The 237,412-nt window shown below is 40.6% G+C and overlaps 6 protein-coding genes and 1 long non-coding RNA gene across 13 annotated transcripts; 3 read left to right on the top strand and 4 right to left on the bottom strand.

The window, feature by feature from the left end:
* Positions 1-6,544: 6,544 nt before the first annotated feature.
* Positions 6,545-16,672, bottom strand: FAM221A (family with sequence similarity 221 member A). 2 transcript variants are annotated; one of them, XM_088163061.1, is made up of 7 exons: positions 16,332-16,672; positions 14,606-14,779; positions 13,943-14,133; positions 11,773-11,979; positions 10,991-11,101; positions 10,263-10,351; positions 6,545-8,559 (listed from the first exon to the last, which is right to left on the bottom strand). In XM_088163061.1, exons 1-7 carry the CDS (start codon positions 16,385-16,387, stop codon positions 8,497-8,499), a joined length of 891 nt encoding a protein of 296 aa, XP_088019187.1. In that variant the 5' UTR covers positions 16,388-16,672; the 3' UTR covers positions 6,545-8,496. The 2 variants fall into 2 exon arrangements, with proteins under 2 accessions (XP_088019187.1, XP_088019178.1); XM_088163052.1 differs by lacking the exon at positions 16,332-16,672 and having other exon boundaries at positions 14,606-15,025.
* Positions 16,673-22,515: 5,843 nt separating this feature from the next.
* CCDC126 (coiled-coil domain containing 126) lies at positions 22,516-37,985 on the bottom strand. Of its 3 annotated transcripts, none has more exons than XM_088163067.1 (4): positions 37,905-37,985; positions 27,260-27,397; positions 26,233-26,636; positions 22,516-24,101 (listed from the first exon to the last, which is right to left on the bottom strand). In XM_088163067.1, the coding sequence occupies exons 3-4, from the start codon at positions 26,468-26,470 to the stop codon at positions 23,920-23,922; spliced, it is 420 nt and encodes a 139-aa protein (XP_088019193.1). In that variant the 5' UTR covers positions 26,471-26,636; positions 27,260-27,397; positions 37,905-37,985; the 3' UTR covers positions 22,516-23,919. The 3 variants fall into 3 exon arrangements, with proteins under 3 accessions (XP_088019193.1, XP_088019197.1, XP_014749826.1); XM_088163071.1 differs by having other exon boundaries at positions 27,260-27,392; XM_014894340.2 differs by lacking the exon at positions 37,905-37,985 and adding an exon at positions 37,235-37,660 and having other exon boundaries at positions 27,260-27,392.
* Positions 37,986-42,489: 4,504 nt separating this feature from the next.
* TRA2A (transformer 2 alpha homolog) lies at positions 42,490-67,757 on the top strand. Of its 4 annotated transcripts, none has more exons than XM_014894342.2 (8): positions 42,490-42,768; positions 51,649-51,782; positions 53,324-53,489; positions 56,965-57,153; positions 65,186-65,301; positions 65,730-65,834; positions 66,528-66,595; positions 66,784-67,757. In XM_014894342.2, the coding sequence occupies exons 1-8, from the start codon at positions 42,733-42,735 to the stop codon at positions 66,792-66,794; spliced, it is 825 nt and encodes a 274-aa protein (XP_014749828.1). In that variant the 5' UTR covers positions 42,490-42,732; the 3' UTR covers positions 66,795-67,757. The 4 variants fall into 4 exon arrangements, with proteins under 4 accessions (XP_014749828.1, XP_014749827.1, XP_088019167.1 ...); XM_014894341.2 differs by having other exon boundaries at positions 65,727-65,834; XM_088163041.1 differs by having other exon boundaries at positions 42,526-42,768; positions 53,330-53,489.
* Positions 67,758-94,166: 26,409 nt separating this feature from the next.
* Positions 94,167-205,404, top strand: IGF2BP3 (insulin like growth factor 2 mRNA binding protein 3). Its single transcript, XM_014894347.2, has 15 exons — positions 94,167-94,525; positions 95,782-95,842; positions 118,562-118,610; positions 162,745-162,796; positions 162,890-162,953; positions 171,048-171,332; positions 173,486-173,620; positions 174,174-174,296; positions 176,711-176,846; positions 178,675-178,806; positions 193,535-193,654; positions 197,632-197,706; positions 200,490-200,621; positions 201,733-201,846; positions 202,771-205,404. Exons 1-15 carry the CDS (start codon positions 94,351-94,353, stop codon positions 202,870-202,872), a joined length of 1,755 nt encoding a protein of 584 aa, XP_014749833.1. The 5' UTR covers positions 94,167-94,350; the 3' UTR covers positions 202,873-205,404.
* Positions 205,405-207,954: 2,550 nt separating this feature from the next.
* MALSU1 (mitochondrial assembly of ribosomal large subunit 1) lies at positions 207,955-214,192 on the bottom strand. The gene is made up of 4 exons (XM_014894349.2): positions 214,000-214,192; positions 212,291-212,469; positions 209,957-210,038; positions 207,955-208,766 (listed from the first exon to the last, which is right to left on the bottom strand). Exons 1-4 carry the CDS (start codon positions 214,175-214,177, stop codon positions 208,588-208,590), a joined length of 618 nt encoding a protein of 205 aa, XP_014749835.1. The 5' UTR covers positions 214,178-214,192; the 3' UTR covers positions 207,955-208,587.
* A 213-nt stretch (positions 214,193-214,405) lies between these two features.
* Positions 214,406-217,867, top strand: LOC148225136 (uncharacterized). Its single transcript, XR_015802997.1, has 4 exons — positions 214,406-214,539; positions 214,648-214,717; positions 216,225-216,331; positions 217,765-217,867. It is a non-coding gene; the product is annotated as an uncharacterized LOC148225136 (long non-coding RNA).
* Positions 216,393-234,177, bottom strand: GPNMB (glycoprotein nmb). The gene is made up of 11 exons (XM_014893557.2): positions 233,986-234,177; positions 228,975-229,124; positions 228,136-228,279; positions 226,596-226,775; positions 225,361-225,519; positions 224,590-224,898; positions 223,290-223,412; positions 222,507-222,609; positions 221,403-221,608; positions 219,824-219,911; positions 216,393-219,093 (listed from the first exon to the last, which is right to left on the bottom strand). Exons 1-11 carry the CDS (start codon positions 234,047-234,049, stop codon positions 218,940-218,942), a joined length of 1,680 nt encoding a protein of 559 aa, XP_014749043.2. The 5' UTR covers positions 234,050-234,177; the 3' UTR covers positions 216,393-218,939.
* Between the last annotated feature and the right edge of the window lie 3,235 nt (positions 234,178-237,412).

The following is a 237,412-nucleotide window of genomic DNA, read 5'->3' as shown; positions in this document are numbered from 1 at the left end:
AAATAAGCCAATACAAAACTCCAGGGAATTGACAACAGATTTTCATCAGTTTTAAGTAATAGCAATGTCAATAGGACTACATGGATGAGGCCATGCACAAGGCCCTTGGAACCTGTTCTGATAGATAGGTAGATAGGTAGATAGATAGATAGATAGATAGATAGATAGATAGAATAAAGGCAAGCTGGACAGGAGCTTCTTCCCTCCTCCTCTGGCAACCTCTGCTCCCAAGCCATGGGCTAGTGCAGCATGGGCAGTGCCAGTGCCCATCCCTGAGGAGGCATGCCATTAGGGCTGTGAAAGGTGTCCCAGAAAAGGAGATTGACATTTGTAGAACTTGTCCAAGAGTCACCAGTGTACCTCAGAAGGGCTCAAAGCCTTTTTAAGTCCTGTTGCCATCAGCTCCTGAGCCTTTCATGTTCAGTGCTGGCCAGGGACAACAGGATTCCTACTCCCACCTGCTATTCTCTCTCTTTTGACCAAAAGTTTGCACAGCACCCAGACACTCAAGCAGCTCACAAGTAAGTGAATTTTTCTCAGGTTCTGTGACCAAAAGAGGTATTTTTTTCCTCAGAAGGGGAAGAAGCAGAGGTACTTTGTTTCCTCAGCACCAGAAAGACCTTGGATCAGACAGAAATAGACCTGAGGCAAATCATACTCTAAAAATCTCTTCCCCAGAACAACCTGAACGATTTTTTACAAAACCATATAATTTCTAGAGTATGCTCATGGCAACAGATCAGACAATCCTTCCCAGCCTGCCTTGCTTTCAGTTAAACAGACGGCTCCTCCAGAGAACACTGATGGTATCTGTTACACGTCCTATCATCTAAATGCTTTAAAATTTGTTACTCACCTGGTCACACACGTTTAGGTTCAGACCAGCTGGTATCTGCAGTGCCCAGAGCCTGTACTTCTCATCAACACTTGGACATTGCAAGTTTGGTAGAATTTGAAACGTGCTTGGTCCATTCAGAATTTAAGATTTTTCACAGTCACCTGATACTGCTTAATAAGATAACATACAAATCAGTGGAGATAATGCAAACCTCCTACAGAAATGTGCACTGACAACTGCTAGAATGTAAGCAGGCTGCAGAAGTCAGAATCTTCCATAGTAAGGCCATATGCCCTTCAGAGGAAGGAACTGAGAGAAATCTCTTATACTGGCATTTATCTAAAAGCTTAGTGACAAAACATTTACAGAATAGATCTCTGCTAAGAGATCTAGTTTTCTTCTAAAGGCTACAATTAAGGAGCAATATACAAGACTTTCATCATGACCAGCAATGTAATCTAATGTTTCCATGCCAAACAGCCTGTCTAGACATTAATATTTTACATAGGAACTGCTAGCCCACTGTTCCAGTCTCCTAATGCTGATTAGCAGCTCTTTCAGGTCATTTCCATCAGTGCTAACATGTCACACAAAGCCTACCACTTTCATCAATCAGAAGTTTTGAAATTAAATTACATTTCTTACTAACATTAACGCTTGAACCTCTTTATCAGGAGATACAAACAACACTTTGCAAATATGTCATGTTTGCCAGTCTTTTCATTACAATTTTTTTAAATGACAGGTCGCTTGAATGTGTGTCCCACATTATTCACTGTTTTAAAATGCATTCATGTAGCAGGTTTCAAAAAGAGAAAGATCAGTTATTATTACTATCATTTCATATGTAGAACTGACATACAATTAAAAACTTTAATAAAACAGTTTCTGTCTATTCACTGTTAATCTCTTGCTGTACCAACATCTGTCTTCAGAAAAACAGCCACCATAAATCTGGAAATTAGGAATTTGGAAATTAGTAAGAAAAACCTATCAAGAATGCCATTATGAAAATATGAGCATATGTCATTGTGGAATGGAATACAAATCTTATTTCTACACTTTCCTGTAATTATCCCAACAGAATTATGGAAAAATAAGTAATGCACTTTAAATCTCTCAGAAATATATGCTAATGTTACAAAAATATAATCCTCTAGTCTAAAAACAGTAGATCAAAGAAAGCTTTGTGACTAGAAAAACACTAACACATTACACAGTAGCCTCACATGGCTTTTCTCTTAATATGTTGCTACCACATTTTATTGACAGTGGCACCTTAATACACATGACAAAGGAACAGGCCAGTCACAAAATAAATGTGTAGCTTTTGTTTTCTTCCTTTTCCAAGAAAAACGCAGAAAGTAATTTACCTACCCACACAAAAAGTTCAGACTCATCTCTTAATTTTGGCTTACTTTGCAATTGGCAAAACCACCAATAGTTCACATATAAAACCAAAAGCTGCCATCATCCTTTTTATGCTTGTCATAGAACTGCTACTAAATATGTCCTTGTTGTCTTCTCAAGAGTACTTTGTCCAGCAAATACATTCAACCTTACAGGTTTTTAAAAGATCTTTTTCACTTCTTGAGATGGAACAAAGAACCACTTCTCTTCAAAAAAGAGCTCTCTTGTTAAAGAGAGTCTATAATGTATATTGGACAAAGAAAGAGTCTTCAGCATTCTGTATATTATCTTCTTGTAGTATTTCCTGAGTGTTAAAAAAACCCAAAACATTGTTTCCATAATTTTACTGACGAGTGAAGTGCAGCAAGACTTGCTCACACAAAACAAGCGTTTTCTGTAGGAGAGCCAACAGTTCTTAAAGAGAACTGAAGAGAATATAACCCATAACACATTCAAAGATCAAACAAGTAGCTTGAAAAGTGGTTGCATAGAATTAAAGCTTTTACATCCAGGTAAAAAACAAAGTCCACGCATACACAAAATACTTACCTTACTAAAACCTGGTTTGCCAAAAACCGCTTTAGTCCGAGGACAAGCTTCAGTCAACACACAATTTGTTTTCAAGAAGTCATTACATCTCCTGACATTAGAAGTGTGGAGAGAGCATACAAGTTATTAGCTGTTGTTCTTCATAGGTGCTTGATGGCTTATAACAGCCCAAAATTAAATCAAAACAGTGGCACTGCTATTGAGACAAGTAATGCCCCACCTTAAGCTTTCAATCTCTATTATTTTAGGTGCACTTGCAGGACTGCTCTGATTTTCTTCCAAGAATTAATGAATCACATCAGGACAGGTAATGTACTTAAGAGAAATAGTTTGCAATTAACATTTTTAACAGTTTCATTACCAGCTAGCAATATGCAGATTTTACTTTTCAATCCTTCCTCACAAACCTTAGCATGTATCAGATATCAATTCTCTTTCTCTCCTTAACCAAAGAAGACAGCAGTTCTGGCATACCCCTCATTCTCTCTGCATGAAAGACTTGGGTTTTGGGTTGGCTGAGAGAAGCATAGCTTCTCCACTTCTAACTTAGTATCTGAACCATTGTAAAACAAGGTCAATTCCAGTAACATAGCTTTTGGTAGACAACATTCTACCTGTAATTCAAAGGAAAAGATCCAGAGTTCAGAGTCTGAAAGAAAATGCCTGTGCAACTGAATATTTTGATAACCTTAGAAGCACGTTCCTAGGATCTGTACCTTGCAACATTAAATAAAACACTCTGAGTCTCAGTGCCGGAATAAGAACCCAAAGGAGAATTACCTATGATTATTGAATCTAAAAACCCCTTTATTAGAAGAATTTATTCCATAACCAATGAACAAATTTTGGTCCACCTCCCTAAATTCCTACTGGGGACATGACAAGGATCATTGCCTCCTCCAGTTGGCTCAGAGCTACACAGATTCTGACCAATATGCAACCTGTGCTACTCCTTCTGGATTTTCCCCAGCACTCACATTAAGGAAAACTATTCATTGTTTGGGTATTTTTACCTTTACTCACTCCTCCCTTCCAACATTCTCCTGCCCATCTACGTACAAATTGATCTTTTAGGGCAGGAGATACACTTCCAGCAGGACTCTTAACTGCCTCCTACAATATTCTTCAGTCAACAGCAAATATTTTAGACCTCAATTTATTTATTTTTGGCCTACAAAATATTCAAGAAAGCATAGCTACAAACTTATTTGTGCAACAGATTCTCACTCATCGTGTATTCATTTGATGAACAATTCTTTTTGACATTACAAAAAAGAATAATTGATTGCAGTTTGAAGGGGAACAACAGTACTTGAAATTCTGAAATCTGAATTAGATTGTTTTTCTTTTTCCAAAATTAAATGCTATATTTTGTTCTCACTTATACAGAAATTTGCTGGGAAAGGGAGGATAAGATTAAACATCTCAGTTAGAATCAATGATTTTTGAATGTGCTCAGCCTGTGTGTAACAAGATAGTCTGCCTAGAATGGGGTAAAACAAGTTGAACAATGCCCTATTTGCAAAGCTATCCATGCTGCTTTTGGTGTTGAATAATGCTGAAAGCAGACTGACTCATCAGCTCCAAAATTAAACATCTTGAGAGCAAGGTGAAGATGTAGCTGTCCTGGCAAAGTGTCTGATAAAAGAACAAAAAAGTGACACTACTGATAACTTATCTAAAGCTCCTGAACTGGCACAGCTGGCCTGGAGACGTCTGACTGAGCAGTCCCAGTCTTCAAAGGCACGGCCTTCTGACATCTCCCTTCCTGGAATGTGTGGAGATCTTCCCTTGGATTGGGGGTGTCCCTCGAGGTTATTCCTCAAGGCTGAACAAAAGAAATTTGCCTACAGTCTTTGGTACGAGTCAGTAACATCAATCTCTACTTATTAATTGGCTTTGTTAGCTTTCCAATAATTGCTTCAATATTAAAACCAGAGAATTAGACTGTACTAATAGCTTCTCCCTGTGGAGTAAATAATTCTGATTAAGATATTTTAGTCTAATCATTATCATAATCATAAATATCTCTTGTTTGCCATCCTTAATTCTGCAGGACAAAGTTGTACCAAGGTTCAATCATATTTGGTATAATGGGTAATCCCTCAAACATAAACTGTTGACTAAGTCTGGGGCTAAAACTGGATCTCTGAGGAGTTCAGAAAGCAAGGGGGTCCTTTCTACACCTCATAACTCAACTAATAAACTTTGTGTGAGGCTCCCATTCTGTTTGAGACACAGCATAACACAGGTTATGGTTGAGCCTGGGACCTTCCCTGGGGGGGTAACTAAAGAAGCCCATGGGATCACAGACAGCATGGGTACAGTGAATGCAAAATCAGAGCTAAAACCAGTATAAAGCAAGTAATGATTCCTTCTACCAGAAAAGAGATGCTAAAGGCTCCAAAGCAAGAATAGGCTTCTAGACAAAAATAGTATAATTACCATAAAACCCCCCATATCAGGTACATCTGTAAGAGGTCTATTAGACTGGAAAACCTTAGGGCTTTTTTTTCAATTATATTTGTGCTAAAAACAAATGCTATCATTACTTGCCAAGTTGTCTCTTTTCCTGGGCCACATTGCTATAAACTACCTCTAGAGAGGCTTGGGGACCTACAGTCACAAGACCTGCCAGTCATTTAATATGCACATCGTGCTGCAAAGACACTGACAACTTGACAAAGTAACTGCAGCGATGCCATTACTGGTTGTGAATTCACACATCGCATTTCCCTCCCTCCCGAACCTGAGACAGACAGACGTGGTTTGTCTTTAGTGTCAGAAACACACAGAACAGGGAGGAGCTCCTTTGTGCTCCACTTAGGATCACTGACCGGTGTCCACTGTCATAACAGCCAAGGAACATCTAAGCCTTTCCACAGGATGATCAAAACTAGCGAAAAAATGCTGTTGTACACTCTAGCAATGTTATCATATTGGCAAAATACTGCTTTGAAAGCCAGTTATTTTAAAAATAAGACATGCTTAAGCACTGCCCAGGCCAATGCAATTAAGCTTTAACAGCTCAGAGTGCTCATGTGCATGAGAACAAACTCTTTCCCCTGTGCCTCTTTTCCTTGGATAAGGTTAGAAATAGTTAATGTTTCCAGCTGAAAGACAGATATGCCCACTCAATAAATCACAAGGTGAATTTGTAACTTATCTGTCCCATAATATTTTGTTCAAAGTTCATGGCTGCTCTCAGGAAAACAAACCATCAGCAAGTACCTGTTAAACCAAGCTCTTTATTTAATGAACACTGCTAATGGAACACGTACTAGCATTTGCTCTCTGCTTTTATAATTAAAAAAAAATTCTAACAGACATATAAAGAATTTTTTCAATAGAATTGGAGGTCGCAATATTGATCCTGCAAAAGGATTATTGTTTTTTTAGGATAAATTCAAATTTCACTTAAAGTATGACATCAGTGTCCAGTTTTCACAGCCAGCAATGTTATGAGATATATTGTACCTGGTTTTTTATGTACAGATACCAACAAAGTTTTAGGAAAAAAGCAGGATGCAAATACTAGGAAGTCAAAAACATGCCTTCTGGCAAATAAAGCAAGTTTCTTTAGCTTGGACATCATCAACATGAGTGAAAAGTGGTTAGAACTCCTAAGCAGCATTTAATGCCATTGATATTTTTATAATCCAACCTGTTTTCCAAAAGAAATATCACTAAATAAATGCAGTAACCTTTTTATATCCTTAGAGTGGAAACAGTAAATAAAACACAGAATATATTTTTAATTACCTTAATAAAACCAGTTTGTGATGATGAAAGTACAGTTTAGTAGGACTGAATCTGGCAGAGCTAACATTTAAAACAGACAAATATTGTCAACTCAAAATGTAAAACAATACATTATTTCCTAAAAGGTATGTTCTCAGTATCAAAAGGAACACAAAATAAATTTTTGTTAGTCTTAGAACCTCTCCCTTTAACTATATTTAGCTGTGAGAAAACTCACTTCTGCAACACACACACAGATTTCCAGAACTGCATTCCCTCATGGGTAGAGCAACAGGAATAAACAGGAAACTAGAGTAGAGTTTCATTATTAAACTTGTAATAATCTCTTTGAAAAATGGAAATTTTTTATCTGTATTTTTTTTACTTTTATTTATGGAAGTTATTTGTATTTGTTTGTTTCTTGTGATTACATTGTGAAAACCCCATTAATTTTCAAGACCAAGCAGAGGATGTGTAGAATGGATTGCTTGCCAGGACCAGAAGAGGGAGCTCAAATTAGTACTTTTATTTATTAGGCTAAAGCAACATGTAACTGTAGAATTTAACAGTAAAGGTATTTCTAAAACATTAATTAGACACTTTGATGTATCATACATTTAAATTAAAGTAACAGATTATCCTCTCTAATTGGCATCTGTAGTAATGGCAGTATAGAGTTAAAGGTTAAAGGCCCTTTTAAAGCTGAGCCTTCACCCCACAGGTGATAGCTGAACAAAAACCAAGTTGCCCTGCAGTAAATATCTTCAAATTTACCTTTTTTCCCTTGCCCATCAGGCACACGGAGGCATTCTCTCCAAGGGGAAAAGTGCACACACACCTCCTGTAAAGGCTCCAGTCCCAGAGACACCTCCAGGTCCTTTTAAGAACAAACTGACTCACACCTCTGTTCTCAAAGCAGGATCAGTTCACTCAGGCTCTGCTTTTGCCTCCTGAGCTGCACTCTCTGCCAGTTATTGTGTACCAAGTCCTTGCTGTGCTGCTTTGCAGAATTAAACCACCACACTCTCACTAAATTTTATATTTTCCTGTGCACTACCTTTAATACAACATATGTTGCCACGGCTGTGAAGATGGACAAAGAATACAAAAGCACTTCTCCCTGAGGTGATTCAGTCTGTGTTGGAGTAGACATGATGAACCTCTTAGGTAAATAAGTTTGTAGTAAACATGCAATTATTGCTTTACATGCTAAATAACATATAAATAACATATTCATTTCCACTTAAGGTTTTCAGAAGTTTAGTGTAATAATTGTTTTGGACAGTAACAGACAAACAGAATTGGGAGAATGGTACCACCAGAAAAATCTGGGATAAAGTATACATGCAAGATCCCTTCAAGTAGCTCATAAGGGTGGAAATGGTTTTGCAAGTGTACAGAATGTCATATTTCAAATAAATATTTATATGTTGGCAAGAATAGAGCCTACAGAAATGTGAGAGAAGGATATGTTTGAATATTATGTCAAGGTGATGAAATCAACAGAAACCGGAAAAAGATTTAAAGAAAATATTAAAATGTCAATAATAACAGAGCAAATCTCACCACATAAAATCCAGAACCAAATGTATCATAAAAGTCTAAGAATAAGACATATCTTCTCTTTGCCCTCTTGCAACCTAATATTTAAATACAAGGTTATTCTCTCAGACTTTACACCCTCTCTTTAACCTTCAGACCTGCAACTCCCTAAATATGTTTCTCCATTCTCAAAGAAATATCTGTGTAATATCTGTTCTAATATCTGTGGATATTACGAATACATTGATTAAAGAACAGATTTTATTACAATGAGATAATTAAAAATTAATTTTGGCAAAGGAACAAAACAATAGAATAAGTAAATTAATAAATACAGGTATGTGAGTAGACACAGAGAAAAATACTCAATGTAATAATGAACAACGTGCCAAATAATAAATATTTATTTGTTCATTTCATGGCTTCTTTGACGGCACTGGATTCCTCTCTTTCCGTTTAGCAGCTTTCTCCATTTTCAGCTGTAACAAAAAAGAAGACACCAGCAGTGGTTCAAACATTGATTTGCAAATATCAAATTTCTACATCCAGTCACAAATTTATCAGGGTGATACATGCAGTGCAGAAAGGTACACAACACTATTATCCCAACCTAGCACTGCTGACTTTTGCACCACCAGACAAAGGAGCTGCAGCTCCTCCCCTATTGAAACCTAATCTCTGATAATGGCAATCTTGGTATTTAAGGATCCCTCAAGGCCAGTGTGCTCATGGGCTTATCTCTATGTCAATGGAAGGTGGAGCAGTTTTATAGCAGATGTCTAACAGACACGGACAAGCCAGCACACATAAAACCACACAGGAATGGTGCTGGGCCTTCATCTCAGAGTGTCCCAGCTGGACCCCCAAGGTCATGAGTTCCTCTTGTAAGATTTTTTCTACACAGCAGGCTCTTGCAACGTGGTAAAATTTATCGACACATACGCATTTCACTCTGTCATTTTGCAGTAAGACTATTAGTCCAAACAAATATATCTGCTGGTTTTAGAAGCTACAATTTTTCTCAAGTACTGTTACGCTGGTGAATTAAATAATTTATTATTGGTGAATGAAATTATTTATTTGGAGCAATTATATAAAAGGGATGCAGAGATTTCTGCATCCCGTCTAACACATATGCTGCTATTAAAAATGCAAGACAAAAAGAATCAACACGCTTTTTCCCATCATAAAATAATATCAAAAGGAAATAAGATCTCATTGGGATCTATGAATGAACACACTGCTAAGCAAATGTTGTTGGTCTACAAAAAAATGAATTTTAAAACTCTTTTCCCCCTTTGGAGGCTTGAGGTTGTTATCTAAAATTCCGACTACCTTTTGCAAAGAAAACAAAATCATGGGGAAAAAAAGAAATGGAGAAATTTGAATTTGACATTTGTTATGAACCAATGTAATATTTGTAACATCTGTCCATATTTTGTGATGATTTACAAAACAAAGAAAATTATTTCGAATTTCACAAAGCTAGACCAGCTTTCTCCTTAGCAAACACCTTGGTGCAAGCCAGCAAGCAAAACAGCAAAACAGTTTAGATTTATGAAATTAATTATGCAACATTGCCTTACAAAAGAATTCATAAACAGTCGAGACATGCTTCAGCTGAGATGGGGGAGCTAAGGGGTTGACATGGGGAAAAAATAGGTATTTAAACATGTGAATAATCTACACCACAGGACCTTTAAATTAAAGATAATCAGTGTGGTGGAGGAGGCACCTCTGAGTGAGTGATATAGATCATCTAAGAAAGATAGAAGAAATTTAGCCAAACTTACACAGACAGTCATTTAAAAAAAATAATATTATAAAATTTCATAAGCAAGCTAGCAAATACATAATCCTAAATGCCACAGAGGAGTTTCTGTGACTCTGCATTGTTGTTCCTTCTTGTCACATAGTAAAATGTTTTGGTTTTCTGTAACAGAGACTTACCTCAATTAAAATCTGCCTAGCTAAGATAAACGACATCCCACACGACTGATTTCTGAGATCCTGTAGTAGCTCATAACTGTATTTAAAAATGTATGTTAAGAAGGTAGCTTTCTCAGCAATTGAGAAGGAATTATATGACGCATTTATATGTCACTTAAATCATACTTGTATGGATTTTAGACATCCTCTCGTTAAAGTGTATTTGAATTAAGCAATAAATGTAGTAACTTGCCCGTTCTTGATAACGTTTTTCAAAGTAAGCCATGTCATCAGCTTCTGATTGTTTTCCATTACAAACTTGCCCTGTGCCACTTGAACTACCTGAAAAACAAAACATAAAAAACCAAAACTGCTTTTTTATTAATGATACTTGCTCTTCCATTAATTATGTTTTACATTTGGCAAAACTCATTTAAAATGGGAACTCACCTCTATAGGCAAGTACAAAACCCAGCGTTTGGAACTAAAGAGAAACCTTTTTAGTCCAGCCTTGCACCTATTATAAATTATCTTAAAGGAGTTCAACAGTTATATTAAATGCTACATTTTTGTACTAAATAAGGGACATAAAATAAGTGCAAGTGATCCATAATCCCGTATAGAAAAAGCTATCTGGCAGAAGACAGTTTTGCAGGGTTGTGATGAATATGTACAACCCATTCAGATATGATAAGTTTCTAAGAGGAATTAAGAATTTTAAAAACTGATCCAATTAATACGGGAAAGATAACAAACCCTAAGAAAAAATAATTTAAGATAAAAAACACATCACAAGCAAAAATAACAAGTGTTAAGTTATTCTAAACATTTGAAGTACATGAATGTTGTACTAACTTATCACATAGCAAAGCTTCAATATTCATTTTAATGCCCTGAGCATCTTTCAATTAATTGATAAAATCAATTAATTTTATATTAAATTCTTTTTTGTATAACAGTATTACCCTGCTTATACATCACCTGCTATTTGTGGCACAGTTTGAGCAGAACTCGAAGGCCCCTGAAATGCTTTTAGGAATGGATGATCCATGTTAGTAATGGGGGCATCTAAAAGTTCAGCAGAAGGAGCACCTGTCAGAAAATTGGAAAGTTGGATGAAAACAATAATTAACTCCAGGAGATACAGCCCTAATACACATGCTGGGGTCAAAGCAAGGTTACAGATTCATATCTACAACTCTCAGCACAGACCCATAAACTGGAGTTAACAAAAGCATTACAAGGATGGCTTCAAAAGGATTGAAAAGCTTTGTTTCTTCAAACTAACATCTCTGTTAAAAAGGTCTACCAATTACATCTCTTTTTTTTATGCTGAACAGCTATTAACCTTTGAGTTTGGAAACAAAAATGCTGTAAATATATAACCAAGAAATACCTGGGCAGTATTAGGCTAAAGGACTAACATATATAGAACATGGAAGTACTAGGTTACAGGAAGTATTAGAAGTTACAGGTTCTCTCTAAAGGATTTACTGCATTTCAGTCAGAAGCAAAGGCTTCTGCAGAAAAGCAGAGGCTGAACACCAGAATTGTTGAAAAAGAGTTTTTTATCATCTCCCTACAGGGAGTAGGACAATGTGACCCCTTAACACCTTGAGGACAGCTGGAAAGGAGCAGTCTTTCTGCAGTTCTGCTCCTATTCATCCGATTTGCCTTCAAACTTTCAAACTCTATTTTGATTTTTTTACTCTTCAAAACTCGGGAGGAGAATGAAAATTTCCTCTCAGGTCAGCTGCACATACCTATTCCACTGTCATCAAGCCTCATGTAGCCTTCTGCTAGCGAGCTAAAGCCAGTCAGCCCTCCCATGGCAGCGTAAGGAACATCCTGCCCCACGGGCTTGCCTTGGGCTAAGCGCTCCTCTTTGGTCTCCACAACTGTTTCATGAGCATATGCTGGCTGGCCACATGCACAGGTAAAGCAGCTATGAAAGCCTGAACACTTGGAACCTAAGAAACAAATTAATGAGTGAAATGGGGATGGGATTGAAGCATCCAGCTGTATAAAAAGGCTGTATAAAAGAGAAAAGACAAGTCTTGGGATTAGATCATGAGGGCCATCTAGTCACAGGATATTACTAAGCCAAATTTCAAGTACCTCTGAGGATGGATATTCCACCTTTGTGAGCAACCTGGATCAATGCTGGATCAGAAATTTATTTTCTGATTGCTAACTGTATTTCCTATGTTACAAATTGTGTTCATTTTCATTAACAACACACCTCTCCATCCACTTACAATGAATGAAAAGAAAAGAAGTTCTGACACTGAGTAAAGCTGACAACCTGCCAGCATTTTGGCAGCATTCCCTCCAAAGCCGTATAGCACATATCAATGTTGCAGGGCTAAGAAACTTCATACCACAATTTATTATAAAAATCACAATTTAAATATATTTTAAAATTAGCAAATAGAGACTGTGGAAGCAACAAAATGGGTTCTATGCAGGAGAATAATTAGACTGACTTTCAGGGGGTTTTAAGCTTACACAGTCACAGGATGTAATTGAAAGAATTATACAAATATTATGCGACATTCAGAAACAGAGTAAAGTAACCTGTCTGCCTATTGACATCTAAAAGTGTCACCAAAGCCCCTCTGGGGCAACGATGTGACCAAAAAATTTGGGAAGTGATGTTGCTAGTGCTCACAGTTCATTTTGTGGAGCACCATGAAAGACTTCTGTAAGTCTTTTGCAATATGTTGATCACATTCTTGAAAATGTTAAAGGCTTTTTTGTATTACTTTGGGCACTCCTGAGTAACAAAACTCTATGTTTGGACACAGAATACAGTATATGCAATATATACAGAGCAACTAGCGGGTACATTTTTCAGTTATAACTTATCTGTCACATTAGATTTATCAGCACTGGACACTTGCACCATTACATTAAAACAAAATCCAAAGTACAAGCAATTCTTGGCACTTAATTGCAAAATCTATGAAGCCCTCAGAAGTGTCTGGTTTTTAAGAAACACTAAAGAAAAAAGCATTATATGTATTAATATTGAAAACACTGTGTTCTATGGATTCAGTCTGAATTATCCAGCTGCACATCTAAGATTTTCACATTACTTAGTGCAAATTCTTGAAAGGCTGTCATGTAGATATTTTATTCTGTGGGATACGATTCTCAACCAGCCAAAGCTGTTTACATTTTTTTTCTATACAAAATAGAGATATTTCATGAAAGAAATTTAATAACAGCACAGAAGTCCAGCAAAAAAATTCTTCCTCTTAAGTAATTGGAGGTTTCAAACTAAAACATCTTTATGCATTATTTTTTTCCTGTGGTTAATAATTACTGTTGTTTCATTACATTAACCTCAAACAACTGTAGCAAAAAGCTTCCACTTAATCCCTTTTCTAAGATCTTGCTGAAACTCCATTTCAGTTTGCATTTCTGGACACACAATCTATGTGGTCACGAACCTCTTTGTTAGAGTGCTAGTGATAGCACTATTTGGGAACCGAGTACTGCTTCCTACTTAGTTGAGGAAAGACATAAAAATAGATTAATGTTATAGTCAAATAGGCAATAAAGGAATGGAGATCAATACTTCTCTCTCAAAACACCAAGTTCAGGTAGAAAAGGCATGTGCATGCAGCTAGAAGTGACAAACTGCAGACAGGGAGCTTCCATACTGTCTGTTTCCATAAGCACCTATCTGAAGGATTCAGAGATTTAAACTACATCACAGGACCTGGGGAAACTAAGCATGTTGTTCTAAACCGTCCTGTGCAAAAAGTGCTGTCTTCCCTCTCACTTTTCATCCTTCCTCAAGGATCAAAATACCCATCAGCGGCAAGAGCAGCGCACACCCGGCACCCTGGGCAGAGCACAGATCTCTCACGGGCTGTTGCCTTGAGTTTCCCGGCCAAGAGCGCTGCGGGGCGAGCAGTAACTCACAGGAGAGGCAGGGGAAGGCGGGCACTGGGCTGTGCTGCTCGGGGAGGTGCTTGCAGCGGCAGCGGACGGGCTGGCTGCCGTTCAGCGGCACCGCCTGGAACGACGGGCACGGGCAGCGCCGCGCTCGGCAGGGCACACGGATGGGGCGCTCCCTGGGGAGCACCTCGTAGTCTGTTCGGTGCTGTTTGTACCTAAAACAGGAAAAGTTATAGCTTCTATAACTTTGTTAGCCATTATCAGAAAACCACCTGAAAGGCTTACCATTTGCTTCACAAGTTTTATTTTGAAGTAGTTTTAATTGTACTATTTACTCTTAATTGTTAATTTTCGACTCAATGCATAATAGCAGGTGGTTTTGCATCTATTCATTACATAAATTTGACATATCCTTATGTCTCATTTTGACAGCACTACCAGAAGCAATCTAATCTACTCTAACACATGCCTTACAGGTGAATTTATTGAGACTACAAAATCATTTTGGTCTCAAAAATATATTGACATCTGCATTTACAAACAATTCTTACACTTTAAAACTTGATTTTTTCAACCTTTAAACCCTTAAATAAACTGGCCTATGTGCTATTGTAACGTCTCTGGGAATATTTCACATTTTCCTGATTTTTAAAAATACTAAAATGTAAAAGAAGGGAAGCTACCCACCGGTGAGTACAAAAGCAGGGTGTCTCTGGTCCTACAAGCTTACAGTCCATGCCAGTTGGTGATCTCCAGCTCACATACAACCTGTTCTGTAGCCGAGCTGGTAATACTTTTCTTTTGTACTCCTCATATTCCTCAGGAGTAAAGAGCTTTCCTCCATCATCATCACCTACAATTCTGCATACATGGCATAAAAAAAAGGCCACAAGAAAATGAAGACAATAAAAATAGGTTTCTCCAGATATTTTTTTTTCAAATAATACATAACAGAACTTTTTCTGTAAATGCAAAACAAATCTGTATTTCATATTACTCTTCTAATAATTTAACAGAACTATAGCTGATTTTTAGAGAATATTTTTTGAGTCATGCTCTTTTAAAAAATTTGCTCTCATGGACTGGAAACCAGGTGTAAGAGAGAAGGAAAAAAATAATACAGCAAACTGTCAGGGATTCTTTTGTAAAAAAAAGCAGTGAGCATCAAGATTCATGTAACCAGCCATGTAACCAACTCTGCCTCAGACTTCTTGACTGACCTCTGACAAATCACTCATCTACACCAAACTGTACTGCAAACTTGTATCTGAAGATTAATCTCAGTCTAGTCTGAGTATTCAGCTGCAAGCAGTTAACCCCACTGCCATCAAAGTAACAAACAACACATCCAAGCTGTCTAATGATTTGCAAGAAGATGATGTTAGTTTCTGTAGCTGAAGTTGGTGGGAGCTGTATCCCTCAATTCAGACAGGCACATTTGCTTAAGCTATTACTATGTTCAAATTCAAGGTCAGCATCCAAATTCTGCATTTATGGAAACAATTAAGGACAATAATAAATAATAATTAAAGACAATAATAAGATATGTAAAATACAATTGAGACTTAGCTGCAGCACTTACCTGTGCTGAAAGTGATTTTATTAATGCATGTAAATATTTCAGTTATTATTTATTGGATATGCTAAAACGTGCTGAACGAGTGATTCTTTGTCAAATATTCTGTGGATTTCTGCACTGCCAGCACTGTACAGCACTAGAATAATGAGCCAACACAACTCTATCATTTGCATGTCAACCCAGCCAACACCCGCTGAATCACTGCACATCTTATGTAAGAAATACCACTGTGCCTTCCTCTGGTGTTTTACTCAAGATTTTCCTAAACTAAATTAAGATCTCAGCACAACGACTGTGTTTATTTTTATTCAGCCTTTCGAGAGGACCGCTGACAAGATTAGCAAACACACGCAGCAGTGTAGGGGATTTATACAATGCAAAACTTTGAGCTCGTGATGCACAGAAGTCCGTGTATTCTGAAAGAGCAGTACGGCTGGCAGATTATCAAATAATGGTTTGGGTAGGACGGGACCTTAAAGACCCCCAGCGCTCCTGCCGTGGGCAGGGATGCCACTGGTAGACCAGATGGCCTCCCACAGCACATCTCACGCTGCCTGGATGCGAGGGACGATGCGTGACTTCACTGCTGACAGCCAGGGCTTGCAACGCGTCCTCACCGGGGCACGGCAGCCACGGCATCCCCGCTGCGACAGCGAAGGGCGGGCGGTGCCTGTACAGGGCTCAACGGAGCCGCCGCAGACCCCGAAGCAGCAAATTCAGGAGGGCCGGGGGCGAGCATCCCTCCCGGGGGAATGCCGGGCCGGCTGCCGGGGATGCGACACGGCTGGAAACGCCCGTCCCCCGCCCCAGCGAGCCCAGCGCCTGTGCCCTCACCGCCGGTACTCCGCGTACTCCTCCAGGGCCTGCGCCTCCACCTGCAGCCGCTCCATGCCCGCCGGGCCGCCCGGGACAGCGTGCTGGGAGCGGGCAGGGCCCGCACACCGAAAGCGGCGGGCGGCACGCACCGGGAGGAAGCGGGAGGCAGGCGGGGCAAAGGCGGGGGACAGGCGGAGGAAAGGTGAGGGACAAGCGGGGGACAGGCGGGGGGCAGGCAGGAGAAAGGTGGGGGACGGGGGGGACAGGCGGGGGAAGGCAAGGGACCGGCGAGAGGCACCCGGAGGCAGTGGGAGGAAAGGCGGGGGACAGGCAGAGTAAAGGAGGGAGCAGGCGGGGGAAAGGCGGGCGGGCTCGCCGCAGCACGCTCCGCACCGGCGGCCGTGAAACGTGCGGATCCGGAAGGTTCTGTGCAGCGGCCGTGAAACGTGCGGAACCGGGCGGTGTGTGCCGGCCCCGCGCCGCGGTGCTGGCCCGGCCGCCCGTTACCGGGAGCGCCGCGACGAGTCACACACCGGGGCGAGGTGCTGCTCTGATTTGCTCTGGCTTGCGCAAAGCAGGGAGCAACGTGGCAACGCACAAAAGGCTAAGTCATCAAAACTTTACACTATTTATTCCATTGTAACAAAGGCATAGGCATTGGCTACAAATGGCATAATCTTTCTACTAATTAATTTTCAGCCCCCAATTTGCTCGTCATACCTCTCACCTGTCATGCTTATTAGTACACAGGCACGGTTCTGCCCATTTGAGTCTGGGGTCTCAGTTGCCCACAGCTGGAATTACCTTTCCCCCAGTTACTGGTCAGTTCTGCTGGCTTCACTCGCTGTGGCTCTCATCCAGTTCATTCATCTTGGAATTGTCTTCTCTTTTCCTTAGAGCAAAAAATTAGCCGAGCATACAACGTTCACAAGGCAACTGCTCAATCATAACTGTCCAGCCATGGCTACTGATTAACAACTAAAAAACTTGCAAGGTCTTGGGTGCCACCAGACACACAGCACAGCACCCAAGCCTTCCCAGTGCCTGCTTTGCACCCACGTTGCCCTCTGCTGCTGCTGCTATTTAGACCACCACTTTTCTGGTGGGTAGGTGAGGGGTATTTTTTTTGGTTGGTTACCGATTCCTCTTCCTTTACAAAATGAATGTTCCATTAGAAAATAGGATTTGCTCATAGTTCAAGACGATAGGAAGCCAACTTTGGGAAACATTCCTAACCAAAGATGGTTCTTACACTGCCAGCCTGCAAGTCCCACTTCCTCTCCATATGCCACAATCAATGTAACCACATTGGAACAACTCCTCAATGTGTTTTTAGAGAATCTACCATAGGCTGCTCTTTCTGATACTCCATTATCTGTGTAAATTGACTGATTCTCCTTGAAACAAACAGGCTGACTACAAAGTGACAAGTATGTGAAGAAAAAATATAGTATGTTTTTCCTATCTGAGCTTTAGGAAATTGGTGCTTAAATTGTGCTCTGCCTGCAAGCATAAGCTATATGCCTTCAGACTGTCAAATTCAGATCCAAGAGGAAAGGCCTTTTCTATACCATACAATACTTCCCTGTCAAAAAAAAAAAAAATCAAACCAGCAATTCAGGGAAATCTCCACATAGCTCTGAACTGGGCAAGCCACCAGCAATGCAGCAGAAGGTGAAGAGGAATGTCACAAGGACCATGGCGATATGTTGCCAAAACATCCTCCAGAGGGAGATGAAACAACAGGGACACTCTCAGGTTCCCAGCAGTATCCAAGGAAGGTGATAGGGCATATGGTCCGGACATTTGTCCTGTGGCTATGCCACATGTATAAGAAATTTCAGCAGAGCAGACAGCACTGCAACACAACAAACACGTTCTTCACACTGAGATCTGAATACGAACAGGTCACCCTCAAAGACAGGAAAGATGTGGGAGCACGTCCCCACTGCAGTCAATACATCTTCAAGTAAGATAGTGGAAGAAATAAAATCGCAAACACACGCACCAGAAAAACAACAACGAAAAAACCCAAACAAACAAAAACAAACAAACAAAAAGCAAACAAAAAAAAAACAAAAAAAAACAAAAAACAAACAAAAAAAAAAGCACCACGGTTGTCAGGGGAAAATCAGGGAAGAGAAAATTCTTCCACTGACCAGAACTTCGAAAAATAAACAGATGGGGGTAAGGGGACCGTGAAAGCAGGACTAGAAGCTCTGCAGAGAGTTTGAGCATACTGGGAACACACTGCTCCACAGGAGCTGCACAAAATCGAAGATGTCTGAGATACCTTATCTGTATGCACGTTTTGCTGGTGCCAGAGATTCCAGCATTGCCAGTAAAGGGGGAGGTGTGGGGGGAAGAAGAGCTCTGGCAAGCCGGGTTCACAGAGAATGAGCAGAGCTCCTGTGTCATGGGGTTGATGTGCCTCATCTGTGCAAGTTCTTTGTTAAAAACAGTCCCCTGAAATACAGTTTGATTTAGAGAGAAGAGGCAGCTTTCTTAATAAGGCAGCTGAGGGGTACAAATGTTAGTCTGTATGTCACTCATGTCAGTTTTTATGAATGAACAGCCAGTGAGAACTTACTGAGAGTAGGAAATGAACTAATTTTTTGTGAGGCATCTGTCCTATGAACTACTTTCCATCAAAAAAATTGGGGATCTTTTTCCTGGATTTGATTAGAACAAGTGTTTAGCAATACAGACAGTGTATCGGTTTATTAGCACCCAGTGCTAGCAAGACCCGCCCCAAGATCTGCTTAGATCTAAATCTGGATCAGTAGACTTCCTTGGGAACAGATATAAAAGTAACTCAGAAATTGAGTTCTTAGCTAATAAAGGTATCTCAAACACTCTCTTTTTACTGTCACAGCATGAGTATTGGAATACATTTTGAATTTAGAAAACCCATTCCTGTCTCTCATCCCTTCTAGGAGATTGTTAATAGACATCCAAAATAAAATTCATTAAAGACTGCTCAAAACAGATTTTTTTTTTGTAAACTACCACATCATTTTGAATAGCAGGAAAGAAAAAAAAAAGGCTTTCTGCTGCCGTGAAGAAGCCACAAGGTAAGTAAAAGGAAGGGGAATCCAGATGGCATGTTTTCCCTCCTGTAGTTGTGATGTAGCATACGGATACTGCTGGCCCAAGATCTCTGAACACATCAAAGTGGGTTGAACATATGGACACATACTTACACTACAGCTCTGTGAGACCTAAGGTGCTGCCTACACATCAAAGACAACAGCTTAATGCTTCACAGGGTGTTGACAGTCTCTCTCAACACCCTCTGTTAACAATAAAATGTGTGACCCTTTAAATGTTTTAAAACCCGTACAAGTTTGACAAGTGCTTAAAATTATTCTCAGTGAAACATCTATAAATTGAAGATAGCCACTTCAGTAATGAAAAAATTTAGGAAAAACCTGTTTTAATATTTCAGACTCAAGTCATCATTTTGAAATAGTAGTCAGTCATTCTATTTCTATGGATCTGGTCAACGACTGTCTAATCAGCTCTTCTGAAAATTAGAATAATTTAAGTGGCATAAAGCATAGCAGAAACAGTTTCTGTCAAATTGTTTCCTCTCTCCACATGTGCTATCAATATCCTGATAAACTCAAAAGCAAATGCAAGCAGTACTCGCTTTTATAAACTTCTAACCATGACTATATACTATGCTACAGTAAAAATTAGTTTGTGTATTATTAAACCTAGTTTACAGTATTTTAAAATGTCAACATGTTTTTCTTCAGTTTTGCTACCAGAAAAACAGGACCTGATTAGACACCAATTGACAAAGTAAGTTGATGAATGCCACAGGGATATGGAAGCTCATGTGCAAGCAAGGATCAACTAATAATGAAAGGCTTTTGCTGGAGGTACTGACAAATACAGTTAGGAAACTTGTAGTAATTAAGATCACACAGAGATAAGATAATTCAGCAGTATGTCATGCCACTGGTGCTTAAGAGATGTGATTCCATGAATGTATGTAAAGTGAATATTTTTTTAAATTTGGCTTCATTTTAATAACATAAAGGATATTTTCAAATGCCTTTGCGCATCATTTCTAATAAACTGAGATTCGTGAAATACCCATTCAGTACCAGTCTTTTCACGTGAAAAACATAGCAGAAGTCCAATTCACTTCTTTGGCTGCTATAAAGGGAAGTCTCCCATTTCACTCTTGCTTTTGAAGGTGGCATGCTATCAGATACACAAAATTGAACCCCAAAGATAGCAGACTCTTTGTTTTGTAAAGTACAAAACAATAAAAGAGCACAGTCATTAGTGAGGAGGGTCATATTTGGATTGATAATTGACATTCTATATCACCTTTAAAATTAGCACACTAATTTTACGTAAGAAGGTTTTAGATATTCAGCTCAATTAGTAAATACATTTTTAGGAATTAAAAGGTTTTCAAGAAAACGTAATAAACCAGGATGTTAAATTTTATGAAATCATTTTCCTAAATAACTTCTTGATAGAGGCTCCCAAATTTACTCTGCTTCTGCATTCCCACGAACAAAAGCTGTGACAGCAGCAAATACCCCCATAACATGTACCTGCACAGGAGGTCTTGGTTGCTAAAGCAACTTGCACACATCACAAACATGATGCAGCTTGGAAACCACTGCATTAGCAAATATTTTTAATTAGAATTCACATCTATCTAGTCAGCTTCTATAAATGATCGTCATTGAAAAACAAGGATTTAGCAGTTACTTGGAAAAACAGACAACTGTGCACTATGTGATGTATAATACTGTGTGCCAAGGATACTGATGTTTTACCACATTAAACACAAGAAGCTGTATATCCTGGGCCATGTTTTTGTATTTTTTAAATTATTTTATTTAAAACAGACCACCAAATTTCTGTGATCTTAACAGTACATAGGCAACTTGTTAAGAGCTGTCTCAGTGTGTTCAGAGCAGTGTTTGTCCATCTGCCCACCCATTCATGTCTTTAATATGGAACCCCTCAGCACTTTTTCTTCTTCACATACAACTGTGAGAAAATGCTTGGATATCTTAATTATGTTAAGATTACTATGCAGAGATTCAAAACTAACTATTTAGATGAGAAAAGCAACAGAAAGAGAATAAAGACTATTTATCCAAGATTTTTGCCTGCCAGGTATTTAGTTGTAGAACTTGAGGGCTGTATTGAGACCTGTGCTGTTTTTGTCTATTTAGACAGCAATCAATATACAGTCTTACCTTTCCATTTTTCTTCATTACAACTTTTGCTTGGAAGTGGATCTTGAACATTTTTTTGCTACCTACTTTAAGCAATCACTCAGAGGCACAGAAGTACTGCCAATTACCTGGTGAAATCAGCTGATAAACACTCATGATGCAAATTACAGCTGGGAAAATTCAAGTCTCCTAATTTACCAAAAGATTGCAAGAACAAAACCAAAACACTCCCCCGTCTCCCAGATCAGCAGTTCTTTATATAAGAGGGGTTACATGTCCTCCTGCCTTTTAAAGAACAGGAGAAGAAAGAAAAGGAAATAATACCCCAAACCCCATCCAGTCTAAGAACATAAGGAGATTCCATATACACAAAACTTGCATGAAGTCACTTTTGGGGGCTTTTAAATGTCATCTGAAATGGGAAATACACAGCTGCATCTTAAAAACTGCAGCACAGCAGAAATACTACTTAAATATTCCTCAGAAAGAAAAAAACATGCTTGGCAACAACCAAATTCTGTGATACTATCAAGCATTTTGGACTTGGGGTAAGTTGTAGGCTCTCTCTTGCTTCTTCTTCAGAAGTCTTTGGGTTCTTTACACAATCTCCTACCTTTGCAGGGCTGCCACACCTCTCACATGCCCTATATAGGAGGCTGCAGGCTAGAATATGCAGATGTTTTCTTACTACTGCTAAGAGGAAAGTCAGCTGAGACCCTCCCTTTATCATTTGCCATTAAAGATCTAAATCAGTTATTTTATTTTCATTTCTTTCTTCCCTCACCTCTAACCTGAGGGAAGTTTCAGGGCATTAGAATTTCAAGAGCAGAACTCGGTGATTAAGAAGGAAGAACACTAGAAAGAGTACTACTAAAACTCAGAGATGTACAATTTTGCAAACCAGAAACTGATAGAGCACATGTAGCAAGAATTATATTTAATTACAAAAAAAACCAAACACAAATAAACAAATAAAAAACCCAGAAACATTTACAAGTACAATTAGAAATTTATTTTTCTCTTTCTGCATTGGAGTGAGTACATGTTTACACACAATGTGACAAAAAAAAAATCAACTGGATACTAAGTACTAACTAAGATTGCAATTGTTATTTCCTTTATAACCATTGAGAATATCAGCAGGGAAACACCTAACATTGCTTGGTACATCTATCACCCAGCACCTCTGGTTCTACTCATCCCCAAAACCTGACTTACAGGACACTTTTGGCAAAAGTCCTGGAACATTCTGTCCCCCCCAAACATTCAGTACAGTTTAAAAAACAGGTTCAGTGGCACTTTAATATGATTTCAGTAACATTTGAGATACAGTGCACCCACACTGCATGCAATTCACTTTGCTGTAAGGCTGACTTAGACGTTAAGGCAAACATTACCTTAGCTCTCAAATATTCCATGATTAGACACCCTTAGTACATTTACCTCTGTTAAATGCAGAGGTTCTTGATTCCCTTCACCGCTTTTCCTTCTCATCAAGAAAGCAATTCAGGGAGATGGCGTGCTATACTAAACACAAACTGCAAGGCATTAAAATGTTAAGAACAAACAGCAAATGAATAAAAATAAACTGTATTCACATATCCAAAACTTATTTCCATCACTTAAATAATTTTATCTGCAATTACAAAATACATACACTTAAATATCTTTTTAAGAAGTAATCATTTAAGATATCACAGATGATGATTTGCTTTTGATAATCTAACTGCCCTATCTCTGGCATAAAGATGAACCTGGACAGTGTTACTACCTAGACTGTTTTTCTATTATAATAAATTCTCTTAAATATACAGTAAATTCTCTTCAACTATTCTGACAGATAGTGCAAATAAAGACATTCTTTGGGTCACAATTTTAAAATATTACCACCAATGCTATCCTCAATTTAATATTGTTTTAGTAAATAAGTAAGAAAATATTTTAAGCGTACACATCTTCTAACATCTGTTTAGCAACATATTTTCCTCAGTTACCTTGGCTTAATGCAGATCACAAAAAATGAGTAAGCTACAATACTGCTCACCTATCCAAAAGATATGTTATATTAATACTTAAATAAATATATTTAGAAACCTACCTATAAGATTCCCATTGCTTTCCACGTATTGTTATTATCCAATGACCTACTATGTCAAATCATATCAAAATATCTTTAGAGACAACAAAGATCACTTCAGAAGCACTGCTCAAAGGCAATGAAATAATGCATTGAGAACCTAAGCACGTTAGGCCCACACAGATCCAAGCACATTGTAGAATACAATAGTTTACTCTTGTTTTAGAATCAACTACTGCTTTGCCCTAGCAGAGACAAAAAGCTTATCTTAAATATTATCCATCAATGATGTAGCTATGCAAAGCGGCCCTGTTTGCTATCTAATGTTGCTTGCTGGCTTTACACGTTTATTTGAAGTCACTGGCACCTGATGATTAGTTCCATTAGTGGTATTTGTTGCTGAGCCATTCACAACGATGTAATCAACCTTGTTTTCCAATTTCACGAGGCGTTGTAAGATGTCATCCAGAAGAACAGCAATTGTTCTCTTAAGATCAGCTGAAGATAATGGAAAAAAACAAATTACAGACTGTTATTTACTCTGTGTGGAAAAGAACTGCCATTTCAACATATTCACATCTTAAGACTTGCTATCCTCCCTACCACACTTTTTGGATTGTCTAGTGCAAATTGGTCTAGAAGTACAGAATTAAACAGCTGCTTGATTTTTCTTTAATAACATTTCTTTCTTATTTTAGAGAAGGGAGATACTACCATGACAGGGAACTGTGAAGGCAGCCAATTAAATATTAGAGTGTAAGAACAGAAACATTAGTTGGAACATTAGAAATGGTTATTCAAAGGTATTATTTCAAATTTCATCCAGATAACAGCATTAGAGTACTCAGCTGAGTCATCTTTTAGCCTTGGAGGCTAGAGAATATATCTAAATACCTTCCAGTATCAAAAAGGCAGTTAATAGCTTTCCCCTAAATGACAGATTTAGCCCACAGAAAAGCTGTTAGTAGAAGGTATCTTATTGCTTCTTACATAAGCTATAAAGGAAGGGTAGAAAAATCTATTTACATCTTTATTGACTGAAAAGTAAGAGAAAAGATGGTAAAAAAATTCTCATGTTCTGGAACACAAAACCATTAACACCCTTCAACAAAAAAGTATTTATGCTGTTGCCAATCACCATCTTCTTTCAGATTTGAAAAACATTAAAAAACTTACCAGGTTTTACAGGGTGTTAAGATTCCCCTTACACATGAAGACTTCTACAAACTCTGTCTCTACCCCCTGTCCTGTAATCAGTTCTTAACTAAGCAGAAAGATTGGGGAGAAAGATCAAAGGCATCAAAGTGAAAAAATAAGAGTAAAACAGATAAAATTAAAAATCTGTAGTAAATTAAATTTCAAAAATGAAGTACTTCCCTCTAAAATTAACTAGTTCTTGTTTAGTAATGTTAACTTTGAAAAAGTAAAAAAAAAAATTGCTAAATAATTCAAGCCAGAGCAGGGTCTGCTGTCAATAACAGAAGGTGGGCCATGTACTCTGTTAAGCACAAAATGATACTACAGTCTGAGGGAGGGAATTGTCAAGTTTTAATTCTGATGATCAGCAGGTAGATCAAGAGATGACTTAAGTTTATACTAAACTTAGCCAAAACTGCAGAAGACAAGTCTCATTTGGAAATACACTGTAAGCAGGAGAAAGCTGCAGTACACAAGGATTTTGGGGTTTTTTTAATGACAGAAAAACTTAATTACACAGTAAAGGAAGGAAATCTTCGATGACAAAAAAAAGAAGGTGGGAGGAGAAAACAGAGAAGAGAAGGCAGTCTCTTACTGTCATAAAAATTAGTTTTAAGAATGAAAGGATTAAAGGTTTAAAGACTTTAGACACATTTTTGCTGCTTGCACTTTTACCAAGTGCCTATAAAGAATATCCTACAACAGGCAGAGCCATTTAAGGAAATCTTAAGGGGATTAAAGTTCATTACTATACATCTTTTGAGATGCTATTTTCTAAAATAAACATTTTTAGTTATCTTTACAATATTTCAGAAGACAGCAACCTATTTACCAAGTTAGATACATATCCACAACACAGGCACATCAGAGGTATGATGCACCAAGTATTACAGCTTGCAAGACAAGGGACCTTATCTCTTATGGCTACTTCTAGAACAAGGGGAGATTCTGCCAAAATCGTTAAGACCCTTCCAGTCTCCAGACTGCTCAACCAGTATGCTGCTTTTTCACTGCTTTTATAAGGAGAAGAAAATTCAAGAAATAAAAGCAGGAAGTCAGCAACGAGGTACTAGAAGAATCTGGAATGCTGAAGTGACTTAATATAAAACTTGGTCCCTGTATCAAGCACGTGCTTATTCCTCAATAGCTGAAGATTCAGAAAAAAACAAATGTTCTGCTACTTCTGTAACTGTATTCATGTACCCGAAGAGATCTAAAAATAAAAAATCCTGGAAAGCAAAAATTTCATGTATGAAGCTTGATTTCGCAATTCATCTTAATCTTCAACTTCATTGAATAAACTAAAACCAAATCAGTCAATACAGAGAGGTTTAATTTCTGCTGAAGAGCATTACCACTTAAAAAGAAAATTTATAACTTTACAGTTTTCAGAAAAAAAATCTAGTAACTAGTATGGCTTTTTTCCTCTTACCATATCCTGACATAGAAGCTCCACCACCACCATTCATTAGGTTTTTATTTTCTTCTGCCAGTGCTTTGACATATCTTTTACTGAGATCTAATATCTGTCCACGCAACTCAGCACTGCTTTGGCGTCTTGGATACTGAAAAGTGTAGCGTAGCAACATCAAACCCCAAATGATTCCAAAGACTAGTAAAAACATACTCAGTTTCTGGGACATATTTTTTCTTGAAAATGTTAGAAACATTTCTGATGAATGCCACAGGCACGTCCTAATTTCAAGAAAAGTAACTGAATTTGGCTTTGGCAAATTATATTACATATTAAACAAAAATAATATTCCTATGAAGTGAAAAATCTTCTGGCTGGATCATCTTGAATATATCTTCTCATGTTTTAGCTGGTCTTGATTCCTGAAATATGTAAAGTACCACTTGGTTATTCAAAACTGCTACAGTTGTTGAGATCAAGAACAAATATCAGTTTCCAAATACAGTATTATTGCATCATCTAGCAAACAAGTTTTTTTATCTGCTTAGAGGTTCAGTTATGTTTCCTCCTAAGCTGTTATTTACAGGGTTTCCTCTTCCTATTTTTACTGATTTTTATTCTCCAAAAAAATCAAAAGTTCTGTGATTCCACAAAGCACCTTAAGTATTTTAAATGCTGGAATTTAAACTGGCATTAAACCCAAATGCATTTGAAAGAAAACGCAGTATCTGGAAGAGACCTGTATAACATTTTTGTACAACACTGTGATGAGTTATACACATACATCTACACACAAGATCTTCTGAAATTATTCACTTGATTCTTATTCTTCACTTTGAAGTACAGTAAAAGCATGAACAGACAACATGTGGAATTATATTTCTTGGTTGGTTAGCTAGCTCAAAGTTTCCTCTCCTAGCTTTGTACACCATTAAGGTTTTTTATTTGTTTTGGTGTCTTACTATTGAATAAAGAAAAAAAAACCAAAAATAAATTGGCACATTGCACTTCAGTATTTTACTTCGACTTTAAAAAAATGTCTTACCATAGTACCCAATTCTGATCCTTCACTAGATAAGGGCTTCAGCAGGTAAGCAAATGGTAGGAAAGCTTCAGCAGTTAAATAACAAGTGTTCAGACAATTTGAAGCAGTTTGAGCCACACATCTTCAGGGACCTCTGTACTGGGGAAAAAAAAATAAACAAAAAGTGAAAATATCTTCATTTACTTGTGGAGTAGTTGCAGTTGCAGGCTTCAAGCTACATGCTTTTAAAACAGAATTACATACTCAAACCAAACTTCAAGCAATTGTTAAGGAAGAATATAGAACTACTCTCCATCTTATTAAGAATGCATGCATTTAAATGCCCAGTAACTGACTTCAACATACTTTTAAAAGAAAGCTTGGTAAGAATCTCGCTCAGCACCTCTTTCTTCTTGTGTTATAAGACAGTCACAACAGATATTCCAGATTCATCATATATGTACATGCACATATATTTACATAGCCATCATTTTAATGATGATAATCTTACCAACTTTTACCCCTAAAACAGATCTCATGTTTTTAGATTATATCCATGTGTATACCTCGTATTTCTCATTTTTCATCCATCTCTGACACTACTCCAATTATTCAATATTTTCTTAAAAGAGAATTTCTATTATTTAACATCGTCCAGATAAAGCTACTCATTTTACACAATAGTTACATTTTTCCTCACTATTCCCAGTTCTTCCCCACATACCACCTGACACAAGCACTTTTTAGACTGAAATCATACATGTAACAGAGTTCCTCACCAGACTTTCTGCAGTGGCACTCAGCTTGTATCAGAATATTGAGACCAAATTTCTCATGCTGCAGAGCTCTCAGATAAACCTGACTCTGGCTCCACAGCACTTTCCATCCCCTCCACTGCCCAGTGCCACCAGCCTTGTGCCAACACCCCGCTGTCTGCTGCCAACACAAGTGCCCCTGCCAGCAGGGTGCCAAGCCCTGCTTGTCTCTTACCCTTCAGATAATCCTCTCAACAGGCAAGCCAGCGTGCCTCATTCAAGTGGCAAATTTTTAAAGTGCTCTAAAATCAACATGCATATCTAAACTATTCTGAAAATTATTAACCTAGGCAGGGGCGGCATTAGGACTTGGACACCAAAGTTGCCATAAAGTAACAGCCAGTTGTGAGAAAAAAAGCCCCATGGCAGCCACTGCCAGTACATAAACTCTTACTGCTGGGTACACTGATGCAAGAGGCAATCCCAAGTCACTGAATGAGGAACAGCTCACCCTCCACTGTGGGGTATCACCATGCTCAAGGACAGACAGCCAACACACAGCAATTCGAACTCTCACTGTAAATGCAATGAGATGTACTTTGTTCAAGGAATGTGCTTATCCCCCCTAAAACTGTTTTAAGATACTAATTTGTCTTAAGTACATAAAGGGAGAGGGAAGACAATAAAAACTTACATTCCACAGCACGAATATCTGGAATTGTGTGGTTTAGGATTTCCCGAAACAGATCTTTCCTTTTCCCTATCTCTTTGCCAAATCCATGGCTCTGCATTCAGACTTTAAGCTGCACCCACATCATTATGTATCTACATAATATCTGAACAGTATCAAATATTATGGAAAACATTACAAGGTCCAAGAAAAGAGTATTCATGTGAGGGCTCAGAAGACCAAACAGTACCTCTCAAGAAGAGACCATAAGTTTCAAACCCCATTCCCAGAAGTCTTTACTTCTATTAAAAAGAAAGAACACTGAAACGAACAGATAGCTCTTGCAGAACTTAAATTTAGTTCAGTTCTCCACAGATCTCCAGCTATATCTCATCCTGAAGCATTTAGACAATATCACTACAGTCCTTTGGAGTAGAAATAACTCTGCCATCACACTGTAAATAAGACCACAAGCCAGGATAAGAGGTCTAGCCAAGAGGAACAGATTGAATAAACTCCTGCCAAGCAGCAGCAGGAATTGCAGACTGGGCCATCATCATGTATATCTGATTCACAGTGCACACACTGACTACTGAAACTAATGGAAATCAAGCATTTAACCTGCTGGGAAATTGCATAACACCCACATACTGACACAAGGCAAAGGAAATGGGAGCAAGGTATACCAAAATGAAGGGAACCTGCCACTTTCCTATAAATTTTTAAAGGTCATTCCCACTTTACGAATTCCAGTGCAATCGCAAAGTTTGGTTTGAGGACCAATCTCTCTGGAGATTTGGTCTCCTCTTTCTCCCTGAGGTGCATGCACTTCTAGTGACTCATAAGACACTCCCTGCAACACCCCTTGGGGTAAAAAAAAAAAAAAAAAAAAAAAAAAAAAAAAAAAAGCTTATACACACATGATTTGGAAGTAGGAAAAAATAGTATTGGAGCAGTAGGTGCACATATTAGGAAGGAAATAGCACAGTAAGATGGATGGACTGGAATATTCTTGTACCTCTTGTTCCCCTGAAGGGTCAGCACTTCTCTACAAGAACATTATAGTTTCAACAAAATTTAGACTCAGAACGGACCTTTGTTTTCAGTAATTTTGAGGCAGTATCCCGTAAGATAACAGCACACATGAAAGAAGGTATACTGCCTCTAACGATCTTTATTCTCCCTCATTCTCTCAAAGCACACAATATGCTGAGCTGGAAATCCTTCCCGAGCAGGAATAAAAGGAAACAGAGACTTCCTTCTTCACACTGATTTATCCTGGATAGAAATGCTGGCAAACCACTCTCCCAACCGCAGCTGAGGGACTTTTGTGGCAAACGCAAAGCACTGCAGAAAGCAACACGAATAAAAGGTGCATCAGAGCTAGACCTTGTTGCAATTCCTACCATCTCTAATCACAGAGACTGAGACAAAAGGAAGTCAACCATGAAGATGAAGGAGTACAACCAGAACAAAATTTGAAAATCTGAGGAGGGAAAGAAAAGAAACAAAACCCCAAACCAGCAAACCCAAAACAAAATATTCAACAAAACAAACCCAAATCAAACAAAACCCCTGAGCAGACTGCAGGCAAAATAGCAATCTAAGAATCCATGAAGAAGAGAATGTCTTCCAGATAATCCTTTCAATAAGCAACCTAAAGTAACCAGTTCAAGCGCCAGTTTTCCAAAGTACTTTAAATCAGCATAGTACTTTAAATCAGCATGCATATTTAAATTATTCTGAAAGTTACAAGCCCAAGCCAGGAGCAACATGAGAACTTGGAGCTACAACCAATTCCTGAATGAGGATCTGACACTAAGCTTGCCTTTCACAGACATATAAAGAGCTTGGTTTTCTTCACTGTTGCCATTGCTGATTGTCTAAGAAAAGTACTGCGAAAACCTACCAATGTGGATACAGCTTTGTCCAGTAGTACCACAACACCGACATCCATCTGGTAACAAAAACAATGAACTAAGGCACTCATCCACTCCAGAATAAAATCATGTCTCTATCCTGTATACCTGCATTTCAAATCAGTTATATATAAATTATATTATTTACTTCATAAAACAAAAGGAGCAAAGGTAAAAGAAAGAGCTATAGAAAATGCATTTTATGTTCCATAATAAAGCAAAGTTATGCTTTACTACTAACTAGCATCAGACTTCAGTTTCAGCACTGACCCTTCTCCAGGGAAACCGGCCCATATTTACAAAACATCATTCTTGAATTTTGTTGCAGTCTTCCTCAGATTTTGTTTTACTCATTCCCAGAAAACCAAGAGATTATATTAACATACAACACAAAAATGAAACGGTCTATAAGGCAAAGGAATGCCTCATGCATGATCTGAAACAACCTCAGGTTATCAGGAAAACGGTGCATACCTAAATCCTTAAAAGCTTATTTCACCTTACAGCACTGCCACTTCTGCCAGTCACTCAGCTCATGAAAACCCGGCAAATATTCACCGTCATTTTTCTAGCCTGCCCAAGAGGCTCCAGCGTTCCTAAACCACTGGAAATTAGTGTAGGGCGAATTTAAACCTGTCCTGCAGAGAGGATTAGTGTGCCTTCTAGTTTTGAAAAATGTACAGGACAGATGACAATAAATATTTGTAAGAGAAAAAGAACAGCAGGTCCATCAGGTATTTTTGGTAGTTATTAATAAGCAGTTTGCAGATGCAAAGAATACAGAAAACTAAAGCCTGAGAGAAACCCTTTTGATTCAAAGATGAAAAATACTTTTAAGAATAAAGCCAAGAAAAATGCAGCGAAAATAATATTGTTAACATACAGTCCAATAAAGTCACCTCCTTGGTCATATATTTTGAAAGACAGAATCTCAAATACTATGGCAGTAGTTCCTCAGTGATACCCTAGGGATCTAGGTCTCCAGAGACCGGTCTCTAATGCACTCATATATTAGGAAAGTAGGCTTGAAAAGTAGGAATTTTACTCAATCTATCACTTACTACCACAATATTTATCTGTTCCTCACTTTCAAATTATGATCAACAACACAACACGGTGCATTCAAGAGCAGGTCTGGCTTTGCAACCAGATATTAACTGCATAAAAAGAAGTAGTGATCATCAAGACAGAGCTTTAAAAAAAAAGCCACATACAGCCATAGAAGCGTGCATCCAATTAAAGAAAAAGTGGAAAAAAATCTTGTACTACAGACAGCAGACAGGACAGTACAAACAAAGCTGACATTAATAATGACTATAAAATAATTGTAGAGTACAAAATTGGCATTTATTACCTTCTCAGTGGAAGCACAAAAAATTATGAAATTATTGACGACTTAAAATTACCATACTAAAATTACATCTGTACAAGAAATGACATTAAATTAATGGCAACGGATATCCCTCAGTACAGAGAGGGAACTGTATCAGTAAACAATAAGCTGCCTGTAAATATGCAAGGTGATATCTCATTGCAATAGCCAACAAACATTTCAGGCAGATGAGAATCACTGGGCACTACAGAATACTAGGAAAATGTAGCATCACAGTAGCATCAACCTCCACATTGTCTTCCTTTTTTTTTTGCATCCATCTACAGAGTGTACCCTCTGGCCCTTTTACCTCTGTGATCTGCAAAGTATTTTGTTTTCCAATTTTCCAACAGAAAACTTTGAGCATCACTCAGCTGACAGGAATGAATAGTGCAGACCATTCTGAGAGCAGACAGGCTGGTTCTATGTTATCTGGAAAACCCTCAGTCATTTCTGTGAAGCAGTGAAAATGGGAAGTCTAAAGAATGACTGATACATATCAAAACAGCACAGAACATATTCACTAGACAATAAATTTTAGAAGGCTGAGACAATGAAATAAGCACCTAGAAGCCAGAAGCTCACATGCCGAGACTTTCTGGAATGCCAAAAGTGATGTCTGTATTCTGGTAATTTGCAGTGTTAGATTGCTGTTGGTTTGGCAGTAGGTGAAAAATCTGCATGAGGTGCAGCTGGCAAACAGGTGCCCAAAGAAGTGAAGTGTTTACACAGAGGCCTGATTAAAATTGGTGCACAAGGAAGAACCACATTCCTCATATGTTTATGAGTACACAAGTTCTTGAGAAGATGCCAATGGAACTACTGTCCTGTACTGGCACATCCATACTGGTGACTGTTCCAGACCAACACTGTCCTTTGGTGCCCAGGTTCACTGATCAGGTTCATTCAGACAGCTGCACAGTGCCATAAAAGAGCAGGATATTCTACTCAGAACCAACCATTAACAAGAATGCCAGTTCACAGACAAGTGAAATCACATTTAGCTGTCTTTTGATAAAATTTAGTCTCAGCACTTCAAGTATTCCTATTATTGCTGCTGCAAAATTTGGTCAACAGAAAAGCATCACAGCAGAGAGGGAAAAGGGGATACTGTACTGACAAAACCTCATCAATGCCTGACATAATAGAGCCCACCAAAATGTGCTGATGAAACTCAAGGGTCATTCCAGACCAGAAACGAGCAGATAGAACAGACTGTTTATATTAATAGCTGCTAGACTCAAGTGAAAATATCAATACTATAAAACGTGCTGCTGTCCTACGAACAGGTAAGAAGGCATACTTCTGGGCAAAAAAACAGGCTGTCCTATCACTACAAAGACTGCTGGGCTGCAGGTTTTAGCAGTTCTGTATCACTTTCAGAATATGCTGCCAAAGGAGCCTGCCTTTGTGTTTTTTCCAGTACATCTATCTTTATACCTTCTCCTACAGCAGGTGTTCATTCCCTGCTTCTACATGCCCAAGACTTGCAATTACCTTGGCACACTAAAAAAATAAAAATATCCTTTTGCCTTATTGCTTGCTGCCTTTTGGAGAACATTTTTAATGGATATTCCAAGTGAAAGAAACATGAGGCTTAACGGAATAGCAAAAATAGGCAACTACCAAAAATATCTATTCTTCTAAAAAGGAAGAAGAAAACTGTGTGTGCTCCCAAGAGTTGTGTCTCTCAAGGCAGCCAAAGGATATACGGGCCAAGAAAAGTCCCAGCTCATCAAGCAGACACAGTGTTGCTGCTGACTGCTGGGACTACCTCAAACATATCTTAAACCAGGAAAGGTTTTACCTCCTACAGGCTTCTAAGAACAGCACCAATTTGTCTCCTAGATGAACTTTGAGTTGAGAGCACAAACATATTGCTTTCTACTTGAAAACCCACACAGCAAGCTTATAGTGGCTCTGGTATAAAATTATCTGAGAGCCCAAACACTAGACTACCTTTTGTCAGTATTTTAGAAATACTGGAGAGCTGTTTCTATTTAAATGCATGCATTCCTATTTTAATTGGTTTTGTTTTTCATTTTTTACCAATAATTATTTTCATTTTGCATTGTGTCTGAGAAGTTTCCTCAAGTATCTTAGAGTATCCCTTTTTTTCAGCACCTTCCCCCTTTATTTTGCCTACTACTGCCAGTAAATGCTTTTAAAATAAACCAACCATTTAAAAACAGAAATTCTTTGTTCCTTTCCTGTGGGCAGTCAGCCAAGATTCAAGATTTTGAGAGGGGAAATGGCTTGGCAAGGCTTGTGAAGAAAATTAAAGCAAGCAGATATCAATAGGGCAGTATATCAATAGGGACAGTATGTTACACTTGCTGAACTTTCCCTCTTTTCCACTGGGTCCATCTGGCCCCAAAACATTTTTACATCTCTGTATCAGAGTCTTAAAAATAATAATAGTGACTTTTTTTTTTTTAATCTCAGCTTCATTTTCCCTGGGACACTTCTCTCTATTTTCTCTTCATGCTTTATTGCCACCATTCAGGACCCTTGTTCCTTGGTAAGAGTCACTTATGACAGAGTACAAGGCACTTTCTTGGCTTCTCATTTCTCAGTAGTACCGCCACAATTTATTAATTGCAGGCTATGACAAATACCCCTTGTGAAATTTCACAGATGCCTTTGTATCACTCTTTCCAAAGCCCCTGAGACTCCAAAACTTCTTCTTGAGATGATGATGTTTAGCTAACTTTGACTAGTTTTACAGAAAGCCAAGCCTACAAGATGATGCATGTAGGTTACTGGTAAGAGAAGGACTTTGACTGAATGTTTTAAGGAGACCTAAAAGGAAGGCAGGAGTCACTAAAGAGAATTAAGAGGGGAGGAGGTAGACAACGAACAAAGTGACAGCTGCAATGCGGGAGAGATTGCCACTGCTCACACATGTACACACTGCACCACAGAAACAAGAGTGGCAATAAAAAAAAGAACTTGTTCCACAGGAGAGAGAGGAAGAATTTAACTTGTCTGGTTTTCTTTCAAGAAGCCTGTACAATTCAAACTGAGTATGAATTTGTCCGTAAAAATTATGTTTCTGTGGCAAAACTGCAATACAGATGAGGCTTTGGATTCATGCTCCTTCCCAGCAGGCTGGCCCAGGTGAAGATTTCAGAAAAATAACACTGGAGGAAATATTAAAGACAAGTGGTTTGGTTTTTTCTACAATCTTATTTCTAGATTGACTTGTCAGCTCAACGTATCATAATAATAGATTATGGCAGATATTAGTTAACTGTAACACCTCAGTGGTGTGCACTGCAAAATACTTGATTCTTAACATTAAGGAAAAGGTACCAAGAAATGGATTATTTATACCATGGTAGCCTCTTATTTCTTCTGTATTACTGAAGAAACTAATTTAATTGGAATAAGTTTTACATTCCCCTGTCTAGGCCTCTAGTTCAGGCCCTATTTTACATGGGCAAAGTACCCATTCAGTTCTGAGCAATCCAAAATTAATCTTCTAAATTACATAGGCAAATGCTAATACACCTTCTTTTTGTAAAGTTCATAAAGTTTTTTTGTAAACCATGGAAGAAAATACAGGAGGCTGTTATTCATAATACTTAGTTGAGAAAACCTGGCTCATAAAATGGCACAAATTATCAATCACAGGTGAAAGAGGTTGTCAAGAAAACAAAGAGCATATAAAGTACATTTTAGCAGTAAACTTGTACCAGGAAAAACAGATTCATTTGGGTGACTGAGGCTCACAGATTTTTGACAGCTACCGGAAAATGGCTATTTTTAACACTTACTAGTCTTCAGATACATTGACTACACAGCTGACAATTTTAGCTGACAGCATGCATTTATCCTACTTACAGTTTAGGCAAGATGCAAGAACTAGTCTCCTTTACTATTCTGGGAAAACGTACAAGTGATCATGAACTCCAGGGAAAATATCTTACTTTTAGCAGCTAAATGACATCAAATCCCCTATATACCTCACAATTTGTGATTAGCTGATACCAATGCCTCCTTCAATGAGGTAATAGCCAAAAGGAGTCTCTAGAAGCAGAAACTGCAAAAGCTTTCAAAAAAAAAAAAGGTGTGGGGGAAGGATGCACCTTTATTTCCAACTGTAAAAAATTTTAGGAAAGACACCTATTTACTACACCAAAGGAATTTGGCATAATTGCTAAATCCTCTGGAGTTCTCAAGAACCTATCAAACAGCTATATATTTTAACACCTAAAATAAGAAAAAGAGGCCATAGTAACTTAGGCTTTATACTCATGGGTATCTGTAGTCAAAATAGGAACAAAGATAACAGTACATTTCTACATTTGATCTAAAACTGTAATCACACTGCTTGTGACACTACCAGAAGATGCTAATCACAATTTAATATTACCTTCATATTGTCTCCTTTCTCTGATATTCTCATGAGAATAAAACAGCAACTCATTACATTTATTCCAAAATTAACACTACGTTACAGTTAGGACATACCACATGCACACTAGGATGCACATCATGTTCATATTCTGAGGGTTCTCTTAAAATAAAAAGTTGCAATTCCTACAAAGATCACTTTTCACAGTGAAAAAAACCACATCTGTCTGTGCCCAGTTCACCCACCGAGGGGGCAAAAAAACAACAAAAATACCCAAAACAGCAACCAAAAAAAAAAAGAACAAGTTAACCCAAACTAACTGTTCTAAAATTCTCTCTGCTTGTTTTGTGGCACACAAACACAGAAATTACGTTCCTCTCTAGCTGTCAGTATCTTTTAGATGACAAGAGACATAAAAGAGAATTTACAGGATGCTACCATGTTAGCTTAGGGAACCGAAGAGAGAGTTTATTAATAATGAATGATGAACAGAGCTACTGAAATAAAGCAGAGATAATAGTACGTTATACATATTTACCAAAATAAACTTAATCGAAGATAAGTCCAGTCAAAACATCATCAGATGCTACAAATAAAAGCAACTTTACTATACTGTAAAAAGGAAACGCTATTATGCAACTCTTGCCAGGAAATTCCATGTTATCGTATACTGAAACTGAATGTTTCAAATCTTGCAGACTTCATTCAGTATTACTTTTTCCTATTTCTTCAATAGTATCAACAAGACCAATTTCAGTGAAATATTTACCAGTTTGCTTTGGGACTTTTTATGCAGACTTGTGAGCGCCCGAGGATCACTTAACCTGACATTGTTAAGGATCCTGCCTTTGCCTGAATAAGATTTTTTTTTCTTTTTCCCTTCCTTTGAGTTCCATCACATCACTCTAATCACGCTTTACCTCTTTGGAAGTTATGTCCTTACAGCAGAAGACACCGATCTTGCAGAGTCACTGCAGTCATAGCTTTAGACTGGAAGACCACTGCTACCGGCGAAGGAAACCAGAAAACCCTCGTTCGCTCCGCCGCTTCCTGCCCACCCAAGGACACTGCATCACAGCGCCGGGACACGGATCCCGGCCGAAGGAGCCCCGGGCCCGGCACAGCTGCGGGGCCCGCAGGGACACTGCCTCCAGAGCCGCGCAGCGACCGGGACCCGCCGGCAAGGAAGCCCCGGGAAAGGCGAGCCTATCCTACAGCTACCGGGACCCGCCGGCAAGGAAGCCCCGGGAAAGGCGAGCCTATCCTACAGCTACCGGGACCCGCCGGGAAGGAAGCCCCGGGGAAGGCGAGCCCGTCCCGCAGCTCTCGAAGGAGGGGCGGACCATCGCGGGCGCTCAGGCGCGGTGCGCCCCCGCGCATGTGGGAGAGCCGCAGCCACCCTACGCCATCCCGGTCCCGCCCGAGCGTGCAGCCACCCCCAGCCCTTCCCCGGTGAAAACACGGACGGATGGACGAATGGGCTGGCCCCACGCTCCCGCCGCCCCGGCCCAGGGCGCGGCTCTGGGGCTGTGCTAGGGCTGTACCGGGGCGCCCCCCGCGCAGCGCCCCCCGCCGGCCGCCCCGCGCTACCTCCGCTCGCTGCCGCCTCCGCCGCCTTCTCCCGCTCCGCTCCCGCACCCGCGCGCCGCTTCCGCCCGCGCCGGGAGCCCCGCCCCCGCCGCAGCACGCGCCCCCCGCCCGCCCGGCGCCGCCACCGCCCCCCAGCGGCGGGAGGGAGGAGCGGCAGCGGCGTGAGGGGGCGGGCGCTGCGCCCCGCGGCGCTGCGGGCAGTTTGTGCTCATCCTTTGTGCTCTGGGCAGCCGAACGGGGACTGGGCATCTTTAGTGTAGAGAAGACTCAGAGTGGGTCTCATCAATGCTTTTAAATATCTCAAAGGCGAGTGCCAAGACAATGGTGCCAGAATTTTTGGTGGTGCCTCGCGACAGGACGGCGAGCAAAGGCCGTGAATTATAACACAAGAAGTTTTACCTCAAGAAGAAATTCTTTGCGTTGAGGGCGGTAGAACACTGGAACAGGCTGCACAGGGAGGTCATGGAGTCTCCCTCTCTGGAGACATTCCAAACCACCTGGACACGTTCCTGTGTCACCTGCTCTGGGTGACCCTGCCTTGGCAGGGGGCATCTCCAGAGGTCCCTTCCAACCCTAACAATTCTATGATTGTTCGTGGTGGTATATAACCCCGCCTTGATTATCGCCTAAGTAAAATTCATCAAGAGTGGAGGACCATGCTGGAGAGTCACCCCAGGCTCTCCCTGCAAGGCGCTGTTCAAAGGAAGCTGGTATCAGTTAAGGAAAGGTGAACGCAAGGGCAAAGTAAAGAACACGTCCAACAGCTGCAGGGTTGATAGCGTTCAGAAGTACCTGTTGGTCACCTTATCTCAATCCCTTCAGCGTGCATGTCCCCTCCTCCCTTCCAGCGTGCGTCAGAGGCCACATGGCTTCTCCCTGCTTTTCAACCTTCTTGCTCTGCACAGGTTAGATGCAGAAAAAATCAGCATTTCAATGCGATGCTGTTGTAGAAAAAGGGACATTGATACATCAGAATGGTTAGTGGCTTAGACCTACAGGAATACAGACAAAACTCTTGACAGGTGCTGTGTCAGCTGATGAATCTGAGAAATATGGTAAAAACTGTATGACTAAACGATATCACTATCAAAACAATATGAAGTGTTTCTTTTCAGTGACATATGAAAATCAAACCTTAAAAGTATTTATATAGTCCTTATATTTGTGGGTAACAATCTTCTTATAATTTCAAGGCGTAGATAAAATCCCAGGATTTCAGGTATGTTGCAGTGTTGTGTATTATTTGTCAAAATAAAAAAACAAAACCAGAAAACAGAATTAGATTGCTGCTGCAATGTTTTTCATTCCTCTCCTGCCAATCATTATCTGTAAGCAGTCCTTCTGAATTTAATTTGCATAGCTATTGCTCTGTCCTTTTCAAACATGTATTAAGAATTTCCTCTCCTAATACGTTTAAACTGCTAAATGGTAATGGCTAGAGAACAGCACACTAATCAATATGCTCTGTAATTAGCAGCTTCTGTCTCCTCGATTAACCAGTTAATCCTATAATCTGTATATGCAGATAAGAATGCATGCAACTTTATACTTGTCTTACTGCCACTCCTATTTTTCCCTCTTCCTAATCCCTTACCAGTTGTTTATATCCTTTCACTTTAGGGAATGGGCCTGATCTGGGCATATCTTTTCCCCCAAAGTGTATTTTTTCCCAAAATTGTGACTACTCTATACTTACCACTGCATTAAAGCTGACACTATTAAACCAGTGTATTAATATTTCTTGAAAAGCCTCTATAAGGCATGCTTGAAGAATATGTAATTATGTCATGTTAGTATATCATTTAGGCCATCTCTAGATGTTTTCTGTGTTCAAACCATCTTCCATTTAGGAGAGACGTTCCCAAAGACTCAGATCAACCTCACAGTCTTACTAATAACTAGTGAAAGCTGAAATATAATATAAAAGAATTATTGTCTTTATGGTCCAGGAAGCTACGGTGAAGTCATTGTAGAGAACAATGAAGGAAGATAAGTTATGGGGGAAAATGGTGAAGGCAGCTTGTAGTTTTCAATTCAAAATGTAAAATTGATTAAATTTTGAAAAATAGGTATTTATATCAGCAACTGCCATTTTTATTCTAGGTTTAATTGTCAGAACGTTTTAGGATAAGAGGAATGAAAAAATTCTTCTGGAATAATGCAAATGTCTTGAATGTGTGCATCAGGTCTAGTGCATCTCTCAGGAACTGAAATCACAATGTGGACTGTAGCTAGCTCTCGTACATGTGCATGTTAGCAAAAAGTGTGTTCCTGTCCCGTATTCTCCTGACCTTTCCCTCTCTCACCTGCTTGGTTTTGTTGACCATTATATATTTTCAGTGAGTCTTTCATATTCCATTTTTTCTGTGAGCCGTTCTATGGTAGAAGACTGACTAGTATTTTCATCTCAGAATTTAAGCATGTCTTTCATGCTCATTCCTTTTTGTTCCTGTAGTTAGAATATAGGCAACATCAGACAGGATCAGAATATGCCAGAACAGTACGTGATCTTGCAGTAGAATAAGTACTTTATTAATAAAGTTGCATTTGAAAAGGGAGATTAACAAATCTATCTACCAGAGCTGAACGGAATAGAGTTGCTATAAAAGACAGATTGTGACATGGATTCAGAATTGTTTTTGGAAAGTGAGACATTAGCAGAGGCTAAAACTCAGGCCAGCCTCCTAGGAATGAAAATTTAATTGTGATTAAACAGAAACTGACTAAGGAATTAACCGAAACTTTTTAAGGAAGTGACATGCAATAAACTTTTACTCAAAATTAAATATTTTGCAGACTTAGCTGACAAGGAAGACTTTTCCTCAATAATGCTTTCTTTACCATTGTGAGATAATTTGCTCTTCAGTCACTTATTTGCTTCTGAATCACCATGGAAAAAGATCGAGGGCTGGTATGTACAGTTCCAGCCTTCCATTTACAACAGAATTACAAAACAATCAACATCATTTATGGTCTGGGTAGGAACAAACAGAGCCATTCCTGTAAAGAAGAGTGTATGTCAAGGCTCCGTTAGAACCTCAAGCTGTGGTGACTACTGGCTACCAGTGCTCATGTGACATCTCCACTGGGACAAAGCACATGTTGGGAATCCAGTGCTTTCCTGCACTGACAGAGCAAGTTTAGCTGTTTCATCATCTTGGGAAAGGCTCTGACTTAAGGAACTATATACCTAGCCTCAAATGCCTGCAAGGTATCAGCTGCTGTATCTATTGGTGCATGCTGGAGGAAGAAGCACCAAAACTGCATAGGATACAGGATCAGCGATTCTCCTTTCTGAGGTGACAGAGCAGAAAGGGTAAAACTTTTCATAAAATCATGGTTAAAATGCAATTCTCATGATTGCAAGTCAAAATTTAGGCCTTTGTTTTGCAGAACCACTCAAGACCGGATTCTGTGACTTTACCTCAAAGTGTGCAGAATAAAAGGAGCCCTCCAGCCTTGCATATTAAATATCCTCTTGTCATAAGAAAACACCCCTGATGACATGGATCCATACAAATTCATATGGTTGCATAACACATCCATATAAATATTCTTCCTTGCAGCGTGGGAGCAGAACCCCAGAGAATGTGCTGGGGGAGATAAGGAGACACAGGAGCAAGGCAGATAATTTTTATGGCGTGAAGGAGCAGTCCTCGTAGGAGACAGGAGGAGGCCTTTGTGTGTGAAGAGGCAGGAGCTGCCCCGTGTTGTCCCAAAATAAGTTCCTTTCAGCCAGGTGTGCAAGAGGCCAGTGCACACACAGAGTGGAGGTATTTGATTTATGGACAGTTCTGTGCAGAAAGAGGTGCTGGGTAGGAAATCCACAAAGCCTTCACGACGACACCCCCCCCCCCCCCCAAACTTTTCGCTATTATACATTTTAGCAAACAAAGGCGCTAATGTTCCTTGGCTACGAGTTACCTCTTCTCTTACTAATTAGTATTCTATCTTCTACTGGTTAATCATTCTCTCACTTCTCATGCTCATTAGCCCGCATGCTCAGTCTTTCTCTTGTTTTGAATCGGTGGGTTTCTTTAGTCGGTGGTCTGTGAGCCGGTCACAGATCTCCCCCTGCCGGAATCACCTTTTACCCAGGCAGAGCTGCTTCAGCACAGTCGTCAAGCTGTCTTCAATAGTTTCTTCCTTATCTTGGGAATTCTGCCAAATGTCCTTGTGGCCCGTGAATTCTGCATTCTTTGTGTCCACTATTAGTGGCACATCCTTCTTCCCAAGCTTTGTTAATCTCCCTCTAGGTCGGATACCATTGAAATATGTCCAGCCCTGAACCTTCACAAGGCAATTCTACCGACAGCTCATTTGTCTTTTTAACGCCTGGACATCACTTAGCGCTTGCTTATCAGCTGCCTGTTTCAGGGATTAAATCTCCCTTTTTACTGATTAGGCTTGAAAGCTCACAAATATCAGACATCAAAGAACATCCTTTCTTAAGAACATGTGTTTACATATTCCACATTTCGCAGCGACATCCGCACACCTGGCGGGGCGGGGCCGGGGGGCAGCGCGCTCGTTCCCGCGGCGGCGGGGGCGCGCATGCGCGGCGGGTGTCCCCGCAGCGCTCGTCACCTCCTTTGTGAGGGGCGGGCGCGGCCCCGCCCCGAGAGCGGTGCCGGGCGCAGACGGAGCGGCCGCGGCGGCGCCATTTTGCGGCGGTGCGGGAGGCGCGGGCGGGAGGCGGCGGTGGCGGTGCTGATAATAGCGGCAATAGCGGTAACGGCGGCGATAACAGCGGCCGTGGGTTTTGTTGCTGCTATTTGGGACTAGCGTCCCCCGTTCGCCCTAGCCCCGTGGCCAGGACTCTGCCGATATGAGCGACGTGGAGGAGAACAACTTCGAGGGGAGGGTGAGTGGCCTCCCCTGCGCGGGCCGTGTCGAGGGAGGGAAGTCGGACCCGGGGGCGGTGGGTTGTGGCACTCGGCGTCCTCGGTTCTAGCGGGGGTGGGGGCAGCGCAGCTTGGCTCTAAAATGGCTCCTTGAGGCGCCCGAGGCTTGCCTGGGCCGTGGGTGACGGCCCGCGTCCCTCTCCGCTGCCCGGGTCTCTCCCTCACACGCTCCCATCGTCCCGGCGGGATGCGGGCACGGGGTCCCGGTGCTGCGGCCCGGCTCCCGCCCGGCCAGCGCAGGCTGATCCTGTGCAAAGGGCGCTGCTGTAGCCCCGGCGTTCCTCCCCGCTGCTCTATTTTCTTCCCGCGGTCCCGAGCCGCCTTGTTGCTGCCGGGCCCGGGGGTGGCTCTCCTGCCCGTTCCCGCTCCCCCGGCCGCGGCCGGGCCGCCGAGGCCTCCTCCCGCCCGAAAGAGGAGGGACCCCGCGTCCTTTTGTGCGAGGTGCGCGGTCTCTCCCGGCCCAGGAGCTGCCTCGGGCCGGGATTCCTCTGGCCACTGGGGAGGTCTGGCCGTCTTTATTAAACCATTGAAAGTCATCGATCGTGCAGCTGAAGGCTTCGAACGAGCTGCTGTGGCTTTGTAACTTCGTTAGGCCTGTGTCTTCCCTCTGATGGCTGCGGGTTTTCATGTACACGTGTGCCAGGTCCTTTCCATTTTCAGTGTTTTTGTGGTTTTGTTTTTGTTTTTTGTTTTTTCTAGTGATGATCAAGGCAAGCAGGATTTAGAAGCTGCTTGAAACAGGAACGAAATGTGTGCTTCTCCATCACGTTTTACTTTTTTTAATTTTGCAGAGGTTTTCTTTTCGTTTGTCCTTTTAAGAGATTCTTTAGAGAAACACCTGAGCATTCTCTTGGTGACTCTCTGATGATCCGGTGACAGCAGCCTTGCAGTTACATATATAGTTGCTGTCTGGGGAAACAAGCAATAAAATCTTGGAAGAACGGCATTGCCTTCCAAAAACTACTTCGATGTGACTATTGTTGCCATTTTTGTGGTGATTAAAAAAAAAAAAAATCAATAGGCTGCAAGCTTTTTACCTAGCTATGGAATAACTGCTGCTGCTTCCTCACGTGAGGTAAACAAAACCTGCTCTTGTGTTGATTGCTTGGACGAAAGGTGGCTATGTAGCTAAGCAGTATTGGGGTAAATAAACAGATCACTGAAGGGGAAACAAGTTTCAGAAACTTAAGCAATGAGTATGCTTGATTGTTTTTTTCTCCTTTTTAAAGAGGATGTTAATCTCCCATTTTACAGTCAAGATTTATGTCTTTAAGGATTATTTTCTTGTCTGTATTCCCAGTGTGAGTTATTGTTAGCAAAGAAATTATGTTAGGCTGATTGTCAGAACAGTGGTTTTGGGCTCTTTGATGGATCTGTTGTTTATGTTACAAAGCTATTACAGCTCTGTACTTACAGTATTTCTGCACACCACCTCCTGCCAAATGTAGTTGAGAGTACAGGAAGTCTGAAGAGTCCTGCAGTAGCAGTTACTGTGGCTTCTGCTTATCAGTTTTTTGTTGGTTTGGTTTTTTTTGTTGATGGGAAATTTACCTGTTGGAAAGAACTGCTGACTGTGTTGAGTCTTCATCTGGAAAACTTCTTCAATTTTTGCTCCCTACACTGAAATTTCTCAATCAGTATGGAATAACTGAGTATAATGGCAGGTACTTGATTGATTTCTAGTTGGAGGTTTTGTGGTTGTACTGAAGAACATTTGTAAGCCTTTTTTTTTCTTCTTCAGCAATACTGCTTTATGTTGATGGTACTAAAATTCTTGAAGTAATAAATTATATTTCAGGCTAATGTTTTCTATTTCATTCCCACTGAAAGTGCTCATAGGTATAAAATTAAGCACATGTAGCTTTGAGGCTGTAGTGTTTAGTCTGCTGTTCCCAATTGGATAGGACTCTGTCAGGCACTGAATGTCCTGATGCTTCAGTTTGCTACATCCAGACATGGAGCACTGAGAGTAAAGCAGAAGTTTTCACTGGGAGAAAGAACTGCAGAAGCTGGAAGAAAGTTTGTAAGGAACCTTTTTTCGTGGAATTTGGCTCAAATAAGAATTCTGAGTACCCTTTCAATTCTTCCACTCCCTGTCAGTTTAAGTGGTAATTAGCGTGATGTGCTTTTAAAAAGTGAATGCCAAAGGAGTAAGGGTGTTTTAAGTTTAGTTTACGGCCTTTTATATTCTCATCTGTCGATGCATATTGTCCCAAAAGCACTTCAGTGAAAACTGAGTATGAGCAGAATTTTTTTTAAATGCTAATTTTATTGACAGTAAGAGTATGTGCTTTGCCACTAATTCATTATTTTAAAATCATATTAACTAATCTGAACAGGAAATTAATAATTACGAAAATAAGTTTCAAATGAAATTGCTTAGTTTGTACTCTTTAAAACTCCCATTTCTAAAGTATTGGGTGAAATCACTGTAGAGCTTTTCCTTCTTGAACTCACTCCTTTATTGACTTTTTTTAAAGCAAGTGTTAATCAAATGTGCTCAGACTAATCAACATCTGCTCTGTTTTTGTGTCATTTTGTTTCAACTTAAGCAAGTTCTCTATTAAGAATGTGGCTGGTTGAACAGAAGAAAGCCCCCTCCTGAAGCATCGTGATTTAATGGAAAGAAATTGACCGAAGAATTAAAAATATAGTGGATGTGCTAGAGCTAAGTTTATAGACATTAAGAATAAAAAAAGGTTTTAAATTGTGCTTCTTATCCAGTGACTTGGTTTGGGAGACGTCGAAAGTATTTTATCATCATTGAATGCTTTTGTGAGCAGATTAGACAAATGAGGCTTTTTTCATCTTTCATTTCTATCATATGGCAGGCAACTCTTACTTCCTTCCATATATTTTGTTCTTTTTTTATAGGCTATTGTTAATTTGGTGTTCGGTCTGTGGTGCAACTTTAGATGTTTCCCAGAGCAGTGAAAAAAGAGAATCTGAACAAACCTGCGCTTCAGTAGCTCTACTTGAAATTTTGATCGGTTTTTTTCTTTTGAGCTTCTAGTAACATTTGATTTCTGCAATCATAAGAGTTCGGTAGTTTTCTACAAGTATTAATGTGATGTTTGTGTAAATAGGCAAAACGTTTTACCACAACAAAGGTAAAATTCCATTTTGCAACTATTGATTGTCTTCACTCTAATGATCCTGCTCTACGTGGGATCTTACTGTGAGATAAGTAGTATAATCGAATAAGACACTTCCAGAAATGTATAATTTTGCACGTGGCCCATCTTGTTGAAGGAAGTATACATGTCTCATTGGTACACAAGTGGCTTTTGGGTTAGTTTAGCTGTGAAAAGGGCCTGATGTTTCATGAAGTTTGGATGCACAATACTTAAATACATATGGAATTATCTAACTGATCAACTTTGAGATGATTTCTTTGGCAAAAAAAAGCAAAAAACTCCAGAGGTGTCAGGGTCGAGCTTCCCTTCGAGGTTAGCTGTTAGATTCCATCTCTCCTGCATTGGCAGTCTGCTACCTCTATGGAAAGGAAGGAATGTTGTTTCCCACACCTTTTCAAACACAAGCACAATGGACTGCTAATGCTCAAGGGCTCTGCGTTTGCTTGGAAAGTGCTGTGATCACCCTGCAGTGTTTATTGACCAATGTGGGAGCGTTTTTCTGGAAGTCCAATTTTTATTTTTTGTTATTTTAATCAAGCTTAATAAATTCTGCATTCTTCCGGACCTTGTGAACTGGACAGACTGCTCCTTTTGAACACAAATTCTTTTTGCTGTCTTTTCTGTGTGGTAGAGGAACGACTACAGAACGCTCCCTGAAGAGGTGTATTTTCAAGCCTCAGTGAGAAGATTAGCTTGTAATTTCCAAAACTTTATTGCTGAAGCCTTTTCTTTCTTAAGTGGGGTCATTGAGAAATACATCGTTTGCTTATATTAATAACTTTTAAGATATCCATGTCTTCAAGGTAACAACTTACTAGATGCTTTTTATACAGAAGCTTATTATATTACTATTGTAATATTTATAGAAGATTAGCTAATTAAGGGATCCGTTTTATTTTTAGTATAGTGACAGATCTCAGTATGAAGCAAAAAGGATTTAACTTCTCTTGTGAGTTTCAAGGAAAGTTGGTAGATTCCTGCCAAAATGTAATCTTGTCCTCGTAAGTGAGATGTCACTAGCTTAATAGTTTTATCCAGCGAATGTGGGCTGCTGCTAAATTCATATTTCTTCTTTGACTGCTTGTATTTTTCTGTCCCCTTTTAATAGAGCTCGACTTCATTTATTTTTTTAGTTTGGATAGGAGTTTTTAACAGATTTTTGGAAATAGTATTGCTAGACCACTTGTCCTGTCCTTTTTTTTCACCCTAGGTCAAATGAATTTCACCTGAAATTTCTGTGTTATTTAATATTTTGGGGTTTTTTTATTTCCTATGCTTTGTTATAGAAAACTTAATTTAAACTTACGTTAGTATTTTTAGTTAGCATCTCACTCTAAATTTTGATAGCCATTCAGTAATACTCTGAAATTGTGAAAGTTAAGGCATGACAAGTTCAGGATAGAAGAGTAGTGTGAAAGAACAGAGGGTTGTTTTGTTTCACTGGTTTGATGGGGGTTTTGGTTGGTTGGACAGTCGTTTGTTTTGTTTTGTTGTGGTTCTCCCCGTGTTCTTTATCATACCTTCTTGTGATGACTGGAAAATTGAAAGAATATTTCTTCAAGACTTCTGCAGTTCTCCTTTGCGTAAAAGTGTTTTAAATGTTTTTAAAATAGTAATTACATTTGAAAATAGGATTTATTTTGAAAAATGCAAGGAATTTAAATGGTAGGTAGAACTTTAGGATCAGTTAGACAGTTTTACCAGTGTGGATGAAATACATGGACTGAACTGATGCCTGGCTAAGATGGATCATCTAAAGTTGTTAATAATTGTTCAGTGTCTGGGTTTATATGATCCTGGAGTAATGGGGAAGGAGGAGAGATCCTTTCATATCACTTTGGTTTGTTACTCTTCCTGAGAAGAAAGAAGGTAACAAGGGTTAAAAATATTCCTCAGTGCTCTTTTTAAATGTTTCTAGCTGTGCATTTTATCCAGAGAATCAGTAACTGAAGCTACAAGCCTTAGATTTTGTGTTTTGTCTACGATTTTGGCTCCAAGTTCCAATTCTTGGTGAAGCATTAGTCCCATTTCCTGGTGTGTATTTGAGGAAACCACTACATCTTACTCCGAAGAAGCATACTGTTACAATTGAGCTGGATTTTTTTGTAATTATTAGGGGAGGGGAGTGTATGTTTTTTGTTTGGGTGGGTGGGGTTTTTTTGTGTTTTGAGGAGAGGCTTTTCCTGGAAAGGTGTTAGTGGCAGATGCAGTATTTTTTTTAAAGGGAAGTCTGACCTGAAGAATATTAGAAAGCTCTGTTTCTTTTCTTGCAAGGCTCTGGTGACAGCAAATCTAGGTAGTTTGACATGGGGATAGTGAATTACCTGCCTGCAAGTTGTAAGGGTGAAAGTAGTGACTGCCTAATGAAGCCCAAGGCATTAAGATAGGTACTGTTTTGTAGGAAGCTGGTGGGTTGAGGACCTGAGTTTAAGCTGAGTCTCATCTGTGGCCCTTAAATGATTGAGGATCTTCAGAACAGAAAGATAAGAAAATGCTGTGAATCCAAAGTGCAATTCTAGTCTTTTCTCTCCTACACGATATTTAGTTTCTGTGGTAAGAACAGAGCAAAGATGAAAATGCATAGGTTGCTTTAAGACTAGTACAAAATTCAGGTATTTTAGTGCGTTGTGGTAATGGAGTTGTCTGATTTCTTATGTTAAAGATGACATACTAAGAATATTGAATATTTTGGTTGTACGTATTGCAGAATGGATATAAATAATTCGTGAAGAACAATTGGGTTGGTTTGTGGTGTGGACTAATATACAGCTTGCTAATTGTTTAATTATAGTGGGAAGTAGAGGAGAAAAATTCTTTAAAATCTCTTTGTGACTTCTTGAAGTTCTGAATCCCTTAATACTAAATCAGTAGTCTTGCTGATACAAATATTAATAGGTAATTTTTCAGCATCATCCTTCAGTCTTTAGACTTTTGCAGGTTATTGTGATTCCCTTAGTCTCCTTTAGAAGCATTGTGGGAGTTGTAACTAGGTGAACTCTGTTGAATCAGAAGATGAGATGTAATTGCTTGCCAATCACAATGTACAACTGCTATCAGGTAATCTCTCTTCAACTGCAGTTTACATCTGCAGTTACTTGGTTGAGGAAGTTTGAAATCTCTAAGAATTTACATGGTCCTCTCTGTCACTGCAGTTTTCAAGGTGTATATTTGTGAATACAGCCCCTGAGGGTCTTAAACAGATACGTCCAAAAGGACTTAACCTATATGAAATTAATGTAATAATTGCTTTTGTCAACTTTATACAGATTTGGCATCATAGCTGATATTATTGAAGACTCTATGGGTGATATTATAAGATGCTTCATTTGAATAGCTAAGAACACTAAGCTAACTTCTACATTGTGTAGGAGCAATTATATGGTATATTTGGCACCTCCCAACCCTCCTAGGTTGTGCAGGATCAGGGGGTGGGATGGGGGGGTTGCCTTTGTTCAAGTTTCCAGAGTTCTTGTTCAAGAAGTGATCTTTCAGATTAAAAAGTATGGACAATGCAGTATCCTTATGAAGAAGGAGTGTCTGAGGAGGGTGAATTCTTTGTCTTTTTATTGAAGGGTGTTTTCTAAATCTGATGTCACTTTGAATGTCACAGTCTTTATTACTGATCATTTTTACTAGGGAGAGAAATACAAATAGTTCCCAGAGAAATTGGCAATTGTTGCAAGGTATGAGTTACAAAGAGAAGAATTTAGGAGGCTGTCAAACATTGAAACGTACAAAGAGGCGAGGTGATAAAAAATCATGTTAGTGGTTGTAAGAGAAATTTTACTTTATTGCAAACAGTGGATTTCAAATATCAAAACGCCAAATCAAATTTAGTATTATTTAAAGACATGTACCTAATTTATTTCAGTGAAGCCCTGTAGTTAGCTCAGTACCTAGCCATCTTCATAAGGTAACCTGTTACACAGACCCAATTACATGTCACAGCCAAGCTTTGAATTTGGCCTTCATTGTTAAAGTTTGGCAGGCCTGTCATCCTAGTAGGTTACATTCTCCATGAGTCCTTTATCTTTTTTTATTGAGGTAAAGGGGAATGGTAGTGAAACAATGGTAGCTGTTAGTAAGGAGCCTCTCAGGTTCCATTTCTGGTGAATTTACTGTCTTGAAGTATGAGGACAACATGCTTTGAAAAAGAACTCTAGTCCAAAGTAGCGAAGAATTTTAACTGCAAAAGAAAATGCAAATCTGGACATAGGTAGAGTAAGAAAGAGAAGAAATTGTGAGGACAGTCAGGAGGAGAAATCATGCAAATAAACATGAAATGTAACACATTTGGGAGGGGAACTAGGCATTTTTGCTATGCGTTTTTTCATATTGTGAAGTTACAAATGTATATAGCTTACTATTCTGTAGGGGTTTTTATAGCTAAGCTCCCTAGAAATGCTGTACACTATAAAATGTGAGGAAATCCTAACCTGCTCTTTGTTTGCTTGTTTTCCTAGTTTTTCTCTTGTGTGCCTTACCATGCAAGAAAAAAACCCCTCCTGTTTTTATTTCTATTGGATTGCTTTAACTATACAATTCTACATCTTAGTTTGTATGGATTATATAAGGAAAACAGGATAACAATGAGGAAGAAAATATAGGAAGAATAATAATTTATGTTGCTTATACCTATGTGCATGTATTATGCGAGTAAGTATGTGCATAGATAGGCTTTGATGGGAAATTTTTGGCCATTCTGTTGAATTGGGAGTGTATTAGTAATCTGTAGGAGTAATATTTGGGATATTCAATACTGAGAAGCACATGGTTACTATTTTAGAGGGGGGGGGAAATCACTGATATCAATACTTCAATATATTTGTGCAAATTAGTTTTTAGTGTATCTATGTATCTTATAAAAAAAAATCTCAGAGGGGAGGAGGGTAGCTTTGCAAATACAGTAAAACACTGAGAACTCAGTAAGCTTATTGTTAGAACATAGACACTTATACAGTTTTAAAGATACTTTTTTAAAAAAGTTGTTTTATAAAATAGTTTCTTGCACTTTACCTGCTGGCTTTTCAATTTGGTAGATAACATCTGAACTCCAGCAGAGTTTTATAATCCCCACGTGCTTAAATATACTAAATGTTCTTTTTCCATTAAGGTTAATGTTCGTGAAGAAATTGAAGAGTTTTTTCCAAGAATGTGGAAGATAAATCAAGATAAAAGAAGGCTAATGAAAAGTATTAAAGATCAGAAAATTAAAATTGAATGGGGGAAAAAATTGAACAGAAGATTGGTCAGATAGAAGCACTTGAATATTTTTTAAGGCTATAATGAATTGTTTGAATTGGGGAAGAATACACGAAGTATGAAAAATGAAAAACTCAATGAAGAATGAAGAAAAGTAGAAAGCAAGAGTGAAGTAGAATTAAAAGAATCTGGAAGAATGAATGGGTCCTAGGTTAAGTAAATGTATGGTTTATGTTCCAGTGTCTGTATGATCAAGTTGTAGATGAATTTGCATGATTACTTAGTTAATAGAGAATCGGTGATCTGGTTCAAGCAGGGACCTATTTGAGGCAAGCATACAATATTAACAGTGGGTTAGCAAAATGAAATTTATTTTGGAGGGTATTGCCTAACCATTTGTTTTTCAGGAGCAATCAATATAATAGAATTACTGTACTTAAAATGTTAGGAGTTAGGCATTTACACAACCAATACCATTTTTAATACTGTCTTTTTTGTTAGGAGTCTCGCTCCCAGTCAAAATCTCCAGCTGGGAGTCCTGCTCGTGTAAAATCAGAGAGCAGGTCAGGATCTCGCAGTCCATCGAGGGCTTCCAAACACTCTGAATCGCACTCTAGGTCAAGATCAAAATCAAGGTATGTTCAGAAAGTCATTCATGCCAGCTCAGTGTTACTGCTGTTATTTTGGTAGGCTGATGAAATTTCTTTTCCCATGTTGTAAAAACTATAAACTTTTTGGGATGTGTTAACAGAGATATGTTAATTTGCCTGTTTGTGGTTATATAGGTGGACAAAGTTGGGAAGTGGTCATGAATAGAGAAAATATGATAATTAGAAGTAGTTACATAGAAATTCCAACTAAAATATGTAGATTTTTCTCTTCCAGAAGAGAGAGAATGGATTGCATTTCAATTCTGTGAAGCTCCCGCTTCCTTCTCCCAAAATTTTTTATGGGGGAATTCTTGTGTGGACCTGTCCTATGGGGGGGGGAAAAAAAGGTCAAGTGAGACCTGGTGCAAAGGCATCAGGGTTACATAAAAAAAAGAGTAAGCTATCTAACTGTTGGAAATACTGGAAAACATTGTAAATGTTCTTGACATTCTTTTGTTGGAGGCTTTAAAAACATAACCCAAACTTATGTCTTAAATTGGGTGTGGATAGGCTCTTGATTTATGACAGTTTTAAGATTTAAATTAATTTTTCAGTGCTGCACATGTCCTTCTGTGTCCTCTACCACAAGTATGGATGAATAGAGGGTAAAGCTTTATAGCTCTCGGTTCTGATGGAGCTTGCATGGATCAGAAGAGACATGTCTTGGGTTTTTTCTCTAATTATGCCATAAATATTGCCTGATTTATACTACCTATCTTCTCTATTGCCTTTTACCAACATATTGATGAAAATGAGGAGAGCTAGTGGATCTTTCTTTAACAACTGAGACAGAAACCAGAAAACAGCATTTGTAGCACTAGAGGGGAAAAAGGAATAGTCTTACATTGTTACCCCTTCCCAGTTCTTGGGAGAGATCAGTAAGTTTTCTTCTCTATTTATAACGTTTTTACCAGAGTAACTGAGAGAGTTGCTATGTTCTTAATTGCCGAAGTTCAGCTAATGTTACAGTTTCTCTTCTCTTCTTGCAGTGTTTAGCCAGATGATTAACTACTGTTTTAAACAGCTTATTGTCAGCAAGATGTTTGCAAAGAAGTGCTTGAGGAGTAGAGCAGGTGTTTGGGTTCTGCTTTATTTTTTTTGTAATATTCATGCCTAGACAAACTTCGCTTGTAGATATTGCAGCACTGTAGTCCTGCCAGATTTTTCAATCTTTCAGTCAAAACAGTACTTTACAGTGCGGCATATCTAGTTTGTGTCATTGTGTGGTTTTTAGTTAAATAAGCAGCCAAGCTGATGAAAGTTTAAACTCTGAAGTTCCTGAAAACAGTTGTGAATATAATCCTTGGCGTATGCCAGAAGGACTGTCCAAGAGTTAAAAATTCTGCTACTGAGCACATTATTAGAGATCCATGCAATCTTTAGATGTGCAAGGTAGAAGAAGCTTAATGGCTTTAGCTGTATTGCATCATCTAAGAAAAGATCTTTCTCTAGAAAATGTCTGGTTTACAGTTTGATACATTATGACCATATGCATGACCTGACTGAAGGCTTTCTCTTTGTCGAAGATCCAGGTCCAGAAGACATTCGCACAGACGTTACACTCGCTCCAGATCCCATTCTCATTCCCATAGGAGACGTTCTCGAAGCAGATCATACACACCAGAGTACCGACGTCGAAGGAGCCGTAGTCATTCTCCAATGTCCAACAGGAGAAGGCACACTGGCAGCAGAGTATGTCATGTTCAAAAAGGCTGAGTATCAACAATACAATTGCTGCTTGTGTCAGTGTAGTCCAGGTTACTTGCAGGCCGAGTTTAACCTGCTGTTTTGTCACTGGAGGATACAAAAATTGAGTGGGAGTGGGTGGTATGTGTAGAGTAATCCCTGTCCTTACAGCTGGGCACTTATTTCTTGGGTCTGCAACTGGAAGGGAAGTTGTAGAAATTAGTTGAAAAACATTCTGTTGCAAGTCAGTATGTGCAGATACGGTGACATGGGCTTCCGTCAGCTCTAAAAGTTGAACTGCTCTGATTTATTTTTTTTTCCTTGCAGTTCCAAGTATATGTAACCTTTACAAAAATGAGACTACCTCTGTACTGCTGGCAACCTGACAGTATTGATAAGATTGACGTAGGGATCCATATAAGGAAATTCCCATGTGTTAATTTACTTATAGAGCATATGTTCAAGGTTGCTTGTGATTTTATGTTTCTGATTACTTAATTTGGTTTACCTTGAAGTAAAGCCCTGTGTTATTATGTAATACGTAAATCTTTATAGTAGACTAGAAAAATTTACAGTTGTGAAAAACAGACACAGTAAGTCTTTCAAAATGTAAATGAAAAGTCTCTGTATGAGCAGGAGAAGGTATAGCTACACCAGCCAAAATTTAAATACTAAATCTTGCAATTCTGAGATTTCTCCCAGTGTCCTTTGTAATTGCAGAGTGGTTGGGGTTGAAGGGGACCTTTGGAAATCAGTTAGTCCAACCTACCCTAAAGCAGGTGTACCTAGGGCAGGTTCCACAGGATCACATGCAGGTGTGTTTTGATCACCTCTAGAAAAGGAGACTCAGCAACCTCTCTGGTCAGTGTGTTCCAGTGTTCAGACAGCCTCCAAGAAGTTTTCCTTAATATTTAGATGGAATGTACTATGTTTCAGTTTGTGCCTGTTGCCCTTTGTCCTGTTACTGAGCAGCAATGAAGAGAGTCTGGCCCCATCTTTGTGATGCCTGCCCTTGAGATATTTGTATGCATCGATAAGATGCTCTCTGTCATCTTTTCTCCAATCTAAACAGGCCCAGCTCTCTGAGCCTTTCTTCATAAGAGAGATACTCCAATCCCCTAATCTTCTTTGTAGCCCTCCACTCCAGTTTGTCTGTTTCAGTTCTTTAGCTTCTGGTTTCACATCACTTCAGGCTGATCTAAATGAATGTCACTGCACATAGCTACATAACTCTGCCTTTCCATGTTGAGGGCAGTGATATGTTTCTGATCATTTTAGTTTTAATCTGGTTTAGTCTGAATTTTTTTATTAATTCTGTCAAAAAGCATGCAGGGTTTTTTTTGCAGGCCTACCTTGGTGAAGCAGATCACCAGGTGCAGGTAATACCAATGTGAGGGAGAAGACAAAAGGGGGAAAGGGCAAGACTCCAGCATGCAGTGGCTTAAGCTGTGGTGAAGCAATGTTCGTAGTAGCTTTTTATGGATTGTTGCCAGCATCTAATCACTATGAAGTAAATATTAATCCAGTGTCTTGAAAAATTGGCAGAAATAGCTGAACTTCAAGCGAGTTAGCCATCTTTCTGGTGAAAGGTGGAAGAATCCACTTTACTACTTTAGAAAATATTAGGATGCTTTGCTATGTGAAGGTGTTTTTCTGCCTTGGAAATGAGTTTGTGAAACACTTTGAGTGTTTTCACAGTGAACTTCTTGGTAATTCTAAGGAGTAGTTCTAGCAGTGTCAAAATGAAACTGAAATCAGATTTGAAATTCCCTTAATAACAATGTCCTAAGACACCAGGAAAATTGGTAGCAATTTTGCCACTTCTTTTCTTGTAGGGAGAGAGCTTGCTTAGTGAGTTGATGGGAGGCAGTACAAAAGCCTAATACAAAAGCTGTCCTTCAGTCCTCCACAGTCAGTTTAGGCCTTCCAGTGGTGATGCAGTTGTCACTTGGCACTTACTGTCTGCAGACTGATCTCAGTACTTCTCTTGGCTCAGAAAAAATTAATAAGGTTTAAGTGTAAGAGGGATTTTAAAAAAGGGCAACAGGTATGGCTGTGTGGAGGAATTTACCCAAACAATGATTTAAAAGACAGATTTCATTATACTTACTGGAGTTCAGTAATAAAATGAGGGTAGTTACCAGTGCCATTGAACTATAAGATTGAAATATGGAGTAAAAAATATATATCTTAACATATATAATTGAAACTTTTGAATTACAAACTGCCAGGTCTTGTGCTCCTCAGCTATAGTAAGGAATCACAGAAGATTCATGTCTTAAAAAGAAGTTTGAACTTGGACAAATTGAAAGAAAAGAACTTCAAATATATGAATAGTGCAGGCATCTTATTGTCACAATAGGTTCCTGAGCAAATGCGATGAAGAAAATATGACCTTTTCAGTCTTTGAATCAGGCTGAAAAGCAGGCTCTGAGGCATAAATTACTATGCATAGATGACTTATCTGAAACTGAAATATAAACTTCAGGTGTGCCAACTTCCAGTTGTTATTTTGGCAGAAACATTAAATCTCCGTGCTTGTTGCTGGTGTTTTAAATTGCTGCATGGAGTGTTACAAGTGCCAGACACCTAACTGAAAAACATGTTGATTTTGATCAAAATAATTCTTAGAGAGGATTTGGCATTAGTTACGAATTCTCTGGCATGTGGAGAAATTTTGAATCTTAGAGAGAATTGACACCTTGTACTATTACATATTTTACTTTGTTTAGTTGAAGTGAAATTTATTATTTCACATCATGTTAGAGAGTCTAAAGTTTTGTGCTAGAGAAATACTCATGCTTTTGGATTACAGTTTCACAGAACTGGCCTTCAACACTTCTTGCTGTCAAGATGAAAGAAGCAGGTGCCTTTCATCCAGTTTACAAGTGGAAAGATTAACTTAAAATGTAAATATTGACTTTCAGTATAGTTGGATAGGAAATGCTGATGTAGAGGAAGTTTCAGTAGAAGCTAGGTTATAGTTCAATTGTCTGTGCTTAGGAGCTCAAGTGCTCACATGTAGTGTGGGCAGCTGGAGGCAGTGTGCACTCTGGTGCCTGTTGGTGACCATGCAGAAGGGCTGAAGGTGGGAGTTCAGGCTAGCAGACCGGTTCTCAGCACAGATTTGTATGTGGTGTCTGCCCCTTGTTGGTAATTTCAGTATGAAATACTGATGACATGGGTTCCTCCTGTTCTATAGCTTTTCTGTAAATCAAAATGCTTAAATTTTATCAACAGAGTTTTTTACCAACATGAGAAGTTTGCCTTGATCGTTTTTGTAAAATGAAAACCATTGAAAGTAGTTGCTCTTTGAAACAATCTTACAATTAGAATGATAACTGTTAAAGTGTTAAGCTATGTACTAACCTGTTTAGTTTTCTTCAGATTGAATTTTTTTATAATCGATAATTTTTGCTATAAGAATATTTAATTTTTTTTTAAACTAAAATTAATTGGAGTTGAATATTTGTGTTACCAGGCTAATCCAGATCCTAATACCTGTCTTGGAGTGTTCGGTCTCAGTTTGTACACGACTGAGAGAGATTTACGTGAAGTCTTCTCCCGTTACGGACCTTTGACTGGTGTCAATGTGGTTTATGATCAACGGACTGGACGATCAAGAGGATTTGCTTTCGTTTATTTTGAGAGAATTGATGATTCTAAAGAGGTAAATGCATGCTTTGCTACTCTTCAGGTGTGCTCTTTATGCATTATCTTCATTAATTGCCTGTAAAAAAACCTCAGGTTTTTGAGTGTGTATTCACTAGCAGATTCTCACACTGAGATTAATTTAAAATGCTTTGTTCAAGCAGTGTGGCACTTCTAAACAAATGACGCATTTGGGTTCATTGTTCAGATTCGTGGGCAGATTTTGAGAATAAGCTGTCTGTATTAAATCGCCCATGAGCTCTGGACTTCCGTTTTAGTCTGTTATTTCAAAATGCAAATAAATATTTGAGGCTTTATGTCTAAAGTATTTTTGAAATATTTTGGAAGCTAAAGTTTTAAGTTGTTTTCTGAATCAAAATTCTGAAGATTCCCTTTGCATTTGCTCCTCTTAGGTATGTTATTGTACATTTGAAAAACAGTGGGGTTTGTCTTGATTTGCGCCTTTCAATTGCTTTCCTGGTTGTTTAAAAGGTAGCTGTGAATAGCTAGACTGAGTTGTTAGTATAATTGATCTGCAAGGAAAGAATCGAAGAATATGAACAGCAGCCTGTGTTATGATTCACTACAATATGCAGTAAGCAGTAGTTTTTTTAGCCCTGTAATGATACCATGAACTTTACCACATTTACTGAAATTTGTAGATTAAGTTGCTATTAAAAGTAAAGACACCCTCTAAAAAAATTCTTTAAGCCTGCCTTGTGTGATTATCTCTTTGGGACAAATTTCATCTTATTGATGGATTAATAGGTTTGGCCAGATGTTTGATTCTGTGTGCGTTTAAGTTTATTTATAAGGACATATTAAATACGACTTCTCTCTTTATAGATCATTTAGCATTGAAGGCAGGGAGAATGACAACTCTGGAAACTATCAGGAGCTGAAAAATAAGAACTCTGATGCTACTTGATGTTTTAATGAAAAAAAAACCACTTTTGTGGATTACTTGATTGAACTATACTTAGTTCTTGTCTTTTGACTTCTGGTATGATCCAACTGAGAATCAGTTTATGGGAAGAGTAGTCTTTGTAGATGTATATATGTGTGGTTGTTGCAGGTTATAGAGGTAAGTAAAAGGACACAAAACTTCCTTTAGTGTCCCTTTTATATTTTCCTGCACTCTCAGGTGGGTAGAGAGGTTCATGGGGTGGATAGCTGTATATCCATGTCTTTAATGGCCTTCTCTCTTCTAACTTCCTAGCCTTGTATTCCTTTGCACACTTAATTTGTTGGGATTTTGAAAAAGTGGCTGTTTTGTAAAACATTTCACATCCCAAATATTTGCACAGTATTCCATGACACATTCATATACCAGTCTTGTCTGTTTTACAGCTTTGTATCCCTTTAGAAGTAGGTTTTTTCCTGGTTGCCATGGGCAATGGTCATGCGTGATACCATGCATTTCTTAAATTGTTCCGTGTAAATAGCATGAAGTAATTTGTTTAGTATAAAGCTGTTTTGGCAGATGCTATGAAACTGGAATGCAAAGGAAAACAAAAAGGGATGTAACTTGCATTCAGAAATACAGAAGTAAAAATTAGGGCCTTAAGCAGGAACTGAAATAATTTGGAATGTAATTAAACCCATTTTTCTTTTCTCCAACGGGTTGGTGCCTGAAGAGGGGGGAAAGGATGCAAACCCTCACAACACCTGGAACTTAAATAACTGAAATACTTTGGCAAGAAGGACAGAAGAAAAACTTGTTTATTTGACTTATTTCATAGGCCTTGAGGACAGATTTGAATATGGCAATAAGTGGCAGCTGGTGTAGAAGAAGGGGAAATATATAAATGTTGATACATGCATACGTATAGATGTAGATAGATATATAGCTGTAGGTGTGATTTTATGTCAGGCCCTGTAGAAGAACAGTGAAGGAAATGAAGCAATTCTCTGTTTGGAAGATAGTCTGAAAAGCTGAGTATGCATAAAAGCAATGACACTTGAGTTACTTCTGTTCTGAGTGAGTAACTCCTCTTAAAAAAATAATTTTAAAAACTCCAACCAAAAACAGTAACCAGAATCCCAAACCTTCAACATCCTATAAACATCTAAGTAAAGAAATGAGATGTTGAACTGAATTCCAGCCCTCTTAAAGATAGATGGATTAAATGAGAGAGAACTCTACAGAAAAATGATGATTTTCCATAATCTTCACTACTGCCCTTCAGGAAGGCTAGCACAGAGAAGCTTCTCAGCAGACACGCTCTGAAATACAAGTGATACTAAAATTTTACATAAAACTAATTGTGAGTAGTTATGTTTAAACTTTTATAACTTAAAAGATTGATCAGTGTCAGTTGTGCATGGATTCTCTTGCAGCTGAAATCCCTCAGGATCTTTGTCATCCCTGTTACCACTTTTACAAACTGGATCAGTTATTGAACTAGTTAAAATATTTTTATGGATTATGATTCTGAAACTTAAGTTGTACAGTGTCCGTATGGTGGTAAAGACTAAGCTGTCAACTAGCTTCATGTATTGGAGCTCCAAAGACAATGTTAAATAGCATTTCTTAAAGCTGATGCTTCCCAGTGTCCTAAAAACACAGAAGGGGCAGTTTTAAAGTTTATTTTTATTTAAACTGTTGTCAAATTTCAGGTTATGACACCATAGCAGCCTTGTTGTTAGCTGTTCATTAGCATCTTGATTATAAAGAGGAGCACAAGCTTAAGTTTTGGTAACTACTACACAGAGAAGCTGTCAAAGCATCACAGTAGCTTCAGACATTTTACTATAACAGGACTGAGAAATTTTCAAAGCATGTGTCCAATCTAGGAGATTACTTGTAGAATATGTTTAGTTCTGTTTGAAACTCTGCCGAGGTTAATATGTAACTTCACGATCAGACAGGAGGTTCCTTTTCCATCAGATGTGTTTTATTGCAGTGGTATAGTGTTTACAAAATAACATTCAACTGGATTCTTAGGTTTTAACCCATATTGAAGATGCTCATGGACACTGTCTTTGGTTCAAAGTATGATAGCAGACAGTAAATGTCAAGGACTGATGAATGGCTAATGGTTGTCTAGAAACCTGAGGTTTTGCTGTGCCTGTGTTTGCCTGTTTGAAAAGTTGCTGTCATTATGTACCTGTTTTTAGAATTAGTATAGTGGGTTTAATTTTTTGTGAAGTTGTTTTATTTCAAAAAGTCGGGGTTTTTTTTAAATATTTGGTATGCTTATTTGCCTTGGGTGGTACAGTGTCTTGTCTTGGCCACCCTTTTCCAGGTCCTCAGAACCACATGTGCAACCTGCAACAGGCAATATCTGTAAACATCTGTTCAAGACTTGTTTCTCACACTCTCTTATATAGTTTTCAGTATTGGCAACACTGCCATGGAGCCAGTGTTGTAATGTTGTTTTGCAATATTTTCACTACATTATAGAGGATATTCATCTGCCCATCACATAAGTATTTTCTTCCTGTGTTTAAGAGGATCACAAACTTCTATGTACTGGGATGAGAAAAAATTAAGTTAATGGGGGAGGAATTGATTGTGTCAGAATCTTACTTAACAGTAAGTTGAGAAAATCATGAGTGAAAAGTGCTGGCTGTTCTAGGGACGTGGTTCTTACCACAGTTACCAGGGATTTCATATGCTGCTAAACCAGCTTTTCAGTAGCTCAGACTGTGAAGTAAACTGAGGCTACTGTGAATGTACTGTCTGTAGGAGGAACTCATCTAAGCATCATCAGCTACAGCAGCTGTTGGCAATATGGAATTTTCTAATGTTAGATGTTGTTCTTCAAAAAATTTTTAAGATCTTTCCAGAACCATTTTCTGAAGTATTGTTCATTAACAATCAATACAAACCATTAACATAATTCAGTTGCTAAAGACCAGAATAATAATGGAATTTATCAGTTCAATTTGAGAAGCATATAATCTGTGGTGCCAGCAAACTAGTTTAGAACCAATGTTATTGAAGAAACTCTCATGGCTCGTTGAAGAAATGGTTTAAATACTGTTCATGGTATCAAAACCAGCCCTTGATATAGCAGAAAAGAGTGCTAGAAGGTCTCAAATGTTTGAAATTATAAATTAAAGACTTCTGGAGACTCTGAAATACCATGGAATTACTAATACTTGCAGAAACATCTACTTCTTCATTCTGGTTCTCTAAAATCCTGTATTTCTTGACTCTGAAGCTCTAAAATATGCTTTAAAGATAATACATTGAATCTATCAATGCTTAAGCTCAAGATTGTGTATGTTTAAAAGTTACCATTGACAATATTGTAATTCTTTTTTGAAATCTCAAACTAGAGAATGTAAATTGAGTGTTGTTCAAAAGTGAAATGGACACTTGTACCTAGCAGACTGCAGCAAGTGTAAAAAAGATGAGTTTCTTAATTCCTTTATTAATTCCATTGGATTTTTTTCAGAATTTTCTTTCAACTGTTCTCAGTAAATCATGAACTGAATGAGTAATCAATATACTGGAGGAGGTAATCTAATCCATTGTGTCTTTCATCCCTTGCTGGACCTGTGGTAGAATGGAGATGATGTTTTTATCAGCAGCATTAAATACAGTAGAGAAGAACTTCTGGTAAAAAAGAAGAATCCCCCAAAACTGCAGTGGAGGGAGGGTGGGGAAAGGCAGTACATTGTGTAGTTATTTTTAAATTGTGAGAACACATTTTCAACATAAGTCACAATATAAACTGCTCATAAATATAAATAAGTCACAAATATAAACTGTTTGACTATTTAAGTGTATTCAGTATGTATGTTGCTAATTTTGTAGTGATGTCAAGTTATTGAAATAATTATCTAGACTGAAAGTCTTTAATTTTTTTTACTGGGTTCTTGATTGCTTAACTAATACCAGCTACCCATGTAAGTTTGTGCATTTAATTAAAAGTTGTGTTTCCAAACTTGTTTTACTCTACCTAACTGGTCATACATAGAGAAGACATCACATACTCTATTAAATATCAAATGACATTGAAATATTTGTTAAATTTAATGCTTTCTGACATTTTTGAGCCACTGGAAATGATACTGTAGTTCAGGAAGTGCTCATTTTGTCAAACTAACACCTTGGAGATAATAAAGATTTCTTATTATGGATAGTCTGCTGAAGGTTTAAAACTCTAAAACTTTATAAATGTGATCCAAGATTGAACCAATGCTATTCCCAGTCCTAGTTCTATTTTCTGACTGCAAACATATAGGTGTGTATTCTAGTCTACAAAAATCAAGTTTCCTGGAGAAATTGCTACCAGAATTAAGATTATATATTTATAGGAAGGCTGTTTTCTTCCTTACTGTCCTCTTGCAAGACCCATGCAAGTCTTTTAATGACATCAGATATTTGGAAAAGAATCAAGGTTGTAATAAAAATAGATTGTTGACAGTTAAAGACTCCTGAGAGGGCATTGGGTGTCTTAAACCCAAATATTATTTGATTTTTTTCTTTTAAAAGTTTCATTTGATCATCTTAAACAGTATTTGAGAATGTCTTCAGCATTGTTAGAGAATATGCAGTTTTTTCTCTTTGATACTCAAATATTCTAAGCACAGCAGTCACACATAGCCAAAACCAGCAAGTAAAGGAAACTGAAATGTGTTTTGAATATGACATACAGTAAGACTGTAAAATCTGAAATACTCTTGTAAACTACTTCAACTTTCAATAAAGCACAGAAATGCCAGTGATTAGGCTCACTAATGTATTTTTACAGCCTTCATACGGAATGAATACTGTTATATCAGTTATGTGAACACAGGTTTTCAGAGAGGGCTTTTGGTCATCTTGCAGCAGTCCTTACCAAATAATGTCAGCTCAAGTACTTCAGAGACCTGAGGTGTGCATGTTGAGTGGTGCAGAGAATCTGGGAACCTCTTTAGAAGGAGTTTCTAGTTGCTAATTAACTGAATGTGAGTGATCCATACTATTAATTGTTGTAGGTTTTGGCTTTCCTGCCTTTGAGGATACGGTCAGAACTATAAGGGACATTATTGGTTTTGTCTATATTTTAAACATTTTCTTTATTTTAAGTTTTTCAGTTGGCAGTTTTTGCTGACAGCTGCTGAACCGTAAGAAAATTAATGTTTTATTCTTTGGTAGGACATTAGACATTGTGACCAGGATGTCAGGAGTTCTGTGCAGCATGGTAACCATGAACTAATCTTTATCCACTGAAATGTAATGTATTTCTAAAACAAACAGGCACCTCTCAAAATCTTCATTTCTCTTGCTGGTATGTTGCTCTTCTCTGTACTGTTCACTCTATCAAAGAACTCTTCCTCTGGAAGAAGTGTGTTTGTTGGCTTAACCAAATAAGACACATGCCAGATGTTCTGGATTTGAGGTGGCTTCTTGTCAGCTAAGCTTACTATTCTGCAAGTTGTTGACTGGACTTAAAAATGCAGCAGAAAATTTGTTACAAGTTAACTTGCTGCATATCCAGAAAGATGCTTTTAATCATGAAGGGTAATTTTTCAGCCAGTTATTTACAGCCTTCATTGGTAGGTTTGTGAACTCATACTTTCCTAGTATGTATGCACAGATGTATTTAAATTTACATCATCCTCGTGGAAAAAAAAGCTGGAAAACTAAAGCTGAGGAGCATATTTTAGTCACAAAATATACCTGAGTGTAAGTTGAACGACTTGGGATGCTCTTTACTGTGCCTTGCAGTTGGCTAAATGTAGTTAATTTTGTACAGGAACACAAATCACTAGGTGGCGATATAGTATGGACACAAACAGCATTATTAAAATACAAACTCACTCTCGATAAATACATTAGTGATCATCAGTCACTTCCAGTTTGGGCACAGAAGGTAAATCATGTGGATGTCAAGTTTCTGTATCTCCTTTATGACTTGTATGTAAGTTCAGTAAGGCTCTTGTTAGAGTTGAGATTTTTGAAGAAATGTTTCATTATTAAAAAGAAAAAAAAATACTCTGCTCAGAAGCACCATCATGTTTTGAGGTTGGGTGTTGTTTTGTGCAGATAAAAAATAGCAAAGTGGTTATGTTCTTTAAGTCAAGATTGTAACAGTGTCTCTTTTCCACACGTGAAAAAGTAAAATAATGTGTATTGGGCTAAGTGCTCTGCGTAGTGTTGATAAGTAAGTGGTGTGTATTGGTATTTCAAGAGATCCTGTAGCAGCTAACAAAAAATATTAAAATTCAAAAAGCAAATTTTTAAAAATCCTTTCAAGTCCATCATTAGCTGTTAAAATTAACTGTTGTGGATTTGTTGGGGTTTGGGTTTTTAGGTTACTTTTGCATGAATATAATTCTCAAAAGTACGCTGTGCTCCTTTGAAAAACTTACTTTGATGGTTGGAGTTTGTGAAAGGCCATTGTATTGATTCTCAGAGTGGAGAAGCTGGGGCTGGAACACCCAGCGAGTGCGTGCAGGGGCTGCGGGCGGTTCTGAAGGCACGGGCGTCTGAGCGCAGACCCTTGTGTGTATCACTTAAGCGAGCTGCTATTGTGAGAGGGAGTGGGGAGGAAGGTTGTAATTAGGTATCCATGTAGGCTGAACCCGCCATTTTACTAAGCTCTGCTGAAGTAGGTCCTTGTAAGGGAGATGGCAGGAGGCTGGGAGAGCATGAAATGGCAGCCGACGAGCAGTAATCCGGCCATATGCACCCTACAGGAAGCCACTGTTTTGCACAGCTTTTGAATCCGCCCGTCCCCTCTGGGTCAGAGACGGCGGTGGGAAAGATGCAGTTTTCAGGAAAAAAGCTATTTTGACTTTCAGTTTACCTTTCAGATGGGTAGAAGACAAAGTGTAGGGAGAATAGCTGTGTTAGTGGTTAGCCTGTGCTCCCTTAAGAGGGGATTGAGAATCGCATTAGTTCGACACCCCAGTGCAGTCCTGTAACACCACCGGCAGACAGGCGAGGGGACGAGAGATGAGCCAGTCGCCACAGTGGGGCACTAGTAACCAGTCTAAACAAGGCAAGTTCTGGGCTTGTTTTTCTGGTGGAAAATAATGTGTTTGTGCATAGCCCTCCATAGTTACCAGTAGGTTGCAGATTTCACCTCCCTGTTCCTTGTCTCCTGCAGGCAATGGAGCATGCAAATGGAATGGAGCTGGATGGCCGGAGGATTCGAGTGGATTACTCAATCACCAAGAGAGCACATACACCCACCCCAGGCATCTACATGGGCAGGCCAACACAGTAAGTCCAATGGATTTAAACTGAATGCTGGATTCTGGTTGAAGAAATTACTAATATAAAGAATGTAGTACTGTGGTTTATTGTATCTTTATTTATAAAAATACTGAAGAACCTGTTAATAAAAAATAGTATCCAGCATGATCAATTAATGTATCCTTAGCCTGTGAAATACTAAGGTGCCCATTTAGCTTTTATTTTAATGGGAATTGGAGTCAAATCCCTCATTTTTCTGGGGGTTTTTGAAGGTGTTTTTATTTGGTTATTTTGTTTATATATTTTTCTGGTACAGTCTTAAGTGTCTGATTTACTACAAGACCACTTTAAAAAGATGTAAAATAATTAATAGTTGCTTATCTAATAATTTAACTCAGAGAGTAGATATATAAAGGGGGTTTTGTTTTTGTTTTTTTCTTTTCCCCTAATAGCAGTGGAGGAGGTGGTGGCGGTGGAGCGGGTCGTCGCCGGGACTCATATTATGATAGGGGCTATGACAGAGGATATGACAGATATGAAGAATATGACTACAGATACAGGTATCTAATCTTTATTTTATTTCTGTAACAGTGGATTTGTTGAAAAGTTAGATGAGTAAACACATTATTAATTTTGTAGCAATGTTCTGCATACATGCATAACCATGTGTTAAAGCCTCATTCCCTTAAATTGACTCAAGGTAGTCAATCTTCAGTGTTTATGTTATGGTTTTTCTGTTGGTTAAGGGGTTAATTTTGCTGCGTGAAGGAGGTGTGGAGCATGTACCCCAGGAATCAAGTGGACAGATAAAAAGGGAACTCATTTTTCTATGCTGTATATAGAACCAGAGACAGCTGATACACACTGCTGTTTAAAAAGGGATTATTTGTAGATGGGATTTTTAATGCTTGACATTTCATAACCATCTTGCTGTTTTGAAAGTTATCTGGTTTCAGAGAATGTTGTTCAGCAAGAATTGTAGGCATCTGGAAAAGCACTTCATGTGTTTGTAAGGCTAGTGAAAGTTTATTAAATTCTTTGTTTAGGAATATCTTAGAGTTTAAACACATCAAATAGAGAAATATAAAAGCATTTGTTAAATAGCCATAAGCCACAGCCAAACAAAGCAGAAATCATTCATGCAGGCCAAGTCTTTCAGTGCTAAGGAAGTGGTTCTGTTCTGTAGAAGTGATGTGAATAAGGCTTCTTTCATAATGGATGTTGTTTGGTTTCTTTTTTAATTTCCTTTAAAGGAGACGATCACCATCGCCTTATTATAGTCGATACCGATCGCGATCAAGATCCCGTTCCTATAGTCCAAGTAAGAAAATACAAGTGAATAAACAGAATCTGGCTGACATAAACATTGTTACATGAATTGATCATTGGGAATTCTGAATGTGAAAGCAAAAAAAAACTGGACACAATTAAGCTGAGATAACCTGTATATAATTTGTATATAGTTTGATTGTGTAATTAGTAATTGTGTCATCTTTTGCTTTTTTCCAGGGCGCTACTGAAGATCAGAAGAGTTACAGTTGAGGACTTGATTTTTAAATACAAAGTTCAGATCTTTAGCTTTCCCCTTCCATCTTGCCTTTCTTGTCCTCCTTCCAGCTCTTTCACAAGTCTTTGGTTCATTAGAATATACATATTTTCAGTTGAAGTATTCCTATTTTCCATCCCTTCTTATTGTAATACTCTTAAATATTGTAATTGTTGTAGTTTTTGTGTAGTAAAACATCTTGAGCAAAAAAATAGAGAACCCCAAAGTGCTGATACATTTTGGAAGTCATTCCTATTTCGTTTCTAAAACAGTTGGACTCCTGACTAATCAGAAGAGAGCATTGATATTTTTAAAGCTTGCATGTCATATGTAGTATACACACTCGGATACTTTAACATAAATCTGCATTTCCAAGTAACTTGTTAATCTTTCTGTTAAAATGTTTACCTATTACTTTGATAAACAAGTAATGACTTTGAGCCTTTTCTGTAATGATAAATTTGCTTAGATAGTCATGAACCAGAGGATTTTTTAAATTTTTTTTTTTTGTGTCAAGTAGTTGCTTTGAGAGTAGACTATTTGAGCTAGATCAGAATTTGGTATTTGACTGACTGGGAGAATAGATCCTTGTACACTCAAAATTAAGGCCGTGTGTTTTATAGAAAAAAAGTTTCTGGATTGGTACACAGTGGATAACAGTTGAAATTAAAGTCGTTAAATTCCTGGGGTCTTTGTGGTACTTGGTTGAATATTTCCCTTTAATTGGTGCATCAGAAAGAATATTTATTGAACATAGCAATTAGTTATATAATTTGCTGTTCATGAAAGATAAAATAGCCAACTTTTTGGTATTGAAATAATGATGGAGCAAGTTTTGTTTCCAGTCCTTTTTGAACTTTTGGAAGTATGAATGGAAAAACCTACAGCTACATGTAAGCCTTTTTTGTCCCTCAATAAAAGTTAAGTCCACTGATAACATGGTTTTTTGTCTTTCATTCTGCATTTTGTGTCACTTTGGAATATAGGTCAAACAATACTTGGTACTGGGGTGTGGATGATAAAGTCTGCTTTTACCTGTCTTTTCAGGAGCCTTGTCTTCCCTGAGGGTGAGTATGTGGTTATATGGGATGGCTAAGCAGGGTGGGTAGTCCAGCTTTTTCTTGTGCCATCCTTGTCACTTGCTGGTGTTCTGTTGAGATGGTTGAATGAGAGGAACACTATTGACTTTGTTTAGCTTTCTGGCAAGTGACTGATTTAATGTTGATGTTGCCACAGCAAAAGGAATATGACCACAAAGCCCTTGCAGCAAATTTTCGTCCTGATTGTCAGGGAAGGCCACCAAAAGAGTTTGTCATAATTTTAAGAGGGTAAGTGTATGAAATGTAATTGCATTAGCTATTTCTGAGTGTTGGTGCCAGGAAGTATTAACAAGGAGTTAAAAGAAACATCAGCACACATCTTTAAAAGCTTGATAGAGTATGCCAGGAGACATTGGTGACAAAACAAGTTCTAATTGGTTATTGCTCAATATCTTGGAATCCATGATGTCTTATCCATAAATTGCAGTTGAAAATTCTTAGTAAATTGAAAGCAGAATAGCTGAAACCCTGAAGTTACATCTTTCATCTCTGATGAGTTTACCAGTATTTATTGATGATCCAGAAAAATTAGGAAATGTGTTAAGAAAGTTGTTCTCTCTAAACCAAAGCCCCAATATCTCAAAATAACTGTTGGTATATTTAATTTTGGTTTTGTTCTTTCAAAAAATGGTTAGCCAGTGTGACACACATGGGCACAAGAAGGGCCGGAAGGAGGAACCAGGGAACTACAGGCCTATTGGCCTGACCTTGGTGCTCAGGGTGGTTAGGGAGCAGATATGAGTGCCATCACACATACAGGACAACCAAGGGATCAGGCCCTACCAGCATGGGTTTAGGAAAGGCAGGTCCTGCCTTTCCTAAATCTGATCTTCTCCTGTGACCCAGTGGCCCACTTAGTGGAAAAGGGGAAGGCTGTGGATCTTCTTTACCTGGACTGTAGCAAGGCCTTTGATAGATACTGTCTCCCATGGCATTCTCCTGGAAAAGCTGGCAGTCCCATGGTTTGGACTGATGCACTCTTCACTGAATAAGAAAGCAGTCTGGATATCTGGCCCCAGAGGGTGGAGGGGAATGGTGCCACAGCCAGCTGTTGGCCAGTCACAAGAGGTTCCCCAGGGCTCAGCACTGGGGCCAGTACTTTCCATATCTATCCATGATCTGGATGAGGGGATTGAGTGCACCCTCAGCGAGCTTGCAGATGATGGCAAGGTGGGTGGGAGTGTTGATCTGCAGAGGGATCTGGATAGATGGGCTGAGGTTCAGTAAGGTAGAATGTCATCCTGCACTTGGGTCACAGCAACCCCAGACAGTGCTCCAAGGGGCAGAGTGGCTGAAAAGCTGCCTGGCAGAAAAGGGCCTGGGGATGCTGGTCCACAAGCTGGCTGAATGTGAGGCAGGAGTAAGCCCAGGTGGCCAAGAAGGCCAATGGCAGCCTGGCTTGGGTCAAGGATGATGTGGCCAGCAAGATCAGTCATTGTTACCTGGTACTCAGCACTGGTGAGCCCACACCTCAAATCTTGTATCCAGTTTTGGGCTCCTGAGTTCAAGAAAGACATTGAGGTGCTGGAGCAAGTCCAGAGAAGAGCAATGGAGCTGGGGAAGGGTCTGGAGCACAAGTCCTGTATGGAATATCTGAGGGAGCTGAGAGGATTTAGCCTGGAGAAAAGGAGGGTCAGGGGTATCTGCATCACTCTACAACTGCGTGAATGAGGCTGTAGAGTGGTGGGGGTCAGTCTCTTCTTCCAGACAACAAGTGATAGAACAAGAGGACCATGGCCCCAAGCTCTGCCTGGGGAGGTTCAGGTCAGACATTAGGAGAGATTTCTTGACAGAAAGGGTTAAACCTTAGAATGGATTCCCTGCCCAGGGAGGTGGTGGAGTCACCATCCCTGACGGTGTTGTGTTCCAATGGGGCGCTTAGTGCCAAGGTGGTGACTGGTCAAAGGTTGGACTTGATCTCAGAGGTCTTTTCTAGCCTGGATCACTCTGTGTGAGTTATGGAAAGTAGTGTGAAGAAACAGTGAGACAGCCAGATGCAAAAGCCTGGGGAGTAGCTGCAGTGCAGGTTGAGGGAGGCATTCAGGCTCAGGGGATTAGGATAACAGGAAGTGAGAGAGTAGTGGCTACTTACTGCAGTTTATGGTATTTGTGGCCTGGAATTGTCAAGACTTGAGAAGTTGTATTCACCAGCTAGTTTCAGCAAACTGGAAGCTGAAGGAGTGTTGTGGTAGATAGCTTGGAGATTGTTGCTTCCAACAGAGAGTCTGTTGATCTTAACATCCTACTTAGCACAAATCCATATAAAGTTATCAGTGGTAGCAGCATTGTATTACATGGTTCATTTTGTGCCTCATGTTCAGTGACGTAAGCAGTCCCCTTGAAGAACAGGTGAAAGTGGTAATTCTTAGTGTCCTGGACATACTCGTAGATGTCTGAAATGTATGAATAATTGCTGGACTTAATTGGCCATCTCTAAAACTGGCAGTCCTGAAAAGGAAAGGGTAATTTGCAGCTGTTTCCTCATTTGTGGGTGGGGTTTTTTTGGTTGGTTGGTTTGTTAGTTGGTTGGGGTTTTTTAACTGAGATCATTTGGGCAGAGATATCTGGGTTAGCAGGGGTTTTTTTTAACTTTTGTGGCTTGCATTCTCCCCAAGAATGGGAGTCTCATCTCTGCTTTGTTGTGAATGGATTAAGGAACACCGTTTCTTTATGCTCCAGGTTCTGTATATGAAATTAATCAGCCAAAGGAACTTTTACACTGTTTCTGCAAACACACCTACTGAAACATACATCCTGTTCTCTAGACTTTTTTGTCTAGGACTTTTAGTCCTAGGTGAATTATTCGTGTGTCAGAACTCTGAACAAATGCTACACTTTTGCAACAAAGTGAAAACAAATCAACCTAAGTGAAGGAAACTTGTTACTCTGTGCTAGTACCCAAGAAGCTGAAGTTCAGAACAAACTGCAGAGAACATTTAAATTCTGACTTTAGACAAACCTGACATTTATCTAGGTTTATGTATGGACTCAATTCTAGGCGTAGCCTAGAGAATGCAAGATAACAGTTGCTCTTAAATATGCCTTGTTCCCAAATGCTTCCAAGAAGTGGCCACAAGAAGTCCACAACAGCTGCTACCCAGGCTAGCCTGAGACTGTGTATGTAATGGAAAATTTGCACCCAATGACAACAGTTAAGAGACATACTGGTTTACATGTGGAGACAGAATACGTTCCCAGAGGGGGATGTATATAAAAACAATGTACATGAGATGAAGTTTATTAAGACTGTTGTTTAGTCATTTGTCCTATGTAACTATACTCCAAATCTGTAATGACATTAAGACTTGGTGTTGCAGTACTCAGCAAAGCATTTGACTGTGGTGCAGCATGATGTGGAAATGGTGAGGCCCAGGCAGCTAGAGCATGCCTTTTGGGAAAGCACCTTCTGCTGCTTGGCTTCAAGAAGTAACAGCAGGTCAGGCAGACTTAACACCTCTACCACCCTTTACTATCAGCCTGCTTAGCTGCTGCAGTCCTCTAGAACTAATATGAATAACCAGAGAAGAAAAACTATCTGGGTAAACATCTTCTATTGCTTTCTACAAAAGCATTTTTTTTGTGGCTGGGCAAATGATGTGAATGAATTTCCCTCATTCTCACAGTCACTGCCCTTGCCTTTTAAACAGCAGAGTGAAGGAGAACACAAAATGCACTTAAGCTGCCTCACCTGCAGTACCTGTAGACAATTTCTTGCTTGCTGACATATTACTTCTGCATAAAATCTTTCAGGTAGCACTGCATCTGTACATGGACAGGTAAGGACTGTTAGGTTCAGCAGAGGAATATTTTTCTGTATTTCATACACTTGTATTTGTAAATACAACACTTGGATTAAGTAAAGGTGGAAAACAGTTTGCCTTAAGAAGGTCAGTATATCCAGAGAGCACAAAAAATACTATCATCACACTTTCTCAGTTTGAGGTAACTTGTTATTAAACTGGAACAAATAAACCCTAATACTTTTCCTTCTATTGCTTTAGATACAGAAGTTGAAATGTTTGTTAAAACTGGCAGATACACTAATGGCTTTCAGAAGGCTCTGAGCCACTTCAGCAGGTCTGTTGCTGAATTTCCTGAGGAAGTGAGAGACCACCTTAAGAATGATTTCTTAACCTTTGTGGCAGCAACTGAGGCTACATTTTTGATATCTAATGGTAAATCTCTTTCACATTCGAATAGCAACTAAATTGTTTTGGCAAAACATGAAAGAAGATCTTTGTCAACAAAGGTCTGCAAACCTTTCTTTAAGTCCATTCTTAACAAGCAGCTATGGTGCAAATAATTGTCCCACTGCGGAAAAGGCTAGTGGTGCTTCCTGTATAAGATTATTTTTTAAGCTTAAAACGTAGTTGTTTCTCTGTACCCCCTTTTTTCTTCTTCTGTTTTTGGTGGAGCCTTCCAACTGTGAAGGTATCTGATACATTAGGGATCAAGAATGGAGAATTGTGGTTACAAAGAGCCAATATTGGTGTAACTGTTCCACTAGTCTGATCTGTGATTCCACCCTCGTTCTCCTTCCAGTACTGCATTAGGACAAGGATGCACTTTCTGCACAGCGTCTCAAATTCAGTAATTTAGAATCTGCTAAACTTCCAGGCTCAGTTTTCTTGTGCTGACCCAGTCCCTTAATACTTCGATTATAGAAGCAGTGATAAACAGCACGGGCACAAAGTAATATTCCACCATGCTTCTTTGTCTTTCAAGATTTACCCCAAAGCAAAGTACTGACAGAGAACTCCTCAAATAGCTTTCAGGTGTATCACAGGGGCTTGTATAGACCTTTATATTTGCTTTAAATAAATAAATAAAATCGATAAACTAACTGGGGTAGAACAGTGGATCAGTTCTCTGTGGAGTCCTGTCTTGCATCTCTCTAGATGGAGGAACCAGGGGCTGCCCAGACCCCTTTTTCTCACTGTTCCCTTTTTGCTCCTGTTCTCGGCATGATAAGTAGCCAGTCTTTTGCCAGTTTGTGGATCCAAGATTATGAGGGAGATGTGTATTTGTAGTACTACCTCAGTAATTTTAAGATGGCCCTCTTTGTCTCATGGTGGAAATCCCATAAAACTCACGGAGATAAAGACATCCTGATGGATGGCTAAAGGTAGTTAATGTTTATACCCTATACAATGCTGGGATTTAATAATTTGCAGTGACTCTACCATCTTTTACAGGTTCTGTGGGAGCAGATGCCTAACTCCCACAGCAGTGCAGGAGAGAGGAACCATGGAGCATTGATTACTAAATCGCTGTTGATGTTACATGATTCCACTACACTAACAGCAAACATCATTACAAATATTGTCTAGTATCTAATCTCACAAAAAACACACAAACTGCCTTCACCAGGGAACATTCAACTGGTGGATGGCTCTCACATGCACTGCTGGGATATTTTGGTGTGACTGAACTGTGGTAGGATGGCAACAGCATGGAGGACTTTGCCAGCCAGCAGCTGTCTCCTGCTTCTCACCTTTCACAGCCTAACATGCTTTCCTAGTGCTCCTATTTCTTGTCTCCTCCCTGATCTAGACATCAGCTTTCCCCTTTCTCCAGACCACTTGATTCAGTGCAGGACTGGGCAGAGAGGAGTATCATCTAGTGAAAAAAAATATCTCTTTCACACTGAAAAATCCCAGATGCCAAATCGCATGGTTATTTTACAGCTGAATTCTGTCTAGTTGATGATCCTCTCTTCCAGACAGACCTGCTAATTTGGATTTCTGTGTTGTACCTTTAACAGTTTTGAGTGGTAAATGCTTAGGAACTGGCATCTTTAAACAAAGAAATAAGTAAACAAACCCCAAACCCCCCAAACACAAACAAAACTCAAAAAGCCCCCAAAACAATTATCCTCACCCCCCCCCCCCCAACAAAAAAAAACCACCCCAAAGATTTTAACAGTGCATTAAATACAACTTCATTTTGAAAATTTATAGTTCTAGGAGGCATGAATACTTTTCTTCCTTCAGAGCAATTAATTAACTTTAGGTAGTCAAGCTTCCCATTAGCTAAACACTGACTTCCCCAGCTGCTGCCCCTAGCCAGGTGCAGGGTTGCTGCTCAGCACCTCTTGCTCTCACTGGGTCTCTTCTCCTCCCACTGCAAGGTGTGGAGCAGAGGAAAGTGTGCTGAATACTCTGTTCTCCTTGGTAGAGAGGGGGGGAAAAAAAGCAGAGATAACAGGTTTTAACCTGCATTTCACATTCCAAAGCCTTTCTTCTTCATGTATCAGCGGACATCTGAACAGGGAAGATGCCAGCCTCATCCCACTGGACCGTGTCCAAAGGAACATCTAGCAGACTTGCTGCCTTTTTAGAGCAGGAAAGGCAGTTATTTTCTGAACTGAAGACCAGATTCTTGCTTGTGTCCAAATGTTCTTCGTGTTTACAACAAATATAAGTAATATTTAAAGTGGCTGATGCCAAATCTTCTGCTTGTGCAGTGGTAGTATCCCAAATGTTCACTGGCTGTTGCTGTGCAGCCAGGGTGGCCCTGAACATCCCTCCAGTGCAGCTGGCTCTGCCAAGGGTGCACGTGATAACATCACATCCACTACTGCCCTTGAGAGAAAAGGTGGCAGGAGAAAAACTTCACTAAAAAAAACAAAAAAATCTCTGGTGCTGGGCTCACATGCAGAGTAGAATGTAAAGGGTAGGGGATTTTTATTGTTTTAAAATTAAACATTCTATTGAAGTCTAGATTTCCAGACTGTTTCGTATACAGTGTGCTTAATTTCCATCTACTGGAGGCTAGAAGGGAACCCATGCAGCAACTCATCTGTGAATTTCATAGAAAAGACTGACCTAAGAAAAATAGATCTTCAAAATATAAAAAGACAAAACCTTATGGAAGTTAACAACTAGACTAAATATTAATATAGCTGAAAATATTCCCTGGAAAGGAAAATTCGTAGTGGGATTGAGTCACCTGATGTGGGGATGTAGGAAAACTGGATGGGTGCATGGTAACCTCGGAGAGAAGATTTACTCTCAGTTTTCCACATATGAAGATGAAGTGAATAAATACTCTTCTTCCAATGTTTTTGGGTTTTTTTTCTGTTCCAGCTTCAGAAGATGGTGGGCAATTTGAAAGACGATCTGTGAAAGATGATTAAACAACATTATATGATAAAAAAATACGTTTATAAAGTTTCAGGTAGTACTGACAGATGCAGAACAAGTAAGAGTGGCCTCATGCACAGAGATAGCCTTAAGGACTGGGCTGTCTGGTCCCAAGCAGATGTCACAGGAGGTGAGTTTTCAGAGGATCCAGTTCTGGAGCTAAAAAATACAAGAGGTTCCTTTCTCATGTGGACTCAGATGATGAAGCAACAGAGAGCTTTCTCCCATTTCTCCCATTTCTGCGCTGCCAAAACTGGGGGTTGAGGATTTCTGAGCTTGAAGACTTCCTGGAGCTGAGCACTGACTGATGCCAGCCAGGTGCACCTTGGGGATTCCCATCCTTTGCCCTGCCAGTCCCAGGTAAAGAGGGAGAGAAATGTGCTCAGTCAGAGACTCATCAGCTCCATCACCTCCTCTGGGGCAGCTTCCAAATCCACCAACCACACTGTGCTGCAAGCCCAGCTGCTCCAGTGGCTGGCTGAGCAGGTAGGATTGGAAGCAACTGGTATTATGTTTGGGCTGTGGGGAGCAGAAGTATTTAGAAAGCCTGAATTATGCCCATCTTGTTGTCTGAATCCTTTGGAAAGAAGGAGCTACTTGTGCTCCAGATTTTAATTTCTTTTTAAATAAACAGAGGAGTTCAGAGATGAATAAATAAAAAAGTTCATTTTTTCCTTATGAGGGTCCCTGGTGCCCATCTCTGACAGGGGAGCACAGAGGATCTATGTCTGCTTCTGCCCCTTTCCATCTGTGCTTACCTCCTGCATTGCCATGCCTCCAACCTTTTCACTTTGCATAAGATATTTCTGTGTTGCACCTGTGAGGAAGATTCAGCGGAGCCTTCATCCAAGGCTTGGACCCCACAGCTGGGCACTTCCCCTCTGGGCTGTGTCCAGGTGAAACAGCAGGAGATGGTTTGTACCTCGAGATGAGCAGGGTGCTGCTGGCTCTCTGTGCCTGTGTGCATCTCAGCTGTCTCCAAAGCAGAAAAGCTGAGGTGTTCACTCAAACCTTGGTGTGGTAGCACAACCAGGACAAACGCTGTTCAGAGAGCACACATGAAATCCTGACGGGAGAGACAAGAAGAGTGGAATCAAGAGGCTGATATCTAGCTAGAATGTATCAAAACCTTAAACTGAGAAAGCTTTGAATGTATTTATTTTACCTGAGTTCCCAAACTGCAAAAACAAACAACTTCTCTGAGGAATAGTGGATTTCCAGCAACTCACAGGGAGGAAATCGTCGCCTACTGGAACTGCAGCATCTGCTGCTTCTTTGTCTTTTTCTTTGTGACTGCTGCAATTCTTCTTTGACTAAGAATATCATTAATCAATTTAATTAACTAATAGAAGCAGGTAGCTGGGAAATTGTTAGACCTATGAAGGATATGCCTGTTTTTTAAATGAACTCCCCACAGTGGGAAGATTACTTGCTTATTTCTTCCTTTAGCATCTTCAAAATATTTTTTCACAAGTGAACATTTTACAGTTCTCAGTTTTTCCGATTCTTGTGGCCACTAGTGTCTGAGTTTCTAGGGTATTATAAGCTCCATAGGAAAGGAGAAAGTGGGCAAGAGATGTCTAATGCATAAGAGGGGTAAGTAAGCAAATATAATGAGAATTAAATAGATAATAGGACTGGAGTATCCACAGTGGGGGAAGTGTGGAGGAGCCAGTCAAATGAAAACTTTGCTAAAATTTGCAGCAAAATGAGCAAACCAAAACTTATCTAAAAGCAAAACCTTTGTTTTCTAACCATGGACCTATCCTTCTGCAAGGGATCCTGAGCCCAAACTCCATGGAGGAATGAGTAGAAGAGCTGATGGCTTTGCACTAACCTGCCTCGGAACATTGGGGCTCCCTTGCAGAAATGTACCTTTGAGGAGATGGAGAGCTTTGACATCAACTTTGGGGCTTAGCAGGGAAAAAAAGCCACTGTCAGAGAAAGGCACCACAGAGATCTGAATGAGGCAGATCTACAGACAGTGCCACGGAAAAGACTCCTGCAGTAAGGCTGGAGATGAGAGGTTATTGATGGAGATGCATGAGCTCTCATGTCTAGCCCTTAGTGATATAAGCCACTCAAAATTTTTTCTTATTGCTCCACTTTGGCATGAGGAGAAAAACAGTGACTCTTTTCCCCTGTCATGTAGTCATAAACCCACTGACAATCCAGAGCAATTGGGACTTCTCCTTCCTGGCAGGAGACAGCACAAGTGGGGGAGCAACTCCTTGTATCCCCAGGGGCAAGACCTCAGCTTTTGCTTGTCTGAATAGGACCAAAATCTGCTCCAGCCTGGATCCAACCTCTCTGATATTTTAAAACACATCTTCATAGTTTTTTTCTTGAGCAGAACTTCTGGTAATAGCTGTTTCTTAAGGAAATTTTAATGGCAACTCCCTTTGTCTTGGAATAGGTGCAGATTCTTAAATTCCTGTGGCAACTGTTAGTCTGCTGAAACAGAGGTGATATAATGAGAAAGCAGGAGGAAGAGCAGGATAGGGAAGAGGAGGATAGGGAAGAGGAGGATGGGAGCAGGAATGTATCCACTCCACAGTTTGTTTCCTGGAGAAAACTGCAGATTCTTCTGACTTGCTAGAGCAATAGACTGGGAAACAGGGCAAAACAGTGTGTAATGTTTATTTATGTTCTCATTTAAAACAAAACTAGTGAGGTTTAGCCATCCTCAACAGACAGTTTTTATTTATATAAAGTATAATAATGTTCTAAATTACAATGCTTGATTCCAAGTCCACACTGCCTGGACTAATCATTCGTAGAGACTCATCTGCTTTTCCCTCCTCTGCCCTGAAAGAAGCACTGAATACCATTTTTAAACAGCAAACTTCCAAGGTGTCACAGGTGTTACCCTCTAAAGTGAGCAGCACAAATGACCAAGTATCCCCTTTGAGACAGTGTCACTCTGTCTCTCCACGCAGATGGTCTGTGCTGCCCTGAGGATGAGCTGGGCTGCATTAGCAGAGAATGAGCAGAGCAGGTCTGATGGCTTCCACCTCTGCTCTGTCTCCTGAGTTGCGTCAGTTTTGCCTCTCGGCTTCTGCACCCTGTTCAGCCCCTGGGTATGTCAAGTTGAGCAAAACCTCTGACACTCCAAACATGTAAGGTAACTTTTTTGGATAGCCATGTATCTTCACATTAATAAAACAATTTCCTATGTTAATTTTTTGGCAGAAGGCTGAAGAAGTAGAAAAGTGCCTCAGGAGAGCTCTAGCTGTTGAGGGCTGTGAAGGTGCTCTTGCAACCTTCACAAGTTTGGAAACATTTGTTGCTTGACGCAACAATTCACCCTTTAGTCCCTACAGTCTTGCAGGAGCAGTGGTTCCAGAGGTGTAACTGGAATGTCTTATGAGCACCAGGTTATCAAGGTGTTTGGTGGACAGGAAAGCTAAGCTTATCACTGGGACACTGTAAAAACTTCTCCAGCTTCTATAAGAGCTTGATCTCTTTTGGGGATTGGTCTGGATCAATTTTTCTGCAACATCTGATTCCTTACTCCTTCCCAACCTGTCCTGTAAAGAACACAGGGAGCATAGGGAAAATGTTCCTGGAAGTGCAGCAGAAAGCTCATGGTTCCTGCCCTGATGGGCTTCCTGTTTGCCTGGGACAGACCCTCCAACACCTGTGGTGTGTGTCACGGGGATCCCTGTCTCACCCAGGAGGAGCATCTGGCTTCCATGCTCTGCCCTCCCAGCTTGTCCAGCCCCACGGTGCCAAGGGAGGAGCAGTGTCCCCCACCAGCATGAGCTTGTGAGCCAGCCCAGCGTGTCGTCCTGAGGCTGCAGGTGATAAATCACGGCTGTCTCTGGCAAAGTCCATGTCCCAAAGATGAAACTCATTCCTCCTACAACTTCTCCAGGAAAAAGTAAATTGCAGCTGCTGCTTCTGTTGCAGCACAGCGCATGGGGAAGCTTAGCAAATCCAAGGAAGGGGGTTGCTATCGTCTCTGGTTGAACCAAGAGCAGCTGTTGATGTATCCAGTTCTGGGCTTCGGCACCCACCTACCCCATTAGGACTGGTGAAATGGATATGGGGAGGTAGCCAGGGTCTAAGAGCAGCATCTCTGCTCATCTCTTGCTGAGCCAGGCTAGCGGCAGAGAGGATTTCCACTTGAATACCTACCCGGATAGCTGAAATCATCCTCTGCGGCATGTGGAAATATAAACCTTCCTTTTCCCGCCTGCTAAAGCCACCTGCTCTTGTCCCCTCCTGCTTTCTACTTTTAGCTCATTAGTTCCACTGCCACTTCACTCTGCTGTCTCACTGCCTTTTACTGAAGGCACGTCACAGGCAACTAAATGTATCTGAGCAGCTGTTTGACCCGCTTGCTGCTGAAAATCAGCACGGACCAGTGCTGAGTCCCTAATTAATAACAGCCCCGGGGAAGAAGCAGCTCCAAAAACTCCGGCAGCTCCAAACACCACCAAGGTCTTTTTATCACATTCGCCTTTCTAAAAGTTGGATTTGTTGATCCTTGTGGGTCCTTTCCAGCTCAGGATATTTTATGATTCTCTGCTTCTATGATTTCTAAGTTGTTTGGAGTAAGAAAGATTAGCCTCCATGGCTATAGTGATAATTTTATGAGTTAGCTTCTTAAATATCAGTACGACAACAGCTCATTGAAACATGCTGCCAGCTTACTTTCTTGATGGTGATATCCCTGCAAAAACTTCCCATAATCTTCTACTAATCAGGAGGAATGTGAGTACAACTCTGAGGAGGTACACAAGAATTTCCAAAATGTCACCAGGTGCATTGGATCAGGCTTAATCAGGAAAGGCTCCACTTTGCTTCTCTTCCTTTGCTGTGAAGGTGATCTTTCCCTCCAACACGAGAAAATGTTTTATAAATCAGCATCACCTTTATAATCAAAGTTCCTCCTTGGCAAAGATGGAAGAAGAAAACTGTTGTGTGTAATACAGAGATAGGAAGCATTTGCCAGTCATTTGGGTGTGTGGCAAAAGCTAAATGGCATTTGTGATCTTCAGCAACAGGAATAATGAATTCACCAGAAGTGAAGAGAGAAAGGAGATGTAAGGAAGGAATTTCCTGTTGCTTTGCTAAACCACACTGGACTGTGGGTAAGGAGAGGGGAAAACAAGGTACAAGGCTGAGGACAGCATTGAAAACTGGAAAATTCAGAAATTGCTCAGGAAGTTACGAAGGGAAGGGAAGGGAAGGGAAGGGAAGGGAAGGGAAGGGAAGGGAAGGGAAGGGAAGGGAAGGGAAGGGAAGGGAAGGGTTACTGGAATCAAGAATTTGGAGAGAAATTATTTGTAGAAAGAGAATATTCTGGGACACACAGTGGGACAAACACACTGTGGAGCAGGTGGCTGTGGAAATTTTGTGATCTCTGCCTATGGAGAAGAGTGGGACTGAGCAAGATGAAGATGAAAATGAAGAAGAAATTAAGCTTGTCCAAGAAGTCACTTCTGGAAGTGGATGACACTACCTGGAGTTTTGTTTCATCCACTTTGTGCAACCAGTGCAAAGACTTTGCCTCCTGCCAATCCCTCTCTGGTTTCTCATCTCTCTGAAGCACTGTCACCTCCTTACTTCCAGCTGCAGTGAAGGTTCTTATTACAGCAAGTTGATTTGTGATGAATCCATTTGTATGGTATATTGCTGAGTACAAACTATTAACATTCGAATCAATAACCATGGAACTTGTAAAATTACATAAAGCAGAAAGATTTGCAGGGAGGAGAAGGTGATGTTTACAGTCCTAAAAGTCATTAATAAAGAAGCAAAACTTCAGTTCCAGAGTGAGCTACAGAAAGAGTTTTGTTTTTTTTTCTTCTTGCAGCTAATACACAGTTTTTCTTCTGGAGTCAGACAACTCTTTAGTTACTGAGTGAACAATATGGATTTTTGACTACCACACTACTCCTTTTTTTGCTTTCCTTTATGCTGGCATGAATTTGCTCTTCCTGTCAGACATCAGTTACTGCAAACCCACAAAGATCTCATCTGCTTTTTACTTCCTCCTCTCAGCTCAGGGTCTGCACAGCTTCTTCTCCAGCATAGTGCCAATTTCTTGGCAGAAACTGCCTCTGCTGTAGCCAGTGTCTGCCTGAGCTTTGGAGGATGCTGACCCCAGCATTTCCATCAACAGCAGCTTCCTGAGCCCACAGCTGCTCCACCCCAACGCCTGGTGAGACATTTCCACCACCAAAGTCCTACTCATGGGAGACCAGGCATCGAAATAGAGTTGTAAGATACCTGAGCCCTGGTTTTCAAGAACAATCCTCTGAAGGAATTGCTCAAGCATATTACATTGAACCAGTCTTTCACTGCCACTTCGGGCTACTTCTACTTTTCCCTGTCCAAAATCCAGTTTGAACTCACAGGATTCCCTAAAACAGCAGTAAAGCTCCAGCAAAGCCTGACACTCACAAATCTGTTCTCAGAGGCAAGTGGGAACCCTGCAAATGGGGAAACCTACATGAGGAGTACATCATCCCCTGTTCATTGCCAAAATGGGCTTCCAGAGGAAGGAAGGAGAAGAGGGGAGGGAGGCAGGTAGAGAGTCAGGGAGACAGAGAATAACAGCTGGGGAAAGAAAATTGGGTGGAAGATTTAGGTCAAGAATTGTAAAGGGAAGGAGGGGGTAGAAAAGAAGCCCAGCTGAATCAGAAAAGGCATGGCTACAAGTTGGGCAAAGAAGAGTAGAGACTGAATAGGAAAATAAGCAGCACCAGAGGTTTGTCACGCTTTTCCTGTGTAAATACACATCAAACTCCACGACTAGCTGCCTCTGTTGAGCAGCAAGGATCCTGTTGCCCTGAAAATGAGAATGTGAACGCACTGGGAAGGATGGGACTGTATTTCATTAAAATAAGGGATTCTGAACAGGTCTTCAGGGACTGTGCCAGTAACCTGGTAGGGCTGAACCCAGCCTTTTTGTGGGATACAGCTCCCACGGGGTGGCTTGCTCTCTGGCTTAGAGTTTGCTACCCTTTTCTCTTTGGCTTTTGCTGGCAGTAAAGGAAACATTCTGAAAATCATTGCCTAGGACATCAGTCTTTCTGAGATCAGATTTGCCTATAGCACTTGGGAAGAATGGTGTGTTTTATCTACGCAGGGATGTGAAATCCACTTTCTTGGGAATCACACATGTACACACTCTTCCTGTGTCTCCACTATCCTCAACACCACAAAGAAAATGTGAGGAGCCAGCATCCCTGCTAGGGGCATATGTCTGAATAGGCACAAGCTTAATAACGTCCCAATTTAAATATGTATAGAGCCAAGTGTGAATCGTTAATGTAAAAGCCCGCACATGCTCAAACATTTTGGGGCGGTTTAGCTTTTCCTTGGCGGTGAGGTTGGGGCATCTTCCACGAGGTCAGCGCAAAGGAAAATACTGGTGTCTTCCCTTCTCCCACTGCTTGGAAACCGGGATCTCTGTTGTCTTTCTGCCTGGTCTTTTGTGGCTACTGCAAAGGAGCATCTTCCAGAAGGCACCGTGTGCTTGTCCTCCAGTGTCTGCTGCCCTCCCGGCCCTTTTCCAGTCGGGGGCCCCCCGCCGCAATCTGCCGGCACTCCGCGACCCCGGCGCGGGCAGGGGCTGGGGGCGGGGGCGGACGGGGCTGGGGAGGGATTTCTCTGGGGTGTGAAGGGACCCGGGGCGGGCGAGGGGGGCTGGGAGAGCAGCAGGGAAGGAGAGGCGGCGGGGGCCGCTGGTGCCGGCGCCTCCCGGGGGGCTGGCTGCGGGTGTCGGCGCTGTCGCCGCTGCCCCTGGAGCGGGGGCAGCCCCTGGAGCGGGGGCAGCCCCGGGCCGCCGCAGCCGCTTTGCAGCGGGGGCTCCCCGGTTCGGTTCGGTTCGGTGCGGGCGCTCCGCGGCCGGGCTTCCCCAGCGCCGCCGGCCCCGCCGCGCATCCGCGGGCCGAGCCTCACGCGTTCTGCCCGTGCGGGAACCCCACCCAAAGAAAGCATCCGACGGAAGCGGCTGTCGGAGGGAAGGGAGCCGGGAGGGGAGCCCGCCGAGTGCCCGACACCCCGAAGCCATCGGGCGGCCTCTGCGCCCACAGCCCCGCTCTCCGGCGCTGCCCACCCACCGCTCCCGCATTCCCGAGGAGCCGAGAGCGGCGTCAAGCCCCGGCACCGGCTGGCTCAGCCCTGCCCCTCCCCTGCCCCAGCCCTGCCTCAGCCCGGGCTCTGCTGAGCTCAAGCCCCTTCCCCAGGCACATGGCCTCCCTGCTCCGCTCCCAGGTGAGCCTGTCCCCCGCACCTTGACAGGATCCTGACTTAATCGTTGGGCAGCAAGTGTTGCAAGGGAAAAAAAGAGAGGGGAGAGCATCTTCTATTGATTTTATAAGCCTTCTCACTCGTGTTTTGGGAACATCACAGAGTCCTTGTGCCAACGCCCAACTGGACATAGGTGAACTCAGTGCACCCCAGAGTTTTCTATTCAAGCACTCAGCTGTAATGGGACAGTGTCCGTGTAAAACCAAGTGCTACCACTGTCCTTACGTCATCTCTTTGTTTGGCCATGTGTTTGCAGAACCTGTTTTATGATCCTGTAAATGCCATAAAATCTGTATGGTTTCAGCAAGTAGTGCATGTTTCTACCTGGCATCCCATCAGGGAATTCCAAAGTAAACCAGGAATAGAAAAAAAAAATTACATTTTGAAATTAAAATTATGTATCTGGAGGCACCTAGTACCCACACCACCAGTGTAGATTGGACTCCCCTGGTGGGGCATAGATGTCCTTTTTGAAGAAATACTACATGATGACTGGAAAAACGACAATTTCCCCCATTCCCAAAGGACAGTTCTCTGTGCCCACATGCAAGTGCTTTAGGATGTGTCAAAGAAAAGGCAGCATTTCATCTGTGATGCTAATGAGCTCCACTGGCCACTATTGCTCTGCTTTTCCTTCAGGACTTGGTGGCTGCAGCCAAAGGCAGCCCCACCACTTCCCTCCAGGATATTTCTCACCACATTACCCCACTGCATTTTTTCCTTGAGAGTTGTTGAACTTCTTCAGAGAAGTTTGCTAGAAAGGAACCCATTCTTATTTTAGGACAACTCCTTACTGTTAGTAGACAACATTGGCCACAGCTGAAATGAGTTAAAAAATTCGTGTTAAAATATTCTCTCTCAGTGTTGTTTTCTGTTTAGTTCAGTTACACCTAGATCAGGGTTTAAAATAGCAACTAGCCATAATGCAGGTCCTCATTCCAAGAAAAGGAATGGTTTTCATCTGTTACTTGGTTAGTCATTGATAGGGGTTTCTGATGCAGTCAGGAGTACTATGTTTTGCCATATCTAAAGCTTATTCCCAATTTATTTCAGGGATCATGTAAAAAGAATTATGGAAAATAATAGATATCCTGGAAACTCTAAGTGTTGTGTTCAGTATTTAACTGCAAGGAAGTCTTCACCTCTGACACCAAAACAACCAAACATCGTTTTTATCTTAATATGTTGTTAATATTTCTTGATTTTTTTTTTAAGGTTATTTCCTAATCTAGGATATACTTCTTCAGGACTTAAGATTGCATCCCTAAAGTGTATAAAAAGAAAATAATTAATAATAATAAAGATGTAATCAATTAAGTTGGTTTGGGCATTACAAAATCTTTAAAAACAACTTATCAGAAAATTTATTTGTTAAAAAAATTAGTAAATTAACGTTTTAGCAAGAACATTAATACAGAAGAAAAATTATACACTTCTGAAGTATAATGCAGATACAAAAGAAAATTATAGGATTGTTGTCTTACAAATTCAACAGTTTCGAAAAGAAAAAAAAAATCTGGATTTTGTGTATGTTTTTAAAATTTGAATGTGAGTTTTTCAAGCATGATGTCTACAACCAGAAATAGTAATTTGATAACTATATCTCAAAGGTGTTCAGAGCTTTCTGCTGCTTGACCTACAACTTCAGAACTGCAAAGCATGTCCTGGCTTGTATTCCCCAGGCTCCACAGAAGCTTTAGGATGAGACAATGCCTGCACAGATATGTCTCATGCTGTAGGTTTGCAACAAGAAGTCCATCATGAAAGAAAAAAAAACCCAAACCAACAAAAAAACACCCAACATTTTGTACAAGACTAAAAGTAAATAAATTGCAACTTTATCTGCAGCAGATGGAAACAGTGGCTGTCTGTACAATAGGGTTCTTGTAGGGGTTTCAGGTATAAAAATCTCATATCTTTTCCACTCATTTTTTCAGTCATAATTTATAGATAAAACAAAATATTCCTCCAGGCTACAGTTTATCAAGCTTTTTTTTGGTTGTTGTTGGTTTTTTCCCCCCCTTCTTTTTTGCTCAAAAGAGTTTCTGAGCTTTGGAAGTACATATGGGGTAAACTTCATTTTTCTATGGGAAAAGAAAGGGTTGTTCCCTCTTTTCTAATTATTAAGACAACAGAACTTTGAAACTTGACATTTTGCTGCTTCTCATTGGAATACACCCATGAACCACTTTGAAGTTTGTTTTGAACCTCTGCAAGTTATTTACAGGACAGGGGGAAAACCATAAATTAGGTTGACAGCTTTTGCATCCAGAAAGCTGATCTGGTTTGTTCTCTTTCTTCAAAAGCCAGCAACTGAAAATCCCCTTTGCAGCTCAGGAGTGTAACCTTTAGCCAGGCCAGGGAGAGATTTCCTTAGGAACTGAGGGGGCACCTGTTGGCCTTTGACTTGGTGGAGCCAGGAAACACTCTTGTCTTGTTATTTCCACTGCCCAACTCCCCCTGCCCACACTTTTTCTCTAAGTAAATAACCACAGATTGCAAAAAACACATGCTTCCAAATCTTCCAAGCAGTTCTTGGGTGAGTTTTAGACTCTTAAAGCTTAAGGAAGTATTAAAAGGGTGCAATTAAAATTAAAACTTAAGGATATAAAAAAGTTATATTTAAACAAATAATTAGATTATATGACTAATATGAAACATCCAAATTTATTGTTATCTTTCTAGAAACGGTGATTAAATTATTTTGATTATTTTTATTTCTACTCCAGGAGAGAAAGCTCTATTTTTACGAACTTGTCAAAACTGCAGGAAATTTAACTAAAATTGTGTAAATTTCAGAGTTTACTTAAGCAACTTGAACTCTGAATTCAATTAGGTTACTTTGTACCTATGTTTCATTGATATTAAAACAGATATTTGGAGTTTTTTGTTTTGGAAGAAATTAAGATCATACTTTGACTAGAACCTTATTTCAGTTCAAAATTAGCATTTCATCTTTGAGTTTTAACATTAGAAATCCACACACGACTAAAACAGAGGGGCACAAACACTTTTGAATTTTCCTGCAGCCATCATTGAATGTAAGAAAGTAGATTGAAGCAAGCAATTGACATTTTTTTTTTCCACCCAAAGAACGAAAAGAAACACATTTTAGCATTTCTTTGGTAATGCAGCTTTGCCTATATTTTTTTCATTGTTAACTTAAGGAAAATAAGGCAGGTATTAGCCTTGCCTCTAGCTGTTGCCTGTGAGAATGTTTCACTGTTTACATACAGGCTGGGGCTTTATCACAGGTCTGATGCAAGAAAGCTGAATTTTTTCTCTGGCCTCTGTGACCCCATTACAGGACTTTGTTAGTGTGCATTCTGTGAGCTCAGCCCCACTCCTACAGCATGGCTATACGTTCAAACAATGGGCTCAAAACAGGCTTGCAAAAAATAGCCTCAAACTAGCCTTGCAGGCTTAGGTTTACCTAAATATATCACTTGTTTCATGTTTTCCTACTTGATTTTCTAACTTTGGTTTGAGTAGTATTTTAAGAGCATTTAAAAGCCCAGATAAACTGTTTACTGTTGCAAAACTTTAAAGAAACCAAAAACATTTCTAGAAGGAAAACTTGAATCTGAAATTTGTAGAAACAACTACTTAGTCTAGGATATGTTTGTGTGCCTCCAGTTGTATCAAGGATTGCTCAATTGAGATGTAAATCGAGCTTTAAAACAGGAATTAATTAGCATGAAACTAATGCTATATGTATGCACTTTAATTTTATCAGACTAAGGCTTCTATTTATTTTCACAGCTTTTGCCTTATGAGGTTGAAGGAGATTTTTGTTTTACAGGTCTCTCTTCTATTACTTAAATACTTATTTTTGTAGAACTTTTAGTTACTTCACCTTACTCTGGGAAATAACTAGACTCTACACAAAATGTTTTAGAAATAATACAGTCAAGCTTAATTGACTATTTAAGTGTGAAAAAACCCCATAACTTGGGGGGGAAAAATATGGAGATTTCCTTCCATAAAAGATTGTGCCAGCCATTTTATACTGAGAATACCTACCCAAATAGATCTCTTGCAATCAAAGCTCCCTAGCATATAATACCAAAATCATGTACAAAATACTGAGGTAATCCATTGCAAAGGAAATAGTTACATAGTATAACTTTAATGAGAAACACAAAAGACTGAACCTAATTTATTTTAGACCAGATAAACAATAACTGAAACGACCTAACGAAACTATTCATACACAAGCATTAATGTCTGCAGGAGGGGCCAACAATCCCACAAGCTCAGCCTTCAGCTTCACAGGTAGTTTTCAATTGCCATATAATCTATAATTCACAGACTCAACTATTCAGTCTTCTTAAGAAACAGACCGGAAACAAAAACATTACTATAATTAACATTAGGATGGTTTCTGATCTTGAGAAAAATAATACACAGCAAATGAAAGAACATATATTGTAGTGGGAAAACACACTTTAAATACAAACATTCACGATCACATTCTTCAAAGGATATACATATTAATGGCCAATTTAAACAGCTCTTTTCATGAATGTTACATTGAAATTGGAATGCTTATTCCTGATGAAATTTGTAAAAGACCAAACGATTGCCTGAACTGGATCCAGCAACAGAATAAACGTATTCTGTTATTTAAAAGTTATTCAAACAGATTAAAACAAAATAAACAAAACAAACAAACAAACAAAAAAAAAGCATGAAACTTCAGCAGCTACCATCTTAAATTTTGCCTAAATATAACAAAATAACTAATTTGTATTCAAATTAAGATTTTTAAAATATATTAAAACCAAATTGTTGCAGAGTGTCTTCAAAGATCAATATTACACTAGCATTTTTTAGAGAAAGGGAGGGGATGTATCCTTATTAATAAATAATGGCTGCTTGGAAGGAAATCTGGGCATCAAAATCTAACCAATACCAGGTATTACAAAGCAAATTTAATACTCCTTCTCTATAATTTTAAGGTATGGAAGGTCCTGGGACTGAATTCACAATAGATCTACGATAACGTTAGCTGAAAATACCATTATCATACCAGTAAGGCAAAACAGATTCTGGAGAGGAGGGTCTCATTGTTCTCGCCAAAGGGATTTCATGCTTGGGTTGCTGCCCCATTTTTTACTCCCTTACTTGATATTTTTTTCCTCTTGGCAAAAGATCTCCTTGATGAAAGGAGGAGCAAACAAGAAATATATTCTGATTTCTCTAAATTGTAAGAAAACAAAACCAGAACAAAACTCCATCTGAAACAAATTAAAATACACTTAACTAGTGAGAAACACTTTTACTTCTTAAATAACGCCTTCATTTTCAGTTCTTCGCTCCTTGTAAAAGCCCCACAAAATATTCTTTTGCTAGAGGAAGCCATATTGGCAATTATTCCTGTCACTTGATCAAATAAAGTTCTGATTTTGTCTGGCTGTAATATATATGATATATTTATATTTTTTTCTACATGCTCTTTCCAACACAATTGCAAAGATCTCGGATTTCAGATATCGACCTGAAATATGGTTAAGCTCTCCTTTGAAAGTTCCATTTTAAATCCAGCTGTGCCAAGTGAAGTGAACACTGATGAAAAGTTTATGTGTATATCTATATACATATACATATATATGTATATATATATATAAAAGACTGTTAATTATTTTCATGTAATCAAAATGTAGGTGACCAGATTTTTGTTTTGCAAGATCTGTTTGCAAATGTTTGAAAGATGAAAACAAGATATACCGAGCATTCAGTATTTGAATAAAGAGATCTCTGGACAAAATGGGAAAAAAAAATACTTACTTTCAAATCAGCATGCAGAGATTCGTTCTAAGCCACAGTCACCACTTTTCATACACGGGACTACTTATTTAGAAATTGTTTGTATTATTTTAGTGCTGTAACATTGTGATCACATTGCATTACAAAATCGAGAACTCCTGCAACTTTCCGGTCAGCAAAAGAGCACAGACAGCTAGCCTCTTTGTAATTCTTTTTTTTTTTTATTGGAAAGAAACTCGAACAGAGCTGGCTACATTGTTTTATCTCAAGCTCTAAAACTTCCGATGCATCGTGCGGTTTATTAGTTTCATTCCACGCCGGCACCGCCGCGCTCTCCGTCGCCGATTCAACGAGTTTTGTAGCATTTTATGATCAAAACTTCCAAGTCGGAGGGGAGCGGAGCAGACCCCGGTGCTCCCGCGGGCGCTGCACCGAGCCCCTGCCCGCCCCGGCGGCCGAGCCGGTGCCGGGGGAGCCGAGCCGAGCCGCACCGCTCCTGGCCCCGGCAGCGGAACCAGCAGCCGGCACCGAGCCGCGCCGCCTCCACGGAGCTGCCCGGGCGGGGAAGGGCGGCGGGACCCCCCGGCAGAGCCGCTCCCCGCCCGGCAGCGCCCACCGCTCCGGCGGCCCCTCGCCGCCGCCGCCCCCCGGCCCGGGGAGACCGCGCCGCCGCCGGTGCGGGCATCCCGCGGCTCTCCGGTGCGAGCATCCCGCGGCATCCGCCGCGCTCCCCGTGCCCGTAGGAAGCCGCGCGCCGCAGCTCCTTTGTTCGCCGGCCCTCCCGGCACGGCCGCGGCAGGGCGGCCCCCGGAACCGGCACCTCTGCGGCGTGGCACCCACTTACCGCCTTACAAAGCCCCTGCCCGCCGCCGGGAGGGAAGGAGGGAGGGAGCGGGCTGGCTCTCCCGTCCCATCCCGGCCCTGCCCTGCCCCGGCCGGTGGCGCCGCGCCCCCCGCCCGTCTCGTCTGGTCTCGTCCCTCGTCCCCCCTCCCCGCCCCCGCCGCCGCCGCCCCCGCCGCCGCTTTCGCGCCACGCGCCCCGGGGGCCGGCGCGGGAGCCAATGGGCGGCCGCGCCGCGGCGGCGGGCGGCGCTGGTAGGCGCAGGGCGCAGCCAATGGGAGGCGGCGCCGCCGCGCCGCTTTACTACGAGCGGCTATGGCCGCCCGCGGGGGCTGCGCGCCCCGGGGATGGCGGCGAGGCGAGGGCGGGCAGGGGGACGGACGGACGGACGGACAGGCAGACGGACGGACGAGGCAGGGGGCGCGGCGCGGCCGGGCCGGGGGCCGGGCGGGTCAGCGCGGTTGTCCGGTCCCGTCCCGTCGGCGCGGGTGTCCGCCCCGCGAGGACCGGCGGCTCCACGCCCGCGCCGCCGTGGCGGAGGCAGGGGCGGCGGCGTCCACGCCGTCGTGGCGGCGGCCGCCCGGAGCCCGCGGGGAGCGCCCGCCGCCGCCGCCGCGCCCCGCGCCGGCTGCCCGGCCCCCGCTGCCCATCATCGCGCCTCCGCCACCAGCCCACGCGGAAGCCTTCCGTGGGCGGCTGCAGTCCAAAAAAACCTCACCGAACCAAAACCCGACCCAGCCCAAAAAAATAAATGTATTGGGAAATATCGGGGCTGCGGGCGGTCCGACGTGCTACCCACCCACCGTGCGGCGAGCCCGGCGGAGCGGGGGGGTTCGGGCCTCGGGAGGGGGCAGAGAGGGAGCGCCCTGCCCGCCCCTGGCCGTGCGAGAGGGGGGGACGGACACGGCGGGGGCTCTTGGATTCTCACCCGGAGGTGGGAAGAAGCACATGGTTGAGTTTTAATTCTAAACGGCAGAATGTCGTAAAAGCCCTTGCTAATTAAAGATTGGCTGTGCTTCCTTGTGTGTGCAATATTTATGTAAGTATTTCAACTTCTTCTTGGCTTCTGCGGGCAATAAACACAAACAAATGAAACACAAGAAAAAAATTATTTTTTTTAATTATGCCTTTTCTTGCAGAGGTGTATCGAAAAACACATTAATATGTGGGAATGCTCTGTTGTGTGCTCACGCATTTGATTTGTGACTGCCAAAATAAATTACATCTCAAATTTTGAAGCTATATTCTCAATAACGTTAACATTTGGGAGTGCCCAACTGGTCTGAACTATATTCATCTGTGCAGGGAAGTGGAGATTTGTCAGGCAACACGAACCAATTTTTGTTGTTGAATTGCCTTTTTTGGCATTCAAGATTTGGAATTACTCTTGAAACCACTAACCAACCCACACTTCTTAACAAACAAAGCTATACATTATTTAGATTTACAGAAAATATTTCAGCTTATTAGCAGGAGATTTTCAGAGTATAAAAGAAAAAAAAAAAAAAAAAGAGGGGGATTGCTAACAAGTAAGGTTTTTTTTCCCCCCCAACCATCTGATTACAAAGCGGTTTATGATGTTGTTGGACAACTGATGCATAGTGTTATCATGAACATTCAATCTTCATTTCTTAAAAGAAATCTTCTAACCAAACAGATTTTCAGACTAGAATATTAAATGAAATATATGCATCCTGTTTAGCCATTTAAGAATAAATACCAGATAATTCTATAGACCAACCATGTAGAAATGAGCACATGCAGACTGCGTTATAGATGCAGTACAAATCAAATTTATAAAGAATGCAATTAATCTGCAGGAAGAGTGACTAATTCCTTTCACAAGTTTAACTAAGAATTCAGCTGTTTGGAGGGGGCTGTTTTTAACTTAGATAAGCAATTATTTATTTTAAGCAAACTATACAGAGTGGGGTTATGAAATACAAATTCATTTAGGAAAAAATTCCACGTGCAACATCAAAAAGTCATAAACAGGTTAAATTTCTATGAAAAAAAAATCTCTCTATCCCCAAGATAATTATTTGCTAATTTTCTACAAAATGGAAATTGTGATTAAATTCTGATTAGTGAAACACTAAACACTCGATTTCCTCAATCACAACCTGACAATTAAAAGTTCATTAAAATAACCCTGAGATTAAACAATGGGTTGAAATTACAAATATTAGGGTTTTGGTCAGCCAACCGCTTGGATGCACACAACAAAAGGGCCGTGTTTCCAACTTACTGCAGCATTCCCCCGGCCCCTGACAATTTCACAATGGTCTGGGGCTCCAGCCTCATGGTGAGCCATGTCTCCTTGCATCATCATACCACCACAAGAGAAATCTTCAGCGGCTGACTCACCCCCTGAGCGCTGGGTACCACCACCACCATCGCCGAGCTGCGGCGGCCGCAGCGTGCGTAACAAAAGCCTGACCCCACCACGGCTTCCAAGGAGATTTAAACCACCCCTCTTTAATTGTGTACTTATTAGAAGTTAGGCACAAAGCTAAGAAGCGTTCCTCTTTACTACAGATTTCCAGACATGCTACAGGACATGTGGAAATCCAGTCACTGCTCACTAATAAAAGTATTTAACCATTTTCCATGGATATACCTATTAAAACGTACCACAAGAAGCCTACCACGGAATAAATGAAACCTTCGGCTAAAATGCGTTGAATTATTAAACAAAACCTACTAGATCGCTATATTAAACACAGTGCTGGCTTTCATTTCCGTATCCTTTCTTCATCTTCAGGCAACGTTTTGTTTGCACTGGAAAGGCTCCACACCCCCAAACCCCTCCCCCACAAGCCCACCATTGTATCTGTACGAATGTGGAGAATTATGAATGGTTCCTTAGACCGGGCAGGGGGAGGGGGGGAGGAAAAGAGGGGGGTCGCCAAATCCCTTTGTGTGCCGTTACCAGCCGAGGGCAACGGTGCCTTCGCGTTTCCCCCCACGCCGTCCACCATTGCCCAGATGGGCAGGGAGCGCGGCCCCCCCGCCCTTCCCCGGTCCGGGCAGCTCCCTCGCCCCAGGACTCTCTTCTTCATCATCCCCCAACTCTCCTCCACCCCTTTGTCTTTTTTTTTTTTTTTTTTCCCCTCTCCCCCTCTTTCTCCTTTCCCTAAGACTCAGCGCGAGGGGCACCGCGAGTAATGCGGGATCATTACCATATGGGGCTCCTCCGGGGCTAGAGGGACCCCCCGCCCCCGCCCCGCAGCCCCCCAGCACGCAGCCGCGGCGGCGCTGCGCGGGAGCGGATCCCGCTCTCTCCCCGGCCACCTCCCCCCGCCATCGCACCCCCTCTTTTTCCTCTCCCTTTTCCTCCTCCCCCCAACCCATACTGCCGGGGAGCGGGATCGCCCAGGCACGACCCCGATGAATAATCCCCACCGCCTGGCACGGCGGGGGAGGAGCGGGGCGGGGGGGGCGGGCATTGCAGTGCCTTTTCCCCTCCCTCCCCGGGATCACACCCCGCTCACACGGGGGGAGGTGCGGCCGCCCAGCCGTTTTTGGGCGGAGGGGGCGCGCAGAGCGGACTCCCCCGGCGGAAGGGCAGAGGCGGCGCAGACCGGAGCCCACCCAACTCCGGTTTCCATTTCCCCCGCCCTCCGGCCCTCTCTAAACTTGTCCTGTCCTGTCCAGCCTCCCCCCACCCCTCTCCCCGTCCTTCACCCCAGCCATCCTCCTCCTCCTCCTCCGTGAGTGTGTGTGCGCCCCATCCACTCGCTAATTGAAGAGCTGGGATTCCTCACGTGAGAAGTTGATTTGTAGTTTGAACACGTGGCTCATTCAAAAAGCCGGAATATTCAAGTAATTTTTTTCTCTCTCTCCGTCCTTCCCTCCCCCCTCCCCTTCTCTCTCTCTCTCTTTTTTTTTTTTTTTTTTTTTTTTTAATACGGAGAGGCGGCGCCTGCATGCACGTAGTGTGACATTTTCATAGTCCGCCTGCTGCTGCCAAAGGGGCTTGGGGGCAAGACAAAAAAAGTAGTTTTTTTTTTTCCCCTCCCCTCCTCCTTTTCCTCTTCTCAGCCCGCCATCCGCGGCCCCGGCGCTGGGTGTTTCCCCCGTGCCCCCCATGCGCCCGGGTAGCACGGCAGGCACTTAGGGCTCCCGTTTGGCCACGCTTTTTTTTTTTCTTTCTTTTTTTTTTCCTTTTTTTTTTTTTTTTTTTTTTTTTTTTTTTTTTTTTTTTACCCCGAGAGAGAGAGAGAGGGAGGGACACAAGCTGCAGATCTGATTTTTTTTTTTTCCCTCTCCCTGTCCTCTCTCTCTCTCTCTCTCGCTCTCTCCTTCCTCCATCGCATTTTGTTTTATTTCCCCCTTCCTCCCCACCTCCTCTCGCAAGACGAGGGTTGCAGTCCGCGGTGCGCGCCTCCCCGAGCCGCCAGGAAGATGAACAAGCTCTACATCGGCAATCTCGGCGAGAACGTCAGCCCTCTCGACCTGGAAAGTCTCTTTAAGGACTCCAAGATACCCTTCTCGGGCCAGTTCCTGGTGAAGACGGGGTACGCCTTCGTGGACTGCCCCGACGAGAGCTGGGCCATGAAGGCCATCGAGGCACTTTCAGGTGAGCGGCCCCTTCCACCACCCCCGCCCTCTCTCTCCCCGCAGCCCCGACGGCTCCCGCCGCTCGCGCTCCTCCGCGGCCGCGGAGCGGCTGCAGCGCCGGCCTGGGCCGCGCCGCGGGTCTGGGGGGTGCTGAGGGGCGCCGGGCGGTCCCCGTTCCCTCGGCCCCCAGGCGAGGTGGGAACTGTTGTTTTCCGAGCGCGGCCGGAGCCGCCCGGCCTTCCCGTGGCGCCTTTGCGCGGGGCTTACGCGGCGGCGGCCCCCCGGGAGTGGCCGGGGAGGGGCGGGAGCCTGGGCCCAGGGACCCGCGGCGCGGCGGTTCCCATGTTTTTCCAAGCCCCACGGCCAGCCCTGCCCGGCCGGGGGCCCTCGCTGCATTGTGGGGGGGGCGGTGAGTGCAGTGAGGCGGAGGCGGGCTGCGGGCGCGGAGCCCTGCGCGGGGCAGCGGCTGCACACACCCCCCCGGGCACAGCTGGACTCCCCCGCAGCCCCTCACAGGGGCCACCTCCCCCCCCCGAGCGGGCTGGGGCTCCCTTCGGCTTGGCTTAGGCCGCGGGGCTGGGGGCGAGCCGCCGAATTGCTCCAAACTTGGGAGGGGGGGAGCCCTGCCTGCCCCCCCGCCCCGCGCTGCCCTGCTATTTATTTCGGTTTCTCTTCGCTGCTCTCACGCACCCATCACCGCCTCCAGCAGCGCCGGCTCCCGGCCCCGACATCCTGTTTTTGTGTGCTTAAAAAAAAAAAAAAAAATTATTTTCGCGTGAAGCGGCTTTGCGGAGGTCTGCCGGGAGAGGCTACCTCGGAGGAGATGGGCTCAGGTCTGCCGGGAGAAGCTGCCTCGGAGGATCTGGGCTCGGGCTGCGCTCCGCGCCTCCCTTCGGCTCCCTTCCCGCCGGCTTCCGCGCAGAAAATCGCCCGAAGTTGGCGGCGCGGGGGGCGGCGGAGCCCCCGCTCCCCCTCCCCGAGACGGGGCCGAGCCCGGCTCCCGCACACGGCGTTCCGCGGGCTGCTGGCAGCGCGGGGCGGGGGAAGGGGCCCCGCCGAGGGCAGCGCGGCTCCCCCGCGGCCCCGGGCGCCTTCCCGGGCTGTGCCGCCTTCCCGGGCTGTGCCGCGGCCCCGCTCCCCGCTGCCCGGGCTGCCGATGAATGGGCTAACGTGTTGCGCTCCTGTTTCCTGCCTCGCACCCCTGCGAGCCCGCTCCTGGAGACGGGGACGCACAGCCGCGCTCGAATATTTTCCCCTTTCTGTTTTTCTCGGCAGGTAAAGTGGAGCTGCATGGGAAACTCATAGAAGTTGAACATTCGGTCCCGAAAAGACAAAGGTAATTTATTTTTATCCACACCCCCCCCCAGCCCCCCGCCCGCCACCCCCCCCCCCCCCGAACCGCCCCTTGCCCTTAGTTATCCAGTGAGAAGCAATTTGAAAAATGCTTAGGTTTGTGTTTCTCTTCCCTGTAGATAAATGGACCGCTTTCTTAAACCCACAGGCGTGCACTCAGTGCAGTCCGAGAGGTTTTCTAGAATCACCCCATGTATTTCTAAATGTAGTGTGTTGGTCAGGCAGCAGCGGTACTATTTAATTTATTTTTTTTAAAAGGCACTTTTCTATGGGAGAAGCAAATTATTATGGCCTGATGGCAAATGATTGTGTAGATTTTAAAATTTAAAGTTCCGTGAGAAGAGTTAAAATCTGTGTGCTAGCAGGAAATGAAATGTGGTGTTGTGCACTGTATAACGGGCAAGCACGTGAGCTCTGCTTCAGCAACAAAAAGCACCTTGTAAATATACTGGTGGTTATATTTTTTTGATCCTGCCATGTTGGAGTCTGCAGCATTTTACAGGCACATAGTACAGGTCTCATCTGTATTTGAGAGGATTTTATCATCGCTATTTTGAGCTGGTCTATAGAAGCAGCAGGAGAAGGACTCCTTCCCAGTAAGGACAGGATTTATGCATCCTTAATTTCTAAACAATTTTTGCAAGGCAGTAATTTTGTTGAGCCTCATGTAAAGAAGAAATATTTGGAATAAAGCAGTAGTATTTTTATGCTGCCTATAGCAATTCAGCCTGCTTCTTTCACAAATATTTATATGATAGAAAACCTGGCATGCACTAGAGAGTAAAAAAAAAAAAAATAGATCAAACTTTCCACGTGCTTGTTCCTGCACTCCATTATTCAATCTGGGAAGTATGTCTGTCTGTGAAACTTTATTACAAGGGGCTTCTACTATTTCAGGATTATTTTAAAAATCGCAGTCTTTTAAAGATAGTTGACTAGGAAAGATGGTTTATCTGTCTCGATGGGCATTGTGTCATGGTATTTTGAGAATTAGAAGTTTGATCATCTGTTTGGTGTTTAAATAAAGCTTCACTTGAGAAAGTATGGTGGTTTTTTGCTCTAGTTAAGGGAAGGGGGAACCCCTCTCTGGACAAATTGATTGCATGTGAATCTTTATGGTTACATTTATTTGATACTTTTCATTGAAAATTAATATGGTGTATGTGCTCTTTCTCCTTTAATATGCAATGCATATAGTTTTGAATTACAGCAGCATACATTTCATGTGTTTTGTATAGAAAAATACTGTTGTAAGTGGAATACACTTTTAGATTTAAGAAGAAAATTCCATGGGACATATAAAAATTGATGATTTCCTATTAGCCAAATAAATAAATTTACTGTTATGCTTATTAATCTTAACCTTCCACAAAGAGCATTCTACTTAGGCCTTTGAAAAGAAATTCATTACACTTATATAAAGGTAAATTTAAAATTACTGGTGCTTCCCCAACTTTTTTTTTTTTTTTAATCATTGCTAAATGTGCTTTAAAGAATTTTTTTGTTCTTTCAGCTACCAGCTGAAATGGTGTAAAAGTCCATTCTTTGTACTGGGTATCGTGCCCTATTTGTGAATTAGCAATTATCAGAAACATTTATCTGTCTGTAACTTGTTGAAAAGAATTCTGCACTGAACTTCAAGCAGTTTTCTAGGCATGCATTGCCTGCATATGGGCATATTGAAAAAATTGCAAATGTAATTGTATCAGCATACCCATACCCGTACTGCTTTTCCCAAAGCCCTTATTTGTTAAAACACTGTTTCATCGTGCATTATCATGTTGGAATGTATTAGATATAGTTCAGATTTATACTACTGTTTAAGAGAAAATTAAATTGTATTTCTCTTGACTGTACTTCCTTCCCCCTTTGTTTCCACTCCCCCTCTCCTGAAATCCAATATAGAGAGCCACTTAAAATTCATTCAGTGGCCTCCATATGTAATAGTGACTCTCTTGTTCCTTTTATAGATGTCTAATTTTTTTTGGGGGGGGGGGGCAGGGGGGAGAGCACCAAAAAGTTAAGAGATTTTTTTTTTTTCCCTTGTTTTCCTAAACATTGCTTGCTGGCGCATATTTAGAGTTGCTAGCTGCATGTAAAAACAGTTTTCAAATGTTGAGTATTGTTGGTAAAAGTGGCTAAGGTGGTTTCAAAGTAACTTATTGGAGGTCCTTGTATCTTTTTTTGCACCAGGGGAAGGTGTAGGAGCAGCTGGGGTGTGGTGGGGGGTGTTGCTGGCCAGGCCCACCCAGTGTGTTTGCGCGCTGTAAGGCCGGGAAGCGCTTTCCAAAGAGCCCTGTGCTCTCCAGCGGGCGAGATACGCCTGGAGAAGTGACGCCATTTAAAAAAAAAAAAAAAAAAAGAAAAGAAAAAGTGGATGCGTCAAGTCTGTCTTTCAGCATGAGTGTACAATTAATAGTTTGGTCAAACGATTACTTCATAAGAGCAAAAGTTTTGTAGCACAACGAAATTATTCAATACATTGTATTGACCTCTGCTGCTTTGAGGCTGCCTCATGGAGACTCCTAGGTTCCCTCCTCACAAACCTGCTGAAACATGATTTTTATGGGGGTTTCTGTTGGTTCATTTATTTTTTTTAACCAGAGTATGTACGTTATCACTCACAAAGGTAGTTTGTGGGTATCTTTCTCCAGAGAGAGCTGAGGTGCACAGGAGGAAAGGGTAAGGGTTTGGTAATCCATATCCTTGTCACATAAAGGAAGGTCAAGAGGTGGTGTCAGCTAGGGCTGCCATGAAGTTGAACTGAATCTAGAAGACATGGAGTGTGCCTGGCTTGTTATTCAGGGCAAAATTCTTGGGCCCAGTAGTCACTGCATTCCAGCCCTTGCTGGATCTTCTGATTTGAAGTGGGCACACCCAGGTTTGCAAACTTGCCTTCCTACCTGCTGTGGAAGGAAGTAAGGAGAAGAGCCTGTGTGTGGCTTTCTCCCTCCCCACCACTTCCCTAGAAGTATTTAAAACCAGACAAGGAGATATGCTCTGGTTGAAAAAAGAGCCCTGCTCAAGGTTTTCTTGATGGAAGGGTGGGGAATTATTTTGGGGGAGGTGCAAAGCATTTAATAAGCTCAGGAGTAGATTCCTGACTTACTATAGAAATCTCAAGGGAATGCCAAAGGAATGCAGCATTTCTGCATTCAGACCCCTTGGTGTGGAAGAAGGCTATTGCAATATTTAAGGGTTTAGGTCACTTTATGCAGAAGTTAGAGGAGGCACTGTAGTGATTTTGACTGCTAGTCACGCTCTGGAGGGAAGGCAGGGCACCGTTAGTCACATCCCCTGCTCAGAGGAGTTCTCTCCTGACAAAGCGGCAATGCCGGAGGAGGACGGTCCTGCCCATGGCGTACGTGGAACTTGTGGTGCGAGGCTTTGGGCACTACCTCGCCGCAATCCAAGAGCAGCTGGTATCTCACGAGGCGATGTAGGCTGCAATCTGATTATTCAAATGGCCCTGATGTCACTTGTGCGTAATGAGGGGGGAGGGCAGGCGCTAACTCTGGGCACCTGGGGATGTGCCTGGCACAGCCTCCCGGCCTGGCTTCCATGCCCAGGTGGGTTTCCCACCCAGACCTGATGCACTCGCCTGCTCCTGGGGCCTTCAGGTACCTAAAATGCTCACAAACACCTCAGCTGTGGTGACGGTGAGGTGTTTTTCTAATTGGAAGGTTAATTATTTTTTTCCCCCCCACCTCTAGGTCTCTTTGTTGAGCAAATAAATTGGCTGTGTCTCTTCTGTGGGATGCGTTTGGGAAGGGAGCAGGAGAAGTGGGTAACGGAGCAGCACCCTGTAGGTAATGCTGCTCTAGGGGGGAGCAGTGGCCTGAAGATGGGCTTCACCTCTGATGCTGAGGTGTCCAAAGGCTGATTTGAGGAAAACAGGCCCCAGGTCCCCTCGTGCAGCCACCTGTGTTCCACGGGTGACCATTAGTTGGGAATTGGATTGTGTTGCTAATTTTCAGTATAATGAGGATTTGTGTCCTGTGTGCATAAGACGGGTGGGAAAAGGTTTTGTGATGTTAAAGTATGCGTGGTGGCTGCAATGGTCATGTTTATTAAAAAAAACCAAAAAAACTAGTTGCATTGATTTTTAGTTTTGTTTCTGTAAATATAAAGTAGATAGAAATATGCTTAAAGAAGACATGTTAGAGAATATGCCATTTCTTAGCTGTACTTGTTCTCTTTTCTGTGTGCAAACTTAGAGTGTTTTTGAGAGTGAAGGGCCAAAACTTCACATAGTGATTTAAGGTTTTTATTCTGTTTCCACATTTGTTTTTGTAGATGTGAACAGGAGATTTTCTGTTTTGATCTTTGAAATTTTACAACTAGAGTGGAAATACCAGTTGTGGCTATTCCTTTATAGACAATGAGTTATGACAAAACCAGATAATCTTCACCAACTGTGTTGACTGTTACATTGTGGGAAATTTAATTTTTATAGTTCTTCATACTGTTTGATCATTAATTAAAAAAAAAAATTATTTCTTGCTGCAATTTTTAAAAATCAGCTGGAACACGTAAAACACAGCTGCAAATGTGTGTCCTGAAAGGTTGGCCCTGTTCTCGTTTTGCTAACTTCCCTTTACAGAAGGTACCCTGAGAAATATACTTGTAGTGGACTTTAAATTGTGCATAGATATGGTAAATTTAAAAGGAGTGGAATAAAAAATAACGTTTTGGAAGTGTAATTCAAGGGTAGTAAAAATATGATCAGGAAATGTTTAAGATTTTTTTTTTTATTTCTCCCTTTTTTTCCCTTCAAGCATGGGGTAATAACATTTTCCACATTTTTTGAGACCTTGAAAGTGGTATTTTTGCAAAATGGGGCTGTGTTCATTTCAGTCACTCTTTTAAGTGCAGAGCATAGGAGTCTACAGTGCTGGAGTCCTTTTATGGCTTCTGGCTAGCTACTGGGTGGACTTCAAATGTTCAGTTTTGACCTGAAAAATTTTGAAATGGCCTGAGATTTACCTGCCTAACAGAAAATATGATGCTTGCCATGATGCCTGTGAGAGAGGGACGCAGGCAGAATTAAAATACACCTAATATTAGCCATGGGCAAGGCTAGTCCTTCAGGGAGCCTCACAAAAAAGGTTTTTCACTCCTTAAACCTGTTCCTCTCCTTAGGGTCATCTTATCTTTTACTATTTTATTGTCCTGGGATTTTGGTAAAAATATATAGTGGCATGGACCACAGCTAAAGATAGTCTTTCTTCTGGTGACCTCATCCTTGTGTGAGTCCAGTGAGATAGGCATGGGACAATATTGATGTAGGACTTTTTTCCTTGTAATTTAAGAGTAAAATTTATTATTGGAATTTGATTATTCAGAATCAGTAAACGGGTAGAGAGCATGTGCAAAATCTGAATGCTCTAAAATCTAAGTATGGATGACACCTTCATATTTCTTATCTGGAGAGGGATGGATTAGAAAGTTTCAATAGATCTGATACATTTAGCAATATCAAGATCCTATATGTGGTTCCAGAGTGCTTCAAGACCACTCTCTTCTAAAGCACTTTCATTTTCATGTGCAAAATATCTATCTCCACATCAGTCCATTCTTCATCTCCAATGATGCAGAATATAGAATTATGTAGTTATATGCTAATTACCCTTGAAAGCTAAGGTAAAACCATAACTTTTCCTTATTTTGTCTAGAAACATGGTGGAATCAAATACTTGAGCATTATTTTATAGTTTTAGTCTGAGGTTTCCGTACTCCTTCCTTTTTAATTTTTTTCCTGAGCATGTCAAATGTAGGCACTTGAATGCCTTTTCACCCTGCATCTTTGCTGAGCGAGTGTTACCTCTGCTGCCCAAATGAGGAAAACATCTTGAATGTGCCATTCAAAAATCTCCCTGTCTGTCTGTGCTGGGGAGACCAGGTAGCCCAGTGCTTAACTGGTGCTACCCAGCCTTTCTGGGCATGTCTGTCCATCTGGATACTTCAGTGACAGTTGTTCCTTGTCATCAACTGGAATATGTAATTTGGCTTTGAAAAATTTGTGTGTGGGAGCAAGAGCTCCTGTGTGTTTTCGGTAAGTATCAAAAAATTGTAATTTTATATTACCTCCTGGTTTTGCTTCTTTCCAGATCTGCAACATTAGTTTGTGAGTGTGTTTTCATGGATGCATATATTTGAGAGAGAAGAAAATCTTGATTATATGTCGTGGGATACTTAGCAAATGAAGTGCATTACCCTAATATTGACCCTAGTAAACCTTAAAATACTGTGTGTGTAATGGCAGTAAAAGACTGGTGCCAAAAATGGTGGTTTTCCATTTTTTTTTTCCTGCCAGTGCATTAAAATTTCAAATTGAGAAATTATAATACTAATTGTTATTTTGCTGACTTGTATTATTGCGACAGCTGGCACCAGAGGAACCTACAGTATAAAAGGTCTCCTGTTCAACATTGCCTCAGCAGCCGTGTGCTTCCCCTATAGCCTGTCTCTTCATGGTGCAGGGGAATCAGCATCTACTCAAAATGTCCTTTTGCAGATCTGAAAGAATGGAAAACTGCCACTAACATGCAAAATGAGGTATTCTGTGCTTTTAATTAAGTTAAAATTTGGGTAAGAGCACAGATAATGAGTCAAAGAGGGATCTGACTCTTCTTGGGTATGGGACTAAGTACAGAAATGAAACTGTCTTGAAATAGATGATCTTCAGCTGGGAAGGGCTTTACTCCATTTTAAATTTTTTGGTGTCCTGATTATCTTGTGTCTATAGCCTCTGCATTATTTCTCACCAATCAGTAGTTTCAAAGAGAATGTGTATGTATATGTGTGTCTCTCGTGTGTGTGTGTATATATATATCCACATATGCATTTTAAAAGATTGTATTACCATAAAATAATTTGCAGTTTAAGAAGGAACCAGCTAAAAATATCTGGAGAATTTATAAAAATAGTGAGGTTGGGGTTTTTTTTGGGTTGGTTCTTTTTTTTTCCTAGTACCAATACCCTTGAACACAACTGGAGCTGAATGTTCACTTTTGAAAGATTAACTTTCACGCTCAGCTGAACTTTAGGAATGTTATTTTAAAATATGTAGTCTACACCATGTGTCCAATACATTTTTCCTCTTTGAAAATAGCAGTGCTTTATTGTTTTGGTAAATAGTTTTTAATTTTTAAATGTTAAATGTACAGGTTCTCTATGTTTTCCCTCAAAAACAGAGCTCTCCTCACCTTAATGGAGCCTTAAAAATTGTAGTGTAGAAATCAAAATTCCCAATAAAGGGAACTCTAGTGTGTGTGAACAAAAATTTCTGTTGGGAAAAAATAATAAGCTTAAGTTATTTAGTTGGGTTTGCAGTTACTTATGTTCCTGAAATTTCATATTAAAGAGCAGTCAGAGATGGAGCAAAACTTGTTGGGCTTGGATTTGGAATTTCTTCATGAAATATCTATCATGCGTTGATCAAGGTCGGGCTCTAATTTTCCAGGAATAATCAGGGCAGGAGTGCTGGCCATGAGGGAGGGAGGGGTGGGGGAATCCCTGCCTCCCTAGGTGAGTTGTGCTGTGCAGGTGCTCCACACAACTTGGATCCTAGGGCCTGATCCTGCACTCTCTGCCCCTTCTCCCCTGCCTGAGAGGGAATCCTGAATCCCGAGTGTGCTGCGGGGACACTTGGGAAACAGAGTTGACAAAATGTCTCTAGCTTTGATAGGGAAAATGCATATGTCTAGCAAAGGCAAAAGACACCAGTAGTTTGTTTATTTGTTTGGGTTTTTTAATAGTTTTTAAAAAAATTACAGAACAGATAATCCAGAAATTTATTTTTGGTGATAGAATGAATTATTTGGTTTATATGCATTGGGGATATTCTTTGTGAAGGTGGCTTCCTGGCTATCATGAAAGAATAGTTCAATTTTTCCTCCTACATCTAAAGTAAAAATTTCAAAGAAGAGTCTCGTTAGGGCAGTGCTTGGAAAATAAAATTTGTGGGATGCTAGAGGAATTTAGGTAGTTAATCATTGACAATAGATTATATTTCTAACTTAAATCTTATAATTTTTAAAATATGAATTCTGATATAGATACTTTAAATGATTTTCTGGTAAAAGTTTGGTGGCAAACTTATGCAGGTAACAGCTAGAGAAAAAAATGGTCTATCTTGGACTATTGCTGCTAATTTATAAACATTTTTTTCAAATGACTTGGCTAGCTGTACACCAGCTTGCACAGGCTCCCCTCACCATTGAGCTACTGGTTTGCTAGAGTTGTGCGCTCCTGTGCTGTAGAGAGCACAAGGGTCTTTCCTACCGGGGCAAACAGGATTCCTGGATGAACCACATCTTTTTTTTTTTGGTGGAAAACCAGTGCTCCTGTGTACAGAGGGAGCTGTTCACCAGGGTCAGGCGAAGGGATTCGGTGCCATGTGTCTCTTAGTGGTATCGATCACAGTGGCTGCTGGTGCTGATCAGCAGCAAGAGCTCTCACACGGTGAGGTTTGTGTCAATAGCAGCTTGATTATTTAAGCCAGTTCTAGGTGGTGGTGGGCAGCAGCATAACTTGGTGTTAGGCTAACCAAAAGTGTTAAAAACTGCCATTGCTAACCAGGAGCCACTACTATTGACCTGAGAGAAGTGCTGCAGTATCTCAATACTAGTTTGTTATATGTAAATTAATACAAATATTTGTATGAATTTTCTACCTGGACAGAAACTTTTAACATAGGATAAGAAATAAATGAGGAATGGACAGCTCTTATTGTTGTTTTTTTTTAAAAATACTATGTACTAATTACCAAATTTCTTTTCAGAGTTTAATTGTAGAACTCAGTAGGAGTGGTGTAAAATTGTTCTTGTACTGCTAATACTAGTTCGTTTGAAGACGCATCAGAATGCTTATTCTGCTAAAATAATTTTTTAAAAATCCACCCCCTAAAGCAACCAAACACCCCACATTGTTGTAATAGCCAAAAAGTAGAGAATAAATTTTTTTTATTAAGTACTAAGATTGCTATTTGCTTCAGATCATCACTAAAGAAACAAATGGTGAGTTTCTGTTCTAATTGATGCCTTGTTCTGTGTTTCTGCTTATGATCTTTATTTAGAGTGTATTATATACCTCTATTTAGAAATTTCCATTTTTTTCCTGTCTTGCACTTGAGAGAGAATTTTTATAAATAATGTAATTTCTACCCATTCTTTTGCACTGGCTTAAACTCTTAAACACTCTTAAATAAGAAGTGATTGTTGACATATAAATATGTCCGAAATTCTGCATTTAACATAGAATGGTAAGCTTTAGATAAAAGTGGTGTACACACCCTTGGTACAACTGGGCTTTATGGCAGTTGTTCAATTGAACTCAAAGCATGGGCAGAATTGTGTTTAACCTACTCATAGTTGAAGCTACCTATTTTTTCTTGAAAGTAATCTTGGGAAAACAGTTTGGAGACGAGTCACTAACTGAAGTCTTGAAATTATAAGGATTGCTGTACCTTTGTGTTCGACTAGCTTCACTAAAATCACAGAATTGCATTCACTGGCCGAGGTTGGATTTTGCCTGCCTCTGGGCAAGTAATAAGCTTATGTACATTGCTTTTCTTCCTGGCCCTTGGGCTCACGTCACCTGATCCACACAGTTCACCCAGTATGACTCGTGCTGGTTTTGCACATTCTAAGCTCAGCACCTTAGCATGAAACTGAGACTTGTGTTCAGACCCAGCAGCACCCGTGTGGTTATGTCAGCCTCCCGCTGAATAGCGGAGCCGAGTTTGGTGCTGGAGCACTCCAAAAAATGGTTTTTGCAAATGGAAGTTGAAGTTAATCTTAACTTTTTAAGCTAGAGACTGCTGGTGGAAATCGCATGTGACTTTCTATTCCAGAAAGCCTCTCTTTCACATAGTTCCCACTTGTGCCACCGGATCTATCACTTTGAGTGGTTCCTTTGGGAGAAAAGGAAAATAAAAAGGGCAAAGCATGGAAGAGTCTGTCCAAATCTTAGTCATGTCTTACCATGATAAAAGCCTGCAAATTCCGTGGGAACAAAGGGCATTTGAGCAGTGATAGTTTTCCAGAGGTGGCTGTGGTGTGTCACCTACCTGTTGAGACTGGAGCGAGATGAGGAGAGCTTGGCCTGATTTGTGGGGACTGAGGGAGGTGTCTTGACCTCTTTTCCTCTTTTCCCTCTAACATTTGGCAATGTGAACTTCCCTTGCTCTCTGTGTAAAACGTGTATGTGGTTGTGAAGTATTAAAATGTGTCTTTGAGGTTTGTGGGAGGAGAGGGAGGGAGTGATTGCTTTGTTTTGGAGCTTTTGGTAGCTCCAGTTCTGGTTGTGACTGGCAGTTCTGCCTCACTGCAGAGTCCAGCACTAGGGCACGAAGCTGATGCCAGCACCATTTGAAATAAGCTGAATTTTTGGGGGATGAGGGTGGGGAGTAAAGACACACAACCACAGTCTTAGAAAAAAGTGGTTAGTAACCTCCAAAGAAGGATTACTTATACCTGTGGTTTAATATATTGCAACACCACTGTCTTCCTTAAATTTGTTTTCATTTGCTATTTTAACTTCTTCCACCTCTTTTAAAAAATGTTCTTAAATCCTCAGTTGTTGGGTATATCTGTATGCAGGTGGAATGGTTGAATTTAGAAGCTTTGAAAGGTGTATTTAAACTATATTCAACTGTGCTCCCAGGTACAAACAACTCAATCTATTTGTGGGGCAAGTACCACCTAATTTAGATATCTCTACTTATAGATCAGTACCATATGATTGTAAAAATAAGATAGTAATTACTGTCTTGGTGTGATAATAAGTTTGCACATCTGTATACAAACTAAATTCAAACTAATTATCTGCTAAATAATTTATTAAATGTGGTCAAAATTATCATCTTCATTCATATGAACTTTGTTCATAATCTTAAGTTAAATATCCAGCAAAATGCCATGTCTTTGAAAATTGCGACTTACTCAATGCAAATAATCTCAACGTTAATGATGATTAACCTATAAATTATGATTTAACTGATTAGCTGTAGCATGATATAAGCCTTTTCTTTAAAAGTAACTAATCCAAAATTACAATTTTGCTTAGTTTAATATGAAGTGAACTAAAATAATGCCAATGTTAAATGCTACGTAACGAGTGTACTTTCCAGTGCAGAAATGTAAACTATTATTTTGTTCTCTGGTCATGGCAGTCTATTCAAATCTACAGTGACAGTGAAAAAGTCAGTGCTGTCTGTGATATTCATCTTCAAAACCTGTTCTATATCCTGTTTTCTGTGAAAAAGAAATTTTAAAATATGAAATTATTCATCCTATAATTGCTCTATATACCACTATCTAAAGTCAGGGCAGATTTTTAAATAGTATTACTAATGTGGGGGAAATTATTATATATTAACTGTAAAGGCTGATAAAGAAAATACACTTGCACCTCTTATATACAAGCAATTTTTCAGCATAATTTCCCTTTGAAAGAAATTGTAGAATTGAAATGTTGCATAATTTAAAGTCAGTGAACAATTGAATTTTAGTTGTTGACTTTTCCAGTTGAACAGAATGAAATGATACTCTAAGGCTTTAATCAAGCCCTGGTATGAAAGCTCAGGGATTGCTTTCATATATTATACTATGTAAGCCTGTGTGCACTAATCAAAGCTGCTATGACAAAAGCACAGAAGATTGTTTTGGTAATTCTTAAAAATGAAGTTTAATGCAAGATATAATTAACAGCATTTCTATTAAGTAAATATAAAATATTGCAAAACTTTTACACACAATCTGTGATTCTTTAACTATGGCAGTACAAATTATTTACTGTGCATGGAGATTTACTAGTGTAGATATACTTACCCTGACCAAGTTTTTGCTAAAAAAAAAAAAGGGAAGAAAAGGAAAAACAAAGAAAAAATTGCATGGTTATTACTGCAGAAATGTAGCTTCTCAAAAGATGTCATTTAAAAAGTAATTTTTTTCAGTAACCAGTCTTTAGATTACACTTTAATGTAAAAAATATTATGTCTGTGTGCAAGATGTCTCTTTAGTTCTATGTACCAGCTGAAGGAGTGTGCCTTCTATACTTCAAGGGTATAAAATTTTTTGAGGGGAGAATGTGCAGGTCTTCTAAATAACAAGTTATATTTTTCTGGAAGTACAGCTATGAAATAATTTCTTTCGGTGCTGTTCTCTCCACAAAATTATTGTGTAATTGGATAGCATTAAATTTGTAGAGGATAATTCTTCAGAGAAAATTACTTTAAAAAAGTGAAAATAATGTTTGAAAACCATACATCAAATTTGTCTTTCTTTGCAAGTAACAAGTAGCAGAAATATAGAAGAAGCAAAGGCGTTAAAAAAGAAATTCTGCATCTATTAACATTCAGCATAAAAATGACAAGTCAAACCACAGAGTAGACACTTTTGATGACTTTTGGGTTCAGACAGGGCAAGAGAAAGGAAGGGAAGCTGTTTGGTGGTGATAGTGCAAACCCTACGGGTTGTAGCACTCCTGGTGAAGGTGTTATATCTCATCTGATTTAGGTCACTTAATCAGTTTAAGGCCACGTGGAATTGCCATTAGTAAGGGACAGCACTTGAGTGCTCTTCTTGCTGGTATTCCATTAGTTCAACAAAGTGTACTAGTGAAATAATGACTGGAGCATCAAAGTGAGAATTGGTATCTGTGCAGTCTTGGCTACAGCATGCTTCAATTTATACTCTAAAAGATTATTTTAAACTTATGTTAATAAGGCTTATTGTACTGAAGCTATTGAGGCAGAAGAACTTGTTTATTTTAAAGATAATAAGAAATGTACAGTAAACTTGACATTTCTGATATAAAGCCAGTGGAATATTCTATTTTTTTCCTGTTAGTGTAGTCTAGAAGATTTAAAAGAAACAATTTGTCTTTCCAGTACTTTTAAATATTTTTTATTTGTCTTGAGACTGAAAGGTAGAATTTTTTTTAATTGAAAAAATGTTTTGTCATGTGAACAAATTAACTGCAGGTCATTGTTAGGCTTTGCTAGAACATCAGATGATGAGCATAGTACCTTTCAACTGCTCAATTATCACGTCAGTGTAAGCTATTCTCTTGCAAAGTTGATTAAGATCTATATTTCTGAAAAACAGTAATAAAAATGGGAGTTTCAGTCAGTACAGATGCAGAGTGAAAGCCATGTGTGCACATGCACACTCTAAATACTTTGAGTGGCTCTAAACACTGGAAAGAGCCTGAAACCTGTGGCTGTACATTTGGAAGCGTTGATTTGCTCTGTGCATTTATTAATTTTACATATAGTTTATTTTGTTCCTTGAAGCACTAGGACTATTAATATTTTTAGTTATTATTATATATACAGTTGCCTAAATTAAGTAGTTTGCCCTTGTTGCTATCCTATGTTGTGGAAGAGACTTGAAAATGTCAGGGAGCCAGTATGGTAGCTGAAGTTCACATATACACTTAAAACTGCACTAAGAAGATATTTCACTTATTGTAGTTATACCATATAAGCTTTCTGAAATTAGATGGTGTTTTCAGCAGTACGAGTGTTTGTGTTTCCATTTTTTTAGACTCCACAGGAATCTTTGTTTACTGAGATCCTTTTTGGAATTGGACATTAATTTGTGTCAGTTTTTGTAAAGGAGCCTGAGAGAGGCAGTGAACAGGGTTTTCTACAAAAATTGGATGTGTGAGGTGGTGGTGAAGCGGGATGGGTCCCTGAACTACCCTAATACCATGCTCAGTGTAAGTTCTGAAGTACCTTGTTCTCAACGTGAATGTTTTACATCTGATATTTGATAGCAAAAAAAAAAAAAAAAGTAGCAAATGCTGAGATTGTGTATCAGAGTCTTGCAATTAAATGTTATGAGTGTACGGGAGGAGCAACTCTTGCTATTTTGTTTCCCTTCCAGTCTCCCCCTACCCCCAACCAGAACTGAATTTGTTTATTCTGGGGGGTACAGTGAACTCAAATCGAGTATGAACAACTGTACTTTCACTTAAGTGTGACCTGAAGGAGACCAAAATAGGTTGGAGTCGCTGTGTATGGCTGTGGTGTAAGGAATCCGGGAAGCATTTCCGATGTTCTCTGCACACACAGGCTCGTGGTTGAGCAGTTGGTCTCAGCAGCATGGTGGCTACTGAATTTGTCTACGAGTGCTGCTAATTTTATTTGGATATTTCAGTCTGAGAAGGGTGAATCACTGAGTTATTGTTAGATGAGATCTAATCTGGTGCCATACCTCCCATACCAAAAAAAAAGTTGCCAAAATTTTACATAGTACGTGCTATGTGTCACTTATTTCCATTGGATTTCTAACTGGTTTGCAAACTCCTGCCGAGTAAGAGATGGTAGTAGGGAAGACGTGCAAAATAAAAATACTGTGAGGCTTTATCCAGCAGCTGCTTAGAACAAAGTATCTTGTTGGCTTTTTAATTATTGCAGTCCTGGTACCTTTTTCTTTGCTTCAGAAATGACTCTGAAGTATCCTTCACCATTCCTTTTTGCTGCTTGGGCTCTTTGAAGGGAGCTGAATTAATTGGAAATTAAGAAAAATTAGAGAGACAAAAGAAAATAGTTGTGGTGCTTTTTTTTTTTTTTTTTTTTTTAATCTACTGTACCCTAGCCCCTTACTTGGCCACATACTGCAGGGGAACCCTATGCAAATTACAGTCTGGGGCCGCTTCTTACAGCTGATGTAGATTTTCATAGCTGGTTTATAATGGAAGTAGTGACTGCTTCAAGCAGCAGGGCCCTGTGGGCAGTAGGAAAACAGGTGATGGGAGAGAAGAAGCCCTTGGCTATTTTGGTGGCTGAAGAAAATGAGGGGTGTGGAGAAGACAGATAAAAGCTAAGTGCCATGTCCCATTAAGGATATAATGTAAGCAGAATATTTTTGCATGCTTAGAAATCCTTTTGCTCTTAAAGGTGTTTATTTTCAATCTTTCATGCATCTCATGAGTATTTTCACTTTTATTCACATCTCAGTTAGTTGCAAGTTAGTTGTTTGGTGAGAGACTAAATGGCAAGTCACCATAGCTTGAAAAAGTTTGGTCAAAAAAAATCAGCTCCAAAGTACAGTTGTTTAAGAAATAGAGACTCCTGCTCAGAGGAAAAGGGAAAGAGAAAATGTAGCATTTAGAAAAAACAACACACACCCCCATCTCCCCGGAAAAGAGGGGGGGAACCAAACACAAAACCAACCCAACCATAAACTTCACAAGCCACAAAGACAGTCCCATTTTTCTAAAGGACACTAAAATTTCCCATTAAATTTAAAGCAGTGTTTAATTCTTTATTAAAAATAAATAAATCTTAACAGCCTTTTCTATTAACAGCACCTGAAAATGAAAGTTTTTTTTTTAATGAGAAATTCAACATTAGTATGGTAATGGCAGAATCTTCAGAATTTTCTTTTTAAAATGCCGTTATGGTCCACTCAAGGGAATTCACAAATAATGAATATAAGCTTTTAGTCTAATTAGTGATGTGAAGAATTGTCAGGCTAAAACCCTAAAGCAAATAATAACAGGTGAGAGCCTGCTATCCATGTAATCCACCTAAACACAGGAACCACAGCTGGGCTTACGCTGCTCAGTTGGCCTGTTTTGCACGATGTGACTTGGATGTGCCCATGTAAATCTTCTGGCTGCACCTACCGAGCTATCAGCGCGTTCACAAAGGTGAAGATTCTTCCAGAGTGTTGGAGTTACTCCTGCAAGGAGAGCGCAGCCTGGCGCCTGCTCCTCGGGCTGGTGGCTTTGGGCACGCAGTGCACGGCTGTGCTGGCCCCGGGCAGAGGTAGTAAACAAACCCCGTGTTTTGCAGGCGGTGGTAGGAAATTTGATCATCAGCACAGAGGGATCTGTGAGGTAATCCAAGAGTCATATTTTCATTCTGAATGCTGAGATAATGCACCTCCCCAAAGCGGCTGCTTTGCTGCGTTGTGTGTGCAAGATGAAAGGGGGAAAGAGTAGTTAGGAGCCAACTATTATGTCTTGCATGAGCTCTCAGAAAAAATTTTCTTTGTCTAAATTTTATGGAAAATCCTTATTCTGAGTGGTAGTACAGACTGCTTTTAAATCTGGGTCTGGGATTAAATGAGTCAACACAAAGAAAAGTATTGCTGCAGCTTGCCTGTGGCTTAGCCAAGTTTTGTCTGCTTCAATTGCTGAATTGGGGCTGAAACTGGAGCAATAACATTTCCTCTTCAAGTATTGTGCTGACCAGATCAGTGTGTAGAAATAAAAAGTGGTGATGTTTCTTAACAAGTCAGTATTTGAAACCCTTCTCCTTTCTTCTGCTAGGTAAGTTCAAGTTGAACTGGTTGTTTCACAAGCTAGTGGCTTGATTTGACAAAATGTAGTAACTATGTCATCAGAGTGCCTTGTAATATATCCTAGAAATCAAATACCTTTTAATATAAGTGATATAAACACCTCTGTTGTCAGTTAACTGAACCTGAGTTTGTTTTTGAAAGAAATTCAGAATACCTTCATTTTAGGTAGGAAGTGTGATCTGTTGGTTTTGTATTTATCAGAATTACATTTTAGGAAAGAGCACATTGAGATATATAATTTCACGAGTATATGCATCCAAAATTTTATAGGAAAAAAGGATGGCTTGGAATGTCTATTCAATAAGCTTTATTTGAAAGGACTTTACTGCTGTTTGTGAGTTACATTTAGGAATCAGGTGTGAACAATAGAGAGTGACAAGATGGCTTAAGCCCATGAAATTTCAGCGTGAAGAGGGCAGCAGGCAGGGACTGCAGCACCTCTTGCAGGACACTCCAGTGACTTAATCTGTATCATTACCTACATTTACCATGAAGAAAATAATGACAATTCCCCCCTCTCCCCCCAACTAGAAAACTACTGCTTTTTCTCCCAACCACGCTGATCTGAATTGAGAGTTAAGGATTATTTATTTTGTCCTGTAAAATTGGCTTTTTTTTCTATCTTCCCACTAGAAAAGCATTAAAAACACTGATTCACTCTGTTGTGCCCAAGCATCAGTTACTTGAAGCAACCCGAGGGGGAGAAACTAATAAACCCTGTGTGGGGGTAGTTTTTGTGTGGGATTTTCCTTGGCTGTTTTTATTTTGCTGGCTGCAGAGTAAACAATAAGAGACACCTCTTTCCCTTCTCCTATAAATTCAGTTGATTACCAGCAGTTTTCCATTTGGCTACAAGAGTTGCTAACTTTGTTTCTATGGCTGTTCCTGTCAGGACTTTTTATACAGAACTCATTTCTTACCGTATGGCGTTACCCACACTCCATAGAAGGTTTTTTGCTGTGTGGTGTTTTTTTAACATTTCATCTCCAGCTGTCTATGTTCAGTTTGAGTTGTCAGTGAAGTAAGCCTGAGAACTGACAATTTTTGTCTTTGTGCCATTCTTTGGAGCTCGGGGAGCAATTTTGGTGAGTGGGTTTGTGCTGGCATCACGCGTTGCTGTCGGAGCTGGGGCACCACGAACTGGGAGGCAGCTCTGGAGGGTACCAGCACTGGGTGCTGCTGGGTGCAGGCACACTCTGCACCTGTGGTGTGACGTGCCAAGGCTTCTTCCAGGTAACCAGCATGGCAGTGCAGACCTAGAACAGAGGAAATGGACAATCATTTGCTCTTTGTGTGCTCTTAAGAGTGGAAAAGGTAGACCATTTGCTTTCTGTCCCATAGGTATTGAGTTCAAACAGTTGAATGGACTAACATTGTCGATGTTCGCTTGATCTCCTTTCTAACATGTTTAAATCTTTTTCCATAGGCTCTTGTTTAAAAGGAGTATGTTTGTGCTCTTTGGGTTTAAGGCATTAATGTTGTGTGTAGTTCATATGGCTGCTGAAATAAGAGGCTATTAAGTGGTGTTATTGTTGAGAAATGGGAATTAAGGAGTAAGAGGCAGCATGTCTCTGGAGGGGAGGGAGGCTGGTGAGAAGGGTCTGGCAAGAGTGTAGACACAATTGTGTGCAAGTGTAGTCACTTTGATACTTGCATGTTTCACTGTGAAATAGTAAAATTTTGACACATCTGAGATCCAAAAAAAAAGGGACTGCGAGCAAAAGCATGATTCTTTATTGTTCTTTGCTTTATAATTGTCTATCTTCTCTCATTTAAAATTACTTTCCCCTAAGGGGAGGTGCAATCTGATGTGATTTGCCTTTGCTAAGCATCATATAAAGCATAGAGTGAGATTGTATTAGTCAAAGTGAGACTTAATGCAGGGATGCAATCTTGACACCCTTTTAACTAAAGGGGAACTTGATATTCTGAAGGAAAAAGTCCCGGTGTATTGATGGCAGAGAGAGAATGAAAGGGTATACATAAAATAAATGAAGAAGAAAAGCCACAATTTCAGCATTTTGTTTTTCCCACCACCTTTTTCCTAAGACATGTGTAGTATTGATTCATATGTGTGGAGGGTTCTTGTGGGTTGGGAGCACTAGGTGTCCCTGTGCATGTTTGTTCTGTGTATTGATGTAAGAGAGATTACCCCTTCAGAGATCGCTAAAATGGCTTTTAGTAAATTATCCATCTTTATGGTACTTTGCCCTTTTTGTCTCTACACACACGTGTAGTACAAATATGCTGCTTTCCTGGTGAAGGGGCACAATAGTGGCTGCTTGTTTTAGTTGCTTTCAGTGTTGCAGAGATATTTATGTCCCCCAAATACAAGGCTCTGGGTCACAATATGCCCAGAATAAATATGTTGGCATTTGGTCATCAGCAGTGGCTTAAAGTAACTGAATCCTGTTACGTAGATAGTACCTGAAAAGAAGAATCCAAATGTGTGCAATTCCTCTTAAGAAAAGTAAATTATTGCCAAGCAATTGCTTATGGACTAACCTTGTACAGAAACCAGAGAAAGCTCTCTTCTTACCCAAAGCACTTTTTACTGGGTATCTTTGAAAAAGAAAAATGAGTGGGAATACCTGTTCACATGCTGTGAACATAAGTAGCTTTCCAAAACCTTAGTATGATACAGAGCACAAACCTAATTTGCCCAGACTTTTTTTTCAGTTGACATCTATTTGCAATGCCTATTTAGGATGGGAGAAATGAATTAAAAAATCTGCTTAACTGGAAAAAGTGCAAACACAAGGTCTATGTGAGTCACATTGAGAGGTGCTGGCAGGGTTTTATTAAGGATTTAAGACTAGGTGGGCTAAATATTAAATGAAACTACGTGTAATAAAATACCTTCATGGATTGAGGTAGGACTATTTCTTGTATTACCCACTTGGTGTGAGTGCAAATAGTCATAAAGTAACAAAAGTTGAGATTATTTCAAAGCAGAATATAACAAAACCCTCTGTAGGGCTCTGCTGCCTGGGATAAAAAAGCTATAGGATTTTTGCATATTTCTACTTTGCTGAAGAAAACAGGGTCATGAGGAAGATGGAAAGCACTCTGAAAGCGCTAACTGCCCGAGATCTGAGTGTATTTCCAGGAAGATACTCTGTACTTTTCTCTTTCCTTTCCCCACCTATTGCGTGGAGTTTTGACTCTGTGCAAAAGAGCGCTTGCTGAAGTCAGAACGCATCCTTGTGTGCTGCTCTCTTAAATTCAGTCAGGACACAGCTTTGTCCCTTACCCTTTGCTGCACTTCTGCATTTGGTTTGGGAATTTTCTTGAGGAGCTTGAGAGCTGTTTTTCAGCGGGCTCACATGCAAGCAGTAGAGAGAGTGCCTGCGCAATCACTCGTGCTGTCCGGCAAGGAGGATCTGTGCGGGAGCCCACGGGAGGAGCGATGCCCGAGCGGGAGCTGCATCCCCCAGCTCTGGCAGCACCACGTGCGAGAGATGGTCGCTCTCTGCTTGCTGCTCGTTCTGCTCCTGAGAACACAAAAACAACTAGGTCATTTCTAGCTACCCTTCCTGTGTGCAGAGGGGGAAAGAGACAAGCTCTGTGTGCTTTTAGGCATTCTTAAGGAATATATTAGGGCTTCCTAGACAAGGGGCTAATAATAGTAAATGAAATGGCAAAATCTCAAATGTGCCCACGATCTCTAATGCCGGTCTGTGTGATTCCTCTCTTGGCCATGCAAAGTTTTATTCAGTTATATTTTTTCCCTATGGCTAATTGTGATACAGAAATAATGCAAAAGAAATTTCACATACATCAGTAAACACTAGATTTTAAACTTGTGCACTAGGTGACAAATTAAAATTATTTGCAGCCAAGAAACTGATGAAGGTACAAATAGTTCCAAATTAAGTGGCATGTTTATAGCTATTCTTGTACTTTTCAAGTGACCTTTCACTTTTGTACAATAGGTGTCTCACTATTGCCATAAATTGAGGTGCACAACAGGACCGTACCTGTGTTGTACTTAGCTTGCCATTTTCTTTCGCTGCTTATGAATGTAGCAGGGGAACTAATAATTTTAGGGTGGCACTTCTTCCTTGCTCATCTCCTTTCCTTCTCCTTTTCAGGATGTTCAAGTTATTTCTGTGCTACAAATATTGACTGGCTAAAGTTTTAAATTGTATCAGACTTTTTCAGTTGCTTGAAGTCACAAGGGGAAGAAAAAAACCCCAAAGCCAAACCTTGATGCTACTCTTCAGTATTAGAAGCACAGATTGCTTTTTTCTGGTCCATCTTTTGAGTGTTGAGCAGTACAGAAGATATGTAGGTTTTCCTTCTGAAATGAAATGTGAGGTGGTGGTAGTTTGGTGAAAGTTGTATAAGTGTTTCTGGAAAGGACTTCCCCACCACCTCCCTTCTCATCAGCAGATATACCCTGTGCAGTGTGGGCACTGGTGGCCAAATTTGGGGTGTGGGGCTGGGGTGACACCTGCTATTGGTATGGTGGCAGGGCTGTTGGGTTCGGACCCTTCTGTGAATGGCGCTCCTTGCTATGAAACTCATGAATTTTAATTGGAAGCTACAAGTGTGAGAGAGTAATGGCACAACACGGTTTGAAGCACATTGAATAGTGTATTGGCTGCCAATTTTGTGGTTTGGGGTTTTGCTGTATTAAAATTTCCCAGTATTTTTAATATTGAATGAACATCCCCTTTTATGTTTTAGTTCAGGACCCAGCTTCCAAGTTTCAGGTTGCTGTGTGAGATTATTTTGACGTCTCAGAGCAGTGTATCACTACTTTAGGTTTTGCATCACTAGCTGAGATGAAGGTCTAAGGAAAATTTTGCAGGCTTCAAGGAAATATTCTGCCCTCCCTATTGCAGTGAAGCAGCTCCTGACTTTCCCTGCTTTATTGAAAATGAAACCTTAACTGGGTTGTGTGTGGTTTGGGTTTTCGTTCTCCCTTCCCTGCCTATTTATATGATCAAATGCTGAAATCTGCTCCTACTTGCTTGAGAGGGAGTGAAAACAGCTGAGAAATACTACAAAACTAAGCCTTGTTTCTGTTTTCTGGCCAAATCACGTTTGTTGCTTGATCTCATGGTCCCCGTAGTGTTGGGGGTGACACTTCCACATGAGGAACAGTTTGGGCAAGGTGGCTTTGTGCTGTAACCTCTGCCTGTGCCTTGAACAAAGCCTGCTGGGAAGAGCATTTCAAGATGCAAAACACTCTCTGCAGGCCTGGGTAGGTGGTGGTGTTAGGGAAAGGAGTGTATTTTAAAAGGATTTGGGGGCGAAAAGGAAAGCTTTTGATTTTATTGCTAGACAAGTACATCTCTAAAACTTGTTTTGCTTGAAGACTTCACTGGCTTGTATAAATTTAACTGTTATAAAAAATCCTTAAAATGTTAAGCATTTTTTTTTCGGAGAGGCCATTATTGAGCAATTAAAACGTGAGATAGAACTAGGTGTTTGAACATAAGATGCTTACTTTAGCTGCTTTGGTGTACCAAAATGCAGTCGAGACTTTGTAAGTCTCGACTTTTCTCCCTTCCCCAGAGCTCCCCAGGATGGCCATGCTGACCCTTTCAGCTCAACATACCTGAGCCTAGCCGAAACTGTGTTAATCTACACATTCTTGTAAATCCCGAGGGGTCTGTGGCATCTCTGGCATTTATTTGTTCTCTCACTTTGGGGGAAGGGAGGAGACAAAGGACTTGGCTGTGAAGGCAGCCAGCACACTGCCAGGCTTTGCAGGAGCACTTCAAAGTGAATGTTTTGTTTACTAGATAAGTAAAAACTGATGTAAATTTGGGTTGAAAATACAATGAATTTACTGATTCTTACCCTTTCCTCCCAATAACGAATGAAGAATGTTAGTCATGCAAATATTAGAAAATAGTCCATCATTAGGTTAATGAAAAGCTTAATGTTAAAACAAAAGTATTTATTAAAATTTATATTCCTTACCTTGAAGGAATGCAACATCCTGACGTATCATCTTGGTGAATTAAAAAAAAAAAAACAAAATAACAACAAAAATCTCTTCAAGTGTGTGAAGGAGAACCCAGTACAAATACATGGGATTATCACACCCATTTATAACAGAACTAGATACTGAAGGCCTTAAAGCTAAAATAGAAATACTCTTCAAGAAAAGTGGAGGCTTCATGAAATGTAACAGCTGTCAAATGTGTAACAAGTATTTCTGTAACAGTTCTTTGGACTTGAAATGGTTTTGACCTGACATTCCCCCCTCGGCGATCTGTTGGTTTTTTTGAATTCTGTATTTGGTTTTGCCCCTTTTAGTATGACAGATGCTTAAATGTATGACACTGCTATGTATAGTCTATCTTGCAATAATGTTTTCTCTGGGTTTTTTTAAAAAACTATTTTCTTTAATTTATCTGCAGGAGTCGGAAGCTTCAGATCAGGAATATCCCGCCTCACTTGCAGTGGGAGGTAGGAAGCTATTTTAAAAAAATTATATCTTTGCTTAAAAACTATGTTTCTGTTTCTCTCTTTATCCACAGGACTTTTCCCCTTCCCCCACCTTTCACTTGCTTTGCACACACCACCCATTCTGTTCTGGGGAAAAATCCTTTGGAAGAGGGAACAATAGAGCCTTCTAAGCAATTCAGATAACTGCCTTCATTTCTGTTTTCCAAGTTAACCATAAAAAATGTTGAAATGGATTCCTTGGTGAATGCTGACTTCCTGATGCAGTCACTCGCTTTGACTGAAAGTTCATCCATTTTGGACCTTGCTAGTGTTTGGTGTGTGAGTTCAGCAAACTTAATAAAAGTTCTTATTTAAATACTTGGTCAAAAACCATCACAGAAGCAGAAATTTAGATCTGGTCCTTTTTTTGGGTGTGGGGCTTTTTGGGGGCTTTTGTTTCTTTTCCTTGCTTCTCTGTATTGGTAGCACTATGGTAAATAGTTTGTTCACAGTATTCTGGTTATTGACTCTCACCAGTATAGACACACTTGCTGTTTGCAGTCCACAAATTGTGTTCTAATTTTTGCAGTAGATGGCAAACTGTGAGAACAGATAGATCTGTTTTCTTCACTGTTTTTCTGCCTTGAATATGTTTAAAATTTTTTTATGTTTTATTAGTGGCAAGTCATCCTCTTGCCTGAGGGAATTCAGAGAGTGGTGGGTTTGGGGATAAAGCTCCAGTAGCATTGTTCTCCAGTAGGTTTGGTCTCTTGCCTTCATCTGACTTTCCATCTGCAGCTACTTCTTTGTTTGCACTGCCTGATTGCCTCCTGGCTTTGAAGGAAAATGGAGGCATTGGTCTGTTGAATCAAGGCTGTCAGCCACAGGGTCTCTGTAAGGTATCACACCACCTCTCACTGCTCCAGCCTGCCTTTCTGGTGCCATGTGAGCTTTTTCTCTGCACTTCCCAAGCCCTGCATACCCCTCAGCTTGACAATATCCACTTGACATCTCTTATTTCTATTTCATAACTGCTTTTTTATGTCAAGCTTCTGGGATGCATAGTAATAAAAATGGTTGAGGCTGACTAATTTGAAGATTAACTCTTTTTTTGGTATGAAATCCATCAGAGGATTTTGTGTAGGAATAGTAAGTATCAGAGCAGAGGCATACAACTCAGATGTGAATAAGCAGATGTTTAACAGAAGTGCTGTTGAGCAGAGTACTTAAAAATGCTTCTACCTGCTCATGACTCCTTACATATGTAGCTAATACTGCTTGTATATTACAGGTATCTACCCCATTTCCCATCTGCTTTCTGACTGTTAAATGATCCCTCTTTCCCATTGTTGCAGTTTCTGCAGTTGGCAGTGGTGACATCTGGTCTCAGACAGATGTTTTCTCTGCCCATCTTTTAAAAACCACTTCGTCTTCCTGAAGTTCCCAAGGAAGAGTTAAAATTGTCCCTATTAAAAATCATCTCAGCCTTGCCTACATGCCCTCAAGCGATTTTTACAGACTTAACCCTTTGAGCAGAGAATTTATAGATCCCAAAATTTGTACAATACTCCTTTTGCATTCTCTTGCAACATCAGGGTTGCCTGCCAAGTAAACTTTGTCCAATAACCTCCTAAAGCTCTTCTTTGTAAGTGCTGGTGGTCTCGCACCTCTGCACTTAAGCAGGTAAGCTTTGTATGTCCTTAAAATAGTGCTGATAAAGTACAGTGACTGATAATTAAATTAATCAGGGAATTGTCTTATGTCAGTTTACCTTGGGTTCTGATATCTTTTTTTTTGATGTTAAAATCCTTGGAGAAACTGCTTTTGAACTCTATAAGAAGGTTTTTGATTATTCCCCCTTAAAACAAGTCTTTCTTAGTGGGGGAGTAGAAATGTATATCTTCAGAGAGGTATTTATATGAAGAAATGCTCTTGCAGAATATTTTGAGTGGATGGTATGTGAGTGTGCACGTGTAGCAGCTGGAGTGATTTTACTTAGATTGTGTCTTATAGTCCCTCTGTGCCAATTTGCTTGCCTCATCACCCCTTTGTTAATTGCTTGAATCAAGACTGACTTCTGATAGGTGTGAAATCCTTAAAACCAGACCAAAACTAATGATGAAAGAGGTCTCTAGGTTAGTTAGTCTGCCAGCCCTCATGTATGTTCCATATTGAAATACAAAACACACTTTGTAACACCTTTCCTTTTACTGTGACATAGGATGTGTTAAAAGAACAGCAGATTAATGTTCTTGTGAACTGTTTTTCCCCTGGTATGGCCACTGTCAGGAAGGTTAGAGTGCCATTCTTTGCAAAAGATGTAGTAGCTGTCTTGTTTTCATTTTTTTTCTTTATAAATACATTTTATAAATACTTTTTATTTATGTAATTGTTCTAAGCACCACCAGATGAGTTTTGCCTCGTGGTTTCCAAAACCAGAAACATTTTCAGGTAATGTTGAAGGCTAATTTGAATTGAGAATGTTTTGAGATGCATCACTTGAGGAAGGTGCCCCACTGTTGATATAGATCTTTTGTTCTCCATGTAGGTAGAAGCTGGCTTTTGAGATTTGTGGAATGCTGGAGTAAATCAGTTTCTGGTGAAAACCTAGAAACTTTTCCACTGGTGTACCCTTTTATGCATATCTAAGAGATATGCATATTTATTTAGTAAAATCGAGTGCCTTTAGTAGAAGAAAGAAGAGCAAACATTGAACTTTAGTGATAAGGAAATTTTGTCTTCCCCTTGGATGTAACCGAGTGTCCTGAAAACTTGTGGTAAAATAGTTGGCCCACAGTTATTCCATATAGTTTGGGAAACTGAGTATGAATGGCTACAGAGTAAAAGTAACAGGCATTTATTAGTATGACTTTCAGGAGCCAAGAATAGAAATTTAGATTAGCTACTTGATTTTTTTGGCTGCCCCTTTGGACAATAATATTCCCACTAGTGTTCTCCTTCACATAGGTTGGCATTACTGATTAAAATATTGACTCTTAAAAAACAGCCATAGCAATTGAGCTTGTAGTTGTTTCCTCTGTGTTATGTAAGACCTCGCTATGCACTTATCAGACCATCATGGTATAAGCAAAAAAGGTAAGATAACCCTTTTAGACCATATTCAGAGTTAAGTGGTGTAGAAAAAGGCAGATAATGAACTGCTATAATCTGCTGAGTTACTACTTTGAAACAAAACCGTAAGGTTGCTATCCTGAAGAGCTCACTTGAAAAGTGCAGCTGTAAAAGATAAAATTCTAATTTATTCCAAGGCATTCAAGGTTAAGTTTGTACAAAACTTGTCTGGTAATTAATTTGAACTTCACAAGATTTTTGGCAAGGCTCTGCAGGTTTCTGTATGTGTGGGTTGGGTACTCTTGTGCTCCTCGCCCAGCTAGGAGAAACTGGAGGTGGAGGGAAGATAGCAACTCTGTATGAACTCAGAAAATTTAGAAGTTGCCTCAGACTGCAATTGGAGTTTGGACTGGTAGAGGATTAGCCAGGATCATGTTTTCTACTCATCCATGAGTTCACTTGCATCTTGCCCCTACCCTCACTGGACTGTCTCTGAGGATTCTGGACCAGTGACCAGTTCCATAGAAGCATCATGACTCTGCATGCATGATCTTCCTTTTCTGCTCCTCACACGTAATTTGCCTATAGAGGTTATTGTACCCATAATCCATAATTTGTAATTTGGAGAACTCGTGCATGATCAGATCTTGATGCTTAAATAAATCATTGTATCTTGTTACAGAATCTGTTTTGTGAAACTAAATCAAACAGTTAATGCATCATTTTTAGTGGTAGTATGTGAGCAGTAGTAGTGTAGTATAGACTGGTAGTATTCTTCCCCTTTTCTGTCCTCACTCCTGAAATACAAAGCCCAGATTGATGCTAAGATTCATGACTAATGAAGAACTTGGAACACCCTTGTTTCCCATTCTCCATGGACAACATTCTAATCTCTTACTCATTGGAAACAAGTACCCTGGCTCTGTGGCTGCTGCAGAAAAGTAAATAGATCTCTTCTTACTCTTTCCTGAACTGCTGTCTATAGCACACTGATTTGACTCCTAATTTGCAATGGCAAGTACTCTCTCTTAGCTTGTGTATATACAGCACTGGAGGTGTATTTGCAAGACAAAATTATAGTCCCATCTAGTTATGGTGATTTAAAACTAAAATACCTAGAGTTGGTTTCTGGTGCAACACAACGAGGATTCGAGTAGATTTCTGATGAGGAACCATGCAATGCCAACCCATTTTATTTCTCTTTCTGTTAAAACATTTTAAATCTAGTATCTAAGCCTGTAGAAGATGCTTCAAGAGATTTTCTTTCCAAATATTTTTTCCGTGTTTAGTGAATAAAACACTAGAGAACAGACTTTCAGGACACAGATGGTGCCAGAAATGGCACTTGCTGGCTCAGCAGGAAGGTAGCTGTTGAAGAGTTCCTACTTATCTTGTGGGCTTATTTCCTTATCAGTTTGGATGGAACAGATAAACAGATAGTGTTGATGAACTTGGTAACAAAAAAGGTAGACTAAAAGCCGAGCCTGTGAAGTGTGAACCTGTTGAGTGAGCAAAGAAAGCAAGAAAAATGCTGTGAATGTGTATTCCTAGCTTTGCTGTGAGACTTGCAGGTTGCTTTCAGGGACAGAAATGTGTGGGAAGGACGGTCTGATTTAGCTCTTCTGAAGGCAAAAGAATGTTACTAAACAGGGTTTGCTTTTCCTCACTTTTTCATGGAAATGAAAAATGAAGTCTCATGGTTATGTTGAGACCGCCAATGTTTCAGATTCCTCAAGCAGAAGTAGTAATGGAAAAAAAAAAAGGATTTCTGGAGCTGCAAAGTGAGTGCAGGTTCGGCATCAAGATTTCTGACAGTGCAAGGAAGGTGGAGATGGCTCAAACATATCTGTATATTTTGTAGAACAACTTTCAGTATCATTAAAAGAATGGAGACTGATTCTCAGTGGGCAAATGTTTGTAAGTTTTATAGTGCACTAAGTAACTGTCCTGAGGATCTGCAGTAGCTTGTATTGCTGCTTTGAATAAAGCAGCAAGCTCTGTAGGGTGGATTGTTTGTTCTTCAGAGATGCAGTGTAAAAACTTCTCTTGATGAACAGTACCTGCTTAAGATTCAGCCTATTTTACAATACCAAGGACAGGTGGGTATCTTGTGGATTTTAGGAAAAGAAAACCAGTGAAACTATAGCAATTAAGAATAAGTCATGATTATATAAAGTAGATACTTCTCATAAAACCAAGATGTAAAGAGGAGATGCAGGAATGAGCTGTAAGTACAATGAAAAGAGTTCTAGAAGTAAGGTGACTCGCCAGTAAAGATATATAAAGTAAATGGAAATATGGTCTCTCACCTCAAGCTTCCTCCAAGAATCCTAACTTAATGTAGTGCTATAAAAATAATGTTTAGCTATAAAAATGCTAACAGAACGTTAAGCATGCACAAATCCGCTGCTGCCTGCTAGGTCTGGCAATCTCTGGTAGGGATCTTTGAGAAGGAAGCAGAAAACAGTGTGCTACATCAGGCACTAAGCTGTATTTCTTGTCAATTGCCACTCGGTCCTATTCGGCAGGTGAATGGAGAACATGTTATTCTGTTCTCTGCAGCAGTCTTTTACATATTGGAAGACCTATGATGCTTTGGGAGGGTTAAGGAGGGAGTTTAAGTTCTTTCAATCTCTTCTCAAGACTCTTGTTTCTAGGCGGCTGTTTGTTGGGAAGTCTCTTACCTGGGAATGTCCCATGAGGCTTCTCCAGAGTAACTTCTGCATTTTAGGATAGCTTCGAGCTCTTGTCCCCAGGTATATCGTTACTCCATTTCAGCTTTGTGCCATCTTCCAAGTTTAGTGAGCAGAAACCTGATGCAACACTAGATGGTGTAGTCCCTGCAAACCCTCTGAAACGGAGCCTTTTAGTTTGACAGTAGGCTGGCAATGATTGTTACCTGACAGGGATCCCAAGGTCAGCTTCTCACTGGCTGTTGTGATGCTGTCAGTGTTTGCCTTATGAGCTTGTTTTAGGGGACGGTGTCAGAAGCCTTTGGAAGGGAGATTGCCTTCCTTCCCCTGATTAATTTTGTTACAATGAGAAACTGGAAAGATTTATCAAGAATTATGTACATCAAAGATGGAATCTTGATCATGTGCTTCATTTGATTCGTACTACAGGATAGAGGACAGAGTAGCTTCTGGGGCAATGCAAACCTCAGAAAGGCACTGCTTCCTCCTGGGCTTGCATCTATACCCAGGGGAGCCTGGGGGGCTGCCTTTGCTTCTCTTCTGACAAAAAGAAAAGAGAGGGTGATCATCTCTCCTTTGTTATCTGACCTGGGACACACTCTGAACCAACTGTTTTTCCTGATCTGCATGTATTTCCCATTACCTGGCTGGGCTTAGCTGCAGGTGAGGCAATCTGATACACTAAAGTGACCATGGAAGATCACCCAGTTTTGCACTTCAGATGACATGCTGGCTTATGTTGGGATTTTAATTGCCTGGCTTGATTATAGGGGATGATATTTGCAGGTGTATGTGAGCTAATCAACACCACTTGCAGGTGTTTAAATACAGTGTGAGAGTGGAGGTCCTTGGATAAATATGCAATAAGCTTATTTCTCACCTAGGCTGATTTATTCATACAAATGTGTTGGTTATAGCACTGCTGATAAACGTCATACAATTGTTATAAACAAGGGGAAGAATTCAATGAGGAAAGCTAATTTTCTTTGAGATTTGGACTACAGATTTTTTCATTTAAATCAGAGTCCTACTGAAAACAGTTGATAGTGATACTTTTATCAGGCCCCTCTGCAAGACTTAATATCCTAGAAGTCCCTAATGAAGGTATTTTGTTGCTCTATAATAGTTGTAGGCTTAGTTAGAAAAGTCACATTGCATTAGTTAACACAAAGGTTTCTCTAGGAAACTTGTATTGTAGTAGCTTAAATAATGAGTAGGGAAATTAGATGTGAGGTCAGTGCTCTGTTGCACTAAGCACCCAGAATATACAGAAGGTGTTGTTCCAACCAGAGGAACTAGACACAGTGTTAAAACCCATCAAAAGACTTATGGGATCAGAGCTGGTTGACTGGCCTAGTTCAGAGGTGTGAAAGTTGCTCTTCTTACTCCAGGTGGCCCAGGTAATTAAGCCAAAAGAAGAGGAAGTAGAAGATTTTGGGCTGTTCTGCAGGAAATGTGGCATTGGGCAGATGTTCAGGGAGCCACAGGACTCATATAGCAGAGGCAAGAAATTTGGCTGAGCAAGTTTTAAACTGTGCCATGAGGTGTCCCAGCTTTTTGACCACAATCTTAAGCAAGCTGAGTAGTAAGTTTCAGTGACTTCAGGGCAAGGTTTATGAGATGCTGTGGAGGGGACAAGGAGTGGAGAAAAGCTTCCACTTGGACCTGAGGCTTTTAATCTGTTGCCTTGTCTGAGCCACACAGCTTTGTGATTCAGTGAGTTGTCTACATTTCTGTGTTAGAGTGTAAGCTGCTTTTGGCTGTGATGGGCTCTAATTGGCAAAACACAGCAAACTGGTGAGTTTTAAGTGTTAAATCCTAGCTAATATTTGTCTTTTGAGACTGCATTTATAGCCCTGTATCTTACTTCCCTTTCAGAATTCAATGATAGAAATAGACAAGTGAAAGGTATAGAAAAAGGAAGAAATGTTTCAGTGCAACTGTTTGACCAAAACTTCTCCTCCCATTCAAATTTGCTCCATTGTCCTGTGACTGATATGAGAAAGTCTGTTTTCATTACTGGTTTTAGTCTTCTGTGATTAAGGAAATCACAACATCTAATCTCTTAACTTTTCAGGAATGTTCTAAAACCTAAAACAGCTGTTAGTGTGCAGGAATTTTGGCATTGTCACCACACGGTTGCTTGGCACCGTTTAGAAACGATATTGCTCACAAGCCTAGAGTAATAGTTACTTGTTTATCCTGTCACTAACAATGACTCCAAAAGTTGAGAAATCTTAACAGACATACAAAATTTTCTTGGTTCAAAACTTTTTGGGAAACCAGCTGCCAATCCTTACTTTTTATTTGTAGTTCTAGAAAGGTGTCAGTGAAGACCTATGTTCAAGGACTCAGTTGTCAAGGTGCTGCACTCCTTAACTATTATTTCTACTTAAGGAGTCACTTTAATCATGATGCAACCACTTTATCCAGCATTATGATATGTTTGTTCTGAGAATTGCTAAACCATTCAGGTTGGAAAAGGGTCTCAGGAGGTCTACAGCCCAACTTTCTGCTCAAATCAGCACTCTGTATTGAATTCAAGCTGCATTGCTTAAGGTTTTGTCCTGTCTAGGAGATCTCTAGAAATGCAGTTCGTGCAACCTCTCTGGGTCACCAGTTCTAAGATTTAATTAATCCACTGGTAAGAATTGTTTTCCTTATACCTAGTGAGGACATCTGTTGTGTCAACTTAAGTTTGGTGTCTCCTGTTCTACCCTCCATCTCTGTGAACAGCTTGGGTCTATCTTCTCAGTGACCTCTGGGGCAGACTGCTGCTATGCTCCTCCAAAACTTGTCCATATTTTGGTCTCAATATGCCCATTTTCTTCACTTGAGAGGTATTCCAGTCTCCAGAAATCTTGGTGGCCCTTCACTGTATTCATTCCAGGTTCTCAATGGGTGTCTTGTACTGGAGGTCCCAAAAACTGCATGAGGTATTTGCATGTGATTGGTTATGCCCTTTTACTCAGTATTCATTAACTTTCCTCCATCCATTGCCTGTGTTCCTGTTAATACAGGTTGTTGTTGACTACCTTTTCTGCCAGGACACAGACATTTGTTTCTGCCCTTCTGGTAGAAGGTGGCCAGGTAGGGTATCATCCTCTGAGCCCAAATGTTATTCAGTGTAGCATCATTACTGGAACTTAAGCTGGATGGGGAACCTCTGCAGGTCTGTCACCTGTACATACAGCAGGGAAACCTGCCTGGAAATGGTATTGCATCTCTGCAGATAGATCTTGGAGGCTGTGTGCCATTGCTGGATAAATTTCCTTAAACACAATGACAAATTAAGCCATTGTTCAAAGGACTCTTAAGTGAGACAGCCTGGAAACCAAGTCGGTAGCACCACCACACTGCTGGGAAGAGCTTCATTTCACACATAATTGCATTATCTTGTTCACCTCTGGTGCTCCAATAGCATAAACCCCCAACTGCTGAGGGACTGCTTGGTGAAATTGTAGATTCTGAAGCTTGCAACCCCATAGCAAAAGTCCCAAAGTATGTTTTTGGTCCACAGAGTAATACAGTTTTTTAATAAGAAAAATGTACTTATCCCTGTCAACACTATTGACATAGTTTTTATTTGTCTTTCTCATGGAAATTTACTGTCTCCTAATTACTTATTCATGCTGCCTGATATCCAAATCTTACTCACTTAGGTTTCTCTCTGTCAAACAAGGAACCAGTAGTTCCTACTGGTGTTGGGTGTTCTGCTGAAGTGCTGGTTTTAGATGCTGAGAGTCCAGCCCAAAAACTCCTGAAGAAATTAGACATCCATACCTTTTCTGTTGGCCTGTATGAAGCTGCTGGTAAAGCTACATGCTTTTATAAACAAAAATGGCCTTCAAATGTTGTAAAATTGGTGTGATTAGGAAAACACTTCAGTCCTGCTCTTAGGGAAGTTCTGAACTTATTTCAGTTACCTGCCTTGAAAGGAGAGGCCACTAGCAGGGATGGTTGCTTCACACTTACCTATTGTACAATTTGAAAAAGAATTGAAGGAAATGTATAAAGGAGTTGCTCCTCTGGCAGTAGCACAAGAAACTTTGAGCTCTTGTTCACAGTAGCCGAAGGAATAGAAAAATGTTAACTTCAAGTGGCCTCAGTAATTCTACTCGGTTTGTGCATAAAGAACATGAAATCAGCAACACAGGGTCTAAAGAGAGGTTAATGTCCAGCCATGTAACCCACCTTTGCTGTGCCTTGGGGGGGTACAGGACTAAGGACAAGGATATAGTGATAGTTCGCCAGAGCAGTCTATGGCTTTTTAGCATTTTGCAGCCCTGAAACCTACTGACCTAAAACCAGTGAGTTTGTATTTGAGAAATTAATCTAGAGTTTCTGGTAAACATGTTCTTGAACCGTGCAAACTCCTGACATCCACAATACAATGCAGTGAAGTGCATGGTCTTAAGAAGAGCAATCTTATTTCACATGCTTTGAACTTCCACCTATCTCCCAGCTCCTGTATTGGAAGGAAGAATGAATAGCTCTGACTTTTTCTCCCTCTCTGTTTTCCTTATTGTTTTAATGACATTTATTCCTCAGCCCTTTCTTTTTCATACCGAAGAAGTAGAGCCTTCTTAGCTGTTTTTGGAAGCTGCTTCCCATTCTTGGATTATCTTTGTCCATTCTTGGAAATTTTTATTGATTTGGAATTAAGAAACTAAATCTGTGCATTATTTGTTTTAGAGTGTTTAACTTTTAAGAAGGTAGCTGCTGTCAGACACCTCTGTGTGTATATTAGGTTTTGCTCCTTTAAATAACAACAAACCTACCCACCTCAAACCTACCAAAAAAAAACCTGCAGTAAAACCAGTGGAAAGCTAATACGTGGAATGGGACTTGCTTCTTATGTCTCAAGAGATCAGCAGACTTTTTGATGATGGCCATGGCAAAAATCAACATTATCAGTAGTGCACATCCTCCTCTGGGCATGCTGCTGGTTGCCAGGAAATGTTATGTTTGAATCATATGCGTACCACATGTCGACCTAACTTTATGCAACTGACTCTTGTGGAGGGAGGAAACAAAATGTGATTATTTCCAAGGGTCTGGCTAGTTCCAGTCCTATTGATGCTATAAGGCAATGGTAGTCAACACACCTCTGCTCACAGTTGTGCTTAGATATGTGGGATTTTTGTCTTGTTTGCTAGCCAGGTAGAAACTGGCTCTTGGGCTATCTTGCCAATGAGCAAGTCTGTTGTGGAGCTGCTCCTGACACAAATCTATTTCATTGCTACTTGTACAAGTACACTGCTGGATTGCCTCTGTGCTCCCTCCCACAGTCACTGTTTTGGTTGTAGCCTCAAACTTGACCATTCAAGACCAAGGCCCCATCTCTGTCTCTTCTTGCAACTCCTACTTGCTTTCATCCAGTGCTACAGAAAAATCTTGAGTTACTTCTTGGATGAGGGGGATAAAGGAAGAACATGAGCTCAGCTGCAGAATCTCCTGCAGAGAAAGGGAGACATACAACTGAGGTAAGCAGTGAAGCTGCTGTATCAAGCACGGGGAAATGCCACAGTGTTAGGGGAAGGCAAGAGGTACCAACACAACCTGCAGCTGCACAATCATCCAGCAGCCAGTGCTCGCCCCAGGAGCTGCTTGCTGCAGGGATTTGGGTACTGGCTGCTGGGCTGAGGCCATCAAAACCTGCAGTGAGGACATGAAGAATAGGTAGGAGGTCTCCAAGATGTAGGTGAACACCAACAGAGCCAAATGTGCTGAGCAAGGAGAAGGGAGGTGAAGGTCTGTTAATTTTGTGTCATTCTAAAGCCCAAAGCTCCCTCTGATCCTGTGTCCCAAATTGGTAGCCAAGTACATGTGGGCAGGGAGGGAAGGGAATGTAACTTGAAATAGCTCCCTTATTTTCAGACATTGAGTGTTGTGGCAATCAAAAAGGGGGGATGTGACTAAAAGCCATCAAAACCACTTCCAAGCACATGCCTTTTAGTGAAGTAAATGAGCAGGATTTTTAGAATATAATGCAAACAGGAAATCACTCTGAAAACTGTAGGCCACCATTAACTTGCAGGGGGAAGGGAAGGCAGATTAAAACTATCCTTGCAAACAGCTGCTTTGTTATAAAATCTAATAGGGGATTGCATGCATGTGTAAGAAATGAATCCAAATCAACACCTTTTATTGGGTGCTGGGGTTTTTTTTGTTGCTCTTAGTAATAAAATCAGGCTGGTGTTATGTGAGTAGTAGATAGCTGTTCGTGCAACAATTTCACTTATTTGCTCACACAGTTCCTTTACTCAACTCATAGTTACCCAGTGTGAGCAGCAGCTAGGAGGCCAACCTCAACTATGTACTTTGAAGTGGAGGGGTTATAACGATGTGCCAGTGGCTTCTAGGAAGGTGTTGCTCAGCCCTTTGTTGCACTGAATTTATAATCAAACCTGTAGCCTTCACGATTGCACATAGCAGCTGTTGCCCTCTTGGATATGGTTATCAATCTGCTATCCATTAGCTTGTGCTAGTGTCATTGTGGAGATTCAGCAAAGTTTTGGCCTGGGCAAATCTTACATCCTATCTTCTCAGCACTTGTTTCCTTTTCTTGGCACGTTGTTTTCTAGTATCTCTGCTTTTCTGTCCAAATGTATAGAAATTTATAGGAACCATCCATGCATACTTACAGTGATGTGAGGTGTATTACATCCCAGCTACAGGAATTGCTTTGTTTTGTTTCTTCTTTTTCGGTACAGGACTCTTGTGGACCTGCAGCATTCTCACAAGCATCATGGGATCAGCTCATTATCCCTAACTTTAGAATTTGTGGGTATTGGTTATTGCAGCCCTAATGGTTGCTGTTTTAGGTTGCTGGTACAAGCTGGGATGACTTAAGTACTTCAGTGACTGCAACCTTATAGACTTGGTTGTTGCCATTTCATTTCAGCCTCTTGCTAATATTCAGTAATTAGCATGTGTGTAATCTATCTGCAGGTTTAGGTTTCATACCTGTCATTCCTGGTGACATCCCATTTTTTTCAAACATGTAGAAGAAACAGCTGTGGGAATACTTGAAAACATGGCTTTGTGTCTTGGACTGCAGTGGGAGTGTGCAGAGGGGATTCCTGATAGATCAGTGATTGGGGCTCTCCCAACTGTGCAATCTTCTGATTGTGAATCTTGTGAATTGTGATGGTGTCTGAACACCTTTAGCATACGCTGATGTCCGTATAAAAGGTATGAGCTTTTTAGCAATGCCTTTTTAGCTATGTAGCATACATACTGAAACCAGCCTTCAGGTATCTGAGCTCACTGGCTGTGAAATTAATTGTGGGATCTAGGAGGGGGGTGGAACGACTATTAATGTATCAGAAGAGAACATAAACTTTTGCCAGCTCAGCAGCTGTGAGGAAGAAAAAAATCAGATGTTGCTAACTAATGTTTGAGACAAATGCCCATGACTTCCACCACTTTGCTACAAGATAGCTTCCAGTCTAAGCCAATGTCTGGTGGTGCCTCTGGGCCCTATAGAAATGCATATATTGATGACCGTTTTGTGTGGCCATATGTTCTAAAAGTAACTTCTGCCTTTATGAAACAAATAGGAGAACTCTCAAAGCAGTATCCTCACCTGATTAGTGAAATATCTTAACCTGCTTCAACATGGAAGTATGGGTTTGTTTCCAAAATAGATATAAGCTATGCAATGATTTGTTTCAGCTTGTCAAAGTCTGGTCTTGCAGCTTCCCTGGGATACGCTGATGTGCTTGCAACTGCCCTTTGTGCCTTCCTGTTTAACGTCTGCAGGCAATCACCTCCTCCATCCTTTTGGGAAGTTACTGTCTGCAAAGCAAAGACAGGAACAACTTTTGTTCTTGCAGTAGGAATACTCGATTTTCTGAGATCGTGCAGTTCCAACTAATTTGCCATAACCAACATGTTTAGTGGCCACCCTTGTGTTCCATTATTCATGTTTCCATTGTGGAGTGGCTGTTAATTTCTCCGTCATTTAGACAGTGAAGTAATGCAGTCTCACAGAGGTGAGGCAAGGAATGGGTCACTGAGATTGCAGTGTGTGAGGGGTGTTAGAGTCCTCCAGTATCCTTGGATTACATTGACTACTCTGCATTCCTCCCAATTCTTCTGCGTGGTATTATCTTCTGAACTTCGTGGGATAAAAGCACTGCCTCCTACATGTAACTTGTAAGATGTCTTTCTGCTTGGTAAAGCAGGTACAATGCTGTCTTTTGCTTGCAATGTTGATGCAGTGAGACCACTGTTTTAGTAGCTGATGGGAGCTTCACATATTCAGGGGAGACTTTGACCCTGAGATTAAGGAGCGAACTCATCAGGTCTGTTTGGTCATATGACCTTTCCTGCTCTGGGGTGATGGCAAACTTGAAAATCTGTTCCTGGTGATGCCAGGCTAGTGATGCAAAGCTGCTTGGAGCTGACCCCAGGATTCTGCAAGGCAGGAGGTGGGGGTTTGTGCTGGGCTGAGGGACTGCAGGTTTTTGGTGGTAGAGCACAGGACTGTCTGTTGGAGTTCCCTGCTGCTGCTCCTGAAGCCCATGCCTTGCAGTGCTTGGCACCAGGAAGGGTCCCTACATGCACTACTCTGCTAGTGTGATCACAGGCTCTGCAGTGCTCTGCATGTATTTTTAAAACCTTTAAAAATATTTTTAGTAAACAGGAACACCACGGGATCAAATATGTAAGTGAAAAGATCAGAGCTTCTGACTTGCAGCAGAATTTGCCCCTTTCAGAGAAGCAGGTGGTACATGTTGTGTGAAAAGGTGAAGTGGAAGTAAAGTAATACACTGTTTTCTGTACTGACTTAAAAAAAAAAATCGTATTTGAGGAGTAAGCAGGTTGTAGACTGCTGTAACTCATGGAGTGAAAAATCTTCATGGTGCAGCAGCGTTTGACAGTTTTTTCTTTAGATTTCTCGTTTTAGTGGAAGTAAGTACAACCACAAATGATCAACAGCTGTTCCAGCAGAACTTTGACTATTTTCTATTCTGTGTGTGGTAGAAAATATGATGTCTCCTGCCTTCTCATATCTAACCAACTTCATGTGATTTGAGTTTGGGACAGAAGAAATTTCCATTTTGCAAGTAAGAGTAAAAGTTGCCTTCAGTCTTAATGGGAAATTTTCAATGAACAATGTCTAAAGCTTAAGAGCAGGCACTGCTGACTTTTTCTGTCAGAGAGATCTGTGTGGGGGGAAGCCCCTAAAACAGCCCTGCTGATTTCTGCAGCTTGGTTCATTGTCATTTCTTTGGGTCGTGGCAAAAGCTTCTTAGTTGTAAAAGTGAAGAGTTTGAAGATTTTTTTTTTTATTTTTAATGCAGAAAAAGAAATATGTCTCAAGAGTGTTTTTGTCATCTAATTAAGGCAGTTAAATGTATGCATTTCCTTTCACAAGAGTTTTCCCTCATTCAGTCAATGGTAAATTCATAATCAAGTGAGGGATCATTTGAATGCTAGGTTTCAGGACATTGATATCATCACATTCAATTTGTGTTTAAGAAGTTAATTATAGATACTGAATATTAGTTCTGCTTTTCTTTTTGACATCTTAAACTTGGCAGAAGAAAAGTGTAGATTATAAAAAGGTTGAAAATTAAAGTCTCTAGTTGAGTTCTAACATCTCATGCAGTTACTTAAACTTTAAAAAATGCTTTTAAATAGATCTTCCCATACTGTTAGTCTGATGCCAGATGAACAGTTCGGGGGTATTTCTATAAATCAGCAAAGGAAAATTTTACCATGAGCTGAGTCCTAATTTTTGTCTGTGAAGAAGAAAAGTTAAAAAATAAAACCCAAATAATCCAACAACAACCCCAAACCCAACCCTTTCTGTTTGTATTTAAACTTGCTATTAAGCATTTTCGTAACCTTACCTGAAAAAATCTTCACTGTTGTTGTCCATGAATTATTCTCTCATTTGAAGTCCCTGTCTTTCTCCCTACAAAGTATTTGCTTTTCACTGGTGTGGACTCTTTCTCTGAATTGAGCAAAAATTGAGCTAAATAATAAGCTTCTGTTATCTTACCTGCTTGGTAACCTTTGTGCTGTTGGTGTTAGCAGGAAGGTGTAGATGCTGTGAGCCGTCTTGGTGCACACTGGGGTGTGTTTATTCAGCAGGCAGTTTTCCCAATGGCTTTCTAGGCTTGCAGACTATTGTGTGAGGCTTCCTACCTGGAGACTTGCTGCCCCAAAAGCAAACTCCTAGCCTGTGAGCCAAGGGTCCTGTCCTTTTTGGCAAATAAGAGTGCACTGCAATTCCCTTCTTTCATTTTAGCTAACAGTTGGAGGAAGAAGCTTTTATTTTCTTGACTCCCACCTCCCTGTCCTCCATGCTCTAACCACAGCAGTGACATGGTAACATCCTTATGCTATATTCCCTGGCTGCTAGAGGGCTCCTGGGATTTGTAGGACACACAGCTCCCCTGGGCCTTTTGCTTCCCTCAAAGATCAGGACCAGAGGTGGGGACAGAGGGCATCTTACCCTCCTTGCCAGGGACCAGTGCCAGGTTACATTGGTATGGAGAATATCTTGTATGAGCTTGAACTAAAGAGTTTTGAATCTCTGTGTGTGGTTCAGTTAGCATTGCAGCAGTGCTTGAAAATGAACAGAGCGAGGGGGGTAGGAAATCTCTAAACCTATTCTTTTTGGGGAGTATGGGGAATAAGTAGTTGGAATTATATAATTGTGAATATTTGTTTCACCAAAATAAGTAGATTTTCAGATCCCTTTGATTGCTCGTGTTCTAGTCAGGAAATTACTTGAAATTGTAGAAACACTATAGTTGTTTGTAGGCATAAGAAACACCTGGTAAGTGATGTGACAAACATTGCTTTAGAACCAATAGATTACTTCACTGCTTGCAACTTCAAGGATGCTTTCTATGAATTCTGTCTAAAATATTTGCTTCTCTTCAATTTTAAGGAGAATTGGAGTTAATTTTCTAAAATAAAAAAAAGAGAAAAGAATATGTATAATCAGAACTGCCAGGAAGTTTGATATTATGCCAGCTCAAAGAGGTATTCTTAATATAAAGCCTTCATATTCTGTGGTAACACGTAACAGGAATCTTTTCACCTTTGATAAATGTCAGCATGTTTATCAGATGAACACAAGATCCTAAAGTAAGACTTTATGTTGTGGCTATCTTGTGTATAAAGGTATAACCTATAGAATACTCAGCTTCTGTCAATTGTTAATGATCATTATGAATGCAAAAATCTATCAAATGCAATATACAGGAGGGAAATGACTGTAAGTAAGCTTAGACCTCCTAATTCCCTATCATTGCTATCAAATCATACTCTGGTAGGGTTTTAGAAGAATATTAGTTGAAATTGGGAAAGACAGATATAAAATAAACATTTTCAGCACAGCAACTGTTTAAATACAGAACTGACTGTGGATTATGTTGTTGTGCAAACCACTTCTGGAACCAAGATCTAGAGGTATTAGTTTGCAGTTCTGCTAACTGATTTTCTGTTCAAAAAGGTCTGAATAGCACTTCGCTCGTTCACACTTTTCAAGGTCTCACTTATCTTGAGTTCATGGTTCATGAAACTGCTTTTTTCACCCCACTGCTTGTGTTGCTTAACTACCCATCATTTGATTGTAACTAATTTCTAGTGATCATTGTTATGTGATGCTTGTGTTTTTCCCTTGCCAAGGTAAGATGGTCACCTGAAACAGAGGTAACTATTGTGCTAGAGTGCATTAACTTCTCCTTTATTTTTACTAGCATTTCAATTCATATCATCATTGCCTCTTGTATGCTTTTGTGGCTTTGGCATATCTGGTAGAATATCTTGCAGAAGAGTTGCTTCTCATTTCCCTTGGAGAGAGGTCCAGATGTAGCAATGCTGTCTAAGGAAATCCTGCTGCTTGACTCCAGCTGCAGTCATAAGGGGATCTTTGCTCTTTCCTGCAGTCCCATGCTATTGTAGCTGTTGTCTCCTCTGATCTGTATCTGTCAAATTTATTGATCAGCCCAGCTTTTCACAATCTATCAGTGAGAAGATCTTTACTCCAGGAAGCAAGAAAACAGAAGATTAGAGAGAAATGTGAGAAACTAAAAGGCATAGCTTCTGTTTTCTTTCTGTTTTCTTGTGACGTAATATATACACAGCAACTTTGGAATATATGAGTGTTAAAATTTTCTTATTTCTAATAGCTACTTCATCAAACTGATCACTGAATAATGTGAATAACATGAAGCATGTGCTATCACCCAAAATATACAACCCACAGGGCTAGCACTCTGTTGGATGCAGGTACCATGATGCATACCACTTACACTGGAAGTGGTGTGCTCCATGTTAAAGTCTGTTTTGGGATCATCAGAGGCATTTGAATGAGCAAGGTACTTGCCTTTTAGTCTGTGTCCTGCATATTTCACTGATTTAACGAAATCTGGATTAGTGTGGATGGAAGTCCACCACAAAGGTATTTGTTGGTCGGATTTTCTAGTTTGGTTTAGATGAGGAATACAGGTTTTTTTAAAAATTCCTGAAGTGTGTTGTGCACTGTTCTGTCTTGTTCATTATGAGCCCACTTTGTTGTACAGTTCTCCATAGCTGCTCCTTACAATTCTTGGGGGATATCTGTGCTCCTCACTTTGTAACCTGTGATACCTCATCACAAAGTTTGCCCACACCACGCTCTCCTGCTTCCTCCGGGCTGAGCTCCAGTTGGTGGGACTTGCCAGGGTGAGGAGCTGCAGTTTCCATCTTGCAGGAGTGCTCTGGGTGGGTCCTGCTGAGCACAGGCAGGCTCCCTGGGTTTGGCCGAGGCTGAGATGTTCCTAGAGTGCGAGTGAGCGCTGGATTTTGTGTGATCCGGGTTGGGAGCCTGCCCATTTGGCTACACCCCTCCCTCAGTGACGGCCCAAAATAAACATTGCGCAAATCGCCAGTCCCTCAAACAAGCAATCAGTGAAAATTGCTGTGCTTCCACTGAGATTAAGACTAATCAAAGTGGGCAGTGATTGCAGGAGTCAGTCTTTGCTTGGAGTGTGTTCTAATGAAGCCTTCGCTGCCCCGTGAAGGCACGGAAAGAATATGAAATGACACAACCTACAAAAACTTTACCACTAATTGCATTTTATGTTGTTCAGCTACACCGCGATCTTTCTTGGTCTCATTTTTGGTGGAAAACCCTTCTGGTAAAGAGGAAAATTTTGTGTAGGCTAAGTAAGTAGGAGACATTGAGCTTTTGCCATGAGGTGAAACACAACTTCTGTGGTAAATACACTTGAAAATGCTAATCTAAAAAAAATATATCAACACCCCCTCCTGCAAATTAGTGAATTCCTGTGTCCCTAATTAGTTTAAAGGAGAAAAAAAGATTGTACATGAAATGTATACAGTTTAATTTTATGAATTCTAGTTTACTGTATGAATAATTCTTTATAAACATAGCTAGTGATTTAAGTGATGACTCATTAATGGTTTAAAAGAAGTATAGTAAAAATGAAACTTGGTTGTTTGTGTGAGAGTTATTTTTATGTGTGCGCGTGTGGTTTGGGTTTTTTTTTAAAGTTATTTTGGGAGTCACTTTCAGTGGAATCCTAAGAGTTCTCTACAGCATAACCGTGATTGCCTACCTCACTGGTTTTGCCTTTAATACAGTGGCAACCAACTGGGCAATGTTGATGCCAGGAAAGCTATCTAAAGGTACAGCTTTAAAGAAGGGCTACAGTGAAGGTGATGTTAAAATTACAGTAAATTTTGCTCCATGTTATAGGACCAGATCATATCCTCTTACTGTATTGAAGCTATGATTAAAACCCAGTGTAATTCCAACTTTTTCAGCGTGTCACCTCAGTGATTCTTGGCTAGCCAATTCCATTATATGCAAGAAAATTCCTCTTCTTGAACACTGGTAGTGGTCTTAAGAAGAAAAATTTTAGCAGCCATTAAGCTTTAGAAGACTTAAAGCTATGTATCTTTTCTTACATACTAGTTCTTCACAGTGAGGCTTCTTTTTATGATTTGTTATATAAATCACTGTGTTTTATTTAGCACTTTACTGAGAGTATCGGACTTAAAAACAGTATGCATGCCTCTTAAAATGTGCATAAATATAAGAACTAAGTTATACAGATAAAAATTAATTTATTTAAATTTCAGAGAAATGTAATTTCCTGCCCATTTTACTACAAAAACTTATCTATGCCTGGAGTTGCAGGGAAAACAGCTAATAGAGGTGTGTTCTGCACTTGAGCAATGTGTCTCTTAGTAATATTGCTGCCTTTACATCTTCCAATTAGCAGAACTTAATTCTAAAGATAGGCTGGGCTTAAAGTAACGGGAACTCCAAATTCAGTGGCTCGTGGGAGGTTCTAAACCAGTCTGCTGTTCTCAGCCTTGCCTCTTCATGTGTGTATAATCAGGTCTTGAAATCCATAGTTCTTCTCCATTATCTAAAAGATGTACATGATTTTGGATGATCCTTCTGTGACACCCTCTGCTCATTTGAAAAAAAAAAGGCAACCATGCTTTCAGAACGCTTTCAATGAAGAGTTAGAATTATTAACTGAAGTTTTAAAATAAGAGTTGCCTTGAATAACACTGTAGTATATTATTGCTGTTTGATACTGACCTATGATTTATAAGCAAGCTATTGACTTGGTGGACACTTGGTGTGACACAGTTTTAACAGATGGCATTGAAAGGTTGTTGCATTTTGTATTAAGACACTGTTTTTCAAACAGTATTTGCTTTCATTTTAGGCAAATTAATTCAGAATGAAGAATTTCACTTACTTAATAGTTCGAGGTGAAGTGATAAAAAGCAACCCTGAGCATAACCATGATGCCTATTTCCTCTTACTTTTTAAAAAAATTTTCCTGATGCTTTTCCACTTTGCTGCTGCTTCTCTTGAAACCTTGCCTGGGTGAGGCAGTCCCAGAGGGTCAGAGCTGGAGGGCTGGTGGTGCAGGTAGACTTCGGTTGGAACTGAGGGTTAAAGGTGGCCTGGGGTGACACAATTTGTGTTTGGCATGACTGGGAGAGTGGGGGAAGGACAAAGGTAGCCACATACCTGAGATCAAGGTTTTGAGCTCAACATGCAGCAGCCCAGTTAGTAATTTCTTGGTCTTGGAGGGCAGATTACCTTCACCCCTGGCCTGTAGGGTTTAGCTGGGTAATTTTTCAGCAGTAGAACATCCACAAACTTTTAGAGTTGAGCTCTCTAAACTTCAGCAGAGTGGGTGCTCACAAAGCAGTCATGGGCTGGTTTGTGAAAATGTCACTTGTGGTTTACACAGATCACCTGAGTAGTAGCACAGGAGTATGGTTGTATTTAGGAGAGAAGCAGCAATATGGGGATTAGATCCACATCATACTTTGCTTATCCCGACACAGTAACTTGGAACTGTCCTTTGTTTTATTCTGTTTTCCCTTATTTTTTTAGCAGCATGTTTTGTGTGATGTATTCTCTATGAGCAAGTGTTGAAAGTGAGGTAGTTTAAGCAAACATCTGTTCCTACAGAAAGTTTGTGGGATTTATGTTTCTCAACACCTTATTTACTAACACAGGCAAAAAGTGATGCAAATATCTCTCCACTCTGTTTTCCACTCCCCAGTCCCAAGTTGTACTTGTTTTCCTGCTTTGCTGGCAACAGAAATTTTACACAGTGGTCCTGTGCTGTCCCTATTTACAGTCCTAAGAACAGCACAGTTTGCACATCAGTCACAGCAGCCAAGGCCATATGAAGCTGTTAAAGCAACGTTGTCATTGTTAACCCTTCAGAGCAACGTCTGACCACACCTTGTGCCTTCTGCTCCTGCCTTCAGACCTGTTGGCTAGTTGCTTATCTTCTTTCCTGAGCTCTGTGTAGCTAACACTGGATGTAGCTGTCACATGTACATGTTGTTAGAATATCTGTAGACTGTGGACCATCCTGGACAGCACACAGCACTTAAGCGTTTCATTATCTATGAGAGTTTGAAAAGAAGAGACCCTTGAAAGCTCTGTTAACTTTTCTTAAACACAACTTAAGGTAGTTTCTCAAACTAGTGAAAATGGGTATTGAAGTCAGAGTAGTTGTGAAGATTTTTCTATGCAATTAGAAAACTTGAGTAAGCTGAACTAGGTTGTTTTTCTTCCAGTTTCTGACTTCAGTCCTGTAACAGCTGAATGGCTTCTTCCACTAGGACTCTGGAGAGCATGTGGCAGCTAATTTTCATCTTTGTGTTCAGAATGAGCAGATCATACCATGGGCTGTTAATTAGTACCTGCTGTAGTATTTCTGTTCCTTGTAAACCTGTTGAGGATGCTGTGGACCCCATACTAAGTTGAAAGGTTTTTTTGGTGGAATAGGCATGCACGTAACTTTAAAGAATAAAACTCCTGGTTGCAGAAACCCTTCTGTAATCTTAGGTAGAAAGCCGCTTGTCTTGTGTAGACATTTGTCCTATTAAAATTTAATTTTATTTGTTTATTGCCATGTTTTCAGGCAATGCAGTGCTTCATACTTGTTCTGTTCATTTGCAGATGGCTGTGCTAGCTTTCTGGTGCAGCTTGTGAAGGTTTGGAGATCTGACCTCGCTGCTGACCAAACATTTGTTTAATTACTTGTAGATAGCTTAAGCACAGCTCTTATCATGCCCCCATGCCACTAGAGTGGAGAAAGGAGTTTATATTCAGTTTTCTGGAACTGTGCATCTTTTAGTCCTTGTTGTCTTCCTCACCGCAAAGCTTATTAGCTACGTGTAAAGATGCTCAGTGAGTCTGCCAGTGCCTCACAGTAAAGAATTTGCTTGAAACTATTCAGATAATATTTCAAATAAAGGACATTTGATAGTGGAAAATGCAGGTGCCTTATCTGTGACAGTGGCTAGAGACAGTAGTGGGTATATAGATATTAATTGAAAGCAGAGGGTCAAGTGTTACATGTATTGGCAAAACTTTAGTTGTTTGATAATTTTTTCTATTAACAAATGAGAGCTACTGGGTAAAGCGTGACTTTATGGTGTTATGCAGGATGTTTGAGTTTTGGAAGTATTGAATAACAGTAGAAATGGTGGTCAGGTTAAGGCTTCTTGCTTCCTTTGGATGGCTGTACAGGCTTTCATCCAGCGATGAAATGCTTTTCTGGGTTTTTTTAACAGCTAATGCTAGAGGTACTGAAAAGTTTGAAAATTAGTCATATGTAGAACCTAAAATAGAAAACCAGTGGGGAATGTAAGGTCTTTGACAAGAGTTCACTTTTTTTTTTTTTTTTTTTTTTTTTTTTGCAGACCCTTTATCATTCTTGCCTATCTGAAGGACTTACTTTTCACTTGAAAAAAAATTAATGTAGTCCATTAGCTTTCAGTTTACTGCCCAGCCCCTCTTGTGCTGCTTCAGGATTTTTGAGTGCTATGCAGCCATTTCCTTCAGCCAGCGCCGAGCTCCGGGGCTGTGTCAGGAGCCCTGATGTTGCCCCGGTGAGTCACCCTGCAAAACCGAAGCAGCCCCATGTGATTATTCACACACAAGGTTTGGGCTCATCTGCCTGTAAATAAGCATGTGCTTGTCTACCTTGTTTTTCCTGTAAACTGCTGAAGCAGTGAAAGTGCTTTCTAGGCATGTGCCCTTGACACACAATGCTAAAAATAGGGCAGTTTGACATTGCTATAAACTCACAGGCTTCCTAGCTGTCTGAAGAGTCACTCTCCTATTTCAGCAATCATTTGAATAGGCACGTTTTCACTCAGGTGTTCTTGGGTGGCTTTTTCTTGTGTCCTAATCTAATACATAGAACTTCCAATTTTGTTTCTTCTGTGTATGAAAAAAGTTAGGCAGCATATCTGTAATGCTCTCAGTAACTTTTTATAATGTCACTGAAAGAGAGCAGAGGTGGGTTTCAGCCTCTTTAAGGCATCAGTGCCCTTTATGATATTTGTGCTTTATTAAGTATTTTAAGCACTTGTTTCACTTGTGAAGTCATATTGCTGTCTTTTGTTCTGGTTGTTGTCACCATTACTGAAACCACTTCAGATGTGGTTGAGACCTTGTTAAAAAAAAGTCAGTTATATTAGCCAAAGCTGGTCTATTTTTGACTGTGCTTTTGTCATACCTTTCTTCCAAAAAAGCTGAACTAATTAAGCCCCTGAAAGCATCTCATGCTGTTTTACGGGCGCGACACTGGGTGCACCATGTGAAGGCTGCTATACTTCCCTCAGATGTGCTTCACAAAACTTGTGTTTTGGACCCGTGTGCAGCGCTGTGACACCACTGTTCATTCAGGAGAAATTCCTCAGAGCACAGCCTGCATTTGGAGCCTGATCCTGAGAGCAAACTCTCTGTGCTGGGAGTGGGAAGGGGGATGTTTAGAGCTGGGTATGTGAAGCCAGGAGGAAGGGGAGGGGAAGAGAGATTTATTTTAACTAACTGAAAGCTTAATGTAGCTTCCTTCCTTCCCTGCTTCCTTTGCCCCCTGCTTTACCTTTACAGTAAAACCATACAATAGTCTGTGTATCTTTATATCTGCTGCCCAAAAGAAATGGGTGGGTTTGCCCCAGGCTGTCCTCCTAGCGTGCCTGTGCCATGGGATGTGGCAGTGGGGTGAGGATGGCACAGGCAAAGCAGGCTCTGAGCAGGGGACAGCACTGGGGGTGGTTGCTGTGTGAGCAAGGGCTCTGACCTCCCCCAGCCCAGGCAGTGGAAGCCTGTTGGTCTGGCAGAGCTGGAAACTCTGCAGCAGTGGAAATGTGGGGAGCAGGGCTGGCTGAGCAAGCAGAGCCCATGGGCCAGGGACAGGCTGTGCAAGTGTAAGAGATGGGAGCAAGCACTGACTTTGCTAGGGCAGGGCTTTGCTTTGCTAGGTTGGTGCTGGTGAGAGAGCAGTAGTCTTATCTCATGGACTCCTCATATGGCCTTGCTAATCAGCCTCCTCTTCTCTTGGTGTGGCTGTAGCCAGCCTACAACTCAGCAGATCTGCTGCTCTAGGTGGAGAAATTCCCTGTGCCCCTTCTCTTTCCACTCTCTCACACACATCCACAGGCTTGAGAGTTCCCTTGGGCCTTTCTCTTGTAGCTGGAATGGCTGCAAGTCTTTTAGCTGCTCCTTGGAGGTCATGTTCTGTGGGCTTTGGGAGGGCTCTTGCTCCTGTACTGCAGATGCCTTCAAAGCAGTTTGTGTGTTTTGTTGTTTTTTTTAAAGTGGTGGCACACAGAGTGACCAGTGCTGTGGGAAAAAAACTAATAGGAGTAGCCAGGTGGAGGGACGATTCAGAGGTTGATTGCTGGGAAACAGCATTTGCAGGGAGTCTTGGCTCTGCAAATGTAATTTGGCTTATGCCAAAATGATTGCCCTTTCAAACAGAATAGCTCTTAGGACTTGTACCATATCCTGCCTTATACCAACACTTAGTGTTGTATGGAATTCCTTGACACTTATATTCATGAAACTCTCGAGTGACTTTCACTTTAAAATAATCTGAGATCCTTGAGAAAATGAATGTTGAGCCTCTGTACTTCATCATTCTCTATTGCTTTAGAAGCAGAACTGAGGAGTTTGCAAGCTGCGCTTAGTTTCTTTCCCAGCTTGAGCCACTATAAAGAACAAGTTACACGGCATTAAAAGAGAGAGACCAGGCTGTAAAGCAGTACAAATTAAGCTGTGCATTTCTAAATCATGAATAATTCTGAAAACCCTGTTGTATGAGAGAAATGCATGTCCATGCATTTTTGAATCAGTTGCAGAAACGGCGTATGGTTGGGACAAAGAAAAGGGGAGGAACGTGACTCATGATGCATGAAAACATATAATTCACTGCAGTCTTTCACAGCTCATAAGCAACAATCTAAAAGGAGAAGAAACACAGATTTAAAAAAAAAAATCTAAGCATGAAAAGACTTCTTCTGTTGGCATCCAACAGGTTGACAATCTTGGTGGGGTGGCTGTACAGCTTTGTAAGCAGTGCCTGGGCTCACTTAGTGAGATTTGTGGCCAGCCACCCTCTCCAGCCTCTCACCCCACTGTCACCATCTGCAATGGCTCTTGGCATCGGGTGTCCCTGGCTTGGCTGGAATTGCACGTGGAGCCGTGGTGCAGGAGAACTTGGGCTGCTGCTGGTGGAGCTGCAGGTGCACATCTGGCTCCCACCTTAGGCTTTCTCCCTCCTTCCTCTTGTTACAAGGCAGCCTTTCTGTTCTTGCTGCTCACTCCTCTCAGAGGCAAAGGGCAGCTCTGCCTGCTGCAGCCACTCCTGGGCATTCCTGCCTGGGAAGCCCTGGGTCTGGCTCTGCTCCTGTGTGTGCTGGGAGTGCAGCCTCCTCCAGCACTGCTGGGCACGAACTCATTTCCACGGCACTTCACGCGGCTGTGTGAGGCTGAACTGCGCTATCTTGTCACCAGCTTTGCAGTCTTTTTGAGCTTTTCTTGGGAAGTTATTGTTGTAAACAGGCATGTACTTCACATATATGGTTTTGTGCTGGTGTTTTTAATGAGGGAGGAACATTACACGCCGCAGCAGTAACGTGCATTGCAGTCTTTACACAGATGGCTGTATCCTCACATGGTCTGGTTCATACCAGATTTACAACTGCGTGTTCATTATTAGATTTGGAGCTGTGCGTGAGTGCTGTTCGTATAGTTGCCTGCATATTTAAAGTTTGCATAGATACAATTCTTCTTGGTGATGCCTGGTAGAGAACCCTGCTGCTTTCTTTACTTAGCAGCTGACACTGGAAAAAAATAAACCCCAGTATACTTGTTGGGGGTGCATGATTTCCTAAAGCCAAATAAGTAGGATTGGACACACTTCTGAGGATCTAGAGTATCTGCTATCTTTGCTAGGAAGGGCAGGGGTGCTGAGCTCTTCTGCTGGCTGGCTTGTTCTGGATGATGGAATTTCAGTTTTGACATCCAAGTTAGAAAACTGTGTGCTTTTTTGGAGCTGATTGGTGGTTTGTAACCACTGTGACAGCACAACTTATACTTGCACGGGGTAGTTTAGAGGTATACACAATGGAGCATTTATTCAGTTTTTATTATTATTGGCCAGTGCAAAGAGGTGATTGTATTTTACACAAAAACCCAGAATATTTCAGCCTCTCCATACATAATTTACCACTTGGAATTTTGTAATTATGGTTCTAGTTAATCTTGCAGTTGCTAACTCCAGAACTTGAACTGTTTGCCTTCTTTCTAATGGCTGGAAAATGAGTGTTTAATTGAAAGGTTTAGAGTGACCAATGGCTGCTCTTTCTTCGTGGTGTTGTAAATGAAGGACAGGCATACAGGCAGTTTCCTGCCTGGTATGCTCACAGCACTTCTTGGGGGTCATGTGCTGGTGATGTGTACTTGCAGTGAAACCTTTGAAGCTGGAATTGCAAGCTTTCTCCTCAAACTTTTTAGAAGAACTTTTATTAACAACTTTATTTTCTGAAGCTGATTATGGCTAAGAATTAAGAGATTTTGTCGTTTGTGCTATTGCATCTTGATGCACCTCTGTTACAAACTCAGGTTGTCGTCGCCTGTTGTGTCCATGGCACTGCCACAAGTGGTAAGGAGTTCTCATGTTGTCACTTGTCACTTGCTCTGCACTACTCTAACTGCTTTTCATGATTTGTTCCCACTGCCATATTCAGAGGTTGTTTTTTCAAGGCAAAAATCATGTGTAAAAAATGTCAGCCTCCAAACCTTTGCTATCTTTTTAAGTTTACAGCTGCAGTCCCCTCCATGTAACCTTAGCATCCACCAGCTCTAGAGCTTTGTTTTCCCTTTTTCTTCAAATGACTGCACACCTATTTGATACTTCTACAATGCTTTTAATTTCAATTTAAGAACACAATGGAAAGTAGACTTGGAAAAACTAAAGGGAAGAAAAAATAAATCATTATAATACTGCTTTTTTCCTTACATCTTTTGTATTTAAAGAGTGACTGTGTTTACACAGCTGTACTTATTTGCTCCCCCAGTATGTGAACCTTATAAAAGATGGATGATAATGTTTTGTGCCTATGCACTCATGTACAGATTTATATTAACAAATGATGCTTTGCTTTATGACCCCATTTCTGTCTTTTAATGCTGCATAACTTGCACTTCATAGTTGGCTCAAACTGAGAACAAAACTAAGGAGCTTGCAAACACCTTGGTTCTGTTTCTAAAGCAATAGAGAATGATGAAATACAGGATCTAAGCATTCATTTTCTGGAGCGTCTTGGATGATTTAAAAGTGAAATTTATTCAAGGATTTGATGAATATAGGCTTACTCTATACCAGTTACTGATATATCAAACTATATTTGTAGAGACAAGAGTTTTAACAGATGATATTTTCCTACTGCTGAGTGAAATGGCTGTAGGTATTTCCCTTTACTTCACACTGACACCTCCTTTGAGATCAACATCCTCCTCTCTGCTACTTGTCTTGTTAGTCTCTCTGGAGGCCTGGGTTTGCTCTTTGTGTGCCATTGTAAGATATATGTGGACAACTTTGAGGGTATCTCTATCAGGAGAAGTAAAACCTTACCAAAAAAGACCTAAGGACATTAATTCTTTCCACTGCCTTTCATGAAGATCAAAATCTTCAAGTGCATAAAATGTTTCTGTACCTGTTGTGAAATGGTACAAGTCTTAATAAGGACAAAATCCATGGTGACAGGGGAAGGGTATCTATAGTGATGAGTGGCCAAAAGTTATCCATGTTCCCACTGTGCAAGTTCAAAGGTTGACATGAAATCACTGATGTGTAGGTGATTGTACCTTATGCTGGGTAAAATGACCTGGTGTTTTGACCTTGAATAGCTCTAGTGAAAGTGTTTCACATAGCTGTTTACAGAATTTGGGAGCCCCACCAAAAGCCAAACCCAACTTTAGTCTAATGTATCAGACTAGTCTTGGTTCTGACACCAGGTAGCTACAGTAGTCATGGGGCAAGGTCTAGATTTGGTCCTGAGGTGCAGTCCTACTGTGACATGAACACTGGTGGTTGGATTGTCTGGACTTCAGCAGATACTGAAGGCCAATGAAAGTGTTTGAACTTCAAGCCAATGCTCTGTGTGTGCAACTTTGTGTGTGTCCATGCTGGCATTGCCCTCTTTCAAATAGTGTGTGTGTGTGTGGGGAAAACACCACAGGTGCCTCAGTATTGAGGCAAGGGGACAAAAGTACAGGATCTGTACATGTCCAAAGTACAGTATTCAGGTCTCACTGTACAGGGTTCCTGTCTTATAAAGAGATCTGCATGAAGCCTACTGTGTACTGTAAGGCTGCTATACATATTTTCCTAAATTAGTAATTTTTGGTGCTGTGAAACTGTCCTTGGTAGACCTGCTCTCAGCTGCTGATGTGAGTTCTAGTCATATTTTCTGTTTTGCCTGAGGAATATTTAGCTATGAATACCTTTAAGAGGCCAACTTGAACTGTATTTATAATAATGAACACAATGCTATGACAAGATGCTGAATTCAGTAGACAATATTCCATATGTCCTACCAGACTTTGAGATGTCACTTTTAAAATGAACCACTTGTGAGTGAAGTGACCAGTATTCATCCTATGCTAATGCTGTGCAGAGTTCTTTGAATGTGTGTGCTGTGAACACATCCCACAACCTGTATTTTTATGCCTGAAGCAGCTTCTCGAGTCAGCTTGCTCTTCCATGCTGAGTCCTGCTATCCTGCAAGTAGGAGGGGTATGAATGAATATGTATAGCATGTTGTGTGTGTAGATATGCATTTGTACACAGTAGAAGGATGCTATTTTAACTTCTAGAAAAAGTATATAGTCAGCTGCATGCATTCAAGCACAAGCAGCTGCCATCCACATCTGTAGCAGTGGCAGTCAAGTCCTGTGCAGGAATGTGGAGAGAAATGGGAGGCTGGACCATTTCTGTGAACAAATTTAAGTTATCCCAAGAATGGATTTGCTTAGACTTACATCTGTTAACTGCCAAAACTAGTTTGAATGTTTTTCTAAGAGGTTTCTAGGAGAACAATATTCCATATGTCCTACTTAGGAGAATGTACTAACATGGTTAATATGACAAGTATCTTCACTAGCTTCATGTTTTTCTTGTTAAAGCTTGCTTTTAGCATTTCTCCTGTGATGAAAAGCCAGCTGAAGGTGTTACCTGTACCATAACAAGAAACAGATGAGAGGAAGTGGGTAATGGTTATTTGTTGGCTTTTAAAAAATTAATCCTAAGTATTTATGTAACTTGTAGTTATAGATGCAGTCAAGAGTGCAGATAAGTCAGGCTTCCTTTTCCCAGAATTTGGCCAGAGATATCTAGTTATTATTTCCTCATTTCTTGTCTGAAGATATAAAAATACCACAAGCACTGAAGACTTTAACAGGACTTTTAATGCAGTTAAAACAGTAAGGAACATAATCTCATACAGGCATTGTTGTTTAGATGGTTCTTTATTAGTGTCTTGTTAGAATTTCTTTGTTAGCTAGATATTGGGAATAAAAGGACTTAAAGAGGTAACTTTTCTTCTGAAAAAACCCAAAATGGGTAGAGGTGAGATGGAGGACAAGAGGAGTAAGTGATTTCTGATTCCCCCAGAAAGTGCACTGCTTGGTTATCTCATGTTGGGTCCCTTTATATATGATGCCCTGTTCTTATAAAAGTACTGAGGGGAAATTTTGCCTCTAGTTTTAGTCAAGACTCACAGAAGGAAAAAAACCCAACAAACTTAAAAAAATCCCTATAAGTTAGCATTGAGATGACTTTAAGGGAAAGATTGAGAGTGGAGCAGTTGGTCCATCAGTCCAGAAGGCCTGGCCTTTTTCTCATCTAGAAATAGGTTGCTCATGTTTTTGTCCATGTCCATTCTTGTGAGGATTCTTCTGAAAGAGTCAAGGGAAAAAAATACCAGGCAAACTGAAAGTGAAATCTGTCTTGTCTGTCTCTGAGCATGCAGAAATGAACATTAATTAAATCCATTTATAAATTTAACCTTAGAAGGCTCCAGTTGACTGAAATTGGATATCTATGACTGTATTGAAATGGCTTCCAGAAAAAAGAGAGTCCAAAGTAATTCCTAGGAGTTAAGCCTATCTGTGATAATGCCTGGTGTGTGCTTTAGGAGCTGTTCTGTGGGAGCCATTGCTGATAGAGGTTAAGGGGTGCCCTGCATTGTCCTGGTGGGAGACAATGCAAGGAACATGGCTCCATGTCACCATCCATTCATATTTTCAGAGCGTTAACCCTGAGGTGATTCCTTTATCATATTGGAAGGCATGACAGCCTTTATTAATCAGGGCACACCCTGTGTGTGTTGTTGTTGCAGAGGCCAAGTGTGTGTGCCTTAATTGCACTTTTGTTTCTGAACACCCCAGAACTGGAGGGTGACAAGGGGAAAATCTGCATTGGGTTTTCCCCTGCTTCATCAAGGAAAAACTAAAGCCATCAAAATGTACTGAACTACCTGACTTTTTCTTGAGCAAGCTCACTATTGCGGATAAGATTACATGCAGAAATTTTCCTGCATGCTAGTTGGGAATAACAGCAGATAAGTTGGAGCCTGCAGCTAAGATGAGCATGTTGGAGTGTCTGTTTACAAATCAAATATCTGCCTGGCATGGCCTGCCCTGGCAGCAGAGCTGTGTGTGCACTAAAATTAAAGAGGAGGCTGGAAAGGGAGACATTCCTTGTGTTCTAGGCTGGTCTCATTGGTTCAGCAGCATGTACCACTACTGTGCTGCTGGCATGGTAGCCAGCACAACTACAGAAGCACATTGTGCACTGGTGGGTAAGAGCTCAACAATAAGGGGCTGGAAAAGACCACTTTCCATAGAGAGGTTTTTAGAAGGCTGAATATTACCAAAATAATTTCACTAAGCTATATAATCTGAAAAGCAACTGAAGTGACTGCTGTTGATCTGCTGCCAGACCTCATGGGGTATTGCTTTCCACAGGCTGCTGCAGCACACTCAGCCATGTTACCCTATTCCATAAAATTTTTCTGCCATAACTGAGCTTACTATTTGTGCTGATTTGAAAGTTAACTGTGCTCTCAAGTAAGCAGAGGGAAAAGTGATTTTACTGTTGCTATGTGGCAGAATGGCCAAATGTTTGCATGTATTTTTGGGGTGGTACGGAGTGTTTAGACTTTAAATTCTAGCCAAGGGTGTTCAGGTTTCTAAGCTTGCCTCTGTGCCTGGCAGCAGCTCCTCTAGTGTTGTCAGCCCTGCTGCCAGGGATGTTGTGATGTCCTGGAGGGGACAATATGGCAGCCTGTTAGTCTGAAACTCTCAGATTCATTTAAAGTCAAAGACCTTAAATGTTGGTAAAAGGTCTCCAGTGCATGGAGCATTTTCTCTTTTTAAAGTAAAAAAAAAAAAAAACCAAAACGCTGTGATGTCCTTGGCTTCTCCTGCCTTGCAGTTTGGAGCAGTAAGTCAGCAGAAAGGTGCTGTTTGTAGTGCTTCTAGGAGCTGTGCTGGTGCAGAAGCCTGCTCTCCACATTCACTGTCCATGTTTTAGTTAGAGTTTCCGACACATTCTCATTGTCTATTGGGAAGTTTGCTTCTAGTTTCACAAGGGAAGAGAGTGGTTTGGGTTTTTGCATTTATTTTCTTGGCATTTAAATATTTCTCGTCTCCTCTAGGATGCTGCACTCTGTGTCTTGAGGTCTTTACTGATAATTTAAGAACCTATCTTTACAGTAGAATATGTGCAACCAGGCCCACCTTTATGCAGTTGGCTCATGTCTGAAGACCATCTTGGAGTACCTCTGTGCTGAACATAGCTCTGCTGTGTTTATTAGAGGTTCTTGAATCTTCTGATTCTCCACCCTGCTCCCCTGCTTTCAAGTATCTGGGCAATGAAAATCGTGTTGCCTGTGTTGGCTTGTGTTTTCTGGCTTCAAGGCTTCTGGTATATGACTGTTTAAGCATGCTGAGCTATTTCCATCTCCCTGAAACCAAGCATCAGGGGGTGTGGTGTGTGGTTATAAGGGAGTGTGTATTAGGTGCCTTCTAAGGCTTCTGCTACTGCGTTTCTCCATCTTTCTCATTTGTGTTCATCCTATGTTCCCTTGCACCGAGAAGCTGCTCTTGTGTGGCCACAGACCTGGGATCCTGATCTTCCCATTTGCTCCCTTCTCTGACCTGGCTGTGATGCAGCTTGTCCCTAAACGCTGTTGTTGAGATGTTTTTTGGATGGCTTTCATTGTGCCCCTCATTTTTCAAGCACCTCTAGAATTTACTGTTTCCACAGTAGCTGGACACTCCACCACTGCCTCTTCCTACAAGGCACAGCTCAAGTTCTCTCAGAAATCTCTCCTGACCACCCCTGTATCACTCTTCACCTCCATCCCCAGAAGACCTGGCAATGGCTGGCCACTGGTCCTCGTGTCCATCCATCCTGCCCAGCCTCCCAGCTAGGCTACACTTCCTTCAGCTGCCTGTTCTTCATTTTGAAGTCTGGGCAGCCCTTGGCTACACCTGCAGCTCTCTGGGCTACCCTGGTTTGGTGCTGCTTGCCATGCTCAGCTGCTGATCTCGTGCTGGTGCTTAGTGCTGCTAATGCTTCAAAATAAAGTTTTCCCCTCTTCTAGCACTCTTCTACTACTGCTCTCTGCATCTTCTTGCCATCCTTAGCTCTGAATAGCATGTTTATTCTTATCCAGATGCCATGAGCAAGGATTTCAAGTACTGTGGCTCCCTAAATATTCAACAGGCGAATAACCAAGATTTCTTAGTTCCTCTTACACCGCCTCCTCTTTCTTTCCATATCAATAGCAAAGCACTGAAGTACTCTTTCCCTCAGTGCCTAAAAATCTAATTCCCCTTCTGTTGAGCTGAGTATTTAGCTATGAATCAGTGAAAAATCAGAATGAAGTGTGCATTCATACAGGCGTATACTGGGATTTACACTCCTACTTCCCTTATTTTAAACAGTGCTGGCTTTTTAAATGTCAGAAATTTTAAATTTTAGGTTTTTTTAAGGAGAAGGAGTTGTCTTGACAAGGGAACATAGTTTATTGTACACTAAATGTGAAAGTGGTAAATGGCATACATCTTCTCCATGTTCTGCAGTATACTTCACCTTTACTCTTAAATTTTACTGCTATAGATTGTTTTTATTAATGTTCAGGGAAATGTTGCTGTAGAGAGTTATAGTACTTTCAGCAGAGGATGGCTTGTGCAGCTACTTATGGAGCAACAATGAAACATGTCTTGAGCCACTTACTCAAATATTTGCAGAGCCTGTTCAGAGCATAAGAAAGAGGATGTATCAAAACTGAATCCAGGCTTCTGGAAATTTGCAGGTTTGTGTTGATGGGTTTTTCTTAAAATTGTATCAGTCTAGCACCTGGTGTAACCAAACTGCCCAGATCCTTGCACATGGGTGAGTTTTGCAAAGGATAGCCCTGCTGAGTAAAAGGACAGCAGACATCCCCAAACCATATATCCACATTATCTAATATTCCCTCTTTCCTCTATGAATCCCTAAGCTTGTAAGGAATGAGGGTAGTTTTTTTTAACATCTGTGCAACTACAGAGTAATAATTACTGCAGAGTGAGTGTAACAGTGTAAACTTGCCTCCTTTGTGATTGCATTTCTTTTGTTTTCCCTTTAAAATTAGGGAAACATTCTAATTTTATTAATAATGTGGTAAAACAAACTTCAGAGTTCGAGAGCTTGCTGGAGACTTGAATACATTCTGCAAGACTGCAAATGGAAAACTCATTCTTTTGTAGAAGGCCCTGAATGCAAGTAGATGGAAACAAAGATCACTCTTACACCCTGGGTGTAATTAACTCATTTAATTTTGACACTTCTCCTTCAGTTGTTCCAGTGGTCTTACCCTTCATTTGACTGCTCCTTCAAAGCTGACTCTTAAAAGTAATTCATAGTCCATAAGCTATCAACTAATGCTCAGCATTCACACTCCGAATTGTTTCATTTTGGTATATATGGGTCAAATAGTATTAACATAGTGCATTTCTTGAAAATCTTAATTTCTAGTTTACATAATTGCATTCAAAAGTTTGTGGCTATTTGTAAACATCCTCTTAAACCTTACCTGTCAGATTAGTGCATGAGTTGGCCTTAATACTGGGATTCTTTTAAGGTAGACTTGAAAATCTCATAGATCTTGGCAAATTTGTGTTTAACAGAATTTCATTATAATATTTCTTTAACTTTAAAGGGGCTTTTAGTAACTTGTTTTTCAGTGTTCAAAATATGTACAAGTTAATTTTTATGAATATGAGTGATTAGGTAGCTACTAGATTGTGTTTTACTAGAGAAATTTTCTGCACTCAAAAATCCTATGTTTGCCCTTTGCTCCAAGGTTCACGTTTTTGAAGTCTGAAGGCTTTGACAGCATGTAATTGTTGTTGTTTGCAAAGCTTTCATCTCTGTGTTAGCACTGTGGAGAGCTTTACTGTGGATTTTATTTCGATTCACTTCTTTAACTCAAGCATTTGAGGGTGGTATACTTATTCTACCAGGATCACTCCTCCTTGCTATAAAGTGTATATAACCTTTTAGTTTTGTTACAACTACTTGGGTAACTGGGCTGCCCCACGGGTTATGGCATAGCTTCTGATGGTCTGCACTCAGGGGCAGGAGTTTTGTCATGCCAACATATCTAGGGAGGTGACGTGTATGAGGTTACTGATGGATTGAAGGAAAGTTTTGGATGAAGATATCCAGCCATGCAGCTCCATGTGCCTCTGTAAAGGCAAATAACAGCTCCTTCCCTTCAGCAGTCTCTTATACTTCAGAGCTTCATTGTTTAGAGGCCAAACCTGAAACGTCTGCAGTGCTGTCCCTTAGTAGACCTGCTGGGAAGCCAAAGGCATGGCATGCATCCTATAGATAACCATTTTAAAAAGGGAGAACGGGAATCTTATAACCCCAGAAAAATGCTTGAATCTTTTTATAGTTTTTCCTGGTTATAAAGAGATTCGAGAGATTCATGAGGTGGTTGTTAAGGACTTATCTTTTTCCTGAAAGCTTGTCATTTTGCATCTTGTGCACAATAGTGGGAATGTCTCAGATGTGATCTCCATCTGAGTGATAATATACTTCCTTTTTATCTGCACTAATCTGTGAACTAAATCCATTTTACAGGATTTTCCTCTGTGATTCCCTCTATCATTTTTGCATAGTTACAAGCAGATCTTAGAAGAAATTCTTAATGCTAAAATATGGAACAATCTTCCTAGGAAAGATTTCCCTGGTATCAAGCTATGACTTGGCTCTGTTTCTACAAAGCACAGTCATATCTGTACCAGAGGGAACACATTTCATACATGTGGCCCCTTCTTGAAATTATGCCTGTGCCCTTGTGGAGAGATTTCTTGGAATTTGTAATTGTTGATAGGTTCCAAAAGATGATTTGAAAATTGATTTTTTTTTTTTTTTTAAGTCTGACAGATATTTATTATAATTGCAGGATTCCAGCTTTACAGAAGGCATTTTTTTGAATGCACAAACTATTATTGTGCTGAAACTAAAAATATCAGACTAGCACCAGCCTTGTGGAGCAGTAATGAAGTGGCATCAAGACTTTTAAATAGCTACAGAAAATAGCTTTTAAAAGTGCTATTTTTGCACACACAGACAAAAGAGAGTAAAGTGTATAGGAGAAATACAATTTTCCCTGATAAAGCTTGCAATTAAAATGAACACATTTTCTGTAATGACATGGAGGTAGCAAAACTGAGAGGACTGAAAGGTTGAAGGGGAAAGGAAAAACATGTCTCTGTTCTAGTTTTCACTCCCAGAGCAGGACATGGCAGCTTGCACTGTCAGGCTGAGCCACAGCCTTCCTGATGGAGACCAGTGCTTGATGCCTCCACAGGAAAGTGTTGAAACTGCCAATAAGGCACCAACTGTATCTTGGTACAGTGCTGTGAGTGGAGCAGAAAAATAATCCTTTATCCCAGCCTCTTTTCCAAACATTCTTTTAAAATGTGCTGGTTCCCTTGCTTTTGTGTAGCCTATCATTTAATCAGAGTTGGGTAATGAGTGTTCACTGGATAGTAATGCTTTTATAACCTCTTTTTTTTTTTTCTTTCCCTTTGGCAAACTACAAATGACATCGTGGAAGTAGCTAGGAGTGTTTCCAGTTAAGCTGGCCGCCTCGGTTGGAGAGGAGGCAGATGAACACGAGCTAGTGTTGCTGCTGCATCCTACTACGTTTCACAACACCCATCTGCCAGCCCGGCATGTGATCCTTCCCTCACGCCGAGCCGCAGAAATGTCCTGGTAGCCCGGCTGCCCGAGGAGGAGGGGGCCCCAACAGTGCCCACAAGGAGCTACTGGGAATGGGGATTAGCTCCATAAAACAGCAGCTCCTGCCTCTAAGGACCAAATCAGTGTGACAGTGCTTCTTAATTTTCTGGAAATGAGGATGGGTACTGAATCAGGAGCATTAGCATTAGTGTTAACCTGGTTCAGAAACACCAGTGTTGTCTGAATCTGCTCTTGAAGTTCTACCTTTAGCCAGAAGAGAGGGGAGATTAATGATGTATTGTAGCAGATATTGTGAGGTGCTTAATTGCATTCAGATAATGTTGCATGAATACTTATTCTGTGTTTTCAAACTTGTTTTCATTTAATTTAGATGAAGGGTGCATAGAAGTTGCCAATTTGGCCATCTCTACATGATTCGTTATTTCATAATACCTGTATCATATTCCCTCCTGCTCCTTTCCAAACTGAATTATCCTGCTCCCTTTAATCTCTTTGTGAAGGAGGCCACCCATGCATCTAAGAAGTGGATTTTTTTGCTTTTCCCTTAAACATTTCTCAAGTACTTTTTTAGCCTTGAAGACCATTTAATGCCATTTGTCAGCCTTGCTACTATGATTTTTCTTTCTCCATCTCATACATCCTTAGCATAATGTACACTAATCTTCCTTCCTTATCAGACATTAAAGAGACTATTTCCAGCTTAGGGTGTAATGTGGGAACATGAAAGCACATGAGAACTTCTTGTGTGCTGTGTTCAGTACCTGGGCTAATTTTATAGCCCAAAAATTTCTTTTGAAATTTCTTCTATTTTCAGAGCTTCATTAGAATATTCTCTCAGTGAATTTTTCTATTGTATGAGTTATTTTAAAAAAAAAAGGAGAGAGAGGGAGTTTTGATAATGATGTTATCTCTAATGATTTATCATGTTGCTTATACTTGTTGGATTCCTTCTTTTTTTTTAGAAACCAACCTTCTATTGGTAAATCATAGCAATTATACTTTAAGCAATTTCCGACTTACCAGATTCAAGGCAGGTCCTTTTAAATGTTATTTAATATTAGTATGGTTCTAAAGCATTTAGTCCTCTCTCTGTTACCTTTTTTTAAATATACACAGGGTTATGTGTTGGTATATAAAAAATTAAACGGTCCAGCAGTGTTATCTGGAAATACTTAAATGCATGTAGTATGTGGAGTTAGTTATAATAGTTGTATTCATAATTGCATGTGATGCTCTACCTGGGACCTATTTTCAGTTGCTTTCTATCCTTTGCTTAATTCAAAACACCAAAATTGAAATAGTCCACACCTCTTAGCTTTTTTTTTTTTTTTTTTTTTTTTAACTGAGCATTTCAGAAGTCCTATAGTGGCAGCAAGGTGGATAGGGACTTAGTGTTTGCTCTTAGCACTGCAGGGAGGGATGTTGGCTGGGGCCAGAGGGTGGCTCTGCTGTCACCAAGTCCAGCCCGTGCAGTGGAGATGACTAGTCTGTAAGAGCTGTGACCCAGTTATTCACCACACACTTTCTTAATTTTGCAGCAAGTCGAGGACTTTGAGGAAGAAAAACCCTTTTGGTTAGGGGAATTGAATGCTGCCATGGCAAACTGAATCCTGCATGGTCTGGTCTCTGGTGCTGTGCTAGCCTCTCCTAAGCAGAAGTTGCTATTAGTTGCTAACAGTGTCTTCAGCTTGTCTTGTGATGAGCCTGAGGTCTCTCTTGCAGAAGTGCCATGTTCTCCTTACTACCAAAAGTGGCTTTGAACTGCCCTTTGAACATGCAGACGTGCTGAGCACTATGGAAAATCAAGCCCTTAGTGTCCAAATTGGTCACTCAATTAGTAGTTCCTTTGACAATTTTGTCTTTGTTCTCTGTGGTTCAGCATTACATTCTTAAAACCCTGGTAATGCCACCTAAACAGAATTGTATTATAGGGTAAACTTATTATTAGTTTTGAACATTTGGATATAACTGTAAGTTCCCAGGAGAAGAATTCACTCCAGGGTTTGTATGGGATGTGGTAAATAAGCCAGAGTTATTGTTTTCAGGCGCTGCCTTTCTGGTGTGTGCAAACAATGACTTCAGCAGCTTCCAGGCTTATTTTTCTGATTCTTCCAGACTATGGTCATGGTTTCATGAGACAGTAAACTGGGTTTTGGAGGGCCTACAAGATGAAAAACACCATCACCACACGCTGCAGTGCATTGAGCCATTGCAGACTGGCTTTGCCTATTCAAATGCCTTCACGAGGTTTTGGAAAAATAACTGTCCTGGCAGACCATGTACTGAATTGGGTATTCCATGTCCATGCTGCTTTGTCTTTACAAGTAACCAGCATGCTCTGACCTTTTTGGTGAAAATGAGCAAAGTTGCTATGTTTTGGCTGTGGAGAGGTGACAGTGATGCAGAGAGGCTGCCCAGGCTGGGACATGCACTGGGTGACCTGGAGCTGAATTCACCTGTCCACCACAGTCTCCATTCAGGCAAGGCAGTGTTATCTAATTATTACCCCCTTTCAAAAAGAACCCTCAGAAATTTATTATGGGCTTCTTCACTTTAATTTTCCTTGTAAAGCCATGCTCTCTGAGACCCTTGTTGGGGATATTGTTTCTTTTTACCAACCAAAAATAATGCCAAACTGAAGATGTTTTGAAGATCCTTTTTGCCATGGTCAGTTGTTGGCAGCTGTTGTGACTTGAGAGCAATGGCACCTCTGCCAAGGTAATGTCACACCTCTAAGCCACAGAATGCCAGGTCTGTTCCTGCTGCACTGCAAATTGTCGTACACCAGGGCCTGGTGAGGGCCACAGCAGACTAGTTACACTCAATTAATAGAATTAATGGCAAATGGCATTATGGTGGTGGTGTTTTTGTTGTTTCTTTGGTTGGTTTTTTGTTCGCTTTTTTTTGTGGACTTAGGTGTATCAAGAAAGTGCTTGAAATATGCAGATGGCATTTGTGGTTTAGCCAGGCTCAGTCTCTGTGATATCAGCACTGCTTTTTACCCACCTGCATTTTCCTTTCCTTACCTGGCTCTTTTGTTTTCCTTCACCCCCACCTCTCCTCTGTTAAATCAAAATTGGTTGTTTGTTAAATTGCATTGTACACTCAAAGTCTTTGCAGCCAAAAATTTCTATGTGCTTTTTCTACTGAATGACCTTAATACTTCTGTCTCTTTTAGCCCCTGCTATTTATGATTTCAATTGTGTTGTCAAATTTTAATTCCTTGTCAGCATGACACAGGAGTCATGGAAACAAGGGGGTGGTGGTGGTCTAATGGATTTGGTCTATATGAGTGGAGAAAAATAACTTCAGGTTCTACAGCCCCACTGTGATGTTCCTGTTGCTAAGTGCATGTGTGAGAGAGAAACAATATGGATAACTGTGCTTACAGACCAGATGTCTTGAGACTAATTTCCTTACAGTGTACAGTAGAAGTCCTACAGCACTATAAGATGTTGTGTATAAAATAGTCTGCTCTGAAAGTGCAGAAAACAACTGCTCTGATTTGTTCAAAACTGCTACTTCTAAACCTGTGAAATCTGTATGAGAACTGCGGTATTTTAATGTGTGCATCAAGCTCTCAGTTTCACTGAAGAGTAATGTTTCCTTCTTTCTCTTTTCCATGTAAAGCAGCCTCGATTTGTGGGGCTTGGTGTAGGGTAATGCTGTTTATAATGAAGTCAGAATTGGCTTTTAGAGCCTGATGAATGAAAAGTCCACAGTATAAGACTGCAGCTTTTTGTGAGAGAGACATCTGTGCTATAACAAGAGCAGGAGACCCAATTTAGACAACTGCTAGAAGGAGAGCTCAAGAAAAGGAAAGACCTTTTTTTTTTCTAGCTTAGATTAAATATTTGTACAAATAAACTTTTCAGCTGCTCATCAGAATTGCTGCTGCACCACCAACTTGGCTTTGATTTTTGTTCTGATTGCCCAACACGGCTGTACATGAGGAGTGTTACGGAAGAGCAGCTCAAACAAAACATGTTTGTTTTGCAGCAGAGCTATAGGCTTCGGGCTAGAGAGAAAAATTTGGGGAGAGGGAAAAGATAGTGAGAGACAGATGAAGAAATGAAAGATGTGAATGAAAGTTATCGCAGTAAATGCATGTGAGGCAAGAAACATGTGCAGGAATTGAGTGCTGTGTTTTGAAAGTGAGTTACGACAGAGGATCTGGCTTCGAATATGACTGCAGTGACTTTTCCCAACTGGATCAGCTAGTTCAGTTAAAAGTGTTCTCACCCATGAAACTTTTGTTCTAGTGCATTTTAAGTACAGTCTAGTTAAAAGACTACCCCTGCAGTGTTGAACACTTAAAATCCTGCTGCATGATGCTGATGGTGATGAAACATTCAAGTTTCTCCTTAAGACAGTGTTGTGGAGAACAAGTGTTTTTGACCAAGGAGGATTGTTTCTTATTTTGATTAAAGCAAGCTCCAATCTTTTGAGGAAACTTCTCATAAATCGGTTCAGCAAAACAACTCTTTTAAGAACATGGGAACCCAAACCACTTGGATTAAAGCTCAAATGGACACTGTCTCTGACTGAAATAGATCAGAAGAGGATTAAGGAGCAGCAGAAGTGGAGAACTCTGGCTGGAGAGGGCTGTGATGCCGAATATGCCATTCTGGGCTGCTCCTCAGCATTAACAGCAAAGCAGCCTTTGGGTTCTTAGGCTCCTGGGAACAGATGTAAGGGATAGCATGTTGAGAAGTTTCTGATGGCTGATCACAAACGTGCTGAAAGCACTTTTTAGAGAAAATGTGTGTTTTAAAAGGTGTGTGGATTCAGCTTTAAAACATTTCTTTTCTTAGTGAAGATGGTGACTTTAATATGTGGATCTCAATATAAAGGTATGCTTAGCCCAGAATAGAAACTTAAAATAGAAATACATTATAAAATATTGATTAATTATTACCAAGCAAACTGTTGTGGTACCTCTGGCATTCTAGCACTGTTCTTTGCCTGTATGAATAAGGATGAAAACGAAATTGTTTTGAAATTATGCAGCTTTGGGGCAGAGTGGTCATGAGCTGGTGGTCTGCACAGCTCAAACATAATAACAGCTAAATATATTTGCTTGTATTGTGGCACGGTCTGTGGTATAGAACAGCACAGGTGTTGGCATACTGTAGGGACAAAGGAATTGCTTTGTCAGACTAATGAACTCTCGTATCCTATTTCAGCTAAACATCTCAGAAAGGATCTCTAAGCCAGGAAAAGCTTTGCTTTTCTTGTTTTGAACCACTGACCCACCTGAGATTCTATTCACCCACTGGTTTCAGTGGATCCCTTAAGCAGTCTGTGGAAGATTTTCCTCTAATAGCATGCTGTGGCTCTCTTGGCTTGTGTGAGGTACAGCTGCAGACCTGCAAGACCTCACAACTCTCCCACTCGTCTGTGCCAGTGTTTTAATTGTCTTAAAAGGATCTTCCACAGACTTTTAATTTATTTTAATCCCCTGGAGCATCTCTGCTTCAGTAATATTTAGCAAATTTCAGAGCAAATGTTCACTTGGATTCCAATTATCAGATCCGTAGAGTGACAGAAAAATTATTTTTTATGGGATTGAAAAGGCAAACTCTCAGACTAGGCTAATCTCTACTTGTAGAATGAGAGGACAATTAACAGCTTGTCTATGAAAACAAAACAGTTGCCAAGAAAACTTGCTGGAGTCTCTACAAGAAGGATGGGGAAATTCTGCAGCTAAAAGCAGTAATGCATTGCTCAAACTTGGCTAGCACCGCATTGCCTTTTAAATACCTGATTTGAAATGTTACCTTTGAAATATCTATGTGCAGTTTAAACTTTAGTAGGTGGTAGAGAGTGGAAATTGCACTTATATAAATTGTCTTCACGTTTGGGCATATAAACTGCAGTTTATCTTAAAACGTCTCTTACATTGTAGTAAAAGTATGTGGTAGATTGATAGATTATAATTTAGGAGTTTTAACCTCATGAAGATGTAGACTGAATTTTCCATTTTTAGGGACTGGGGTTTTGTGCACACTTGATTGCAGTACACTTCCTTTTGCTATAACCAGCAACGGGAAGCGGCACAGATGCTTTTTTTTATGCCTACTGCCTTCTTTCTATCTTTGCTTCCTTGTTTCCTTCCTTCCCCAAAGGGGTTTCCTCCCTTTCTTACTTACATTTCCCCTGAAGAGACTAGTTGAAGAAATATCACTTTGGTTACAGAAGAGATTGCAAGCTTACTTTTTTGCTTCTTGGTGTAAATTGTGAACTTTTCCATCATCAGTTAAATTTCTTAGAACATTAGGATGCAATACACCACAATGATGTGCTTGTGTCTGTGCTAGTTACTGCCAGAGTCACCATTTTCTGCAACATTATTTCTCACCAGGAAAAAAATAAACTCTAGACCATATGAATTTTAGATGTGGTACAACTGTGGGTGTGTTAATGCTTTTACTGTAGTACTCTGACACCCTGATTTTTTTTTTTTTCCCCAGAAGTTTGTGTACTTCCCCCTTCTTCATCTTCCATTTGACTAGAATAAAACAAACTATGCACAATAAAACTACTTAATTTAGATCTTTCCCCCCTTGTCACATGCATTTACCTAGCTTTCTACTGAAGGAAAAATTGTGTCTTTCAAATAATAGTGAAGATGCTGTTGTGAGTGGTTCCTCTGGAAGGGGGATCTTTGAGATATCTGTCAAAATAATTGTGCAACAGCTCCTCATGGGCTGGTTATTCTTGTTACCTTCTCTACACAGTGGGGTTTTTCCCCACTAAGGAAGATAATAACACTTTTATGTACAACCTAAGTGTATTGGGAGGAAAAACCCCAATTGCTCCAAACAGGGACAAAGTTAGGTATATGTTCTTGGAATATATGGAGAAAGTTTCATTTCGGAGTCACTGTTCTCTAATTCTTTCTGCCTCTGCTTTAGCCCACTCTGAGAACAGATGACTTGGAGGTTTATTTTCAAAGTTTGGAACATACAGTGCAGTGTGACTTCCTGAAGTTATAATTTGCATTGTATTTTTACACTAATGAAATTTTCAATACAGATTTTCTGATATGAGAGAAAAAACAAGTAATGTATGCTTGTTCTTCCTGGAATGATAATTTCTTCTTTGTTGGAATGGCTGTCTTAAATGATCTGTATTCTTCTACAATAATTATAAAAATTCTGGTGGTTTTTAGAGGCTTTTTTTGTTTTATTAATCTGCTTTGCAATTTAAATCTGTCATTTCTTTTGCCCCTTATAGGTGCTGGATAGTTTGTTAGCTCAGTATGGAACAGTGGAGAACTGTGAGCAAGGTATTGTTTCTACTCTAAATTTGCTTTTAAATTTGTGGTGGGAAATGAGTGCACACTGAACTTACCCTCCTTCTGTTGCATTTTCCTTTCTAGTGAACACTGACACGGAGACTGCAGTTGTAAATGTAACATATGGCAATAAGGACCAGGCCAGACAGTAAGTACCTTATATAGTTGTTTCTGTCACCTAACTTGCATTTTGGAGTTCATGTTGTTGTGACTTTATCTGTGATTTTGTTAAAAATCAAGGCTTAATTTATTGTTAAAATGGTGATATGCTCAAAAGCAAAGTCTGGTCTAATTCACCTTAATTAACGATTTTTTAATAATTTTTTCTTTCACTTTGGTCAAAAGTAAATTAATAATTTCAAAAAAGGGAAAAATTGAAGAAATTTATTTTATTGGGGAGACCAGAAAGTTAATTTGCCAGTGAGAGAGGATGGGAGTTACTGTTTAAATATATTTTTTTTCCGCTGTGTTTTAGTGATACCCTCTTGCAGCACTCATTGTTTTGTGTCTTTCTTAACAAAAAATCATAGCAAAAATAAGGGGAAAAAATAATGTAGCTGCTAACCAGAATACAGGGTTTTTTATTAGAAAATTTAATGCTGCTTCCAAACATGCAAACGGTGTATTCCATACACATAAATCAATTTATTTGGTCTTTTTGAAATTTAGGCCACCTATTTTATGCTTGCTTATATCTTTAGTAATTGAGAACTTTTAATCTAGATATTAAAATTTAAAAATATTATTTACATAATAATTTTTTGTGCATACTTTTCCTTTAAAAATCTGTATTATATACTATGTTAAAGGTTTAATTTTGCTTCTCTGCAACAAAAAATAAAGGACTTGCGTGGTCCTTAAGTTTTAACCTGGTGACATAAACATACTTCTTCTCTTTCTAGTCATAGCAGGTCAAACAAAACCAAACTCATGGAATAGCCTACAACGATTTTTCTGTTTTAACTTTGAAATTTCTGCCACCTTGTGGCAAACTAAAACCAGCAGTTAAGATGCAGAGTGTGCTTATGGTATGCATTAATTCAAAATTATAAATGAAATAATATTTGTACATATAATTAAGTAATTATGATCTGTGCATAACTTGAATGCAACACATGTATTTAATCTTTCAAAGCATTAGGTTACTTGTAAGTGTATTATAAACAAATGTGATGGGAAACTTGTGTCAGTGGTGTCTCCTGTGTATGCTGGAGCTAAAGGAAATGATGTTTTCCTCAAATTCACTGCTTAACTTTTCTCAAAACCTGAAGTGTTCTAACAAAATCTTCAGGTTATTTTTTTGCTTTTGTTTCTGTTGGACAGCAATTAAGAAAGGCTGTAGTTCTAGTTCTAAAGAAACTTGTGGTGCCATGTTACTGATTAATACTACATGTGCCAATTTCTCCTTCAAAAATATGAGAAGGAAGTACTAAAAATATCATGGAAAGAAGCAGGATATATTTTTTTGAGTTTTCCTCTCTGATGTGGGATCCTGGACTTGTGCACTCCCTTCTGAAGATGAAAACAAACTGTTTCTCCCCCAATTCTACTTGCTAAATTTTAAGGTCAATCCCAAGGAAATGCTGGGATAAGCAAAGACTGAAGAAGTGTCTAATTTTTTTCTTTTTCAAAAGAAACCATGTGACAGTAACTAAGAACCTCTTGAGTTGGAAGCAGGCAGATCAGCATGCAGCACGAATGTTGTAGGGGAGCTGAAGCAATACAGGTTGAATGATGGCAATTTTGGTTCCTTGGAACATGTGGAGCAAGAGGAGGAGCATTGTTTTGCATTTGTTAACGGTTTCACATGGACACAGGTTTTCTAAGCTGATGAGTCCATATTATGTACAAAAAATGTTAGCTCAGATTGTCTGAGTTTGGGAGGTGACCTTGCAACCTTGTTTAGAAACTCCTAGGAGAAGTTGCTAGAACAAGGTATTTTTAGGTGAAAAAATCTGTGAGGAACTGGAATGAAGGCTCACTATGGGACCTGCATGTGTGTGGGTTTTCCACAGTGACTGCAGTGCTGTTTCACTGAAATGTTTTTCCCAGACATGACCTAGCTTTGCTGCTTGGAACTGGCAGTGGGGGACAGCAGTGGCAGTGGAGAGGGAGCAGCGTGCAGGTGCTGATAGCTGATAAAGGCAGTGCTGGGCATCCTGTGAAGGACATGCAGTAACAAGAACTGACTTTATCAAAAGCTGTTTAGGGTTGTAAAGAGTCAGCAGCCGGTAACAAGCTTTGTAGTTTGGAATTTAGCTCTTTAGGGTAAATGGTGCTCTTTGCCATGACTTTTGGATCTAACACCATTATGTTAAGATTTCTATGCTGCTACATACAGCAGGTCCCTAGTTCTAACAGCACCTCTTGTACTTTTTGCAATGCACACACTAACCTCACAGTAGTATTGGCTGACAGAACATGCAAAGTTGGCTACTTCCCTGCTGGATATCTGGATATTGCCGTGACTGTTGGAGTGTGTACTGGCAGTGTGTGGTGAGGGTGCTGTAACACAATCTGGAGATACTTTTGATAAGCAGTTCTAAGCAGGTGTGGTATGCATTGCTTGGAGGACAGTACTTTTGCATAAAACTTGTGGTTCCGCCCAGCTGGGAAACTGAGCTGCCTCCTGTCTTGCAAACCTAAGTAGTTGTGGCAGAAGTTTTTTCCTCTAGGCTGGTAATACAGCTGTGGCATGTTCAATTCAGGTCTGCATCCAATATTAACTTGGAAAATGAAAAAACACTGAAGATTGCTGTAGCCTTTTTGAGAAAGAAGTCTTAGAGCACACAGCACTCAAAATCTGAGAAGTGCACAGTTCCTGACTTCTAGCTGGGACAGAGGTCTGTGTCTTTGACCTGCTGTAGTGGTGCCTCTTTCCTAGCTGGAGAGGCATAGCCTGTCTTGTCAGAAAAGCAGGATGCTGCTTCTGGCCAGTGTGGCCAGAAAGGAAGCCAGCATGGCAGATCAGGTACATTTTTGGCAGCCCAGGAGCATTGTGGAGGGGTGTGCAGAGCAATGCATGTGCCTTGGAAAACTACCCTTTGCTTTCTAGAACTGTGAGTAGCAAAGAGAAGGCTGGCACTACCAGGTCTGACACCACATCCCTCCCCTCTCCTGCAAGCACTTGGAAGGAGGAGGGATTTGCTTCAGCTCTTAAACTGCCCCTGCTGCTCACCTTCCCAAAAACTGGAGAGGGCTTTACAAAACGTGTAATTATTGAATGTTGTGGTGGGTTGTGAAATATTTGGAAAAGAGGAGAGGACGAGGGACAGAGCCTGGAGCCTGTGGCTTACCCTGCACAACCCAACCAACTGCATGCAGGTGCTGAGGCAACCTGGGACATGCTTGCCAAAAGACAACCCCCTTCTCCCCATATCAGTCCCTGACTGAAACCAGCAGGACATGCTGACTGTGTCCTTGTGACATGCTGCCACCTAAATTAGAGCTGCTATCTTCAAAAGTTGTACCTCCTTCTCTTTCCCTCCCCAAAAGGTTCCAGGGTGTAGGAGTGTAGTACATGCTACAAGATTTAGCTCTATCCATTTTGAAAGTCCACTAGTGATCACCTCTTAATCAGAATACACACCAAAAAATTATTGAAATGAAGCACACATCTGTGTGTGCACATGTATCCTTGATCACATAACTAATACTTTTACATGCCATTTTGGGACAGCTTAGATTTTGTTCTGGTTTTATTTTTCAGAAGTACTGATGTAACCTATATTTCTATTTATCATAAAAAAATATGCCAAAGAAAATTTGCCATGCATGTCTGTCTTCTCGTATGCAATTCTATCTGTTCAGGGAAGAAAGAAGAAAAGTGGTGTATGTAAAAGCTGCATGTGGGAGTGAAATATGCTCTCCTTCTAGTGCTTAGTGTCATCGTGCTATCATTGGAAGAATGATTTCCAGCACAGAACTCTGTGCTTTTACTGTAATCATTTGTCTAGGCTGTTTAACCTCCTGTAGCATCAAAAGGGAGAAGGCTGGGCAAGCATCCTCTTGTAGGGAGCTCATGAGAGGACAGCAGTGAGATGTCATTTTGATGGGAAAAACTCAGGTGACTAATTTACAGAATTTTACAGAATACTTGTTTAAAGGTTTCATTTTTATGTCAGAACTCTTGCTTCTGAGCAGGTGTCACATGAACATAAGCCAGGCTGCTATCCATCTTATCAGTACATAGACAGTAGTTGCTGCAGTCTCTTAATGAATTCATTTTATTAAAAAATTCTGTACTAAGCTAAGAGATTTCTGTGTACCAGCTCTTGCTGGTATGTGAAATGGAAACATTTTCAGTTTCTACTAAATAAAAATTTTAAAGGATGACTTCAGGGAGGAGGGCACCTCTTAATGGGACAGTTATGTGACTTCTCCATCTTTGTCCTCACTGAGTGACACTTAAGGCTTTCAGCCTCCGTGTAAAAGACGGTTTGTGGGCTGTTACAGCAGTGCTCCCTGACAGAGGTAGTCTGCATGGCCTTTATTAACCTGTGGTTGTGGAAGGAGACCCCCCCAGCACCTGGGAAGGCAGAGGTGGGATTGCTGTGCTCTGGAGGTGGTCAGGCAGTGAAGAGTGTGTGCTTTACAGAAGGAGCTCGGTGTGACCTGTGTTTGGTGGACTGCAGCAATGAGTGAGGATAGCTTTGCCTGAAACCATGTCCCTAGTGCTGGGATGAACCAGTCACTTGCTTTTAGCTGAGGCTCAGACTACCCCTGAGAGCAAGGCTGGTCCTCCTGATAGCAAGTGCTGTCCTAGATGCTGTTTTAAGGAATTCTGCACCCATCTAGAAGGCAATTCTTAACCACTTGTCTCTTCATGGGTTTTCTTCCACATCTGTCTCTCCAGCCCCCAAAACAGTGCCTAGATGCCTCTAAAATTGAACTTGTTATGGTGCTGAAGGGTTGCTGAATCATCACATTGCCTTATTCTAGCCCTATGTTTTGTGCTGCAAAATTGAGAAAAATGGGTCCAGAACAGTTGGAAAAAAGACTATGACAATACTTCAAAAACCTAGGGAAAACCGTCAAATATTGGAATGTGAAGGCCGGAATCAACAGCCAAAGGGACATTTGAAAAGCTAGGTTTCTTTCTTTCCTCTGTAGGAAATTCAATAGAACTGTGTATGTGCTACATCCACTGCAAGTCAGCTATCTTGGCATTTCACTGTGTGTACCCAAATTCGTGTAGAATATGGGACTACGTACCAAGGAAATATCAGTTCCACAAAAGGCTTGAGAGATCAGCATTTAATTACTGATTCTTATTCTGACTTCCCATCACTTGAACAAGTCAAATTCTAAAACAAGTCAGGCTATAAAATATGGAGAACTCAGTGATTCACAGGGCGAATTAGTGTGTTATTTTTCCATGTCATCATATGGCTTTGGTGGCAGAGATTGTTCACTGCTGACATAATTAATTTTCCACAATGGTAAATGAACTTTTCTCAGTTTGCATTGAATTTAAGGTACTCATAGACATATGGAACAATTTAACAATTTATAAATTGTTATTAAGAAGAAAAATTCCAATCTTCTTTCCAGGAAAAGTATGGTACATATGTGTGTGTGTGTGTGTATGTATATATTTGTTGCTGTAAAATGTTTGTTGTGAAACCATGATAGGTATGAAGCCTGGTTGCAAACAGTAAGCCCAGTCTTTCCTTTCCTAACCACTTCTAAGGAAGAGTGAGAAGTCTGGTGCACTGATTTGCTGTCGGGTTTGGTGTTAATGCTGGGATTCTGGTCAAAGATGTTTTAAAGCCAGAGGACGCTGATGCATTTTGGGAAAGAAGCAATGTCTGAACTTGTCAAAAATGTGTGGAGGGAAATGAGTTGGGATGGATGTTAATCTGGAGCCTATCAGCGCATTTGCAAAATTGTTGATATTCATCTCTCCAACATCTTCATGTTCGATTCCAAAAGAAACTGGGATTGTGCAACTGGACAGTCTGGTAGTGCCGTTTCCCTTCCTGGTAGCAATTCAGTTTTCTGGTTGATTTCAGTGAAACTCAACCTAGAAACAGAGGTTTTTGATATTTGCAACCAGCAAGAAATTAGCGTGTCCAGGGTGTATTAAAAGGAGAGGTCCCAGACCCCTTTTCCAAATAGGTTGTCCAGAGAGAGAGAGACTTTAGTGAAATGCCTTTCAGACATTGCAAATCTATGCAGAAACTTAAAAACTGAGACAAATCCATAGAAACGCAAATCTCACTAGTCTGCTCTTACTGTTTTGTAAACATGTTTTATCATGTAATAAAGTGCTCTTCAAAGTCCATGGAGTAAAAGTTTAAAAGTGTCAGGTCTGAAATAACCACACCAAATTTTAATCCAGCTTGTTTGCCACTTGATGTAAAGGATTCTTCTGTTATGGGAATAATTACTCCTGCCCAGTTCCCAAAGGACCTGTGTCTAATTTGGTTAACGGAAGTATTTAATGAACAGTGATCATTTATTCAATATTTTGCTTTCTTTGTTCATTGACATTGCCTTGGGCCTTATTTATTATCAGCCCTTATTAAATATTGTTCCAAAGACATATATTACTTGTTTTGTCATAAGCTCTTTACTGTCCAGCTGGAGTATTTTGAGGATGCTGGCTCAACCCCTGGGAAAAGAGAGACCTGTTACCCTCAGTACCCAAATCTCACTTCTTATCTGGGCTTCAACAGCTGCTTGTGACCCAGACTGTCAAATGGGACACCCAGGAGAAAAATAGTATTTTTCACTGTCTGTCCTTGAAAATCTAGGCAAACAGGCTATCATAATCCTTTATCTCTGTAGTAGAGGCAGGAATAAAAGTGTTGCTGAGGCTGAAGTTTGGTAAACTGGCAGTAAAGTCCTGCAAATGTGCGTGAATGGAGGGGCTGGGTTAATTATTTCTGAATTCAGAGACCTTGCTCCAGAGCATATGGTTGTTGGAGCTTTTTAATGAAAATATTGGTGAGTCCTTTAATAAAAGATGGAGACTCCCTCCCTCCTGCCTTTAATTAAAATTTTGTTTTTAAAGAAAATTGGTCAGTAATCTACTGTCCAATTTCAAGTCTGGCTTTTATAAACTATCCCAAATCAATGTGTATTACAGTCATACCTATCAGTACCTACCTATCAGTATATTACTGATAATCTCAATAGTAGTGCCTGTGGTAGCAAAACCTGAAATGCCTTTTTCGGGCAAATGTGTTTATTTTATACTACTAGTTTACTGATGTATTGCATGTAGCTTAGCTATTCCTGCTGCTCGCTGGATATTTAGTTATATTGACTCTACTCTGTGAGTGGAAAGTATTCTGCCTTCTGGAAATCTTTCATTTTTAAGTTGTATTCCTCCTGTGAAGTGGAGAGCCAAGAGCAGGTCAGGTTGGCCTGCAGACTTGTCCTTGGTTAGGAAGAGGAACTGAGTTGAGGCAATGTTGAGTGACTGGGAGGTTTTCAGTGTGAGAGACCATGGTGTGAGAGGGTTGTGTATATTTGGGCAGTGTCCCCCTGCGATGCTTAACTGAAAGGACAAGGGAAGTTGAAACAACATTTTAAATGCCTTCTAACAACTTCAATTTTATGGAGAGTTTAACATAGACATGGGGTTTTAATTTCCTTGTTAACTTTTAAACCTACCTACAACACGATTAATTAGTAAGTTGCAAGGTGCTGTTGCAGTCTAAGGGGCATTTCAGATGCCATTGACTGGCTTTGAGTGCTTACTTTCCTGCTGAGGTGAAGGTGCTCTCTTCTTTCATATAAATGGGGTTTTTTTCATTCCTGTCGCAGCTATATCAGTTATTGCAAAAACTCCAGCCAAATAGCTGTGCTGGCAAAAACCCTAATGAAGGTGCTGTGATAGCAGCTAAAAAGTTTTCCCTCTGGTGCAGCTTTAATTCTATTTGGGAAATTGATTTAAATTAAATCAGGCAAAAGAATGCTTTTGAGTGTATAAGCTCTGTCTCCTGTGAGGTTTTGCTGATAGGGTTGGACCAGAAAAACCTTTAAAGTGCATAGAAGCCCAGAACAAGCAAGAACTAACTTGTAGTTCTTAATATGGTGACTCTGTGTAATCAAAATATTGGCTGAAGGATTTAAAATGTAACTTTTCATCTTGGAATGAGTTTTTAGTTTCACCATGCGAGTTAGAAAGGATAGAATTCTGCATCTGAATAACTTGTCATTTCATAAGGCCCTGTGTGTGCTCGTGGGGTTTTTTTTAATCTCCTCTCTCCTCCCCTTTCCAAACAAACAGAGCAATAGAAAAACTGAACGGGTTTCAGCTTGAAAACTATTCCTTGAAAGTTGCATACATCCCTGATGAGATGGCAGCCCAGCAACCTCCACAACAGCATCCCCAGGGAAGACGTGGATTTGGCCAGAGGGGTCCTCCCAGGCAAGGGTCACCCGGCGCAACCACACGGCAGAAACCGCAGTCGGACGTTCCCCTACGGATGCTGGTTCCCACTCAGTTCGTAGGAGCCATTATTGGGAAGGAAGGAGCAACAATCAGGAACATTACCAAGCAGACACAGTCCAAGTAAGTTATTTCACAAAATATTAATAGCTTTGGTATTGCGTCATCGTTGCTTGTGTAAAGAGGAATTTGAAAAACTTCATTGCTGATCTGCATGGTCAGAGAGCAAATGAAGATAACTGAGAACGGGAAATATTTTGTGAGATTTATTTAAGAACTGGATATTGTTCTTGACACATATTCAAATACTAGCTGATTTTTTTATCCCTCTTTAAAAGAGGAGTGCTATCAGGGTGGTACTCTGCTGGAGAGTTTTGCTTACAGATGTACTAATATGGTTCTGGCACAAAAAGTGAAACTGAAAGCGCTGTAATATGTTGTTCTGGGCGACATACCGTCAGTGTGGTGATGTACCCAAGTGTTTATTCTAGTTTTAGGTTAATTAGTACATTTTTAGGATTTGTATATGTTGTCAATTCAAGATGTGGGGGGGGAAAAAAAAAATCCCTAAACGAGGAACCTTTTTATCTCCCCTCACTACTTCTTACACCTTACCCCCCTGTGTTTCTGAAGAATACATTCGTTGCTATCAAGTTGCAGACCACACCAAAACACAGATTAAGGAAATGCATGGGAGGCGAAAAGCAAGCTGCTAAGTGACCTAAGAAGCTTAGAGCCCTGGGGTCTGGAGATGCTGGAAGAGATTGTTTCCAGTGCCTGTTAAATCCCTACCCACAAGGAAGAGCTCAGCACAGATGCAGAGGGTCGTGGGGCTCTTACTCCAAGAGTTTTGCTAGGATACCCCTAAAAGCAGAGAATTAAAATGCTGCCTTCAGCAGCCCCTGGTAGGAGTTCTGCAGTTGCAGCAGGCAGGACCTGGGAATGAACTCTGTCTGTGAGGGGAATGAGGGTGGGTGGGTGGGAGCCTCAGTTTTGAGAGCAGTTAATGAGGATAAGGGACTCCTCTTTAATTACACCCCAACCCCCAACAAACAGGCTTCCACCCTCCCCAAACCCAGGATTATCATGATGTTCCTTCCTACCTCTCATTAGCACGATATAACCCAGGAGACTATTTAGTGTGTTGAACAACACAGCTTGAAGAGATTTGTGGTGTCCTGACAGGACTTGGTTGTAATCTTTCTATGGGTAACCGATTTTTCAGGTGATATATAAAACATCTAATTCTTGTACTATAAAAATCCTGGAAGATTGGCATAAGGAAAGCTTTTATATCTAAAAGAAGGGTGGGTAGAGCAGAAATAATTGCAGGTTGCTAACTTTACAGATATGTGACTTTGATGTTTTCATTGGTTTGGGGATTAAAAAAAAGCAAATTTCATCTGCTTTCAGTTCCACCAAGGATTGCCATGGGTTTCTTGGAAAATGCTGCATTGTGAAACAAAATAAATTTTCAGTACTTGAAAGAGCTGCAAAAGTAAAGGGGCTTCTTGAAAAGCAGCATGTTTCAGTCAGGAAACTGCTGTTAGGTGTGGAAGAGGGTCAAAAACAAAAAGCAGAGGTGGAAAAAATATGTGAGCTGCAGTTATTGGCAGGGAAAAGTAATATCTGAGGCATTGTCTTTATGCACGTCATAATTAATTTTTGTTAAATTCTTAGAGCTATGTATAGCTGTTGTAGAACAAGGCTAGTAGTTTCAGGGTAGTAGAGGGTACAGTAAAGGTAATATCAGGACAAAATCAGGCTGGAAAAGCATAAGAAACTAATCTTGTGTGGGGATGCAAAGTACTACCATGCTACTTGCTAGCAGAGTAGTGCTGAGAAACTCTGCTGCTGAGGTATTTAAAATAAGATGGGACAAAGCCTTACTGTCTGTAGCTGCACAATCATTCTAAGTGGAGCAGTGGGGCTGGAGATGGAGCACTAGAAAAGCTTGATGAGATGTTGTCTTCAGGGGTTTGCCACATTGTCTGTCTAACAACTCCCCTGAATATCTTGATGGGAGTTGACTGAGAAAAGGAGATCTCAGTGTCCACAAAGGTGGTGTTTAACTGGTAAAATTAGGATAGGAGAGGCTCTTCATAACACACAAACTTGTATTTAGGATATGTTTAAGTAGTTGTGAACTTTGCAAAATTAGACTACTAATATATAGTCACTGTTATCTCAAAATAAATTAGTTTCACGAGAGTTGGAAATACACAAGGCTTACCATAGAGTATGTGGTTACAGTTAGTGTTTTTCTTTCTTTCAAGAATTGATATTCATCGTAAAGAGAATGCAGGTGCTGCTGAGAAACCAATTACCATCCACTCAACTCCTGAAGGCTGCTCAACAGCTTGTAAAATTATTATGGAGATCATGCAAAAGGAAGCTCAAGATACTAAATTGTGAGTAAAAAGCATTTCATTGTGGAAGCATTAAAAATTCTGAATTCTCACTGGCTCTAGTTAAAGAAGCAGTCTTTAAAGCTGTTAACAAGTGAATATTTGCTGTTACACATATCCAGGTAAAGAAAGAGATTTTACCTTTCAGGACAATCTACTTGCTTAATTAGTTCCAGCATCCTTCTATGATTTTAGTTGTTGTCTGGCTGTGATTTTGAGGTGGACTGGAATAAATATGGAAGTTTCTTGAGCAACTGACAGCTTTTAGTCAGAATGACCATAACAAGTTGTGAGCCCTCACTAAAAGCTTTAAGATGTATTCCTTTCCTCCCAACAGCTTTCACTGCTTCAGTCTGAGCTTTATTTAGGTCAAGGTATGTCTCAATTAAGCTTTAGGTGATAGTGCTGAAAAGCCCATTGCAGCTGGACTGCACCCAATGAAAACATGCAAGTAGGAGTTGTGCACTTCTCTATGAAAATAAAATTAATCCATAACATGCATAAAAGCTTGTACTCTGATCTCCAAAAGTCTCACTAGGTATAACTTCCATTACAGTACAGAAGAAATTCCCTTGAAGATACTGGCACATAACAACTTTGTTGGCCGACTTATTGGCAAAGAAGGAAGAAACCTGAAGAAAATTGAGCAGGACACGGATACTAAAATCACAATATCGCCGTAAGTTTTTTGTGGCCAAATCTTTCGGTGAGATGTCAAATGGCAGCAATGCTGCTAGGGGACATTCAGGTACAGAGTTCTTAGAAAAATATCCTGTGTGTTGAAGGCTGAGAACAACCCTTCAGAGGCCTTTCCATCATATGGATTAAACTGTTACTTAAGCTCAGTTAAATTTTATGTAAACAGAGTGTCTTCATTGTAAACTCAGTCAAGAGCAAGCCTAAAAATAACATGGGCTATGTGGAGCCTGTGTTAGACTATATTTTAAGTGCCAGTTGTTTTTAGTATATTATACCATATGCAATGATGAATGTTTGAAACTTTAAGTGTGGATCAGTTCTGAGCTGTGTGTGAAGATGAGTGAAATTAGTGATGTTTTAGTTTCTGGTATATATTGAATTTTTGGACTGGAGGGAAAGAAATAGAGCAAATGAATACTGAAAATGATATCTTTAGTAGCAGTTCTGTTCCTCTTGACCACTAACAGCCAAATTACAATACATTGGCTAGTCTGCTGCAAAGTAATAACTTTTGGTCTGAGTTTGTGAGGGTAACTGAGATCTGTTCAAATTTAACTGAGATTAAACAGGAGTTTTCACCTTTACTGGAAATCTGTAAATCACTGATTAGATTAATATCTCTGTAAAAGCTTGGCAGTCAATAGTAGTTTTACCCTGGAGTAATATCTTCAGAGAACCTCCTGTTCTGAATAATGAATGCTCTGGCATGAACTTGCAAGTATTTGAAGGCATCCTGGAGTTGGCTTTAGCCAGAAAGGGTGAGAATTAGGCTTACAGGCTGTAGGAAAGGGAAAAGGTTTGGAAGACACACGAGGATGTATGAAGAGGTGTAAATTCATGCAGGAGACAAAAAAAGTACTGCAGGAAATAGCTCAAATGAGGACAAGAAATCTGGGAGTAAATGTGCCTCTTCAAGAAGAGGAAAACAAATTTGGATGAAAGCACCTGAGACCTTCCTTAAAGGTGTGTGTTTATGGAATTAGACTGAGGAAGAGAAACAAATCAAATAGAGAAAATGCACCTAAATAAATGTTCTACAAGAATAGATTTTGTAAGGCCAGCATGTTCTCTTGAATGTGTTTGCATAAACGTTTTGTCTGCAAACAGTACACAGACTATTAATGCTAAAATGGGAAAAAAATGTGGGGAGAGTACATGAAAAAATGGTCTTCATTCCATGAAATCCACTTGTCTTTATTGATGATAACACAAATAACACATTGTCTGTAAACAGCTACAAAGCATCTTTTAATTTAGTGAGTTAATGGTTTATTTGCATTGAAATCTTAGCCTCAAGATTGTTTTTGTCATACTATGCCTAAAATAGACCCCTGAAGTCATCTGGTGTAATCAATATATAAATGAGAGCATATATGCCCATTGATTTTGTTATATCTAATTAGTCTTTCTCATGATCCCTTCATTCAGGCTTCTTGGTAAGGTTGTCAGTAAATTTAAAGTAAGGCAGGTGGTTTGGGAAGGTGTTTCCTCTCTTCTCTGGGATGTTTTCCACCACTTTCCTTCCTGAGGCAGTACTTCAGTGCTTGTGCACTGGAAAGTTATGGACTGCTTAGTGGATGTGTTTTGTGCCTGCCACAGCTTGGCTGAGATGTGCAGGAAGGCAAAGCCTTGTGTGCTGCCTCCTCCTCTCTCCTTGCTGCCATGGGCTTCCTCACTCCTGCCTCTTGCTCTGGACTTTGTCTTCCTTCCCCCCGTGCCTTTTCTCGGTGCATGGATATGCCATGGCTTCCCAGTGTGTTTAATCCATGTTATCACAGTAGGTTAGCATTTGTTGCCAAATAAAGCACTGGTTTAATGCTGCCACCCTCTCATTTCCCCTGAGGAGTTACTAGTGTTGAGCAGCAAATGTTGAACCTGCACACAGCTTTTCTTTTTCCCATTTTGAGGGTTTGGAGGCTCTCCTGCAGTTTCACTGAGGCTGGGCTTTCCTCCCATTTCCTTGAGGAGCACACTACGGCTCTCAAGGAAAGAAAGTTTCTTAGGGCGTGTTTCTGGGATGGGATGTGTAAAAGGAGTGTCTGAAGCCCTCTCTGTCCCTGTTGGCAGTGCTGGTGTGGAGTGGGACATTGCTGCACTGCCCACACCCTCTGCAGCTCTGTGCCCTCATCCACAGCAGGGTGGCTCCATTCTGTGCAGCACCCAAGTCTGCCTCAGCCATCCCGTGCCAAACCTCGCTGGGAGGGGTTTTGTTGTGTTTCCTACGAGGATGGAGTTTCCCTGGATTATCTGAGAACTGTATTTGAGCCCTGCTATGAATTGATACTACGGTCTTTGGAGGGCAAACTCAACATGCTTGGATGTTGTTGCACTCAAATGATAAATCTGGATTATCTTCTTTGTTTGCTAATTAACTGTGCTCTGTGTCATTTGCAGATTGCAGGACTTGACACTCTATAATCCGGAAAGGACCATTACAGTTAAAGGCAGTATTGAAACTTGTGCCAAGGCTGAGGAAGAAATTATGAAGAAAATCAGGGAGTCCTATGAAAATGATATTGCTGCTATGAATGTGAGTTTTCTTAGGGTGTGGGCTCTTTCTGGGACTAAAACCACAGGAGGATTTTGGGTGTGAGGGACCCCTAGAGGTCACCTAGCCCAGCAGTGTGTTTGCTCAATGTAGGCCCCACTTCCAAGTTAAACGAGGTTGTGTAGGGACTTGTCTTCTTAATATTTCCATGGAAAGAAAGCCCATAGTGTCTCTGGGTAGCCTGTGCCCTGTCTCACTGCCCTTATGATAATTTTTCTTTTCATAATATCACATCAGATTTTTCTATTGCAGCCTCTCTCTTGCCTCTTTTATTTAATTGTTGGAATGTGGGCAAGAATTTTCATGATTTATTTCTGTGTGCTATTTTAATGGAGGCTTTTTCTGGTTTATTTTTGAGTGGGGCAACTGAGAACTTTTAGGAAATGAATGAGGATTTAACTTTTTTCCTGTTGCAAGAACTTTTTTTCTTCTTGCAAGAACCTGCTTGTGCTGTTGTGGTTTATATGCTCCGGCTTGCATGTTTTTTAAATAGTGATTCAGTCTTCACATAAATAGCATAATAATGTATGCAAGAAGGATCTCTCCTTTTTATTATTTAATTTAAGGAGGCTTTATTAAAGTTTTTTTTCTTGATATAGATGATAAAGGCATTAAGCTGTTTGAAGATGACTGGTGATTATATAATGAAAACAATATACCTCATTGGTTTGCCAAAGTGTTACTAATGCATATTGAGAAGTGATTGAGATTTTTGATAGGAAAAGCTTTATGTGCGTGTGTATCCAAATCTCATGGTCTAGAGTTAGAGTGGAAATATTTTTTCAGTTTACAGTCATCCTGACTTTCTAGAAATGTCTGTTCTTCATTCTTGCCCTACCAAGGGGAGAGAATATTCTCCCCAGTTTTCCCCCCTGGCTACCCCAAATAAAGCAAACTGCAGTACGTGAGCTACACATGAGGAACAAAGTATTCAATAGTGGTGTATTTTTGTTTCATATAACAAGCAGGAGCATGGGGTGAGTTAGAGACTGCATTGCTATTTGACAGAGGTATGGAAAGTCAAAAACTACCTCTGTTACTGTGTAGCTTTCAAGTTTAATTTGTAGTGATTATTAAGGTAGTTTCTGAGGCAGTGAAGTTTTGAGGGTTTTGGTGTCTTGTGATTGACTTATCTTAATGACCTGAGATACTGTCTGTCTCTCTAGCTGAGATATTTCTAAAGCATATTCATGTTTTTGAGTAATAATCTGGAGAAAGGAAAAGGGTGCTGACAAGTTTTGTATCAGACAACGAATGCTTCCTACCACATGATGATGTCACTATTCTCAGGTGTGGTCAAGCAAGGGACATGGAACTTTATAGTTAATCCTTTCCCAGCAATTGCTGGAGGTATCTCACTTCATCTTTTGCAGGGGAGGGGAAGATGGGGTGATAGTGTCACATACATGTTCCTCCCCGTGTAATTAAAGCAGGGCTTTGTTTATCATCTTTCTCTGTTTCTACAGGGCTGTCCTTTTAGTATAAGGACAAAACTATTATTTTGCTGATGAATTTGTTCACTCTGAACATAAATTGTACAATTATCTGAATATCTTGCTATAAAATTTGAAATGTGTTTTGCTGATTAAGTTGTAACAAGTGATCCTCATCTGCCTTTCCTATTATGTGTTTTTAATGTTATTGGTCTATAGGTATGCCTAGGAAACAGGTTTGAAGGAGAGTCCTTTGGGTAATGGAGAGGACTTTTTTTTTTTTAATAACATCCCAAAAGGTTAATAGCATATGCCAACTAGGATTTCATTCAAGTTAATAACCAGGACTCTAAATCTTAACTCTTCTGCCATTGCAGCTTCAAGCACATTTAATTCCTGGATTAAATCTGAATGCCTTGGGTCTGTTCCCACCTTCTTCTTCAGGAATACCACCTCCCGCAGTGAGTGTTGCCTCCGCTGCTGCTGCTGCTTCATATCCACCATTTGGGGTAAGGGAAGCTCTGCTTTTGGATGGTTAGTGGATGATGATTCTAATCTGTGCAATGCTGCTGTTCAAAACTAAGAAAAATGCTGCATTTTTTCCCAAGTTACCTGGAAAATCTGGGAAGGGTGCTTTGCTAGCTGTGTTCTGTCATTTTTCTAAATGTTTTCTGTCTTCCTGCTTGCACACAGAAAAGTATTTTGTGTGGCTGCAGTTGGGAGCAGGCATTAGTTGCTTTTCTAGTGAAATGCTCAGTGAAACTGGAAAATAGTGCTGCTTAGAAAAGTGTTAGATTTTATTTTATATAGAATTTGAATTATTGCAGAAAGAATCTCACTTATAATAGCATTTCAGAATTGCTGGAGTTGGCAATTAATAATGCTAGTCTGCAATTTTATTCCTTGTGATATGGAAGGAAAAGAAATTATCTCTTGTCATGACATGGGGATCTATATGTAGCCAAAATGTTTGTTTGAATGCAGCAATTTTATAAATGCCCCGTTGAAATGAAATACTGCTAAATATATAGGATGTAAATTGCATGGATTAATTTCCAGAAAGCTGTGATTTACTTGCCACTTTGCTCTCTAAAAAGTATCTGAAAAATTTTAATAGAATCTTACTCAAATTCTGTGCTGATTAGTAAACATAAGTGAGGTATTTTTCTATGGAGCAGAAGGTCATTCGTTGTACCAGAAAGCTCCAGAGTCTATATGGAACTGAGATGGTGTTTTACTTTCAAGAAAAGACAACCTCATGACACAGAGAAGGTGATTTTTTTTTTCATCTCTTCCCTGTTTGTGGTGCTGGTGCTTGTTATCAACTCAATGCAAAGTGAATTTTCTAAACAATTCTAACAAGTCTCTTAGAAGTAGATGACAGAGCTTTACAAACTCTGCTGTGTTTGACTTCATCCCCTTCTTTGCCCAACAGTGACATCTAGAGAGCTAAGTTTGAGACTCTTCATGAACTAGAAAAGTGAAAAAGTGGCACAACACCACTAAACTTTATCAAATAACTCAAGTTACATTGTACTAGAGGGTAGTTGTGGTCTAAATATTTTTCCCAGAGGAAGAAGCCAAGAGAGAGTCACTGCATGGAGCAGGAAAAATTCCTCTCTTGTAGCATTGTTTGTGAGAATGAACAACTTTGGTGTTATGAATCTATTATGAAATATATTGAGTATAATAGTTGCTTTATCAGAAAAATGTGCTTCAATGAAAGCTACAATAGAAATATGTTTATGCTCAGTTATTTTACTGTCAATAGCAGAGCCTCCATTTATGACAAACAAATTCTCTCCCTTGCAGTCCTTCTGCACTTCAATTAGATTGGCAGACTAAACTAAACAATACAGGTTTCTGCTTCACTGTATTATATAAAATGCCATCTCTGGTATTGAATTGCCTCAATGTTTTTCTTAAGAGATACTATATGTGGTTTGTTAAAAGTAAAAAACTGTCTTTATTGGTAATTGAAAGTGTGGCTTTTCCTTTCTCTTTACTCCAGATTGGCAGACTACTTTGCTATTCTTGAGATTCATACTGTAAGCCCACAGTTCTGTTCATCACTTGGTTTATTTTCATTTTTTTCCCACTTCCCCCACCCCCCCATTGTGATTCTTTTTGCTTTTGCTTTAAATATGCACCTAAACAGTGCTGAATTTGCTGGTTACTCCTGTCTGTCCCTCTGTTGCTAGTGCACCTTTACTCCCCCAAATGCACCTTTTTTGGCCTGCTAAGATCTCTGGCAGTTTCCAGGTTTCTGGAAATAGGATAATGGCAACATCTGGAAAAAAGCATCAAGAAACAAATGTCATTGTGTAAAAGTGTATAAACTGTGCAGCTGGAAGGACCACTGTCTGAACTCTCTTGCTTCTGTTTGTGCTCAGTCCTCTGAAATGGCTCTCATTCCATGCAGTCTAGGTGTGTGTGACAAGCTAACATGCAGAAAGAAGGGATAAACTCACAGATTCAGAGGGGTGAACTCCAACAGATTTTGTAGAGGTTTGGGGGTGGTACCAATACAGCCCCTGAGGCAGATACTAAGGGCTTCTAAAGCAAATGTACGAACAAGTGGAACCATCTTACCTGTTTGTACTTAGATGTGCTGGTATTTGGAAAAGAGCAGGTGGTTCTGTGAGCTTCAGGTGAGTCAAATTACTTGGAGAAAGCTTGTTGCTTTCTGAGGAGAGAAAACAAGGAAAAGTATGAGTCTATTCCTTGAATGGATGCATCAGTTTCCATTTTAAACACTTCTAAGTCTTGCTTGTGTATGAATTAATTTTATGTAACTTTTGAGTTTTATTCTCCCATGATATTTTTTCCTCTAGTAGAACAGTTTTTCAGACACTGATTAAATAGGTTAGGGCATGCAGAAGTAGAGAAAAAAATGTCCAGCTATATTTTGAAGGAGAAATTGATACAATTTGAAAGGCTAAAGGTAACCAGAGGGAGAGAACTAGGAGAGGTCATGAGGGATTTAAAAACGGATATGAAATGTGTAACTAAAAGGGGCTTTGGGGAAAGAAGGTCTTAGAAAAAAAATTAATGAAGAACTCTCAAGGAGATTTTGTCCATTTACCTATGAGCTGTTTGTTACCAAGTTCCTTATTTTGACAAAAGCATTTGGACAACCCAAGTCCCATTACCTTGCTTTCAGTGCATGTCCTTTTATGCTTGGGAGCAGGGATTAGTGGGCATTGGGGATGTCTCTTTCAGGCAATTGGAAATCCTTTCTGAAAACACTGCTGGCATCAGGGTGTAAAGAAGTGTATCCTGGTGCTGTCCTGCTTATTTTTTTGTAGTGCAAATTTTGCCCCCAGGGCTGGCTCTTCCCTGTCTCCTGTTTGAGTAGAGGTGAATTCCTCAGCAGTTTCAGCTGCACCATCACAAGGGCCTCTTGGCATCCAAGTGTCTGAAGTCTGTGCTTGCAAGCCATACAGTGAGCCTTGGGACACCCCTGTGCTGTGCCTGAGGGTGGGTTTGAAGCTCTTGTTGTAAAATCTTTGTATTTTCTTCACCTCGTTGTGGGGATGAACATGCCTGGGGCTCTCCCTTGGGTCAGAAGAATTAGGTGGGTGAGTCTGGGCATTTGCAGTAGGGTTCCCATATGGAGCTGATAATTCGTATGTACTACTTTCTAGTGACAAGGTGTGGCCTTGTGCAGGACTTGTTCCCAAAGAAACTGAAGGGTCATCTTAATTATTGAAACAATTATCTATCACATTCCTGTTGCTACTTTTTTACATGGGTATAAAGAGGAAAAACCTGTATTGTAGACAGATCTAGGATTTTGTTCCAGTGCCAGAGCTTAGTGACAGGTCTGAATGCTCATACATACAGCTGGAGCCAAATGTTCCTAAAACATTCTGTACCCAGGAGCTTGGGACTGAGTAGTTACATAGGTTTAGTTGTGTTAACATGTGTGTGATGCTTCATCCTATCCTTCTTCATGCAAACCTTTAAGACATTTGATAAGAGCATAAACACTGTTTTCCTGCTGCTTCAGGTACACTCTGGTATCACAAACTTAGGGAATGGTGATGTTATCAAACACTAGTTTCATTTAGTCCCTTGGACTGGGTCACGTTCAGGAGAATGATTTCCTTGTGACTCAGAGACCTTACTCCATGATGGTTCACACTGATGTACAATTTATCTAATTTAATCTAATGAGATGCAGATTGTGTCTCACTAATAATCTGGGAGCTGCTTTATTCTTTGTCCTGGCAGTGGAGCCCCCACAGGAAGGCACAAGCTGTCCTTGGTACTTGTCTGGTGACAGACAGAAACACACACATGGGCACATGGCCACTGCACGTGGCTAACAGGGTCTGAGCACCACAACTACTGCAGGCTAACCATTCATATTTTTGGTATTTTACCTATTGCTAGCAACAATTCTAGATATTGCTATTGTATAATTTATTTGCAAAGCCCAAGTTCTGTTTGCCTGTTCAAAGCACTCATTTTGTGCAGTTGCTGAAAAGGGGTGCAATGGAATTGCATATCGTGTTTCAGTTCTTGAGTTTTCCTCTCTCTTCTTGCAAAAATCCAAGATCTATTTGGTTTTTCTCTGGGCTCCTTAGACAAATCAGAACATGTGAGAATCATTGAAATGCTTTATGGCTTGAGGAGAAAGTAGGACTTAAGCATCTCAGTTAAAAGTTTTAAGAACTAAAAATTCTTTTTACTGTCAAATGGGAATGATTTTGCTCTTATGATCCTGGTGATATGATCAAACTAATGGTCTCTTTTTTTTATTATTGATCTGTGCCCTTGTGTGACCATATCAAGGACCAGTAACCTTTCTGTGCCTACTTGTACCTGATGTCTTGTCCAGCTGCTTTTGGGCCAGGAAAAACCACCACTTTCTGTTCATCCTTAAATCTTTCTCCTTAGCTGTGCACTGAAATGCCTGTGTGTGTTGCAGCTCTGACATGGTTGCAAAGAGCTTTGTTAGTCTGCCCACTGCCATTTGTAACAAATGTCATGACCTGAGCACCTGCACAAAGTGCTGGGATTTCTATGAGGAGGAGAGTAAGGTTCTGCAAAAGGGAATATCACCCATGCTTATGTTTTCCAGAAAATGTTGCCATAAAAAAAAAAAAAAAGTTTTAACAAGTATCCCAGCCAAATTGCTTCAGATGTAGTGTTGTACTGCTCAAAGCTGTTTTGATGGAGTTGTTGCTTCTGTCTTCTGAACTGTGGGGAGAATATGCACATACTTGTCTCTCAAGAATAGAAGTTTGTTCTCATGCAACACTGAAAGCTTTAAGGCTTCACACAAACAAGAAATCCTTATCTTAAAGTCCAACTGTGTACAGTCATGCAATTAATATACCTGGCCCACCTACTGGGGTGAAGTGGGTTGCACCCTTCCTTTTAAAATTGGAACTTTGCATGTTTAATTGTACATCCAACTGCATTTCTTTTGCAGCCTCTGGGTCTGAAATTTGGCATCTCAAGGGCATGGGGGAAGAAGGGCTAACCTGTGGAGACCTCATCCTGCCCTTGAATGCCCTGAAACAGGGTAGTAGAATTAATTGTGTCTCATGGCAGGTAAACTCAAACAAAGTGAGGTGAGAAGTAAACAGCTTTTCTCCATAAGAGGAGATCACAGCAGCTGCTCTCCTTCATCTGTAAGGCCATGGAAGAGATATATGAACTTTTGCCTTTCAAAACTTAGCTAAGGTGAAGAGATGCTCCTCTGCTTGCAGTGGGACTGCTTTGTCTGCTGGCCTTTTTGGATATCCATTGTATCTTCTTGAATCTCTGCCTTCAAAAAAGCACTCTTTCTAGCTTTTCTTTAGCCTCACAATAATTTTTCAGGTTATGTGATATGCATACAGGCTTCTAGGAGGAGGGGGGGAAAGAAAATTAATAAACAAAAAAAACCTCAAAACCAACAAAAAACAAAGAAAAGGTAGTTTCATACAGTAAACAAAACCAAGAAATCAAACTACCTTTTTCTGATTACAAAAGAGAATCTTATACGGTTAGGCTGATAGGTTGCTTTCCTTTATTCTTTTTTGCCATCTCTTGAAGCTTTTTGTTGCAGGTGAGGAACATGCCAATGGAAAACTTTCTCCTTAGAAGATGTTGTGGTCAAGAGAAAGATTCCTTCTTTATTCTCCAGTCATTTTCTTAAATAATAAGAGTAAAGAAGACATCTTCTATGTTGCATAGAAGTAAGAGAAGAAATAACTGTATTGTGCTTTTGGCAGGAAAGAAAAGTAATTTAAAATGAAAAATTACTTCATTGAGGGCCTTCATTTGATGCCCTGAGCATAGATGAGAAAGACAAGGAAGAGGAAAAACTGTCCTATGTTTCCAGGTACTTTGACTCTTACTTGGTGAAGTTGGGCTCCTTTGGATGTCTGGGTTTGATAGGATTAGCTCGTGCAACTGTTACGTCTGATCTACCCAGAGCTAGTAATGTCTGTACATCTATAATGTGTGTAGTTGCAAGTGGCTTTGCCCCGATTTGCCCAGCTTGTTAAGAAGTAGATGATTTTTGAGAAGCTGTCCTGCAGCCAAAAGAGGATGTGATTTGGGGGGGGTGAAGAAGGATTTGCCAGTGTTTTTACAAAATGATTTTATATCTGTGAAATTAGAACCATACATGTGCAGCACATACAATCTTGAGAAGGGCACTATGGGACAACAGCATTATCTGAAAAAATCTACCAGCTAATTACACTTCTTTTGAAGATGGTAACCTCAGTGCCTTGAAATACACCTTCACTGATGCTTAATTTCTTACACTCATTAATGATGCATTTTTTTGACAACTAAAAATTTTACTTCATGGTGTGTAACATTGTGGGATTGTTTTGCCCTGTGGAGAAAATGGTTGGTCTTCCCACTGTGTTGAAAGCTTCCTGCTTCTGCCATGCTGTGTTGGCAGGGACACAGTGTCCAAAGCAGTCAAACTATTCTGCCTCTGGAGATGGACCAAACACTCAGTGAGGGAAGAAAAAGTGCAATTGGCACCATATGATGTTCGAAGATCTGGCAAGTCAGTGGTAGTTTTGCGAGGTGTTGAAGCTTCTAGTTATTCTTAATAGCTTCTTTTACAGTTTTAAGGTTGTCATAATGCAAATAGCATCACTTGTTAACTAGGAAGCCATGCTTGTTAAAATAAAAATGGTTTCTTCTTCACTGCAGGTTTGAATACTTGTAGAGATTTGTAGTTTCTTGGAACAAGAGAGTTAGAATTTGTTGGTTCCCCTGCTGTTAGATTCTTATGGAAAGATTTAATTGGAGTTCCCTTGACCATCTCAGACTCTCAAGCTTTAAGTACCAGGCTCCACAGCTTCTGAATGTTAAACTGAATGGGAAATTTAATTCCTTAAGGTGCCAAATATTTTGTTACTAGAGTGTACTGAGCTCCTTCAGGCCAGAAACAAAAGTAGGTCAAGTCCTCATTCTGTTGTATCTGGCTCCATCTCTGGTTTGTTTGTTAGTTAAACATGATGGAAAAATAAGTGATCTTTGTGTTTACACAACCTGTTTTTCTGGCAGCTGTCATGGAATCTGAGAGCAGTGCCTTTATAAACCAGAGCTGATGAGTACCTGCATCTTCCACTGATTTCATGGGCAACTTCTATGGGTTTTGAGTACCTATGTGGCTGCTGTGTCACAGCTATGATTTTTGAAGTGGAAGTGTTTCTATACATATACTTTTTGGTGGTCGTACAGTGTTGCAGCATTGAATACCTATGATTGCTGCTTGTGAATGACCAGCAAAATTCCTGCTTACATAGCTTCACAATCTGTTCCTTATGTTTATTCCCGATTTTGGCTGTCTGTTCTGAATAAAAGGTGGCAGATTGCTTTTTTTGGCATTGTGGCCAGTCAGATTTTGCAAAAACAAAAAGTTCATGCCATGTTCAGAAATATGTCAAACCAGTTCCTGCTTGTAAAATGCCTTATAGCCAGCCTGCCAGAAAATGCTCCTTCTCTGCTTCTGTGATTTCTACTCCCTTGTTGCTAGCTAGGCTCTCATGTTGGAAAAACTTCTGATATGCACGGTCCTTTTAGTGACTTCTAGTAGTCCAAGAAGATTCCCAGTTAGAAGACAATAGTGATGAAAAGTACTAAATTTGAGAGCCAAGAAGTGGAATGGGTAGTACTAATTGAAATTATTTTAGTGGCATCTCACTTAAGGTACTGACCATTGTGTAAGAACCAGCTGTCTTCGAGTTTCAGGTATCGAAATGAGGTGGTCCCTAAAATGGAAATTTAGATGAGGTGGTCATTCTTAGATTTTCATCCAACAGGAGAGGACCATCTCAGCTAGATGGATGGAGGGCATCCACACAATTTCTGGGGCTGACTGTGGGGAAAAGAGGTAGAGCTGCATGGGCTGTGTCCCAGAAAGGGCCATGCCCTTGGTTCATCTAGTGAAACGAGTGATTCCCACATAATGCAGCAGTTACACTAAAGGGGAGCAGCTTGGATTAACCTGGGTTCATGGGAAGGGGAAACCCTGGCTGGATGGTGGCTGTCCAGTTCATGCATGGTAATATGAGCAATGCTTTAATGTGCAGATCGCAGTTAAAAATACGCATTGCTTCTTTTAAATAGTTTTGCTACTTCTTGACTGACTGAATTCAGCAGTGCAGAATTCTTCTGAGTGTGGTCCTGGCATTTCAGGCAGTGAATATGGCAGAAAGCTTTGGACTCCCAGCATGAACCAAAATCTGTTTAAAGTAAACCTAAAAAGCTTGGAGGGTGCAGGGAGTTCAGGCACCACTTCAGCTCGGTGATTGTACAAGATAGTGACACAAGTGAAACTATGGCTCATGTTAGACCTATCTACAAAAACTTTTGTTTTCCTTAATGAGCCCCTTGTTTCCAATGAAGGCTTAAACTTTTAGCATTAGTAGTGCTCAATGAAACAGGATTTCTTTCACCATCATCTCAAGTTTATTTCTTATCAGTGCATTGAATCCAGCTAGAATGTCTTCAAGGATACTTGGCTTAATCTTCATTTCCCCTTGCTGCAAGTTTTTATTACTAAACAAATAATAGCGTTTAATATAGCTGTGGGCCAGGATAATTCTTTACAGTACATTGCAAAAATGTGGTTTAAATTTTGGCTTTGGATCTGGTACAGGGTTTGAATAATATGATACCTCACTTCCTGACAAACTCAGGGTATTCTGAAGACTGAATGGGTTGTCTGCAAATCTGCCTTGTCTTGGTAATCATGGTTGTTGGGAGGGGGGAGAATGGCAAAAAAAGGAACTTTTTAATGCAGTCGCCTACTGTCTATATTAATTTACTTTTACAATGTGGATTTATTTATTATGTTAAAAAAAAATAGACCAAAACCAGTATCTCACTAGGCTAGATGGTAGCTCCATGCAGCCTTAAAACAGTTCTTAATTATTTTCCTCACAACTGAAAAAACCCGATGCTGATTTGAAATGGATTACATGACTTCGTGATTTAAAATAAATGTCTCATGCTAAGGTAATTAATTTGCAACATGAAACATAACAGGCTTAGAAACCAGGAAAGATCTAATTCTTCTCTCATTCATGTCTGGCTTAAAAGCCTATTTACTTCAGTGGGTGCAATATTTTTAAAGATTTACAGCCTTATCCCAAATGTTGCCAAGGATTTACCAAACACATGTATTTGATGGAGCAAGGGATCTATGGAGACACTTATGCACAAGACTGGAAAAAATTTTGTCCAGTTGGCAGGCTTGCCGAAAAAGACTGAGATTAATGCTCAAATTAACTTGAGGGACATAAACAACAAACATGACCCCTTATGAGCCCTGCCACGGGTAAGATCACACCACACACTCATGCTGACTGAGGGAGCTGTGGACTGACCTAGCAGCAGCATCAGCCAAAATCAAGAGAGGAGGGGTCATCTTGGGGAAGAACTGAGGAGGCAAAGCTCTGCTGGCTTTTCTGTGTATTGTTTGTTTTGTGGTGTTGTTTGGTTTTTCAAATGCCATTCTTCAAATAAGATGTCCGTTCCCCCAGCTGTAGTGGCTTGGCACCTGCTTTTTTACCTACCACCCTCTACCTGGAGGATTATAGTTTTCTTTTTCTGAGTTTTCATTCTTGTCTGGCTGTGCTATGGCTGTTACCCAAGTGCAAAATGAGGAACAATGCTTTTCCTTCTGACAATCTAACAGGTAAGGGAAAAGCTCTCCCCCTGTGTGGCTTTCTGCAGTTTGTAGGACTGATGCACCTGGACTTGGCAGAGAAAATTTATAACAACCTTATCTTAAGGGCAGATGGTCTCTACAAATCTTTCTAACCCTACAAGCAAGAATTTCAGAAAGAAGAGTGAATCTGCAAGTTTTCTTGGCTGGGAGTCCTCAGCTTCTAGCTCTGGTGTGGAGCAGTAGTCCTCATGGTGAAGGACTAGTGTCAATATCCCAAGGAGGGGAAGAACCTCACTCCTGCTGAAGCTCTGGAAACCAGGAAATGATGGCTGTGCTAAGCCAGTTTCCTAAGAGTTAATATGGTAGAGTTGGCAGCAGAAGGGAAAATCTTCTGTAGGGCTGCAGGGTCTGGCTGGAATGAAGGGGATAATCCTGATGCAGTGCAGGGGCCCCAGGTAAGCCCAGTGTCATGGGGAAGCAGCCATGGGTTACAGGACTTACCAACAGATGATTTCATCTTGGGTAGAGGTGGTGGGAATTTAAAAGAAAAATATTAAAAAAAGAAAAATAAATAGTTGGTATGGACTAGGGACAGATGGCTGGGGCTCAGGGACTTGCAGGAGGTATGGAAAGAGGTGTATCCAAGCTGCTCCAGGAAAGAGTTGTGTTAGTGTAAAAGCCAGACCTAATAGTGTGCTGCAGCAGTTGCTTAGTGTCATCCAGTGGGGAAGATAAATTTCCATCTCTGTGTTAGATCACCATTTTCAATCATGATTTAAATGAGCAAGGAGGAAATCTGATTTAATTTGACTTACCAAATTTTACATGTGTACTTTAGTTACCTTTCTGAAAGCCTGGAAGTGGTCTGTACCTTTGCTTACAGTGAATATATCTTTCTATTTATACAAGTATGCAGTTTGCCTTTTGCTTTTGGTAATGTATTTTTTCCATTTTCTGTTAAAAATGATGAATGGTGCTTTTCTTATTTTCTTGATTAATTTTAGCTTCTGATTTTCACCAGGCAACACTTGGATGGAAATTGGAATCCAATTAATGAACAAAAGAAGCATTTAAAATTGTTTTCATTAGTTCAATGTGCTGGATATACACAAGTATTCCTTATCAACCCTGTTTTGTGGCTAAGTCAGACTGATTTTTGCAGAAACAAAGCAAGTATTTTCAGCTGTTTATGAACTGAATTGTTTCTGGCCACCATACTTTTGAAGAATCTGTCTCTTATATCTCAGAAATCTTGGTTTCTGGAGCTCTTTTCTTAGAACACAAAACTCCCGGAAAAAAAAACCCACAGAACCCCGAAACAACCTAGATTCTCCATTGACGTGAATATCTCAGTGGTATCTGTGTGCCACAGCCACACAAGACAAACTTCTCTCATTTGGGTGGACTAGCCATGAGCCCACACAGCAAATATTGCTGGGGTAGAAGAGGTGGTCTGTGCATCACAGATACTGGAGATGGTTACTTGCAAATTAGGGTGGATATATGGACTATAAATCTTGGTGAACCTAGGTTGCTTCTTTAAAATATTTTCTTTCTGCATTCCTGTCAGTTCCTAGGGCTGGGCTGACTTTGAATAAAATATTTTCTTATGTGGGGGGGGTGAAATAAACTGAACGGGGAAGAGGAAAAAAATGTCCAGGAGACATTACTCTTGTCAAAAAATATATCCACATACATATTTTGGCTTTTAAATTGTAAGTATATATTTAAGCAAACTTGGTTATAAGGGAGTGAACGTTGAAGCTCAGATTTCACAGAGTGGGAAATCAGTTCCCTAAATTTAGTGCTTCTAACATATGTTTAAGATCTAGGAATCTATTTCTGATATAACTTATGTTAGGAGTTCCTGGAAAGCTGTATGACTTATGTGGCATGGCATGGGTAAGATTAAATTATAGCTGATTTTCTTCCATCCTGAGATCCCCAGAAGCATCTGTAAGATTGATGGGTGGTGTAGTCATCACATTATGTTTTGATGTGTTTCTTTTGCAGGCTAGGTTTCCAGTAAGTACAAAAGGATTTAAAAATTATTGTGGGTAAGGAGATGGACAGATAGTAATTTGAACTTGGTGTTGTGATACTCTCAAAAGCCTTAGTTAGACTTAATTTCTACCAGAAGGAAAAAAGAAAGAGAAGTATGGTTTTTGAGTGGTTAAAAATCAGTGTGCATAGCATAATTTCTCTAAATCTTGTGTGATGTTATACTGGAGATGAATTTGGTTTTATGTATATGCCAAAGACAAGAATTTTAAAAATTCCAATATATGGACAGAATTCTCCACTATTCCTTAATAAACACATATCACTATTGCACCAAAATGCAAGTTTAGTATTAAAGAACCTCAGTCACTCACATAAGAAATAATCTTTAAAAAGTCCTTTAGGAAAAAATAAGTTGAAACGTATCAAAAAGTCAAAACTATGAGGAGGAATGGGAGGAAGGTGCTAGAGTGAGCTGATTGTTAGAAAGGCACATGATCCTCTATCTTCTGTTGCCTTGGCTGCCCATGTTTCATGTTTAAGGGTGAGGCAGCAAAAAGGAATTTCAGAAGTGAATTGAATCCAGCCAAGAAAGTGGCTTGAAATCAAGCTTTGAAAAAAGAAAGGGGAAAACTGCTCAGCAGGCAGATGGGCAACAGAGGGAAGGCAGGAAATATATGCAAACAAAAATAATCAAGTTCGATTTATTTCTATGGTACAGAAATGTGTCTAGAGGTGGGTTTAGGTAGAAGCTGTGCAAATTCTTGAAAACCAAGTCAAGTTACATGTTTGATTTTTGGCAGTGTTATAGTAATTAGCTGGAAGAGGCTGGCTGGAGAAGCATGTGAATGGGAAAACTTCAGCAGTGGATTTTTGCAGGAGCTGGAACAGGTGTGGACAATAGAATGTAGGGGTCAAGAAGAGGAGCAAGCAAGGGGGTGGATAAACTGTCAGGATTGGAATGAGGGGTTGCAACAAAACTGGAAAAACCCAAATGCTTCATGAAATTGTAGCCATTTAGAAACCGTTTCTTCAAGTGCTAAGATCAAGTGAGTACCTACAGTAGCATTTCTAAATTACTGGAAATCTTGCTGGATTCACAGTGAACATGTAAAAGGACTTACTATGACAACACTCAGGATGTCTGTAAGAATAGGAGGAGAATATGAGTAATCTTCTGGAAAGTGGTTTAACATATATACTGAAGTGACTGGTATCTTTCATTACAAATATGTAGTTTTAGGGCGTAGTTTTGAGATCATTTTAAACGGATCTGCAGGCAAATTAAAAGGGATGCTCCCGCCTTTTCCCATTCCCTAATTGTTGTTACTTTCTCCCTTGGCCACAGACTGCCACTTGTGTGTTTCTCTGGTTTTTTGGGGCAGGGACTTACTGCCTCCCTTAAAATTCAGCTGGATCTGCAAACCTGCTGGCCTCAAAGCATACAAGGCAGTGGGGATGCTGGGTGTGGAGGGCTGCATCCACATGGACAAAAACCAGCATGACATGCTATGATTTCTAATGCCTTGCATGTGTGAGAACACATAAACTGTGCAAATGTTGCGATTGCCTAAAGTGTTTCAGTTCCCAATATCCGATTTTGGGGTTTCTTCACCTGGTAAGTGGAGCTGTGCCCAGAATCTGTATCCCCTGAGGTTACAGTTGACTCATGTTTACTGAAAATGAAGTGGTAAAACTTGGAAATGAGCATTTTGTTCTGATTTGTTTATGGTTAATGCAGTGGGACTTTGGCTTGAAAGACTTAACCCTAAAAGAAGTTAATGAAATTTAAAAATAAGTGGGGATTATGTTCTTAGGATTGCATCTGTCTTTTGCTTTGTGTTGTATATAGCAGTGTGGAGGTTTTCTGAAAATACCAGAGAAAAAAGCTGTTTGGGTGAACTTCTGTATGTGTCTGTATCCCCACCAAAAATACACAGCTGAGCAAAGCTAAAATGAGCTTGGCTGGTCCCACATGCTCTGCTTGCTGGTGCTCGGTGCTGGTCTGCCTGGTGGGGACTGAGAAAGCAAAGATGAGGATGTCTCAAAAGACCTGTGCATGAAAAGGGCTTGTTGGCTTGTCTCATTGAGGATGAGCAAAACAAATTTCGGAAATACATGAGAAGGGCACACAGGGGAAGAAAAACTTTAGAAGGAGAGGTGCATAGTAGCTTAACTACCTCCTAGTTCAAAGAAGGGCTTGTGTGAGATGCTTTTTGGAGGTAACCCTGACAGGTGTGGATGGATCAATGGTCCAGCAGTGTAGTGCACACTCGATGGTGCTCCACTCACACGAGGCTGGTAACAGAGCCGTGACTTACTGTGGCATATGCAACCCTGCAGTTTGATCATTGCTACACAGCATGTAGAGAGCATCTTGAGTATTATGTCATGCTCTCCAGCTGGGGTGTCTGCTTGAAAACACTAGGAAGATGCAGTGATGCCTGATATCCAGTGGGTGCAATGCTGGGGTCCTCTCACTTTTAAGAAACACAGTGTTTAATTTACTAGCCTGCGTGAGGACTGCTGCCAGGACTCCAACTGTTGCATAATGTTACACAGGAGGAATCACTGGCAGATTTCAAGCTGGCTATCATTCCAGATCACTCCCACACAAAGGAAATTGTAGTGTATATGTAACTCTGAGGTTTTTGTACTGCTCTCAGCACAATCTAAAATTAATAATATGACTAAGAAACTAGAAAGTGTTTGCCTGCTCAGGCTGTAGTAGCCTCTCTCTGCTTGTAGTAGCCTCAGCTGCAGGGTCTTGCACGTGGAAGAGAATCCAGACAGCGACAGGTAAGAGTGAAAGCCTCACAAAGAAGCAACACCTCGATTGTTTTTTAAAGCTCCGAGCATTAAAATTGCAAGTATTTTATACAAGACGAAAGAATCCTCTTTTGGCTCAAACTGGTTTTCTTGTTCTGTGGATTTTGTGATTCCCAAAGAAAGCCAGACCCTTAATACTCAGACATCACAGGGGGAAATAAGATTTCCCCCTCATTTCCATGCATGCCTGTTCTGTACCCATTTTCCTGTCAGTCTGATTCATAATGTTCAAAAACATTCACTGCATTTTTCCTTCTTCCCCACAGCAACAGCCCGAGTCTGAAACTGTTCATCTGTTCATCCCAGCCTTGGCAGTTGGAGCTATTATTGGCAAGCAGGGACAGCACATCAAACAACTTTCTCGTTTTGCAGGCGCATCTATTAAGGTATTATTACACCAACTATAACTTTCTGCCTATTCTACGTGACACTTTCAGCAAGTTTGCACAAGCCGTGCTTTCGTGAACATCCTCCCCCACTCCATGCTTAGAATGTGATGTGATAAATGGTACATTTGTTTATAAATCATCTTTTAATCTTCCTTGAGACAAGATAATTAGAAGCATGTTTTCAAACGTCTCCTGAGGTGTGAAATATAAGCTGCAAAGAAAACTACTTTGGTGGTCTTAGAAACAGACTTGTGCCTTAATGATGCAGTGCTTAAAGGCTTTCTCCTTGCTTTAGGTAAAGTGAAAATTGGTGGGGTAAATTCCCCTTCTAAACACAGCAGCACAGTTGAAGTTTCCTCCTCTCGTGGCTGCCCTTGCTCTGTTCCGCATGGGTTGGTCTGGGCTGTCAAGCTCAAATGTCTCCATGCTGAATTGTTCGTGTTGTAACTTCACCCACGTGCTGCTCCAAGCTCCTGGGACCAGTCAGTTCTTAAACAGCACATTTACCTTGTTGTCAGGTTTAACTTCCAGCTGTTTGTGTATTGACCACCTCAGTATGGCTAAGAACAAGATGGTTTGCAGAGGCTGACCTCTAATAGAAGCTTGAGTTTTAGTCAATTTATTGGAATCTTTCTTGGCTGTGTACAGGGATTAGTACCAATTGCAGTCATAGGAAGGCCTTGGCTTTTGGCCACTAATGCCCTTGTAATCACAAGTATCTTTTCTAGATGTTTGAGAACTTTTTTCTTACAAATAATATTTTCTGCTGTAAAGATAATGTTTTGGCCTAAATTTCAAAGTAAGGAAAGTTTAAAGAACAGTGCATTTAAAGTGCAGTGTGTAGCTTCACTATGCTGTTAGATGGACATTTTACTGCACAGATAAATATTTTGTTCTCAGCCCTCTTGATTTTTGTTTCAGAGGACATGATGTGTTTAGTAAGGGCTATGGCAGGGATCTGCCAGAAGTTTGGGGCATGGGGCAGGAACTGGCTATGCTGAGTTGAGCTTGGTGAAGCTGAGCTTGGCTTGGAAGGTGTTCATCTAAGTATGCAGAGCAAAATAATTGGGGAACCCTGTGTATGGTTTGCCTAGAGCTATTGGCCAGTGAACCAATGACACACTGCCCACCTCCATTCTTTTTTGAATGTTAAATAGTTATACTACTCAGATCATTTATATTAATTGAGCACTAATAACCATATTTTTAGGGGAAAAATAAACAGAAAAAAGTGAGAGGTGTCAATATTTCTTTATCAAATGTCTTGCATAGGTCTGTGATGTGTCACACACACTTCCTCTTCCCCTCTCCATTCCTGCAGCTTGTATCTAACGTTTAGGCAGTGAATAGAAAGTACTGCTAGGTGGAGAGAGAAATGTGAAATAACCTGGACCTCCAAGAACCCGTCCGAACTAGTTCTTCAGTTGGTCCTTGGAAGAGAGTTTAGTGGAAAGGGAATTTCCAGTGTTTCTCATGCATCTGGCTAACAGTGGCCTCAGGCTTCCTCTACTGGCTGGCACCCCTCTACCTCATGCATTTAACATTTCTGTATTAATTTAAATTCAGATAAAAAGTTTTCTCAAGCCCTGGTCTTTTGTTCCTTCAGTAGGAACAAAGACACTTTTTGTGAAAATAAGATTAAATCTTAACAAAAGTATATAGATACACAGGGTATGCTTGCAGAATTGGGAAGCTGCATGTGTACTTATCTATTAAAATAATGCAACTACACCTGTAATCTGGTGGAATAATGTGGATCGTCAGGCTTGCTCCTGTGTGAAAGTATTAAATATGGCAACTGGTAAATTATTCAAAACTTCTAAACTTCCCTCATGTTGACCACCTGCCCTCTGTCATAACTTTGGAGTGAAATAATAAATTGTGAAACAAGGAATCTGTGCTTTTAGCTTAGAGTTGGAGGAAGTGCTGCTTGAGTAACTTCTAACTTGCCGAACTGCAGTAACCATACTTTGTGGAGGAAGTAAGTCTGTGCATAATGCTTGTTTTGAGCTGAGCTGTAGCTTGTTACAGCTGAAAGTGTTTTAGGTCCTCCTGCATCTTCTCTGTGGAGCTTTGTAGATCTGGTGAAACTAATCATCCATGATGTAAGACAAAACTGCAGATGCACTGGGGCTCTGTACAAGGCTGCAGTGCTCAGGCTGTCACCTGAGGTGCATGTGGCTCTTGCTGAGCTCAGGTTGTGTCCCAGTGCTGGGGGTCACTGCTTGGCAACGCAGGCTCAGTGTGGGACTCCAGCAGACTCAATTATTCAGCAGAAGAGCCAGGGAGATATTTGAGTTGTCTGCTGCCCACCCTGTGCTACACTGCTGGGACCTGTTGTGAACAACAATTGCCATCTCCTTGGTTATAAATTCCTTCCAGAGCAGCCCTTCCTGATGAAAGCTGGGGTTTGGGTGTATAAAGTTGTCAGTTTGTGGCTTGGCATATAGAAGATTGGTTGTTTTCTGGTTAGGAATGTAAAGTTGTTTAATCTCAGAAGTTAAATTCACCACTTGTATACTATTTGTATATATATAATTACTTTTTCCAAGGGCAGACAGACAAAATTAACACAAAATTCTCTTAGGTTACCCCTTCAGACAGAAATGTTAGTTGATCCATGTTTCTTTTGCAGCCTTCGGCCACGTTTTACCCCAGCTTCTGAGAACAGAATATTCTAGGATAAAATCAAAGCAAGATATGTCCCAGAACATTTAGACACACATAAGATGCAATAAATGCTTGATGGAAAATATTTCTCCTAAAATTTTAATGAAGGTGCTGGTGTTCACTAAGAAAATTAGAGGGGACTGAAAGACAAAGCTGTCGACTTTACATGAATGACAATTGTCAAGCTAAACTGTTCAGTCAGCTGCCTCTAATCGTGCCCTGAAGTTTTGCCCCGCTAAAATACTTGTTCCAAAGAATGAGTGGATTTAGTCTGTGCTTGTTCTTACCACAATTTCATGTCATATAAATGTACTGCTGTAAAATTAATGTGTATTTTTAGATATATCCAATTGGAATTCATAAATAATGAAAAATAGATATGCAAACCAGATAAGTAGTATGTAATGCCTTCTCCATCTTAGGGTACAATATGAATAATGTTATAAACTTTCCTTAGCAAAATTCTTTAGTGAAAATGATGCCTGGTGACTGGTAATTTGTGTGAAATAAACTACAGCTGTTAAATATGAATAACATCCCTATGCCAACAGCTGAGATGAAATTCTGCAGTGTTTAATATATTGCTCATTCAACAGCAGCTATGTAATACTAGATGCAACAATGGAAATGTCAGTTGTGATAAACAAAAGATTCATTCGGAATGTCAGAGGCTAGTCTGAATTATTCAATGCCACTGGAGTCTGAGAACAACACCCACAGAAATCTTACTGTTGTGGTGACATGGACTGCTAAAGACCCTACAGGCATCTCTGTCTCAGCTCTGGTGGAGCTTAATTTTTATTTGGGTCACACATTGTCCAGTATAGAGGAATGTTTTGGATCTGATTAGTTACAACAGTAAAGTGATCTTCTGTTCTCAGGGGAATGGATGCAAGCTTTTGCTAATGAGCAAAACTTGTTAGAAAGACTATTCATGCTAGTGGGTAGGGATGAGAATCTCAGTTTATTAACCAGAGTTGTCTTTTTGAAGGCTACATGTCTTACATCACTCATAGCCACATGAAAATGCCGTGTGGGATTCTGCCATGTGTGGATGAGTAGCTGTGTCTTTAATTTTCAGAAGTAAATTTGCTCATCGTGGTTTAGCCAGTTTCTCCATATTTCATTACAGCTAATTAATGCACTTTAAAGAGAACAAACCCGTCATGACTGAAGTGTGATGCTGCTGCTGTAGCGAATAATTTTTCACTCCTGAACAGAATGTGAGACTGAAATGGGGAGGAGGTGGCTTTAAACTATTCCTTCAAAAGACAGCTACCAATAGCTATGTTTATCCATTCCAGATTGCCCCTGCTGAAGGACCAGATGCCAAGCTGAGAATGGTTATCATCACTGGACCTCCAGAAGCTCAGTTCAAGGTACAACATAAAAAAAGTATCAGTATATAGAGGCCTTTGGATCCTAAGGGACAATATTGAAAACAAAACTCTTGGTTCCAGGCACGCTTTATTCAGAATTTTAGTAAACACTTGGGTTTTGCTTTCCTTTTGCTGAAAGGTGTCTCATAGGAATATGAGTAATACAGTACTATTAGACATTCTGGTCACCTGAAAACTCGTGGGTATTTAATTTATGCAGGAATCAAGCCTAGGATTAAAATATGGCCATATTACATTACTAAACGTCTCTTCTATCTACAAGCACCTTTGAGTTGAGTCTTTTAATCTGTCTTGGTATGTGCAACAGTTTTGTGTGCTTAATTGGAAAAACAAAGCTGACAAGACAAAATTGAGTCTTCTTAGGTTGCTCTTTTGTGCCAAATGGAAAATCCTTTTTGGGTTGCTCTACAGACAAATGCAAGATTTCTAATTGTATTTCCACTACAACTACAAGAAGATATTCAACCTGATTATCCCATTTATGTTCAAATTATGTTCCAGACTGGCCTTCTGCCTTAAATGTCAAGGTATAAATCTAGTTACTCCAAAAGGAGTTGACTGTGCTAGGAGTGATGCAGGCAGCTTAGTGCAGCAGCCTGGCATCATCACAGATGTGGCCTGGAGCATGTAGAAAGTCACTTGAGAGTTTGTATCCTGGCATTGTTTTCTTGCCTGTTCTCATTTTTGACTTTGTATTTTTGCTTCAGGGCATCTTGCAAGGAGGAGGTGCACAAACTTCAGGCATATCAGTTTCATTAATGCCTTTAGGATTTTTGGAAAATTATCAGGGCCAGTATTTTGCAGTGGTAATAACAAACTTAGATGCGTTTGAGATTGTTGCTCAGTTACCACATGCATTTGAGATGCCATTGAAGGCAAAGCATGACTAGGAAGCTCTGTCTCCTTGATATTTTCTGTGTGCATGTGGGCCAGCCACATGAGATGTTTCACCTATTGGGTACTCTTATGGTCTGGGCACAAGGTCAGATACTGGCTACTCCTTCTTTTCATCAGATATCAGTGGACTTACCCTCAAGGAATAGCATGCCAAAGGAAATTTGGGCATCACTTATCCCGACTAACGCAAGGAGGAAAGTGTCCCTTTTCTGCACCTCATAAATAGCTTAAAAACAGATCAATCAGTCACTACTTTACACTTGAGCTCTGCTTGCAAAGGTGCATCAGTGCAGTAGTACAGTCAATGCTCCTGGTGTATGCTGGTCTTATAAAGGAAAGGGATTACCCCTTGGGGCTTTATTCAGCTCCAGACCTTGTAGTCTTTTAGCTGCTCTGAGCAATGCCCTCTTGACTGGGATGGGCAGAGGCAGAGATCAGTCCTTCCTTTTATCCCTACTGTTAACCTGAAGCTAGCCTTACAGCCAGGTGCACGCTTCATTAGTGCTCTCCTTAAACTCTGATCAAAAGGGTCTCCTCTCTTGGGACAGTGGTTGTTGGGGCACCAAGAATGTAAAATGATGCTCAAGGATTTGAAGAGGGAACATCTGCTACTCAGATGAGTAATGAGCTCTTGGAGAGGCAGTGTTATCCCAGAGCCTGTGACTTCAGCATCCTTTCCTTACTCCATTGTGCTCTGTTGTCTGTCCCCAGTGGGTGCAGAATCCCTTTCTTCCTCAGCTGCTGCAGCCTGAGGATGTTGCAGTGTGCCGGGCTAGTTGTTAGCAAGGCAATGGGAAGGGAGCATGCCACTGTTCAGAGCCTCTGCTGCACTGCTCCCTGGAGTTCAGGCATCCCTGTGACACCACTATTCATGCATGGCTGTGTTGGCTTGGATCTGGGAAGTGAAGTGGACTCTAGTGTAGACAACACATTTCAGCCACCATTTTACTGTGCAAGGGCTTGCAGCCCAGTTAGGTTGTTTCCTTTCCTAAAGACCATTTCAAGAACTGAAAGACTGGAGATGTTGGAAGTCCATCTGCAATCTTGTTTTAAAGAAGTCCACACCCCATCTTGCTTTATAATTCAGCAGTAATGTGTGTTCTTTTGAAGCATCTAGGAGCCACAGAGTAGATTTGGTTACCATTTCTCACAAATTCACTGATAAACAGCTGTGAATAAGGAAATAAATGTGTTTAAAAATCAACAAGCTTACAACCTTATTCCCAGTGGACATTCTTCTTGCTATCTGGCACTTGTGTGTTTCCCAGAAAAAGGAACTGCGTGCTGGTTGGAATAATACTGTTCCCATGGTACTACTTAGATCTGGGCAGTTTGATTCTTTACTTTGGAAATTTGAGCAAGTGCAAATTTATTTATTTTTAAATAATATGTTGTAATGGATTGCAAAAGCAAGCTCTTTGTTCCAATTTGAGTCTTTATCTCATGACTTGTTGGGGGGTGTTGTGGCTTTTTTAGTTTAGCATCCTTAAAAGAATGGTTTTCTGAATTAATTAGTTGCATTTTGTGCTTCTGGATGTAATAAAAAGCTTCTGCCTGACAGTTCTTCTCTCCACCAGTCTTTACCCCTACAGAAATGCGATAGTTTATTTTAAAAGCAGTATTTCTATTGAAAAACAGAATAATGATGATTTCTGTTAAATTGCTGTATTCCCTGGTTTGTCAAGCAATCTTTAAAGTTGGACACTGGTACTTCCTAGTTTGGTACAAAGACTTTTTTAGAAAAATAGTGTATTTATCAGGGAAAACACTTAGTCAGTGTACTAATAATTCTCCTTTCTGTGGAATTTCTTGGTGTTAACTAGATTTTTAAGAAGAGCATTCTCTAACTGAAAGGAATTTTGCAGGCTCAAGGGAGAATCTATGGAAAACTCAAAGAAGAAAATTTCTTTGGCCCTAAAGAAGAAGTGAAACTTGAGGCTCATATAAAAGTGCCATCCTACGCTGCTGGTAGAGTTATTGGTAAAGGAGGCAAAACAGTAAGTAGCTGAAATAAAACCCTCAGTGTTGCTCAGTTATGTTTCATATTCAGTGTGTATATATGCACAAAGCTTAAACTTTTAGCTAAGCTAATTCTTTGATGTTACATTAAAGCAGGAGCTATTTTCTTAGCTGTACTTGTTATGTTGTCCTTTCCTCTGCTGTGGAGTTGAAGCCAATCTTAGAATGATTTATTTCATTTGTAAATAAGTGGTAGGAATTTAAGACATGTTCAGACCTCACTATTACCAAAAAAAGTGTACCTATCTTTGTTTCAGTTACATTGATGGCATTTCTTAGGCTCAGTTTGTTGTATAAAATAACATCACTGAGATTTTTCAGTCTTCAAAAGGTGCTAGTGCTCTGCTGGTGCTCAGGTATTTTGATATGGTGTTAAGTGAGAACTAGATGATATTGGCAAAGACATGGTCCAGTCTTGGGTGTCCATCCTGAGTGCAACAGGGTCCTTAGGTCAAGTGTCAGGAGGCAATGTGGCCCCTACCATTACTTGCAGTGGTAAGAGGTTTAAGGACAAACATGTCTGAGAAGCTATTAATCTAAAACTTTAATTACACAATGATAAGCATTTCTAAAAAAAATTCGTTTTAATGAGACAAAGACTCTAACTTTACCTCTACTTAACACTAAGGAAGCCTGATAAGTTGCTGAAAATAATTTGAACAAACAGAACGTCTCAATTGTTCAGTCTGAAGTTCTCCATCTCATGTAGGTTTTTGAAGGAAAAGCGTATAAATATTCTGGCATTTTTCTTCCCTATATTATATGATTATTCTGACCTTACACTTTTATACTCAACTGTGGCATCTATTTGCTTTTTTTAAATGATGTATTTAACACCTTCTGTGTGTTGTATTTGGTCTTTAAAACACTTCTGCAAACTCAGAGGACTTGGTGCTAATTTATGTTAAGAGACACAAGAGGCTCATCTCGCAGAGCGCACACTGCTGCATAAAGATGCTTTCTGTTAGTGAGGGGTTTTAAAAAATGTAGCTTAGAGGATGATGTTTCAATAGTTGGCATCTTTGAGGCTTGGTGGTTGTATAACATTCATTAGTTTAAAGTTTTCTGACTTCTACTATCTGTTTATAGGTAAATGAGCTTCAAAACTTGACAAGTGCAGAAGTTGTAGTCCCTCGTGACCAGACACCTGATGAAAATGATCAGGTGGTTGTGAAAATAACTGGTCATTTCTATGCATGCCAGGTAGGAGGACTGCAATGATTTTCTGTATTGCCTTGATGTTTCCATGGTCTTTCTTTTACAGCCATGTGCAGGAGCCAAGGGATGGAAGACTTGCCCAAGATACAGAAAGCATTGCTTGCTAGGCTCCTCTGTTTGTGTTGCTGCACTAAACTTTCCTCATGCCTGTGAGAGAGATTTATAACAATACTGCATGTTTACATATGTAAAACAGTCTCCTTAAATTCTTCTGTCAATTTATGCAGGCTCTGGCACTGCTAAAGCTTTGCTAAAAGCAAGAGAAAACTCAAGTTGTGATTAGGCTGAAATTCAGAAGGAACAGAGACACAAGCCATAGTATCTGGAAAGAATACACCCAGATATGTAATTCACCCACATTGCCCAATCTGTTGATTTAATACCATAAAGAAAAGGATGGCAAGATTCCTTCCTTCACTTAACTCAGACTCATTCCTTTTGATACTTTGCTGCAGGTGACTTGTAGTTCAGAAAGGAGATGGGGTGCTGGGGAGTTCTGTAAGTCTGACCTTCTGGTTACCCTAGTGTATAGAAAATTGGTACCCTCATTATTAAAACAGTGGTTCTTATAAAACATTAGTATTTCCAGAGGAGTAAAATGAAGGCTGTAGCTTCAATAATCTCAACACTGCTAGTCATCTCCCTATTCTCATGCTTTCCACATTACAGGTAAGAAAACTGACCATGCAAGTAGTTATGGTAGGTGGAAAAGAGAAGAAAAATTAAGATTTAGGTTGTACATTGTGATTAATCTCAAGTGTATTTTAATTAACAAGTAATCTTGTTAGTACAAGAAATTTAGTCATTGCAGATTTTCTCAATCCCAGTAAAATCTTTTGCTGGTTGTAAACAGCAGTCACTGCAACATGGCATCATGATGGGTTGTTTCTTCTTCTTTGTGTCCTTCAGCTTGCTCAGAGAAAAATTCAGGAAATACTGGCTCAGGTAAGAAGGCAGCAGCAACAGCAAAAAACATTGCAAAGCGGACAGCCTCAGCCAAGACGAAAATAAAGGTTTAGGAAATGGCCCATCAGAGACAGATGCCAGACCAAAGACAGACTGTGTGACAGAGAGACAGGTGGTGAGCACCTGTTGAAGTTTTATGCAGAAGATCCACCAAGCCAATCACCTGTTCGAGGACCAGGCAACCGTTGAACGCTGTCTCTGAGAATGTATTCTTTAGGCTCTCTCAAACTTTTGAAACCCAGCTTTAAAAATAAGGACCCCTTCACTTCCCTTTTGTTCTATTCTCACAATTTAACATAAACTCGTTAGTCTTTTTTATTGTTCTTATTATTCCCCAACAACTTTAGAACTTGGTTTAATGAAGCTTTCTCTTCTGAGTTCACTGGTTAAAAAAAAAAAAGAAAAGAAAAAACCAACAAAAAAAAAGAAAAGGCATTGCTCTTATAGGTCCAGTTGTAAAAGAATAAACACACTTGGAGGGTGGGATTGTGGGTGGGCTAGGGTTAGAGCAAGGGTATTGACAAGAGTTTAAGTGTTAGTCCCAATGTTGAAACAAGTGGCATTTTTTAAAAAGAATTTGGTTGCATTTTTACATAACACTGCCATGAATAACCTAAGGGAAGTGTTGAATGGTGTTGGCCAGGGCATAAAAAGATAAATATGCATTTTACTAAACTACCTCAGGCATTTAGTACCTCAATGAGAAATTGTTCCTTTTTTGCTTTTTTTTTTTGGTATTTTGTATACTTTATAAAGCTAATAGTTCTTGAGCATTTTATTTTTTTAAAAAAAATTAAAATTTGATCAGCCACCAGCCAGGAGTACTACAGACTTATCGGGGAAAAATATAGTAGAGCACTTCTAGCTGCTGGCTGATGGGAGTAAGGTGGGTAAAAAAAACACAGCCTCAGATTTCCTGAGGGCTTCAACACCATCATTTGTTTAAAAAAAATTCAATGAATGTTCAAAAGATAGTGAATGATGCCAACATTCTGATAGCAGCAATGCCGTTTAGTTTTCTTTTAAGATGGGATGAAAAAGTTTGTGACGGTACTTTTTTGGGAACAGGACAAGGAAGTGATGGCAAGAGGCTGGGGTTGGGGGAAAAATTTAGAAGGCTGCAAGAGGCTGAATTTTTTTTTTGTGCTACTTGATTGAATGCATGAACCCTTTGTGCCTTTGACCATCACTACCTAATAATGCTACATTTAACCATTTGCAGCCCATTTGGACTTTGCCATTTTGTTCAAAGAGCAAGCTTCATCTTCAGTTTGATAGAACACTTGATCTGCTGGAGCATTTTTGAGGCCAGGAAGGGTCTCTGCTGTCTGCAGATCACATCATACTGCTTTCAGTTACCACGATGGGGGAAGGTCAAACAGTGTTTGATCACATTGAAAGATAATGAAAGGCTAAGTTTACATATCCAGCCGCTGTTATGGGCCACACTAAGCCACTTTGAAGGTTTTGAAAATGATTACAAGAAAAAAACAAACAAAACAACAACCTCTCTAGCCTGGCTTATAATAGATGCAGCAGGATTTATGCACGTTCTGCAACCAACCATTAGAGGAGAACAAAAAAAAAATGTCAAAAGGCAGGGATAACAGGAAAGTTACCAAATTTTTTAATTTCCAAATGTAATTTGAATGATGATTGTGGTAATAGTGACACATTCAAGTTTCTACAATAAACTTCAGTCTACCTCAGTTTAAGAAAAAAAAAAATGTGGCAACACATGGTGCATAAAGACTGCTGTGTGTGTGTGTGCGCGTGCGCGCCTGTGTGTGTGTGGTCGACAGAGCCATGCTATTACCTCTGAACCTTTTTTTGTGATGTTTTTTGTGCATGAGATGATCAGAATCACCATGCTGCACTGATTTGAGGGGCACAGCGAGCAAAAACATTTGTTTCATCATTTTGTTATCTACCTCTTAGGTTCATGTTGAAATAGAGGCATTACTACATAGACTAGATAATTTTCCCAAAGATCATTGTTGTACAGGTTAGATAATTTTGAAAATGGTCTGAAGTGTTTTTCCTGCATCTCTTCTTTACTAATTGGTTTAAAAACCACAAACTTATGTTGTAGTTTTAGCAAAGAAAAATGAGTTTCTTTTCCTTTTTTGACAGTGACCTTCATCTAGCCTTTAGGATAATTTTTTTTTTCTTACAATGAATTTAAAATTACTGAAGTATGGAAAGTACATAGCATTTTAATTTTTGTTGAGGCTTAAGTCAGTCGGACGTTCCTTTCTTAACATTTGAGGAGGATTTGACTTCATTTTTTTCCATTAAAAATTACTTTACAGATAGGTGCTGCATTTACATCTGCTGATTTAAATACTGTCATCTCTCTTAAATTTCTAGACTTAATATGGTATCTCATGTTTTTCTTTTCAATTGAGACTTGGTAATTTGGAGTATTTGGGAATAGCTAGAAAGTAAATACTGTAAATGATTTCAATATCCAGAAAGTATGGATCATTTTTCATCTGTAATGTGCCCCCCAATGCAGCTCTACTTGCCAGATGCCTCTGAATGGAATAAAGAGTTTAACTCCTATCATCAGATAAAGTTGTGTGGTGTTTTTTTAAATTAATGAGGCATAGGGACAGACTGTCCCAAGTATTTGCAGTGCTTTGATCAAGTTGGTTTTCTGTCTGTAATAACTGGATAAGGATGAGCAGTAACCTACAGCTATTCCATAGCTGCCAGGATAGCCAGCTTACAGTGTTTGCACTTCCCAAAACAAGCAGTGACTTCTGTGGCTTGTACCTCCCATCTAACAATGCCATATTGTCTGTAGGACAACCTGTGGTTCATGGTTTGCCTTGCACCAGTCACTTAGGCTCATTTGCTGTGGAAGCAATGCAGACTTGATAGTCCTGTCAGGGCAAACATGAAGGAAATCAGAAATGCAGTGAGGTTTTTTTTTGGGGGGGTGGGGGTGGGCAGGAGAGGGGAGGCAGTTTTTTACCCCGTCTTTACTGTGATGGTCTTGGAGGGATGAAGCTTTGTCATCAATGTGGCTCTAGAAGCTTGGACAGGCAAAAACACTGGCAAACAAATATGCTGGCAACCTCTCACCCCAACCATGACCACCCAAACGCACCACTTGCCACTGAGGTGGTATCAACTCTCCATTTAGGTCCTTGTTAACATTATTTGGAGTAGAAATGAGACCAGATGTTTACCTGAATGCTTACACATGAGAGGGAGGAGTTGAGGAATGAAGGAGCATCATGAATTACACAATTTTGGATCTTTTCAAAGAGACCTGGGAAACCCAACTTGTTTTCCAAACTTGTACACCTTCCTACCTCACACCTCATTTCCTGGGACCAACCAGCAGAAAGAGGGAATTGAGGAAACTATGTCTGTAGAAGGCACTGCATAGAGTATTGCATTTCACAGGGCATCCCTAAGCTCATTTCTCCATGTCAGTATCGAGCTTTCTTCTCAGAACCAGCACCTTGTCATTTGAGCAACATAAAAAGTCAAGCCTTGCTCTGTACTGCTGCTGCATTTGTGACAGCTCAACCCCTGACTGTTTTAAGCATTTGCTTAATCATGACATTTTTATTTGCTTCTAACCTTCCAGAGCTTTTATTCTTAAGCTGCACTTCCCAAGGCATGCGCTCTTTTATCGGTTTCCATTAAATGGAGCACGTGTGCTGTGCAAGACAGCCTGGGCCTTATATGGTGCTAGGGTGTAGGGTTCTTAAACAAACAAAAACTGTTGAGAAAGCACTCAAGCTGGGCTCCAACAGAGATGTTAGCTCAACTGACAGACACAAACACTGCTTGAAAATGAAGTTACTCAGATGCAGTGCAGGAAATCAGAGAAATGATGACAAAAGCTTCACTTAGGTTTCTCCTGTTCATCTCATCAAGGGATCCTTCACTGTTGTTTCCCCTATTATTTTCATTATTTTGTCTTGTCTTACAGACTAGTAACCCATTTACCTATATGAGTCCTAGCCTGTTCACAGAGGTGTTCCTTCTCATACTGCTCTTTTCTGGGTACTCCTTTTGTTACTGCTCTTTCAGACAGGATACTGTATGTGGTTCTGGTTACTGAATGTGGGTTCATATAATGGTGTAATGTTTGCTGAACCTACCTCTACACATCATATATTACTTATCCACAGCACAAGTAAAAGGCAAATGTTCCAGGGAATGAGTCAAACTTACTCCTACACATCCCTCCTAGGAGGAAACGCCAGATTTAGAACCCATCAGGCTGTAAGTCAGCCAAGGTTATCTTTCTCCCATGTGATTACTTTCAAGAAGTATCATGGAACACTTTGAAAACATTCCTCTGCACTTGTATTTCCCAACGAAATACTTGTTTTGTGGGCAAAGATGTTTTATCTGCATGGTTTACACTTTAAAAATACCCTTTACTTAATTGCAGAACTATCTGCTGCCTCGTATCAATGTGCAGGTGAACTTGGAGGCAGTCATTCATTAAAAAACAGAGGTTAGACACAGCAAGAAAATGTAGAGGGAGAAGTGGGTTTTGGTTTGTTTGGATTTTTTTAAACAAACATACTTTCTCCTGAACAACACAGGTACAGGCACAAAAGCCAGGCTCACTTTGAGCATTACAAACAGAAGCTGCTGTGCAGGGCAGAGATGCAGACAGGGTTTGCAGTAACTTGTGGGGCTATGGGGAAAAAAAGGTGATTACCCTCAAGATGTCCTGTTTCTCCTTTCTGATACATGGCAGAGCAAACTTCTCCAGGAGGAAGAGATCCTAACCAAGGGATGAAATTCCTGTCCTGTAGTACAGAAAAGCTTCTTGTCTTGCACAGACAAGTTGGTTACCACCTTAAAGTTCTTTAACTGGTTATCAGACCATGCACCAGTCATGCTAAGAACACACTGAACAGTGACTTCTGAAAGTGCTTAACAGTCCATTAGCAGCAAGTAATGCTCAGTGGCCAAGGGCTTCCTATAGAACTTTTTTCCCACTTCAAGAAGTTGAAGGTTTTCACTGCCATAGTGTGGCGTCTCAGCATCCCTTTTCAGAAAATAGGTGAGAGAAAAACTAGGAGAGGAGTCAGCTGCACATGCAGGATGAGCTGAATCCTACCACATGAAAACAAGTAATTGAAGCACTTCAGTTTGGTTCTTTTTTATTATTATTATTATTGAAACCAGTTTTGCCTTGGCTGGAAAACCGATTTCCTGTTCTGATAACTCAAAGCACATTTATTTGTCACTGTTGGTCTTGGCTTTTATGTTCTCAGTAACACCAGTCTGTTTTCTGTCCCCCGCTTCAGACCATGACTGGCTTTATTGTGACCAGAAGCAAACAGCTTAACATAAGAAGCGTCATCTCAACTGTACTATTTCACAGTTTTCCCTTGCAGCACTCCAGTCTGTTTTGCACTGCCACTACAGGATGTCTTTCAAAGATATTAGAGAAACAATTACTCTGGAGGCTGAGCAAAAGTTCCAGCTAAGCAGCTGTCTTTGCCCCGCTCTTCTCACCGCAAACTCCACTAAGATAGTGGCTCCCCTGGGAAGCTCTGATAGGATTCCTTCTTTGACATTTCATGGTTGGACTCTTATCTTAAGGGTTTTTTCCAATCTTAATGATTCTATGATTTTGCTCACTTTAGCTTGTTCAGAACTCTACCTAGGCACATCCAATAAAAACAGTTTTGTACTGATCAACTGTACTGACTACTCGGTTCTCAAAGCTGTATGACTCAGGCACATTGATTATCTTTCCATGCAGTAGCTGCTTTAAGTTCTTGTCTCAAGATGATCACTGCTGTTAGGAGTCAGTCCAAGTATAAAGTCTTTTGGCAGGGACTGTGGAGTCATCTGTGCTAACTGGTCATCGTAGGGACCAAGAGTCCACAGCTTCTCCAATTCATAAACTTCTCGTGTCTCTGGCAGCATGAAATGCACCACTATGTTACCTGCACAGAACAGAAATTCACAATGAATTAATGGGAACAGTAAAGCACTACTGCACCTTCAGCTGAGCAGAGTTCAAGTCTCCCACCCCCTTTCTGGCTAGATACAACATGGCAGCTGATAAAGGTCCCTTCCTAAGCTGCTGCTTCCAGTTCTCAAGCAGTGCTAAGAATTGGTCAGTCCTTCAAAAAACTCCAAGACTACAGTAATAAGATATGAAACATAATACTTTAAAATAATTTAGACACTATCACAAGACTGCAAACCAAAGAAATTATGACTTCTATGGGACAGATGAAACACAAAAGGAATTTTACTTGAAAGAGTCCCCCAAGGTGACAGATGGATTTTCAGCTTTCTTGTACTGTCAACATTCTGCTAAAGCCAAGTAGTTTTTCCTAGGCATGTTGCTCACACTTCTCAGGTAGTTTTTACAATGAAATAGGTTCAAACTTTGATGTAGTAAGTTTTTCTGGTTTCATTAATTCTGTGCCAACAACAGCAGAGAATGTTAATTCCAATGTTTGTCTAAAGCACTTTTCTGCAGTTATGCCCTTAAATTCCAATTGACTTTCAGTTATTACCATCAATAATTATTATAGTTAGGTAACCGAGGCTTAACATCAGTGGCTGCAGTGCTCCTTACTCATCTGTAAGTGAAGTTTTCATCTTTTAGGTCAAAACACCAAGCCAGGGGTTGAGATTCTTAAAGTAGCAGTGAAGGAGAACTTTCTGAATGCAGTCATTTATATTTGTGTAGAGTTCCGCACTTGTAGAATAAAGAACTAAACGCAATTTCTTAGGACTGAGGTTTTACCCCATGTGATGGTATGATCCGGACAGTGAAAAAGTCTGTTCAATAGTTCATTAGCAGGGCAGTGTACAATGAGCCTCCATTTACCCAAACATGGATTACAGAAACCTGAGGAAACTGACTGAAGCAGATTTTTTTCCCCACTATTGTTACCTTCAGTTTATTAGGACCTGTTTTAGCCACTGAAGAGTAGTTACTGTTTTTTCTCAGAGCCAAAGGTATTTAATGGAAAATCATTATCTCAATGAGTTCAAGCAACAATTGGAATTCCCAAACAGCAGAGTACTGTGAACTTTCCACAGTAACCAGGGCTCATGGTGAGCTCTGTCAACAGAGCTCATGCAGAACTTTGTTTTTCTCAGATTCACAAATATTTACCAAAATCAATGCACAGCCAGTCATCTGTCTCTTTTCCTTCAATCTGAGTATTAGGACCACGTTCTTCTTTGAGATGCTTGTACTGAGAAAAAAAAGGAATGGCAGAAAACTAAGTCTTTTGCATTTATTTAAAAAGCACTCAAGCACCCAGACTTCCACCTGGGAGAGGGGAGGGGGCAGCACAAAGCAGGACTGCACAAAGTCAGTCAGGGAGATTGGGTAGTTCCCCATGCAGCACATGGTGGCTTTTGTAGAGGCCAGCTTGAGAGGCTCAGCTCTCCCCAGCCAGTACATAAAGAATCCAAGAACCCACCAGAGCTGGAGAAATTTGACAGCTCAAGGCTGAAGTATGGTCACTTTCAGATCTGGCCATAACCTACTTGTTCCTCTACAAGGAGTATCAATAGAAATGGCTCCAACAGTCCATTCTGCCATGGAAGACAGAACACCAAATAACATGTACCAGCATGGCTGGCTGGCAAATGAGTTCCACTTCACTGGGAATGCAATTATCACAAAATGCAGCTGCTCATGGTAGTTCTACACAATGTTAATTGCTGGGTAATGATGCTAGTCTGCAAATCAGCATGGAAAACTTTCAAGATATTAACTCAAAACCAGTTCTACCTTCCTTTCTTTAAGATGGCTTGTAAGAGATCTTCAAAAGATTCCAACAGTCTGCTCAAAATGCTAAAAAGCACTGTGTGAACTGACACTATCATCAAGCTGCAAAGGCTGATCCCTGCTACAAGTTTCCAAGCCTTGTCTTTAGAGGCTTTATAAGGTGAACAGATTACAATGCAGCCAAGTGGTAGCTTCTTCCTCTAACATGAAACCAGATTGGGATGTGGCCTTTGCCGTTCACAAACTCCTGGAAGCAGAACAAGAAGATCTGGTGCTACACCTGAGCACCTCTTTGTTTTACTGTGAGTAAATCTAAGTGTTTAGGAATGGTACTAAAGTTTGCCAGCTGCCTGGAAGCACTCTGGAGCACCTGCACTGCTTCACATTTTAAGCTTCAGCCACTTTTTACCTAGAAAAACTTCCAATGTGAGATGAACTAAGACACCCCCAAGTACTTGTCCAGGCTTCCCAGTTTCTCAGAATGCCCAGGAGGACACCATGTCTCCCAGGAGGCCCTGCCCTTGCAAACTTGCTGCTTTTACAGCCACCAGACGGTGCAGCCATGAAGCCCAGCCATGTTTTTGCAGGATAGGTTGTAGTCACTGATCTCTCTTGGTCTGGGGGAAACGAAAAATTATCAAGACTAGCAAGTAATACAAGAAATAGAGTATATAACAAGCACTTTGATTTAGCATACTCAAATCACATTAATGCAACTTCCAGCTTAAGGCAAAATTTTGATTTGTGAAGATGCACCAGTTCCTGCAGACTACACAAGAAACTCTCCTAACCTGCTCAGAAAGGCCCTGAAAAGCGAAACCATCTCTCCTGCTCTCCCTTCCCCCCATGAGTCTCACAGCCAAAACCAATGGGACTGGAAGGAAGAAAGCAAAACCAAGAGTGAAAGGAAAAACAGGGTCAGGAAGCGAAGGAAAGTCGGTGGTGAGAAGGCAAACTCCAGGCTGAGTACAGACAGCTGACTGAAATGGGGGCTGGTCATATTCCTCATACTGTGCTTTTTAACAGTTGCACAGCTCTTCTCAGGCAAGAAAGTTTCTCCCTCCCTGAGTTTGGTCCTCATCTCTAAGTTCTACCCATAATTTTATTCTGACATCCATCTCTGTATTGAAAAGTCCTCTTTCTTCCAAAGCCAAACAGCAGAGGATTCCTGTGCAAGGATGGCTGCTGCTGCTTCTCCTCTCCTGCAGTACATGCACAGCACACTGATGATTACCAATTTGCTTAAAGCTTATGAGGGGATCCTGTGCCTCTTAAGAGGCCAACTTTTTTTCCAGCCTTACAATATACCTGAGAAAGTGGAAATTTTAAGGATCAGAGTTTGAGAAAAGTCAGATAAAGCTATTTTGAATGACTGGGAATAGCAATGGTGCTTGCTGGACAAAAATAAAGGCAGACACAGGTCATCATCACCATCTCACATCATTCATATTCTGGTCACACAGCTGTGATGTCCTCAGTGCTCTACATACAGAGAGATCTGTTTCTAAAACATACTACCTATGTTTGTATAGTACCACTAAAGGGAAAAACCCACAGTTACTTCCTAGATGTATTCAGGATTAAATGACATAATGTCATCAGTTTCATCTTACCTGGTACACCCCTACACATGCAATCATGGGGAAATTCCTTTCACAACATTTAAAACCATTTCCCAAAACTCAGAGAGAGCAGCAAGAACTGTCTTACCATTTTCAGCATGTAATTTGCCATTGCATGAAGATGCCGTGTTGAAAATCCGCTCACAATTATAAAATAATCACAGTATTTTATTTCTGGAGATAGCTGGATGACACAGATGTCTTTAGCATTTTCTTGCCTCAGCAGTGCTACAACCAAGTCAATGTTGAACTTCGGAAGAACAGTATCTGGAGCACATTGAAAAAATCGTACAGTGACAAATTTTCATTTTAATAGCAAAAATTAACCATTTAGAGCCATAAAATAACAATTAACTGAATTATAGCCCAAGCTAGTCACTCACTGTGGAGTTTAGTTTGATACTGACAATGCAATGTGAATTGCATATTTTTCAAAATCATTTTTATAGCCACCAAAGCTGAGAAATAAGCGATCTTCCAGTAAACACTATCACTAGACATAACAGTTACCTAATGAAACTTTGTTTTTTGCTAACTTACTTATTTCTTGTTGTTGCCATTTAAAAGTCAATAATATCATCACACTTGTCAATGTAGATAAATTAAAGTAGTCAAACAGACAAAACTGAAAATATTTCAGAACAGTGCTCTTCAACAGTCTGTGATAATACGTTGTGATGAAACTGTTCTAGAATCTTAAGTAGAAGAAATGAATATTTTGAAAACGGAGCTGACGTGATGCAGAGTGAAGATATTTTTTTTATTTGTAGGCTGAGTAAAGTGACTTTTTTTTCCTTTTTCCCTATCCTGACCTGGTGCAGAGCATTATGATACTGCAGACAAAGCTTTAGTCCTTCAACAGTTTAAGGAAGCCAGCTAATAAAACAGTAAATCAGTGAAACTATGTTCTGTTCACACCATAAAATCAGTTTATTTCTAATTTGCCCTAATTACGTAGATACAACTTGTATGCACACTTTAGGCATAACTCGAATCTGTCAGCAATGCAAGTCTGCCACTATAAAATGAACGTTAGTGCAGACTGAGCACCAGCACAAAGCCAAGCTTTATATTTCCCAATATAAAGAAAAAGCCGAACAAAGGAACAATAGCTACAATTATACGCATGAATGGGGATATGAAATTGGATCAGATCTCTGTAAATATAAGGCTTTCAGCTGGGGCACTCATTCAACTTTTTGCTGTGGTCACACATCTTGAAAATTAGCAGTGGCCACAGCCCCTCCAGACACAGCGCTTACAGCAGTCAAACATGTGCCTGGTAGCCACATAAGAAGCCTCCAGAGCCCGCCTGGAGAACGCATAGCCTAAACATGGCCCGGCACTGATCGTCACGGTCAGACCCAGGCTGGAGGAGCTTTGCTGAGCTGCCACAGCCACAAACCAGCCCTGAGCACACAAGGCTGGTGCCTGCAAGGAGCCCTGGTGCTTCCGAGGCTGTTACACAAGGTAACACCGGCTGCGAGCGCAGGGCACAGCAATGCACCCTCCGGCCCGGCAGCAGCTCCCTCACACGCGGCTCTACACTCGGGCTCCCTCCGCACCGCCCCGACTCCTCACTTCCCAGCGCCGCTGCCGAGGCCGTGCCGGCCTAGCGCTGGTGCCGTGACCCCGAGATGAGGCCGATCCCACCGCACTGGGCACGGCGAGGATCCCGCGCAGCTGCAGCCGCGATTCCACGCGTGCCGGGCCGCCCTCTCCTTCCTGGCGAGGCGTCACACTCCGCTCAGGGTCCCGCTGGGCACCCCTGCAGCGCGGCCCCGGCCTGGGCCCTACCTGCCGGCTGGCACCGCTCCGCCGCCCCCAGCGCCTCGGGCCCGGCTCCGCCTCCCGCCGCCGCGCAGCCCCGACCCGGCGGGGCCCGGAGTGGCGGCGGCTCCGCCCGCGGGGCGCCCCCGGCCGCGGCTCCGATCGGCCGCAGGAGCCGCCGCGCCCCCGCCAGCGCCCGCCACATGCCGGCCCGCGCACCGCCCCTCCCGGCATGGCGCTCCGCCATTGGCCGGCGGCGGGGCCGCCCCCTCGCCTCATTGGCTCAGCCGGCTGCCGGTCGGGCCGCGGCGCTGCCGGCGCGGGCCCCGAACCGCGCTGGGCGGGCCTGGCTGGGAGCGGCCTCTCGAGGATCGCAGAAGCACGGGGAGGCTTGGGTTGGAAGGGACCTTAAAGGCCATCCGCTTGCGACCTGCGTGCCGTGGGCGAGGACACCTTCCACCAGACGGTGGCTCAGAGCCCTATCCAACCTGGCCTTGAACACTTCTCAGTGATGAGGCACCCACAACTTCTCTGAGCAACCTGTTTCAGTACCTCGCCACCCTCGCAGTAAAGAAATTTTTCCTAGTATCTCAACCTACTATCTTTCAATTTGAAGCCATTTCTCCTTGTTCTGTTGCTCCTCAGCCTTGTGGTCTCTCTTGTCCTCCCTGCCAGGTGCAACTGATCTGTTGGGTTTCCAGCTGCGTGCGGCCTGTGGGACTCTGCAGCCAGAACGCAGATGCAGGTTAACGTGGGATACATCCTGAAGGCGTCCTGTTTGGTACCAGGGCTTGGTAATGTGGGCCAGAGGATAGCTGAAGAAGCATCAATTTTAAAGATAGCTTGACGTGTCTGGATTTGAGAGGAAAGACCATCCTGCTCTGTAAACACCACTGTGTTGTGCTGGGTTGTTGGGCAGCTGGAAAAGGGCAGATACACTACATGGGCACTGCCATATAAACCCAAACCACGTATCCCAGCTCAAGCCTTTTGCCCCCTTTTATAGACTATGGTTTTGCCTAATGGCAAAACTGCACCTGGTTTGAAACCTGTTTTTCATGGGGAAAGTGTGTTTTCTGTTTGTGTAATTCCTGCATGGTGTTAATGGGCACAGGTTAGTAGTCTTGCTATGCTTGGTTTGCTATGGAGAAAGTTGTCAAGGGTTGAGAAATTACGACCTTTAAGGATTTGTATTTAATGTGAGTGAAGCATATTTCCCTCCACCTCCTCCCCCTGGAAATCCTGACATTTACAGGGATACTAAAATAGGAGAATTGCCAGTCAGAATGTTTTTTCCACTCTCACCAAGCATGATGGTCAAACAATGATATTAAGGTTTAAAAGACATAGTCATGGATGGTGCCAGACTCTTTCTGGTGGTGCCCAGCAGCAGTGCAAGGAGCAGTGGCCATGAACTAAAGCCAAGAAGTTTCACCTGAACATGAGGAAGAACTTCTTTATATTGAGGGTGGTGGAGCACTGGAACAGAGTACACAGGGAGGTCGTGGAGTCTCCCTCTCTGGAGATTTTCCAAACCCATCTGGACACACTCCTGTGTAATCTGCTGCAGGTGACCTTGCCTTGGCTGAGGGTCTGGACTAGATGATCTCTAGAGGTCCCTTCCAACCTATGAAATCTGGGATTATGGAATTCTGGGTGAATTATAAAGACCTCTAGTGATAAAAGCTCTACTGTTAAAGAAAAGTTGACTATGCTGCAAGAGGCTGGAGGTGATTGTACGAATAAGCCACAGTGGCTGGATGACTCTTGCAAAGTTTTGTTTCATTCCTCTACAATTCCGTCAGAGACTGGTGTTTTTTAGACTTGGTTTTAGCTTTAAAATACTTTTGGTAAGAAAAAATTGCCACATCTGATGAGCCTTAATTGTGCACTATAAAAAATATTCAAGAAAAGAAGGGGGGAGGAACAAAAGAAGTGGTTTGAAATAACAGCTCAATTTTTAAAGTAATTCTTAACAAACTTGCTACCCAACTGATGTTTCAGTTTCTCTTGAAGACATGTTTGAAAAGATGTTCTTTCTTTGAAGACAATGTACATTTATGTTTGATGTCATTCTTGATGTTATTTCTCCAAAAGGAATGCCTGAAACTTGTCTTGTAACATTTGCTGACATTCACAAATCTGTTCTTTGTCAGCTGTTCTTGCCTTTGAAAGACATGAAGTTCATTTGTATCCTGATCTATTCTGAAATTGTGTCATCTGGGTGTTAAGAAAGCCTCCTTGCTTCTTAGGTTTGTGGTGCTGAGTACACTTGAAGGAAGACTGCAAAATCAGCTTGATAACCCGTGGTAGAGCCAGGTGTGAACTAAGAGCAAGGCAAATCCCGTGTTTTGTGGAGGTAAATGATCAATAATTGCTTATCTCACAGTTTATTCTTCTGAGACAAAGCAGTGAACTCCTTAAAATCATTACATGGTTTATTTGTCAATGCAGCAGTTGAATTCCATTGTATAAAAGTAAAGATGTATGAAATAGAAGTTACAGCTGAAAAGGCAAAATCGTAATATAAAAATGTAGTATTCTGACATGACACTTAAAGGGAGATAGTGCAAGATATTCCTAATACCTAGGTTAAAGTATAAAAAAGTTCTTAACATATGCCTGAAAGCTGTTTTCTATGCAAAAGCTTAAGATGTCTCTGAGCATCCTCACTGATCCTAAGCTGTGACAGATTTTATGTTTTCATGCTTCATTACAGTCATCTTAAGCTTTCCACTAAACCCCTGTCCTACCTCAAGCTAGAGCAACAAATACAAATTACAGTCCTGCCTGACTGATAACAGAGGACATAACACTTAGACAGTAATTTTTGCAGAAAATGTGTTTCCTGTTTAAGTAAATAATTTGAGATGCTACTTCTTAGACAATAGGATGTTACGTATAAGGAAGTTGGAACAATAGCAAATACACTGCTTTTAATAATATAACTAAAATAGCCACAAAAGAATTAAAATACTGGGCGAACCTGGAAACAAAAGAAGAAAAGCGGCTGTTGAATTTTAGAGCTAAAGAACTAATCTCACAGGTATGTTGGAATCTGCATTTTTAAAAATATCCTTAAGTCCTTGAAAGGTCTCTGCACATTGGGAAGGGGCAGTGAAGATTAGATTCAGATTACAAATGATAAGCATTTGGAAGATCTGCTAAAACAGTAAGAAAGTGTGTTTATAATTATGTATTGCCACAGGAAAACAGAAAACAGTACGTATCAGAGATGTTTCAAGACATGGTAAGTAAGCTAATTATATTGAAATCGAGATTTTAAAAGAATTCAGTGTTTAGAAGTGGATTGTGTTAAGTTCATTTGCCCAGCTTCCATTTTCGCTATAGCCTTTACTAACAACAGCAGAAGTTTTATGAAACATGAACTACAAAGAATTTTTGGCCAGTTTGCTCATCTCCATGAAACTTTTTAGCAACCTCTTATCTTTCTGCAAATAAGATGCTCTGCTTTTCTCATCATCCAGTGAGCCAGCCTTCAGCAGTTTGTGCTGGTCTCACACTGTGAAATGCCATGATGCTGAGTGATGAGCATATGTGGCTACAAGCCTAGATTACTTGTGAAAGGCCTCAGAACGAGTTCTTTTAACAGAATTGCAGCTAGAGTGGACAATTGAAGGCACATTGATTTAATAAGTTTACATTTTCTAAGGTGTGTCACGTAAAAGCAGAAACTGGAGCAGAGTGTTTTACTTATCTTGGGGTTTTCATTTATTTGATTTAGTGGTCAGAGGGATGGAGGAGCAAACAGAAATTAATATGTCTTTACAGCAGGAAAGACAGAAAGGAAAGAGAAGAGAAGAGAAGAGAAGAGAAGAGAAGAGAAGAGAAGAGAAGAGAAGAGAAGAGAAGAGAAGAGAAGAGAAGAGAAGAGAAGAGAAGAGAAGAGAAGAGGAGAAGAAGGCAGTTGAATGCTACCCTTCCTACAAGATCCCTTGTTCTGCTGACCCTTCATTGGACATGGAGCAATCTTCCCCCTTGGGAGCAGTGGTGCTGGTCCAGTGTCTCAAGACCAATGGAAGCAAAAGAGGCAAAGGCAGCAACTCAGAACTTTACATGGCACTCAAAGTTTGAACAGGAAGAGCCAAGCCAATGGGCCTCATCTTGTTGCTCGGGTGTCTGTGGTCTAGTTTATAGTGAGACTCATGCACTGCTAGCCATGTCCAGTGGGAAGCTAAGTGTGTCCAGCCCTGTCTTCTGTCCCTGAGGCCAACTGGCATTTAATTAGCTGCACCCATGCTATTGAACCCTGAAAAACAGGGTGGCTGCTGCCAAACTCACAGTGGGGGGCTGTGCCTCTGGTGGTTCCCAGAATCTAGGGTTTGCTTGGTGGGGAGCTGGCCTGCCTGGGGCAAGTCTGTGCTGAGACCTCCTGAACAGTGTAACAGTGGCAGCAGTTCAATGCCAATGCCTGGGAGAAGGCCATGGCACGTTTCATTCCACAGACATAACACGTGCCTGCCCCCCATGTCTCTCTTTACAGCAAAGACATGAATCCTGCTAAGGCAGTAAGCAGCAATAAAAACTAAGTGTTTACAAGTTGGTTGGTTGCTGGAGGTTTTTGGCTTTTTTTTTTTTTTTTTTTTTAATTAACCTTTTTTTTCTCCCCCTTCCAGATTATGGATGTGATTAATTTTGCAGGTTGTTAACCTAGAAGTAAGAAAAGCCAGATAAGGATGCGGGGTTGGGGGGTATTAGTAATTCAGAAGTGTGTATCCTACATCACAAGCAAGAACAGCAAGTGCTTAAAACTACCTCCTTGTTTTTCTACAAAGGACTACTTTAATGTTGCTAATTGCACCAAGCCCCAAAAGTTACCATCCCATCTATATGTGCTTTCACCTTACTCCCTGGGGTTTTTTTTATAACAGCAAGAAAGCCCCATTAAAGTACAGTTCAGATACAAGTCCTGTACTTAATCTAATATTTAGTGTTACACTAAACGTTTAAACAATGCCTGGTTTACTCTTCAGCAGAGGATTTCTCTCAGTGCTATTAGGGGAGAAAATGGCTTTGAAAGTGCTGAAGTAAGCAGTGAATCCCTCCTGCTTCTCTGCTTGTTCTGCACTCCTCTCAATAGGCTTGTATTGCTTGTATCTCCTGCAAGGAATGTGCATAGTTAGTTGCTGAAAGATTTTTAAAGAAGGGCCCACATTTAGCATGTGACCAGTGCAGAAAAGCACTAATCACGTGTTTACCATGCATTCTCTCTCCTCCTCCCTGTTCAGTCCCATCTAATGTCTGGCAGCCTTAGGTCAGTAGTGGTGACAGGGGCCTGGTTAGGGAGAGGAGTACTGGAATACTGCTGCTCCATGAAGTGTGTGTTTCTCACCACTCACTGGGGAGGGTGAGCACACACTTGGCTCAGGAATCTTCATGCAGTCGCAAAGTCTCATGAGAAACTTCCAAACTAATAATGCAGCAACGTGCTTCTGTTAACTACTGGCCTGCATGCTCTGCACCTTTGCCCCAAAGAATTTATTCACCAATTATTTGATGAAGAATTTGTTTGGTTTCACTGCATATCATGCAGTTTGAGTTTGCTTTCTGCTTATATGAAGTTCCTAGGCCTGCTAGTATTACTGTTTGTGCTGATGGGCACAGGATGTAATTTTTTTTTCTGCAAGTCCCTAACTGCATGCTTTCCAATGGTTTTGTGGCCTAAACCAGTAATCTCATTTTCTTGAATGTTTGCCAGAATATTTGTGAGCTGCAATAGTAAAGAAACAAAAATGTAGCTAAAGCAGATTTAAATTGTTCTGTTTGTTAATTTAAATAATATTTTGACAGTTCTTTGAACTGTTTTTAATCATAGAAACTAGCAACTTACTTGTAAAGGACAATTGCCCCGATGGTAGCAAACACTGCCAACAAGCCAAGGAAGATAAAGACACCTTCTGTTGTTCCAGATGATGTTGCTACAGTTCAGAAAGTAGATTGATCACAAGTTAGCCTCTATTTTACAGCAATGTAGACTTTCCAAAGAAAATGTAATTTTTACTTATTGCTGTACAAGTTGAAGCACAGTTAGTAACTCTAATATGCTAAGCATTGGAGATGAGTGACTGGCAGGAGGTGGTGCTTTCACATCGTAATCCGTATAATTCTTATTCCACCAGAGTGTGAGTTGTGCTTTGCTAGTTTTCTCATATGAGTCCTGCTCCTCAGACACATGGCTTACCCTTCCAGCATGGAGGGGAATGAAGGGCCCTGTTGGCACCCCACAAGATGAAGCCAATTTAATCCTTGCCATTTGTTATGCTGGGCAAATGTTTACAATGGCTATAGGACAACTGTTTGACAAAATTAGATTGGCTCATCTAGAAGGTGACTTAAAGCAGAATCCTCTCTTAGATCCTAATTCTGTTTTGATTATAGCAGAAGCCCCAAAGTACAACTCAGCTTTGCCCTCTGGGGGAGACCTAGACAGACCAGCCTTATTGGGCTAAAGCTAGTCTCTGAATACAGTTGAGAAAAACCCTTCTGCAGGCTTAGGAGCCTTAAGGAGCCAGAATGTACTTACAGGTCAGGCATTGTGCCTTATTCATAATGAACTGATTTCAGTACAGATGAACGTACACCTAGATTAAATAAAACCATCCAAAAATCCTATGGAAGATGACTCCAACGGGTCAGTTGCTTGGCTGACAGTAATTAGAGAGTTCGGAGGAGTCACTAGGATACTGGTAATAGGAAGTCAAGAGGGCAATGAAGTGGGAGCAGAGAGGCAACATGATCTTTTAGACTTCTGACTGAGGCTGAGTTTAATAGCTGATTCTGTCAAAGACTGCTTTGATAGCTATGAGATAGACACAGTGGTACTTATCCAACTAAAAATAAAGCCCCTCTTTGGAAACAATTACCCTGGGCAGACTCTGTAGTCACTAGCTATACAGATCATTCCAGAACATGATTCATCTTATCCTCATGTAGAATTAGAAACCATGTCAAGGCCCATGGGCAGTAAAGAGGGCCCAGGGCAGCCACCTGTGCTGCAGACTTTGATTCTGTTTCAAGTGAGCTGAATTCCCCTCTGTTTCTGCTGTCTTTCCATGTGTGGAGTGGGCTGGCTGGAATGTTCCCACCTGCTTTTCTGCCCATCATTTTTTTGTGGAAAATTACATTATGGCTTAAGAACTGTTCATATTTTATGATACTGAATACTATAATTACTGTACTCATTGGATTGTAAACAGAAGTCAAACCAAGGTCTAACAGCTAGAATTCCCCCAGGGAATCATCATTTTATCTTTGCATGGACTCTTAGACAAGCTGGTGCAGTCTCAGCTGAAGTTTCCAGGCATAAATAAGAACCCCCCTTTGTATCCTGTGCTCTTTCCCCCTGCAGGGAAATGACCACAGGGAAAAGCTTTTCACCAAGGACTCACATCTGCTCTTTGTGGACTCACCTCCATTTACAGAAATCAGGGCGCTGGCAAGGGCTTGACTTGTGTCATCACCCAGGGTGATGTTTATACAGTATGTCCCAGGTTCCTCAAAAGCTCTCCTGATGGTGAGTAAACATTCATCCGTGACGACGATGGGGTCACATACCATGCGCTTGGACACCTGGCACGTGGGGTCAGAAACTACTGTGCAGACATCTGTGGGGAGACTGGCATGGGGAGAGAGAGCACATTGCATCTGTGGAGTCCTGCCAGCCCAGTTAGCCCCGTTCATAGACTCATTGCACTGGTGCACCAGTTTTATGCTGGTGCCTGTTGAAATCGGTGGCACTGTAGTGATTTGAGCTTGTTTTATTTATACTATATGTATTTTTTGCCTGCCTATACATTTATTTATGTACATGTGGATTTTATATAGATTGCATGTATACAGTCTGTATAATTATCTTCTTGTTTTGCTTATCATTTAACATTTTATGGTGATCACAGGATTACCTGCATCAAATCAACTTATAAAGTCTATTATCTTTAAAACACATCTTTAAGAAAAGGATGCAGATTTTTTTAAGCAGTATCATGTGCTGGAAAAGAAAACACTCCCTTAAGAGAGGTTAATTGTATTCCAGTTGTATTACCGTGGTGTTTCTGGTACATCTTATTTCTCTCAAGTCCAACCTTCTAAGATCTAGGAATATTAGTCCAATGTTTTTGCATCCAAGAAGTTGCTTGGACTCACCCATTTACTCCAAGTGTCAAAAACTCATGGCCAAAAAGAAAGGATTTCCTTACAATTTCAGTGAACTGCTTGCCATTTTACTCTAAGTGCTGAAATCTTGTCTTGGCCAGGAGACTATAAATTGTTTCTTCCCACAATCAGTTCCTTATTTTTACTGAGATGGAATGTTTGCTCTGAATCCTAAGTCCCTGGCAGTAGCCTCTATTGGCATAGTTGAAAAATGAGACTTGCATTATCTTTAGTTCTCGTCAAGAAATAGAAACACTGCAGTTCCCAAATTTTGTTCATACATCTGCGTCTAAGTACATACGTCATTCCAGCAGCTAATTAGTTTCTAACAAGGAAGATTGACAGCTTCATTCACAACTTACCTCCCTTGACAGGTAACAACAAAGTCAACCAGTGAGTTTTCAGCTTGACTTTCTGTCGTCTGGATGCTTGTCATCTGAATAATATTTACCTCAAGGATTCCCTCTGGGAGAGGAAACACATGTCAACTGCAACATGACAGGCTTTGAAGTCTATGTGTACTGAACCTCAAGTGCTTGGCTGATGCTCAGGTCTTGTTTTCCATAACCTCCTCCCTCCCTTAGTACTCCTCTTGAAGGTTTTGAAAGCTGAGAAATTTTCCAGTGCTTTCCCTGTGAGGCTGCTCCTTTCTTGTCTGCCTTCTTTTTCCTCGTTATTGTTATTTCCTTCTTTATTTTGCTAAGTCACTTCCCACTACATGAGATTTGTCTGCATTCAGAAGTCAGTTCAACCTTATGTAAACCTCCTCCCCAGCCCATGTGCTCCTGCTGTGGCATGTTCAGAAACTGGTGATGCAGAAAGGAGTGACACAATGCACATCCCCATCAGCACATGGGGTCAGCCATCAGCAGGCATCCAGACCAAGGTCCAGCCTCACATGCCCGAAAGGGAGGGCTCATAACCTCTGCAACTAGCCCCTGTCAGAGTGCAGGCAGAAACCAAAGTCAGCCAGTTAGATGTCTGTACATTAATCCTTAAAACTCTCAGCTATGTCCATGAGAAGGATCTTTTTGTGGACCTCGTGTAATTCATAAAAATGTGTCTAAATAAACATTATTTCTACCATACATTGTTGCTCATTGTTAACATCATTCCTCTGTTCAGGTGTTGACCCACATCCTTACCTACGACATCAATGCTACTTCCATAGTACCCATTTCTGTAAATATGGCAACCTCCATCAGGATTATCCTCCACAGACTCAACAGTGGAAGAAGAGTCAGAATCAGAAGATGGCCCAGTTGTAACTGTTCGAGAGAGAAGAAGTAGATATGCAACTTTAGGACAAGCTCTGCTTAGGAATTCTGAACACAGCCACTCATTCCAAGTGCCTTCATTCCATAGGATGCCAGTGACTTTGGTTTGCAGCTGTGCAGTCATGTATGTATCTGTGTTATGAGCTCATGGCAATAATCCCGAAAAAACCACATGTGCCCAGCTTTAGAACCCTGGAGTGGCCTGGGGAGCCTTACTCCAAAAGCCACCTGGCTAGTCACCCATCTCTGTGAATTAAAAGGGAGACTACAAGGTGTAATACAATTAAACACTTCTTTAAAATCCCCAAATCAATTGTATAAGAAATCCAAAGGCCACTAAAACATTTAAAATGCATTTTAAAAAGCTGGGTATTTTCCCACTGCTCTACATTACAGCTAGTGGAAAAATGAAGAGGGGAAGTGGTGAATATTATATCTTTCCTTTCATTTTTCATTCTCGCTCCATATTTTGGTAAGAGCACATATTAAAAATATGAAATTTGGAAAATATAGCCGCATTTACAATTTCACAGTAGTAGTATTATGGCTGAAACTGCAGGCCTTCTGCAAACCTTAAAACCCTCCGAGATGATAAACCAGTGCTGAACATAATAGAAGTTATTCTGAAATATGTTAGTCAATAAATTTAAAGCAGAAAAGCTGTTCTGGGTTAATGCCATTTGGAAATCCCTATTTTTGAATATGACTAGATTTTTCTAGTTCAATCCAATCTCATTAATTTTTGATGGAAGTTAAGGCAATCCAGAAAGGAACTTGCTGTAAGAGTGTTCTGAAATTCCTTTTTCTCACTTGAAATTTACATCTTACCTCAGAAGATGTCCCAGAGTAGACAAGGCTAAAATCTGACCAGGTGTGGCAGAGATAATACAAACTTACATTTATTTTTACCTGAAGATCTTTGTATGCTGTAAGTGTGGTGGTAGAACTGGATGCATAAGGAGTTAAATGTGTAAGTGATTCCTACCATAGAATCCTAGAAGAGTTTATGCTTATTGATTCTGTCTCTAAGCCAACTTTATAGAGGGTTTCCAGAGGCTTGCAGCTCTTTCATGATGACAGTAAAACTAGTAAAGATATTAACTTGAAACATCAGAATATAGAGTTTCAGCTTAGCTCCTAATGCCAGTGCTGTTTGATAAATGCTTACCTGCTGAGGTGGGTGGTGGTGCAGTGGGTGTTACTGGCTTGCAAGGTACAGGTATAATGGCTTGGACAGTTAAATTCAGAGTGAAGTTTCCTTGCAGAGTGTAGGTGTGAGATGTACTAGAACCGCTGGGTACAAATAAGCCACTTCCATCTCCGAAGTTCCACTTGTAGGAGATGGCAGAGTTATTCAGATAGTAGCTGGGATCATGGATCTTCACATCAAATGTGATTGGTGAGTCTTTGATGAAAATGGAGTCTGAGATGTTGCGGTCATGTTTTTGGAACATGCTCACAAATATTGGAATTTTGTCTGGAGGGAGGGGGAAAAGAGGTAAATAAATAAAGCAGGGGTACCTGGCTGCAAACAATAAGAAGATCCAAAGCCCCTGAACAGCAACAGCCAGAAAGTGAGATGTAAATATGGTATCTTTAACACAGGTTTCTACTTAAATTTGATTTATGATCTGAGGAGTGAATGTCAGTAGGAAACAGCCAGAAAAATATGGGAACAAAGAGGAATCACAGACATCTGTGGAAGATTGCATTATCTCTCTCGTAAATCGTTTCCCATTACAAAGTAAAGGGGTCACTGCGGAGCTAGACAAAAAGGTTACTTGAGCTACTCAGGGCAATTTACCAGAGATTCCACTTTCTTGCTAAAAACCTTTCTCAGGCCAATGTCTTCTTCTCATGATGCATGTGCTGAATTTTTTTAACAGCTAAGCAGCAACTACCCCCAGCATTTCATTGCAGTCGGTTCCAGCACGCTCACCTGTTACCAAGTAGACAGTTTTTGCTCTCACAATCGGCACGAATCCCGAGTAGCCTCTCCTGTAAATGGACACCGCCATCCTGTGTTCACCAAGAGTGATATTTGCTGTGTTGACTGAAACCTTTGCTGAAGATCGTCCCGTTGTTTGGTAATACTGACCTGAAACAGAACACAAACTTAACATTTTCCCCCTCAGCCTTGCTACAAGTTGTTGTATGAGAGGCAAAGTCTCTGAGAATCTCAGGTTGTCAAAATCAAAGTTAGTAGTTTAGAAATGTCTTCCAATTATCTGACAGGTGTTACGGAAGGACTGGATACTTTCACAATGTGTTTACTCACATAAATTCCGATTTTCCAAAGTTGTCAAAAAGATGTCCCAGATTTCACCAATCCAAGAAAAAACTGCCAAGACATCTACATCTTTCTGAAACACTTACATTAAGTCATTAAGATTATGTAGTGGATGGTGTGAGGCATTTTAAGTGATCTTGTGTTTGCTTTCAGTGTAGCCAGAAGATACAATACCTCTTGCTTCATACTGTAAAGCTATTTTTATATATTAGATTATTTGTCTTTTTAACAGCTAACTGAGGTAGGTAAATAGTATCACCTCTGCATAAAATTTGGAATATTATTATTATTGCTCATACCGATACTGACAATAATACTGATTTAGCCAGGCGGACTGAAGGTACTAAGATTTAGTACGTAGCCAATGGCAGGAATAGCCCAACCATTACATACTCAGGAGCAGGAAACACTGAAAACCAGCATCTGTGTCCAGAGCAGCAGCACAGCTAGTGGCAGTTCTCACCTCCCTAGAGACAAGAAGTGCTGCACTGTTGAACTGGTGATACACAGCACTGTGTTCTCTCTTAAATCTTAAAGTATTAACTGGCAGTGAACTGTCAATAAATCTTCTGACTGACCTGCTTAGACTCTCTGTTTTCCTAGAAAAAGATCTTGAGTACTACTGAAAGGAAAGTTATTTTCTTCAGTGGTAGTATTGTGAATGCAGGTTTAAAGAGAATCTTCTGGTAATCTGTGATTTCTATATCAAGCACCTGATGGCCTCTGGAAAAGTGGGGAATTAATTCAGTATTTCCACTCAAGAATGTGGAAAAGTGCATTTTTAAAGCACTTTTAGTAGAGCATACTTGACAAATGAGTTGTGTACAAAGGGAATATAAGGTTTGCAGCATCACCCCAACCAAGGCATGGATTGCAGTACTAACCAAAAGTGTGAAACACATAGACAAAGTTCCTTCTCCCCCAGCCAGGGTGATGAGGGAAGGGACGTCCATCTGGGAAAACATTATGGCTGTGGTTGCTTGTGCAGTTTTCCCAGCCACAGTTGTCAGTCCGTTCAGTCCAGTTGTAGACATAGAATTGCTGATCCATGGAACCTGGAGGATCTAAGGATAGAAATAGGACATGCTCTGGTCAACTGAGAAATGTGCAGAGAGTCAGGAAACAGGAGGCAAGCACCGCAGGTTATGGCAGTTACTGCATTTAAACAACAGGCGAAGTGGGGTATTTTTAGACTGACGTTAATTCTTTTTTTCTGAAGTTGTGCTTTGTTTGGTTTTTAATGCAAACACAAAATGATTCTGTCTTGGTGCTATTTTATTAAGAAGTTTTAAAAAAACCTTACTGTCTCATGGGCCAGACACAATTTTGAAGAGCGTGCCCAAAAACTTGCTTTGACTACACAGGATGCTACTGTTTTGCCAAGGATAGCAGGGCTACCGAAATATTTGTCAGGCAGAATGTAAAATTTTAAGTACAAAGAGTGACTGTGAAAGCACTGTAAGGAAGTGACTTTGTTTTGTCAGAAAAGTTTTCTATGGCACCTTTAAATAACTTAGACATGAATTTCTGTCATTTTCTGAATAGTAAGTAGGAAGCTTCCTCCCCCAAACAGCACAGCAGATATTAAGTAGACTATGGATATAAGCTGCTAACAAAATACCAGACAGTTAACTGGAACTTAGGCTGACAAAAAACTTGCTGATATGCCTTGAAATGAAAATTACTTTGATCAGTAAAAAAATTTGTTGAACATTTATGCATTCAGAGGGTGAAAGATACAACAGCATGTGGTATTCTAGATCCAGGAGCTTAAAACACCGGAATGATGATAGTTTTTTTTTCTCCATGTAGTAATAAATAAGATGAAAAAGGGTGATTTTCTGAGGAAAATACTGCTTGATTTTTAAATATTTATTTGTTTGTTTTTTAGTTCCTAAAATGTGGAAATGGGAGATTTACTCTTTTGTGCAGATATGGTTACTGAATTCTACAATTTATAATTAAGAAAGCCACTCAGTTTTATAAATTGACAGCTTTATAAGTTTGAAAGGAAACAATGTGACTGCAGCATTGTGCCTGAGCTGAAAAGCAGTAACAGTTCTGTTGGGAAGTCAGATTATGTGACTGTTTTGTGAAGGCAACTTCATAATGATGGCCAGTCTCAAATTAGCTGGTCAGTGTATAAACAGTGGGGCAGAGCACTGAAAATACCACAGTGATCTTCTTAGGAAAGAAACTGGTGTGGCGCAGCCTGGGTATGCACAGGTGAGTGTTGTTATCAGTTATCAGTTATCAGTTATCATCAGTTATCAGTTATCAGTTATCAGTTATCAGTTATCATCAGTTATCAGTTAAATCCAGCACGGCTGCTGTCCATTGGGTGTGCCTGTGACGCTTTCAAAGCTCAGTGACACATGCACCAGGCAGATGTGAGAGTGGTGCAGGGAAATTGCCATTACCTACCCCGGGTGCAGTTTCTCCTGTACACTATGTTGCCATCATTATCTTCTGTCTGGCACCTGGGAAGCTGGAGAGTCACAACAAAGGTCACGTTGGATCCTACCAGTGCTGGGCTGTCACTGTCCAATTTGGCTGTCACCCTTCCGCCTGTAGCAAAGAAAATTAGTCTTTGTTGCAGTAAAGGGTGCGCTGGAGCAGATGCTACCATCAACTGTGCGCTGTTTACATTAGAAACGCTGTATTGATTACTCTGAGGGCTTTCGTGCTCATATCAAAACCCCAGCTTCAAACAATCAGAGGGACTCAGCATATACCCCCCCCAAATCACTTACTGGTCTGCCATTAATTTTCTTCCTAGAGCTAAGAATGTAGTGTTCTACCTGTGGGGGTCAATATATTTCAAAGGAGAACATTTTTGCTTCTCCCCAGGGATAGTCATTGGCCCTCAGCTCAGACCAGGTGACAATAAACATGGTCTTTGCTGAAGCTGTCAATCTGAAGCCCACATGCCCTACTGAGGTAGCAGTTGAAGCTGCCTGTCCTCCAGGGACATTATATTTCACATAATGGATTGTACTGGGGCCCTGACCATCAATACTTTTGATAAGTATTAATGTCTGAGATTAGTCATAATGGGAAATCATTTTATGTAATAACTCACTGTTCTGCTTCCTCAGACAACCCACTGGGAATGGTATCAGACCCAATCATCTCTAACTCGCCGTTCTGTGCAGTAGTGGATATTGTCCCTATGAAAATGCACTATACCACCTGCACTCTGTACTGTGGTGGATTTTCTGGCCAGTTTTTCAAGTGTCTTTGGAATGTGTTCATGCTATCACCTTTCCAGCAGTCCTTCCATCTGGGATCTCCTTCTTGCCAGAAAGGATAAAGTTTCTCATTCCATTTATTTTGATCGCTAGACCAGCCTTGTATCTTCTTGTAGGATGTGACAGGAGAAGTGTTTCCCTGGCTGAACACATCTTGAAACCCTAGAGAGAAAACCAAACATCAGTGTAAATGTAATGCAATTTTCCCTACAACTCTATAAAAACATTCCTCTTGTGCTGAACTTTAATCATGTCCTGGTAGAAAGCTTCCCACCAGTAGAAAATTACAGAATTTTATCATTGCAGCTATAAACACTTACATCAACTATAATCAACATAAAGACAATTCCACCACTGTCAGACTGACATTTTTTTCTACTGGCAGTATTGCAAACTTCCCAGACAAAGAATAAAAATGTTTATAATGTTTTCGACCATATCAGAGCAATGGTTTGCAAGAATTTACATAACCCTGCAGCAGTCAGGCTCTCTGCACAGAGGTTGCTTGATTTCTGACTGCTTTGCCTGGTAATAAATCTACAAGTAAAAGGCTAACGGGATAAATTCATTCTGTGTCTGAGTTGTGCTCTAGTGGAAGTTGTGCCAGGAATTAGTTTTGACCCAGTGCAGCTCCTTTGGTGAGTTGGCTGGTGGTTTGGGTGGGAGGGGTGGAACCAATTATAACAGAAGCTGGTATTTCCAGAAAAGGAAATTTAGAGCTGAATAGTAAATTCAATGTGTTTATAATATAACAACAATAACATATTAGCTTCATGCCTTTTATTTAAAAATGGCTCAGATATTAAATAACTTCAAGAACCTCTTTCTTCTCATATTACTTTTCCCAGGCTTCTAGGATGCCTCTTTCTGTCACAAAGGACATGTAGTAGAAAGCAACGTAAATATCCAAGTAACCTGTAGGAACACGTTGGCCACAGTAGGATGCCATAAAAATATGTTAATAAGAGGTCTCATGGGCACAGTTCCATGACAGCCTGGAGGCTTTAAAGAGCTCTGCCATGTTAATCAGATAGGTAACTGCTAGGTGTGCCATTCTGTCACAACGTTAAGGGAGTTAGGATTTCTGCTTTCCCTGGCTTTATTGTAAAGGTACAGCTGGTGCAGAATGCTACTGACATTTATACCCAAGTGCACAAAGTTCTGGATGACTTCAAGGAAAATGCAGAGACCTTTGAGAAGGGCAAGAATTGTCCTGTATGCTGTAACCTAACTGGTTGTGTTGGAATTTCTCCAAGCTTTGGAAAAGACACAGAGCAGGTGTGGCCAGTTTAAGCACAGTCTTTAGAGGTGGGTGGCTCCTAATTTTACCGCAAGAGAGAATCAGAGGAACAGCTCAGAAGAAGAGGCAGGAGCTGCTTTCTCTTGGTGTTTTATTGCCCAGTGAGATTTCTGCTGGGCAGGAAGATCATCCCTTGGCCAGTCCTGTCTCAACTCTGAGCTGATGCTGGTAGCTCTCTCCCCAGTCTTGAGGACTGAATCGTTTGAGGAAAAGAACAGATTTTGTGCTCAGAGACACAATCTCCCACAGTCTTTTGCCCTCCAAGAACTCCCTGCAGTCTCACTTAAATCACTTGAATCAAGTCTTTCCTGCAGATTTAATATATTTTGATGTGAGCAAGCACAACATTTTGACTGGTATTTACTTAATGACCCGTATCACATGCTCTATTGTTTTGAGTCTTGGTCAGAAGAAGAGTTTGGTAATGTTGTCTTTCAGAAACTTTGCTCAGGAGAAAAACAAATTAGCAACTATAAAAGTACTTCACAAAGGCTTAGCAAGTTCAATTACGCTTTAGGTATAATTAAATCAATATCTCCTTCAAAGGTAAATGGCTACATAATTTTTGTAGTTTATTTTTCCCATTCCCCTTGATTTTATCTAAAAAATATTTAATGAATAAAAATGTTTTGATTTTTGTCAGATCAAAACTTTTCAATCATTGTTTTTTTCCCAAATGTTCAATTTATAAAAAACAGCTGGAGCACTTTTAATTTTATAAATGCTTTTGAGTTTTTATTAGCAATCCTTGAATTCAGAATTCATTTTCTAGTCCAGTAGTATCTGTTGTCACTGCTTCTAAGTCACAAGCTACTTAGGTATTTCTTTGCCTCTCTGATATGCTTTGTTTATTTCAGTCAAATATAAAACGTTTCACAAGCTTCGGGACAAGACAAAGATGGTTTTTCAGATGAGGAAAGACTTCTGCACTGGTTTCTCTAACACATGGAACTGAAGATTTTCAGTTGGTGAATTTAAAGGAACAAAAAGCTTTAATGTATTTCTTTTTTAACAATGAAAACCACTCAAGAACAGATGTTGGTCATAACCAAAATTTGAGCAATTCAGTTCAAAATAGACAGAATAATGTTATGCTCCAAGGAACAGATTCCTGTAATAGTTTTGGTGAGGTGATCATAGGGGAAAAGATCTTATACTTCGACTGACTTTCTTCTTTCTCATTCTGGCTTTCATTTTGGTGAAAAATGTAGCAAAGACAAGTTCAGTATTTCCTGTGAAAGTGTATTAGCCATGAAAGAGACAATGAGAGGCAGTGTTAGGATGGCAGAAATAGAAAGATGACCCAGCTAAAGAGGATAATAGTGTATTAGAAGTAAAAAGGCTGATGGAATGGCACCAGACTGTAACATAAACTTTCTGAAGTTATGTATAGAAACATAATAAAGCAGGACAAAAAAGAATTTGAGGAACAAGTTGCGAAACCATAAAAACGACAATTTAATTTTTTCTCCTCAAATATAAACTAAGTTGGAAAGCTTGCCAGGAAGTATAGGGCCAAAAGATAATGTAGATGCAAAAGAAGCATTCAGGGAAGGTAAGGGGGTAGCACACAAGTCAAGTAGGTCAACTGGTTTATATTTTCATTCACAAAGGAAGAACATAGGGGGTTTCTGTGATAGAATTTTTTTTTTTTAAATGACGGAGAATATCTCTCAAAATGAAGTGTTGGCACAAAAACCCCAATTATAGAACAAATCAACAAAATGACAAAGTTGTCTAGATAGGATGGTCCAAGTATGGAAGTTATTCAAGAGTGAAATAAATGAGCTATTAACCATAGCATGTAACATCTTGCTTAACACTGCTTCAGTGACTGAGAAACAAAAATTGGCAAATGTGATGACAGTTTTTAAAAACACTTCCAGGGAAGATTTAGAGGATTAAAAAAAAACCCTTTGGGGCTCAAGTTGGAGAAGTTGGTAGGAACAGCAGTGAAGAACAGAGTAAGTAGGTACAGTGCATTAATATGATTTGCCATAAAAGGAGTGCATTGCTCACAAACATATTCTGAGTTTTGCAAGGCAGACAGAGAGCATGGGAACAAGGCTGACCTGCTTGTTACAGTCTGCTTGAGTTCCAGACAGCACTTGGTGAGGTCCCTTGCTAAAGGAACATAAAGCAGTTAAGTTACCGTGGGATAAGAATGAAGGATTTTACATGAATAAATGATTGGTTAGGATATTTTTAAAAAAAACTTATTAATAAGTGCCCAGTTTTCTCCGTTGTTAAAATAATTTAAAATTTTCATAATCTGGAAAACAGGTAAACAGTGAAGTTCTTGAATCTGCTGAAGACTGAATTAAAGTAATAGAGGGGAGGACTGTGTGAAACTCAATGAGTCAAGAATAAAACTGTATGAAATTCAACAGAGTTAAATGTAACCTTACTTTGAGAATGAGGGGCTCTAAACTAGCTCTAAACTCAGAAACGGGATCTTGCAGCTTTACAGTTTTAAATGCAGTACTCATTGGTAGTTGAAAACCTAGGAAAAGGCTAGATAGAGAACAAAGATGAGAACATCATTACAGCATTTTATAATACCATGTCTTGAGTACTGTATGCTCTGTTCTCTGCAGCTCAATCACTAAAAAGAACTAAAAAAATACAGAGAGAGGTGGCGAGGACGCTACAAAGGGGTAGAATTGTTTCCATGTGAGGAACAGCTAAATACACTGTGTCTCGAAGCCTGGAGAAGAGGTGACGGAGGAGAATATAAAAACAGAATCATGAACAGCATGGAGAAAGAACCTGAAAGTATAAAAGTTAAGGAGAATCAAATAAAACCAGCAGGTTACAGGTTCTAAGCACATGAAAGGTACTTCTTCACATAAGATACAATTAAGGTGTGAAATTTTTTGCTGGCAGGATGTAGTGTGTCCCAAAAATTTACACGTGTTGCAATGAAAACCCAAATGCATGAACAGATGGAAGAAGTCTAGTAAAAACTGTTAAATACAATGACTCTGCATCTGACAGAGGTAATTCTATAAATCATCAAAAGCTGGGAAAGTGTCCTGACCTGCCCAGTTATACATCCAGTACTATTCTCCATTGGAGGCAGGTACAAGGCTGGATGAATGCTCAGAGGGACTTCAGCTTTTAAGGCTTTCAATTTCCATGCTGTACATTCTGAAATTTGAGCTTAAAATCCCATTTCTACGTTCGCAGCCCTGAGCTCAGGGGGTCATCCTAAGACTTGAGTCAAATTGGGAGCCTGGAAAGAAGCAGATCATCCCACTCCCTGCCCACTGTGGCTTGCAGATCTAATTCCTTAACTGGGCTCCTTGAGGTTGGGGATCCATAGGTCTGAGTGTCCCAGTGGGGAGCGCTGTTTCTGAGCTGGCCACTCCCAGCCACAGCCGAGCCAAGCCAATTGTGCAAAGTCCATTCTGCATCTGCCATTTTAGCCATACTTGAACTGGGGAAGTATTGCTAAGAATTTGCTGTCTAGAGCCAAGGTTTAGCTCCAGACAGCTCCACGTACTTGTAGAGCAGATTACTGAGCAGTCCTCAGCACATTTCTCCAGCTCAGGCAGCTTTTCTACCCAGAGCCAGGCAACCCTGGGGTGGAACCCTGTTGCCTACTGGGTCGCAGGCACGGCTCCAGCAACCACCACAGGAGCAGCACTTTTCCTGCGCTGGCTGGGGACACGGGACACGGGACACGGGAGGCAGGGAGGGCAGGGCAAGGGCAGCACTCACGTGTGGCGGCAGTGCCCAGCACCGCTTGGGCCAGGAGCAGCAGTCCGAGGGGGTGGAGGCTCATGGTTCTGGAGAGCCTGCGCTGGCTCAGCACCTGCCGGGGAGCAGCGTGGCCGGAGCCGGAGCACCGAAACTCCTGCGGTCCCCGCTGCGAGGTGAGACTGAAGGCTCTCCGCCGCTCTGCTCTCCGATTAAATGAAGGGCCCCGGGACTCATCATGTGATGGAATTAAGCAGAGATGCATGATTTTGTCTTCAGCTTCTTTCAGCTCATGTGCTTATGACTCACTCCCTTTGCTTTCAGCGTTCCCTGGGATTTCTGAGAGACCTGTTTGGAGCCACACCATTCACCTCACAGGCATTTTTATACTAGTTTTGCACTGTGATCAATTTTTGTACTTAATTTGTTTTTAAATTAGGAGGACTTATTTCCAGAAATCCAAATTAACTCTTGCCCCAGCCTGAATTGCAAGTGTTACTGCAACAGCTCACTGCATATGATGAACCCATCACTGCTTAACCACATGGCTCACCCCATATGCTGAGCAACAACTCTAAACTAAATGGAAAATGGCCAATTCAAACACATCTCTTGACTTGGCTCCTGATCAGAGTTGATTCTTAAGGAAAACGTGATTTAAACATTTAGTGGGTACATGCCTATCCAAACCAGCCATGGCTAGAGGTGCCATCACAGCCCCTGTATGCTGATGGCCACTCAATATCTAGCTCCCAAATTGCCATGACCCATCCACAGACAATTGATTGGATATACTTCATGGATTGTAGCAATAAACAAAAAACAGATTTTGCTGCTCGGCCTAATAATGACCATTAACCACTGGCTCAAGAGGAGCATCACAGATTGGCAAACACTGCACCTACTGATTCAAATTCAGGGTCAAGGTGCTGCCTCAGCCCAGGTGTTCTGCAGGCAGTGCAGCAGTGCTCTTCTTCTACAGTGCAGCAGCTGATTTTCACTGAAGCCCAGGCAGCCTTGTGAAGTTTCTTGCTGTTGTTTGCAGCAAAGAACAAGTTTTGATAAGATGGCAAGGCATAGAGCCAAGTACAGTCCTCAAGAGATAATTGAGTAGTAGTTTCAAAGGTCCCAAAGAACAACACTGGTAAGTGTGACACTGGCTAGCCAGAAACCAGTGATTTGGGCAACAGTAAACAATTTGTATTTTGGGCAGGGCAGGTGGAAGTCCAGAATTCCAAGGCACTGTCAACAGAATGAAGACACTCCCCAATGGAAAGGGATTTTAGAACTCTTGACTACATTTTATTTTTCGGTTGTTTCTTCTATTTTTCTTGTGTTTTCTGTTAACTGTGTAAGTTATTACCACTACCCAGAGCACCCTGGCCAGCATTTCTCTCAGTAACGAGGGCTCTGATGTCCAGTCCTGTGGATCTTGCATATGTAGAGTCCATGCTTGAGCATCCTCCTGGCTGGAGCGAGCCCTCCCTCCTACTGCCAGCCAAGGAGCAGGGTGACAGCAATAGCCTCAGGGTTACAGGCTTGTTTAAACGAAGCCCTCAGTATCTGACAGAGAGAAGGGGGAGCATAAATCGAAGTCAAAGCTGTGACTGACTGTGCAAAAGAATCATATGACTGCAGCGTCCTCATGTGATTGTTGCTTTTTTTGTTGTTACTCAATCAACTACATTCCCAGTTGAAATGTCAGGTTTCGAAGGCATTCACAATTATTTTTTAAACCATGTGGGACATTAACTTTAATTGCACTCCTTTGTTTCCAGGTTGTTGATCCTAGAAGTGAAAAGTGACCTTCAAATACTGTGGTTCAGCACTGGGAGCCTGATCCAAAGTCTGCTGGGGAGAAAGGAAGTTTGAATGCTCATTCCCAAGAGGGTTTTGAGAACCTCCAGAGGAAAACTGCTGACAACAAATGCCTGTTAATTAAAACCAAAAATTTATCAGCCTAAAAACAATAAAGTTGGTTACGATGGAGTTTTTTGCCATGTTATTTGATACATGAAATTGTTACATAAATTTTGAGTGACAGTCTCAATAAGAACCAGCTGGTAGAAATTATTAAACATGTTGTAAATAGACTTCAGAGGCACTGAGGATCAGGCCTGTGGTTAGAGGAATCCAAACCCACCAGGGCTGGGGTAATAACTAAAAGGTGGCTTTATTGTGACACTCCAGTCCTTCACGTTCTCCCTCCTCTGCTTTTGAGCTTTAGATTACACATTCCTGCAGGGCTGACACAGAAAATATTTGGGTCCACTTTTGCTGCCAACATTCACAAGAGGAGAGGAGAAGGGAAAAAAGAGCTAGGGGGAACAGAAGTGTAAAGGAAGTGAAAAGAATAAATAGCTAAGAAAAGCCAAGTCAAGACTGAAGGGACCATCTGAAAACTGAGCTGACTTCTCTAAGTGTCCTAGCATAGCTGACCGTGTCAGAAAATGAGTATCTGAAACACTGAAGGGTTGCTTGAAACCTGTGGATCATCATCAGATCTTAAATTACCTTTATAATTTCTACATTATTATTCTTGGTCTCTAAGAAACAGCTTTGCAATTTAAAGAAGCGAATTGAATCAGGCAGCTATAAAGGAGAAAAGGTTTGAAATATATCCTAAACATTCTCCCAGCAAAGAAACACATTCAGGGAGATTTAGGGTTTCATCTGACAAAGAAGTGAGTGGGCAGGGAGTGCTTGGTACTTCACAGCTTTAGCAGCTCAGTTATTAAATCTCATTGAGGAGATATACATCTCTGCTACCTGAAGGGCTGTCAGATGACAGGGTGTGAACACATCATGTGTACCTGCATGTCTAGACTGACAGAGCTGGCATGCTCACACTGCTATCACACTGCCATCAACTCAACACGAGTACAGGAGTTGTTTATCACTGCTCACAGGAACTTTGGAAAAAAAAAAAAAAAGAAGAAAGTGCAAAGAGAAAAAAAAAAAAGAAAGGAAAGGAAAAAAAAAGGGGGTTGAAGTATGAATTTGGCTTTTGGCCAAGAAATCTTGGTTTGGCAACCAGGTACATTTAGGTAAATGTTGTCTGCCATTACCAGTGATCTCTCAAGCGAACTCTGCTTAGGGTTTGATAAATTCCCTTTCTGGGAAGAAATCATCTGTGCCTTACTGCACATGGGACAGTGGGCATCAGCTGATTGAACCAAACATGTAAACAAAGCTGCCTTAACAATGTGTAGTTCTTCTTGTACCGGGAAGGAAAAGAAGCTCTTGATCAGTTTCCAGTATCATCTATCTCAGTTTATCTCTGAAAAATGTATTAACCCTTGCAACTGAGCAAACAGGCTTGTAGTAATTCCAGTGCCTTTATTTTTTGCATTTGTAGTAGCTAAAGCCATGCATTTTACCATTTTTTTATGGGAAAGTGTTTCCTGGCAGTCATACATTTCTCAGATTCCTGTGTTGGGTTGGTCAT

The sequence above is a fragment of the Sturnus vulgaris genome, chromosome 1, assembly GCF_052056855.1.
Source record: "Sturnus vulgaris isolate bStuVul1 chromosome 1, bStuVul1.hap1, whole genome shotgun sequence".
Taxonomy (NCBI): Eukaryota; Metazoa; Chordata; class Aves; order Passeriformes; family Sturnidae; genus Sturnus; species Sturnus vulgaris.
The sequence above is the reverse complement of the archived record's forward strand: the minus strand, read 5'-3'. Positions and strand labels throughout refer to the sequence as shown.

Coding starts and splice junctions, on each gene's coding strand:
- IGF2BP3 (XM_014894347.2), top strand. CDS start 94,351: ATGAACAAGCTCTACATCGGCAATCTCGGCGAGAACGTCAGCCCTCTC. Junction 95,843..118,561: donor TCGGTCCCGAAAAGACAAAG/GTAATTTATTTT, acceptor ATTTATCTGCAG/GAGTCGGAAGCTTCAGATCA. Junction 193,655..197,631: donor TTGCAGGCGCATCTATTAAG/GTATTATTACAC, acceptor TATCCATTCCAG/ATTGCCCCTGCTGAAGGACC.
- GPNMB (XM_014893557.2), bottom strand. CDS start 234,049: ATGAGCCTCCACCCCCTCGGACTGCTGCTCCTGGCCCAAGCGGTGCTG. Junction 228,280..228,974: donor ATGGAAGGACTGCTGGAAAG/GTGATAGCATGA, acceptor TCTTTGCTACAG/GCGGAAGGGTGACAGCCAAA. Junction 224,899..225,360: donor AACTGTCTACTTGGTAACAG/GTGAGCGTGCTG, acceptor CCCTCCCTCCAG/ACAAAATTCCAATATTTGTG.
- CCDC126 (XM_088163067.1), bottom strand. CDS start 26,470: ATGTTTCTAACATTTTCAAGAAAAAATATGTCCCAGAAACTGAGTATG. Junction 24,102..26,232: donor AGCTTCTATGTCAGGATATG/GTAAGAGGAAAA, acceptor CATTATCTTCAG/CTGATCTTAAGAGAACAATT.
- FAM221A (XM_088163052.1), bottom strand. CDS start 14,910: ATGAAATACAGATTTGTTTTGCATTTACAGAAAAAGTTCTGTTATGTA. Junction 11,980..13,942: donor CGCCTTCCCCTGCCTCTCCT/GTGAGTTACTGC, acceptor TTTGTTTCTTAG/GTTCCAAGTGTTCAGGCTTT. Junction 11,102..11,772: donor GCTTGATGACAGTGGAATAG/GTATGTGCAGCT, acceptor ATTTTCTGACAG/GTGCTCCTTCTGCTGAACTT.
- MALSU1 (XM_014894349.2), bottom strand. CDS start 214,177: ATGTGGCGGGCGCTGGCGGGGGCGCGGCGGCTCCTGCGGCCGATCGGA. Junction 212,470..213,999: donor GGAGCGGTGCCAGCCGGCAG/GTAGGGCCCAGG, acceptor AATGTGCTCCAG/ATACTGTTCTTCCGAAGTTC. Junction 210,039..212,290: donor CAAATTACATGCTGAAAATG/GTAAGACAGTTC, acceptor TTTTTTTCTCAG/TACAAGCATCTCAAAGAAGA.
- TRA2A (XM_014894341.2), top strand. CDS start 42,733: ATGAGCGACGTGGAGGAGAACAACTTCGAGGGGAGG. Junction 53,490..56,964: donor GAAGGCACACTGGCAGCAGA/GTATGTCATGTT, acceptor TTGTGTTACCAG/GCTAATCCAGATCCTAATAC. Junction 65,835..66,527: donor GAATATGACTACAGATACAG/GTATCTAATCTT, acceptor TTTCCTTTAAAG/GAGACGATCACCATCGCCTT.